This window comes from Zootoca vivipara, chromosome 8, assembly GCF_965207765.1.
Source record: "Zootoca vivipara chromosome 8, rZooViv2.hap1.1, whole genome shotgun sequence".
Lineage (NCBI taxonomy): Eukaryota > Metazoa > Chordata > Lepidosauria > Squamata > Lacertidae > Zootoca > Zootoca vivipara.
In genome coordinates this window covers 45,267,802-45,556,159 of record NC_142591.1, presented here as the reverse complement: position 1 = coordinate 45,556,159, position 288,358 = coordinate 45,267,802, and the positions used below count along the sequence as shown (strand labels likewise).

Here is a 288,358-nt window from a genome sequence, read left to right as displayed (position 1 = left end):
ACATGATTCAGACTAAGGGCTGAGCTTGTGCTGGAGAAGTTGTTGTTGTTGTTGTTGTTGTTGTTGTTGTTGTTGTTGTTGTTGTTGTTGTTGTTCTCTTTTGTGGTTTTTGTCATATGAAACACTGCTGGAAGGCTTGGTCCAAGACATTTTGCTGCCTGAGGTAGGATGGCATCCCCTCCATCCACAGAAGCTTACCTGATTTAAGTTGAACTTTACTTTAACCCTGACAACGGGGAAGTGTCCTCCACCACACAGCTTAAGCAATGCAGGACAGGCTGCTATCCTCCAACATAAAAGAATGGCTGAGGAGCTCAGGAGGAGGCTGCTAATGGAGGCTGCTACTGCTATCTCCACAACATCTGCCACATGAGACAGCCATCTCACTCTGCCTAATGGTGTAGGTGAATCAGTCTGCGGGACACACATGATTTGCTTCCTTGATGGCAACAAGACTGTTGGGGTTTGATACAAACCAGTACAGTGGTACCTCGAGTTACAAACATCTCAGGTTACAAATGCTTCAGCTAACAAACTCCGCTAACCTGGAAGAGTTCCCTCAAGTTGAGAACTTTGCCCCAGGATGAGAACGGAAATCAGCAAGAGGCCCCATTAGTGAAAGCACACCTCTAGTTAAGAACAGTTTCGGGTTAAGAACGGACCTCCGGAATGAATTAAGTTCATAACTAGAGGTACCACTGTACACAGTCTTACTCAAAGCTCTATTCTAAAACTAAGGATCATTATTACCCTGTACAACGTGAGAGAAGAGAAGAAAAACAAAAATAAAGGCAGCTTGGTAAATCACTTGATGAGCAGTAGCGTTACAAATCTAACTGTGAAGAGCCAATATTGTGAGTCAGTGCCTTAGGGGAACACTGCTGCTTCCGTGGTATTATGTGTTCTGTCCAGTAGAGATTGGATTCGGAAGATCCAGTAGGAAGACTAAGCAGAGAACCATTTTAATAGCATATAATTATGACATGTTGAGGCTTAGCCTTAGGCAGGATTCAAAGGGGTCACTTCCCCCCTTCTCTATTTGGAGAAATCTGAAGTGTTTTTTAAAAGCAGAAGCCCAGAATCCATGACAGTAAGAGCAATTTAGCATTGGCAAAAATCCCTGTCCAGGAGCAAGAGATCTTGGATCATCTCCAAGGAGGGCATGTGATGTCTAGAGCTTTGAGTTTGGTGTCTGTCTGCAACCTGTATTAATATAAGAGATACATGGCTGTGTGTAGTTTACCTTGAGTACAAATAAATCTGAAATTGAATTTTCTTTTTGGAGACGATTACTCGAATTATGGAACATATGCCAAGGCATACATTCAGAATCAGCTCATTGCAGTTTCAGGTCTCACACCAAAGTTCCCTCATCTTGCTTGCAAAGCTGCCTGAATTGTTAACAAAATACTACATGTCTGACACATAAGAACTAATAGTTACTCTATGTTGATTCTGTATTCAAGTATCATGGTAGTTGTTGGGGTGAGTAGTCCAAATGCAGGCAGAATGGGTCTGAGATGACATGGCTCATTGGACAAAAATAAAGTAACTTCTGGACCATGCTATGCTTTGACTCCAAAGCAAAACAAGTCCCAGGTATTTTAGTATACTACACAAAATATTGAAACAGCATTAGAATGGGACACTCCTCACACATCCTCCTAGACTCTGGAACCTTCTGTCAAGGAAAACACTGCTACCCCACCACCAGAAGGCATAACAATGAAAACCTAATTGAAAATTTAGCAAAGGCCTCCTTGCTGGGTCATCCAGCCCATGAAATTCCTTCTATAACTGAGCTCTTAGTCCTTAGCTCCCAAAGGACTATTGATCTCCTTAATAATACCTCACATCTAGAAGTACCCTCCCACTTGCCCTTCATTGCAAGACTCTAGTCATTAACATATACAATTTTTCTTTCAAATTTCTTAACATGTGAGACACAGTTTGCCCACCTAGATATAGTTGTTGCCCCTCCTGTGCCTCCTCATATTTTTTTTTCTGGTGCCACCACTGCATATAGGTACGCTGGACGCTTTCCTTGCCTCTTCCATTTTTAATTGTCTTGCCTATACAAAATATCATGACTTCTTTTCTTCAGTTGTTCATGCTGATTCTGGGATGCAAAGGCCCTTTCCTCTACCCCTGTAGCATGGAGTGGGAGAGACCACTGTGTTCCTGCTTTAGAAACAAATGTGGTGGTGAATGATCTGGGAAATTTGTCTCAAACTCAAACCTGATCATCCACACCATCATTCATCTGTAGGCATTTTTGGCCACATCTTGATATGTCTTCAAGGTGTAAGCTTCAAAAACAGTCTTATTCCAAAGTTCAGACTTCTTGGCACTCCGGAATGATATCCTAAGGAGCATTTCCTTATACAAAGCATGCCTCCTGGAGGTGCTGTGAATGGCATCCTATCAACTCAGAAAGGCTGCCTCCGTTGTGGTGATGTTTTCACACCACAGCCAGAAGGCAGGAGGAAATAACTATGTGCTATGAAACCTAATTGAGAATATAAGAAAGACCCCCTTGATGCCCTAACAAAGGCATAAGAACATCTTGTGAGAAAAGTCTAGACACCTTTTCAGAACTTCCCTGGAGAAATAGTTCAAGGACCTCATTTATAGTCATCATATTATGTTTTATTCCATCATGATTTTAGAAGAGGATTGTTCGGAGGGAGCATGTGGACTCATATATCTGTGAAATTGTCATTTTTGGTATTTTGCTGAGATTGGGCTAGGGTGCCAAGGTGGCTCATTATTTAGTCAGTCTTTTGGCACATGAAAGAGTAAAAGTGGGCACAGAGCATACTATACAGTTTTTACCATTGTGAGTCAGGAAACAGCCTGGACTCCAGGGGTCTCTGTGGAAACCTCTGCTACCCTGAGATGCTCTACGTGTTTAGAAAGCTCTGGGTAATTCAAAAATTATACCTACAATGGTTAATTTGAGAGAGGAAAATGAGGAAATTACATTCAGCTGTGTGCCACATCAAACTCGAATGGGATTATAAACAGCATAAAACTCTGAAGCAGCAGCTTGTGTTGCCTAGAGATGAAACTGTTTCAGAGTGGCTTTGGGGGGGGGAAAGCATACTCGTGCCCCCTCCGTGGCTTATTGTGAAGCAACATGTTTCTCTCCTCTGTGTGGCTCTAGGTGCAAGTGCCACAGTAGAATGCCAAACTGCAAAAGCTCCAGATGGAATTTCAATTGCAGTGAACTCAATAACAAACCTTTCAATGACTTCATGACACCAGAGTATCACCAGGCCATTGTAATGGGAGAGGCTGCCCCCTTGATAGGGTTACCATGGCACAAGTTCTCATTCAATAGCAGTAGCCTAATAACTGTGCAGACATGATTGAGGGGGGGGGAGAGGAAGCCTCACTGTGAGCAGGTGGAAACCTGTCTATTCTTGAAAGACAGTGTATTGCTGTGTGGCAATGCAAGGTTCCTTTAGGATTTTAATTTTTTTCATAGATATATGAAGAATACACTGCATATATCACATTATATATATATGAGAGAGGGGGGAATAATGTACAGTATATTATCATGTGCTTTTATTTATTTTTTGTTTTATTGTATTTTTATTATTGTAAGCTGCTTTGAATATTTTTAGGAGGAATGTGGCGTATAAATATTATACAATATGCCTGAATGGGAACTAAAATGTCAAAGCAAAACTACTCCAAGTATAAGGGGGTGGCCAATCTTTTACTCATTACCGGTGATGTCATGGGAACTATTAAAGAGATACTCATGGCAGTCATACAGCATATCTGTTGCTCTTGTGCTGGCTGCATTGCTGGGAACTATTTATTTATATAGGGGTGCATCTTCTATGGGTTCTTTGCCAGGACTTTGCCTGAGACATTTTGCTGCGTGAGACAGAGCACCAAATGGCAAACCTCTCCAAGGCAATGTGCACAGTCCTCAAGGCTGGTCAAGTTATTTTGTGCCTCGCCCCCTCTGTGGCAGTAAGAAATACAAAAATACGAAAATACAATTGGCTGTCATTTCATGAATCCCCAAATCGGCTGCCTGGGACAGCTGCCTCGCTCTGTTTAGTGCTACCTTTTCTCCCTTTGCCACATTAATTGCTACAAAGCAAGCAAAAAACTGGCTGTCCCGGAAATCATGATGGGACAGAGAGAAATGAATGTGTGTACATTCACAGTGACAGTTCTACAATGCTGCCTCCAGGTTTCTGGCAAATTGTTGTTAGTAAACAGCCTCATGGGTAAACCCCACAGTACATGCTGATAGATTTACTGCACACCCCTCAATGTTTTTGCTACTGAAAAGCAGCCTCGGGAGGCTGCAGTTTTGAGTGGAGAAGGGAGAGGAGATTAACCTGTTCCAGATGATCAGTGTTCCACTCAAAATTGCCTCTCAAGCTGCTCTCTCCCCACAGAGTGACAGTGGGTACCCATCTCCTTTCCCCTGAGCAGAAAACAGAGGGAAATGGTCAACAGGTAAAGGATTATGCACCCCGCCCTCTTGTTGCTCTGACATTTAAAGCGCTTGCTTTCTTGGTCTACTTTTCATAAAATAAAAACAATAATGGGACTTTGTTCCACTTCTTTGTATATAGTCCAAACAATGAAATTGTCAACATATAGGAAATCTATGAATTTAATCATCAAGCTACTTCCTCCAAAGCTGTCTACATAATAATTGTAATTTTGAATTATCCATCTTGGCTGCCTAAGGTGCTACAAGATTCTGTTGTTCTTGTGGTTTGCTAGGAGCGCAGTATACCACTCTCTGTTGCCTGTTCTGATATCCAATACTTGAACTTTTAGCCATTCCAAAATATTAGGAGGGATGCCTCAAGCAAATATCCATAGAAAGCAGCTTACTGATTTTAGGCCTTTGGAGCACACATATTTTACCAGTGTTTCTATGCTACAAACATTGCTGGTTCTTCTGTGTGTGTGTGTTTTAAATTCTGAACTAGAAATGTCCATGTATGGCACTGAATTTAGTTCTTGTAAACTTGGTAGGCAGGAACATATTATCAAACACACTTTTAAGGAATGTGTGATTCACACTATACAAGATGAATTATTTGTATTTGTCAACATGATTGCCTTTAGTTGTGAGGGAACTATGTGCCTACCTATCTACATTGTTTCCTGGAGATCTTCTTAGCATTTTCTGGTGGAACAATAGGAAATCAAAGGGTGCAAAGGCATTTACCTAAGCACTGTTGACTTAGTCTACTCCTTAATTTCCTAACTTGTTTGCAGCAGGAAACAGCAGGAAGGGAAGGAAGGGAAACAGTATCTTCTTTAGATCCTTGAAAGGACAGTTTCTTATAAAAGGTAACAAGTTTGTTTCCGTTAATCAGCAAGACATTCTGGGTTTGTTAGTGGTTGTGTTTTGTCTTACATACAACAGATACTGTCTGCATCAATCAGAGTTCCCTTGCTGTGCACGATATTAATTTGTCAGGCTACTCACATTTTTCTTTGTACGTCAGTCATCTAGACCATGACTGTAAGGAGAGCTTTTTGAGATGATATAGCAGCTGAAATTAGCTTGCTGAAAAAGAAGGAGTGAAATGTTCCGTACAACCACAGGTGGGCATTTGTTTGTGGATACCAAACAACTGATTGTTCAAAGCTCCATTTGTTTCAATACATGTGAGAATTATATGAATATCATGCAGCCCAAGCCCTACCCAAAGGAAAGCTTCTCTGCAAAATAACTCTCATTCACAGCACACAATAATTCCATCTATATATAATTCATGCAACTGTGTCCAGCAATGACTCCGGAGCAAAATATATGCCTCCCACACTAGTGGCTCTGGCACAGTTAAAAGCAGGCATCCCCAAACTGCAGCCCTCCAGATGTTTTGGCCTACAACTCCCATGATCCCTAGCTAACAGGACCAGTGGTCGGGGAAGATGGGAACTGTAGTCCAAAACATCTGGAGGGCCGAAGTTTGGGGATGCCTGGTTAAAAGGGAGAGCTTTCGCTTGGACTACTGCAATGCGCTCTATGTGGGGCTACCTTTGAAGGTGACCCGGAAACAACAAGTAACCCAGAATGCGGCAGCTAGACTGGTGACTGGGAACGGCCGCCGAGACCACATAACACCGGTCCTGAAATACCTACATTGGCTCCCAGTACGTTTCCGAGCACAATTCAAAGTGTTGGTGCTGACCTTTAAAGCCCTAAATGGCCTCGGTCCAGTATACCTGAAGGAGCATCTCCACCCCCATCGTTCTTCCCGCTCACTGAGGTCCAGCGCCAAGGGCCTTCTGGCAGTTCCCTCACTGCGAGAAGCAAAGCTACAGGGAACCAGGCAGAGGGACTTCTCGGTAGTGGCACCCACCCTGTGGAACACCCTCCCATCAGAAGTCAGAGAGATAAACAACTACCTGACATTTAGAAAATACCTAAAGGCAGCCCAGTTTAGGGAAGTTTTTAATCTGTGATATTTGATGTATTTTAATGTTTGTTGGAAGCCGCCCAGAGTGGCTGGGGGAACCCGGCCAGATGGGCGGGGTATAAATAAATTATTATTAATATTATTATTATTATTATTATTATTATTATTATTATTATGCTTCTTAATCAGCTTAAATGGCTCAACTTAATGGCTGAACCAATCCACATGTGGCAGGGGTAGCTAACATGGTAGCCTCCAGATGTTTTTGAACTCCCAGCTGCCATCAGCACCAGGCAGCACAGACAATCATCAGGGATGAAAGATCACATCTGGAGGACAGCATGTTGACTGTCTCTGACATATTGAGTCGGGTGAAAAGGGAGTATCTTAATTGCAGCTGATAAGGGCCTCTTCACATGTTACAAACATCCATGTAGAAGAGCCATTAATACACAATATCCTGGAAAACTGCTCTGATGTCCAGGGTAGACTGTGGTTGCCATGTGAATTCACATTGGATAGCCCCAGCAAGCTGCAGTTTCCCAGCATCACATGCACGTAGCAACAGTAACAAAAATACAAGTTCATCCAACACAATTTGCCCAGTAATTGCTACACACTAGCTGATTTTTTAACATATAGCAGCCCTATAATTCAGGCAAAATCTTACCCAAGCAGTAATTGGGTTGACTTTTACTCCATATCCAAGGCTGCAGGCCAAACCATTCCAAGATCCAGTGCTGTTTCCCCAGAAAAATAGGTGCCGGTTCTCACCATGAAGTTGTTACAGTGAGCGCCACACTTTTTAACAACAAAAAAGGATGCACCAGTTCTGCATACCCTGGAGTACCTCCTGAAAGAGAGCACTGCCAAGATCTACTTTCTAACGCTTATTCATCTTCTTCTGCAAGCTTGTATTGGTGTTGTTCTGATTACGGCATCAAAAGTACCACAAAGCATATATTTATTTGTTGAGATTTCCTAGATAAAAGTTATTAGCAGTAAGATAAACAAGATAAGCGCTGCAAGAGCTGACTGACATAACATCACATAACAGCTTCGTACCAGACAAGCCAATTAACATTTGATTAGCTTTGCAAATCTGTTAGAACTTACAAATAAAGTGGAAGGAGATGGAAAAGAATGTGTGAGATTGTGTGTGTGTGTGTGTGTGTGTGTGTGTGTGTGTGTGTGTGTGTCACTGGTGTTCTGTTTCCATATGACACCAAATACTTTGAGTGGAGTTGACTTCCTCTTATGTAACTGTTTGTGCAGACTGCGATTCTATGCAGCAGAGATGGCCTGTGGCCTTCAAGATGTTGTTAGAGTCCAAATCCCATCAGCCCTAGCCAGCATAGCCAATGGCCAGGGGTTATAGAAGTCACAATGCAGCAACATTTAGAGGGCTATGGCTTCCCCACCTCTGCTCTACATAGCTGCTAGGGGTCAAGTCATTTTTCACTCGACCACTTATTCATATGCTTTCCTTACCGCAAAAGAAGAAAAAGAAGAACATGCTTCTCCCAAAAGCCCCCAAAAACATTCTCGCTAGAAGGAGTTCCTGAAACTCAAGAAAAGCCAATCCAGCAAACTTTAAAGCCAGATTTGATTTCTGATCAGAGCAATCCCTCCTGCCATGTTTTGTACTCCAGGTTTCAGACAAAGCTTGCTCTCAGTTTAAGAAAGTGGTCCTGCTGAGCACACTTACAAGAGCGTAGGTACCACTGAACACAGATGCACTTCATTCTGAGTAAACGTGCCAAGGATTGGGCCGCCAATCTTTGTTTTGAAGCAAAGCTTATTTATTTTGACAAAATTATATGCATCCCCCCCCCCAACCCTTAAAAAGAAAACCCAGATGGACAGACTGCTCCTTCTGCTTGAAGGATGATCATGTGGGATTTACAGTTTAATTGTAAGGACTTGCGGCACATCCAGCGGATAAGTGACAGGGGCGAAAGTCTTGCTGGCAGCTTGGGAGAAGTGCTGTAATGAGGCAAAACTCCCAACCTGATCTAATTTAGAGCCAAGCGGTGCTTCAGGAATGTGCAATAATTAATCTTTTTATTTATCCACTGTGAACAAAGGAAATTAAGGGCGAGAGGAATAAGATTAAAATGGGCAGACGTGTATTTCCTCTTAAGGACCCTTGCAGTTGCGTTCTTGACAGCTAAGGTTCAGAAAGACAGGACCAGATGTAAAGGAGGAGAAATCTTTACTTCTCTTTTGCAGAGCCAGGCAAGATGATCCTCAGTCTAATTGCAGAGTAAATGTCCTCTGAGCTGAATAAATGTCTGATGCACACATACTTCAGGGGACAATGGAAACAGCCTCAGACTGACTGGAGGCTTTGTATTGTAGTTACCTCCCTATGGGGGAAATGCTGTTTTTATCACTGGCACAGGCTAAGACCCATTTGCCTTGGACATAGCAAGAGTCCTACTCCAAAGCAGGAAGAATGTGTTGTGGCTCAATCAGTCTCACACCACACACATCTGATCTGGAAATGTTTGCTATCTACCTCCTCCAACCTTTTGCTATCTGTAAGCACCTATCTCATCTTGTCCAGCATGATCACCCCACTCGTGTTGTTTTCTGAGATATAGCATTCATGGGGAGGCAAGTTTTGATAGGTCAGGTACATTAGTGATTGACCAGAGCTGCCTCTTCTCAGCCCACCAATTACAGCTGTGTAAGGAGTTGGGCTACCTGTGAAAACCTGGGAAGATGACAGACCGGTGGGGTCTTCAGGAGACTTAGGAGCTGGGAGAGAACAGAACGTCTAGAACAGGCATCCCCAACCTTCAGCCCACCTAGGCAGGGATTGAACCTGGCACCTTCTGCCTGCCAGGCCATGTGTCCATTTCCCACAACTTTCTTGCCTCACACAAATGGCCACAATCACTAGGATGTTTGGTTAACAGCTTTTATTAGGGATTAAGGGCTACAACAGGCACCCCCAAACTTCAGCCCTCCAGATGTTTTGGACTACAGTTCCCATCATCCCTGACCACTGGTCCTGTTAGCTAGGGATCATGGGAGTTGTAGGCCAAAACATCTGGAGGGCCGCAGGTTGGGGATGTCTGAAACTGTTGTAGGAAAGGGGGTTTCTCATATGATTCTCTGCACCCACTCCCAGCAGAAGTCTGGGAAAGGGACAAAGGTAGAGGTGGATACAGGACTCTTTAATTGCATTTCCCTTTTTGTTCTTAGGGTGAGCAGAACACCACCCCCATGACAGAGGAGCCTTTCCTGCCAGAATAACTGTGGACAATTAAATTACCTGCCGCTCCAAAAGGCACATCTGCATGACCTTGTTCAAGCCCTTGCTGAAAGCACCAGGAATAGTTGCAGATATGCCGCCTCGAGAGCTGACGGCATCTGTATAGCAGCAATACTTACAGAAAATGCTTTTTCTCACACCAGCTCCTCCCCCCCCCCCACAAGCTGTTTCTTATTCCCATCAGCTTTTGCAAGGAAGTGTCCGGTTTTTTCATATGCATTTACTAGAAGTGCTCAGTGATGGTGATTCCCCTAACAATTACCATGACTTTCTTCCCCGCATGCCCTGTCTGGATCTGGTTTTATCCCCAAATGCTTTTTGTGGATTTATGTTATGTTTGTTCCCTGTTCCCTTCATCTTGGCATCTTGACAGCGTATTGGTAAATTCCCTATTACACAAAAATTAAAACCATTTTGATGAATTTGAGGCACTGGCAATGTATTCTACGCAGCATTGAATTAAAAATTATAGGGGGAAACTGAGCATATACAGGGTATAGGTCAGTCATGAATAAAGCCTTTGTCTCACAGAATAGGTTTATTTGTCATTTCAAATGACAGTAGCAAATGTTGCCCTCCTATTCTATGTCAGCATGTTCTGTGGCGTGTATAGCGCTCTCTTTAAGCAGCCACTGAAATATAATATTAATAGCAGAGGGCACTGTGTGATAATTACTGGTATAATTATTATATATTGGGAAACAGACAACTGCATTTAAGCCCTATATATCTTGGGGATCTTTTTTCCATTTTGGTAATAATTAACACTTTATGTTATGATTAAATTATGGTTGGCAGATTTGCTTATACTGTGTAGAGCAACTGACTTTGCACCTTCTCACATGAACTCAAAGAGTAATTGGTGGGCCAGACATCCATCTTCCCACTCCACCAGTGAGCTCAGTTTCAAGAGGCCTAAAGGACAAATGTTCACATGTTCAGGGAAGCAATGATCTTCTGATACCATTGGCCTTTTGGAACTTAATTGCTACTTCTGAGCCTAAAAATTATACACTGGAATCTTTAGATAGATGTAAATTACAGACTTGCTCCATCTCTTCTTCTTCTTCTTCTTCTTCTTCTTCTTCTTCTTCTTCTTCTTCTTCTTCTTCTTCTTCTTCTTCTTCCTCCTCCTCTTCCTCTTCCTCTTCCTCTTCCTCTTCTTCTTCCTCTTCTTCCTCTTCTTCCTCCTCAACAACAACATTGCCAGAGCATTCTCAAAATTCTGAGATGTGTGCTGCTAACCGCCCTTCATCTTGTCCCATTCCCAAGAACTCTCATTGTTCCTCTCTCTCCAATAGCCCCCCTCTTAATTATCCCTGCTCCCATCAGCTTCTTAATAACATTTCTTCCACTGCAGCTTTTCCTTCCTCCCATCGACACATTGTCAATGTTAGATTTAACCAGCCAGGGGTAGAGATAGGATGTGATGCGGGGGGGGGGGGAATCCTGACAGAATATGGCAGGTCATGGACAGAACTTAGTGCCTCTGGTAATAGGATAAAAAGGTAAAGGGACCCCTGACCATTAGGTCCAGTCATGACCGACTCTGGGGTTGCACGCTCATGTCGCATTATTGGCCGAGGGAGCCGATGTACAGCTTCCAGGTCTTGTGGCCAGCATGACAAAGCCACTTCTGGCAAAACAGAGCAGCACATGGAAATGCCGTTTACCTTCCCACTGTAGCAGTTCCTATTTATCTACTTGCATTTTGATGTGCTTTCGAACTGCTAGGTTGGCAGCAGGTGATAGGATGGATAGCCCCAAATCTCCACTATGCTGGATTTTCATGCCATGATGCCTGCCCAAATGTGTATGAAATATGAATGAAAACTATAAGGCTGAAAATATATGCTGCACTTTTATAACACATCCTAATTGAAATTAATGAACACACAAAATTAATGAACACCTTCACCCTATACCTGGAAGTAAACGCCATTGATTGAATGGGACTTACTTCCAAGCAGATCAGTAGTGTATATAGATGGTTCTATTCTTTCTGAAGCTCCTAGAAACAATATATGATTGTGATGATGATAATGATAATGACGACAGATGACATGGTAACATATTCCTAGTAAATAAAACAGAGTAGTCTGAGCAGATGCATAGGATTAATGTTGCATTCTTAAAAATAAGATTAAAAAAAGTGTTCAATCATGAGACGGATCTTAGATGATCCCCTTTGCTGCGTACACAGCAACATTTCATCTGAATGGGTCTTCCTTGCAATTTGGTTGTGATCCATCTCTTGAACTGAAACTGGGCTGCAAAATACTTGTTTTATAAGAATGTGATTGTTCATTCAGATGAAACATCTGTATGACTGTGCTCCCATGGAAATAGGTCCAGAAACCATAGTGAAGTGTTATATCAGAAGTGGCACACATAATTTTGTTCTCGTTATTTGTTGCAAATGGCAACTGAAATGTTTTAGATTAAATCCTTGGACAAAGATCGTTATACTCTGACACACAGCTACATTTGTTAAATTTAGAGCACGGATTCCTCTCAGGGTATGTAAGCTGTCCTCTGGGAATGCTCCTCAATACAAGCTTGCGCTCTCTATTTTTGGAAATAATTAAACTATAGTGTAAGGAGTTATTAGACTAAATGGCGATGTAAGCCCCAAAAGCAAAATAGTTGACATTCCAATATTATGCTCTTGGTACAGTGTCACACATTATTTCTTTCAGCTCCATTAGAAATGAAATTAGATTCAATGGAACTCTAAAAGGTAGGCCTTTGTGATGTATTAAGCAAAGGTATTTGGGAAGATTAGGAAATAAGTACTGTTTACAATTGGCTGTTTAAAAGTGTAAATCCTTACTGGCACATTGATTTTCAAAGTAAAACTGCTCAGTACTTAAAGCATAGCTCAAGCTTATCATCAGAATCAACAGTTATAAAACTGAATTTTGAATCTAATGGCGTATATAATATGAAATCTGGTTTGTTGCCGACCTTAATAGAGAACAAATGAAATACCAAAAAACATAGGGAAATAAGCTACTGCTCTGATGTTAGCTACTGGGAAACTAAGTTTACCGCTGATTGTATATCTTTCTTTAAATAAATGCTTTGCGCAGCTCCCTATCCGTTGCAGCTACTTCTCAAGGTGTTGTAAAAACCGAGAAACTGAACAACCCTAAAGCATATTTATACAGATTAAATGGTTTCTAATACTCCGAAGAGCACTTAATCTGCATGAATGTTCTTCATGTAGCTACATGCCTCTAAAACTTGAATAAGAAGCCACAGCACTTTTGAAAGTATGCAGTATATTTTTACTTTAGCAAATCAACCAAAGGGGGGGGGAACCAAAGAAATATTAATTGGCTTGCCAGACAATTCAAGATCCAGCTATTCAGAGGAACACCACCTTTGCCCTTTGCTCTCCATCTACCCTTGAGGCACAAAGCTTTTTAGGAGGCCTCATTTCTCCCATCTTTACCTGCCAAGTCTTTAGAGGAGCTAAGCTTGGAGATGTTTCTAGGAAGTGGGTCATAAATGAAATAAAGAATGCCACAGCAGTCACTGCCTTCTGGATTGGTCTGAGTATTAATGGTATGTTTTAGAAGAAAAGGAGTGGTCTGGAATGGGCTGAGCAGCAGCAGCTTGTAATGCAGACTGACAACAGAATTCTGCAGAAAACAGATAATGTTGAATACTTGGGCACAAAGGGTGATATCCCACATTAGTCATGATCAGGAGTCCGACCCATTGAAATAAGGGATCTGCTTGTCCCATGCCAAGAAAGCTTGCATATGAGCAGTTTTCTGCTTCCCCTGTGATTTCTAGGCATGGGCCCGAGTGGCTTGGCTTTTGTCCTGCATCTTTCCCCTGAAAAACCCACTCTTTAGTGCTAAATCAGAACAAACAGCAATCCTCCAAAAACCCAATTGCCATTTTCTCCGATTCAGTGCTAAACTGCAGGTTTTCTTGGGTGGGGAAAAGCAGCTGGGGCAAACAGAAGTGTGGCTGGGCCCTAAATAGACTTGAGTTGCTTTTATGTAAAAGCCAAGACAGATGTGATATAGAAGATCAGTCACTAAATCTCCTAACGTAAGAAAAAGGCTAAGGAAGGGGGTATTTAATCCTTCCCCAATGTCATTTCTCGAACTGAAATTGACACCCACCTTGAAGCTGTTATTAGCCTTGCTGGAGGGCAGGGGAGATAGGTACCATATCATTTCTGATTATTTTTTTTACTCATGGGGCCAAATGGCAGCTTTTGAAAGAACAATGGTAATGGGAGGGGCAGAAAGACTTACACACACTCTTCCCTAGCATCGCTCTCCAGAGCCAACTGGATTTCCTTCCCCACTGATGCTTTTAATATCGGAAGGTCCCACCACATATCTTCTACATCACATGTCCAATGTACAACATAGTTACCAATGGGAACAAAAATATATTCCCGGAGCATTACCCTCAGTATTCCCACCTTTTCCTCCAAGTAGTGGTGCACATGGTTCTCCCTCTACCCGTTTTCTCCTCATAACAACCCCATGAGGTGGGTTAGGATGAGAAAGCTCACCCAGTGAGGTCATGGCTGAATGGGGACTAGAACTCCAGCCTGCCAGATCTTAGCCTAACATTCTGACTGCTACACCACACGGCTTCGTCGCCAGGTCTACCTGGAGCACATCTGTTTCTGCGTTACCTCCCAGCAACCCATCTTTATTGATTGTCAGTGTAGCTCACACAGAGAAAGAAGATGAGATAGCCGGTTACCTCTCATTAATCAATCTTGAACGTAATAAATTAGACATGCCATTTAAGTACCATATATCTTTTTCTTCTTCCAACATTCAAAAGCAGTATTGGCAGAATGCAAAGGTGAGCAGAAGAATGGGGAAGAGGCTGTACAGACTTTCCTCCTGTAGTTGTCCCCTCCCCCCTTAAAAGTGCCCTCCGGGGTGCTGTAGTTGGCCTGAGGCGAAAAACAGAACACAAAAGCAGCTTTCGGATGATTTTGGACAGGGAAATGACCAGAGGGAGAAAGCCCTTGTCTCCATCACCGTTCTTCCATGCACACTCACAGCCACCCAGCACTGATATTGGAAGAAAGGCATACACAAATTACAGGACAATTCTGTTTTTCCCTGAGTTTATATGCTAACTGTGCATTCAATATTATTAGTCCAATATTAGTATTATTAATATCAATGTTACTCATCCTTTACCCATACGTCCCAAGGCAGATTACAACAATAAAACAGTTTAAAACAATTTTCAATCACAAGAATAAAATGTTAAAATGTATCCCACAAGTGTTAAAAGCCAGGGTAAAGAGGTTGCTCTTCAGAATTCAGTGGAAGCTGTATAAAGGGTGGGTCAGTTTGTTCACAAGCTTATTTGGCTCAGCCAAGACTAGAAAGAGGGGTTCATCTTACAATGCTTTTTTCTGGTGTCTGAATGAACGAGTCTGATGAATCAATAATTTAACAGAGCTGGGGCAGGCAGTGGCGGCAGAGAATGGAAGATACAGCAAACATTTCACTACTTCTTTGCTGATTAACAGTCTGCAAAGCCAGGGAGGAAATAAAGAGGGGGAGAATAAAGTGCATAATACCAGTGTTTAAGAGCGAGATTGGATGTATGCAAACTCTCTATAGGTGATTCGTGTTGCTATGGCAGAAGCACTTGAAAGCCTAATGAAATACGGCAGAATCCATTCTGCAGATCTGCATGCAAAATTCAAAATCAGCTAAAATACAAACAAAGCTCACAGTAGCTCTGCTGTGCCTCTGCAAGCTTAAGGGTGTGTGGAAACTTGATGTACGGAACAAGTGGCAAATATTGAATACAAAGTACTTTTCCAGTAGTTGGATCCCAGAGCTGAATAAATCTCTCCAGTAACAGTGCCCAAGGCTTAAACAACATCTGAAATGAAAAAGATACATCTGTCAACTGGTATGTAGAACAGGAGGTAAACGACTTGCCTAAATGAGTGTAAACACGAACAGTCCAATGCCGAGGAAGCTAAAAATTAGGCAAAGAGGAATTCTGAAGACACCAGAAGAGATGAAAGTTAACAACGATCTGAAGAAGACCCTCATCCCCATCTTTGTTTCTTACTTTATAGTGTTTCATTTTAAATAGTTCATTTAGTAGGCAAAAGTGGAAATATAGTGCACTCCTTTCATAAAGGACCCCTGGACCGTTAAGTTCAGTCAAAGGCGACTATGGGGTTGCAACACTCATCTCGCTTCAGGCCAAGGGAGCTGGCATTTGTCCACAGTACTAGCCATTGGGAGGAAACCAGATTCACTAAAAGTTTTGCATTGATAATCATGCCTAGCACATCGTACCTTTGCAGCTTAATTCAGTGCAGTTAGCCAGTGATCTATGTTTTTAGTTTTATGAGGGTTTTATTGAATCATAGAGTTGGAAGAGACTAGGGTCATCCAGTCCAACCCCCTGCCAAGCAGGAAACACCATCAAAGCATTCCTGACATATGGCTGTCAAGCATCTGCTTAAAGACCTCCAAAGAAGGAGACTCCACCACACATAATTGTATACATAATTATTCTAAACTTTTTTAATAAAAAAATGAAATTACAGAATACAAGTATTTTATACATTTCCTCATGAAATATATTCTGCATATGCTATGCTCAAGAATACACAGATAACACAATAATACACAAAGAAAATCAGAAACATTGTTAGAAGCAATTTATATAAATTCAATAAATTCAGTTGGGAGATACTGACTAACATTAGGGCTGCAGCAATTACAAAAAGTGAGGGTGGGACAAAAAGTGTGAGGAAGATATAAACTCCTAATTGAGTTGCTGTGCATTAGAAATTTGATAATAGTTTCCCATTTCAATAGCCAAAGAAACAAACAAACTACAGCTTCCATCCAACTCCAATATGGTAGAATGGCTCTTTGAGTGATCCTGCTTGCTTGGAGACTTTAGTATAACCATTTGAAAATATGGGTGGGGGGTTGTTTTGTGAGTGCTTTGGGGACACATTAAACCCATAGCTTCTCAGACTCACATCCAGAGTGTGTCTACTGACCACATATTGCTTTTAGCTTGCAGGCTACAATGTGTTTTTCACCATACTTGGCTACAGTTTCAAACATTTCTTCTGCTTTACCTTCTGGTGACAATTTGGGCATGTGTCATTTTATGTCTAACAGGTGGTGTATGTGCCTAAATAAATAGTATAGTAATAGGTAATAGGTATAACTGGAATGGATATACCGAAAGAATACAAAAATCTGTTTACATACACAACAACAGCCGCACTGACATTGATAGCCCAACACTGGAAAGAAGAACAAGTCCCAACTAAAGAAGACTGGCAAATTAAATTAATGGAATATGCTGATATGGCTAAAGTAACTGGAAGACTAAGAAATCAAGAAGACAACAAAGATATTTAAAAAATGGAAAATGTTTATTGCATGTGTACAAAAGCATTGTAAAGAAGTTAATACAATAGCACAGGCATCCCCAAACTTTGGCCCTCCAGATGTTTTGGACTACAATTCCCATCTTCCCTGACCATTGGTCCTGCTAGCTAGGGATCATGGGAGTTGTAGGCCAAAACATCTGGAGGGCCTCAGTTTGGGGATGCCTGCAATAGCAGGTTTTTTAAAAAATAAAAAACCCCACTCACTTGTAATATTAAAGACAATGTTCAAAATTGGAAATAATTAAGGATAAGGAAATTATAGACCTATACAATACCAGATAATATAATATAAAAGAACCAGGGGAGGGAATGGAGGGCAGTCAAGGGATCTGAGTAAACCAAAAATATGGATATAATAAGGTGTGAAAATGTTTTATTTTCTATTATTTTAATTGTATTTGTTTGTTATGGTGTATATGATAATAATGTTTAAATGTGAAAATAAATAGATAAATAAAAAATTATAAATAATACAGCGGACCTTTTCTCACTCAGTAGGTAGCCTGGTAAATGCAGACTTCAAAATACGACTATCATTGCCTACCCTCTTAACTGCTGCCCTTGCTGCTGCCTGCAGCACTATGGTTAACAACCTGCCTCTCAATTCATGGGCATTGACCACATTACCAGTTTCTAGCTGAGCCTCATGTGATCATTCTTACTATTCTTTTGCTGTCAGTTATTGGCATTCACAAGAGGTCATTCATTCAACATCAGCAATGTGTGTTTTCTGAGCCTGTGGCGCATGAAAATGAATCAATTGGTATTTGACTGTGTTCTTTTTGTATCATAGTCACTTGTTATACTACCCAATTGAAGGTGTTCTGCTCCAGATCTTCTCCATCTACCCTGATCTCTTGTGTGTGTTTTGTTTTTGTATGAGCTGCTACAAAAGTATCACAGTTCCCACCCTGTCAGTTTGAACTCAGAAAAGGAATATTAGATTAACTGTCGAGATGTTGCAAGGGATCGAGCAGGGCAGTCGTAAAAGCAAATGCCATGGTTTCATTTCTTGCAAGCAGTGTGAGTACACCAGGGCACACTCAACCTATACCTCAAGTGTCTGCTACCACTTTCACCACTGCTACCTCCTCCTTCCCCTGTGCTAGGGTGGAGGAAGGGGGTGCGGTGGGTGCGGGCCGCCCTGGGTGTCACCACTGAGGGGAGATGACAAAATGCTGGGCGGCATTCACCGCGGGGCCTGCAACACTCCAGACCCATGTGTCTCTCCTGGGAGAGACACAATGATGATGATGATGATAATAATAATAATAATAATAATAATAATAATAATAATAATAATAATAATTTATTATTTATACCCCGCCCATCTGGCTGGGTTTCCCCAGCCACTGTGGCAGCTTCCCACAAAATTTTTAAAATACACTAATTTCTTAAAGATTAAAAGCTTCCCTAAACAGGGCCACCTTCAGATGTCCTCTAAAAGTCTGGTAGTTGATTTTCTTTTTGACATCTGGTGGGAGGGTGTTCCACAGGGCGGGTACCACTACCGAGAAGGCCCTCTGCCTGGTTCCCTGTAACTTGACTTCTCGCAGCGAAGGAACTGCCAGAAGGCCCTCGACACTGGACCTCAGAGGGCCATCCTCGCAGAGCGATGGAGGTGGAGACGCTCCTTCAGGTATACTGAACCGAGGCGATGGCTTTGGCACGCGCAGACTCTGCGCTGCCCAAACAGTCCACCCACTGTCTCCCCCCCCCCCAACTGTAGGATGGCTGAGTGGGGGGAGGCAGGCAAACTCCAGAGGCCCCACGGTGTGCCCCACCCCTATGGGCGGTGCACACCACACCTGGGCGTGCCACCTGCTGCTGCCCCTGTGCCCAAAAAGGCCCACCAGATATACCTTGGCCAGGAGCTCAACAGAGCATCATTTCTTACCAGCGAGGAGACTGGAATTACAAGTTCCACCACACCAACAAGAAAGTGACACTGTTCATTTCTATTTTTATACCCTGGCCTTGAGATATATATTTTCAATACCCACTCCAGTTGTGATTTTAATTTGTTTTGAAGTTTTTAACCTTGTATTTTACATTGTTGAGAGCTACTCTGGGATTTTGTGACAAAGGGTGGGTTGTTGTTGTTGTTGTTGTTGTTGTTGTTGTTGTTATTTCAGTCTGCATTGTATATCTGATTGTAAGAAGTACAGGATACACATTTAAGGCATGAACAACACATACTTAATTATTAAAATAATACATAATAGATTATTCATAATGGAATTCCAGGAGAAACCTAAATCCAGTTCACAACTGTCTCCACCGTTGTGCATGTTTTGGCAGGACGTCAACTCCACAGAGTCATTATAGAGCAGCCCAAGCTCATGCGGGAAGCAGTGTTGGGCACCAAGGACCACTGTTGTGTTTTGCTGAAATTGGATGGAGGCACCACAGATTCAGATCTGTACAAAACCACAAATCGCCATAGGCAATGTTACTGTCCTCTATCATGGTTTAGTGGAATCAGCAAGGTTTGACTCTGAGTAGGCATAACCAGGATTCCCTGGGTAGGTGGTGAAGATAGAATTAAACTAGGTTATGCAGAGGATGAGATGGTTGAACAGGGTTCCCGAAGCTACGAACATGAGTCTGACCAAACTGCGGGAGGCAGTGGAAGATAGGAGTGCTTGGCGTGCTATGGTCCATGGGGTCATGAAGACTTGGACACAACTAAACGACTAAACAACAACAGCAATGCTGCCTGCACAGGATAGAATACCTCCCTCAACCTGGTAGTCCTTAGGTTGATCTTGAAAAGAAACCTCATTGAGAAATGATTTTCTAGTGCACCACTGTCATTTTCTTGTCACACTGGACTCATTTTCCTAACACAATTGCCTGATTCAAGAAAGATGACTTTTCTCAACTTTGAGGAAATAAAAAGTAGGTGCCACAAACTCCCTGGGCATATTAAAGCCAGGATTCTTGACAGTTATTTTCCCAAGGTTCTGCCACTTGACCTTCTTCTTCCTGTAGAGACGAAACCTTATGGGAATCTTCCACTTTGACCCAAAGTTTAATCTTTTCTGCCTGCTCCTCTTGTGTTCCAGCAGATGCTTATGTGTTATCTATTGAACAGAGTCGGAAAGGTTGCTAACCAGCTTTCAGCTTATCGTCATACCAACAATTCATTGATTCTGAGGTCACAAAGGAATGTTGCGATCATCTAGTTTGACCTTCCATACACACAGAGCATTGAAGTCTCTCCCAGCTATTACTCTATCAAGTGCAGTCACTTGTCGGGTGAATGCTTTTCCTTTACAGTGGTATTCAGCCTCTGTCTGCCTCAGTGGAAGGAGCTGGGTGGAATGGCCGTCAGCAACTTTCCAAGTTCAGCCCAACAATTCTGTCATTCATCATTTCCATACACAAAAGCTAAGGGCACAATTCAGCCCTTGTGTAAGCTTTGTACAAGCTCTTCTACAGCCCAACCCTAAATATGTTTACTTAGAAGCAAAATCCATTGAGTTCAGAATGGCTGATTTCCCAGAAAGTATTATCGGGATTGCAGTGAGACTTAACATTTCTTAACCTGGAGGTTCCAGTAAGATATTTCAAATTTGTATGCAAGTTGATTATTAAAAGAGAGCAAAGGTTCAGCTCAGTCTCTGTTGACTGCCACCAGCTATAAACTAGTGTCTGGTGATGGTTAGATGACTCTCTCAAGACTGAATATAAAGTAAGATGTGAAGCAGTTTTGGCCACCCCTTCCTGACAAACCAGTCTTTGAGGAAACCACTGCCCATTGAGACTGCTACATTAAATAACTCTTCCCTGCACTGTGAATGAAATCATCGGTTGCTAGTTTTGTGCACAGTTAAGAGTTGCTACCTTTGCAACGCAGCCCACATTTCCTTTTAATTCTCATGAATGAAAGTGTATTGCTATTCAAACAGTAAAAAGGGGGGAAAAATTAAAGACTGTTCCAGCAGTAGCCATTGTGTGAGAGAGCTTTTACAAACTGTTTTTTTTAATGTCAATAGCATGCATATATCAAGGACATTTCCCATTGAGAGCGCTACTGGGGTGAGATGCTTACAGCATTAGGTTTCCTAACTTTGTAGAGAAATAGCTATAAATGTGTGTCTTTATTATGTTAGAAAGGCATTGGATGTATGAGATATGTCATTCTTGCAGTTCACGTGCCTTACGCTCATATGTGACCCCTCCAACATCACAAAGATGCATTTGTTTGCATTCGCCTTTTCCCTGCCATCGCCCAAGCATGCGTTTTCAAAATGTCAGTAAGGAAGTATAAAATTGGAAGCATTCAGCACTGTAAAGGAATTGAAAGTGTTTGTAACTGGTGGGCCTCCTTTTTGATATCTATAAGCTGTTACTGCATGTAAGAACTCTGGTCCATGTCTTCAGTGTGATTCATTCCTTCATGAGACGATACAGAATTTAGAGCATGAATTGCAACATTTACTCGGTTTCCCCCTCTACAAAAAGAACAGCTAGTAAATAAAGCTGGTCAGAAATTATTCACTCCCCTTTGTTACTTCAGTGTTTTCTGTGGTTCTGTGCAGCTCTGTGGTTGGACAACAAATGGTTCCCGATGTAAATTTGATATTCCCCACTACATTTGGAACTATTGCTTGAGATCAGGCATGCCACATGACATCCTTTCCATTTCCTTACTCGATGCAGTAACTCAACCTGGCTGGCCCAAAATATTCAGACTGTGCTTCTAAAGCCCACTTTTCATGAACGTTATATAGCACCCAAATTGGTTAGCATGAATATTCAGGGAGGCAAATACAAATTGTGAAAGGGGTGGGAACATGTCTGGAGCAAACTCATTTAAAAACATGAGCCATGACTTGCATTTTCCCAGTATTCTTCTGGCTACATATAAAATAAGTTTTATGTGAGAATTTCTTGCCAGAAATATCTTTCTCGATGGTGTATACTTTCCAGAATATATATCAAGTCCACGTCTGAAACTATGGAGCGTGCGCGGGGGGGGGGGGGGGCTGTTTACAAGAAAATGAAGCCAGTCATATTCTTGGCATCATTTGACTCTGCTGTGCTATCAAGTTTGGCTTTGAATGTGTTGGAAGTCTTGGTTATAGTTACTCAGTCAGACTTCTACAGATGGGAGGAAAGGGAGAAGCCCATGAACAGGTGGTGGCTGTAACAGAACCAGCAGGTGGTCCTTGAACAATCAGCTCCATCAAATGTATCGGACACCAGAACCAGAAAGAACAAAACCCAGCATCCTAGAAACATTTTGCAAGCTTGGATTCTGGCAGCCAGACAGGAAGCCCCCAAGGAACCTGCTCTTGGCTTCCACCAACCCTAAACTGGCCAGAGTTTCATCATCGTTTTCGCTCTGCCAAAGTGGAACTGAAAGACAAATTATCCAAAACCATGCACAAGCTCAGCATGAAACGAAGCTCTTCAGGAAAAGATATTGCTAGACTTGTCGCCTCAATCAGGCCCGATTCTCACAACCATTTCAGCCAACAGCGGCCATGAGGAAAGGTAGTCCCAAGTGTCTTTAGCAGGCATCACCATTTATCATCTACCACCCCTTTCACTGGTTCCAGGTTTCTTTGGAGTGCCTTGTGGAAACATGCCAAGTCCTCAATATTTGTTCGCATTTGCCCACAAATAAGTTTCATTGAGCTTAATGACTCGTGAAAGTAAAATGTTTTGAATCAGGCTACCTGTGTGAGCAGTAGTTGGCAGTAGCAGGCCAGAGGTAGAATTCAACTTGAAACCAAGATGGGGATGGGGGGTGGGAAATCCCTTGGCCACTTTGGATGGTTAAGTATAGTGAGGGCAATTCTCCTTCCCCAAATATGGGGAAAAGATATTTCAGGAAGAGTTTCTTTTACCCTCACACACTGAATGAATGGCTGGGGGGGGGAATGGTAGCACATTTTTAATTTAAAAGCATCAAGGGGGAGTGTTTGCACGGTTATAAAAGAAAAGGAAATAAGTACTATCTTATTCATTTATGATAAGCTAGGAAAAGGTTATGCATGCAATGCCAGCATTTAGACTTAGGGCAAAATGATACATGATATTATATGCCACAAATTCTAAAAGAATGCACCTGTGTGTGGCAGCATTGAGACAAGTGTGGCAAGCGTGGACTTTCGCTTCATAGCCAATGGGTGTAGTGGCTTGAATCCTGGGCCTAAGTGTTCAAGATACTATAGTACTTCAGAGGTGGATTTAAGGGAGCAAGCACAAACGGTTTGGTTGCACTGGGCTTGGAGCCTCAGGGGTGCCACAACTATGATGTAGAATGGAAAGCAAGAAGTAGGGGTTGGGTGTGCCAAAATCTGGCGTCACATAAGGAGCTGCTGAAATGTGAGACCCCAAGGTCCACCACTGAGCACTTTAGGGTTGCCATACGTCCCAAATTTCCTGGACATATCCGGAATACTGCAGTCAGAAGCAATGTGCGGGCGGAAATCACTGTAAAGTCCAAGAAAATATGAATGTATGGCAACCCATGTTGGAAGTGTAGATTTCAGATCAACAACTTTTCTGACTTGATTTTCACTGTTTGAAATATGGCAACCCTAACTTCGTGCTCCACTTATTTCTGTTTGCAGTTTGAAAGGGAGGTGCCTTCCCCACCAACTCTTCCATCTCATACCTTCCCAAGCGCCCACCTCACTGTTATGTCCTGATCAGCATGAGGAGGACACAGTTGACTCAAGCCATGCCAAGGGTGGGGAACCTGTGATCCTCTAGGCATTGTTGGACTCCACTCTCAAAAGCCCCACCCAGTTTGGCCAATGGCCGGGGGGATGGGAGATGTAGTCCAGCAAATACTGAGAGGGTCACAGGTTAAGGATGACATTAATTGTCTTAGGAGAAAATATCAAATACTGTACTGAGAGAGAGAGAAAAAACTCTTGACAATTAGCACGTTTCTTGCTAAATAACAGCAGCATTGAAATGTTATTTCAAATTGGGATCAGGTGACATTTTTTAATAGTCCCTTCAGTCTGTAATTCAGAATGCATCTCCTCCCAAGTATTGATGTGTCACAAGCCGAGTTATTGATTTCCCTTAACAATTTATTTCAGCCATCTGGTGTCTTTCATACAGGTCTACTCTTGCAGATTCATAAGGCAAGCTGAATTAATGAGACATTCTATTAAAAATAATAATAACATAACAACAATGTGTATCATATATGTTTATGTTAAATAAAAACTGATAAGCTTTCCCCAGAAAATATCCATTGCAAACTTTACCTTGCCTAAACCAGCATTCCCCAATCTGGTGCCCTCCAAATGCTCCCACCAGTCCCAGCCACCATAGACAAAAGTCAGCCATGATGGGAGCTGGAGGACCACAGATAAGGGAAGGCTGGTCTAACTGCATCCCCTCACTTCTCAGCGATTCAATTCAGACATCCAATAAAACAAGAAATCATATCAAAGTTCTGAATCATATCAAAATTCTGTCTCTTCCAGCATTCTCTCCCACAGTGGTGAGGCAGATGGCCTTGGAAATTGACTACACAAAGGATCGAGGAGGATGCTCACAGAAACTGTTAGGCCGGAAGGTAGGGAGGTCAGTAGGAGATGCAGCAGGAGTGGAGCCAACTAATTCTGGGTTAGTCCTCATCTTCCTCCCTGTTTAGTTCTATAAAGGCAACACTGAGGCAGAGGAGGAGGCTGACAACCAGAGCCAGGTTCATACAGTGTTTTGTGTGGGGGTTTTTTTTTTGGCTGCTAAATCACACTTAACTGATACTAAGTTTGAGGTCTATTGAGACCTCTAGATCCTCTTAACATGTACTACTGGCAAGCCAGGCATTCGCCATCTTATATTTATGTAGCTGTTTCTTCCTGTGATAAGTGAAGAACCTTACATTTGTTCCTATTGAAATTCATTTTGTTAGTTTGGGCCCAGTTCTCCAATATGTTAAGGTCATCTTGAATCCTGATTCTGTCTTCTGCAGCACTAACTACCCCTCTCAGTTTGGTGCCATCTGCAAATTTGATGCACATCTCCTCAATTCCTTCATCCAAGTCATTTATAAAGACATTGAACAAAACAATGGGTCCACAACAGAACCCTGCAGCACCCCACATGTCACTTTTTTCCCAGGATGATGAGGAACCATTAGTGAGTACTCTTGGGTTTGGTCGGTCAACCAGCTACAAATGCACCTAACAGTTATTTCATCCAGCCCACATCTTACCAGCTCCTCTGAAATACTATTATGGGGGACTTTGTCAAAGTCTCATTGAAATCATGATACACTATATCCACAGCATTCCCCTGATCCACCAAGCTTGTAACCAACCATTTAATTATCTGTTCTAGGACCTTTCCTGATATTGATGTCAAGATGGGGAAAACATTTGCCTGCCTCACATGTTCTTGAAAAATTGACCATGGATGGGAAAGCTCAGTATTAAAAGGACAAGAGGACAGAAAATGATTCCCCCCCCCTGAAGATACTAATAATAAAATCTGGAAATGTGATACTATGTGGGAGTCTGGTGAACAAACCCCATTACACCTAATGGAAGGCTCACACAATGTTCTTCAGTTGCTGATTTGCAATGCATTGTCCTCTACTGCCCAATTTGAAACAGAGGGGAAATCATTCACAGAGCAAATACTTGAACAGCTTTCATTGTCACTGCTAGTACTGTATATTTAGTTCAAGAAATTGGGTCAATGTGCTTTTTTATTTTACCCCTATTCTGCTAGCCCAACAGGAACACTTGCAAATTACCAGGCCTGCTGGGTCCCAATCCTGACTTCCTCGCAAATTTACAGCACAAGCACTCACGTACAAACACACACACACACAAAATGGAGTGTGCGGATGGCTCAGCTGACACAGCCACAGGCAGGAGAGATGGCTGGTGCTGCTGCCTGTTATCCACACAACTAGCCAGACTGTAGATTTTGTTATTTTATATTTCACACTGCTGGCCAAGTCAATCAGCCGTTGCAATCAGTGCTGATGCTTCAGGGTAAAGGGAATGGAGAGGAGAGGGAGAAACAAAGCTGGAACAGCTGAAGCTCTGCCTGATGCTGTGAATACACGCAGAGCAACAGTATAAGTCAAGCTTGCCAGCAGCAAGATCAACTAATCAATCCCTGGAACCCTTTCTCTCTCTCTGTTTCTTTCTTTCTCTCTCTCTCTCTCATTTTATTTTGTGTGAGTACCAGATTGTGGCCACTAAAAATAGTCATTTGCAGTGGGGAATGCACCATGAAATGGATCAGCTCATGAAAGAGACTTGCTGCAGAACACTCCATCATCTTGATATATGTCGGGTTGGGAGTTGAGGTGGGAATGGGAGAAGGAGGCAAGAGGCTAGACTGCTGGGCTGGTGGCTCCTCACACACTAAGAGCTCTCTTTCCACATTTGCGTTGATATTTGTGGTTACGTAAAACCACCATGTCTTACTATGGATGAGAGAGAAGAAATCACATGTACCTGTTTCGTGGTAGGGAGATAATATGCACAGAGAGGGAGTTAGAAGAAGAAGTGAGACCCAATTGGCCGCTTCATATTACAATCAAATTAAACCAAATGCCACTTGGCACCCTCAAAGCAATCAGGGAAGATAATAGCATTTTTTTAAAATAGAGAAAAACCTCTTTTCTCTCCCAGATGAGTCAATTTCCCCAAAATGGAGTTTTATAACTAAGATGATGTCAGATGTAATGGCATTTAAATGAAGGACAGCAAGAGATCCAAAGGGCTGAAGATTTCACCCAATTACAGGGCAATTGCTCCAGACTGTGCAGCTGATTATGCCACGGGTGTGGGTGTGTGTTATTGGCATGGGTATTATCAATAAATACCCCAAGGGGGACTTTCAGGGGTGGGGAGGGAATACCATGGCCTGACAGGGCAAGAGGAAGCATATGCCCCACTCCAGGCAGCAGGATAGAGGGGCAGCAAAAAAACAAACACCCTGCCCTGATGATAATGCAGCATGGGAGAAGGAGGAGAGAGGGCTGCCACAGGAGACATGCTGTGACTCTTTATGCTTATTGGGAGAGGTCATGGAAAGGTCCACACCGGAAGAGGAAGACCAGAAGCTGCAGCAGAACCTGAACTTGCCTGGGGTACGAAGGGGAAGAAGGTTTTCTCCCTGCCGCTGCAATGAGAAGGAAGTCTGTGGAGGTATGCAGCATGTAGTTATTTTTGCGCATTTGAAATAGATCGGGCCAGGCAAATGCATATTATGAAGCCATAATATGCATATTATGAAGCTCTTCTAACATGGAGTGCAGAGATGCCCTTGGAGAAAACTAACAACAGGGAGTGCCTGCCTTTCCCTGCAGCAATTGCTGTGCTTTCCTCGTTGCGTCCTATAGTGCTCGGGATAGACCACTGAAATCTGCCATCTGGACAATTCAAAGCAGATCCCCTAAATTCACTTAATCTGTGCTTTTGCTTGAAACGAAACCAAATGTCTTCTTATGGCTTTCACAAGAGAAGTATTATAATCAGGGTCACAGTGGCAACAATCAAACAAGAGTGATTATGAGATGAGGGCAGGATGCTTGGAAAAGTCAAAAAAGATTGGGAAGGATTGGGGACATATTAACCGATAAAGAGGTGTTACTGAATAAAACCCACGCATAGGATTCCTGACCTATTTATGCCAATTTGATTAAGGAGGTGAGAAGTAACTAGCACAGGAGGAAGAAAATAGCGAACAACTGATTGTCGAGGGGCAGGTGTTGATACTAGTCTGTTTCTCAAGTGGTACATGTTCAGTGGAACATGGAACTATTTTTAAAATGCATTTTTCTCCCAGGAGTCATTTCAAAAGACTGATAGCTACGCCACACCATTTTCTAGAAGCACACCGAATAAAGTGCTTTCAGCTCAGCACCTTCTGCATAAAGGCCACAAAACCCTGCGACGGCTTCAGCATTGCAGCCAGCCAAGAAGGGGAACATTGGGTGACTCGCTGGCCGGGGGCCAAGCAATTAGTGAAAACTGAACAAGGATCCACCTCAATCAGTGTTTGTTCTTGCAGCACAACACAGGGGTCACCTGAAAGGTGTCATGAGGTGGTTCTGTGCTCACAGAATGAACAGTTGATCTGCGGGGTGGAAATAGATTTTATGGACTGTCAGACTCTCTGGACTCTGTAGCTTATGCTGCAACTGTATTTGCATCTCTGGGGCACATCAGGAACAATTCAAATGGTCTCAGCAGTATTTTAAGAACATAGGTAGAGCCCTGCTGGATCAGACCAGAACCGAGCTGATATTTCTCAGATGACGTTTTTCTCATTAAAATTCTGAAATTTCCCCTTTCTCTCCCTCTTACAAAAGGAAAGCCATTCCACAGAATTTTCTCTCCATATTCTCCACCCAAATGTGTGTGTGTGTGTGTGTGTGTGTGTGTGTGCTGCCAAGGCGATGCGTAGGGCATTGTGAAGGATGCAAAATGCAGACCAGGCGGCCAACACAGATGCATCCCCACAAAAGAAGAGCTTTAGGAAAAAAGAAAGAGACAGTCCTATTGCTAGTACTAATAGCGATTCCCACCCACAAGACACATTTGCTATATTCCTCATCCAACCCTATGGAGAAATTGGTGGGGGATTTTGAGAGGTCTTGTGCACACAGCTCCAGAGCAGACCAGGGGCCTGTCTAATCCAGCATCCTCATTCCTAAAGGGGATATTGTTCCTTTTCTTTTGCAGGTAGAGTTAGTCTTTCATGTTTAACATGCTTGAGGAAATTTAGGGTGCTTTCAGACTATATTTCAGGAGGAATTTGAGTGCATACCATAAATTTAGATTTGTAAAGGTGGGTTAAAGCACTCTGTCTTCTTGATGCAACAAATCCACTTTTTTATTTAAAAAATGATTTATTGTGAAGCAAAACATGTGGAAATGTGCTGAAAAGGGGAGGGTGAATATATGATTAACATGAAGATGTCAGGACTGGCTGGATGACAAGGAATGGTGGGATGACACAGAGGACCCAGGATATTGGTGTTGGGACACTGAGGACAGGTCTGAGGAGGACGCAAGCTAGGAGGTGATAGAAGTAGGAGGCTTGAGTGAACCCAGGGAGTTAGTCAGAAGAAGGAAGCCATTCCAGGACACAGTGGGGTGCTGAGGGTCTTGGTTTGAGTGCAGACTCTGACAGAGAGGAGCCAGCTGCTGCCTCAGTTTCACAGCAACTGGCCAGTTAGTTTACAGTGAGCTACTCTCCCCAATGACACCAAGATCATAAAGAGCTCTGCAACAGGCCAGGCCAGACCAGATGGTGGTGCCTCCTCCTTGCCGTAGTTTACGTCCGCTTGGGAGGAGTCCAGAGGCAGATGACTACCGTGTTTCTCATATTATAAGACATGTCTTATATTTATTTTTTCCTCAAAAAAACACACTATGGCTTATTTTCAAGGGATGTCTTATTTTTTTCCTTCTCCTCCTGCCGCGGCCGGCATTGCTGCTGTGCCTATCACTATGTCTTATTTTTGGGGTATGTCTTATATTCCTTGAATGCTTAAAAATCCTGCTATGGCTTATTTTATGGGTATGTCTTAAAATATGAGAAACAGGGTAGAGAGGGAAGGAGGATCCCGATGACAGTTCCAGCAGCATCTTCAACTAGGGCAGTTGAGCATAGGTGAACTGTGCTGTGTTTTCCTTTTCTGAATAAAAAAGCTGACTTCACATTGAGTCTCGAGTCTTCAAGCCGACCTGTGGACGCCTGCCTGACAGCCCTGACAGAAGACATATAAACACACCACAAGCAAATTGGGATGAGTGCTCATTGCTGCATAAAAGGACCACCAACAATTCAGAACAAACGTTCAATGGAGATATGACAAAGCCTAACCTCTGTGTATGCTTCGTGCCATCAAATGTGGATGGATGTTCAATAAACCGGGTCAATCTGAATCTACAACAGATTAATGCAATTTTGAGCCCACTTATTTGTCCTTAAATTCATAGTTTAGTTCACATAATACATATTCTGGGAGCATAAAACTAGAGAGCTCACACTTGCCTCTTCTATCTCATTCTTATCAGTCAACGATGAGGAACATGTGACCCTACAGATGATGTTGGACTGCAGCTCCCATCATCCCTGACCTTTGGGCATGTTGCCGAGGCAAATGTGAGTTGATATACAACAACTTCTGGAGGTTCCCCATCCATGTTGTAAATCAATACAAGTCGAAGTCTCATTACATCATGTGTTACGACTGATTAGGAAGGGAAGAATAACCTTTCTGACTCCCAATAAAAGACAGACAAATTGGCCTTTGCCATTACCTATGTTCAGGTGTTCATGTTTTTAAGATACTCAGAAGCTCTGCTTGTCATCCTATACCCTAAATAACTCTAAGCCAGGGTTATTGCTTAAGCATGCCAAATCACACTCACTTAAATACTCACTTCAGAACTTTGTGCTAATCATGCAAAGATTTAAGCTTAAATTCTAAGCAGCCACCTATCGACTTTGGAGGCAGAACTTGCATGTGTGTCGCTGTCCTGTCCAGAGTACAATAAATCTGGAATTGGAGTAAGCAGAGAGATATACTATTCTGGTTGTGTTAAGCAATTAAAGGTGTTAGTGGGTAGTCAACCATTTTGTTTTATTGTTAATTAAATTATTATAGGCTATTTTGAATCTGAGGATATTTTATAATACTTCAATAATAAGTTGGCGCATTCCAGGTTACCCATGTGAGTCTGAAGGAGAAAGAATGCAAAATGCTGTAGCATCTTAATGGTGTAGCGATGAACCCCTAAGCTTGCTTACTCAGAAGTAAATCCCACTGAATTTGGTGGGGTTTGCCCTCTGTATGGGTAGTTTTAAAGATTGCAACATAATTGTTGCGTCTGCTTTCAGAGACCTAGAGCCAGTTTTGTAGGATACCAGATGACCGTGCATAATATGCTTGATGGCTATTTTATCAGGATAGCATGGTCTCTGAGCTAAACATTTATCTACCCTTGATTTTGGAAAGTTGTTGGTCTGCTTACTATCTTATGATATCATAACCAAATTTTGCCTGATGGTTCCTGAGATGAGGGAACAAGTTTCCTTCTAACTTTGGAGAATAGGCCAAATGGAAAGAAGGAGAATTGGCACATGAACTCCAGGTCTCTCTGCTCCATTACATCTTTCTCAAGAGAATCAAAGTGACTAAAGTCAAAGAAAGCATGAGCAAAACTTCAGGTTTCAAATTATTGTGTGCTTATCATTAACAAACAGTGAGCTGTTCAAATCACAGTTATCTAGCAAGGAATCAACACAGTGCTACGAAATGTGACCAGAATTATAATTTTTAGCTGTAATGTGCCATAGGTCACTTTAATTCCAAACAGAGCTTATATTTAATAATCATGCTTAATTTGATACTTTCAGGGAAAGGAGGCTCAAAGTGTCCAAGGGAAGCAGCTCTTTACATTCTGTCAATTACAACTGTAAGTAGGAATTTCCAAAAATAGAGCTACCCAAAGGTGATGAGATTTTTGTGGTGAGTGCAAAGATTCTTATTATAGCTATGACTTTGCACAGGATGGAGCTGCATTACATCTTTACAGTGGAACTAAGACTGCTCCAGAGGAGCCCTCCTTTATTGTTGTCTGAGCTTCCTTAACATTTACCATATGAAACTTCCGTAAGCATGGGTGCAATCTTACATATATTCTAGTATATATTTTACAGAAGTTTTGTTTTGTTTTTCAGAACTAGGTCACATCAATGTGTCTTTGAAATCTGCTAGAAACAGGTAAAAGGTAAAGGTAAAGGGACCCCAACCATTAGGTCCAGTCACCGATGACTCTGGGGTTGCGGCGCTCATCTCAGTTTATTGGCCGAGGGAGCTGGCGTACAGCTTCCGGGTCATGTGGCCAGCATGACTAAGCCGCTTCTGGCGAACCAGAGCAGAGAACAGAAACGCCGTTTGCCTTCCCGCTGTAGCGGTACCTATTTATCTACTTGCACTTTGACGTGCTTTCTAACTGCTAGGTTGGCAGAAGCAGGGACCAAGCAACGGGAGCTCATCCTGTCGTGGGGATTCGAACCGCTGACCTTCTGATCGGAAGCACTAGGCCTGGGGTCAACAAACTTTTTCTGCAGGGGGCTGGTCCACTGTCCCTCAGACCTTGTGGGGGGCCGGACTATATTTTGAAAAAAAATATGAACGAATTCCTATGCCCCACAAATAACTCAGAGATGCATTTTAAATAAAAGGACACATTCTACTCTTGTAAAAAAAACCAGGCAGGCCCCACGAATAACCCAGAGATGCATTTTAAATAAAATGACACATTCTACTCATGTAAAAACATGCTGCTTCCCAGACCCTCCGTGGGCCGGATTTAGAAGGCAATTGGGCCGCATCCGGCCCCCGGGCCTTAGTTTGGGGACCGTGCACTAGGCTCTGTGGTTTAGACCACAGCACCACCCCCATTTCAGATTAAGTGTAGTGGTTCTCAAATTTCAGGATCTTACTCTTCAAATTCTGATAGCCTTCACCAAATCTGCCACAAGTTTTGGACAAGTGCAGAGGAGATCCGGAAATGGTCACTTTTTTCATTCTTGCAGTGAGCAATACATAGTGTTATGGAGTCTTGTGTGAGCCATCTGGAACTTCTACTCTTATGCTACACCCCTACACTGTAGCTCTGAAGTGCACACTGAGTTATAAGGTTTAGTTCAGAAATAATGCCACAATCATGGCTTTGTGCTATATGAATGACTTGGAAGACACTCTGACCTCCAGTACTCCCTTCCCTTCTTGCATCATGTTGTCATTTCTTCCGTGCCTTCTTGGTTTGTATCATAGTTTTCTGTTACATCGAAACTGGCAAACAACAGCTTTGCACCTGCCCTACAAACAGGGATTGCAAACCAGGATCAGACACTGTTTCGCAATCCAATATCTGGACGACAAGGCCAATGATATCACAGTAGCCGTGGCAAAGTTTGTTTTAGTAGTCATACAAATCAAAGATCAGCATAACCATGACTAAACAAATAAACACTTCGGTCTCCTTTCCCGGGAAGGGGGGGGGGGTTGTCTGTATGAATCTGTATTTGATTCTGAGTCCATGTTATGGGTCGTTGGACCGCAATAAAGATTAAAAATTGTTTTGCAATCCTTATCGGCAAGGTGACTGTAAACCATAGCTTGCCCATTTTGATATAAGGCAAACTATGGTTTGTGACACAGCAGGAAAGGCAGGAGGGCATTGTAGTGTGTAAGATGAGGAAAGAAAGAATGGAGGGAACATAAGAGACTTCTTCCAGATTAATTGATGTAGCATCAAACTTTATTTTCACTATGCTAATGTGATAGACATTTTACCAGAATATGTTGCAAGTTGTACTGCAAGACATTTGGGTGTTTTGTTTTCCATTTTTAAGCAGCAGCAGAAAGTTATATATAGTGTGGGGCTTCCGGGTTCAGCGCCAGCGTCGATCGGCGGGGCTTTGTCTCGTCTCCGAGACGGCCCGTCTCTGCTAGGAGTGGGGAGGGCAGCGAGAGCGACGCTGCGCCCCTTAGAACCTCGGGAAGGGCGTCCCGAGGGCAATTTGCTCGGCACAGACCCAATCCGGACTCCCCAACTCTTCGGCTAGCTCTAATAAGAGCTCCGGAGCGAGGAGGGTAGAAGTCGCGGGGGCCATTTTGAGCGGCAACGTTATTCTAGCAGGGAGAAGCTTCAAGCCGAAGGCGGAGAGCGCTGGATTCTTCCGAAAATAAAACGATTGGAAAAGACTGTAAGTAACCTCATGATTTGGATTATTATAAAACAATTTGGATCTGGGAGAGAGGGGAGAAAAGAGGAAGCCACCCCCCCCCCACGGCAACAAAAGAGACAGTAAATAGAAACCCGAAGCCATAAACAGAAGATTTACAATTCAAAGGATCCCTCAAAGGCATCAAAGAGAATCTCCCCTTTGATGCAGGGTGAAAAGGGGAGAGAGACTGCGGTTTATGACTGCCCTGTAATAAGAGGCACAGCCTAAGAAAAAAACCTTTCCACTCGGGAGCCGGCAGCCCAGACAACCCAGTGAGTTGTCAGGTTTTACAAGTCAAATTTTACTTCACTTTGTATTTCTGGACTTTGTGGAATTTCTTTTTTGGCTTAAGTGTTTGTGAAATGTGAGTTCGAACTTTATTGTCAATAAGACTTGAAGAATGCAGCCAGCTTGTTAAAATGGAGTCGAAAAATAAACTGTGATCATATTCCACCCCACGTGACAAGTTTTGACCTTGGCAGGACTGAAATATGTCAACAAAAAAGTGTTCCCCTGAGTTCCAGCGGTCTGTTTTGACCTTAATGTGGGAAACAAGAATAGAGTTATGTCAAGAGGAGACACGACGGCAAGAGTTACAGGAAAAATTCCAGGAGGTGATGGCGGAATATGATTTTTTAGGAGATGAAGCTTTTGACGCTGAAAAAGATGAATGTGAGAATGACAATGATGGGGAAGGAAAAGAAGAAGATGAGGATTGTGATGATTCAACACAAAATGAAGCACACCACGAAAAAAATGATGACTTTACTCTACAAAAAGTTGGATGGAGTGCCCTGCTTTTGAGGGGGGCACGATTGGTATCATTGGAACTCCAGAACGCCCACAGGGAAGAAGGAAAAAATATGCAGAGAAGAGAAGAAATTCAGGGGTCCTGTATGGTGGCCTGGATGACAAAAGACTGTAAACAGGGGGTGGGGTGAAGGGAAAGTGATGTTGTGATTAAGGATGGATTAACAGGTTTATAACTGGTCTGCTGATTTTGGAATTTGCTGGATTGGGGGGGGAAGCCGGCAATCGGGGATGTAAGGTTAAATTGAGAATAGTTATAGTTTTAAAAGTGAATGGATTTTGGAAAATGTGAAAATATGGAGGCTTATAGAGGGAGAAAAAACAAAAAATTAGGCACGGGAAGAGAAAATGGGAGTTTGATTTCTCAGTGATAAGATGCAAAGGTGTATTTTTATAAAGTAAGAAACTGTTGCAGATGATAAAAAAGGGATGAAAACCGGGGAAGGGGGGGGGAGGGGAAGCCCACAAAATATGGTTTTACAACTATGAATGCAAGAAAATTTTTTTGTTTTGTATTGTTTTTTCTTTTTTCGCCCTTTCTTTTTTTTCCCCTTTTTTTCCTATTTCTATTTTTCTCTTTTTTTTTTTTTTTTTGGTATGACAATAGATGGTTGGATGGATGTCCTCCTGCGTACTGCCCTGGTTTGCTGGAGCTCCCTGGTGGCAGGGGGGGGCTTTGGGGCCAGGGGAGGGGGGGGAGGACAGAAACCCAAGCATAAAATGGACCATCTCTGACTGTTCACATACATGGGATACTTCTGTGGCAGGGGAGGACCCATGTGGGTGGGTAGGAAGGAGGTGGAAAAGGGGTCTAAGTATGTACCTTTTTTTTTTGCTTTTTTGTACTTTGTAAAATTAATAAAAAGTATGTTCAAAAAAAAAAAAAGAAAGTTATATATAGTGTGTGCCACCCATTATTCTTGGTGGACCTCAGGTAATCAATCCTGTCAAGCATTAAATTTCTAGGATCCCCCCCCCCAAATAGGTTTGAGTGTCAAATGCAAATATAATACTGAAGGCAATGTTAATAGAGCCCTAATGTTCTGACTTAAATCCACAGAAGTCAAGAAAAGTAGAATTATGGCCCCCAAAGCAGCTTTAACTTTGGCCTTCTGCAGGTATGCATTACAATAGAAAATTGCAGCTTTCAGAGAATGATCACATCACACTGGATAATGGGTCTTATTATTTGATTTATTTCACAAACCTAGGCTAACTGTGTGAGTTATGTGAAATGTAATGCATCGCATTCTTAATACACAAAGTTATCTTCCTCTAGAGGTTTGGGGCAGAAATATGAGACACATTTGAAAGGAACAGTGAAAAACTGTGAAGTCTGAGGTTTATGGTAAGTCCCAAGTGCAGTGTTCTTCAAGAGTTAGTCAATGTAGTGAAACAGCTTTTGCCCAAAAAAAGCTCCCTCCCCCCATGCACGCACATTAAAAAAAGAAACCCAGTAAACCAAGAACTAATAATAATAATAATAATAATAATAATAATAATAATAATTTATTATTTATACCCTGCCCATCTGGCTGGGTTTCCCCAGCCACTCTAGGCAGCTTCCAACAAAGATTAAAAATACAATAAAACATCAGTCATTAAAAACTTCCCTAAACAGGGCTGCCTTCAGATGCCATCTAAACATCCAATAGTTGTTTATCTCTTTGACATCTGATGGGAGGGTGTTTCACAGGGCATTATTTGGCTTATCAGCATCATTTAGACACAACCAAACTTGTAAATGTGGTTTAAATACGTTGCACCACGCCACCCCTCCCCCTCCCTGTCAGCAGCAGCGACTCACCTGCTGGGATGTGAGATAAGCATCTCCAATCCCACCATGAATCCACTGCTGGGTGTTAGCAAGTGGTGGTCATTAAATTTTTCCCTATAGGAACAAATCATGTTCCTTTTCTCATTTCTTCTTCTAGAGTCTGAGTTGCTTATCCCTCAGAGGCATCGTGAAGCTGCAACGCAAAAAGTGAAATAGTCATTTTCTGCCTTGAGATAGAGGCTTCTATCTGCGCTCACTGCTTCACCCATTGTTTCTCAGTCTTTAATAAAGGACAACCTCATTTATGTTAGCGTTGGATTTCTTTTTGAACAGAGGCCCTCTCCTCTGTTTTGAACAGAGGTCCATAGCATCTTGTACACACCAGACCCTTTGTTATTAATTATTGCTGCCTTTTAATAGACTTCCAGTCTATGCTTTTATTTTCATTTCCAAAAATTGCTTCGAGAAAGTTTAGAAATGTCATCTATGTAAAGTGACCTCACAATGTCCGGATTGACATGGGGCTTTCAGCTCTACGTTGCAAACAAAAGTGTAAGAGGATTATTGAAAACTGAATAACGGGGGCATTAACATTTAATTGTTACCATAAATCTGTCGTTTCATCTTTTCCCCCTCTCTTTTAAAAATAGGCTGTTGAGGAATGAGCCTTGTGTAAGGCTTGTTTTCCCCTCCCCTCTCTTCCTCTGGTGTGGTTGCATGGATGAATCGGGAAGTGTTCGCTTTCAATTCACCAAAGCTTGTTGTGTCATCCAAACCGACCAACTGTCCAGGTCCACCCCTGCTAAGGAAGGCACACACCTAATTGTCAAGTCTTTCTTGACAAAAGAAGCACTTACAAGACGACAGTCCAACGTGTAGCCCAAGCAGGGCAGTCTCGAGCAGGTCGCGCGCCCTGGCGCTGAGGGGTGGAGATCGCTCCGGTGTCCCCGCCCTCACAGGGCGCAGCATGGTTTCCGTGCAGCTTTGTCGCACAGCGCCCTGCCTACCGGCCCAGCGCCTGGGAAGGAGATATAAGGGCTCTGACAGGGTCCTAGAGTCCTCACTCTTCTTTCTCAAAGCCTAGTTAGAATTTTCCAAGCTTTGGGAAGGAGATGGAAGGGCTCTAGGACCCTGCCAGAGCCTTGCACCTCCTTCTCAAAGCCCAGAGCCTTGCTCAGTTGGCTTTGGGAAGGCCAGGATTTACTGCGTGGATAAGTGCTAATGTGAGCGTGGCATATATTCCTGCATTGGCCATGCCAATGGACTCCAATAGTCATATTTAAATGTTAAATGATGCACTTCTAATGAGATCTCAGGATAACAACTGATATGAGCAGAGGATTATTATTATTATTATTATTATTATTATTATTATTATTATTATTATTATTTTCGTAGCTTGAATAAGTAGCACCCTGTTTCTCCCAATAATCTAACTAATGGATGGATGGGGGTGGGGGAACCCACACTGAAACATGAATTGGAGAAACTCTGCCAAGTTCAGTTCTAGGGAACAATAGGTTGAGTATTCCAAATGCAACTCACATATACATAAACACTGAAATCCTTCAGAAAGCAATACTGATCCTTTTCTATTTGATAGGCTTATTGGCATTTGTTGCAAACAAGCTTTATTAAAATACAGAGCATTATTCTTACTTTCGTAGAGCCTTCTGCTGCTGTTTCAGCAGTGGTGGACTGAATCTGTTACTAGAAAATTGTCGCTAACGCCAATACTGTGGTTAGAGGAATTGGATACTAACTTTTTAAAATACTTTTTTATTGATCTGACTTTATCACATGTAATGTTGCAGTGGCGCTTATTAAGCAGGCGAGATCCATTTCTAGCTGTACGCAGGGAATTAAATGCCCAATTCCTATTAACGCTAATCAGAGTTGTGTGCCTAATTCCCTGCACGCTGTTCTGAAAGTGTACCCTCCTAATTGCCTAATAGGCTGTAATATGGAAGCAGATTGACTAGCTTTGTATTTTTTTTAACATTTTGTAAATATAATAGGGAAACGGTTGATGCAACATAAAGAGCAGGCTTGTCAATTCATTTACTTTCAGAACAGAACAGTCACTGGGGCCTCATTGTGGCAACTATTTGCTGTTGTTATGTGACATTTGGAAAGCCAGAGTATTTTAACATATGGAATGGCACAGTGCGGAGAGGCCACGCTTTGCATAATAAGACTTCCTGTGATGGAAACAATGGAATGGCACATTTCAAGAAAATTTACAAAGATGTGCTGCAGCTATGAAGAGAAGACCAAATTATGCCTGCACCCCTCTCCAAAAAGATACCAGCTGCATCATTCAGACATAAACTCTTACCTTGCAATCCCCGCCCACCCCCGCAATAATAAAAATTTTTAAAAAAATCCAGTCACTTTGAAGCAGTCTGCTTCCCCTTAATAATCCTAATGTTAGGTCTATTTGGATACCATGGGCTCTATACACATTACTGGCTCAAAACACAGCTAGATCATTGTTTTTTTCTCAATTTGGATTGAATTAGGTTCCGGGGGGGGGGAGGCGCAATGCATAAAAATGCAGTATTTCCTAAGAAGCAACATGACAGATATGTGTACCACTTCCCGAACCAGCAGTGTGAGCACACTGGATCCAGAATAAATGGTGTTTGTGTGTGTGTGTGTACACAGCCCATTCCTCCAAATATAAGTCTTATACATTCTTCCCACTTAGTTGTGATGTCTCCCTAAATGGGCAGCACACTGGGAAAAGGAAGCAATAGGTTTTCTGCCACCATTCCCCACTACAGCTCAGGGTCTGCATCTTGCTCATGGCCTTACCATTGGAATACTAGCAGAGAGCCATTGCCTCCACAAGGGCTTTCCTCTTCAGCTGAGATCCTGGTTGCTCTATTGCTGTGCCCTCTGCTCTGATGTTGCTGTTTAATGCCAGGCCAGTCCATAATAAGAACATACTCAGCTATGGTTCAATTGTGGATGAAAGGGCTGATCCAGTTTGTATTGCAGAGACCTAGTTATGGGAGTGGGTACTGACCTAGCTGAATCCACCTGGGTACTTGGTACAGGGCTCAGTACAGATTGGAGGGTTGGAGGAATCTATAGAAATATCATTGATGCACAGGAAACTGAGGTGGTGCTTCAGAAACCTGCTAAAGGGCAAGAAACTACAGGGAGGAAGTAGCTGCAGGGAACAACGCATGGTTTCAGTTGTCTCTAAACAAATGCACAGAGTATGGGAAACAAACAAGATGAACTGGAGCTTTTAATACAGAATGGCAAATACAACCTGGTAGGCATTACTGAAACCTGGTGGGATGAGATTCATGACTGAATTGAGGGGTATAACCTGTTCAAAAGCAATACGCCAAAGAGGAAGGGAGGAGGAGTAGCATTGTATATAAAGGATGTACACACTTGTGAAGAAATCCATGACCTGGAGCACGAAAAGCAGATTGAGATGGGAGTCTCTAACCAATGGCTTCAAGTTGAAAGAAAGAAGATTCCGACTACACATTCTGCAAAACTTTTTGACACTACCGTAAGAGCTGTTCAGCATTGGAACAGACTCCCATGAGAGGTGGTGGACTCTCCTTCCTTGGAAGTTTTTAAGCAAAGGTTGTATGGCCATCTGTCGTGGATGCTTTAGCTGAGATTCCTGCATCTCAGGGAATTGGACTAGATGACCCTTGGGGTACCTTCCAACTCTAAGATTCTATTAAATGTGTTCTCTGTCACCAAGAAAGTCTCACCAGGGAGAGCAACGCAACCCTATAACTTACATTTGGCCAAAGTTGATATTGCTGTACTGCCCACCTTGCCACCCAACAGATTCTGTTATATGGAGGAAAATTCCACCATGTAAATTCCCCACAAACAGCTCAGGCATAGGACAACCTGGTGAGAATCAGGATCAGTGTGTTGAACCAGTGACCTAGCCAGAAAGTCCATGTGTTCCTTAAGAATAACCCTATATCCTCTAAAATATTCTGAGTTGAAGGGAATGCGCGGCATCAAAAATGTCTCTCCTGATAAGAGAGATCTTTTATTTCCTTCTCTGTGCAAATGTTTGCAGGGGCCACAGAGCCTTCTGATCCGGACTTGCAATATTTCTTCAGATCAAATGGTAGCTGTTAAAATCCTTGCCAAAGCTTGACACTGCTATTTATGACCTGTAAATCTTCACTGCACCAGCAATACCAGATCGCTCCAGTGAGATTCTGTGCACTGTACTACTCAATCTCAGTATGAGTAAAGCTTCTGGAATGTGGCCTTCTCTGCCTGAAACCATTTCAGAATGGATGCATTCAGATTGTGCTTTATGAGTGCGTGCAAATCAAAGAAAGATATTTGCATGACAGTCCGTTTGTGGGTACCTTACTGTTCCTTGCTCTTTTATGCTCACAGTTCATCATCACAGCTTATAATTAGAGCAATGCTTCCCAGTGATATTGTTATTCCTTATTAATCTGTTGCATAGAATTACCTTTGCTTATATCCTTTAAAATGGCAGTACCGTTATCACACATGAAGATCTGCAAGGTAATACAGATGCTTTAAAATGAGAGTTTAGCAACAAATTCAGTAAGAGTGGCTGAGTATATATCAGGAGCTCTGCTTCTTTTCTTTCTGTGCATTCCTTTCTACCCTTGTTCTTACAGAAAAAAGGCAACAAATTAATTTGCTGTGTATATTAGAAAAACTATCCTACACAAAACCTCAAAGCAGAGCAATATTCTGTTTTCATTGAATGGGGAAAGGACATGGTGTTGGATGAAATACTAATCTCATAAAACTGTGTCATTTGGATGATTCCATTTTCTTTTCAGCCTATGGCCTAGCTGAACTGAAAAGGCCTGAGCCTACCATTTACAGTATAGAATAAGTTGCTTTCAGGTACTGTATATAATGGATGTTAGTTCCGGAACACTGAAAAGAACAAATTGTTAGAATCCATGGTGACTGCTGCATGCATGAGAAGAGAATTGGCTTAACATGGCAATTGTGCTTAATTTTGCATAGCTTTGTAGATAGATGAAAGAGGATATTGAGAGACATTTAATGAATAGGAAAATTAGTCAAAGTCTTAATAATGAAAGACACTGAAGAAATGATTGTATTTCTATACAATGCTATATACATACATGCTATAATGTATAATATATATACATGCTATAATGATGAGGGCAGATCTGAATAGCTAAAGGAATCTGATTGGTTCAAGATGATGACATTGGGCTGCCACCGCTAAGATTGATTAGTGAATAGAAATCCTGTTTAATCTGAAAATGTATAACAAACATTGTTTGGGGTGTGGCCCTTTGCAGCCTTCTTATTTTAGAGACTGTTTGGGAGTGTCCTGATTTTTAGCTTTTGAAAGTGTGAGACATATCTCTAGTCTAGGAAAATGTGAGACTTATCTCTAGTCTAGGAACCCTTTGATCCAACAGTGGTTCACATAGGCAAGCATACAAGGTGAATGCAACATTCTTTATTTTCTTTAACAAAATTCATACATTGCTTCATTTTAGTAAAACCTCTAAGTCATTTTAGAGGTTATCCTTCTGTGTATTATCACCTGAAGGAGAGCTGAAAACCAACCAGCAACGCATGTAGCAGGCACACACACCCTGCATTGGGCGACTACCTGACGTCCCTATTTTCATTGGAGAAATGTTGAAGGGTATGGAGGTATCCAACCCCCAAGCCACTTGAAGGCAATCCTGCCTAGGGAAGGTTTTTTTAATGTTTAATGTTTTATTATATTTTTTATATATGTTGGAAGCTTCCCAGAGTGCTGGGGCAACCCAATAAGATATGTAGGGTATAAATCAGGCATTGGCAACCTCCAGCCCATGGGCCGTATATGGCCCATGGAGGCCGTTTATCCGGCCCATGGGCTGCCGGTGAACGAGCCACCCACTCGGCAAGTCCACCATGTGCTGCGGCAAACCAGCGCAGCGCAGTGCAGCACGGGGACTCGCCGAGCAGCGCCGGAAACCGCATCTACGCAGCCGCAGAAGCGATTTCTGGTGCTGCAGACATTTTGGAAATAGGCAGCCAGCACCTGAAATGGCTTCTGCGCAGCTGCGGACATGCGCAGAAGCCATTTCTGCTGCTGCGCTGCCCATTTCCAAAATGTCTGCAGCGCCACCGGAAATCGCTTCTGCGTCTGTCCGGCCCACAGATGATAGTCCGTGGGAATCCTCCGGCTCACGGGCAGAAAAAGTTGCCGACGTCTGGTATAAATAGTAAAATTATCATTATGGAATGGGATGTCCCTCTTTTCATTGGAGACATGTTGGAGGGTATGCCATACCAGTAAGCACCATCACAAAAACCTTGTTTCTAGCAGGTGGCAGTACCACCTCCTGGACCTCCTGGCCTGCCAGTGGAGCAACACTTAGACCATTCCCTAAAGCCCATCATCTGGCCTTTGACCAGCAGTAGGACTGCAGTCTTAATAGTTATTACTGCTGCAGTTTCACTACCAGGGAGAGTGAAAAGGTGCTTCTCTTCCACAGAGTAACTACTAGATGGTCCTTGGGTATTTGGCACCTTAACTTGGGAGGGGGGGGGAGGCAAGGGAACCATTTGCTTCTCCGCCTCAGGCAGTAAAATATATTGGTACTGCCTTGTTGTTAGCTTGTTTCTAGGGAGCAAGTGGAGCACTCTGAGACTTTGGTGATAGGAGACGCACATTTATTGGGATTCCAAGATTCCATCAACAGGATTCCTGCATCATTAGCGGATTCACAAACCTGAGCTACTTCTACCACATAGCCTCACAGCCCAAATCACTTCATGTGTACCTTGTTTATTTGGCTGATTCATTTCCAATCTGTGAGAGTATCACGCTAAAAATAAATAAATAAACACCATTCCTCTGCTTCATCCCTCTATCTGAGATTTCCTCATTAGCAACTGTAAACGCCAGTCAGTCAAACTTCTCCCAGATGCTTCTTAGCATCAGTTAAGTCGCATAATATTAATACCACAGATGTCTGCTGCGTCTCTATGGGATTTTTGTAAAGAGAAAATGTTATTAAAGGAGATAGTGTGGCTTTTCCTGCATTTGTTCTGATACTGCTTGTTAGACAAGAAGTATTTCTCCAAGTCTTGTCAATCAAATATATCTGTCTGAGACCAGACTACCCCCCTCCCTTTTTTTTTAAGGCACATTGTAAATGTTTGGTGCCTAAGAACAGCAATTGGATGGCTCAGGGGATTTATAATGAGCTATAGAGGGCTTAGTGTCTACATCATTAGTTCAAATTCAGCCCTTGTTGGTACAGTATTGACTGGGGAATTTTTATTTTTTTTTATTTATTTTATTCTTTTGCCAACCAAATCGCCTATAGGAAATGAGCTGGCATTTTCACTCTAATAACCATCAAAAAAAGCCCTTCTCATTTTTAGCCATAATTGAAAGAGAAGTAGGAGTGAGCTGGGAGCTGGGCCATCGGTAGGGAGAAAGGGCAGATGGCACTATGGAATAACATCAGTTTTGTCAAATACAGATGCACGTATTGTTATTTTTTAAAACAACAACAACAACACCTACTCTGAGGCCGTTTAAACCTTTTGCATATGTGTGATGTGTCAAAGAAATCATATGGAAAGTTCAATGAAAAAAAACAACAGTTAACTAATCAGAAAACACACTAGAGGCCTGCAGTCTGAGATTTGGTTGTTATTATCAAAACAATGTGCAACAATGCTCACCTTTCCCTGTTCCTACAGTGTCCAGTCAAGTTTTCTTCCCTTCTTGGTTCATTATCTTTCCCACTTTCCTTTACCTGAGGTTTCCCCCTCAGGTGTTCATTCCCTGCCTCGTTCTTCCATACACCTGTATAGTTCCAGGCAACCTTACCTTCCCCTTCCTGGCTAGCCCTAAGCCTATTGCCATCTCAGCCCCCTTCCCAGTCCTTCCCATTTCTCCTAGGGTCTTTTGCTTATCATGTCCTTCTCTAGGGCCTCAGCAGCACAGGCGCTAAGTTGCACCCAACATTGTAGGGGCTGCATGTGCGCATGACATCAAACACATTGTGTGTCCATGTGACAACTACTGCATTGGGAGAGGCCGAACAGGCCTCCTCGCGATGTGACATTCACCTGCAAGGCTGAGCTGGTTGGCCCAGGGTGACTTCCTGCCAGACCGCACAGTGTCAGGAAATGCCACACGGCCCAAACTGACATCCTGCCAGGCTGCGCTGGATCGGGGTGACATCCTGCCAGACCTCTTTTGACCCCTCAAGATTTTGTTTTTTTTTGGGGGGGGAGCTGAGACCCCTCCTAGAGGACATTCCTGTTTAGGGAAGCTTTTAATGTTTAATAGATTATTGTATTTTAATATTCTGTTTGTAAGCCGCCCAGAGTGGCTGGGGAAACCCAGCCAGATGGGCGGGGTATAAATAATATATTATTATTATTATTATTATTATTAGAGGGTTGTAGAAGCCTCAGCCCCATAGAGTTGATGTGCCTGACTGAGTATGGAAGCACCACAGACAATGGCTGCTGGAGAACCTTCTGACAGTTCAGTGAAAGGCAGGAAGCTAAAAAGTCATTCATTGCAAGAGGCTTCATCACTACTACCATTAAAAAAGAAAAAAAGAAACCCTAAATCAATTACCATGTTGATAGAAGGTAATATGAAATATTGTGCCTTGCTGCTATGTACGCTGCATGTATTTCAGTGGGGTTTAGAGTGGTATTTCTACTGAAGCGGGAGGTGAGCAACACTGAATCGCAAACTTAGAGCATCATTTCATGAGCCTCAACCATGCACCAAATTGTTTCCTAAAGAGGGAGCACATATAAATTGTGAACAAATATAGGTAATGCTGTGCGCGCGCGCACAGACGCACATGATTTGGCCATTCATTCGGTTTTCAGCTAAAACCAACAGTTAATCATTCTTATGTGCTCAAGGGCAATTCTATTCATGCACGTCTAGGCGATTGAAACCCATGACTAAGAAATTAAATTGGCCTAAAATTAATCATACACAGCAGCAATGATTTGATTCATCCAGATTAGTTACTAAAATTCCTCTAGAGGGTTGGATTAGCAGGAGAAATATTCTTTCTGCTGAAGGTGCGGGGAACTAGAACTGCTGCAGATTTAACCTGGAAGCAGGAACCTCTTTTCAGCCTTTTTATTTTTGCTTCCCTTTCCAGGCAAAATTGTAATGGAAGGAGGGCATAATATCATTGTCAAACTCAGTGTAGGTTGAAAAGAAGGATATGCTTGTAATGTTTTGGAGCAGGGGAAAATACAAGATAACATTCAGCTATACAGTATATTCTTCTTGACAATAACTAAATGCAATTAATTTTACAATTAATCTGGAATGTATGTATGTTAAGTAATACAATTAGTCTGCATTGTGTATGTGTTTGTGTGCACCCGCTGATTGGGAATGGAGAATCGGGATTTTCCAGCCCTATCCAAAGATGGCAGAGATGAACCTGTGACTTTATGTGCAAAACACATGCTTTGCCACTTAACTACAGCATGCACACACATCCCTGCAGGGTTCAACAGAATAGTTTTAATATACTGATTTTTGCATGAGTCATTCTTGGCTCCTTGGTGGGACATCAGCCCCTGTAAATGGCAGCTTGTATGAAGCCTCTGCATTGGTCAGGCCTTGTACACACTAGGAACTTGGCCTTCTGCCTTTGCCAGAGCAATTCAGCTGAATCCGTTGACCTGAGAGACCTTGATATGGACAACACCTCCTTTGAATCAATTTTGGGTACCTTGCCAGAAAAACCAACTGAGCCTGCTATAAGGAGTTTCAGATGCCCCCAAGCGTGCACACACACACACACACACACACACACACACACACACACAATGAAATAATGGAAGATTCCTCCATTGTGTGGAATCTCATCTCATTTCTTTGCATGCAGTATTCGTCTCAGCATTCCTGCCGAGACATGACAGGCACCTGTAATACACATTTTCTGGAAACAAAAGATGATGTTTTTTGTTTTTACAATCTTTCCTGACTGGATTAATAGGTCTCTGCCATGGGTGTCCATTTTGTGTGGTTTTTTAAAATTCGTCTTCTGCTATTTTTGCACTGTTTTAAACTTTTTTTTTTTATGTTGTACATTGCCCTGAGATGCATATATGGAAGGCAACTGGTAATCAACATCATCATACATGCATGCATGCATGCATCCATTAGCATGCACAATGCACATAGAACCCTTGGGAGCATAGGAGCTGCTGTTATGCAAAGTTAAGGCTGTGAGTGGCTTTCTGCATGGGAAGCACATGTTGTACCACTGAGTCCAGAGACCCAGATCCCTCAACAAAATGCTCCCAATAGATCAGGCATCCCCAAACTTCGGCCCTCCAGATGTTTTGGACTACAATTCCCATCTTCCCCAACCACTGGTCCTGTTAGCTAGGGATCATGGGAGTTGTAGGCCAAAACATCTGGAGTGCCGCAGTTTGGAGATGCCTGCAATAGATGGATTGCTGGCTGTTGCCTGAGTCAGTTCTTGGAAGATTGGTGAGGTATCAGAAGTTACAGTAAATAGAAACATTACCCAGTCCTTTTTTATTGGAGCAAATACTGTTGCTATAGGAATATGTATTACTGTACAGCACTCAGCCGGTGCTAGACAAGTAATGACATGATGATTATGACTCCATGACATTGAACTGAATCAGTGATAGCAGCCTCCTTCATTCTGTTTTAACAGTTTTTGCTAAATGTTATGCATTTACATCAGTATCTTGTAATTAGGCTTCCGAGCAACTTCATCATCCGAGGCTCGTCTGCCATCCAAATGTTTTATAATGTCTCTTCTAATCAACTATCACTCAGCTGCCCCACTGAGCTACTTAATAAGACCAGCCAAAGCTCTCAGTATTTTTAAGATTTGGGTCACCAAGCTGAGAGCACTAATGCAGATAAGCAAAATATTTCTCTACTTAGTGGAAGAATGATCACGTATGATAGTGCAAAAAGACCGATTGTAGTCATTTGGGTGATCAGCTTTGCCTTATAAAGTGGTAGCTCCATACATACACATACACACCAAAAGAAAAAGACATCAGTACATCCTAGAACACAACAGGGATCTCTTATTTCAAAACACCATCAGGGAGGGGTGTGTGTGTGTGTGTGTGTGTGTGTGTGTGTGTGTGTGTGTGTGTTTTGTGCTTGTTCCAGACCACCTGTTGATTTCAACAATGAGTGGGCTGTGAGATCTCCTTAGGTTGTTGTTCCGCATTATCCCCGACAGCTACTACTGACACTCCTAAGCGAACCACCCAGACGATAGTCTTCTGCTGCAAGAATGAAATGCTGCATTTCCTGGTTTCCAAAAGCAAAGAAGCGCTCTGACCAGGAACACGATTACCTTGACTTAAAGCTTTTAATTCTATATATGCAATGTCCCCAGAACTCCAGTGAAATCAGATCCACAAATGGTGCTCAGCAGTAGCGAGAGACCAATATCTAAATAATCTGGAACAACTTGCATAAGAGCTCCAATTGCATAACAGCAAATGGGGAAATGGCACATCTGAGTGCTAATATACTCTCGTGGGCTTTTTAAAATGTGCCATTTTCTCATTTGTAGCACATTGCATAGGAAATCCATGTAAGCCTCTGCAAACCCAATCTGTTAGTTTAAGTTGTAAGAGTGACATTGGCACAGGATATATGAGCAAAGCCAGGACAAATGAATATTCTAATTTATGACAACAGTAGCCCTCTTCAAGTATAATAATCCCCCATGCACCTAGCATCATGTGAGGAGAAGTAGGGTCAAGTGTGCTTAGCTCCATCCCTCTGTCACCATCATTGTCATCTGTCATAACCTTACTACCTTGGAACCTCTGCTTGGCAGAGGACTTTGATAAGGACTTGGTCCAGGCTACTTCCTCTGAGGGAGAACCACTAGTATGGAGGACACAGCCCTGAGTGAATTATCTGACACAGACAATAACTCCCTTCTGGTACCTCTGTCTCTACAAACTTGCAAAACTCAAAGAGAGGAGGAGGAGGAGGAGGAGGAAGAGGAGGAGGAGGAGGAGGAGGAGGAGGAGGAGGAGGAGGAGGAGAAGAAGAAGAAGAAGAAGAAGAAGAAGAAGAAGAAGAAGAAGAAGAAGAAGAAGAAGAAAACAAGGACCCTGTAAGCAACCAGCTAGCTCCTCCAGGGAGGCAGTACCTGTTAGGATTCATTCCCCGTCTGCAGTCATAGGGTTATTGTGTATCATATGACTGTATGTGTTTTCATTCCCACAGAGTGGAAGTGACATAGACAGGATGTTTACGTGGGACTGTTTTTCCTTTGTTCTTTCTCTTTACTGGCTGTGATGCCAGAGAGAGGGAGCCATGATGTAGAGCTCCTAGTTTGTTTATATGTAAATAAAGCAGTTTAGCCTCATTTACTGACTTGTGTGTTGTTCATCACGTTTGTGAGAGCAATCGCATATTTGGCCTGTGGGACCATGCTAACAGCTGGCCCCCGGGACGGCCGAATTATTACCAGTACCTACCACATCTAAGGCCACAGCCACACCATACATTTAAAGCACTATGATTCCACATTAGACAGTCACGGCTTCCCCTAGAGAATGTTAGGACCTGTAGTTTGCTAATGGTGCTGAGCATCATTACAAGAGCGCTATTCCCCTAACAGTTCCCAGGGTAGTTTATCAATCCCTCTTCATGGGAAACTCTGGGAATTGCTGCTCTGTGAGGTGAAAAGGGTCTTTCAGAATTCTTAACAAACTATAGGTCCCAGAATTATTTGAGGGAAGCCATGACTGTTTAAAGTGATATCATAGTGTTTTAAATGTATGGTTGAATGTAGTCTGGGCCAGGTCAACTTACTCAAGCCTTCAGGTGAATATAGCTCTCTGCAGAGAAAACACATCCTTTATGCTTTTAGCAGGTTCCCTTGGAGGTGTCCAAGGCTTTGTAAGATTTACGGAACTCTTGACTTGGATTCTCAGCACTGCCTGCTTTCCCCATGAACCTCACCTTCCACAGAACTGGAGGGTGAACTTCTGAAGAGGATTGGAAAAGGAACTTGTGAAGTAGCAAGCTCTTCTGCTTGTGGAGACTCTCTTTGAAATTTAGAACCTTGATCCATCAATTCATGGAAGATAAAGGAGGGGTTGGCACTTAGTGTGTTTGTCCTAACTTTTCTCCTGCTCCCACAATGCAGGTTTCATGAGAGATTATAATGCCTAAAGAGGGCAAGTGGAGCAGAGGAGACAGCAATTATTTTTAAGAAGGAGCCCTGAGGTGGATATGCAAGCAAATGATCTCTAGAGTGTGAATAAAAGTGTTTGCAGTTTAATGAAACACCATCTTTTTAAAAACAAACAATAAAACCCACATTAAAATGTGGTTCTAACTAAAATATGCCATAGTTGGCTCCATGGACTATAACTCCTGTATTGAAATGTTTTTTTCAATTGGGATTATAAGATTGAACTCATACACTATTCATAGGCCGAGACTCTGAAAACAGGCAGTGAAAGGAATTCAAGACTTTGGTTACAAAACTCCCTAAAGCTGCACATCCAGCATGAATACGTTCGCTGTACCTTACACAAAGCTTAGCATCACTTATCTGCTGGAAGAAAAACCCTTTTGAAACACCTGGAAAGTAAAGAAGAAGAAAAGGGTACAAACTTTAAAGTCACCAATGATGTGCTTTGTGTGGGGGAATTCTGTTTCAGGAATAACCCTCTCTGTTGCCGGTACTGAACCATAGGTAGGCAAAAGTTCAGGACGACTGGTAGTCTCTGAGAATCCCCACAGTTTTACAGGCAAGATGGTAAATCAGAGCTGGTCTAAACATCTAGGATCCTTGGGTAACTGGCAGGACCCCATTTCTGCGGTAAGGCCCAGCATTAATCCTTAGTTATGGGTCATAGATATAGATATATAGATTAGATATAGATATAGATATAGATATAGATATAGATATAGATATAGATATAGATATAGATAGTCTGGCCAAGCACTCTGAAGAGCACCAAATGGCTGGGTCTAGCTGTTCTCTGCATGTTCAACAATGTCCCTGCTGTAGCATTCCTTAAGAAAAAATTAAAATAGTGACTAGACTCTGCCTCCCAGTGCAGCTCAGAGCAGTGCCACTACTGCACCACTGCCAGGAAAGGCTCACCGCCTGCATAATATATAGGGCTGCTCTTTGTCCCTTCCTCTGAATTTGGGGTTGCAAAGACCGACATTACAAAGGCTGCTTCTACAATTGAGATGTTTCCTGGCAATGTCCTATATACAGGCACCAACTATTTTAATCATCTGCAGCTTTGATAATATTAGAACATTGCCCTACAAAGGTAACAGCATTTTCTTGTTTGCATGGAAATGTTGACATTCTAAGGATCAAGTGTTAGGAGCATTTGATGATAACAAATTAACTGTGAATTTCAAAAACAACAAGAAGGAAGACCTGCCTCTGAGCCTTTCACCACTTTGAGAGTATGAACTCAGCTGTTTAAGGCATGATATAATTTCCTATATGGAAAGCATTTCTATGCAGGAAGCAGCATGCAAAGAACATGTAAACGCCATAGCTTTTGAGCTAAATGCAGCATAGCAGAGGGCTATTTTCTGTATGAAAATGCTTTACGGGTTGGCCGTTAGCCATCCTTGAAAGGGCCCCATTGCATTTTATTACCCCAATTTATACGATAAGGAAAAGTTAGAAAAAGCTGTCCACAAATAACTATAATTAATTACTTAACCCCCAGAAGAAGTAATAGCATGTCATTATCTGCTTTTCTGATCTATTCTCCACCTTATACAGACTCTCTGAAATGACGATGAAAATACAGGTAAGATACAACATTCCCAATGCCAATATGTGCTCCCCCGGTCTGGTCCCCATTTCTGTTTCATTGAGAGAAGCCTTGATGTTTGAGTATAAACCATCTCATCTGTGTTAACTGCGAAAGAATAAACCCTGCCAGCCTACACTATACTTTTGTCCTCAAAGCACCCCAGGTGATCCACAGCTAGATCTTGACATGTAAGAATGTATTTGCTCTGAACTGACACTTAAAAGGGAGCAGTGTACGGTTCAAATGCTATTCCAATAGAAAATACTCAAAAGCAAAACTAGCTGTTTTGATTCACAAGGAATAAAAGAATTCCAAAGTCCACAGTTGGATAATACCTTTATTAGGACCAACAAGAAAGTTGCAAAGATGTGACTTTTTGGTTGGTTGTTATGTAAGCATCATCCCACTATGGACTTGGAAGATACTTTTTACATCCATTCTGTGTTTCTCCACATAACTCAAAAGCAAATTTAAGTTGCATTTAAACAGCACTCCAACCCTTTCACATGCACATAGCGAGGCTACCCTTCGTTTGTGACTTAAGATTGTCATATCACTAATGTGAGTCGCATGATACATAGAAATTTGGAATTATGAATATTTAGCAGTCTGGAAACTATGCCATGGAACACTTAACCTATCTGAAAATTGGGGTTATTTCCATTTTCATGGTAATGGGACATTTTGTCCCAAGAGATACCAAAGACATCCACACTAATGGGCTTTTATGTGAACACCTGGAAGTCTGTTCACTCACACAGCAAAACTGGACCAGCAGTGATTGTATTAGATGCAAGTGAGTGATCATATGGACAAAGCAACAGAAATGGAGTGGAACAAACTCCAGGGGGCAGAGGGAGGAAACATGGGAAACATTGTTCTCACAGTTTTTTAGATTTCTCAGGCTGAAAGATCCACGGGCCATGAAATGTCATTTTGATATTGGGTTTGTGTAGAGCCAATATCAAACAGAAAGTTATAAGAAAATGAGCTGTTTGAGCAGCAGGAGAAGAAATAGGTTCTGCTGACATACATAATCGTATTATTTCAGGTGGATGAAATGCGGCAGCTTGGAGAAAAAGGAGGAAGGACTGGTGCCACATTCACAGCATACATTAAAAGCCCCATGATGCCACTTGAAACAGTCATGGCTTACCCCAAAGAATTATGGGAGCTGTTGTTTATTAAGGGTTCTGAGAGTTGTTAGGAGATTCTCCACCCCTGAGTTGCAATTTTCAGAGTGGTTTAACAATCATTCCCTCTTCACAGAGAGCTCTGGGAATTGTAGTTCTGTGAGGGGAATAAAGGGCTTCCTAAAACTCCTTGCACCCTTAACAAACCACAGCTCCCATGATCCTTTTGGGGAAGCCAAGACTGTTTCAAGGTGTATTACAATGCTTTAAATTTGTGGTGTGAATGTGGGCTGGGTATTAATTTCCTTAGATATGACATATGCACAGTGATACAGAGAACTCCCAACCATGAAGAAATAGTAGCAGCTACATAAACTCTTGTACAAGCGAACATTGTACTCCCAACTGATACTGGTGAAATTAACGCTTGGTGAGAAGACCAGCAGATGTTCCTCATGTTGCTTCCTCTTCTTGTGGCAAGATGCTTCTGGACAGACAGCAATAATAGTAAGGAACGTGGCAGCTGTTCTCTTTCCAATCAATTGTATGGCTGACCACATTTCTGCATCAGTGTGTGTGTGTTTTGAAGAAAGGTCATGAAAATTTGTCAGCCTTTCAGTGCAAATTTCTCCTAAGGTAGGCAATCTTCCTAGCTGCTATTTCGACTAAGATGCATATATTTATACCCACTTTCCTCTAATATATATAGCTTGTCAACCTTTTAAGTTAGAAAATGTTGCACCGAAAAATTTGGAGGGGCATGAATTTTGAAGAATAGCTGTGTTTCCATCTGGAAGCACAAACTAGGAACTGGAATTCTGACCCATCCCTAGCAAAGCCAAGGACAAGCTGGTGAGAAGCAGAAACTACGCTCCCTTTATCATATCAGCTGTGGAATCCTCTCCTGATTAGAACCTTATTATTGCTTTAAAAGTCATTCTTTTCTACTGGATCCTTAAATATGGATGTGACTGTATAATGTAATACTGTATGCAGGTGGTGGTGTTCAGTTTTTTTTGGTCTGGCCATTATGCCTACTTTGAAGCATCTTTAAGTATTTCTCTCTTTCTTCAGCTTAGATAAAAAAAAATCATCTTTGCAGTTTGGTTGAAGTTTTTATATATATATATTCTACCAACTTTACATTTATTTTTTATTTTTCAATCTCTGGCAAATCAAGTGTGCTTTTATTTAAGATACAAATGGAAACAGATGTGAAGATTTCTGCTAGAATTACTCAGGGGAAGGGGGCTTGGAGTGGAAAGCAACACTCTTCCTACTCCTTCCAAGTCCTGTCCATTTACAACCTCTCCTATTATGGTGCCCTAGCTTATTGTTATCTTGGTGTGACTCAGACTAGCTAGCAAGCCGACACTGAAGCAGACAGAAATAAACAACTGTAAAGGAACCTTGGCTTTACCTTTGTCTTTTGAGCATCCTTCTCAGCCTTTTGCTGAGCTGCCACCAATTCCTGCCTCCAGCTCAGGGTTATTTATGCCTTTGTCTGAGTTGGCTTGTCACAGTGATCACATGGAAATGTACAGAATCAATGGAGAATAGTAGCAAGGGATTCTGATCATCTTGCTAGAAATAATCCTTTCCTACAACAGTTATTGTTGTTGTTAGAGAAATGTCTGTTTTAAGAAACTTGACTTCTGTGAATTTGCACCTATCACCTTGCCACAACTGTCTTGCCAGGGCATCTAGATGTGCAGCTGTTTTTCTGCAACTTTTCTTTTTCTTTTAACACTGGTCAGGAAGGTCATCCAGAGTGATGATCAAGCCAGCCACCTGGGCGAGGTAGCCTTTCCTAGCCCCACCCCCCCAAAAAAAATCTTCACGGGGCCTGGGAACATTTGCTTTCTTGATACATCCCCTTTGTAGGGTTGCCAGACTCAATAGTGGACAGGACTTCTGTGCCTTTAATTGCCCTGCTCTCTTTTGAGTCTGGAAAACTTAAAGAGAAATAATAATAAATAAATAATAATAATTTATACCCTGCCCATCTGGTTGGGTTTCCCCAGCCACTCTGGGCGGCTTCCAACAGAAAAATGAAATAAAATAATCTATTAAACATTAAAAGCCTCCTTAAACAGGGCTGCCTTCAGAAACCAGCAGACCCTTTGCTTGGAAATTAAACAAAGGGTCTGCTGGTTTCTCTTTAAAGTTTCCAGACTCAAAAGAGAGCAGGGCAATTAAAGGCACAGAAGTCCTGTCCTCTATTGAGTCTGGCAACCCTACCCCTTTGAGGTATGATGCCATGGGTATTGGAAATAATTTGCCTTACTGTCACTGCCGTTTAGTTTGGTGGTTGTGATTTTATGGCAATTTTTATTTTAGTCCACCCACCCACCCACCCAATGAACTGCATGTATTCTGTTTAGTTTCATTTGTTAATTTCGAGTTTCAGTATACAATGTACAGTATATATATATTCTCAATCCTGGGACCTTTGGGTGAAGGGCATATTAGAAACGCACGTCATAAACGAATATGCAAAATAAGATAACGTAGTGCCAAACAGTTTAGCAAGTGTGGGTGACAGTCACTTTGGCTTGCCACAAATGTGGAATTAAAGACAGTTTGTATTAAGAATAGCAGCTAAGGGTGGGGGGAATCAGGATGGACTTTAAGAAAATAAACAAACATTTTGGCTCCAGCTGAGTAATGGGAAACTGTTGGCTATGGTCAAAACAGTCACACAGGACAATATGGATTTGGCCTGCAGAATTATTGGATGGGCAAAAGTGGGGAGAAAGGAAATATGAGGATCATATTCCATATTTATGATGTTTGGCCTGGTTATCATTGAGTGACAGGTTGCTGGGCATAACCAAGAAGCTCAGCTACCTGTAACTAGGGAGAAGATCTTAACACAAATTGGAGCCCGAAGGTGAGGGCAGGGAGATGCTAATTAAAAAAAGAAGTTGCTTGGATCATTCCTGGTAGCCAGGACGTATCAAAGGAATGCTCAGATTATGTGCTCAAAATTAGTGGGAGTAACATGATTTGATTACTTAGAAGTAATAGCAGCTAGAAAGGTTGAGTGGCTACCAGAGATATACACTGCCAAAGCAGGTCTGCATCATGACATCTGTCTTACCTGAGTGATGTATCTCTACAAACACTTCTTACATACTTGGAAACAACTTCTTTTTGCCATCACACACATCTGCAACTTGACTGTGGCATGCAAGTAGCCCCTACCCCTGGCAGAAGGCTAGTCATGACCGACTCTGGGGTTGCAGCGCTCATCTCGCATTATTGGCCGAGGGAGCCAGCGTACAGCTTCCAGGTCATGTGGCCAGAATGACAAAGCCGCTTCTGGCGAAACAGAGCAGCACACGGAAACACTGTTTACCTTTCCGCTGTAGCGGTACCTATTTATCTACTTGCACTTTGACGTGCTTTCGAACTGCTAGGTTGGCAGGAGCTGGGACCGAGCAACAGGAGCTCACCCTGTCACAGGGATTTGAACCGCCAACCTTCTGATCGGCAAGCTCTGGGCTCTGTGGTTTAACCCACAGCGCCACCTGCGTCCCCTGCCACCTGTGTAACAAACTTAGTTGGTCTCTAAGGTGCTGCTGGAAGGAATTTTTTTATTTTGTTTCGACTACGTCAGACCAACACGGCTACCTACCTGGAGAGAGAGAGAGAGATCTAATTCTTACATGGATAGCCCGGTTAGTCAGTATTGACAGATCCAATAGACTTCTGTGAGACTTTAAAGGTTATGAAATTTATTTGTTGCATAAGCTTTCATAGGTGGAGCCTATTTTGTCAAGATGCATGAAATGATCTCCAAAATGGACATAGAGAGATGAGTGAAGAGAGAAGGTTTATTTCATTTTTTTACAGAGTGGAGCCAAAAGGTCAAACAATCTGAGAGACAGCAGTAAGTGTGTCACAGTAGGTGTGTGGGCAGAGCACAAATCAATACAATCTAATCAGTGTGGGCGTGACACACTCCCAGTCACTGGTGATGAAGTGTAGAAAAATCAATAGTGAAAATAAGCCCCTAGAGGGGCCTTTATTTTATGTAGTGAACTAGTTACCTTTGATGAGGAATTCTGTTGAAAGCTTTTTGGAAGCCCAAAACGATAATGACTATCAGTCTATACTTGTTGATACCATAAAGGTTGGTGAAGCAGGACTTCCTTCTACAGAAAGAGTGATGCTTCCTCAGCAAAGCTTGTTCTTCTTTCTATTTAACAATTCTAGTTTTGATAACTCTGTGGGGAGGCAGGGACCTTCAGCCTCAGCAACTGCTTCAAGGGGGCAAGACCTACCAGAGATGAACTGCCTTGATCATTAGATCTGACACTCCTCTGCAGATCCTGTTTTTGCTAATAAAGAGTTAACTCCAACTTGCTCAGTGTGATTTACAGCTGGCACGCTCCTGTCAGCAGCTTCAGATAGTCCTATCAGATTAGTCATGTCAAACTAATCTGATCTCATTTTTTGACAGAATTACAAGCCTGGTAGATGAAGGGAATGCTGTAGATGTAGCCTATCTTGATTTCAGCAAGGCCTTTGACAAGGTGCCCCATGATATTCTTGTAAAGAAGCTGGTAAAATGCGGGCTAGCTAGACAATGCTACCATTCAGTGGATTTGTAACTGGCTGACTGACCGAACCCAAAGGTTGATCATCAATGGCTCCTCCTCAACCTGGAGAGTAGTGGCTAGTGGGGTGCCACAGGGTTCTGTCTTGGGCCCTGACTTTCCAAGTCAGTCCTCTGGAAATATGCAGGTAACCTTGGAAGGGACAGCACATAGAAGAATCCCAACCAAGCCTATGAAGAGGCGTGTAGTGGTGATTGGGGATTCCCTACTGAGGGGTACAGAAGCAGTGATCTGTGGGCCTGACAAGATGTCTCGAGAGGTGTGCTGTCTACCTGGGGCCAAGATCAAAGATGTAACAGAATGGCTGCAAGGAATCATAAAACCCACCGACAAATACCCCTTCCTTTTGGTGCATGTGGGAACCAATGACACTGCAAGCCATAGCTTACAGAAGATCAAAAATGATTATGAGGCTCTGGGCAGGAAGTTGAAGCAATTAGATGCACAAATTGTCATCTCTTCTGTCCTCCCAGTTGAACGACATGGCCCAGGGAGAGAGGGAAAAATAGGGGAAGTGAACAACTGGCTTCGCAAATGGTGCAAACAGGAACGGTTTGGATTCCTAGATCACGGTCTGCAGTTTCTTGAAGATGGACTTCTGGCAAGTGATGGACTGCACCTCACAAAAGTTGGGAGGAATGTTTTTGCCACAAAACTCAAAAACCTCATCAGGAGGGCTTTAAACTGACTTATGTGGGGGAGGGAGACAGTGGTCCTGAAGGTAGGAGTCTATCAAATGCTGAAGATGATCATCCAAATGTCAAGGACCAAATGGAGCAAGCAGCATGCAGACCTAGTGGTGGGACGAAAATATCCTTAAATAAGAGACATGGGGGAATGATCAACGGTCTTCAATGTCTGTATACTAATGCACAGAGCATGGGAAATAAACAAGATGAACTTGAGCTCTTGGTACAGCAAACTAAATATGACATAATAGGCATCACTGAAACCTGGTGGGATGAGTCTCATGACTGGAATGTAGTAATAGAGGGATACAATCTATTTAAGAGAAATAGACCAAACAGGAAAGGAGGAGGAGTAGCTTTATATGTTAGGGATATGTATACCTGTGAAGAGATCCAGGATTTAAAACTTCAAAGCCAAATTGAGAGTATCTGGGTCAAAATTAAGGGAGAGAAAAACAACAGTGATCTCATTGTGGGAGTTTACTATAGATCCCCAAGCCAAACTGAGGACACAGATGATGCCTTCCTGGAACAGATGGCCAAGCATTCCAAAGGAAGTGAGATAGTAGTAATGGGGGATTTCAACTATCCTGATATTTGTTGGATGTCAAACTCAGCCAAGAGCATAAGGTCGAACAGATTCCTCACTGGCCTTGCAGACAACTTCATTGTCCAGAAAGTGGGAGAAGCAACAAGAGGATCAGCCATTTTAGATCTGGTCCTAACCAATAGTGATGACTTGGTTAGTGGGGTAGAAGTGGCAGGATCATTAGGTGGGAGTGACCATGCTCTTCTGGAGTTTATTATCCAGCGGAAAGGAGCAACCAAGCATACTAAGGTCCAAATTCTAGACTTTAAGAAAGCCGACTTCAGAAAACTTAGGGAAACGCTGGGTGAAATCCCATGGACAGTAATACTAAAAGGGAAGGGAGTTCATGATGGTTGGGAGTTTGTTAAAAGGGAGATATTAAAAGCACAACTTCAGGCAATACCAATGAGACGGAAACATGGAAGGTGCCTAAAGAAGCCAGGCTGGCTATCTAAAGAACTTTTGACTGAGTTAAGATTTAAAAGGGATATGTACAAAAAATGGAAAAGGGGGGAAATCTCCAGAGAGGAATTCAAACATATAGCCAGCACGTGTAGAGACAAAGTCAGAAAAGCTAAAGCACAGAATGAACTCAGGCTCGCCAGAGAGGTTAAAAGCAACAAAAAGGGCTTTTATGGGTATGTCCGTAGCAAAAGGAAAAACAAGGAAACAGTGGGGTCACTCAGAGGAGAAGATGGTGAAATGCAAACAGGGGACAGAGAAAGGGCAGAACTCCTCAATGCCTTCTTTGCCTCTGTCTTCTCCAAGAAAGAAAACAACGCCCGACCTGAAGAATATGGAGCAGATGATTCAGCAGGGGAAACACAGCCCAGAATAAGTAAGGAGGTAGTACAAGAATACTTGGCTAGTTTAGATGTATTCAAGTCTCCAGGGCCAGATGAACTACATCCAAGAGTATTAAAAGAACTGGCAGAGGTGATTTCAGAACCACTGGCAATAATCTTTGAAAATTCCTGGAGAACAGGCGAAGTTCCAGCAGACTGGAGGAGGGCAAATGTTGTCCCTATTTTCAAAAAGGGGAAAAGAGAGGACCCAAACAATTACCGCCCAGTCAGCCTGACATCAATACCAGGAAAGATTCTAGAGCAGATCATTAAGCAAACAGTCTGTGAGCACCTAGAAAGAAACTCTGTGATCACTAAAAGTCAGCATGGGTTCCTGAAAAATAAGTCATGTCAGACTAATCTGATCTCATTTTTTGACAGAATTACAAGCCTGGTAGATGAAGGGAACGCTGTGGATGTAGCCTATCTTGATTTCAGCAAGGCCTTTGACAAGGTGCCCCATGATATTCTTGTAAAGAAGCTGGTAAAATGTGGGCTAGACAATGCTACCATTCAGTGGATTTGTAGCTGGATTACTGACCGAACCCAAAGGGTGCTCATCAATGGCTCCTCCTCATCCTGGAGAGTAGTGACTAGTGGGGTGCCACAGGGTTCTGTCTTGGGCCCAGTCTTGTTCAACATCTTTATCAATGACTTGGATGATGGGCTTGAGGGAATCCTGAGCAAGTTTGCAGATGACACCAAGTTGGGAGGGGTGGCTAACACCCCAGAGGACAGGATCACACTTCAGAATGACCTTAACAGATTAGACAACTGGGCCAAAGCAAACAAGATGAATTTTAACAAGGAGAAATGTAAAGTACTACATTTGGGCAAAAAAAATGAAAGGCACAAATACAGGATGGGAGACACCTGGCTTGAGAGCAGTACATGTGAAAAGGATCTAGGAGTTTTGGTTGACCACAAACTTGACATGAGTCAGCAGTGTGATGCAGCAGCTAAAAAAGCCAATGCAATTCTGGGCTGCATCAATAGGAGTATAGCATCTAGATCAAGGGAAGTAATAGTACCACTGTATTCTGCTCTGGTCAGACCTCACCTGGAGTATTGTGTCCAGTTCTGGGCACCACAGTTCAAGAAGGATACTGATAAGCTGGAACGTGTCCAGAAGAGGGCAACCAAAATGGTCAAAGGCCTGGAAACGATGCCTTATGAGGAACGGCTTAGGGAGCTGGGTATGTTTAGCCTGGAGAAGAGAAGGTTAAGGGGTGATATGATAACCATGTTCAAATATATAAAAGGATGTCATATAAAGGAGGGAGAAAGGTTGTTTTCTGCTGCTCCAGAGAAGCGGACACGGAGCAACGGATTCAAACTACAAGAAAGAAGATTCCACCTAAACATTAGGAAGAACTTCCTGACAGTAAGAGCTGTTCGGCAGTGGAATTTGCTGCCAAGGAGTGTGGTGGAGTCTCCTTCTTTGGAGGTCTTTAAGCAGAAGCTTGACAGCCATCTGTCAGGAATGCTTTGATGGTGTTTCCTGCTTGGCAGGGGGTTGGACTGGATGGCCCTTGTGGTCTCTTCCAACTCTATGATTCTATGATTCTATGATTCTATGATTCTATGATCTTTATCAATGACTTAGATGATGGGCTTGAGGGCATCCTGAGCAAGTTTGCAGATGACACCAAATTGGGAGGGGTGGTTAAAACCCCAGAGGACAGGATCACACTTCAAAATGACCTTAACAGATTAGACAACTGGGCCAAAGCAACAAGATGAATTTTAACAAGGAGAAATGTAAAGTACTACACTTGAGCAAAAAAAAAATATGAAAGGCACAAATACAGGATGGGAGACACCTGGCTTGAGAGCAGTACATGTGAAAAGGATCTAGGAGTCTTGGTAGACTACAAACTTGACATGAGTCAACAGTGTGATGCAGCAGCTAAAAAAGCCAATGCAATTCTGGGCTGCATCAATAGGAGTATAGCATCTAGATCTAGGGAAGTAATAGTACCACTGTATTCTGCTCTGGTCAGACCTCACCTGGAGTACTGTGTCCAGTTCTGGGCACCACAGTTCAAGAAGGATACTGACAAGCTGGAACGTGTCCAGAAGAGGGCAAACAAAATGGTCAAAGGCCTGGAAACGATGCCTTATGAGGAACGGCTTAGGGAGCTGGGCATGTTTAGCCTGGAGAAGAGAAGGTTAAGGGGTGATATGATAGCCATGTTCAAATATATAAAAGGATGTCATATAGAGGAGGGAGAAAGGTTGTTTTCTGCTGCTTCAGAGAAGCGGACACGGAGCAATGGATTCAAACTACAAGAAAGAAGATTCCACCTAAACATTAGGAAGAACTTCCTGACAGTAAGAGCTGTTCGGCAGTGGAATTTGCTACCAGGGAGTGTGGTGGAGTCTCCTTCTTTGGAGGTCTTTAAGCAGAGGCTTGACAGGCATATGTCAAGAATGCTTTGATGGTGTTTCCTGCTTGGCAGGGGGTTGGACTGGATGGCCCTTGTGGTCTCTTCCAACTCTATGATTCTATGATTCTATCCCAACAGTGTCACTGCAGATGCATCACCTTAATTTTGTCTCATATAAATATTGGAAACTATTGGATTTTTCAGCCTTGACATTGGATGTATCACAATCAAGTTTCCATCTCAAAAGAGGGAAAGGCCTCATGATGACAGCATGGAAAACATGAATGCCCCAGATGTTACTCTAGAAGAGGCCTACTTCAGAAATTGTGTGTTTTATGTTTTGGTAGACAATGTTATAGTAGGATTAACTGTCCGCTTCAATGCTGTTAAGCAGTTGGCAGAATTTTTTTGCTTCTGGTGGAATAATCTCACTGTGTCCAAAAGTGATGTGGAAAGAGAAGCTTTATCAGATGATGGTGATAATTTCGGAAACGAAATGCAACATGTACCCTCAGTATATACAGCACATTTTGTAAATGCGCAGTTAAAACCATTAGATCTGTTGAACTTGTTAACAGAGTACAGCCTTGGTGGCCTGTTTCAAAATGTTTGTGTTTGTTTAAGATTACTTCTAACAATTACAGCAACAGTAGCTTCTGGAGAGAGGTCATTTAGCAAACTTCAGCTAATTAAGAATTATTTAAGGTCTACAATGTCTCAGGAATGTATTGTGGATTGCAGGCTAGCTCCTGAACCAAGCATTGCCAGAACAATTAATTTGCATGCTGTGATTCGAAACTTTTCACAAAAAAGGCCAGAAAAACTCTTTTTTTAATAAAGCAAATAGTAAGTATATCTACCTTTTTATTTTATTTTTACTAAACCTAATGTCTTCGGATAATCTGATCTGCATTGCAATATAAAATGATGTTTCAATGCGAATGCTTTCTCCTTATCTGTATTGTAGCATAAACAAAAATATTCAGATCAGATGTGCTTTATCATCTCTGATCCTCTTTTCTTTTATTTATATTTATCATGGAGAGAGAACATAAGGCCTTAAAGGCAGAAAATTAACAAACAGCTCCACTCCACCCCCCTCTCGACTTCCATACCATTTTTGATCTGAAAGGCTACAGCTCATGGCATAAAACCATAGCGAATAAAAACAGAATAACTAATGGTGAAGGGAAGGGGCCCAAAAGAAACTTTGTACCCTCTGATAAAATTTAGAGGCCCTATGTATTAGTGGTACCCACTGGAGACAGTCTGCATTCCCCACACCCTGGATATACGTATGCCCCCCCCCATTATTTAATTGCTTCTTATTTTGCATCACCATAGGACAGAATAAAAATGCCAAGACAGACCAAGAGGGGTTATCTGAGTAAACAGAAGACACTGTATACCAGGGGTGAGAATGTCGTATAGAAATCATCAGGAAATTTGGAAGATAACAAAAATATTTTTTAAAAAATCAGCATATGCAATTCTTCCTGAAAAGTACTTCCCAGCAGATGTGGTTAATTTGTTTGTTTTGGGGTGGTTCTGCCCTCCACCTGATTCAAGTCCTTCCTGACAGACACAGTGTTGAGACAATGAGATCTACACATCATGGTCTGGTAGGAAACACTTTGGTAAGAGAAAACCCACACATTCAGAGGATATAGTGTTTCAGCATATTTCCTATAGATGGATACAGAATGTACAATCTCATTAAAAATAGATTTACAGCCCCTCTGGGTGTTATTATGTAGAGAAATTATATTTTGTTTATCATAATATCTTGGTATGCTTTGCAAAAAAAAAAAAAAAGAAAGAAAATGAATCATGCCAACAGTTGTGGTGCTGATTTAACTCAGCAGTGCCTCACCATAAACTGAAACAATATGTGAGATTCAAGAAAAATGGACAGTGTATTCTACAACTGTGCATTGGATTTGGATAAATCATGGATCCCAAGGTGAAGTGGAATGCCAAGAAGGTATTCTGGGCTTATCAAGTGCCTTGTGGAATCTTTAACTGAAGTGCTTTGTGCAAGGGCGTACCCACCATTCGGCAAGTTAGGGCAGCTGCCCTACTCTAGAAGCAGGGCTGGTGGGCAGAGGCGGAGCACAGCCCGGCGGAGCGCGAGTTCGCCATTCCCGCCGCACCGCGCCGCACCCTCCCTGCAGCTCCCCGGCGCGCCCTCAGGCAAGGCCAAGCGCGGCGGGGAACCAGGGAGCGCGGCGCGGCGGGCGGGAACGCTGAACTCGCGCTCCGCTGGGCTGGGCTTCGCCTCCGCCCACCAGCCCTGCTTCTAGGGAGGGGCACAGCCCGGCGGAGCGCGAGTTCGCTGTTCCCGCCCACTTTGTGGCCCCTCCCCTTCCGTGCCTTGGCCCCTCCCCTTGCCCCCCCCTAGTTTTGATCCTGGGTACGCCCATGGCTTTGTGGCACCTTGGTGACCCAGACATTTAAAAATGCCATAGGCAGCATCTGCTGAAAGTGAAACAATGACTCTAAGCTTAGCATAATGCCAGGGTGGGATGATGGGAGAAGGGAGAGCAAGAACCAGAGTGGGAAGATAATTTGGAGAAAGGGTTCTGTTGTAGCTGATAAGTATTGTTTGAATAAGAGGGAATTATTTTACTAGGACTCTCAAATCCCAGTGCTACTTTGGGGGCAGGGGGCAGTTTTTCAAGAGCAAAACTAAGAAGATGCCAGGATACAGAGGGAGAGAAAGAGCTCCTTTGCAACTGCCAGATCTAGCACGTAGTAAGGTGGAATGCTTTTCATCCATAAAGTACATCTCTTTTAGTTCTTCCCACCCCAAAACCAACTTTCAAGGTATCCCCCACAAAAAAAGGCCCTGGACCTATTTGCCTGCAAGTTGACACGTTTCTTATCCAGGGGCACATTTCTCATATCTGCAGTTTTCAGACCAACTGCCTAAACAACACTAGGGAGAATTAAGTGATTCCTTTTTCATTCACACTAAAATGGCAATGTCTGTCCTTTGCAGCAAAACCACTGCAGTCACCATTCTGAAAGTTGGTACAATTCATACTCTCATACTTGAAAATTTCATATAATTCTGGTCCCCAATTTTAACATGCTACTTTTTGAGCTATAAAAAAAAAGTCCACTACATTTTAGAGGTGCCTAGCACAAATACCACTGGACCTGTGTGCCCGTATTTGACCAGCTTTATCTACTTTGGAGGTGCTAGTATACCTAGAAGCCTCAAAGGGTGGAGGGGGGAGGAGAGGATAGCCTATTTTGATTTCCTAACAGTGACTGGGGCTGGGAGGAACAAAGCGTAGGGGTTCTATCCTGCCTGTCCTAACCAGTCTTCCTAGCAAGTTGATTTTTGGGCTCTCATCTACCATCCTGAAAACATCTCTAATTGTTCTAAACTTAAAAGAAAATGGGTGATGGCCTCAAATCTGGGAAGTAAATGCTCTTTCCATGCTTTGAGAAGCAAAGGGGATCTGTTGATGTCTCTGCCTTATATCTAGCCCAGTATTTTCTACTCAGTGGCTCTCAGGGGCAGGGATAAAACTTGGTGCTTTCTGCCTGCAATGCACGTGCTCTATAAACCCATCAAAGCTATGCACATTTACTATTTCTAGTGAAGAAAATGCCATTGACAGCTCATGAGAAATGTTTTTAATATTTCAGCCCCAGCCCTTGTGCAACAGAAGGCTGCACGCCCACTGGCACACTCAGCCGTCCTCCTTTCTTCCCCACCAAACAGATTATCCGCTCTGTCAGCTCTTACATCACTGAACAAATGTGGGATGGAGTTCCTGCTCTCAGTATCCTTCTCCAACAGGTGACTGATACTGTCAGTCTTGATCATCTGTTCAGCAAATGGTACAAGAGTACTGTACTCCACACTCCATATGGAACACCCTTGTTGGTTTGGGGGCACTGCTTGTCAGATCCACATGGAACACATCTTTAAAATGCAATGGACATATTTTCAATGAGCATTTTTCTTTTAGCTAAAAATAGCTTTTCCTGTGTTAAATGTTCCATTCGCCACATTTAAAAGTGGGGGAAATAATGCTTGCAAGACAAAGGCATTTTTAGGGCCTCTTGTAAAAGTAAGCTGGACAACTTCCAGTTCTCTTTCCTCGGCACAGCAAATCCTTATGCAGAGTAGCTAACAGTTTTCCAGTATGTCTACAAGGGAGAAACGCTTCATTTACCAAAACAGTATGAAAAACTGCAGTAAAAAAAAAAAAATCTTACTCAAACTAAAATTAGAACGTATTAGTAGCAGAAGAAAATTTTCAGTGCAATCATTTTGGGTCATATAATAAAACAGTAGTAAATGATCCAAGACTAGGTTGCCAGCCTTGCTTAATTATTGGGTGTAATAATTAAGTTTGGTTAGAGGTCATGAACCTATCTTAGATATGGAGGTGTTGGCTCTGTGGTCATACAAGATAGCATCTGGGAATGGCCTAAAGTCCTATTGTGATGCAAGCAAAAATATGTTCTAGATTGCACCTCCCTCATCGATTAATGAATATGCATCCTAGGACCCGTCTGCAAGTCATGAGAAAATTCAGCTTATAACATATATAGGTCAATGACAATACTCATATAAATGCATAGTATAATTGCAAATATGATCTGACAACCAACTATAAGATGAGGGGTCACAGGTCAATGGCAGGATATAATTGTCTCAGGTAGCAGAGCTGGGCAAGAGCTCTGCTTCAGACCACTGCTAGTCAGATAGGCCCGACCTGTTAAGTATAATGGTTTAATTCACAGAGAAAAGAAAAACGTATATGCGTTAATGAAGGTCTGTAATGCAAAATGGCTAAATGTGTATTGCTAACACTGGGGTCCCCCCCCCCCCACCAAGATTAACTAACTGATTGTTCTCTGGTAGCTAACTTGTGAGGGTTGTAACATGGGATCATGTGAGAGGTATTGAGTTGCAATCTCCATTGTGAAGGGAGTTGCTTTGAATCTTTGCCTTCCAAAACTTAATACAGGGAAGATGCAAATGGAGTTTCTCTCTGAATGCTAAAGAGAGAACAATACATGTAAATGGCTCTCCTGAAGGGAGAACAAACAGCCTGGAGGCTGGAAAGGAGGCTGGAGAGCAGGCTGGAAAGAGAGAGAGAGAGAGAGAGAGAGAGAGAGAGAGAGAGAGAGAGAGAGAGAGAGAGAGAGAGAGACCTTTGCTTATAGTGGTACCTCGGTTTAAGTACACAATTGGTTCCGGAAGTCCATACTTAACCTGAAGCGTACTTAATCTGAAGCAAACTTTCCCATTGAAAGTAATGGAAAGTGGATTAATCCGTTCCACACAGGTCCACAGAGTACTTAAACTGAAAGTGCTCAAACCGAAGCATACTTAAACCGAGGTATGACTGTACTGTAGATCTGTTTGAATTATTTCATATTTTGTAGGATGCTGAGCCTGTGCTGGACATCACAAGATATTGTTTGGATGTTTTAATGCTGTTTTGAAGAAAGTTCTGCCAGTAAAAGTTTGAATAATATTTCTATGGGCCTGGACTCATTTCTAAAGGAGTCACTTCTTATGCTTCTAGTCACTTCAAACTGTGCAATATTTAATATCTGTAACATGACCTAGATGGACAAATGATATGACTCAGTGTAGGGCAACTTTATGTGTCCAGTAGTGAATTTTATTCCTCGTACACAAGCCAACAGCTCCAGAGTGATTGCCACTTCTTGTTGCAACCAAGAGTATTTTCAGCCTCTCAGCTGCTTCTGTAAAATGCTCTCTCTTTCAGTAGGCAAGACATGATATAAGCATGGAAAGATGCCCCAGTTGTCAGCCCCAGCCTAATTGGTAAGTGGCAGAAACCTCTTCTCTAATTTCACAGCCAAAGATAAATGATTGCTGACGGTGATATAAATCAGGTTGCAGGCAAAATATAGATAATAATATTATAATAATATAATAACAATTAACACATAATAATATGTGAACACATGTATGTACTTACTCAGGAACCACATGCAACCCTCCTCTTTCTCGTGTTGGTTTGTGCAGCAAATAATAATTAGAAACCTTGGAAAATAATTGTTTCACTGTTAGCCAAAGGTTACACAATTATCTCTATTTCCTCACTCAGATAACCCCCCCTCTCTCAGGTCTTCAGGAGTAGCAGCATCCCTTTCATTATATTTGTGTATCAGTTGAAATCAAACTAAGGCCGAATCATTGACAAAGCCCGAAACTTTAGCTTTCTCCACCAGCCCAGTGGATGTAAGACTGTCCTCTCTGCTCCTCTTTCAGCTGTGGAGCAAAACCAGTGAGAGTAGACTTTTCCTGATGCAGTCTGTACCAAATAATAGGCCATTATTTATCTTGTGCCTAAGGCAAGATCTCTCCTTCACTTCACATCACAATACACCAAGGTAATTCAAGGAAGTTTGGGGAATGGCATGCAGCTGAAACTAATAATACCTTCCCAGTTTTAGAAATAATAACTGTGTTTTATCTAACCTTTGGATTTTTATTGAATATTTTTGTGCCTCTTTTATTTTCATGCCCAAACCCAGCAAATGACAAGAAAGGCCCTTCCCTCAAATATTCTTTTGGGTTCCCCCCCTCCACTTATTCTGGGGCAGAAAGAACTGCCAGGCCAAGGTGAGGATGTTGGGCAGAATGGAGATACAATCAAATAAAATCCCTTTGGCAGTAGTCCATGAGACTCTGAACTTCAGTCAGCATGCACTGACTTCTAACCATTGGTTAATAACAACAACCTCAGGGTCACAAACAAGGGGGGGGGTATCCCATTCTGTCACCACAACAACCCTAGGGTAGTTTGTGACAAACACTTAATGGGCATCAGTAGTCAATCATTTTTTTCAATCACATGCTTTAAATACAGTAGAGCAGGCATGTCAAGCCTACGGCCCTCCAGAAGTTTTGGCCTACAACTCCCATGATCCCTAGCTAGCAGGACCAGTGGTTGGGGAAGATGGGAATCGTAGTCCAAAACAGCTGGAGGGCCGCAGGTTTGACATGCCTGCAGTAGAGAAATATATGGGCCACATTTTAGTCCAAGGACAGCCAGTCTGTTGCCCTCCAGATGTTACTGGACTACAGCTCCCATCATTCCTGGCCATTGGCCATGCAGGATGTGGCAGATGAGGGTAACAACATCTGGAGAGTGCCATGTTGACTACCCCTGCCTTAATTTCTGTAGCCCTGTTAGATCAGACCATAGGTCCAACTAGCCCACCATTTTGTTTCTGAGAGTGGCCAGCCAAGTGGTTCCGGAAAGGTCACAAGCAGACCATGAATACAATACAATACATAAATACAATACAGTACTGTTGTTTGCCCCAACATCTGGAAGTTAGACATTTCTTGCTTCTGCACTTGGTGTGGGGGTTCATTCCAGTACCATAAATATCTATGCTTCATGATTTAGAGACTTGTGGCTGATTTCCATATGTTTGTTCTGAAGAGGCAGAATTCCTTCAGGTGGCAGTTTGGAGAGGCAGGGGTCATCACTTTGAACTGGATTCCAATTATGGTAACACTGTACAGTGGTACCTCGGTTTAAGTACACAATTGGTTCTGGAAGTCTGTACTTAACCTGAAGCGTACTTAACCTGAAGCGAACTTTCCCATTGAAAGTAATGGAAAATGGATTAATCCGTTCCAGACGGGTCCGCAGAATACTTAAACTGAAAGTACTCAAACCAAAGCATACTTAAACCGAGGTATGACTGCACATTTATATAAAGCAGTGTTTCCCGATATGGACAATACTTCCAATATGGGCGATATAACTGAAGAGGTTATAAAATCAACAGTGGTGCAGATAAAAGGAATAAACTTTCCCTCTATTGAAATTTCACATAGAACAAAAATTCAAGTTATCTGCTGAAAGGAACAGATAGCAGGCTTAATATATATGAAAAGGAGTACAATATTAACCTTTGAAACTTGTTATTGGAAGGATTATTTCTTGGGAACTACATTAAGTATATTTTAAAAGATTCAGTAGAGAGGATAAGACTGTTTGGTTAACACTACTCATCAAGATAACCAGACATGTGTAAAAACATGTAAAATGCAATCTCTGTTTTCAGATATTATACATGCTTACTGTCGGGAACCAGACTGAAGGGTATTGCTCTGAGGAAGAATGGTGGGAGCCCCCCTCTCCCTCTGCTCAAGGGCCTAATCCTGAAGCTCCTCTGGAGCATGAGGATAGTATCGACTTAGAGCAATGGTTCGCAGAAGGACATAGTTCGGGAACTGATAGTTGGGCTGAGTTGGGAGAAGAGCAATCAAGGGGAGAGGAACAGGGAGAGAGAGAGAGCTGGCTAAATCTCCCTCACTAGAAACTATGTGTTCCATGAGCCCGAGAGCCAGGTGTCTGGATAGGGTAGCTTCTCAGAAGGCTCAGAGGTGGAGGGATCACATGGTGAGGAGACGGGAAGATGGAAGTAACTAGAGGGAAGTGGGAGGAACTCAATTGGGAGCACCTGCATGAGAATTGACGCTGAATGTTGCTGCACAAGACTGCTTTTGCTTCGTGCTGTTGTCTACAGAGAGGGGGAAGGTAAGCCTTGCCTGGCAGCCTGACACTTACCTAGGAATAGAATAACAGATCATGGAAAAAAAGCATGGAATCCAATAGGCCTTAATTTTATTCATAGTGTTTAAAAATTATTAATTTGTGTTATGAAACTTACTTATTTATTAAAAACTTTCTTCCTAGCTGCTGGCTACCAGAGTTGATACATTTGAAGGCACTCCCCCGCCCCCCACTTCCATAAGATTACCGGTACCACACATAAAATAATGGAGGCAGTGCAGAATGCTTGACCTCACCCTCGCCTGATAATATCTATAGTCTGAAAAGAAAAGAATTTCCCTTGAAAAGCTGCATGTCGATTTTTGTTGGGCAATGGGGTCCAGTAGATGCCAACAATGGCAGAAGGTTAAATCGACATGAATGGTAGTTTCTTTAAAGGCATGCAAAACATTCTGCCATTGAATATGCAAAACAAAACCAGACTCTGGGCTATTTCTATGCCTTGCCCTGGTGCCAGAATACGTGATGAATGCAACAAATGTTACCAAGGAGATAATTGGAAGTGAAAAGTCAAAGCATGTCAATTTGCAAATTTTCAGCCGTGCTTTTCCTGACAGAGCAGCTTTTGAGCTGTAGCTGGCCAACTCCACTGTATCAAATTAAAGATCGTAACTTGTTTTCCAACAGTAGGCTTGTGAGTGCAATATTTTATTTTAATAATGATGATTCCATGAAGGTTTAACTTGACACACATATTTCCATCCTTTCTTGAGTTTTGAGTCCTGAGAATTTTATCTGCATATCCTAGGCACTAGAATGTGAAACCAGGCTTGTTTCAAGTGACTCTCCTTCTAGATATCCCACCACTGCTGAGGAGAAGATAGGGGACTCCTGGAGAGAATTCCAGGACTTGCCCTAGGAGTCTGGCACAAAGAAAAGACTACCTGTCCAGTTGCAAAAAAAACAGTGTTCCCCTTTGCTTGCCTCAAAGGAAAATGGAAGTTCCATTCTGCCTATTGGACTGGACTGGAGGAACAGGACAGAATGTTGTTGTTATGTTGTTATGTTATGTTATGTTATGTTATGATGTTATGTTAATAAAGTCGCTTGTCACCAGAAGGTTTCCAAGCGACTTACATTAAAGAAAAATATATGCAAATATATAATGCCATAGAAACAATGAAGGGATCATATTGTACATTAATATTTTATATAACATACAGCTAATGGGAAAACAAAAATAACATATCAGCCCCATGAAAAGTCACAAACAACGTTTGCAATCCTCAGACAATAAAGAAAGCAATATTCCCACCCACTAATTAGCAGAAAAACAAAACTTCAAACCCACCCCCAGTCCAAAATCCATCCACATTGGTGAGTCCATGGTCAACACCATCCTAGTCCAGAGGACAGGATGTTTGGGCATTTCTCCTCTCCCTTCAGTAGAGAGCAGTAAAAAAGAAAAACAGGGAGACAATGGCAAACGTTTTACCTGCTTTGCAGTCGTCCTGCCTCCTGTTTTGTCTTGCTGCTGCTGGGGGTGCAGAAAGCAGGAATGTGCAATAAGAGTGCTTCTTCATACCCCAATGCCAAGGAAGTGAGTGCATTGCGATAAGCAGCAATGGCTAAATAGCACTCTTGCACAATCAATTTATCTCACCGACCCACCGGAAGGAAAAAAAAAAGATATCCAAGGTGCATAGGTGCCAACCCTCCCTTTTTTGCGGGAAACTCCCTTATTCCAAGCCACAGCTGTCAACTTTCCCTTTTTTTTTTGCTGGAAATTCCCTTATTCCAGCGCCGTTTCCCACTGCTATCCTGGATTGTTAGATATACCGCAGACTGTCCCCGGGACAGGTGAGGCTGCTGATCCCTTATTTTCAAATCCGAAAGTTGACAGCTATGCCAACGTGGGAAAAGTAATGAATGGGAAGCTGCAGTGGAAAGTGCAGGAGAACAAGCAATTGACGACAATGTCATATAACCTCCACACAATTTGTGAGAACAAATCAGGAGATTGCTGAATATACAATTTGCCTGAAGTGACCAAAGAGAGGAAAATAGGCCAGACAAAAATGGACTATTAGGAAATGTCTGTGAATTTCAATAATAAGAAGAGGACTACGTTGTCAGGAGTGGTAGAAATGAACAGCAGTTGCAGGAAGTTGTGGAATTCCTGGCCATCTTGGGAAAACAGGATCTTCAGTTTAGCCTAATGCAACTGTCTTCCAAAGACCAGCTTCATGGTATGCCCTGGAATTAAAAGTACAGTATAACCAGGTGGGAATTTCAAACAGCTCTTGGAATTCAAGTAGGAGAACTGAATATTCACAGCCATTCTACTAAACATTGTTAGCTGTTATTGCAAGATGTGGTGTGATGGGCAAGACAAGCAATGATTCCACCATGAAGTAACCAAAGGCTCATTTATTAATGCAGCTTTTCATCAATATTTTTAGTAACGAAAGGCTTTGTTGGAAAATGTGAAATGCCTAGATGGGCTATGTCTTTATTTGTTGTTTTAAAGTTGTGGTGAGGATCACTGTTTGCATTGCAGCACCCAAAGTTGCTTTGTTGAAACTGACTTCCAATTTTTTTTAAAATAAGCTTTGTGTTTCCTGTTGAATCACATGGGGAAAAAACAAGCTCAGTACCTCTGAAGAACATGTAGGTTAAAAAAACAACAACTTTATTCTTGGTTAAGGAATTATATATGGCTTCATTCAATTATATATATCCTTTCATTTGTTTCACAAAATATTATACATATCTGGTGACAGTATTCTTGTGTTGATTTTTGCTTTTCGATTGTTCACTTGGAAGGATATTGCTCCAAATATTTGGTGTTCTAGAATTAACTCTGAAATGTTATGGGATCAGTGTGAATAAAAGTGGGAAGTCATTGTTCAACCATTGTTTTTGGGGGGAACTGCTAGTTAGAGCCGAAGACTTCCTTCTGTGCTTCAGTGCTCTGATGTGTATTAGAATGAATTCCTCTCAGAGGTTTTATATAAGATGAAAGCAGTGTGGTGTCAGTTAAAATAACTGTCTCCAGCTACTTGCCCCCTTCTACTTCCACAAGCAGAATCTTGCTAAACACTAATGAAGTCTTCGTTGTAATTTTCTGGTGCTTAATCTCTTCATACCAGTTCCATCGTCAAAAAGCTTCTCTTCAATTTGTTTGGTCTCTTGCCAAAGCTTTGATGTGCACCCCCCCCCCCCCGCAAAAAAACTTCCTTGGGTCATTTCCAAATGTAGACCTGGAAGACAATCTTGTTGATTCTAATTTCTGGAAATAAGTGGGGGAGGGGGTTCTAATTATTTTTGCCAAAAGAGATTTTACTTAGGCAAATAAAATTAGGTTTCTGTTTATCAAGTCTTCTGTTTGTGTATCCCATTGTAATCGTTATTTATTCCCTTCGGTCTATCTTTTTTGTAATTTCACACCACCAAGGATCTCCATCAAGAAATTTGAAAGAGGAAAAAGAGTAGCTATAAAGAAATTAATACATAGAGATTCTGTAGGCTGAAATTATCTGCAACTCATTCCCGCTGAAAGCTGTGGAATGAGATATGCAGAGCAATTCTGTGTTTATTCAGGTTTACTCAGAAAAAGTCCAACTGTGTTCAATAGGACTCATTCTCATGACTTAAGCTGCAGTTTTAGTCATGGATCTCATATGTCCTTCTTAAATCAGTGAGCATTTGCATTTCTGCTGAATTGTTGCCGAAATCTTTAACTCAATACAAAAATAAAATGGGAGGGGGATTTCAATGTGCAAGCAAATATTTGATCATAACCCATCAATGATAGCACACTTTAAAGACTAACCTAGAATGCAATTATCATTTTTAACTTGGGTGCAATCCTGTCAAAATTAAACACACACTTAACTCTCTTACATTGAAATCAATGAAGTTTAAAATAGCTTAACTTTATCTGGATTGCTCCCATGCGTTTTAAACTTGCACTCTTCTGGGTACCAAATTTCTCACTGAAATTCCAAAGGACACTAAGAACCATTTGCAGAACTGAAAAGACATTTCCCGCAGAAGAAATTTTAAACAATTGTGTCTCTGTCTGTGGTCTTCATTTGGACAGGTCACAAATAGAGTAATGAATGGAATACCATTTAAGAAGACAAATGAACAATGAAAAGGAAGAGAGGAGAAGAAAAGACAAAGGAGGAACAAGGACTCAGTCATGTGGAATTATTGTGATTGCCATTTCTGTTCATTCTCTTTGTGTGCCACAACCCTGTAAGGTGGGTCGCTGTTATTGTAGACTGGAACTAAAGCTGAACAATAATGTCTTATCTGGCACTGTGCATTAAAGACGGATTTTAACATACCTCCTTGCTGTTTCTTAAGCATGGTGCTCCACATCACAGAGACACACCACTGAAAAACTGCTACAGAATGGCTTTGCGATGCATGTGTGCCATTTTGTATAAAGAGAATGGATTCCAAGTTGTTGGACTAAATGATCCTCGGGATCCCTTCTGACTCTACAGTTCTATGGTCCTATGGTTCTAAATCAAAATGTGATAACTGGAATGTTACCCTTCCTATGTTGAATTCAGTGATGGTATAACTATTGTATGCCTCTTTATTATATAATGAAAGGCAGGCATCAAAGCCCTCAGTAGCTACCACTGAGCTGCCAACACAGGAATGAACACAATTTGTAGACGTGTCAGGTGTTCATAGTTTTACAACGTTTGTCCTTGAAACTGTTTCCAAAGTGATTGGGCGGGTGGAGGGGGGGCGGGTGGATTGTGTGTGCTTCTAAGGAGACCAGAGAAGGGATGCAGCTTAGAGTATCAAAAGAATCTGGTCCACAGGAAATGTGATTGTTTTAAAATAATCCAGAGTAATTGGGTCGAGAAAGTAAGGTGCAATTGTATGGAAGGATTTAAAATGAAATTGGAAGGGATTCTAAATGCTCTTACTAAATTCCCTGCTTAATACTCTAGGCAGCCTTCAAAATCTTGATTTCAAAAAGCGGGATGCAGTTTGAGTGACCAGATTTTCAAAGTAAAATAATGGGCTGTTCATCACACGAAGGGAGGAAATGTGTGTGTGTTTTTGATAGCAGGCCAAAAAAGTTTGGATTCAGGCAGTCAAGTGATGAAAAAGTAATGCCAGTACTGTCTTCTTTCCTTTGTCCTCTCTCCCGATGTCCCATCAAAGTGCAAGATCAGTTAAGCAATCTTCTGCTTGCTGAAAGAAGCAACACATGACATATCCTTTCTATTGCCAACAAGGTACTGTAAAGCACAGGCTGTGTACATTTAAAGCACATCACTTTCCCAAAGAATCCTGAGAATGGTAGCTTGTTAAGGGTGCCGAGAATTGTAGCTCTGTGAGGGTTAAACTATTTTCCATACCCCTGTGATGTTGTTTGGCTTGGTTTCCTTTAGGCATGGGTGTGTTTTAACTCCAGCCCCCGGCCAGCTTGGCCAATGTTTATGGATGTTGGTAGCTGTAGTATAGCAACATCTGGAGGGGCACAGATTATCTATCCCTGTCATAGATCCAAACACTTTAAAGATGCATATATATACCAATAGTGTTAATTCCTGTCTCGTGTTATTCCATGACTCCCTCTTGGTTGTCAAGTTCCCAGTGGTAGCTTATATTTCTCATTTGTTGGTTTCTCTCTGGACTTTTAAAAAAAACTTGGATCCTGTCAGCACTGCCTATCCATAATCTAATTAACACGGCATCTGCTTCAACTTCACACTTCTTTGTTTTGAAAAACCAGCAGACCATTGCAGTAATGCACCGTCTTCTTTGTGCCAAACACGCCTGAGCACAGAAAAGGAGATTCATATGACGTGATAGCTTGCTGCCAGCATTTAATGACTAAATTTGGTCCAATAAATTCCACTGGCTTCACTGTTTTCATTCTGAAGGACCAATATGCCTACCAGCTCATTTGTCAGGGAAGGATAAGAGCTCATCACTTTATATATACTGTACACAAAATGAGAGTCCCACATGTGGCTACACTGTTTGGAAAAATGGTCCAACAGGCAGACAAAGCAAGAGGTCAGGAACCATTTTTGCCCAAGGCCCACAATGCCTTCTGGTCAACCTTCCAGAGGCTGCATGCCAGCGATGGGTAGGCTAGGCCTACAGGCAAAAGTGGGTGGGAAAACTCATGTACATTTTACCTTTGTGCAGTAGGCCTCTCTCTCTCTCTCTCTCTCTCTCTCTCTCTCTCTCTCTCTCTCTCTCTCTCTCTCTCTCTCTCTCTCTGTCTCTTAATGCTTTTTGTTTAACAGAGAAAAACAATCAGCAAAAACAGTCCAAAATTGATACATATTATCAAAAGCAATAAATTCAATTCATACATAAAAATTTCCATTGTGACTTCCGATCACCCCAGTGTGATTCCTACATTGCGTTTTCGACTGTGCACTTTCCTTTGTCTCTCCTACATTGTCTCAATTGTATTGATTTTGTACTGTCAAGCAGGCGTCAATCCATACCTACTAAAGAATTTAAATTTTTACAACGTTCTTTTAGATAAACTCTGTAAGTTTCCCATTCTCTATTAAATGTTTGTTCTGAAACATCTCTAAGTCTTCCTGTCATTCTTGCTAGCTCAGCATATTCAAGCATTTTTGTCTGCCAGTCCAGCTTAGTAGAGATGGATTCTCCTTTCCAACCTTTTGCTATTAAGACTCTTGCTGCGGCTATTGCATACATAAAACTTTTCCTCCATTTTTTTGGAATATCATTACTCATTATACCCAACAGAAAGGCTTCAGGCTTTTTTTAAAAAAAGTACATTTAAACATTTTCTTCAACTCATTATATATTATACCCCAAAATTCTCTTGTTTTTTTTACAGGTCCACCACATGTGGATCATTGTGCCCTCTGCAGTAGGCTAGCTTCTATACACTTTCCTCTCTAACCTCCATCCAGGTGAACAAGAGTTCAAGGACACATCCAAGGGAGGCTTGTGTGAAGCAGGGCTAGTGAGGGTTATGACCTGGAGAGATTCCTGGGGGTCAGATTGAGGGGCCTGAATAGATGGATTTGGCTACCTAACCTGAGTTTCCCTTCCCCTTCTATGTACCAAGGAGCTCCCAAGGATTTTTGTTAACGCCGTGCCCTCCCCCAAACCAAAATGGCTTGAATGCCTGCTGCTCAATGCTTCCTCCAAAGGTTGGCTGTAGCTAAGAGCATGCAAAGAGCCTGCTGGATCAGGCCAAGCATCCTCTTCTCACAGCAGCCATCCAGATGCTTGAGGGAAACCTGCAAGCAGGACCTGAGCACAAGAGCACTCTGGCTTCCTGTGGTTTCCAGCAGCTGGTACTCAGAAGCATTACGGCATGTGATAATAGTGCATGGGGACAAGATTTTACCTGTTGGGTCTGGGGGTTAAGTACCTTAAGGCACCCTGACAGGACATTGGTAGACAAGGGCTTTTACCCACACCCATGTGGAGATATCAGGCTGTAAGGGATATTAATGGTGCCTAGGATGGGAAATCAGACGGTATTTGGATGTCTAAAATTTCAATATTTATTTCGTAAAAATTCAATACTGCTTGATTGGTTTTTTAAAAAAACGACAACATCTAAAAGCTGTTATATAGAAGTTGTTTGATAAAAATACTTGCATTCACTCCCTTCCTTGATTTCCTATCCACAGGCACTGGAAATGCTTCTATATCCAAGAGAGAACCAAAATGGAAGCATCCCTCTGACTGGTTCAGCGCCCAAGTCAACTTTTCCCAATCACATTCCTCCTCTCCTTTTAAATTATTCTGACATACTTTTCTCTTCAATGAAAGCAGTAAGTGCCAGCGCCAAATGGAGAAGCTCCTGAAAATGTATTGTGTCAATTATGCTGTACCAAAGCTTTCCCAGACAAAACTATCATTTCATGGGTAGTTTTACTATGAAATGCCATCTGTGTCAAATAAAGAATGAGGCAAAACTACAATATCCAATTCAACATTTGAGGATTATAATTAGCTGGTGAGTATATATGGACAGCCTTTTAAAAAAAGATTTCATAACTCCTACGTTGCTGAGTTTATCTTAATAATGAAATATAATGGTGACGGAAGGGACCCAGGTGGCGCTGTGGTTAAACCACTGAGCCTAGGGCTTGCTGATCAGAAGGTCGGCGGTTCGAATCCCTGTGATGGGGTGAGCTCCTGTTGCTTGGTCCCAGCTTCTGCCAACCTAGCAGTTCGAAAGCACGTCAAAATGCAAGTAGATAAATAGGAACCGCTACAGCGGGAAGGTAAACGGCGTTTCCATGTGCTGCTCTGGTTTGCCAGAAGTGGCTTTGTCATGCTGGCCACATGACCTGGAAGCTATACGCCGGCTCCCTCGGCCAATAATGCGAGATGAGCGCGCAACCCCAGAGTCGGTCACGACTGGACCTAATGGTCAGGGGTCCCTTTACCTTTACCTTTAATGGTGACGGAAGCAGGATTTATGTTATTTTGAGCTTACTAACAGGCAGTGTCACTGGTAACTCTTGTGTAAGCTGATATGCAAATTTTACAAATGGGTGCTTTTCATGTTTATCCTCTTGGCAGAAGTACAGACTGGGATCAAAGTGATCGAGGCTGTAATCCAACAGGATCAGTGATGAGGAGCTATTCATCACTAAGGTCTCTGAGCATGTTATCATTGTCATCTCTGGTTGGCATGAAGGCAATGGCATTGTTTTTCAGGTTTGCACCTTCCCATTCCAGAAGAGTTACTTCCATTGGTGGGAATGCAGTAGACTGCAAAATATTGAAGCAATTCATAAATATAATTAATACTAGTGCTGTTTCTTTTTGCTGATGACGGTGTTTAGGTGATCTTTGTAACAACCTGTATTGGGCATTAGACTTTGTATAAATTTTGGCGAATGTGGTCTACGAGAATTTGTCGTGAAATATTTCTTGAATAAGCTCTGCTCATGCATTCAAAAGGATCTGTGAAGATTTCAGCTGGGTAAGGGCATGTGGTGTGTGCATGCTTTGCCTGCCTACAACATCTCCATGCCCCACCCCCTCCTGAGCTTTCACTCTGTCTCCCCCCAATTTATCTTATTTTATTCATAGCATAAACATTAAATCCAACAACCGCAAAAACAAATGTCCAGATCTGGCCAAGAGACCTAAAGCAATGTCACCATTCCCTACACAATGTATTTTCTTACTCCAAAAAAATCTCCCCATAACTAATCCAGTGTATTATTTGGGTTTGATACACTGAATAAAGCAAAACCAATACTGATCAAGTGATCTCCCTATGAATACTTCTTTTGTGACCACAGCTGTTTGCTTAATATTCTCCACAATCACTTGCCACAGCAAGGAGACGTGGACTAACTCTTTTCATTTCCAAGATATAACCATCCTTGCTGAGACCAATGGAAAGTTTATGATTTCTTTGTGTTTGAAATGAAATATTTGACTCTTAAACAATGAGAGCAGTGCTACTTAATATTCTAGCTCTGTAATTACCCTAATTTCCCCATGTCCCGAAACCCAGGATCTATAACCCTTTTGCATGACCAGCATAGAATTGTAGAGTTGGAAGAGACCTTGTGTGGTTAAACCACTGAGCACAAAGGTCTACAGAGATAGTATAACTGCATTCAGCTGAACAGTTAGAATCCTCCTTTCAGTCAAATGTGTGTGGTTAGAACAGGCGTCCCCAAACTGCGGCCCTCCAGATGTTTTGGCCTACAACTCCCATGATCCCTAGCTAACAGGTCAGGGATTATGGGAATTGTAGTCCAAAACATCTGGAGGGCCGAAGTTTGGGGATGCCTGGGTTAGAATGTCCCTGCAGAGCTTCACTCAACACTTGAATGACTGGGTAAGGAGGGGTGGCACACCCAGGGATGTTGGAGTGATGGTAGCACATGCCGTAACATAGTCTAAGCCAGGGGTAAGCAAACTGTTTCAGCAGGAGGCTATAGGGACTATTATAAACCTATAATAAGTCCACTGTCCCTCAGACCTTGTGGGGGCCCTGGACTATATTTTTTGGGGGGGAAATGGAACAAATTCCTATGCCCCACAAATAACCCAGAGATGCATTTTAAATAAAAGGACACATTCTACTCACTGAAAAACATGCTGATTCCCAGACCATCTGTGGGCCGGATTTAGAAGGCGATTGGGCCAGATCCAGCCCCCAGCCTTAGTTTGCCTACCCATGGTAAGCCCTCGTTGGCTGTTCTGAATAAGCGAAGAAGAGTTCTTCTATAAATATCCACTTTCATGTTTTATTCTTATTCTTGTTGTGTTATGCATTTTGTGAGTTTTTGTGTGTTGTAAACTGCCCTGAGATCTTCAGATGAAGGGTGCTAATAGAAAATTAATAAATATTAAATAATAATATTCATGCTAGGCTAAAATCCTATCTACTTTCTCCTCTTCAAATTGAAGACCATTTCTGCCTAATAGCAAAGACACTCATCCAAGCAGACATCATCTCCCATTGTTTGGATCTCTGTACCTACCTCCTTTCTGGTTAGACACCCAAGTTATCCAAGACAGATTCCCACCCAGAAAAATATTTCACGTCATTTATTCACACTACGCACCCACCAGCCTTCTGGTCTCTTGTTTATTGCAGAATGGAGTTTAAACTTCCCATTGTCAAAGCCTTCTTTACTGATCTGACCCTCCTGTTTACCACATTGCTAATACCTTGCTTCATCAGTGTCTGTGTTGTCATTTACTATTTTCTTCCATAAGACGAAGGGCTGATTGACATAGCTGTCTTTCTTTTCTAATGGAGGCCTTATTCTCTAACCAAAAAAGTGGCAACAGATTAAAAAAAAAAAACCCTTCCCTAGTTAGGCTAGGTTTTCTAATCGTATTAGTTAAACGCATGTAACAAATTACAGCAAAACGCGATATAACGCGCTCATTCTTTATTATTTATTTTGTTGAATTATCAAAAAACCTTATTTTTATAAGTTACTTTCTTTTGCTTTTTTGCCACATAAAGCAAATAACATGCTTTAAGAAAAAAACCCCAAAACAGCCCCTTTTATGAAGAAAAGGCAGTGACAGACTTGATCCAGAATGCAGTTTTAATCTGAATTGGGGTCCTGCACCAGTTTGGTGCCACACACACACACACACACACACACACAAACAGCTGTTTGACCTTCAAAACTATAAACAGAACCCTCAAGGCTGTTTAGAGTATATTCTATATTGAGGCCCTGTTGCTGCTTTTTCTTCAAAATGAAAGTGGCCAGTTTAAGTGTGCTTTTAAAATGAAATTTTGTAATGTACTGTTGGGAGATAGTAAAGTAAATGCACAGTGCATCGTTTTCCTGAGATGTGGACCATTTGCTTACAGAATCATATAGTACATATGTAGACAGATAGACAATAACACTAATGAATACTAATTTTCTTATCTATATGCCACCCATCTGACTGGGTTTGATCCTGCCACTCTGGGTGGCTCCCAACAGAATATTAAAAACACAACAACAGACAGACAGATAGATCGATGTGAATTTATTAACTATGAAACTTTCCTGTTGTTAGGCATTTTACACCTTCAAGGCACTGAAAACTTTTATGATCTTCTCAGGAGAAATGGAAAAAGTAGGTCAGTGACCTCAACAGTAACCAAACAAGCTGTTCAGCATCAGGTAAGGTACAGATAAACAAACATTGAGAAAGACAGGTGGCTTGTCTCTGATGTGCACTCAGGCTTGGGATATCTGGGAAGGGTGAAGTTCTAGAGGCACTGCTTGAAATATGAGGCCATTACTAGTCACAGGTTCATTCGTGTCACACAATACAGTTTTTCTTCTCACAAACAGTGTCACCCTTGGCGGGGAGGAAGCTCAAGTGGAAAAAAGTAATGAATGAACCATAGCCTTGGCACAAGGTACTTTGAAGCCTATGGTGCAAAACTGAAGTGGTGGCTTACATGAAAAGATGAGAAGTTAAATTACTGGCCATTTGGCAGCATTTAATGTACCCCCAGATCTGCCACCTAAGATCTCACTCTGCCACATGGTAAGGCCACCCCACGTGAACCACAAAAGCATGGGTTGAAGTTCGGTCTCCCTGTTTTTATGTTGAATTGATTTATCCTGCTCTTTGTTTTACTGTATGAAATTGATTTTAGTAATCTGAATTGTTTCTCGCTGCAATTTGAATGGTGTTTTAAAAACTTTTTAAAGCTGTTTTGGCTTTAGCTTATAAAGAAAAGTAAATAAATATCAATCAGTAAACTTCTGCAAAGTTCGGCAGAAAGTTATGTAACAACAAATCTTTGCACCTTTCCTACACAGTCATAAACATTGCTGCTGGACAGATCTATGATTACCTGGTTCACACATTACGTATGCCTTCATAAGCACATTTTTCCACATAAGGTAAAGGTCAAACAAAAATTGAGTGAATTGTCTAACATGTACACAGATAGATATATGAAATCAACATGCTGTATATGGTAGGTAAGGGCTGTTTACTATCTTCCCAGTGAGCTGCAGTTGCAGCCCAACACGGCGCTTCCTCTTTTGCCTGGACCCCTGCACCATCCTGGAAGAGAAGGAAAAAGATTGAACGTTGGCCGAGGGATCGGCCCCTGTACCTGTCTCAGGCCACCCTGCTATCGGCAGCTCATTAGCCTGCCAGGCAGGGGCAGACCAGGTGAGTGGTACCCAGCCAGGTAGACCCTGTGCAGGGTCACAAACTCCACCCACCTGTTGGGAGGGTGTGAGCGGGAATCTTGATGTTTCCCCCGTCCTCTCCAGCTACTGCGAAGGCTCACGGGTTCCTGCCAAACCCATGCTTTCAAATGAGCCAATCCGCAGCAGCCACTCAACACAGCATCCAGTCGGCCAGGAGCATCACCCACCCTTTCCCTCCCTTCATTAACAGCTGATTAATGCTCTAACCATTTCTTTTCAGCTAGCCGGGCTTTGCTGTGGTCTTTGGAAGGTTGCCATATTCAGAGCCGGGAAGGAATTTTCCCTGCTCTGCAAATCTTGCCTACCCCTTGGCACTAGTCACAACTTGGGCAGTTTAGACCTTGGGCAGAATCCTATTGTCATTCATCCAATCAGGGTGTGGTGAAGTGGTGACTCACCCACCCCCTGTTCTCTGTGGCGGTGTTAACAGGGTACCCTGTTAGAGGGGTTTGGAGGGAAGTCCCTGTCCATGAGCCAGGTTCGTAGGGTTAGCAGGCCATAGAGCTTCCCTCAGCATTTGGGGGCCATCTGTGCAAACTTGTGTTGTGGCCATTTGAATCCCAGACAGTCATCTTGTCCATTCATTTTACCTCTCAGCTGTTAGGTGCTCCGGAAGGGGGGGACTCTGTGGCTGGGCACACAATAGCTCATAGAAGTAACCAACCAGATTAAGTTCCAGCTATATATTGGTTACATTCTCTGTATTTTAATTATAATGATATTTGGGGCTCAGCAAGCAATTTCCTCCATGCTGAACTGGCTATTAATTTGAGATACTACCCTGATCGCTAGCCTGTGGCTTGGCTCACTTGCTTGCATTATCTGTATTTGCTTTGCTGGCCCCCTTCTGAAGTCCATGCACCCTCTAGTTATGACACACTGTGTTTGGGACTCTGTGGATTGATTTGAGAAATACATGATGGTGCGTCACGTCAGGAGGACAGCAGCTATTTTAAAGCGGCAGGAACACAAGAAGCAAAATGATTACATTCAGGGACAATTTGGGGCCAAGCTACCAATTACATTCTAGCCATGCATGTCATGCTAGCTCAAGAGTTGATTTTCCACTCCAAAGCAACCTCAAAAGAGAGTGGTTTGCAATGAGGAACTGTCTCTAAACTGTCAGTGGGATTCTAGCCCTGTGATTGTGATGTAAACACAGGTCTGGAACCCTAGCCGGGGAAACAGCAGCTGAAGTAGAAACGTTGAGGATGGTGAAAGGGTGAAGGGTTAAGCAGCATTTACTGCTGGTGAAAATTGTCCTCTCCCAAGGGTTAATGTTACATCACTGAATGTGCATTTCATCTACCTGTTTGCATCACTACAAAACTATATGACGGGGTACAGTAGATCAGTGTGTTCAGATCTGCATGGAATTTTAAAATAACCCAACATGAGTAGCAGAAGAAGCTCACTCTTAAATTAACTAACCATACATCAATATCACACGTCAGTAATATATCGCCTAATGCACAATTAGGTGTTGGAACGAAATGAAACCTCACCTCTAAGAGAACTGCTCATCTTCAGGGTCCTAGCCAGCCATATCTTCTTCCAGTATACTTTATGCTACAAATAACTGAAGATGGGCGCTCTATTCTTACCCATTTGCTGTTTCTTTCTTTTTCAAACTGACACTCAGCATTCCAAAAATACTGAACACGTTCAGTCCTCAATGACCTGCTTTTTGGAGGGTGGGGTGGGGGTGGGTTACATTCTTAGGTTCTTGAAAGTGGGTGGTGTGTGTTTTTGTACTTCTGGAAACTTTAAGGTTTCCTCAAACATGTTGACCTCCCTCTTGTTTCCATGTTTCCGCTTGAATAATGTTGGCACTCGCTACCTGAGTTTGCTGTTAGAAACAGCAACAGCTAAACATGGCTCACTCAACCCTAGAAGAACCTTACTCGTTTGTGCAGTGAACTCCTCTTACAAATTTAATTCAGGATGATGCTAAGGAAACTCTTAGTGTTCAGTTCTTATTAGTGCTTATGGAAATCCAACCTCTATTTGTATACCAGGCATATCTGGGAAAACAGCGAACTAATCATGGCATTATTATTATTTTTAAAAAAATACCTGACAAATTAACTTCTCTGTTTCAAGAAATTAAATAATACTAATTGTTTTCTATCTTAGCGTCTGTAAGGTTTTGTTTTGTTTTAGAATAGCACTAGATTCTACCTAATGATACATGAGGTACTTCTTAGAGCCTATTTTATGTCAGTGAAACTGTTAAAGTGTAACTCTGGTCAGAAAAATGACACCATAAAAATGACATCCATCTTTTATTTCTCCTCAGTGACTTCCAGATTAAATCTGCTCAGTTTACAAATCAGACAGAGCCTTTATTTAACTGCCTTTTTATCTCAGTCTACTTAGGAAGCTCAACCAGGCTCTGAACTAACAGGGTGTCCTTTTACTGCTTAATATATATTACTGACCATCCATCATCAAGACCACAGATCCTTCCTTTAAAATTTAGGTTGGCTTGGCTTTAAAGAGAATTGAAGAGTGGACTTTAATTGGCCAACCTACTCTTTATATTGCATAGAGTGGTACTTGAGTGTGGGGTAAACAATAAGGCCGCAGGGGCGTACCCAGGATCAAAACTAGGGGGGGGCAAGGGGCGGGGCCAAGGCACGGGAGGGGAGGGGCCACAAAGTGGGAATGTGGGCGGGGCTACAGAGCCCAGGTGAAATCAAAATAAACCTGAAGCGACGGCGGCGAAGGGGAGAAAACCAGCGGCCGCCTAGAGGAGAAGAGGGAAGTCTGGGGGTGGGCGGGGGGGGGGGAGAGAAGGGAACCAGGCTTGGATCGGGGCCTCCGCGGAGGTCTGGAGCAAAGCCCTGGCCTCCGCGAAGCTATCCGAGGCTCCGTTGCTGCAGCAGTCTGGCAGGCGCTGAACGACTCCCGACGTTCGGGAGACCTTTGAGCACAGCCGCGCTGTGCGCATGCGCCCTGCACGGCGGCCGCCGGAGTCCACAGCCGCGCTGTGCGCATGCGCCCCGCTTTGCGCATGCGCAAAGGTCTCCCGAACGTCGGGAGCGTCAGCCCTTGCCCCCTCCCACACAGCGCGGCTGTGTGGACTCCGCACGGCTCGGGCGCAAGAGACTGCTGCGGGCGCCGAACTCGCGCTCCGCTGGGCTGTCCTCCGCCTCTGCCCACCAGCCCCGCCGGCAGCGCCACTCTTGCCCGCAGCTGCCCGACCGGCCCTGCCTCTAGAGTAGGGCAGCGGCCCCTCCCTGCCCCGCGGTGGGTACGCCCTTGTAAGGCCCTGGACCAAATTTTCCAAAACAAACTGTTGATAGATCCCTAAGCCATAGTTTGGCTTAGTATTATGTGTGATCCAGATCATAAGTGTACCTACAAACTATATAGAAAGGCTATAGAGAACACTAGCAACATACCCACAACCCACAGCTTGAAAACCTCCCCGTGGATTTCAGCTTGTTACTGCAGAGGTCCCTGAGTAGGAAGCCTGCCTACTCTTTCCTAACCACCATCCTTACGACTGATACGTTGGAAAATACTAGTAAAGGGACCCCTGACCATTAGGTCCAGTTGCGGACGACTCTGGGATTACGACGCTCATCTCGCTTTACTGGCCGAGGGAGCCGGCATACAGCTTCCAGGTCATGTGGCCAGCATGACTAAGCCGCTTCTGGTGAACCAGAGCAGCACACAGAAATGCCGTTTACCTTCTGGCTGGAGTGGTACCCATTTATCTACTTACACTTTAATGTGCTTTCAAACTGCTAGGTTGGCAGGAGCTCGGACCAAACAATGTGAGCTCCCCCCCATCGCGGGGATTTGAACCGCCGACCTTCTGATCGGCAAGCCCTAGTCTCTGTGCTTTAACCTACAGCGCCACCCGCATCCCTCACTATACTATCCAGCATCTAAATCCACATTCAAGAAGGCATTATGTTTAAGAATGAAAGTTTAAAATTAGGTGTGTTATCTTTGGTTTTTAAAAAGACAGGCTTCTTGGACTGATTACCTCTGAGAGTATGCAGTTTCTTTCGCCTTAGAATACACACCCACACCCACACACCCACACCCCTAAATAGCCTAGTGCCTCTGAATATGTGTATAGTGCTTTTCCTTTCTGATGGAAATGCTCCCTTTCAGATATATGCCTGCTGTTGGGATTCTTGTGGCCTCTGCTTCAGATACAAGGAAGCTCTTTTACACTGAGAAAGACCATTGGTTCATCTAGCTCAGTCCTGTCTATATTGATTTGCAATGGCTTCCCAGGGCTTCAGGTAGAAGTTCTCCGAACCCTCCCTGGACATGTAAAAGATTGAAATCCATGCCTTTTACATGATAAACTCTGCTAATGAGAGCTATAGTCTTCTCCGCATAGTACACCATGCCCTCAATGTATTCTCAAAAGGCTCCGAGGTCTGATTCTATCAGTTCTTAAGTGTCTGCAGGTTTCTGCAGTGTAATCCCCACAAAATTTGTCTGACTGGAACTGACAGTGAGAAGAAAATTAACGTGTGAACAAACCATGGGTAATTATATCTCTGACTCTCTTTTTAAAAAAAAAAAATTAAAAAATTGTTCACTTGCAGCCAGGTTGTTATGCTGGTCCAAGTGGCAACACCATCATGACAGTTATAGGAAGGTAATAGTATTATGCAGAATACCTCCTCCTTTGTGACTTAGCTCTGTGCCGGCATGTCAGGTGGGGGAGGGAGGTGCCTGCCCTCTGACCAGAACAGGATGCAACACAAGGCAGATCAATTTTCTCTCCTAGTTTAGGCTATTCTTTTCAAGTGTCTGCTACGGCTCCACAAGAAATATTGGTTCAGTCCATGTACCTGCTTTGTCTCTGAACACATGTTTTCAAAAGATACAGGAAATTAATTCATTTGACTCATCTCCATGAGCTGTTATTCTCATTTGCATGCACAGCGACACCTTTAAACGAGGCAGCACACCCATACCTGAGAGGCACTATGATTAGCTTTCCTTTGATAAATAAGGAGCAGAGGAACCATCCAGGATCGGAGTATCAAAATGCGAGATTCTAGTCTGCGTAGGAGTTCGGCCTTGTTGGATAACCAGTGGAGTAAATGTGTGCCTTCTCTTTTGCACTTCCTAACAGTGCAATCTACTCAGAAGTAAGCCCCATTGAACTCAGTAGGGTATATTTCTGAGTAGACATCATAGGGTTGCACAGTTAGCCTCACACTTCTGTTTTCAAAGCATTCTCTCCTTCAGAGTTGAAGGTTGAATAATGCTTTCTAAAGCAGTATTTTAGCAAGTACAGTATTTGCTTATTGTCCATGCTTAGCATGCAGTGGATTTTACCAGCTTTATTAATCATTCTCAGAACAACAAGCTGAGAGGACCATCTAGAGATGAAAAGTTGAGACTGACTTTTCCAGCCTTCCCATGTATGCACACCTGGTAGCTATTCCAGACCCTCTAAGTGTCCCTATTTTCCAGGGACAGTCCCAGGTTTACAGAAGCCATTCCGGTTTCTGATTTGATCCCGGAATGTCTCTCTTTTCCCTATTTTCATCAGAGAAATGTTAGAGGGTATGGTAGGATCTCCCTATTTTCATCGGAGGGATGATGGAGGATATGGAGTTATGTGACCCCCCCCCCCCGAGCCAAGGAGATAAGTAACTATACAACCTTTAGAAGACATCTGAAGACAGCCCTGTATAAGGACATTTTTTAAATTTTTTATTATGTTTTTATGTAAGTTGGAAGCTGCCCAGAGTGGCTGGGGCAACTCAGTCAGATGGGTGGGGTATAAAATCATCATCTTCATGATGATTTTGGAATACAATGTCCCTACTTCCATCAGAAAAATGTTGAAGGATATGAGATTCTTTTCCAGCATTTTGTCCCCCAGATGATCATACTGAAGTACTTTAAAGTCAAGAGATCAGCAATATGGCTGAGTGCTTGAATTACAGTTTGATAAGAATAATTCACCATGTGCCTTGGAATACAATAAACTTTGGCTTTTTGTAGTATTTTCAGAGAATGGGAAAAAAATAGTCTTGCTAGATTAGGCCTATGTCCATTTTGATGAGCATTCTGACTCTAAACTATGGCCAGCCAGATGCTCTGGACCGTTTACAAATGAGGAATGATAGTTACTGAAAATAATTTCCTGTTGGCCTGGAGTTCTAGCATTTTGAAAGAGAACCATTTATCTCTGCTCACTCTCTTCTCACTTATAAGGCATTATCTTCAACCTTGATCCCCCCCCCACCACACAAAAAACATTAAAGTTCATCTGTTTCATAGACTGCAATCCTATTACACGGGAGTAAGTGCCACTCAACAAGGCTTATTTCGGTTTAGATGTGCACAGCATTGCAATGTTGTTCTCCCCTCAAATTCTGATCATTTTAGTTGCCCTTTAGCATTTCCTCTAGTTCTACCACAGGCTTTTTTGAGACAAGGCTAAGGGTTTGCATTTTGTATTCCAAGTGTCACCACTACCCAGGGGCATAGCAAAAGGAGGGGCGATGGGGCAGGGTGCCCCGGGCTCCACTCTGGGGGGGGCAGCACCCTCTCCCCACCTCCACAGACGATGGCCGCTGCTGCCGCAGTGCGACTGCCATCGCGGAGAGGCCACTACGCAGCGGAGCCGCCAGCAAACATCCCCAGCCCCACGCGGGGATGAAGCCGCTGCAGCCGCAAGCGGAGGATCCTGGGCGGCAGCATCCCCGCACGGTGCCGAGGTCCGCCGGCAGCTCCGCCGTGCAGCACACATGCGCAGAACCACCATGCACGGCACATGCATCACGCGCTTCCTGTCCATGCGTCGTGCACACACGACACATGCACGCTGCATGGGGTGATGCCCCACCCCTGGATGCATGCCCCCGGTGCTGCCCCGGGCCACGAAAAGTCTTCGTCCGCCACTGCCACCACCCACAGAGGCCATCGACTGAGCCTTTGCCCTGTGTCCATGAGATTAGTGGTGGTTCAGAATAGTGGCTGTGTATATCCATTCACTTAAATCACACGTCTTCCCCCAAAGAATTCCAAGAACTTTAGTCTATCCCTCACAGAGCTACAGTTCCCAGCACTCTTAGCAAACTACAGCCCAGGCCATGGCATTTGGGTTGTGGAATTCCTGCCACCTGTAGGTTCATATAACCCTTGCAATACAGGCTGTCTGTCCTACTTGTAAAGGCTGTTTAATTTGACCCTTTTCTCATTGGCCTTGAGGCATTTTGCGTGTTGTCTTAGCTCTTTATTTATCTATTTTGCAGTATGTGGTTGATTGATATAGCTGGCTCCTCAGGGCTTTCCCCCCTTTTATGGACTATATTTTACTGCTGGTGCTTTGATGCCCAAAGCCACTTTGAAGTCCATCAGGTTGAAAAGCAGAATACAAATCTAAATAAATATCGTCACGAAATGTAGCTTCATTTTCTTTCACTTTCCTAATCATCAAACGGCCAACTCAGGTGATAAGTGCTGAATGGAGGTACTGCACCGCACAAAAAAGAGAGGTAGCTTTCAGCGTGGCTATGTGAGCCACAGTTCATGCAAAAGTATTAAACTTTTGTTGTTGTTTTTTTAAAAAAAAGTTAATTTAGTCCAAGGGATGTGCTATCTCCCACTAATCAATGCTCAGGGAAATCTTGAGATGAAGAATGAAATTAAGGAAGCATCCAAAAGTGGAAATGTTATACTGAAGGGCTGAAGATGCAGGGCAACATTTTGTTGCAGGTCCCAAGCATCATGCAGAACACTGAATCTTATTTCTTTTGTTCCCTACCGTAAAGGGTTTCAGTTCATTGGCAAAAAACATTGCAGCTAAAAGTGGCAATGGGTATTATTTCTAAATTTAAAATGTATTATTAATGTACACAAGATATGCCCCACACAGCACCCCCATATCATGTGCTGCATGAAGTTTAAAGCAGTCCAGAAGCAAAAATTGTCCAGTCACTTCTGCTGTTCAAAGCTAGATTGGCTTAAATCGAGCTTCTGAAAAAGCTATGCTTGCTAAATGATGATCAGAATTACCGTTTGAAAGCATATGTAATATGATAATAAAAATGCACATGAAAAGGAAATGGAAGAATCTAACATATAGGAGGAATGGATGGATCTTAATTGAACTGCAGCCACTGCGCAATTGCCTATATAATTATTTGTTTTAAATTAGACACAGGTGTATAAGAGGATTTTAGACATGGATCAGACAAACACTCTCTAAAGTGCTCTTGAAATTACTGGCACTTTATTCTCTCCTAGCAGATTTAAAAGTGCCCTTGTTTGTACTTTGTTGCCTAATGCTTTGTGTTCTCCATCGAAGATAAATGATGGCAGAGTGAAAGAGAAACTCCAATAAAGTGGGCAAAAATGCCTCTAAAGCTGCTCTTCAGACTCCTTGTCACCTTGCAGGCAATATCCCCCCTCCGTTCCCCACACTTCCGACCTAGAGAAGGTTCTAGAATTTTGTACTCCAATCTTCATAATCAAAAGGAGATACAAGAGGAGTTTTGACAGAAAGTTAAATGGTTGAACCAAAGGGCGCTTGTAACTGGAGACAAATAATTTTTCGAAGTGAACTGATAGCCCACTAATCATGGCTCTCAAAATATGAAGCAGACCTCCCTAAAGGGGCATAGCCAGTTGCGGCTGGATATTTTGAGTTCTACTCTGACATCCCATAAGCCCAGTTTTTATAGTTTCTTTAATTGGTCCAGGAGGTGGCGGCTGAATGTCCATCTGTTTGTAGTACTGGATGGTTGTGCTGAGACTCAGTAAAACAGCCCAAGAAAGAACAGAAAGCTCCAGTAATGACTAAGAGCAGTTAAAACAGAGTCTTGAGGCACTAATACATGGATCATGGCATACACTGTCATTTGCTTGGCATGTCTAATGTTGTTTCTTAAAAAAAAATAGCAGCCCAAACTCCATTTTGGAGAGCCAGAACAACTTGCAAAGTAGCCAGTTCTGTGTATTTTCTCCATGTATTTCAATCCCACCCCCCAATGTGATGTGTTCTCCCACCATTTACCCTTAGAAAGCTTTTCCAGGAATTGCTACCCCACCCATGTGACCTTATGGAGATTCGGGTTCAATCCCATCCACCTTGTTGCCGGGCAGAGCTGCCCTCACCTAGCTTTGGTGCCTGACATCTCTCATGGCATGCTCGGTTCTTAATTGGCTTTTTATAAGCACTACCTCTAGCAGTCTTTGTCCGTTCTCTTTGACTTGTAAGATATTGATTGGCTCACATTGCCGGGGCTAGATATACGCCTTTTGCCCAATCCTGAAAGGTAGGCTTTATACAAAGAGGCAAGTCCAGGAATCAATCCGCTCCCCTTGATTCTGCCTGACAACTTAATATGAAGTAGGTGATCTGCTTCATAACTGGAGAGTCCGCAGACCATGCAGACTTTGTGTAAAGTGGCTTGAACAAAAAGACTTTCAGTTTTGATCCCTGATTGGTACCCAGACCTTAATGAACTAATGAAGAAGCACCTGTTATTATTACTTCTGCTTCTTCACTATTTTTCACGTTACTTGAGTCTGCTTTGTCTCCATAATAAACCACTTTTATTTAACAAGAGATCTATACAGTATAGGTTATAAAGTGTTGTACCTATACAGTCGTACCTTGGAAGTTGAACGGAATCCGTTCCGGAAGTCCAAAACGTTCCAAAACATTCAGAAACCAAAGCGTGGCTTCTGATTGGCTCCAGGAAGGTCCTGCAACCAATCGGAAGCCACGGAAGGCCTTGTTGGATGTTCGGGTTCCAAAGAATGCTCGCACACCAGAACACTCACTTCCAGGTTTGCGGCGTTAGGGAGCCAAAACATCTGAGTAGCAAGGCGTTCAGGATCCAAGGTACAACTGTATTATACGAAAAAGCCTGGAGACTGTTTGCTTACACACTTTCCTGAAAAGGGCCTTATTCTGGGGCTCTGTAGCAAGTTTGCCTGTCTCCCTCAGGCGGCCACTTACCCATCCCCCCAAAAAGGGTGAAAGAGGACACAGCTTGAATACAAATTGCATATTCCAATTTATATTTCTAGATGCAAATTTATAAATAAATACAATGGTGGGGAGGTCTGTACTCAGATGACCTGTGTGCTCTCCAGGTGCTAATTGCCAATGGGCAGCTTCAAAGTCAGTTCATGTGAGAATATACAAAGCCAGTGGTGAGTTTACTACATTTCATCAGGTCAAAACTTCCGGTGAAGCACTCTCACGAAGCAGGTCAGGGACGGATCGTCCGCTCTCAGCCGAGAGTGAAGGGGGGGTCGAAAAGGCGATTTGACCCCTCATAAAAGGTCTAAGAGGACAGTTTAGACCTGAGGTGACCAAGCAGCGCGGAACGGGGGTCTCTGAGGCTTCCAGCACTGAAAAGTGGAGGAAGAAGGGAGAGATCCCCAGCGCACAGAAGAAAAGCGCCATCTTAGCTGAGAGACGCCGCAAGAACCTGGTGAGTGGTGCCAAATTCCCTGATACTAAAGCCGCTTCCCTGCCCCCTTAAACATATGGACTTTGCAAATTTGAGATAAAGAACTCTTAGAGAAGCAAACAAGAAAAAGCGCAAGGATTAAGAATCAGATATAATACGATCGCAACGAGAAGGGGGGGGCAGGAGGAGGAGAATGATAAAAGAACCAACAGCGGCATATCCATAAACTATCTAGACGCCGGGGCTCCGCGCAAGATCGACGTGTCGAGTGCAGTGAGAGCTTCATACCCTGAGCAATTCTAGGGAGGGGGAACTCGAGAGCCAAGACTACTATAAAAGGAACCGCTGGAGGATCTGCGAAGATTGGGGAGAGAGGAGGGGCAGTAAAATCCCACCACCATCCCCAGCTGAAAAGCAAAAGAGCTAACCACCGGCGGGCGGCGAGGAATTGCCTTAAAAGGATTGTGAAAGGAGGTTACTAGTTGTGAAAGACCGAGAAGGACTGAGAAAAACGAGCCCAAATATACGCAGAAAGTGGAGGGGGAGAACGAGGAGAGGAGGAGGAGGAATACAGCGAGCAAAGGCAGAGGGAGAAGCGGGAGAAGAGAAGAGAACAGGAGGAAGCAGGAAATCGAGGGAGAGCGCAACGTGGAAAAGACTACAGGGATCTTGAGGATTTTTTAAAATCCAGCATTTTAAAAGCCTTTTAAAAGCCTTAAGAGCGGATTTAAAAATGGCGACAGATAAAAGCTGAATCACCTTCCGCCTTCTTCATCGGGGGAAAATTACAAAGTCGCGCGAGAAAACGCTAAGCAAAGGATAAGGGAGAGCGACACCTCCTGGTTGAAGCAGAAATAGGCTAAGGTACAACGGGCTGCAGCCTCTCTGATTCCAACTGTAACCCTCATAGAGACAGGAATTGAAGGAAGCAGCGAGATATATATATAGAGAAGACTTCTTGTGTTTTTGGATCGGGATAATCAGGTTGATTATAAACTTTCTTAGAGGATAGGATAACACATGGAATGGGAACTAAAGTGATGAATTAAGACAACTCCAATTTCCCCATGTACTCCCAGGTTTAATGGGGGAGGTTGAGTTAAAATAAAGCCTGATAAAAAAAACAGGAATTCAGAAAGGGGGGCAGTAGAGTGTTTTGGCTATTATTTATTCTCTCTTTTTTGTTATAATGAATTTCTCTTTGTATAATTGATTCTTTCCGCATAATTAATTCTTTTTTAATATATAGCTGATTGTTTAGAAATAATTAAGAATTATTAATTAAGAAGAAGCGGTTATAGCAAATTATTGGATATTTAAAATTTTAAAAGTGTAAAATTGATGAATTAGGGATATGAATTCTAAATAAGGTTAACATTGACTGTGAGGTATTTCAATAGATAAATTGGGTGTTTCCTTTTCCGCTATTGTTAAATGTTGGGAATATCGGCAGGAAAGACTGATTATACACTGGGACAGCAATTTATTAATTCTTTATATTGCAAAAATAGAATAAGAAAAATGACATCTACAAAGAAAACTCCATCTCAGACAACAATTACAGCGACATTGACAGGAAGAAGACAGTCAACGGCTGAATTGGACCCCAATGCAGATCTTCGGGAGCTAATAGTAAATATGAACAAAACAATCAACGAAAAATTAGATAATATGGGCCTGAAGATAGAGCAGAATTCAAAGATGATCCAAGAGTTGTCGGGTCAAATGAAGGACTTAACAATAAAGAATATGACAATAGAAAAGACAGTGACAGAACTGGACACCAGAGTGATCAAACAAGAAGAAACATTGAAAGAAATGACGAAAAAATTGCAACAAGAGAACAGAGACTTTAAGAAATCCCAGGAAAGTTCAAGTGCACAGATGAGTAAAATCGAAAAGGCACATGAGGAGATGTTAGACCAAATTGCTGTATTAGAAATGTATCAAAAAGAAATGGTTTTGAGATTCCGCGGCGTCCCTGAGACACCGGGAGAGAATATAACAGAAAAATTAGTTAAGGAATTAGCTGATGGTCTAGATGTACAAGAGGAAGATCTGTTGCTAGATGTAGATAAGGTGTTCAGAGTAAGACCCGACCCAAAAAAGCAGTTCAAAGGTCCCGGAGATTGTTTAGTTTATTTTAATTCGAGATTGTTGAGAGATAAGATAGTGCAGAAAAGGAGAATGACTATGGAGGGACATAATGTGTTTGTGTATAAAGAAATACCCAAAAGAATTCTGAAAAAAAGGGAAAAGTATAAGGAATTAACTGATGCCCTAAAATTGAAGAACATTAGATTCAAGTGGCTTTTCCCTGAAGGCCTGACGTTCACAATTAAAGATAGGAAGAAGTTTATCAGGACGGTAGACGAAATGGATAAATGTAGAAGGACTTATAGAAAGGAACTGGGAGGCGAGGGGAACCTGGACAGGGAGGAAGAACAGGAGGAGGAGGAGGGTAGTATTGCTAGCTGAAGGAAAGTAGAATTGTTATTTTAATTTTATGAATTTTTGCAGATGATTTTGTAAGGATATTAATAAACTTTGTTGAATAATTTTGTTTTCAATCACTAAAATGAATTTGAATATAATTTCATGGAATATAAATGGACTTAATGATAAGAAAAAAAGAAATAAAATAGAGCATATCTTAAAGAAAAATAGATGGGACGTGATTTGCCTGCAAGAGACGCACATCGCCCAAAAACATGAGCGTGTGCTAATAAATAAGAGATTAGGGAATGAATTCATTGCGTCTGACAGAGTAAAGAAGAGGGGAATAGTAATGTACATTAACCCCAAGTATGAGACCGAAATTAAATTCAGGGATGCAGAGGGAAGAATATTGGGGGTGCAAATAGTTAAAAATAATAGAAAACTCCTGTTAGTGGGCATTTATGCCCCAAATGATAATCAAGGATCCTTTTTTAAAAAATTACAAGCGATATTATTAGACTACATAAATGATGATATGGTGCTAATGGGAGATTGGAACGGAGTGGTATCGGTGGAAAAAGACAGATCAAAAGGAAAGAAAAGATTAAAATCGGGCAGATTACCAAAAATCTTCTTTGAGTTTATAGAAGAATTTGATTTAGTGGACGCATGGAGGGATAAAAACGATAGTGAGGAACAATTCACGTTCTATTCGGATTCTAACAAATCTTTCAGTAGGATAGATGCTATATGGGTCTCGAGACAATTAATAACAAAAGTAGCGGAAATAAAAATCATGACAAAATCAATAACCGACCACAACCCAGTGAGAATGGAAATTAAAGAGACTAAACAGAAAAACAAAGGCTGGCGAATGAATGAATGGCTGCTAAATGATGAGAAAATAATTAAAGAAGCACAAAAAGCAATGAAAGAATTCTTTGATTTAAATATGAGAGATGGGATAGATATTAGAACTGTCTGGGATGCGGGAAAAGCATATATAAGAGGTTTCTATATACAGCAGAATGCAACCCAGAGAAAATTGAGAGAAGCTAAATTAAAGAAAATACAAAAAGAAATAGAAGAAAATGAAAAATTGTTAATAAAATCACCAAAAGATAAGACATTAAGCCATAAAATCAAATTGCTTCAAGCACAATTATCTACATTACTAGCTGAAGAATTGGAAAATAAATTAAAATGGACTAAGCAAAAAGCATTTGAATGGGGAAATAAAACAGGGAGGATTTTGGCGTGGCAAATCAAAAAGCGACAGAAAGAAAGGTATGTAAATAGAATAAAACACCAAGGGAAAGTATTAGAGACAGAAGAGGATATAAAAGTAGAATTTCTCAGTTATTTTAAGAATTTATATACAAAAGGTTTGGAGACGGAAAAGGATGTAGAAAATTATCTCAAAGGGAAAAACATCCCCAGGGTAAGTGAAAGCCACATCAAAAGACTAAACGATCCAATCACAATGATGGAGGTGCATCAAGCAATTAATAAGATGAAGATCGGTAAAGCACCTGGGCCGGATGGTCTGGCAGCAATACATTATAAAAAATTAGAGGAATCTTTGGCAGCACCACTAAAACGTTTAATGAATGAAATAATGAAAGATGGTAAAATACCAGATTCCTGGCAAGAAGCAACAATATCATTGATTCATAAACAAGATACGGATAGAGAGTTAGTACAAAATTATAGGCCCATTTCTCTTTTGAATAACGATTATAAAATTTATGCGGGCATTCTGGCCAATAGATTAAAAGGAGTGTTGAAGGATATCCTAAACGAAGACCAAACAGGATTTTTGCCAGATAGACACATTAAAACAAATATGAGATTAATTATAGATTTGATTGAATATTTAGACCTCCAGCCGGGCAAAAAAGCAGGTTTTATGCTAGTGGACGCCGAAAAGGCTTTTGATAGTATTTCCAGATGTTTTTTAAACAAAGCTTTAGAGAAGGCCAATATGGGGACGGACTTCTGCAGGGCGATAAATGCTATATATGAGAGACAAAGGGCCAATATAGTAGTCAACGGGGATAGGACAGACTGGTTCCAAGTTGAGAGGGGCACGAGGCAGGGCTGCCCGCTATCTCCGCTGCTATTTATATTTATACTTGAGATATTACTTAATAAAATAAGAGAAGAGGAAGAAATCAAAGGTATAAAGGTGGGAAAGGAAATTTTCAAAACGAGAGCCTTCGCAGATGATGTTATAATAACGATGGAAGACCCTGAGACAAGTATAAGTAAGGCATTGGAGATAATTAATGAATTCGGGGCAGTATCAGGGTTCAAATTAAATAAAGAAAAAACAAAGTTATTAGTAAAAAATATGCAAGAAAAAGAGCAAAAGGAATTAGAAATCAAAATAGGATTAAAAATTGTGAACAAAGCTAAATATTTAGGTATAAATATAACGATGAAAAATATAAATTTATATAAAAATAATTATGAGAAAGTCTGGGGCGAAATTAGAAGGGATTTACAAAAGTGGGACAAATTGCAATTATCAATATTAGGGAGGGTCTCAATAATTAAAATGAACATTTTGCCAAGGATGCTGTATTTATTCCAAACAATCCCCATAATTATAGAGGAAGGATGTTTCGAAGTCTGGCGAAAGGATATAACGAATTTCATTTGGCAAGGAAAAAGACCACGAATCAAATATAAATTATTAACAGAAAGAAGGGATAGGGGAGGGTTCTCATTGCCAAATTTGAAGCTATATTATGAGGCAGAATGTCTAATTTGGATAAAAGATTGGATCAAATTGGGTGAAAATAGAATTTTAGATCTGGAAAGCTACAATTGCAGATTCGGCTGGCACGCGTACTTAAATTATGAAAAAGAGAAAGTAAATAAAGAGTTTTTAAATCATATATTAAGAGGGGCATTATATAAAGTGTGGAGGAGATATAAGAGATTTGCGGAACCGCTGACGCCTTGGTGGATTTCACCAATTGAGGCATACGCCATTAAAAGACTATACAATGAAAACAATTGGCCAAGGTATAGAGACCTAATAAAAGAAGAACAAGGTAATTATAAATTGAAGGAATACGAAGAGTTAAAAAGGTTAGGAATCAGCAATTGGCAGTATATACAGTTAATTAGTGTTTTCCAAAAAGATAAAAAATTAGGTTTTGCAAAAGAAAGTACCAAATTTGAATTAGAGGTCATCCAAAACAAAAAGAAAGTATTATCTAAAACATATAGTTTACTCTTAAATTGGGATCTAATGGAAGAGAGTACGAAAGAGGCAATGATAAAATGGTCAAAAGATCTTGGCCATACAATTACCATCGAACAATGGGATAAGTTGTGGGGTCAGGACATCAAATTTACAGCTGCTAACAACTTAAAAGAAAATTTCTTGAAAATCTACTATAGATGGTATTTAACACCAGTGAAACTTGCAAAGATCTATAAAATCAAATCCAATTTGTGCTGGAGATGTAGTAAAAAAACGGGAACTTTTATTCATATATGGTGGGAATGTGAGGAGATAGCGAAATTTTGGAATAATATACACGAAGAAATGAAAAAAATGATGAAACGATCAATATCAAAAAAACCAGATATGTATTTATTAGGATTGCTAAATGAGGAAATCCCCAAAGAAAATATAAAAGTTTTCCTATATGCAAGTACGGCAGCAAGAATGCTTATAGCAGCAAATTGGAAGTCTCCTAGGATACCATCAGTAGAGGATTGGATAAATAAATTGAGCGAGTACTTATTGTTGGCAAGGTTAACAGCAGCTGTAAGGGACCAGTCGAAGCAGAAATTAAAAAAAGAGTGGGATAGTTTCGATGAGTATATGAGGAAACATTGTTCGAAAGAAGATATGTTAATATGTGTAGACTAGGGATATGAAGAGAATAAAAACAAAAATAATTAATTAGAAATTTAATAGCAAAGTGGAATTATATTGGAAGTAATGCACGAGTGAATACAAGAAGGGAAAAAGGAAGTCGAAATAGTGCGGAGGGAAGTACAGAGGGGAGGGGGAGGGAAAGGGTGGGTAGAGGGGGGTCGTATTTATGTATATGATGAATTTTATCTTATTTAAGTTTGTTATTTCTTTTGTTGTATATTTTGAATTCCGAAATAAAGTCTTTTTTTAACTTTAAAAAAAAAAAAACTGGTTATGAAAATCAGCTCCTGGCATATATCAGCAGTGAGGAACTTGTGCCCACCTATTCTTGCAAAATTCCGAGACCATGTCTACCTCTCTTGGCTAGGACCAGGGGAAAGTGGAGAGGAATTGGTATATTCCTCACAGCGGTGCTTCTCATCTACAAAAGCTTTGAATGACCAGCTATAAATTGTGATATATCAGCTGCCGTAAATGTTACCTCAAGGGAAATGACTATGAAATCATAAAGGCTTTCCGAGTCATTAGAGTTTATCCAAAAACTGGGATATTTAACTTTAAATATACTGAAGTTTCTCTGGAACCTGAATAGCCACATCTATCCTTTTGATGCTTCTGCAAGAAAAACTAAGAATGGTCGAGATGAATATAATAGGAAGAGGAAGGAGCGGAAAGCTCATGCACTTATGCAAGGAATAAGAACTGGGTGAAGTTGTCTGAACATATAAGAAAACGTGCAGCCCAGATTCTTTCTTCCACTACTTCAACCTAGGCTTTGGGTCCCTTTCCCCCTCCCCATGGATTAGCATATATTTTCTTGTAGGCCCACATACTTATCTAATATCTATCATCTTTTTTTATTTTATGAAGGCTGCAATCCTAAACCTACACTTTCTTGTGAGTGAGCTTCATTGAACACAGAGGGCTTACTTATGAGTAAACAGCCTCGGTCCTGTATACCTGAAGGAGCGCCCCCCCCCCCATATTTCATTCAGCCCGGACACTGAGATCCAGCACCGAGGGCCTTCTGGCAGTTCCCTCATTGTGAGAAGTGAGGTTTCAAAGAACCAGACAGAAGACCTTCTCGGTATTGGCGCCCACCCTGTGGAACGCCCTCCCAGCAGATGTCAAGGAAATAAGCAGCTATCCTATTTTTAAAAGACTTCTGAAGGCAGCCCTGTTTTTAATATTTAATGCTGTATTAACACTGGATTGGGATTCGCCCAGAGTGGCTGGGGAAACTCAGCCAGATGGGTGGGGTATAAATAAATTATTATTATTAATATGCATAGGGTTGAGGTGGAAGATACTTTTTGCCCATTCTTCACCTCATCTGTCTGTCTCTTCAACCCAAGCTTCCTCCTTAGCTGAATGCATCTGATGAAATCAGTCCTGCAGCTAGCTTGTGTACATATACGGATGTGAAACAACACAATCAATGACCTTTAATCTGTATGCTAGTACAGTATGTATTGTGTTTTGCTAACAAAAGGTAGGCATAGGCCCCCGGTAGAAGTGCCAGTAATCAGGAAAGAGAAAAAGATTGTAAGTAATCAAAGATGAAACGGCAAGGCCATGAACGGTGTAAACAGTACTTAGAGGGAATGAATGTTGCTGTCTTAAATTGGTATTTAAAATGTGTACGTTGGAAGAAGATGAAACAACTTTTCTGTGGTTTTTCCTATATTAATTTGATAGAATTTTCTGTCAGCATTCTGCGGCAAAGAAAAAGCATCTGACACACAAAGTTGCCATTAAAATGGCATTAAGAATGCTTGTCGTGTGTGTGAGGGGAGGGGGTGGATTTCAGGGAAACAACATCTGCAGTCATTAAATGGTGCATCATCCTTCACCCATATTAGACAATGAGCATTTAAAGTTCAGTATTTTTTTAAAAAAATTGTAATGCTGCCTTTACTCATTCAATAGACTACAAATGGAAAAGCCACTTTTGGGTCAAACTTTAAAAATCATCTATGTGGCATACCATAGAGTCAGGGCTATGGTATCTCATATAACAAGGAGTAGTATTTCATGTGTGGCTTCTGGAACACATAGAGTTTGTTGCCATATCTTCCGGTTTTTAGAGCCGTTATACATAGCATAATTCATAAGTTATCTAATACTGTACAACATAAGCAGTAAATTATTTGAATTCGTCACTGTACAATCCTACAGATGAATTCCAATGAGGACTTCACCAGAATGAATGTATGCTTCTAATATCGTGCTAAAGTTGCCACCTCTCAAATCGTGCATATTTTTAGGTCAGCCCAGCTTATTATATTATTCCTAGACTATATTTCTAGGAAAGATAAACCCATCTCACTATAAAATAAAACTGCTGAAGTTTTCTGCCTTTTAACACAATTTGAAGTTGACGTTTATGTTGTGGAAAACCCAGAAAATTCAGAAACCCAACAAAAAAAGCTGTTGGCACCTGTCATTGTGGCTGCTCATTGCATGTGTTCGAAACAGTGTATGGTACTGCCAAGCTGTGTGCTCATGTGATGCAAATCCTGTTATAATGCATAAAAAGAAAAAGATTAAAAAGTGGGAATGCACTCTATTGCACAGGAAATTCTCAGCAGGCCTAATGCCTTAGCTTCATCCTAAATTTAAGGTAGAACATAAGATTAAAATAGTTTTAACTGCTCAGTGTCCTTCAGCTTGCTTGACAGGCAAAGTCAACTCAGATTCCCAAGCAGCCAAGCTCTGGGAAATTCTGGGCTCACTGTGCAATGTTTTAACAGCAGGAATCTCAATAAAATCAATATTAGCCATTTATCCGATCTCTAGAAAATCCTCTTAAAACATGCCCCATATTGTTTCACCCATCAGTTTTATACACAATTCTTCCATTTGCTTAATCGCCAAAGTCACTGGAGTGTCTCAAGCAGGTTTGTTTTCCATCAACCCAAACTTTTAATTTTCTTTCAAGACAATAACAATAATCATGTCATTGCCTTTGGACATGATGTCTAAAGCTGAGCCTGCTTTTAAAATTAATCTCATTATTCTATGTCAGAGCTCTACACTTTTTGTTATCAGTTGCGGAAATAGCCTCCCATACAAAGCAAAATATTTTTATTTGTCATTGGCTGTATTAGCTATAGTTGCCAATTGTGGTAATATATTAATGGTGATGCTTATGTTGTGCGAGATAAATAGTTGAGAGATTTGGATGATCTGAGCTTAAGCAAATGCTGTTTTGTACTCTCACAAAGATTAAAAGTTACCTCAGTGCTGTGGCCTGGGGGGAAGAAGAACCAGAGCCAGCCGGCAGTGATGATGTGGTACCTTGTGAAGTAAAACGGGGAGCCATAGCTCAGTGGCTATGCATGATATAGATCCCAGATTTAGTCAGTGGTAGCGTCAGGGCAAGATGCTGGGGCAGAAATCCAGGGTGTCTCTCAGCAGAATGAGCATGAGGACTCCTAAGCACATTAGGAACTGGATTATCATATTTTGAAATAGATAGGCCTAAAGTAATGCAGATTACTTTCTAAAGGGTCTTCTCCCTGTAGGACCATCACTCAAAGTTTAAAGCAGCGTCTCTCAGCCTGGTGTCCATCAGAGGTTTTGGAATGCAACTCCTATCCAGCGTGCAAAAGGCTTGAAGGACACCAAGCTGGGGAAGTCTGGTCTGAAATCACCTAATGGCATAGCTGAGTTAATTTACCAGGATATCAGCTACAAGGCCTGAGGCGGCAGGGATGGAAAGGAGCTCCATCTGAGACCTTAGAGAGGCTTCCAGGGCTAGACTAGATGGATCAAGGATCTGACTCAGTATTCAACACCTTCATAGGTCTGAGAGGCTTCTGCTATGGCAAGCACAAAAGGGCAGAAGGATTTGGTGCCACAAGGCAGCAATGGATGCTTGGGGACTGATACGTCCTCACTGTGCAAGTTCCTCTGATATCCATGGCCGACATTGATAGCAAGTTAGCCTGCAGGTGCACACCTATAGTACACCAACCTAGCAGGCCCCATCCCTCTGCTTCTGCCTTTGTGATGCCCACAAACAAGGTTCTGGGCCTGTCTACTATCTTAGCAGTGGCAGCCTCTTTCTTCCAAGGGCACCATCTCACTGACCCCACCACCATGTGAAGCCAACAATGGCCTCTTAGTTCACATTAAGGCATGCTGCAACACACCCAGGATAATGCCAAGAGTGGGTGGGGAGAGAATGGGGTGCTACCAGCAGTTCCAATTCATCTGAACTGTTGATAAGATGTCTAGGCTACCCCGACTGAAAAGCAGCCCCATGAATGAGGCACAGGTTTGCAATTTCACCACAGACTCATCCTGTTCACACTACGGTTGATGTTGTTGTTGTTGTTTTGTCCCAGACCTCTAGTTTGGTAATCCAATGTTGAGTTTAAAGCAGAAGAATTGTGCATATATACTTTTTTTTTGGAGAGTTTTATTTTCCTATAAACTTTGCTATAAAGTGAGCATCTGTTAAAATTACAAAATGAGGTTGTTCAAAGGAAGGAAAGAAAAACACACACCATTGCTTTTAAATGCAAGCATTATGCCTTATATTTTCATTTATGAAACACATTGTCTCATAAAAATACTGTAAAAATGCAGGGATGGACAAGTCTAGCAGTTGGGTTGCTTTCCCTAAAAAAAAAAAAAGCAAACAACAACAACCCTGGGCCTGATTTGTTTAATATTTAGATGGAAGATGATTTAAGTGTTGTTGCGTGATTTCTTTGTGGTTCCAAACAAGCACATTTGAAACAAAAAACCCTTCTTTTTACCTACAGCATGATGGATGTTTAGAGTTTTTCTTACATGAGGCAGACTAATATTAAAATTGTTTGTTCTTAGTTTATGATTGTTATCGGAACATTTTGTAGTGATATATTAATTATCTTGTACTGTTCCAAGCTCTCGTTTGGGAGGAAGGAAGGATAGTATAGAAACTGAAGGAATGAATGAATATTGGAGCTGAATTCGCATGGCTAGAATAACGTCTTCTCTTGTAAACACTGGAACAATTAAAAAACGTCTTCAGTCAAGGATGACTGTTCAGTTCACTTCTCTAGTGAAATCTTCACTGTGCTGTGGTCCATTATGGTAGATAAATAGATGCATTATGGTTAGTATTGGCCTCAAAGCTGCCCAAAATAATACCTCTGTGGCTATAATCCTAAATAAAGTAGGAAGTAAGTTCCATTGATCACAATGGGACCAATTTCCGAGTAAAACTGCATATTGGAAGCAAACATTGCATAACCAGTAAACTTGATTTAAATTCCCAAAGAGGAAAAGCAACAGAATTTTAGCCATCTTCAGCTAAAAACTCACAACTCAAACTTTCTCTAGCTGTCTCCCGAGCCTCTGGCAACCACATACAAAATACAGTACTAGACCACATTCTTGTCCTTTAGCTAAGACCAGGCATCCCCAAACTCGGCCCTCCAGATGTTTTGGGACTACAACTCCCATCATCCCTAGCTAACAGGATGGTAAGGGATGATGGGAATTGTAGTCCCTAACAGTGGTAAGGGATGATGGGAATTATAGTCCCAAAACATCTGGAGGGCTGAGTTTGGGGATGTCTGGCTAAGACCATGAACACCTGATAGCCATAGCAATAAGCCCTTTCATGCTCATAACCGTACAATATGGACTGAGAAATTAAAGGCCTTTTAGGTCAAGATCAGCCCTTTGAGCTGAGTCTGGAAAATAGGACAAAAACAGCATATATATTTTATTTATTTAAAAATATATACAGCACTTGAATATATATATGGTTGCCTTTTGACTTTTGTACATGGTTGTGGATTTTCTCATATAGAGAAAGGGAGAAAGGTTGTTTTCTGCTGCTCCAGAGAATGGCAGGGGGTTGGACTGGATGGCCCTTGTGGTCTCTTCTAACTCTATGATTCACAACCACGGACAAAAGTCAAAATACTAAAACAGATTAACATTACCTCAACTTTCTAAACATCTCGGGGGGCTTGTCTAAGCAAGGATGCTTTAGTAGGCACCAAAAAGAACTCTATGAAGGTGCTGCTTGAACTCAATAGGCAGGGAGTTCCAAAGTGCGGATGCTGCCACCCGAAACACATGTGGAATGGGCATTATGTGGCACCTATAGTAGTGCCAATTCTGCTGATAAAGGGAAGATACTTCTTTTCGCTGACCGAAACAATGACAGGTACCAAGTCTCCAGAAGTGAATTTCTCCACTGAAATTAAGCATGTGTATTATGCACACTTGCATTTTTAATTTTTTTTTTTTGGGGGTGCATGCATTGTATTATAATCACAGTGTTTGTGTGTTGTGCTTACAGAGTTTAAGACACCTCAAGTATTATGGCCATAAGGGATACCTATGGCCTTTGGACAAAACATCAGCATCCTCTGTGGGGAGCAGTTATTAACTGCACTTTGCTTGGTTTTTTAACCAAAATTTTGAGCATTGGTAGGTTGCTGTGGGTAGAGGCAATCTGTGGCAAGTGCCACAGTCATTAATCAGTCTGTTCAATGTTCTTCTTCTTCTTCTTCTTCCTCTTCTTCTTCTTCTTCTTCTTCTTCTTCACTCTTATACCAAATAGTTCATGTTCTCCTATCTAATATATACAGGCACCAGAAAAGAAAATTTCAAAACCACCCTTCCAATTGTGAGTATCTCTTAAATAGAAATAAAGGATGTCATAACACTTTAGATAAGATTGCTTCCTGGAATCTGAGCAAGATGCATAGTCATTGTTTATAAAAGCACTGGAATTCACAGACTTCTGTTTGTAGCTCTGGAGGAGATGGCTCCAAGCTTTTAAGCAAGTATGGCTTGTGGGTCTAAGGACAAGATTCTTGCATTCAAAGGTCAGGGTTCAGTTTTTAGAACTGCCCATATGAAGGCAGAATTGGTGACTAATTTTCCTACGCTACTTGGCAACTGTGGTTGGGTTTTTTTTTTAACTGCAAGAAAGTTCATCCTAGAAGTTCATCAAAAATGGTATAGTGCATCTTGTCATAAAGCCAGCATTATTGGGTTATAGAGGGAAGCATAAAAGAATCTTTTCAGGCCAAATCTTTATCAAAAACCGTGAACATTACATTTGTCAAAATCATCACAGTGTGTGACCTTTTGGAACAGCTCATATTTTATTTTATTTTTTATTTCTTCCAGCTGTAGAGTCTTTTTTAACGGAACACCAAGCAATGCTGAATATACCTTTGTATCTTAGAAAAAGACCATGTTCAAAGATAACTAGACAATACACATTCCAATACAAGACGAGGAATCCTCTCTGGATTCTTCACTTACTTGCTTATGATCCCACAAGATGTGATGAATTAAGAATTGTCAGATATTATATTAATCACAAACTCCATTAGGATCCCCTGTGCAGTGCATATTGGCTCTATATACTAAAACAATACAAATGATAGTACTGTACTGGTAGGTGATCGTCTCATAGATCTAAAAGCCATGTTCACATCTGTGACCTGGAGAAAGTTCCTGTGGGATAGGTTGTCATAGGCTGAGTTGAATTTCACTATATGCTACCTTTACTGGTTTTTTTAAATAAATAAAACCAAGGATTATGAGGAACAGTTAAAGGTGCTGGGTATGTTTAGCCATCTTTGATAGCCATCTTCAAATATCTCAAGATGAGCTAGCTTGTTTTCCCCTGCTCTGGAAGGTAGGACTCGAACAAATAGATCCATGTTACAAGAAAGGAGATTCCAACTAAACATTGGGGGGGGGATTTCTGAGAGTAAGAGCTGTTTGACAGTGGAATGGTCTCCCTTGGACCATGGTGGACTCTCCTTCCTTGAAGGTTTTTAAGCAGAGGTTGGATCATAGCTGTCAAGTTTTCCCTTTTCTCGTGCGGAAGCCTATTCAGCATAAGGGAATTTCCCTTAAAAATAGGGGAGAAGGTGACAGCTATGGGTTGGATGGCCATCTGTCATTGATGCTTTAGCTGAGATACCTGCATTGCAGGGGGTTGGAGTAAGTAAGTAAGTAAAACTTTAATACGGTCAAAGACCAGCAAAAGGTTGGAGTAGATGACTTTTGGGGTCCCTTCCAACTGCAATTCTACGATACGATTTAAGCCATCTAAGTGATTTGCCTATCACCTTCTTGTTTTTGTGAGAGCAAACAATCCTATTCATTTATTTCTGAATATTTCTACTCAAATTGTCAACTGAAGGCATTCAGAGCAGCGCTGCAGTGGGTCATTTAGTGAAGCACGTACTACAACCATCATGGTAACAGGCTAATGCCACAAGCCAGATGCTTCTCTTAGTTACAAATGTATAGCTAAAAGCAGAATATGACCCTGCGTGTCAGCTGAAAGCTGCTGTGAAAGCAATTTTTTATTTCACACAGTTGCTATTCCTGTTAATAATTTGGTTACTCATAGCAGTTGAAACTGCACCATGTAGACTGACAGCCAAAGCAATAGTCTGGTCATCTTCCAGGTATGCTATAAAGCCTATTTCATTTTCTGGCTTTTAATGATAGATTGGATCCAGGAATATGAGAGTCCAGGACTTGCTCTGTGAAAAATAACTGTGGTATAAATTATTTAATATCCAAATGGACTCCCCTATATTTTTGAGCTTTATATTCTGAAAAATGCTTGCAGATTTTAAAAATGAAGAACAGAACAGGCTTATTACAGAACAACTATTGACTGATTTTTCTTAGAATGGGTAGCAAACACCGTACCAGTTGCACACCTTTCTATAAGTGTTTTCAAATTATTGTTTCAAATTATTTAGAAACAATAAAAATATTGGTCAAAAAATATTCCTGATCCATATAAATATGCTTAAAAAAAACCAAATCAGAAGAGCTCTGAAAATATTTTATTTATTAACCACATTTCATGAAATTATTCTGAAATGTGGAAAATTATTAACCACATTTCATAAAAACAGAAAATCTTAAAGCAGTTTACCAAATATAAAAACATAAATATGTTGAAGCAGTTTGGGAGCAGAAAGTGTTTTTTAATTTGAAAATTAGTTGATTTTTTTTAATACACTTCACCACATTTTGTTACAGGGAAAACACTAGAAAATATTTTGCTTTTGCAAATGTCAAGACCAAAAGAAATGTTTCCGAAAATGTTAATTGTTTATCTTCGTGTCAGCAGTTTTTAATCGTCTCATCTCGGCATCCAGAAAACAGTTTTCCTAGCTACCATTTCAAATGTCAGTCTGCTATAACTGGTATGGGAGTATTTAGTAGTAAAGGGCACCACACAGGCCACTTTTCAAAGTGGAATGATCATTGCTCAACTGCATATGTTAATTCATGTAAATATATGCAAACATCCAATGTTTTCATTCTCTGCAGTTAAGGGTGTGGTAGGAATAAAACAATAAATATGGGCACTTGGCTGGAAAACCAGTCAGATCAATTTAAAACCAATGAGATGACATTTTGAATTTTACATAAATCACTACTAGTGCTGCCAGCGCATCTTAATTGTGGCCAACACTTACCAGGGCTTTGTACTAAATCTTGCTTTTAGTGCCAGCAGGATGGGTAACCTTCCAGAAGGAAGGACTACATTTCCCGTTATCTCTGATCCTGGGCCAAGCTGGCTGAAGCAGATGAGAGTTGGGAGTCCAACAACATCTGGAGAACCATGGGTAAGCCATCCTGCCATACAGAATGCTTTCCTCTAGACAACTTCCTGAGTAAGCATGCATAGCCTTGTGCAACACCTATGAAGAAGTGTAATATTTGATTTACAGTATGCATCAGAGAGTTGAGCTGTTGTGAAATAAGGGGCATCTGTTCTTTGGAGCAGATTATCAGCTGTGTACATAAAGCATTAGCCAGTGTCATCTAACAGACAAACTGCCTTCAGCATTAGTCATACTGTATTCAAATCTAGCTCAGAATCTATGATATGTAAAGAAATTATGTTATTATCTTATTTAGTAGTTAGAACTGCTGAAAATCAGAACTTTGCTAGCCTCCTGCTATAATGCCACATCTAATTTCTGTTGATTATCATTACCCTTAGACCTTCCTATTTTATTAATGGCCCCTTATGATATTTAAGGGCCAGCTATAATCTGCTCACTTAAGCGTCAGATTTGGGGGCTAGCCAACTATCTAGCATGCGGTTGTTTTTGACTCAGGCTCCCCTAGGTGACCTTGGGCAAGATATTAGCTTTCAGAGTTGGTTCTGTGTTTGCTAAATGGGACGTTGGCTTCCTGGACATATAAGGAGAGAGCTTCTGCTGTTGCATGGCTTCTGCTACTAAATGTATAGTAGCTTCAGGCTCCCTCACTGACAGATGCTGGTGTTAGGAAGTTGGTGATCGGTATCTCTAAGTTAGCACCCCTATGGCTGTTTTTGGCTATTGGACCCTGGACAGTATGAATTTTTAGTGATCAGATTTATTAGCCTGCAATCTTCCTAGTTAAAATTAATGTACGGTGAAATTCACACCAGCACAAAAGGCAATTTCAGACACTTAATTAAGCCCTACTTAAGCCTTATTTAGATAACAGAGATGGTGATACATTTCCTTTTGATTGACTCGCTTTTTCTAACATCTGAACTCAAGTGGTCTTCCTAAAAGGAAATGGTTACTCAAGGTGACTAAATGCTTCACTAGCTGGGTCATGAGTCACACCCGGTCCAATCCATATCTAGAAGAACAAGGCAATAAGGCTGTCCAAATCCCAGTCGATGATGATGCACAATCAAGGCATCAGCGAGTCTTTGAGATTTGGAGCGAATCCAATGAGAGCTGCTTTCTGCAAGCAAAGAGGTTGGGTTTCCCCCCTCCCCCTTGCAGAAAAGATTATTGACTTTACCTGCAGTGCTGAGCTTTTCTCGTCTCCCAAAACTAGCACTGCCAAGATACCCTTGGAACTTAAGTTTCATTAAAAAAATTAATTCCCTCAACCCATTTTTCCCTCCTGACATCATTTCCATTTTCCTTTCTGACCTCTTGCACTATCAAATTCTACAGTAAATATTATTAGTATTAACTCAGTGGTAGGGCACAAGTTTGCATATAGAAGGTCTCAGGTTCAAGATCACCTAAAAAAGGTTAACATAACATCCACTTATTTGTTGGGTGGTAGCAGGACAGTTTTCAAACCCTTTCAGTCCAATTTTATTATATTTATTTTAATACATTTATTACATTTATGTATACCACTTTTTCTTTCAGGGAGGTCAACGTGGTATGCATGGTTCTTCCCTCATTTTATCCTCACCCACAACCCTGTGAGGTAGGCTAGGATGAGGGACACTGACTGGCTGAACTCCCAGGTCCTAGACTAACACTAACTGTTAAGCCACACTAGTTTTATTGTTTTAAGCATTGGCCATACAAATTGTCAGAAAGTTCTCATAAATTTATGTAACTGTGGGGTAATTAACCTGTGGTAGGTTTAATTAATTTTATACATAGCTTCCAATAAAAGAAAAGTACGTATAAGCGATTTACAACCAAGGGAAAAAAGGCAATGATAAAATCACATAAAATGTATTTAAAATACTGTAGGTTTAACAGTACAGTATCACGCCACTCGTGCAGCTCAAATGACTGTGAAAATATAAAAGCACTTTGGCCTGGCACCAAAACGATGACAAAGTTGGCAGCAGGAGGTCCTTCCTGGGAGACTATTCCATAAATCTTACAATTACAGGGGGGATGCATCTTTTAAATACTTTAAACTATTTTTGGACTATTAAAACATGTTAACAATTTACAGCTCAATCCTATGTCATATAACCCATTGTGTTCAATGAGGCTTATTAGCATGTAAATGCAAGTGTAGGATTGCAAGCTTAATGGACATTGCACTGTGCAAGAAATTTGGTATACAGAAGCACCTTTGGGCAAATTAAGGGATACGGGTTAAGCCACAGATCCTAGGGCTTGCAGATCAGAAGGTAGGTGGTTCGAATGGGGTGAGCTCCCATTGCTCGGTCCCTGCTTCTGCCAACCTAGCAGTTCAAAAGCATGTCAAAGTGCAAGTAGATGAATAGGTACAGCTCCGGCAGGAAGGTAAACGGCGTTTCAGAGCGCTGCTGTGGTTTGTCAGAAGCAGCTTAGTCATGCTGGCCACATGACCCGGAAGCTGTACGCCGGCTCTCTCGGCCAGTAAAGGAAGATGAGAGCCGCAAACCCAGAGTCGTCTCGTCTGCGACTGGACCTAATGGTCAGGGGCCCCTTTGCCTTTAGCAAATTAGGATGGTGAGTAGCCGTGATATCACTAACACTGTGCTTTGCAGCACACCAAGCACCCTGAAGGCAAAAACAGGGTTGGGGAGATAATTGGTTTATAAAAGTGAGAATGGGCTGGATATTTGAGCTTGAGTGCAAAAGATCTGGGACAATAACAACCCCCAGGGAGTGTAACGTCTTCAGCACTGAAATCCACACTGGGATTTATTTATTTTTTAAAGTATTTATCACATTTGTATCCCACTTTTCCTCCAAGGGGCTCAAGGAAGTACATTTTGAGGTTGATTAGGTTGTGAGATAGCAAATTATTCAATATTCATAGGGTTTCTGAGGCCGTTTAACATGCCTAACCATCTGTCCACTACTATGCTACCTCAAGGGCCATAGATAAATGCCAAATTTTAGTAAAAGAAACACCAAAACTTTTATATAGTTTTAATACAATAGGTTAGCATCGTCGCCATCTACACAATTCATATTCAGAGTAAAATGTGGAGTAAATTATTATATTGATGCCTGGGTGTAGCAATATAATTTTAAAAATGTTGCAAAGTACAGTACCACCATGCTGGTTGTAGTTATATAATTTTAGGCTCTGCTCTCACTATCTTATGCCACACTCTTGCTTCCCCACCTTCAGATGGTAATATCGATTACTTCACTTTCTTCACAAGGTGGCAAGCATTTTAGGGAGCCCCTGCTCATTCTAAAAACGAGGCCTGGACACCTGCCCCCAAGTTCTGTCCTGCCATCACCAATGGCCATAGATTTGCTCTGGAGCAGTTCAGCTGCGAAGTAAATAGTTAGATTGTGCAGCCAGCCTGTTTCGGTTTTTATTCACCACAACCAAGAGGTAAGATGGGCTTGCAATGTGATCGATTATGAAGCCTTATATCTTCATGATGGCGCTAATAACGGAGAAAAGGCTGTCTGTTTTCCCTTATTACTTACTACAGTGTGTTATTGCAAAGCCAGCATTGGCCTGAAAAGACCTGCACAGCAGTTTGCACCGTTTCCAGATTCAATGTTTTTCAGCCCTCCGTGCAAGCAGAATCCCAAACGAACTGCTCGATCCTGAATCCAGAGCCTAGTCGCTTCTAGGACACTGTCTGGGGGCCAGCGCTTGCAACTTCTCCTCTCCACGCCCCTCCATTTTTGTTTTTGTCTCTTTCTCTCCGGCAGGAGGCTTTGATGCATGGACACAAAGCAAGTTTGCTCAGTGACCTGTAGGGTGAGGGGAAAATCCTTGCCAGCTCTGCAAATGACCCAGCACTAATCCTCGAGGTTTCCTGTGCACTCAGCAACCTTCCTAATTTCCGTTATGCAGCCTGACATTTTTTGGGTATGCAGGCTGGAGCGCTGCCCAGCAGCAGCAAGCAAAGTTTTTTTTGTTTTTTTTTTTAAAAAAAGCAATTACATATACAGTGTGTGCAATATTTAATTGCACATTTGGCAAGTAACGAAGCAGGTAGCAAAATCTCGAGAAGGGGCGCCCGCGGGGACAAAAAAGGTCCGCCAACCCACGAACCGCAGGGACCGAAAACTTCCTAATTGGCGCGCTGGTCCCATTCCAGGCTCCTCGGCGATGGCGGGAGAGGAGCAAAAACAAAAGGCGACGCAGCCGCCTCCTCAGCTAAGCCGCTTTTCCCAGCAGGTGGCTTCGTCGCAAAACGCCTCCAGACAATGGGGGCAAGAGCAGCGTTCCCTGGCGTCGCCCGCCTTTGGCTTGCCTCGGCTCTTTGTTTTGCACAGGCATTTCTCACGTTCGCCGGAGAGAGTCCTCTCACCCGGCTCATAATAAAAGCGCGAGGCTTTCTCACGGTCGTGTCGGAACGTTACCTCGAGTCTCTCTGGTCTCCCTACCATCTCGCCTAAAATCCCCATTGTGTGTGTGCGTGTGTGCGTATGTGTAGACCAGACACGCCCGGCCCGTGGTGCTGGCTGACGGGTAAAGTGCCCACAACTTGCATCCCTCGGCTTCCTCTGCGCACCTCTCTCTGGCTGAAGCAGCAGCAGCAGCAGCAGCTCAACCTTTCGCTCGGGGTAGCTGTGGGCGGTTGCTTGGCCCGGGCAAGGGCTGAGCTGAGCTGGAGCCGGTTGCTTCCCATTGGCCGTGCGGCCGGCAGGGAGAGCCGGGGAGGAGGGGGGAAGAAGAGGAGGAGGAGGAGAGGAGGAGGAGGAGGTGAAGCTGCCGCCAGCAGCAGCCAAGCGCAAGTGAAGGCATACACACACACACACATACGCGAGCGCGCGCGCACACACACATACAGGCGCACACAGGCACGCCGCGCGAGCGAGGCAGAGGCTGCTGTGGTATTGTTATCCTCGTGTGTGCAAGCGGAGGGGGTTGTTGTTGTTGCTGCTGCTGCTGCCGCCGCTACTGACTGCTGGCCGGCGGGGAGACGAAGCGAGGCAAGAAAGTGAAGGAGGCGAAGGACCCGCGGCGAGCATGCAGCAGCGGCAAAGCCGGCGTCGGAGCGGCGCTGCCAGGGCGCACTTGGCGACGCGCTGAGGAGGAGGAGGGAGGGAGGCTGCCTCAAGCCGGCCGGCGAGAAGGACAAGCAAGCAGCAGCCGCCGCCGCAGGAGCGAAGAAGACGGGCTATGTGCCCGGGGGAAGCCCGCGGGAACCGCTAACGCCGCCAGCCCCCCCCCCTCTCGGCAGCGCCCCTCACGAAGAGACTCCTTCGCCCGCTGCCTTTTGTGCGAGTCGCCCATCCCCGACACCCCGGACGCGGCAGCCGGACCGGGAGCTCCGTCTCCAATTCCTCCCAGGCGAGCGCCGCGGATCCTCCGCCGCCCTCTGCCGCCCATCCCGCCTTGGCCCGCGCCGCCGCGGGGCCCCCATCCGCGGACTTTTCGCCCTGCCGTGCACGCCTCCCCCCGCCACCGCTTCGCCTCCATGTGCCGGATAGCGGGAGCGCCGCCGCGGATCCTGCCGCCGCTGCTGTTGATGGTGCTGGCGGCCCTGCAGCAGGTAAAGAGCCGGGCGAGCGAGCGAGCGAGGGGAAGGAAGGAAGGCAGACACACAGACAGAGGAGAGCCGCAGCAGCGGGGCTGGGGGCTCTTTGTTCCCGTCGAAGGGCGGTGGCGGGGCTGGCGAGAGGATGCCGCCGCCGGGGCCGCGGGCGAAGAAGCCCGGGCTCCCCGCGCTGCCCCGGAGGCTAAGCTGGGCCTGCTTGGAACAGGATTGCGAAGCTGGGGCGGCAGCGGTGGGGCTGGGAGGGGGCTTGGGGGGAAGCGACCCCCTTGATCCAGGAAGATGTTGGGGGACGAAGACGGGGTGTAGCGAAGGGGGACGGGAGAGGAGTTGCAGAGGGGAGGCTGGAGCTTCCTCGGGAACGCGAGTTAGGGACTCGCATTTCCCACGGCGGAAAGGAGCAGGTGCTCGCTTCGGCGTTAGTAAGGAGACTAATACTGGAGAGATGCATCTGCCTGCGTAGGGAAGAAAGACCGGGGGTGCAAAAGCGTTACGGCGGAAAGTTAGGACCCAGTGACCCCCCCCCCCCACTCCTTGCACTGGCGTTGGATCTGATGGGTGGGGTCAAACAAAAGTCGGCCTGAGGGACTAGAAGGATGAGACCGGCGATTGTAAATAAAGGCACCGCGGGGCGTGTGGATGGGGAGTTGAAATGGGGAGCGGGGATCCCTGCGACCTGGGGACGAGCAGAAGTGGGGCAGGGACTTGGCGCCATCTCTTCCTTGGAGAGGGAGCGTGGGAAAGGAGTGGACGCCACCCACCTTTTCCCTTGGGATGGGAGCAGGGCTTCTTTGCTCCTTTCTGGCAAGGCGGAGATGCGCACGCTCCTTCTTGAAGAGCAGACTTCTCTGAGGATGGAAGTCACCCTGGATAAGCAGAGTGGGGGCCGGTGTCTGTTGAGACACCTGCTTCCCAAATAGAAGGCTGTAGTGGGATTTCTTCCCCATGGCAGGGGCCATCAGACCCTCTCTCCCTGTCGTCGTCCTCTTCAACCCGCGCGTTCTTTCTACTTCGCCTTCCTGATGCCAGATTGCCAGCCCATTCGGATCTCGCAGTTACACAACCACGAAGTGCAAACTCCATAGATCTCATTGAATTGATGAGTTATTGTTTTTTAAAAGCATTGCACATCCCCCCTCCCCCTTGTATACAATCGGGAAGGGAAGGTTAAAGCGAGCATATGTAACACACCGCAGGGCCTGTTTGTGAATCGCGTGGGATTTTAATCTGTGTTTAGTAGTACTTGTGACCCCAGAATCAGGGCGCCGGTCGGCTATTTCGGATTAACCGGCACAGAGTCTTAAGGCAACGGCGTGTACTTTTGCCCCTGTTTAACGGATTCGGCGAGAGCTGCTGCCTGAGCAGCCACCCTGGTCAGGGACCCCGGGGTTAGTGGAGCCAAGCGTGTCCGGAACGCCCTCTTCCGTGGCCTCCGGTCCGGTACAGAGGAGCGTGCGGAGCCGCTGCCTCGCCCCTCTGCTCGGCTCCCTAATCCCTTCCCGGGAAGAATTTAATCAGCCTCCGCCTCCGCCCGGCAGCCTCGCTCGCCTCCTACCCCGCTGGTGTCCTGCTGTGTCGCCCCCCCCCCCCCCCCGCCCGCAACAGCTAACGGGAATTTCCATTGGGGCGAACTCTTTTTCTCCCAATAAAGCTTTGCCACCTCCCTCGCACAACAGGGGGCGCTGCGGGAAGGCCACGCGAAGGCAAGTGGGAGGCATGTCCATGCACCCCAATACCTGAGACTATACATGTAGGGATTGAAAGATCCACCATCCTTGGAGATCTACCCAAAGTTGACAGGGTCTATGCCACTGTGGTGCTTGCTGGCAAGGGGTGAGTTGACTTTCACTCAAGTCAGAGATAGGATTTGGACCTTTGCTGAGTGACAGTGAGCTGACTTGGACAAGGGAAGGCTGTATGCTTTTACAAGGCGAGAGGTTTGCAAGCCTTGGCTAAGGCTTAAGACTGGTTTGTTTACACTTTTGCGAAGTAGGGATCCGCCTGGGGAGCACTGCTGGTGTTTCTGCATTTGGTGGACACTGGTGACCTGGAACGGCGTAGGATGGGTAAGGGGGTTAGACTGTACCATTATGTTGGGAGACAGATAGGAATCTGCCTTATACTGTCTCAGACCATTGGTCACCCAGCTCAGCACTGTCCACACTGACTGACAGCAGCTCTGCAGGGTTTCAGACAGGACATTGCCAGCCCTACCTAAAGTTGTTGGGGATTGAACCTGAGAGTTTCTGCATGCAAATCAGATTCTCTACCAGGAAGCTGGATGTCTTGCCTGATAATTTGTGATTCTGCACTAGGAGTGGGCAGTAGTCCATCTGTGCTGAAAGTGCTGAATTAGGGTGGGCCCAGGTCTCCAGAGTAAGGATTTGATTTGTCTGGGCAGGAATTGGTAAATTACTTGGATTTTCCTGGAGTGTTTTTGTGCATCTGAAGGTAGAGCATTGCCATGGCTTCTTCAGTGAATATCGACTGTAAGGAATGTATCTGTAATGTGGGACAGCTTGTATAGAAAGATATCAGCATTAGGGCTGTCTCTCATGAAGCAGATACCACTTGACATATGCTGATGAAAATTCAATTAAGTGATTATCCTGCATTTTGGGGCTTACCCTGTTGGAATGGGGAGTGTACTCTTTGCATGGCCACCGGACTCCACTGGTTTTGCTGCAACAGACTAACATGACTACGCCTCTGGAAATAGTTTGTGAAAGGTTCTCTGGAGTAATGGATGAACTGTATTTGATACTGTATTAGATGTGGAAGTGTGTAGGGTTGAGTGGGGTTTTTTTTTGGGGGGGGGGGGAGGGATGACCTGGGATTTTCCCAAAGTGAGTTCCAATAAGGCAGGGGACAGAGGATGTGCACAGGATGGATGCTGGCACTTCAGTCAGCGAAAGTCAGTCTTCTTCCTAGTGCAAAGGGCAAGCAGGAGTAAATCTCAGGGACAGATGGTGCAGCTCATTGCCTCTTAATGGCATTTGTGGCTGGAGCATATCGTCGAGGACGGGCAAGGGACTCTGGGGAAAGGGGTATTTGAGCAGTGTGCTGTGTGAGTGGGCTGGCTTTCGGCAGTGGGTGACATCCGGTTTTAATCCTGCAGGGGTTGAGTGATCCTGGTACAGGGAGGCAGCTGCAGTAGCTGCAGCAGCAGTCACTGTCCATGGTGCAGAGCTCAGATTACTCTCTGGCTGTGAACTGAATCCCTGCTTCTGAAACGTAGTAAACACACACTTGGCATGTTGCAAAGCTCCCTTCAAATTACTGCTTTTTTCCTGTACAGCCAATACTCCTTTTCTGTAGCTCTGATGGCTGCATCAGGCAGTCGAGGTGCTGAAACATTGATCCTAAACAGCTGGGGGGATTTTTCACTGGTTTAATAGGAGGTTAGTTTGCCCTGATGGGAAAGTGTCAATGTTGCACCTTCTTTGTCTTTCCTTCAAACCCTGCCTCCCTTTTTGTGAGTATTGTTTTAACTTTTTAGCTAGGATTATTGTTTTCAGGGTATGTTTATAGCCTGAGTCTGGGTTGCTTTTCTACAAATTTTTAAGGTAGATTCTACTCCCCCTCCCCCCCCCCATGACACAATTTCTTTGTCAGGCTCATTTTCTCTTTTTACGATGCCTCTACTTTTTTTATCTCCAAATGTTATTTGGTAAATTCTAAAACTTGAGTTCTCTGCTAAACTCTTACTTCACTGTGTGCTTTCCCCCCTATATGTACTGTTTTTAAATTAAAGCGATCTATGAATTATGGACAGGAACTGTCTTTATTGCTTTTGTGAATCAGAGAGTTCCAGTGGCATGTCATGGTTGGAAAATCCAATTTCCTCCTTGTTTGGGTACACATTAAATCAGGGTAGGACTCTCTTTTTAACAGGCTGTAACAACACTGAAAGTTAGGTATGAAATCAGTTTTCTAAACCTGTGTCTGGAAAGTGGTTTTTGATTTTTAACTGTTGCTTGGCTTTTCTCTCTCTCTTGCAAGTCAGAAATTATTTAAAACTTTTATATTGCGTACATTGCTATTGCAAGAGAATTTCAGTTATAGGAAATTAATATTGTTTTAGGATCTATATCTTGGCTAGGTTTTATTTAAATTGATTTATATTGCTTTCAGTATTTGTCAGATATTTCCTTGAGTATTTTTTATGAATTCATCACTCATCATTTGCACAGCAGAGCAAACAACTTGTTCAGTATAGGTTTGGTCAATGTTTGGAATAATGCAGCATTTAGGAACATACTGGTAACTGAAGATTAAACACTCACTTCATTGATTATTTACTTTAGGTAAAATCTGTGGTTGTTATGCAAAAGCTTGGCACTCTGAAGGAAAAGGGGAAAGTTTGAAAGGTGTGTGTGTGTGTGTGCATGCATGCATGCATGTGTGTGACACAAACACACATACTTTAACATCAGAAACCATCAGTGCTTCTGAATTGGGGAAAGAGGAAGTCTATGTGGGAAAATGAGGCAAAACATCACATAGTACTTTGAATGACATCCAGAGAGGCAATAGTTCTTAGGAAAAGCCTCAGTTAAATTTTCAATCCTAATTATTAATTCTAGTTTCTTTCATTGTATGATTTCTGAGTATGGCTAAGATAATGTTCTGAATAGGTAATATGAGTATTGAAAATTGATTATTGGAAATGGATTTTTGTTGTGTTAAAACTGAGTAGTAGCAAAGCAGATACACATTTGTGTCCCAGTGATTGGCACCAAAACTTATGTGGTTCCCCCTTTATTATTAATTTATGAGTGTTACTACTATTTTTGTTGCCTTTACCCCAGTTTTTGAAGTTGTGTGCAGATTCGTTATCTTTCCAGCTTCGCTATGGGGGTTAGCACTAGGGGCCAAACTAGCCATTTATAAGAGACACGGAGAGGCTCTCTGTAGCTTTTTCCTTTTAATGTAATATTAACACGGTGTGACATGGCATTATTTTGTGGTGCATCTTCCTGTCTCTGCCAGCCAACGATGTGAAGCTAGGGTAGGGAGGTGCATGGTGCAACGGCATCCTATCCCATGTTGTTTGGGATATGGAACTACATAGGTAGGTTAGTCCTAATTAATAAGAATAAGTGGCAAAGCACTTCAGTAGGTTAATATGAAGAATCTTGAGTCTACTTGTGATTCTTCTGCCTCTACAAATCATGTTTTCTCAGTGGAAACTTCTAGATATCCCAGATATCTGGAATTCGTTTTGAAATGTGGGGTTTTTTTGGTATTAAATTAGAATTTGTCAATATTTTAGCTTTCTTTCCCAAGGTTATGTTTCACATTTTTGGAAAACATTGCAGATGTTTATTATGAGTAATTTTCATTTCTGATTATTGGAAAATAATCCGTATTTTGGAATTCTAGTTTCTTGTGTATCAGTGACATAATTCAAATCTGTGACAAACCCAAAAGGCACAATCTTTATTGATATTTCTTTTGTTCTTATAAATATTTCTAGATTGCTTAAACATAAAAAAAAAACCTCAAAGCGGCATACAAAATAATAAAAGGCATGCAGTGCCACCAACCAAAATAAAACAGTATAAAATACAGTTCAAACTTCAAATAGCTTTTCTTTTATTGATGATGTCACCATCATTTTCTGGGGAAAGACTGAACTGTTGTTTTGACAGATGGGTGGAAGAAGCCATTCTTTTTAAGGAAATGTTTTATATACATATTAACCTAACAGATGCATTTAAAATATGTTTCTGAAACAAGACAGAAACTGACTTTGGGAGCAATACAATTATTTGACAAAATGCACATTGTATACCTGTTTTATCTAGTTTAAAGTCAAGATGGTGTGCCTTTAAATGTTGAATACATTAACATTTTAGGAGACATTTTCATTATACTAAATATCAGCGTTTCAAATAAATCTTTTAGGCACATTTATAATAAGATATTTTCAATCTATTGACATTATTTTAAAAGTCTTCTCCCCATTCCATTTCACATTCTGATTCGCTATCATGCAAGACTCAGTAATTCCTATTAAGTTTTTGGTGGCAGCAGAATGATACAGTATTTGAACCACAGTGTTTGTTTTCAAAACATATTGCTGAAGCATCAACTGGGAGGATCATTTATCTTGTTCTCTGATTTGTTTAAAAATATTTACCCCACTTTTTTTTAGGAACTTCATCCTTGAAACAGTTTTTAGTTAAAACCAACTCCAGCTGAAAATAAAATAATAAAAAATTAACCAGTATAAAAATTAGAGTATAGAAGTAGAACATAAAACATAATACAGATTTCCTTTTCTCGGCTAAGGTGAACTTATTGCATCCTGTGAGCAAATACTTTTATTCAAGTTTATATAAGCAGTTTTTCCTCCGTTTGTGTCTGCAGTTTTTATCTCACTCCAGTGTACAAGTCAATATCTACTCCACTTTTTTCCCCAGCTGGTGAGTTGGAACCCATTATTGGGCATGTTCAGCTACCCTGTGAGTAGAATAGGAAACTCCCAGTAACGCCAGCAGAAGCCAAGTCTTGTGAAATAAGATGGCTAGAGAAAGATGCTCAAACTCACCCAACAATCTAATAATAGAAAGGGTAAAAACATTCAGATTCTTTTTACTACAGACGCCAATTGTGTACTGTACACTATAAAATTGAGAAAAGCTATTTTTATTAAGTGATGATGACCATTCAGAGTGACTCATGCTTGGTTCTTTCCTTGACTTGTGCGTTCTCTCTCTCTCCCCCCCCCCCCCAATTCCTTATTTAAGAGAGTGGATTGCTCACAGCATCTGCTTTTAAGTTCCTTAAAATTTTAAATAGATGAAGATTTCTGAACTTCCCTTTCTTTCCTTTTTGAGAATATAAAAGGGGTTATCTAAACAACCAGAAGTTTGGAGAAGGGTTGTAGCTCAGAGGTAGAACATCTTGAGTTTCATGCAGAAGATCCCTGGTTCATAGCTGCAAGTTTTTCCTTTTCTCGCGAGGAAGCCTATTCAGCATAAAGGAATTTCCCTTTAAAAAAAAGGAAGAACTTGACAGCTATGCCCTGGTTCAATCCCTAGTGTCTCTAGGTAGGGCTGTGAAAAACCCCTACCTCAAACCCTGGAGAGAGTCTCTACCAGTCAATGTAACAGTACTGAAATAGGTAGATCAGTGGTCTGGCTTGGTAAAACACAGCTTCTTGTGTCTCTCCGAAGCCTTGTGGATCTTCAAAGACTTAACAACACAATTCTAACCATGTATACTCAAAAGTAAATCCTATTAAATTCAGCTGGGCTGAATCCCAGATACGTGGGGTTAGGATTGCAGACTAATGCTTATTTTTATTTAAGACTTCAAAAACTTGTTCCCACTTCATCAGGTACACAGAACATTATCTCATTTTGCCCATATGGATATATCTATAATTTGGAGAGTAAATGCAAGCGGTTCAGTATAACATTCCTATGCAAAGCTCAAATGGATGCAAGATCAGTACAATGGCTATGCTGCTTTAACAATGGTTGTGGGGTAGAAATTCCTGGGGTTGTATTCAGCTAGGTTTTACTAAGAGCAGACCCACTGAAAATATTGTTAGTCAACAAGTTAGTCTTGTTCATTAATTTCAGTGGGTCTACGCTGACTAAAACTTAGTTGAATAAGAGAATCATAGAATTATAGAGTTGGAATTATGCATAATTCTGTATACTTCTATCATATTTCCCCTTTACTCACCTTTTTTCATAAACTAAAAGTAGCCAAATGTTGTAACCTTTCCTTATAGGGGAATTACTACAGTCCCTTGATCATTTTGGCTGTGTTTTTCTGCATCTTTTCAGCTCTGCAATATTATTTTGAGGTGCGGTGAACAGAACTGTACACAATATTCCAAGTGTGGTTACACCACAGCTTTGTATAATGGTGCTGTGATATCAGCAGTTTCCTAATGATCCATAACATGACTCCACCTTTTTCACAACCTCTGCACACAGAGTCATCATTTTCAGCAAGCTATCCACTATGGTCCCAAGTTCTCTTTCCTGGTCAGTTCAGGCCCCATTAGTATATGTTCAAAGTTATGATTTTTTTGGCTTTCACTTGTATTAACCATTCTCAGTGTTAGACAATGATTAATACAAATGGAAAGGAAGAAATAATTTCCAGGGTGATATTTCATCACTGGCCAACAATGTCCGACCTAACACACCTTGGAACCGTTTGGGTGCAAGCTATTTATTGAGCACCTGCAGACATACTATCTGACCACACTTTAAGCTGCAGCAGGCAGTGTGGTGGAATGGCAATGATGCTCACCTGACCTCTGGTTGGTCACATTACTACTGCTTACCAGGAGGTAGAGCGGGAGAGACAGGGCATCGGTGAGATGGGTGCTGTGCAAATGCACCAGTGGAGCCAGTCAGATGCTCCTGTCAGTCCATTTGCACCTCGCAACTGCCTTCAACCCTTTCCCTCTATTTTCTGCAACAAGCAGCAGCACAACCAACCATGGCCAGTTGAGTACCACCACCCCATCATGCGATCTGTTGCTGACTTTGATCTGCTTTGGAGACTTTTCTAATGTGCCTTCTCTCCCCACAGTTGGTATGGTGGGTGACCGCAAGGAAACAAATCTTTCTCTGCGGTAGCCTGATGGCTATGGAATTCCTTTCCATTGGACCTGTATCAAATTTATACATTGTGGAATTTTTGGAAGGCCCTGAAACTTGTCTTTTTCATTTGGCCTTCTAGGCATGATGCTTATTAGATGTGCGATGGTCTAGTGGAATTAGGGTTGGGTGTCATTTTGCTCTGTTGAAAAAAAAAATATGTGTTCTTTTCATAATTGCATTGTACTGTATTGTACTGCATTGTATTGTATTGTGTAAGCTACAGGGACATTTGCCCAGAAAAGCAGCCTAAAAATAATTTAGATTAATTAATTAAATTAAACAAGGGGCTATATAATAAAGGTTTGCTCCAGAGTCCTGTATTTGGCACATTACCTTTCCCCCCCTTCAGTCATTCAGTGTTAATGATACCCTAACAAAATGTAACAGGAAACAAAAGGTTTTCTAGGCCTTTCAGGCCATAGCAGTCTAATGCTGAGAATAGTTAAAACAAAGAAAAGAAAAGAAAAGTAGCTGAAAATGCTTTATGAAATTTTGGCCCATGTGAAATCTTGTTACTTTGCCTTAATGTATACCTAGAGATAAAGGGTTGAGGCCTAAGATACAATACAGCTTGCAATATAATTTATGTTTGAACCAAATTATTGCTGTACTGTCCCAGTGTGAAGCACAGCTATATATCTTATGTTCTGCTAGGGAACAGAAACAGTAGTGAATTAACGATGGTTTTTAGAATATCCTTTTGTTTTTTACTTTGTAAGTATTCTGTGGACTGAACAAAGTTTTTTCTTTAAATAGTCTTGAAAAGGCTCCCCCATGAGGATGCATTTACCCTTTTTGTGTAACCTTTAGGAATATGTTTTGTCATTAGCATGTTTTTGTCCTTTCCCCCCCTAAACATAGATGAAGAAACTAGTTCTGTTTGGTAGCATACCAAGGTTTAAGCCTTGGAAATTACTACCTACGGATACAGTTAATTCCAGTGGGCTTTTATAACCATAACTCTTAAGCATGCACAACTGCCTTTGCAAACCTGGGCTCTGAAAGTGCTGTTGTCAAATGAAATAAACCAAGGAGTAGGACACACCACTTCATCTTCGCAAAGCTGACCAGTCAATTTAACTGTAAGAGTTTCTCTTCTGCCGTTGTGAAATCAGTTCATCTCTATGTCTAAGGGATGTGTTTTGACAAACTTCACAGTTTAAAATTGGCTGCCCTAACCACAACACATTCGCACTGATGGGCTCCTCCACTGACTTCCAAGAGCTTTGAAGCATTAAGGAACACAAGAGCTGCATTTAATTTAGTTAAGAGAACTCAATATTTAAAATTGCTATAGTGTGCAAGAACGTCAAAACTGGGGTCAGAGTTTCAGTGCACACTAGGGAAATGCATCATACAAACCTGTGGCTCAACAGAGGTTAGTATTTTTACTTAATTTTAGGAGAGATGGAAGTGCCCACACTTCCATTGGCATTCATTATTATAAAGGTTACTACTCACAGTGTTGTTCAAGCTAGGCTATTTATATCACTATAAAAAAAAAAACCTCGAAGGGAAAAATCACATAGGAAAATATGAGACAAGTAAAAGGTTTAGTACAGAGAAAGGACCTCTCCATCCTTTTATACAGTGTATGTAGGCAACCCAGCAGTGTGATAGTGTATGTGCTGGGCTGTTGCCTTCCTCAATAATGGAGTAGATGAGAGCCAATAAACTGAAGCTCAATTGAGATAAGACTGAAGCACTGCTCTTGATGGGGTTACACTCCCTCTGAAGGCTTGGGGGTACCTCTGGATCCATTGCTGTCACTTAAGCCTCAGGTGGCCTCGGTGGTGCCTTCTATCAGCTTCAGCTGGTGGCCCAGCCGTCCCCCTGTATGGACAGGGATAGCCTAACTTCAGGCATCTGTGCTCTGGTAGCCTCTAGGTTAGATTACTGCAACATGTTATATGTGGGGCTGCTTCTGAAGACGTTTCAGAAACTTCAGCTGGTGGAGAATTCATCAGCCAGGTTGCTCACCTGGGCAAGACGGTTTGAGCATATAATGCCAATCCTGGGCCAACTCTAGTTTCTGGGCCCAGTTCAAAGTGCTGGTTTTGACCTAGAAAACCTTAAACAGCTCATGACTGCAATACTTCAAGGACTGCCTTTTCCCAGATGAACTGACCCGAATCCTGCAATCATCATCTGAGGCCCATGCTTGTGTGCAGCAACACGAGAATGGGCACTTTCTGTGATGGCTCCCCATTTGTGAAACGCTCTCCCCAATGAGGTTTTGTCTGGCACCTTCGTTATACATCTTTAGGTACCAGGCAAAAACACTTCTCTTCTTAGGCTAATTAAACAATCTTACGGCCTGTTAAACTGGGGGAGGGGGGTGTTCTAGTTTTTGTCCCTGGAAAAGACCCTGATGCTGGGAAAGATGGAGGGCACAAGGAGAAGGGGACAACAGAGGATGAGATGGTTGGACAGTGTTCTCGAAGCTACGAACATGAGTTTGACCAGACTGCGGGAGGCAGTGGAAGACAGGAGTGCCTGGCGTGCTATGGTCCATGGGGTCACGAAGAGTCGGACACGACTAAACAACTAAACAACAAATGGTATGCATTTTCTCAAAATAAGTGAGGAGAAACATACATTTGCAGGTGTAAAGATAATCAGAAGATCAACTAGAAACCTCCCTGACTTGTGAGTTTTCCATGTGTAGGATGATGTGTTCTATTCAAATTTGGTCCTATTCAGAGTAAACCCATGTAAATTAATGGACATGACTGATTTGGGTCCATTAACTTATTTGGGTCTACTCTGTGTAACTATCTTGGAAACAACCCTTTGTGGCTCTAGGTCACATTTCCCTGTGTGCATTGTGAAATGTTATAGTCCTATTCAAACATTTAAGGGTAGATGTTACCCCCCCAATCCCGGTAGAGGTATTCAGAAGAATGTGTGAGGCCTCAAAGATGGCAAGAGTTGGGGATGGAAAAATATCTATTTCAGCTCACTTATGTTTCTCCTTCCAATATTAATGTATTTTAATCTTTGTTGGAAGCCGCCCAGAGTGGCTGGGGAAACCCAGCCGGATGGGCGGGGTACAAATAATAAATTTTTATTTATAATGATCACAGCAGAGAGTGCTGGATAATTTGGTTGCCCGACCCCAAATCTGTGGGACAGAATGATTATTACTGTATTTTTTCGTGTATAGGACGCCGCCTATTTTTGGGGACCCCAAATTATGAAAATGGAGGGAAATTTCCCTGACTTGTTGAATTTTGGGGGGGGAGGGGAGGATTGCCCAAGGCTAACAGCCCACACGTATAACAGGCCACCTGTCAGCTGTTCCTCCGCCGGCAATCGCTGAGCTTGGGGGGGGGGAGTGGTGAAGCTTTTTTCCAATAACGTTTAGCACTTTTCGCCTTTCCCGTGGAGCCTCCGTACAGTATTCTGCTTGCCTCCTCCCACTCTGCCCACCCTACAGCTGGGGGGGGGAGGGGAGGCTGTAGGCAGTCAGTTTTTGCCCTGTGGTTTCTTCGTGCGGCTCCATTTGTGCAACGTTGCACAGGAGGAACATGGCAATTGAAGTAATATCCCCCCTGTGCACCTTTAACATCAGCAAAACATCGCGCCTTGTGCTCCTCCTGTGTAACGTTGTGCCGTCCGCACACAATTGGAACCGCACAAAGACGCTGCACAGAAAAAAACAGCTCACACGCAGCCTCTGCCTGTAGGGCAGGCAGAGTGCGAGGAGGCAAACAGACTACAGAGGCCCTGCGGCTCGCCACTGCCAGGAGCTGTGACTGCTAGAGCAAGTTCTGCATTTATTTATATATTTAATTGCTATATTCCGTGGATAAGACGACCTACGTTTTTAGACCTTAAAAATTGGGTAAAAAAACCTTGTCTTATAGACGAAAATATACGGTAAACTGCCTAGCATGATGAATTAAAGTTCATAAAGTTTCAATACTCACTCTTTTTTCATGTCTGCTTAGTTGTTTGCTGATACATCATATAAAAACCATTTGATTACAGATTGGCCAGTATGATCTGCACATCAGAGCTGTTCAGTGAAAGCTAGTGAAACAGTTGTTCTGTGATTTAGGCTATTTAAGTTCTAGACCAGGGGTTGTCAGCCTGGTCCCTACCACCCACTAGTGGGCGTTTCAGGATTCTAGGTGGGTGGTAGGGGGTTCCATGGACAAGCTGAATCCTCCTTCCATCGAGCACTGGTGGGCGGTAAGGAAATGTTACCATCAAGAAAGATGAATTAGTGGGCGGTAGGTATAAAAAGATTGACTACCTCTGGTCTAGATAGTATTTTTACACCAATATTACAAGTGATGGGACATGGTAGTTGTAATGGGATTTTTAAATGTAATACTGAGGCTGTACAATTCTGTTGAAACTTACACCTTCAAACATTTCCGCCTTATCTAGTATTTAATTTTTTATTTGCCGATGACCCCGAACATCCCTGGAAGATGTAATGATTTATGAGAAGAGATTAGCTGTACTTGCAGCAAAAAGACCTCCTGCTCATTTTACAGTCTCGTACTCTGGAGAGACAAATGAAGCTTCTAATGTTGAACAGAAAGAACAGAAATGGGAACAGTTTGTTTATCTTCCGATCAGATTATGATCAGAAGGTAGCAGTGTTACAAATAATATATTGGGGAGAGGTTACTATCTCCTTCCTCAACCCTGTTTAATGTTTGCCCCTCCTTCAGTACCTTCTCCTGCAGTGTAGCTGTTATAGCTCTTCCACATCTTTTGTCCTAAATTGGGGTGGATCCCACCTTAGTGCTATTACTTGGTGATACCAAAGGAGTGAGTGTTTTTTTGCATTTGGCCTCAAAGCTGGAAGGCTCATAGGGATCTAGGGATGTACTTGACTATCCCAGTCTATGTTCTCTGTTTCCCTCTCTCTCTCTCGCAGAAGACTACAAATGCAGCGACAAGACCTATTTTTTCCCTATACGAATCTCTCTTTTAGAGCAGAAGGTGAAGAGAATAATTAATGTTAATGTCTGCTTAATGGTATTGTCTGTTTCACCTGTTCAGGAATGCTTGGACCTCTAAGGGTGCTGTTGCTTCAGCAATGAATCATTCCATAATGAGAGCTTATATGGGAATGGGAGGCTCCCTTTCCTAGTTCAACCAGGCCTGGATCTGGTTGGCTGGTTATACACACATCCTTCTTTCCCTGAATAACCTCAAGCTGGCTGGGTGCTTCATCCACAGCCCTGAAACTCCTACTGGGCTTGCCGTTTGTTCTCCTAGGTAGATGACAGGGTCCAAGGCCAGGAAGCTATGCAATTGGTGTGTAGTTCTCTGATCTTTGAGTAGGGAAGATGGCTCATCAGGATTTCTGGTTGCTTGGAGATCTGCTAGGGGTGGGGTCCTGTTCCCCTTACTATTCTCCCTAGGAGACTGCAGATTTGAGGGCTGTGGAGGGTTTGAGCCTTGCCATTTACCCATTTATTTTTCAGCATTTACATATTGCCCAATTAACCACGTTCTCTGAGTGGTCAACAAATTTAAAAGCTGTGAAATACAATTAGAAGCAAAATTAAAACCAATCTGTATCTATGCTCTCTGCCTTAGTGGTGTGGCTGCTTATGACTGTCACAATCAACCGGATGAGTTACTAATTACAAGCGAACAATAATTCTTTTTAAAAATGAACAAATATTGTCACTTTAGATGCGATTATTTTCAGCCTAAGGAAGCTCGTTTACTGGTCCAAGCACTGATATATTTTGAAACAATCTGTTTTAGTGAGATAACACACTATAATGTAGATAGAATAAGTATTTTAACTGAGGAATCAGTTATTTGCATCCAGCTGAGTGACCACTGAGATTTTTTCCTCAACTGGAATTTCGCTCTGCCCCCTGCCTAGTTGGATTGATCTACAGTGATGGGCTAGCAGTTTTCTAATATTTAAAAAGTAATTAGTAGACTGTTGGCACAAGGTTGATAAAAATGATTATTTAAAAAGTTCAGTTGTAAACCCAGATTATAATTAGGTTTTCAACCTTGATACTAAAGTGGCAGAGATTCAGAATATGTGTTTTGCTTTTCTCATTGTTTTGAGTGAAAGTTGAAATGTTCTTTAAGCCAAGCAAAATGGCATTTTAGTGACATGCGATATATTTTGTCTAGCTGCAATTTAATTACCATCTACTTAGAGTTTATTTCTGTTGATTTCAATAAAAACCAATTAAGTGACATATTTCCTGCAGGTGGTTTGCAGGCCAGCTTGTTTCAGTTCTTTTCCCGTAATAGCATTTCACCGACTAAAAGACCTGCCTATCCTGCACATTTGAGTAGGTTTCCTGCTTAAAGTTGCTTAAACTTTTCCAGAACTGATGCCTACTTGAGCAATCCCAAAGGTCCCAGGAAGAGCAGATGACAGGCTGCTGCATCCTGCAGATCTCTCTCACCACAGTTTGAGAGGGAGGTATACAGTGCAAGGTTTCCTAGTAAAACTATGGAAAGGTTAGCCATTGCAGGTTACTCTCCATCTGTACTCAGAGCTCTGTGGAGGCATGGACATGGTGTGTCACAGGTCGGTGGGACCATGGATCTGCAGCAATATAAGCCTACTCAGTCCCTTGGCACACCTTCAGAGAGACCCCCGGATATATGCCGGTCATTAAGCTAGTATATTTAATTCTTTAAGAACAGAGACAATAGATTTTAGCTCTATATTAGCAGTATTTTCTGTGCCTCATAAAGGTGGCATTTGGTTTTTTTTTTCATGGTCTAGAACAGGCATCCCCAAACTTCGGCCCTCCAGATGTTTTGGACTACAATTCCCATCATCCCTGACCACTGGTCCTGTTAGCTAGGGATCATGGGAGTTGTAGGCCAAAACATCTGGAGGGCCGCAGTTTGGGGATGCCTGGTCTAGAACTTGTGCAGTAGTGCTGATGTTGCCCTTCCACTTTCAACAGGGCGCTGTAGATTGTATTCTGACATGCATTTCAGAGGCCATTCGTGTCACATTTATGTTGGCCTCATTTTAAGCTATTTCATTAGTCCCGTCAATAGACAACAAAACCCGGTATTTTATTCTTTTCATGGACATTTCCGTGACTATAGGAAATATAATGTTTGACTAGCCAGGCCCGTTGAGCAGAATTATGATGGGTTTTGGCCTAGGTCCTTATATCAGTGCTTCCCACTACTGATTATTAGAGAACTCAAGGATCTAGTGAAGTGAGTTTTTGCTGCTTTTAAATCTCTGGCCCCTTTGCAAGTTATAGTTGCTGTGTAGAGCCCATTTAAATTGCTTCACAGGGTTTATTACTGTTGAACTGTTGCTGTGTCGTAGTTCATCACCCGCATCTTGCAATTCATGCTTTTACAACTGTCCAAGAAGAATGGTCCACAAGCCTCTCTTTATAAACAAATGTTTCATCATAATATGACATCTGTTATGTGAGATGATTTAAAACAGCCTCTCTATAGCAAGTGTAAGGTGTGCAGTTGCCTTTATCTTCTTGCTGAGAGGAGGGCAAAGTTTGGTTTGATTTGCTTCTGCAGAAAGAAGAAAACAGAGATTTCACACCCAGCAGCAGCAGCTGAGCCAAATCTCTAGCAGAGGACTGGCGGGAAGAAGCACTCTTAGTTTGGCAATGGTCCATGGCTCAGTAATTGAAAAACAACACCTTACTCTTGTTTTTATAATTTTGCCAGGCATGTATAAACAGACTTTTCAAAAATGGTGGCCATATCTTAAAACTGCAGAATTCCCATGAAAAACTACTTTGATTCTTATAGATCTCTATAGACGTATCTTTACTAGAAAGAACATTTTATGAATAGTTTTCCCAAGGGGGAAGGGGGAATTGTTTTTATGATTTCAGCGTTCTTCATTATTGCATATTCAGGGGAGAAGCCTGCACCCTAGTCAGAAAGGAGTGGTGTTCTTACACACTTCAGCTTCCTTTCTACAGTATTATGAAGATTACAATGTTTGGCTTTGAATTGTTTTGCTGTGTCATTAAATAAAAACGTAAAAAAGAAATGTATGCTGTGATGCTTCATACTCTTCAACTGAACTTGAAACGACCCAGATTGTGTTGTGATTCGAGATTCAGTTTTATTTAATTCAAAATGCAAAACACGAGAGGCTAAGGCATTGTCAGCGTTTGAATCTCTGATTCCTCTCATGTGTTTATGGCCACAAAATCTTTACAATAGACTTGCTTTTGGGAACGGAGTGCTGTCTTTTGTCTCTGGGAGAAATTGAGAGGTTGCAAACGAAAGCATAAAGAGGCCTCTTTATTCATGTCCCCAAGTCTTTGTTTCATTGGGCATTGTTTCAGTTTATAAGAGTTGTTTTAGCAGATATAGCGTGCTGGAAAGGCTGACTGATTCCCATGCACATCAGTGCAGGCTTGTTAAAATCCTGTTATCTACTCAGCTGCCCACCCAGGATTTATTTGTTTCAAGGGTAGTTAGAATGTCTGCCCCCCCCCTGTTAGTTACATTGAGTTTGCTTATTAAATTATGGAATCTGACAGCATCTTGGGTTGAAGAACCGCCTCCTGCTCTGATTTTCAGGGTTTACTACGGTTGCTGTTGTTTAAAAGCAGTACTTAGCATTTTCCAGAAGAATTCTCTTATAATTCAGAAATCATGTACATTTTCTTTCGCACAGTCATTTGTCTATAGGTGCCTAAGATAATTGCAGTCAAATCTTGTGTGCAGCTTAATGTTCACATGGCACCAAAATACTTGGGAAGTGGAAGTCCTCTGATTCAAAGTGTTTACGGTAATAAAATGTACAATACCACCTTAGTATAGTTTTTGACTCTGGTCACGTACATCTTTTATTTGGCCTTCTTTCACAACAGAAGTGGGTTGTTAAATTGTACAATGCTGTATGTTTTAATGAGGTAAGAGCAGGAGACAGCATGGTTATTAATGTCATACTTGGCATTTAGGTAGATCAGCTATATTAAAGAAAGCCTCCAATTGATGGTATTAGCTACAAACAGTGTAAATGGCTTACTAGTGATAGTTCAAAGGACTATTTAAATTTTAAATGTCTGGCTGTAGAAACCTGCTTAGATTGGAATTGTTTAAGTTGTGCTGTAAGATGACACAGGAGGTTGTTTTTTTTTTACTGTTTAACTTAGAGTACTATTTGCTCCCAGTAGTGAGAATGCTGCATGAAAACACCCCCCCCCCAATTAAGGGATAACATTTTCATAAAGACAACAAATCAGGCTTTCTTTGTGAACTGAGTAACTATTCTTCAGTAACTTTATAGCAACAACGATTGTATTAAAAACATTTATTTGCAAATGTATATAGAGATTTCATATTACTGCATTTATCCAATCAGACGAATTCAGAGTTGAGCAGAGCCTGAAATGTATTGACAGGTTTAGTGAACATGTTTTGAATTGGCCATTATATCTCCTGAATGCCTCAAATTCATATCTGACAAACTTGATAATCAGTTTTGCGTAATGTTTATTTTTATTTGAAGAAATGAATTTGTTCCCCCCCCCAACAATTCTACTTCAGCCTGAATGACTGTTTTAGTTGAAACATTCCGTTATATAAAGAATCAAGATTGTGTATTATTTAAATCTTACTAGACAAGTGGGATTTGTTCCTTCCATCCCAGTTATCAAAAAGATTAACCCTTTGCCCCCAGAATTCTAATTGCAGCCATTTAGAAACAAAGAGGTTGTTTGTACAAGATAGTAGCAAAATCGGGGTTTATGCCAAGTGCAATGCTTTTCAATTGAATGGGGGTTCCGAGTATTACATAAATTTTGTCTTGCATTTCAGGCACCTATAAAGGCAACTTGTGAAGAAGGCACATTATGCAAGACTGGGTTTCCTGAAGACGTTTACAATGCAGTCATATCCAGAGGAGTACACGAAGGACAGCCTCTTCTAAATGGTACGGTTGCATGTGGCATTTAGTTTCTTATCTCTTGTGCATACATTAATTCTAAGGTACATTGTTTGGATTCCATAAATAACACAAGAATCCTCTTTTACTTCAGTTATATACCAGATATATACTACCAGATGTAGTTTTGGGATTCAGTTAGATAGAAATGGCTGACCAAAGGTTTGCCATTGAAATGCCTCTTCCAGAGTACTTTTCCACAGAACTCATTGTGAGATGGCTTCATTGCAATACTTTTCTCTTAGCCCTCTTGATAAGGTCATTCTCGATTTTTGTGAATTATAACAAGGACCTTTCTTATCCTAAATAGGAACTGAAATTTTATTACAGAAAAATATTGTCCCCAAATCAGTTCCCACCCTGTACCAAAATTTGCTTGCTATGTGGCAGGGGTAGTATTCATAGAAGGATAAAATAGTATAATATCTCATTCTGAGTGTTTTTTGTACATGTGAAAGCCTTTTACCAAGCTGTCATATGATTTGTGAAAGCTACCTACTTTTTAAAAAATCCCCTCTATCCTTCCCCCCCCCCAAATGGCATCATAACCAGAATGAGAACAAAAAGATATGCAGTTCCCATTTCTTCAGCCTTCAATGCCATAGAAGCTGGTAGAAATCTCAAGAAACACAAAAAATATTAAAATTGTTTATTTATTTCTGTTCTGTGAGAAACTTATATTGTGTGAAATATACTGCTAATACTTTACAGCTAGACAGATTTCTCTATACAAAGAGAGAGAGAGAATTTTAATTGTCAGTAGAGGGCCTCAGAGTAAGAAAAATGTATTAATTTTGTTGTTTTATAAGCTGTGAATATCATAGAAATTACTTTGCAGCTAATTTAGAAATTATGGCGCTGATCAAGAGGATTAGTTTCAGTGAGTTTCAAATCTATCTTAAATAAAAACTAATTTGATTCTATCCATTGTTTCTTTCTTCTACAAATATTGCTGCATAGATCAAGGCATTAACATAAATGAAAAAGATTTTTTTTTAAAATGGAGCCACAAATCAAACTGATTCTTGAAACAAAAGCTTTCTTCTGTATTTAACGTATTCTATTCAACACTGTCTGCTCATAATTATATTTTTACAGACCTTCCTAGTGCTTTCATAACAATAATTGAATCCCAAATGCAAGAGGAATTTATTGGTTTTAGATTATTAAATCCTGACTTTAATAAAGTACTTCCCTGATTCATTTAAAGCAAGGAAATAAATTCCATATATTTGGTTCACTAATAAGTAGGTTTCAAAAATGATAAGACAACTTGGAATATTCTTCAAAACTAGTTTCTTGATATTGGAGTTGTGTTGCGGTTTTTATCTTTAACTATGAATTGCTAGAGTTCATATCAAGTAATGTTCATGATTTGGTAGTGCAATTAGCTGCAATTCACACCTGTCATACTAGTCAAAACAGCAGTTTCTTCCTTGTTTTCAAAAGAATGACTCCTGATGATTTTGTTCACATTCGTATATATGAGTAAGTATAAAATAATCCTCCCTCGTAAGAAGGCTTGCAGACAATTTGCCCACAAAAGTAACTAGTTCACAAAAAAGTACCACACACTTCTGCTAGTAATTTGTTACCTAAAAGAAAAGAGCAGTCACTTTGGTAAAGTTTCTCTTCCAAGTCTTCTCGAGGTATTCCTACTTGCCCTGTGGAGAAAAGTGTTTGTGAAAGATCTGAACAAAGGAACTGCAGATAAAGTGAAATCTTTGTTTCAAGAAGAATTTAGAGATTATTTCCACTTCATCCCAAGGGAGTTCAATTACAATATGTTTGGTAATTCTTTTAATATACGGTATAACAACATTGTAAAGACAAATAATGAAATATCCCAATTTAAATAAAAAAGAGGGGGAAACAATCACAATATGCTACTCATGCAATAGTTAATATTATATTATTATACAGACATAAAGCTTAACATTAATCGCTATATCTGCATGCATAACCATGGCTAAGTAACTATTGGCCACAACCCAGAATGTGAAGCCATAGTTTGAAGGGGGCTGGGATACCATGGTTTGTATAACTATGGCTAATCTGTACTGAGCAAACTTTGGTTAATTGAGATCTCTTGCCTCTCCCAAGTTCTCTGCTGGATACTTTTCTAGGTCTTCTGCTGCAAGCTTCACTGGTGTCTTCTTATACACACCATAGGGATCATGTTTAGCTTAGCAAACAAAACCATGGTTTCATATAACACTAAACCATGATTTGCAAGAAGAAGCCTTAGATTCACACCCTTCTCGCTTTCCTCCAGTGAAGCTATGAGGGGTTTGGAAGCTTTCATACCTGTTTTAGCATGTACAAATTGGATTAATCTTAACTATGCTGTGCAACAGCAGAAGTGGCAGGCGGAGGGGGGCATGTAAAAAAGCTATGAGGCAGAAAATGTTTTATTCTTTTTCCTTCAGAGACATTTCCCAATGTCCCTAACAAATCCAATGCCCCAGGAGGCTGGTCTCTTCCAGAACTCTGATTGTGTGATGTCCATGTGACAAGCCCAGGTCATGAATTGTGTGGAATGCAGGGAGGGTGTTCTTGAGTTTTGTGGTACCAGCATCCAGAAGGAAGGTTGCTATAAATTTTTTGTTACCTAATAAGCAGTTAGCTATATGAGAACATGGGGTATTGAAATTTAGCCATAAACCTCAGCTTTCAACGAACCAAAGTTTGGCTCAGTTTCCCCCCCGCCCCAAACACGTAGACACCAAATACACACAACCTTCTGCATTATCAAATAACCCAACACAGGACTTTACAAACTAGTTACAATACATGCTGGTGGATTAATTTACTATAATTTACTATAAATCTAAGTTTATTTTGCAGTGGAACCATTTGGCCTGAAAGCCAAATGCCCTTAAATAACTGGCGAGTGCAGAGTGGTCCAACACATAGACTACGGGTCACATGCGGCCCTTGAGGCCTTTGAGATGGCCATTGCTACCCCCCCCCCCCGTTAATGACTACCACCACTAGTGGCAGCAACAAACTGTTGTGCTTCGGTTTTGTCAGAAAGTCAAAGTACTCTTCCGACTCGCTTGGTCTGAGAAATTGGACCACCCTGGGTTAGTGGATTACAGCGGTGCATTTTACTGTATTTTATCTAATTGGGTTATACTCTTTAAAGTCAGTTAAGTCTACCCTGAGCATATATCAACCACTAAACAATACAGGAACTCAGTTGCAATATACAGAAAGTGAATATTACAAGACAGTTTTTAATTCCTTTTTTTATTTGAATCAGTGTGTATTAGTTTTTTAAAAAACAACTTCCTGGGGCATCATGTTTGTTTGTTTTGTTCACTACAACTTCCTTAGTCAAATTATTTTAATGGTTAATTCTCTTGAAAGTACTGACATGCTTGAAAGCATATCATTTGCTGGTTTTACATAAATGTACAGGCCATCATTGTATGGCTTTGACTTAAAATTTAATTACACTGTCATTTTGAAGTACTATTGTTGTCAAAAGCCCATTTTCTGGTTATTAAACTAGATGCATGTGACAATAGAAGTTAAGCATGCTTTGTGTTGTGCTCCCTCCCTTTCAAGGGTGAAAAGCTCTGTGGGCCAGATTCGGAACCCTGTATTTCCATTGATATTGTTGGCGTACATCCAGATTTACGCCAGCTCAGGATCTGAATTCTGCACTTTAATTGTTATGGATTTTCTGTGAGGGTTGAAGCTTTTTAAAGAGATTTTTTAAAAAACTATACTGTCAGTTGCCTGAGGTATAGAGGTTTTATTATCCTCTTAGCCAGCATTAAAATACAGCGACTGAGGCAAGAGACTCACAAAGTGACCAAACTTTTTTCATTTGTTTTGTGTTCTTCTTGTTGAATTTTAACACATTAGGAAACACTAATTTTTTTCCCTTGAAAATGGAAACTCTTTAAGGTTATACTTGCACTGTGAAATGTCAGAGATCTGTGCCAGATACTGCTTTTGCATGTCTCCTCAATACAGCTGCAAACCTATACGCACTTACCTGATGGTAAGTCCTTCTGAGAAATGTATAGGGTTGCACATTAATTCAGTTTACGGGTGCACAAATCCCAGTTCTCTGTTGCAGTGCAACAGTTACAGAAAATACACCCCAAAGAAATCTACCAGACAGCATCTCATGTAAGTGTTAGATAATTTGTCGAAAGAAAGCAGGTCTGTGGCAACTTTTACAGGAGGCCTAGATAGGCAGAGAGAAAAAAATAGACAGCAAGAATAGAATATAGGCAGACTCTTAGACAGAGCCAGAATCTGGCTGTTGCTTAAGCAAAGATGTAGGCCAGACTGTTATGCCACGGTGGGGGAAAATCAATATATTTCCTTGGTGGATGGGGTGTTGCTGGAAGGTGAAAAAATAATACAGCTGTTTCAAACTTTACTGCAATTCCGAGTGGCTTGCCAGTAGGGGCAGAAAAATAGAAATCTGGTGACCACAATTTCCAATCCCCTTTCACCAAACACACAAGGATTACTCTGCCTATTTCTCGTATGTCAGCCTTCCATATTATTATTATTATTATTTGTATTGCCTACCAGGACATACTTTGCTTTTACATAAAGCAAAAATAAGACAAGCCCCTCTCTCAGGCTTACAACTTCTTTTTCAAATGTGCTGCTATTTAGAAAACACAAAATGGGCAATGATTCTATAGTCTACTCCATAGCTGTCAAGTTTTCCCTTTTCTCGTGAGGAAGCCTATTCATATGGGAATTTCCCTTAAAAAAGGGGAGAACTTGACAGCTATGGTCTACTCACATCCTGATCCTAAGGCATTTCAGTAGAGTTGAAGTTGGGACTTACTTCTCAGTACACATACTTGGGCTTTTAAGCATTGTGCTTTTGACTTGGTAGCTTGTTCTCAGATATTTTACCTCTAAAACCATCTTTTTTTGTTTAATAATGAATCTGTGAGTTTTAAGTCTGCATATCTATATTTGATTAGGTATGACTGATAGTTTATGGTTCACATCTACTTACAATCCTCACATGACCTTCATAAGCTGCACTGGCTTATGTTTCATTTCTGGATTCATTTGCAAGGTCTGGTATAGGTACTCCAAAGCCCCTTACACTTTGGGGCCAGTTCCTTGAAGGATTGCCTATATCCATGTGTGTCTGTCCTTACACTAAGATCCTCATTGAAGTCCTTTATCCACATTCCTTTCCCATCTGAGGTACGTACAGCAGGTGCCTGCCAGGGAAGCAACCTTCTCGGTGGTGGTGCCCCAAAAGTAGGACGCTTTCTCCAGGGTGACTTGCTTGGTGCCTACTCCAATGTCATTTTTTCATCAGAAAAAGAACTTTCTTAGAACCTTTAATTCAATTTATCTGTGTTGTCTACATGAGGTCTCTTGTTTTTATGCTGCTCCTTGTGATTTTTTAGTTTCTGATAAATCTTTCTATGTTTTTAATAGTATGTTTTAAATTAAAGATAATTTGTTTTCAGATTTTGTATGGGTCCTTCAAAATTAAACAAAAAGTGTGTTGAATATAAGGTACATTGAAAATTACTACAGAAGTATAGTGATCTTCCATTTTGGGATAAAATTGAAATTTGCAAAGCAATAAATGAAAGTTAAGGAGATGGACATTAGAAAAACTGATTTCCTGATAGTGAAGTGCTATCAAAATTATTATCTTAGGTACTTTACTGGTGGGCTTTCTGGCATTCTAAGCATCTAACTGATCACCCTGTTTGGGAAAGGAATTTTACTCAACGCCCTGTTGGTGGTCAGGAGTGGTTTTTTCCAGCTCTTATCACTTCTGCAGCATATGATCAGGCCTGGAAGTTTGCCTCATCAAAGTATAGCTTAGGACAGCTTTCTCATTGCTGATAGAAAACTGTGTTATAGTCTTGTATGTAGGCTACTATGCTGCTCTGGGCTCCACAAGCACATTTAACCTGTTGCATTCCTCCCCCCCCCCCACGACTCTTGTGGTATGCTAGGAATTAATGCAGTTTTATTGTTCTAAAAGTATCCCAAGGTTGAATAAGATTTCCATTTCAACACCACATTCTATACCAGGCACCCCCAAACTTCGGCCCTCCAGATGTTTTGGACTACAATTCCCATCATCCCTGACCACTGGTCCTGTTAGCTAGGGATCATGGGAGTTGTAGGCCAAAACATCTGGAGGGCCGCAGTTTGGGGATGCCTGTTCTATACAGTGCAATGAAGAATTCCTGCACAGAAATCTTGCATCAGTTCCAATGGCTATCTTGGGTAGTATATATAGTAGAGTCTGATATGCTTTTGTACAGTCCTTTCAATTAATAAAATTATAACATCATGCTTACCCTTGATACAACTGTGGCTCTGCAAATATTTGCCATACATATTGCTTAAAGGTAAAGGTAAAGGGACCCCTGACCATTAGGTCCAGTCGTGACCGACTCTGGGGTTGCGGCACTCATCTTGCGTTATTGGTCGAGGGGGCCGGCGTACAGCTTCCAGGTCATGTGACCAGCTCGACAAAGCCACTTCTGGCGAACCAGAGCAGCACACGGAAACGCCGTTTATCTTCCCGCTGTAGTGGTACCTATTTATCTACTTGCACTTTGACGTGCTTTCAAACTGCTAGGTTGGCAGGACCGAGGAACGGGAGCTCACCCCATCGCAAGGATTCGAACCACCGACCTTCTGATTGGCAAGCCCTAGGCTCTGTGGTTTATTGTGATGCTTTTTTTTTTTTAGCATACTAGAAAAGTTGCTATAGCGTAAGATTCCACATAGTGTGAGTGGGTGTCCACTCAATTCAACAGTACTTCTCCTTTATCTCTACCCCTTTAGAGTCCACTTCCCACCCCTAGATCTGTTCCAGATGATTGGGGGACCCTCTAGAGCAGATTTTATGGGACTGGGGAGGAAAGAAGAGAAAAATCCAGTGGTCCAAGTGGATTTGTGTTGTGAAAGCAGACAGACATCACTGATTTTTTGAGTTTCATTCAGATGAGTTGACAATTAATAATCTTCTAATTGCTTTATATCAATATGAGTTGCTTGCGAAGTTTTTAATTTAAAAGCATTTCTAAAATGGGAAACAGTAGCGTTCTATGATATGCAGTGTTAGAAATTCAGTTATATAAGCTAGGCGCCAAATGGTTCCTTAAACCAGGCGCCAAATGGTTCCTTAAACCAGGGTTATAGTTGCCAAAACGGAATGCCTAATTTCCATTTCGGGGCATAATCTCTTGTGAACAGTGGCTTTAAAAATAAAATCTTTTATTTAAATATGCAGATTTTTTTCAAGAATCACTGGCTTATTATATTCTTAGCAAAAATGTAGAAGAGCCAGGGTATGTGTTCACAAAATTTCTGTGTAAAACTGTTGGTTTTCACATTTTGTATATAATTATATGTTCAGTTCTATCATTTAGATTTACAATGGGATCTTTTATTGACTTGTCATCCTTTAACATCAGAAGACACAGAAATTACTAGAACTTCCTGCTGAAAAAAAAATAACGTGTCTAGAAATCCAGAACATTATAATACAAAAATAAAACCAAATTCTAGCAGTAACTAAAAACATAATGAATCCATTAAATTAAATAATACTGTGTTAAAACATTGGATGTCATTCAGTTTGTGCTAATCGACTTGACTTCATTGTTCTGAACATAGCTCATCTTTGTGTATCACCAATATATGTGTTATTGTAAACCATCTTAATTCTTAAACAAGGGTAGAATGCAACCAGGGATGGTTAATGGATGGTTGGGTACAGATAAGGAGTATTCTCATGTTGATACAGACTGTAAGGAAGACAGAAGTTAAGCCTGTTCACATGAATTATTACTGGACTCATTATCCCTCATATTTGCAGGGCCATTTGTCATTTGTCCTCCCCATCACCACAAGGCCTCCCCTCCAGCAATTTCCCCGCCACCCCCCACCCAACTGCTGTAACTTACTGAACCTTATCTTACCTGGTATTAAGTTGTCTTAAGATCAGTAGCAGCATATAAGGGGAGGGTAGAGGTTTGCCCATTTTTATGACATTTTATTTTGCAGGATATATACATGGCTTTCCATATCAATCCATAATATCCTAGGAGCTTCAGCTGAGCCCGCAGTTTGATAAAATAGAGCAGCCTCAAGTTGAGTGGATGAGAAGCCTCTGTGGAGAGGAAAGCATGACTCCATGTGAGATGGTGGCAGAGGAAAACACAAAGGAAAAGCTGGAGATCATGCACCAGGGGGGCAGCCAGCATCTGCTGAGTTGAGTGAAATAAAACCCAGCAATTGCCTTTCGTGTCCCTATACTAGGTTCATCCCTTAAGCAGGCCCCAGCAGCTCAGAGTCCCATGAGTTTTGGGGGCAAGAGCCACTGGGACGGTTACTTGTATTTGTTCAGGCCCATGAGGTGTATTCGGAATAATCATCTTTTTGGGTGAACTGGGCCAGATGGTTGTGGAAAAAGTGCTCCAATATAGAGACTTGTGGTCGGAATATGATTAGCATCTTGGGGCAGGAGATTAAGTGGACTGGCCCAAGGGTGGCAAGAGAGAGAGAGAGAGAGAGAGAGAGAGAAAGAAAGAAAAAGAAAGAGGAAGAAAGAAAGAAAAAGAAAGAGGAAGAAAGAAAGAAAGAAAGAAAGAAAGAAAGAAAGAAAGAAAGAAAGAAAGAAAGAATTCTCCACTGTCCTTCACTATGAGTAAACCGAACTCTTGAGTAAGTGTCTGGAACCCCTGAAATCTCGTACCACCCAGAGTTGGGTGGCATGCAACAATGCATTCATTATCATGCTGTAAGTGAGATTTGACTTCTCTCCCATCTGAAAAGCAATACTAGTTAATTTCTAACAGCTCTCTTTAATTTTATGTTGTGTTGTGAACCACTACAGTATTCTGGTTTTCATGTTCATTGTAGACCACCACATTTTCTTGACTTATGTAATTCTCTTCTTGTAAGCCACCACAATGGATATATAGACTGAAGAGAAAGGGGAAGAATGTAGGCATTTTATTAAATTAAAGCCTGAGCTTAGGCCAGCACGGTTTTTTAATGATGCACTCCATCTTTCCCAGACTTTATATTAAAAAAAAAAAAAAAACCTCACTGGGGTTTGACTAAGGGCAAAAGAAAGAAAAAAGTGTTGTGTTACTTTCTTGTTGAGTAAGCCAGAACTGCATATCATGCATGATCTGGCAAACAGTTCAGGGTTTAGTTGGACTAGATCAATAAATTCAGATCCCTTTGTTTAGGAAGATCGATGCGATGTAATGAAGTCTGTGCTCCAATTCCCTGCTAAGGATCACTGCAGGGGATAGGAAGGCGTCTGTTTCTGTGTTATAAAGTACAGCAAACATAGCGAATATTTCTTGTATTATATAAGGATTGGACTGCACTTTTTATTTTTCTTATTCTCCAGTTTTAGAAATCCCCTGAATGGACTTGGAAGTGCCCTAGGAAATGAACTTTCATTTTTATGACTTTTCTTTTGCAAGATCCATGCATGCCTTTCCATGTAAGCCCATGAAATCCTACCTGCTTCAGACTTCTTGCCTTTGGTATGTTGACGGTGTATTATAAATCCTTTTTGAAAAACCCATTTTGAAATTAAAATGCATACTTGAGGGAAGAACATTGACTTTTAATATAACCCCATATTCTAGGCATGTTTTTGATGTAAAGTTTGTAAGATGAGCTTCAGTAGCTGTTGCAATGCAATGGAGCCAATGCCTAATTTAAAGGTAAAATACAGTGGTACCTCTGGTTACGAACTTAATTCGTTCCGGAGGTCTCAACCTGAAACCGTTCTTAACCCGAGGTACCACTTTAGCTAATGGGGCCTCAGCTGCCGCGCGATTTCTGTTCTCATCCTGAGCTAAAGTTCTTAACCCGAGATACTACTTCCGGTTAGCGGAGTCTGTAACTCGGAAGTGTTTGTAACCTGAGGTCCACTCTATTAATCTGGAGTTCAGTCCTAACTGTAGCATTGTTAAGATTGTTTTTCCTTTGACCTTATTTCAGGAAAAGCAGTCATAATAAACTGGTGGTTGTTACTTCAGGGATCCAATTAACTTTTGGATCCATGTCTTGAACAGATAGGATCTGTTAGGAGGCATGGAGACCCTCGCCCAGGAGAAGGTGACTGTGAGGGTCTCAACTCTGGCTATATGGACCTTGGGATCTGGCTCAGGGTGTTCCTGCCCCAGATTTAGGGGCATCTGGTTTTCAATCCCAGGCTCAGTTACCCAATTTGGCTCCTCAGCTGGTTATTCTACAGCCTCTGACTCCAGGTCATGATTGCTGGTGGTTCTCAGGTCATGACAGGGGCCTTCATTCTTCTTTTTCAACTTGTTTTCTGACCTCTCTGTGTACTACATGCCCACCTGTGTCTGCGGAAGGGTTTTACGTCCCCATGGATATTTGGATCGAGAGAATCCAAGTGCATCACTTTCATTTATTACAAAGGAAACTATGCTTTCCAAATCCTTTTAAAATGCAAAGAATTATTGTTCCTGGAGCTCACATGTCAATGTAAAATTTATTATAGAAGACCCTGGAAGATACCTGAGAAGTGTGTGACAATAGGCTGGTTGGACTTAAAGAAAGGTTTTATGTGATAATTCAGTATGAAATTACCTTGCTGCCTCTTACAGAAAGGAGTGTTCATTTTATTGCCATATGAATATGCAACAGTGTTGAGATGGTCACCTAATATGCTAACAAGATGTACTTCCCTCTATTGTTACACTATAATAAATGCATATGTCACTGCTGTTTGACAGTTAATTAACACGTGGTATGAAATACAAGAAAGCCACATTTAATTTCAACTCTCCTTTTTTTTCTAACCTTGTGAGTGTAATTGCAGTTATAGTCCAACACGCTAATATTCTGTAATCTAGCCATACTAATTTGCATGACATTAATGACATAGAGGAAGAATATTTCTATTTGGCATAATGGTTTATAGTGTTTTAGGTCCACCTTAGGCTCTGTATATGATACAGAGTGTGTCTGATTCTCTCTGTTGTTATTGGTAAGTCAAATCAAAAGCACCTTCTAATCTCACGTGCTTAACAAAAGTAATCATTAAGGCTTTGTGAATAAGGCATTTACTATTAACGTTACATGTTTGTGTGATAGTGCAAGGAATATGAGCGTGATGACTGGAGTCATAATGCATTGAGGAAAATTAAGGCATTTATTTGCCTGTGTGATCTAGAATCAGGAGTTTGGTTCTATTCAAAATACAGGCTGACACTGCACAGAATAGCACATGCCAGGTGGACATCATAAGAAACAGCACATGGAACCTTGTGATGCTGTGCAAGGAAGCTGCTGTTGGCCAAAGTGAGCAAAAAGCCTGCTGAACTCATAAAAATCCTTTTTGAGAAGTATCTCACTGGTTTGGGGAAAGCCACTGCTAAGCCAAAAAATTCACATTCTTCTGCGGGCCCTCTTAGCACAAGCAAGTTCCTTTTTTAAAGTTTCTTCAGTAGCGCTTAACAATTTTCTGGCAATTTTCTGATGAGTCATTGCATTTCTGGCCTTTTAAACATAGAGCTGTTTTGACACTCTACAAATGCTTACACAAAGTAAAAATAAATAAATAAACAGTTGCTTTTAAGTATTTCATCCTAAAACCTTTTCTCATCAGATAAGTCATGTGTGTTCTTTCTTGTTTTGATATGTGGCAATGTTTAACCTACGTTCACTTTCAGTTCCTCCCAAATTTTCAGCTTAGTGAAATAATGTAATTTTCTGGGAATGGATGTGCAGAAGCACCATTCAAATGCTCAAAAGAGGTGTTCAATAGTTTCTTTCTACTGTTGGGTGAAGCATTTGGTTTGTTGTTATTTTAATTTGTCCTTGACTTGTAATAAACCTGTTGGCTATAAGCTTTCAGAGAGCCCATAGGCAGTTTCTGATCCCAAAGCCAAAGCTGACATCTGTGGCTAGAGGGGTCATCTCTCTATACACTGTTGCTACTGCCAATAGTTTTAATTTCCTAAACTGATTATTTAAATAATGTTTCCAGTGATGGAAACAAACATTAATTTAATGTGACATCTATTTATTTTCTCTCTCCTCTCTCCACCCCCCCCCCCCAAATTGACAGTGTTCTGGCTTAAATACGTGAATTGAAAATTCGAAACTCTATAAACAGAGAATAAACAGTTCCCTGACATTTATACTTAAAACTGTTTCTCATTTGAATTCAGTGCCTCTGTCTGCCTTTTGTCTTCCTGTTCTCATAAAATCAGCACAGTATTGTAAAGTTCTTGCAAACAATAAGGAAGCAATTCTAAGTTCAGGGTTTGGTGTTTCAAGTTTTAGTTTCTAACATTTGTCATATATTTTATTGATACTTCACTTTTCTATACAACTCAAGACAGCTTACAATAAATCAAAGTCAGCACCGATAATGGTGATAAAGTAGAAATGACAATGAAAGACATGGGCTATAAAAAAGACCAAGATTAGCCAAGAATTTCAAAGTATAGCCAAAACATTTCAAAAGAAACCATAGTAAATGCCTGTGAAAACAGCATGTTTTACTCCTGCCTCCTCAATGCTGTCATTCATCATTCTATGGCACTTCTGGGCAGTGGAGTTCCGTGGTTGTGGAATCACAATGAAAAATGTCCTGCACTGTGTCCTAGCAGATGTAACCTAATTAAAAGTGGGGTGTTACCTGGAGCTGGAAAGGGAATGTGTTTTTTTCAGGTACATTGGACTAGACCATGTACAAAGTTCTAATGATGCTCGCTAGCATGAGTGATAATTTCTCTTTCAAGGCTGAATCCGAAGGTTTTCTTTTGCATAGCATCATTTATGCTAATTGAGGAAGCCAGTGAAAATAAGAATATTGGGCCAAAAGTCAATTGAGTACAGGATCCTGTTTTCGTAGCGACCAACCAGTTGCCTGTGGGAAGCCTGGAAGCTGGACATGAGTGCAGTAGCACTCTCCCCTTAGATTCTGAGTCCTAGCAACTTGTATTTAGAGGCATGCTGCCTCCCTCACTGGAAGTAGAACATAGCTATTAGCCACTGGTAGCCTTAACTTCCATGATTTTATCTAATCTACATGAAGAGTGTCGTGGAATTCATTTGGTGGCCTTGGGGCAGTTGCTGTGTCTCTTCCTAATACACTTTACAGAAGGAATGCAAATGTGGCATATGCTGGGATTCCAGGGCAGGGATGTTATCCCTATCGCTGACTGTTCCATTAAAGGTAAAGGTAAAGGGACCCCTGACCATTAGGTCCAGTCGTGACCGACTCTGGGGTTGCGCGCTCATCTCGCATTATTGGCCGAGGGAGCCGGCGTATAGCTTCCAGGTCATGTGGCCAGCATGACAAAGCCGCTTCTGGCAAACTAGAGCAGTTCCATTAGGGGCTTGTTTATAGGTAAAGGTAAATAAGGTAAAGGACCCCTGGACGGTTAAGTCCAGTCAAAAGTGACTATGCTGTACGGTGCTCATCTTGCTTTTCAGGCCAAGGGAGCCGGCGTTTATCCACAGACAGCTTTCTGGGTCATGTGGCCAGCAGTGAATCTCCTCTCTGTGAATTTAGTTAGATACAGGAAAACACTGTTGCTTCTCTTTGCATTATTCAGAAAAGATCATTCATTTTTGTACAGGCCACTGACCATTTCACATGGGGGTTTCATTCCTGGCCATCGGCAGAACACGTATAAGTGCTCTCCATTTTTCCCTGCCCCCGTTACACCCCCATTCTGCCTTTTTCTGGGTCCAAAGGAACCCACATGTCAGCCATTGCGTGTTAACTGGATGTGCTTAAAATGGTCGCCGCCTGTAGTGCAGAAAATTTTTGTGTATGCAGGTTATCTAGTTATGGGAAAGGATATTCCAGAGGCTGCTTCTGATGTGTTCTGCATAAATCCTTGAATTCCCTCACTCACTGAACTGTATTATCCATACCATCTGAAAGAGGAATCTCTCACTGACCTAGCCCTCACTGAGACATGCACCTGTGTGTACTCCTTTAGACTCAGAAGCTAGGGGTCATAACTGATGGCTGCTTAAGACCAAACTTGCTGAAGTTATTATGAGAGGAGCAACAAGGGATGCTCTTCAGGTGTAATGTTCTACACCCCCTCCATTAAAGGCTTTAGCTTTAAATATATGTAAAAGAAACCATATTTCTTAAATACACTAGTCTCTGCTCTGCATTGATTTTGGGTGCACAGCTAGAACTCCCTGGAATCTTGCTACCGCTTGGAAGAGATTTGGGGTGGTGTAACGCTATGTTGGTAAATTGCTGTACTGTACAGTAAATTATTTCACTAAAGGTCCAAATAATTTGATGTTTCTTGCAGGTTGCAGCAAATGGTGGCGTGAATGAATAAGGTTGATCAGCTACATAATAATACAATCCATCAATATCCATTAGGTTATATTGCTTAGCTTTCGTTAGGAGCACTATTTTGGTTTTAACTTCTTAGAATCCTAGACACTGCAGAAAATTGTAAGAGCTCATTAGTGACTGGGCCCTGTAGTCTTTAGTCAGCACAAAAGTGAAAACTGAACTTGGAATTAATTCTACCATCCACACATCCATACTTTAAAATGCCTTGTATCACACACAAGACTGTATTCCTCTTTTGGAACCGGAGTCAAAGTGCCATGTAAATACTTTTATATCATTTTCAAATAAGCCCATCTTTAAGGATATTTGCAAGAAGAACTGGAGTGCTGTTGACAGGGAGTTTTGTATCTTCTGGTTATCACTTCCAGCCACTCCTACTTACGTTTAGGTTGGAATGAGGCCCATTAAGTATGGAAATATCAACCCATCTGCTAAAGCTGTCTAACACCTTAGAACACACAGCATCACGAAAGCTGAGTTCACACATGCATGTTCATTTGATCATTGTAATCTCTTGTTCTAGCTAGCCTGGGTAATGAAACATTTCAGGGAGAGATACCGGTAATATAACTTAGCATAGTTCACAATGCTCTTCTCTGTGTGCAGGCAATTCATGTGATGAACTCCGAACCTTTCAATCAGTGTTGAGTAATTGGAGGATGAGACATGATGTGCTGCAAATGCATCCTTAGGTTCATCTTTCTGCAATTCTCCCTCTCTTTAGCTTCATGTATAATGGATCATGTGTCTGGCCAGCTGCCAGCCCCAGCCTCCCACTGGATTATCGTGGTGCCACTTCACCCACCCCGCTAATGTGTCATGGCCCACAAGTTGACACAGTGGCCACACAGCCAAGAGGGACTAGATTCTCTTGTGACAGCCATACTTCTAAGTAGTCAGAACAAAACAATAGAGCAGCTAGGGGACCTCCAGAAGTAATTGGGTGGGCTGGGGAGGGAGGTAGAACAGCCATACTCTAGTCTAGACATTAAAGCATGGCTCTATGATAGAAGCAGGGAAGATGAAGCTTGGTGGGACCAAGGGAGCAAACTATCTCAGGTCCTGCAACAGATCCTGGCTCCTAACTAATGCTCTGGATGGAGCAGCAGTGTGACACTTTGCCTTTTTGCTTCTCCCGAAAACCATTTGCTTTTAAGTATCATTATCTTGGAGAGGGTAGAGAAACTGATCTCCCCACTGGTTTTCTTGTTCCGCCTTTCTCTTTCATGTACACAAGTAGAGGCATTATTTTAATTTTTTTGCACGAACTAGGAAAGAATTAATCCACTACTGATACAAGGTATTCCAAAAGCAGTTCCTACCTTCGTTTAACCTATCCTCACTCTTTGGGCATGTCATGAGGTCCTGCCAAACATTCCATGATAGGCTATATGAGAGAGAAGAGTGCGCTAATGCCAGATTTGAAAGCAGTGCAGAAGGTATATTGATTAATACACTCAAAACAGTTTTGTGATAGTTTATGCTACAGATTTACAGTATCCAGTGAAATCTGGAAGAAAATTCCACCCCACCCCACATGGTGCTCAATAGCTATGCATGCCACAACCAGCAGTAGCCAACATTGATGCTTAAAAGGCTTGAATCCAGCACCCGTTCAGTGCACCTTTCCACTTTCCTCCTGAACCACTTTAAAATCTGCTTCTGGGGGTTGGGGGACCTTTAGGTACATAATAACATGTAGTGCAGCAAGAAGGGAATTGCCAGAAATCTCTCCTCCTCAAGCAATAGTGTCTTTTACTCATTCAGTAGCACCTTAGGATCGAAGTGGAACTCTCTGGAAAGTCTTAAAAGGAAAAGAACTTAGGATAAATAATTATTTGCAATCTCTAGATATTCTTAAATTTTTATCGCCCAAATACTGCATGAATTTTAAATTTGGCAAATTTCAGAAACTAAATTTATGTTTGCAGCTTTATAGCTAAACATTAAAATGCCCAAATGGGGGAAATGAATAAATACTACAGCTTCATTTTAAAATAAATTATCTTAAGTGCATCTTAAGCTGAAAGAAAATGAACCTGAATTTTAGTAATTTTCCGCTCCTTGAGCCATCTTGATGTTTAATTCTGGACCAGCATGTGAATATTTGAAGTTTTTCTAGTAAAGGTAAAGAACCCCTGGACAGTTGAGTCCAGTCAAAGGCGAATATGGGGTTGCAGCGCTCATCTAGCTTTCAGGCCGAGGGAGCTGGCGTTTGTCCACAGACAACTTTCCAGGTCATGTGGCCAGAATGACTAAACCACTTCTGGCACAACAGAAATGCCTGCTCCCTTGACTTACCTGTCCAGGGGTCCTTAACCTTTTCTATTGGTCATCCTGACTCAACTATCCTAGCTGACATATTAGTTATTCTTACTGATTAAAATTCACCTTGTGGAGTTCTTCAGACAAATGTCAGTTTCTAATCAAGGTATAAAATGGTTCTAGTTTGTACGTTCACAGGATGGGTTTGTGGTTGCATAATTGGGGAGAGGATAAGGAAAGCTGGAAAGTTACAGTGTCAGATTAGAGCAATTGCCTATGATGGACAGTGCAGGGATAAAATGCATATTGACCATAAAGGTAAAGGGACCCCTGACCGTTAGGCCCAGTCGCGGACGACTCTGGGGTTGTGGCGCTCATCTCGCTTTACTGGCTGAGGGAGCCAGCGTACAGCTTCTGGGTCATGTTGGTGCTGACCTTTAAAATCCTAAACCAGGCATGCCCAAACTGCGGCCCTCCAGATGTTTTGGCCTACAACTCCCATGATCCCTAGCTAAGAGGACCAGTCAGTGGTCAGGGATGATGGGAATTGTAGTCCAAAACATCTGGAGGGCCGAAGTTTGGGGTTGCCTGCCCTAAACGGCCTCGGTCCAGTATACCTGAAGGAGTGTCTCCACCCCCATCGTTCTGCCCGGACACTGAGGTCCAGTGCTGAGAGCCTTCTGGCGGTTCCCTCGCTGCGAGAAGCCAAGTTACAGGGAACCAGGCAGAGGGCCTTCTCGGTAGTGGCACCTGCCCTGTGGAACGCCCTCCCACCAGATGTCAAAGAGAAAAACAACTACCAGACTTTTAGAGGACATCTGAAGGCAGCCCTGTTTAGGGAAGCTTTTAATGTTTAATAAATTGTTGTATATTAATATTTTGTTGGAAGCCGCCCAGAGTTGCTGGGGAAACCCAGCCAGATGGGCGGGGTGTAAATAAATTATTATTATTAAGCAGGCAGTTACTTAGTGTAACTACTGACAGCTGCACTCTGACAGTGGTATAGCTACTAACTGTTGATGTTCCTAGAACTATTAAATCCAACGGTTAGTAGAGTATATTTTTCCAAATCTGTCAGCAGTTGAGAACAGCATACGATTCAGCCATCTGTAACCATTTCCTACTCAATGAGCCTCATTACAAGAAACCAAAAGTTATAATCAAAAGCATAATATTCCAGTTTTGTATTCCATATGGTGAACTGCTGAGAAAAGGCTAGAAATAAAACTTGAGTGATAGAGAACACTTCTAGTGCCATTAAATAATTCTCATTAGATACTAAGATGCACCAATTGGTTTAAAAACTAGAGGAGGGGGTGCTTTATTTGTTTGTCGTCTTTCCTCATCTGTTGCTGTTACCTGGATTTGATATTTGTTAAAAGACTAGAAAGTGAAATCTAACCTTAATTTAAATAATTCCCAGTGTTTCCCCATATATTTTGCTTCACATTTGGTGTTGGAAAAGCCTATAAAAGTGAGAAACTAGGGCAGTTCCTGCAATTTTGCAGCTCATAGACATTCTGCCAGGGGTGGCCAACTCCCAAGAGACTGATCTACTCACAGAGTTAAAAACTGACAGTGATCTACCCCCTTTTTTTAGGGGTTCAGGTCAAAGTTGTCGAGCTTTTTTGGAGAGCAGGAGGAAAACCCCATTTTTGGGGGGGTGGAAAGCTAAAATTTTAAGCCTTTTGGGGCACTGCCAAAGTTGTTGAGCTTCTTTGGGGGAAGCCAGTGATCTACCACAGAAGTCCAGTGATCTACCGGTAGATCACGATCTACCTGTTGGACGTGCCTGTGCTATACTAAATAAAAATATTGACATAAGGAATAAGATACTGCTGGTAATATGATGATGATGGTGATGATAAAATGATAATTATATAATTTTTAAAGTATGTCAAAATATTTGTCAAGTTTTTAATTTTGTACTATTTATTTTTTACTTTTATTTTAATGGTAAACCACTTTGGCAGGGCATTTTCGCAGGAAGGCAACACTAAATATGTTTAAAAAATAAAATAGCTTGGCTGAAACTTAAAAGAATCCATATAAGGCACTGTATAAAGCAGACATGCTAATTATTAATTAATTAATAAAAACATTAACGTCTTACTGGATGAGGGTCAAGCAACTTTTCTTAGGGTACAATCTTTTGCAAGGATGAATAATTGCTTAGAGTTTTTGATGAGTAAATGGTGTATAAATAGTTCTAAATAAGAACAACCTGTGGCCCTCCAGCTGTTCTTGTGACTACAGCTCCCATTATAGTCAGGAAAGATACAAGTTGTTTTCCAGCAACATACTGCAAGCCAAGGGTTAGTCACTCCAGAGCATGGATAGGCAAACTAAGATCCAGCCCAATTGCCTTCTAAATCTGGCCCAGGGACGGTCCGGGAATTAGCATGTTTTTACATGAGTAGAATGCGTCCTTTTATTTAAAACGCATCTCTGGCTTATTTGTGGGGCCTGCCTAGTGTTTTTACATGACTAGAATGTGTGCTTTTATTTAAAATGCATCTCTGGGTCATTTGTGGGGCATAGGAATTCGTTCATTGTTATTTTTTCAAAATATAGTCCGGACCCCACAAGCTCTGAAGGACAGTAGATCGGCCCCCTGCTGAAAAAGCTTGCTGACCCCTGCTCCAGAGTCTTACAAATGGTAGAGAGTTTTGCTATTAGGTTCAGTAAAATGTGGAATGTAGTGTTAGGTGACTCTCCCCAGCCCAATTCAAAATTGTGCAATTTTGCAATTTCTGCAAATATCCAGTGGTCATTTAAAAACCATCATTTTAAAGTGCAGTTTCATTCCCATTCTAGTCTAAGATCCTTTCATACTCTGGAGCACAAGAAAGCCTAGATGCCTCATACTCACATCTCCCTCAGTGAGCCCCATCAGTGGGAACCACCATTACACTTCACTAAAAAAAAATTTTTTTGCCAGCAAATGTGGTACTGCAAATCCACATTTTAAGATACCAAAGCAGCTGCAGTGCCATTGAGTGATGTTGTTGAAGTTTCTTTTCTGGGGTGAGGGGAGGTCTGTTCTCCTACACAAGCCTTTTCTAAGATTTCCCCCTAGATACCTGGTGAATGTATTTGTGGATGTCTGCTTTTTGTCATAATAACAGTAAGAACAACTGTGCCATGATTACAGATGCGGAAAAGGTTCAAATGGGATGCTATCTCCTTCATTTAACAATCAGAGTTCCTTTTAAGCTCCTTGGCTTAGGTTTTAGGTTTGCTTTTGTTGTCTCCTAAAGCTGTAATTGTCTAGTTGGTTAAATATTTGTGGGCATAACTTCAGAATATGCTTTCGGCATGTAACTCAAGGGGTTAGTCATTTTCTGAACAAGATTGCAGGGTTAAGTAAGAAGTTGTATGCTGTTTATTCTCTTTCTCATTTCACTTTTTGGCATTTGTAGAGTCAGCCTTGTAGTAATCTTAGCCTGGGGTACACTGTTTTCTCATAATGTCAATATAAGCCATACACCTAGATGAAAAAAGCAGCTATCAAGCAGATGGGTATTGTGATCAACCAGGAGAGAGGAAGAGACACCTAGAAATATGTTTTAGGTCCTCAGTTTCATCTCCTCTAGCCTTGCTCAGAGGACAAGTAATTTTCTTGGGACTTCCCATGAGCTCTGTTGAAGCCTTATTTGATGACATTAGCTGTTAATAGAACTGTCCTGTGTTGGGAGAGTAATGGATTTTACTGAGGCTGAGAAACACCTTTGTTTTTTGAATGGTGATAACTTGAATTTGTTCACTACAGCATGCTTCTCCTATAGAAACCTAATTCTTTTATCCAGCTTCTTTTAGACCCCAAATCTGTTTGTTTGATACACTTCCTTGTATACATTCCCTCCAACATCCATATACGTACAATATAGATACTGTTACCTTCTCACTTGCTACCTTCAATTATGACTAGACATTCTGTATATAATAATAAAGGTAAAGGGACCCCTGACCATTAGGTCCAGTCGTGACCGACTCTGGGGTTGCGGCACTCATCTCGCGTTATTGGCCGAGGGAGCCGGCGTACAGCTTCTGGGTCATGTGGCCAGCATGACAAAGCCGCTTCTGGCGAACCAGAGCAGCACACGGAAACGGTGTTTCCATTCCCGTAGTAGCGGTCCCTATTTATCTACTTGCACTTTGACGTTCTTTCGAACTGCTAGGTTGGCAGGAGCTGGGACCGAGGAACCGTCGCTCACCCCGTCGCTGGGATTCAAACCACCAACCTTCTGATCAGCAAGCCCTAGGCTCAGTGGTTTAACCCACAGCGACACCTGTGGCCCACTGGATGATAATTATTATTTACCATTAATTATTATTGAACTTTTCCATCATGCAATACAATAAAAAGCTAACTAATCTTAAAAAAGAGGGGGAAAAGAGTGAAGTAAATGCAAAGCCCTCTCTCAAAGGTATATCTTAATCCTTCTTGCACACAGAAGGGTGTGTACACTCCCAGCTTTCACCTGGGAGCTTCCCTTTCTTCTTCCAGCCTCCCACCCTGGCAGATCTTCACTTCCCTGCCTCTCACACAGGGTCTTTTACCAGCCAGCTATCACCTTCATGTGTGTAACCCAGAGTAGAGGGGACATCCACACCCACATACACCCCCACACACACACACATATTCAAAGAAATAACTGCAGGATGATATCCAGCTGTTCCTCCTCCTGCTAGATGATATTTTCCCAGTCTTCAGACCCAGACATCTCAAGTTCATTCATTTTCCCTCAGAACTGTTATGTGGTGTTTGGGCACAATTGACATCCCTCTGCTCTAGGTCACTTACCCAGCTCTGAGGCTCTCAAAACCTCTCAGTCTCCTGGCATGGAAAGCAGCATTTTCAGAGCATCATAGGTTAATCCCGTCTTCCCAGATGGAATGTGATAACCAAGATTTATGGCTTGGCTATCATTAATCACCACATAATTACGGTATCTCTGTTGATGGACTGTCAACAGAAGACATCCAGTTTGCCATCTTCCTCTCCCAGAAGCCCCTCCCCTTATTATTTACAATGATAGAATCATTTTTACTACTACCGTGTTTCTCATATTATAAGACACGTCTTATATTTATTTTTTCCTCAAAAAAACACACTATGGCTTATTTTCAAGGGATGTCTTATTTTTTTCCTCCTCCTCCTGCCGCGGCCGGCATTGCTGCTGCGCCTATCACTATGTCTTATTTTCGGGGTATGGCTTATATTCCTTGAATGCTTAAAAATCCTGCTATGGCTTATTTTATGGGTATGTCTTAAAATATGAGAAACAGGGTAGTAGTAGTAATATATACAAGTTTTCCTAAGTACTTGAAGTATTTCAATACAGTGCAGTACAGTACAGTGTAAAACACTTCAGTTCAATATACTCCTCTCATACATAAAGGTGTCTTTTGTTACAAACCTTTTGTTAACAGCATCTCATTGGCCACAACATACCAGGAACTACTCTGGCATAAATAAGCCAGTTTTGAAACATACTTGAAAATTTATGAAACACACTTGAACTTCTGTTCTGCTCATCATTTATAAGACTGCTGGAGAAATTTCCTCTATTGCCCTCACTTCCAGCCATTAGTAAGTAGGGTGAATGGGTGAATAAGCCAATTTTGGTTTCTCTCAGTTTATCATTTCTCCAATCTCAACTTTAGTTCTCCACATTTCCACATCAGTTTGTGGTTTTTAGGGAAAGGCAGCTATTGAAATGAAGAAGGGTTGGGGAATCTTGAACCAAGATGATGTTGTGTCACATTTGTACTTACTTGATATTACGGTGTAGTGGGAACATGACATTTACAGTGCAGCCTCATGTTTCTGTTACAGCAAGCTCTGCCCTTAAGCTCAGTGAGGTCAGTTGAACTTAAAAGCACTTCACTTTACCTGATTTGTGCCCAAAATTACTGCATGAGCTTTCATAGAAATATGTTTTTTGGTTGCACTGACGAGCAGCATTTATTTTCGGTGGTAGGGGGGAACAGCTCAAGTGTGGAGAGGGGTATTAATTTGTGAGACGTTACACTGAAATGATTACAAATAATATGTGTTTATTAAACCTGTTTGAGGAAGCATTAAGGCAAATCGGAGTCTTGCCAGTTTAGATTGCATTCATGAATGCACAAAATGTCAACCAGAAATCCTGGAAGGGAAACAGGGCAAGTGAATCTGCCTTATCCTAATGTATTGTCTGGCACAGATATGTCACTGAATTGTTGATAAAGAATGTTGCTGTGGATTGCCAGACCCAAGGCGCGGTTGTGATTCGAGAACAGCAAGCAGCCCTTAGATGTAAAATGTTTAGAACAAACTTGATGTTGATAATCCCTTGTGTTTGGTGTGCTGTTGAGGTTGACTCTTATAATAGGCTCTGAATAGTCTGGCAGCAGCTGTTTGATTAAAAACTGAGCAGCAGCCTATCAAGATACCTTCGAACTGGTGCTGTCCCAAGTGTGCAGGATTGAATTTCATCTGTTTACTATCTTGACAGCTGGAGTTGTTTAGCTGGATACTCAATGGTTTGTCTTTCTCCCATGGCTAAAAATTCCACTCACTGATTACAATGAGAGGAAAAAGTTAATGAAGGCATATGCTAAAGAGATTTAAATTTACAGTGTGTTGGGCTGTTTCTTTGTTTGGTAGATATTTCATAATGCATCTTCTATTGTTGGGAAAGTGCCGCAAAGTTAGCCATATACTTTTATCTCATACACCAGTTATTTTAGCCCCAACTGACTAGTTCTTGTGTCTCCAGCTACAGCCTCTCATTGTCCTAGAGGGAGAATCACTGAGGTCAGCAAAGCAAGAATCCTATCATTACTTTTTTTGGGGGGGGGGAGAATTGTGGGGTTGATTGCATGTGTGCTCTGGAGAAAATTATTCCTATTGTGAACCAGCAGTTCCTTTAGGATAGAACTTTAGTCAATAGCTTTAAGAAAGATGCTTTGTTGGACAACACATTGTTCTAGAAGCTGCTAATTGGTTAGTCTTCACCTAATCCTACTCCTCGCTGCTCCAAAGGAGCTAATTATAATCCCATGATTATAATTTTTCCATGCAGCCATGGAACATTAAACTTCCTTAGCCTTATTGCTCCCAGTGACCCCATGCATGCCTTCCATTCCCAATCACCAGAAAATTTAGTGTGATAGTCTACACACTGCTGCTTGCACACTTCTTACAGGCATCTGATGTTCTTCTCGTAGATGCCCCCTATATGTTCCCTTGCACATGGTTCCATGGTTTCCAGAGATGGACAGGATTATCCCAGGAACTCTGAGGATAAAAGGGTAGAGGTTTTGTTGCACAGGTCACATGAATTAGCCATTAGAATCTCAACTGCATTAGCCATTAGAATCTCAGCTGCAGCTTCTTTCATGGTCAGGGCGGCCTACATCTGGGTGACTGAGGTACCACCAGATGCCTCAGTGCCTATGTGTCTGATGCCTCATCAGATGCCTTGCAATTTGCAGCAAGAGCCATGGCAGCAGATGTGGCCGTGTACAGGCAGCTCTGGCTTAAACGCTGGCAGGTGGGCACCAAAGCCAAGACCAGCCTGACCAGTGACCCCTTCAAGGGCCACATCTGAGTTGTACTGAAGCAAGGAAGGGAGTGTGTGTGTGTGTGTTTTACTAACTAATTTTCACCACAGCTGCATTGATTAACAGAGATATACTATTTCCCCTTGTTTTAGGTCATACAAGTAAGTACGAAGTCCTTCAAGTCTAGAGTTTAAAAAAATGATGAAAGCAAATCAGCCTTGTCTTGAGAATGAGTCCCATTTGACAGATGTTTCCAAAAGATTATTACAAGCAAGGAATGCACTCTCAGGTTAACAGACTAACCGTACAACTTTGTCCAAGTCCACTTGGAAATAAGCCCCATTAAAGTTGGTTGGGCCTATCCCCAGTTAGGAGTAGAATTGCTAGAATAATAATAATAATAATAATAATAATAATAATAATAATAATAATAAATTATTTATACCCTGCCCATCTGGCTGGGTTTCCCCAGCCACTATGCACTATGGGTGGCTTCCAACAGAATATTAAAATACAATAATCTATTAAACATTAAAAGCTTCCCTAAACAGGGATAAATAGATAATCAAATAACTGACAGAAGAAACACCTGCCAGTTTTGTGCCTGTATATGTGACATTTTAACCTTTGTCCCTTTGGAACAGGGTGACTAATGTGTGGTCCATCAAACATTGTTGGACATCAGTTCCCTTTATCCCTGACCATTGGCCATGCTGGTTGGGACTGATGGGAGTTGAGAGTCCAGCAACATCCGGAAGGCCACAGGTCAGCCACCCTGTTGTAGAATGTAGAATTAGAATAATTTTTTACTTTAGTATTGCTGGTTAACGTACAACATTTTTGAACCAAAGATCATCAGACAGCTGTTACTTTGCTCAGTCATACGACCTACAAATCCCATGTTGTCCTTTCACTTCTGCTTCAGTTGGAGATGAAAAGCAAAACTCCACAAAGTAAAAATTGCATATTCCACCAAGTTCTGTAAGGAGGCTGATCAAGAGCACGTTTTTAGCCTGAAACTACTTGCTCTTTCTGCCCTGCATTTTGTTCTGAGAAGAAATCTGCTTAAATTCCTCCACTCTTTCCCTCTTCTGAATAATTAGCATATCTGCTGTTCTAGAATGTGTTTTCTATAAATACCTGGCTCTTGCACCAAAATGCTAGCTTTAACTCCTGAAAATCAAGTTTAGCTATAGTATGCTGTGTCTTGAGACTATTTGCAAACATATGCACAAAACACCTAAGAAATATGGCAGGAGTGTGGAACCTCAGATCTAGGGACAGGACATGGCCCTCCAGGTCATTCTGTCTAGCCCCTAGGCCAGGCTTCACCCCACTTCTAGTGGCTAAAATGTTTCCTTAAACTGCAGTACTTTAAAGCTATTTGCTTGGTTGGTTGGCTAGAGAGATGTATGGGTGTGGTTGGTGTAGAAACTTCGGATTTGCATGACTGGAATGTAGTGTACTGTACAAAAGTAACAGCCCCATCCACTGCTGTGTCCACTTTTCACCACTGGCATGCAGCCCCAGATTTTTGTCCATGAGGGAATGTTCCTACAATGTATTGTATGTGGGGCTGCCTTTGAAGATGGTTTGGAAACTTCAGCTGGTGCAGAATTCAGTGGTGCAGAATTCACTGCAGAAAGACAGTCTTGAGCACATAACATCAATCCTGGCCCAACTGACTCAGTTCAAAGTGTGGTTTTGACCTATAAATCCTTATTTGGCTTAGGATCCCAATAATAATAATAATAATAATAATAATAATAATAATAATAATAATAATAATAAAATTATTTATACCCCACCCATCTGGCCGGGTCTCCCCAGCCACTCTGGGCGGCTTCCAACAGAAAAATAAAACACAATAATCTATTAAACATTAAACGCCTCCCTGAACAGGGCTGCCTTCAGATGTCTTCTAAAAGTCTGGTAGTTGTTTTCCTTTTTGACATCTGTTGGGAGGGCGTTCCACAGGGGAGGCGCCACCACCGAGAAGGCCCTCTGCCTAGTTCCCTGCAACTTGGCTTCTCGTAACGAGGGAACCGCCAGAAGGCCCTCGGTGCTGGACCTCAGTGTCCGGGCAGAATGATGGAGGTGGAGACGCTCCTTCAGGTATACTGGACCGAGGCCATTTAAGGCTTTAAAGGTCAGCACCAACACTTTGAATTGTGCTCGGAAACGTACTGTTTCAAGGACCACTTCACCCCACAAGAACCAACCCAGACCCTGCAATTGTCACCTGAGTGAGGCCCTTCTCTGTGTTCCACAAGGGTTAATGGAAGATGGCAACATGAGAATGGCCCTTTTCATAGTGCCTTCTCCAGGGAGGCTTGCCTGGCACCAACTTTATCTAGTTTTAGGTGCCAGGCCAGGCAAAAGCTTTTCCTATTAACCAGGCTTTTAACCCTTAATTTGAAGAGTTTGGGGGCCTTTGTTGGTGGGACAGGATCTGCTAGACTTGTCTTTTATTTTTCTTGATTGTGTTTATTGTAATTGGCTTTTCTATTCTGTTTGTAAGTCACATTGAGTCATTTCTAGGAGTAAATCATTTCTAGGAGCTAATCAATCATCATCATAAAAATCTAGAATCAAATTTATTACTGGTGGCTGTTTGTAATGACTAGTAGAAATACTTCTGGATATAGTCCCCAGTTCCTTGCATTTCAGTATGTTCAGTTATTTAAAAGACTTCAGATTTTAAAAATCTGGTTCTAACACTGTGTAAACACTTTAAGGAAGAGAACTTATAAAAGGATCTTAAAGTCTTTTCTAGTTCGGCATGTTCAGTGTTTGGCAGTGAACAGCTTGTGTGCACATGACCACATTACTGTATTTTTAGAAGTGCTTGATAAATTAATACCATTCTATTTATATACATGATTTTATATTGCCTTCCCCAGAGTTCAAAGCAGTGTACAAATAAAACCACAAATAAACCAGCAATCCTGTGCACACTTGGGGCTTCATGGAACAGTATTAATGCACTCTGTGCCTACGTTGCATGTTACTGACTGAAATTATGCTGGGTCCTATTTTCAGATCCACACAAAATGGTCTCTAGGATGTGTGCTTTTTTAAATAATTAATCTAGCAAGATGATCTGGGGACTGCTTTTTATTCTTCTTGCTTTCGTTAACTATTAGGACATTGTATGGAAAACAGGATTGCTGTGTTCCTCTGGTACATGTGGGAACCAATTTTTTTTACTGGCTCTGTCCCCTGGGAGGCACAGCACATCATGACACCCCAACCCTACCAGGGACATTTTCAGGCACATACATTTTAAATGTGTACAACAAGCATCACACTTCGTACCCACTCTGAAGAAACAGTAAAAGGGGCAGATTCTTTTTTTAAAAAATGGAGGCAGTTGTCGGACAACGTGTTCCTATTTGATGGGAGTATGGATTCTAGGGTTTACCATGTTCTGGCATGCATGCTACTTTGGGAGCTGTGAATTGGGTGGTTTTGCTTTGGAATGCAAGTCAGTTTGCAGTGGGGACATAAGATAATAAGAAAAGTCTGTTGGATCAGGCAGATCACCTATCTAGTTCAGCATCCTGTTCTAACATTGGCCAACCAGCTGCCTCTGGGCAGCCCAGAAGTAATACTTGAGCGCAAGAGTATTCTCTCCTTTCCTTTGGTGTTCAGAAGCATACTCCCTCCAAGCAAGCAAACATAGAATTTCATTGAGACTCAAAACAAAAAAGCTCTATTTAAACACACCCACCCATCAGCAATACAGTATTATAATGATAAGTTGGAGTTCCGCCTACCATTTTGGCAAAAGTGTTTGATATGTCAGTTGATATGTAGAGCCAATTGGGAAAATTCAACACACTGTTTTATGTTGCAGTTTTGTTTTGCCCATGCAAAGTACTTTTGCAGTTGCAGAATACCGTACATTTTTAAAAATCGAAACCTTCTCGCCCTCACACTCAAATTAGAAATATATTTTGAAAAAAGTATCAGAAAAACAAATACTGTATACCAAAATAATGAGTGGCTTTCATTTTATTATGGATTTATTTCAGCACAAAATGGTTTTTTTGAATAATAATAAAAAATAATCATTATAAGCTGTTTTAAATCTTCAGCCTGATACTGGTATTTAATACTGAACTTTTCATTTAAAGCATTGAACCAAGTTCTTACTAGGGTTGGCATTTTTTCTTCACATGGACTGTATCATTATATTAAATCCAAAAGCTCAGAAATTAAAGCTTAATGTAGGATGTGATTCAAAAATTCTGCATCTGTTGGATTTCTGCATGCAATGCAGCTGTTGACACTTCCATTAAAAAAAATAGTGATCTTGTATTTACAGTCTAACATTACATGGACAAGTGATAGAACTGCATTACTGTATAATGCTTTTTGTTTCACAATTTCATAGTCTCTCTGTGTGCTCTGCTTCTGAGTTGCCTTTCATCCTGCCCTTTGTCTCTTTTTGCATGGAAATGGATGCCTCATAAAGAATGCTATCAAATTCAGTAACTGGTAAAAGGATACCATTTCAAAGGTGGAGGGGGATTTGACACATTCCAAGGGACGAGTCACTGAGCCCTCCTGTTTCAACATGGCTGCTTTGCTGAAATATTAAAGCTGGTGGCATGCTGCTAAATCCCTTTGTACACTCCCTCTTAAGAATTCCACAATGTGGATAACCTCCAACCCTTTGACTATATGCAAAGTAGAAAGCTTGAATCAGAGCATTGTGCTGTAAAAAGTTAGGATGAAGAAGGACTAAAAAAACTCACCCTATTGGTTGTTTTGGACACTCAATATTCAAAGCATGCGGAAAAGAAAAGAACTCGTTATGACTCAGGTTCCATTAATTAGATGTAAATTAACATATTTAGTCTCTTAACACAAAAGAAGGTAACTGGAATTCGGCAAGCCCAGAGGACATGGAAATTCTAATTAGATGAGAACATAGCCAGGGACAGAACTGTAAGGCACTGGTGAACTTGAGCAATCATAAACAGTGTGTGTTTGTTTGGAGTTTTAAGTATTGTACGTACATTGTACGTTTTTTCTCTTGAGAAGGGGCAGGAGGGCAGGCCACTATCCTCTGGGATAGCACCTCCCACCAGATTGGGAGGCACAACCATCTTGCTGCCTGGCTCCTCTGGGGAGGGGTCCAATTCTTTCCCATACTTGTTCTGCCAGCAGCCAAGTATCAGAGGTTTAACAGTATTTTAAAATTAAGGAAGCTTCCTTCTGCCTTGTAACTTGAACAAAGAAAGACTTCTTTGACCTCCCTCCTCTCTCAAAAAAGCACATCCAAGCCAGATATGGGCCCCTCACAGCACACTGGGGGGGAATTATCAGGAGGGCCTGATGAATTCAATGGGTGTGAAGGAGTGTCCTCTTCTCAGGAGCAGTGATGGCATCAGAGTTCACTACACTTCCTCTCTCTTCTCAAGAAAGGAAGGGGGGAGTTGAAGAGGGGATGAGGAATTGGTTTAGCTCAAAACAGGGGACTTCTAGGCCAAAGTGGCTCCCCTAAGGAAACTTTCCTCCCTCCCCTATAAAAGGGGATCTGGCAGAGCCAGAGTGTGTTGCTTGTTGGTTCTCCTTTGGGCAAAAGCTTTCCTGAACTGTGGGTAATATCCGAGGTCAGTTTCAATTTTGTGGTTTTTAATAGCCTCTAAGAGTTCTGGAGAGAGTTGACCCTCTTGACGTTGTCTCTCAGCTTCCTTTTTAACAGTTTCCTTATTTCTGAGAAGTTTCCTCTTTTGAAGTCAAATGTGACTCTGCTGGGCTTTCTTGGCAATTGTCTACTTACATGCGTGGTGTGTTGCCCTTTTCTTAGCTCGAATGAAAATTAGCCCGTTGACAGGGAAGCTGCTGTCGCTGCTGCTGTTGACATTTTATCTCCCTCTTCAGTCAGTAAAGGTCCCCAGAGCTCCTTACAGATCACTTCTTTAAGCAGACGGTTCTTCCTTTTAGGCTTACAACGTAAAAAGGCATGGCACAAAAGGGAAATGGAGTGGGGAGGAAGAAGAATTGAGCAAACTTAGGTGCAAGTTCATCATTTTAAATTAAGCTAATGGGTGGAAGAGCTGAAGGAGTGGAGGCACCAAAATCCTTTGGTCTGTCTGCCACACTGCTCACCATTCCTTCGCTTCCTACTTCTTTCCTGCTTCTGAATAGGCATGTTTACAATTGTGGTGTTAGTTGCTAATTGTGACAGCAATGACTGTTAAGATGGTGTAGACAGATTACATTAAAGCAGCTGCTGAGTATGATGTTTTATTGTACTTTAGTAGAAGCAGAGGCAGGGCTGGTTTAGACAAAAACATGCAGCATGCATGCAATAAATAAATAAATAAATAGCCAACAGCTCCAAGCTCAGGCATTGCTCACCACTTTGGCACCCTCTTGCCCCGAGTTCCTGCTTGAGGACAGTGGCTGCTTACTACTACTCTGCCCCAGCTCGCTAGCCACCACTGAATCAGGGGCAGACTTTCCAGAAGGAGAAGAACATAATCTTTAGAAAATGGGCCATTCATTTAATTCTTCCAGTCAAGGATCTGCTAAAGTAGATCTGCTGCTGTAAAGCAGAAGAACCAGCAAGCCTGCTGCTCAGGAGAGCCTGTTGATGCCAGAACAAGCATTACTCAGTTCTTCGAGTGCCATACATAAATATATATCTTGATTGCAATTCTTAATGAATAGTTTGAAAAACAAAGATTTACACAGGTAGAGATGAGCTTTTCGGCTTGCTTGCACTTCAGCCAGAGTCTTAATTTTGTTGTTGCTTTTCCATGTTAATGCTATCAATTTTAAGTAGAGGCCAACACTATCATTTAAATAATTGTTTAGCAAGGCTGGGGAGCAGACATCCGAAGAACAGCAAAAATGTATTTCAATATTATTTGGTAATTTGGGTTTCTCAAATGGCTGTGAAAGAAATGAGAAAATTTCTTTTCACAGTTTTTCACATTTCCTCTGGCCCACCCACTCTGTTTTCCAATATTTTTCCAGACCTGTATGTTGTTGTTACTAGCAACCTCAACTGCAGAGGAATAAGAGAGAGGGCATAGCTCACTGATAGAGTGCAAACTTTCCATGTGGAAGTCCATGGTGTCACCAGTTAAAAGGATTGTGTACCACAGAAATAGAGAAGCATGGCCCTTCAGAAGTTGCTGGACAACTGGGCAGCCTGGGTGGGACTGATGGCAGTTGTAGTCTAGCAACACCAGGAGGACCACAGTTTCTTCATCCCTGAGGTAGGAGAGGATAGGAAGGATCTGTATCGGAGACCATGGAGAGCCGCTGCCAGTCAGGATAAAGGTAAAAGAAAAGGGACCCCTGACGGGTCCAGTCGTGACCAACTCTGGGGTTGCACGCTCATCTCGCATTATTGGCCGAGGGAGCCGGCATACAGCTTCCAGGTCATGTGGCCAGCATGACAAAGCTGCTTCTGGCGAACCAGAGCAGCACATGGAAACACCGTTTACCTTCCCGCTGTAGCAGTACCTATTTATCTACTTGCATTTTGACGTGCTTTCGAACTGCTAGGTTGGCAGGAGCTGGGACCGAGCAACGGGAGCTCACCCCGTCGCGGGAATTCGAACCGCTGACCTTCTGATCGGCAAGCCCTAGGCTCTGTGGTTTAACCCACAGCGACACCTGTGTCCCACTGGATGATAATTATTATTTACCATTAATTATTATTGAACTTTTCCATCATGCAATACAATAAAAAGCACACACCTCCCCTGCCAGTCAGGATAGAATAATGGAATTGATGGGACAATTACTCTGAGCTAGTATAAGGCAACTTCCCATGTTCCTCTGAAATACCATCTCCCAATCATGAAGTTAGAACCTGGCTAAGCCTCCTTAAGACAAACTTTTCTTAGCTCTGTCATTCAGGCCCGTATCACCTCAGGTGCGACCATTTTTGATTCCTGAAAGCAAAAGAGTGGAGAATTGAAAGAGAAGAACAATGGATTTTGTTTTATCTGCCAGTGCCAAACTTGGCCCCTTCTCTCCATGCATCCCCTTTCTACTCCAGATTCCATCAAAAAGAATTGGGAACCTTAAACCTTAAACCACCTCCTTAATTGAGGTTTGTATAATAGAATTCACACCTTAAAAGCTTCTCAGTGGCTTCAGCAGCACTGCTGAGTGCCACAAGGCCGATTGAAGCGGAGAGCTCCCTTTTGAATCAAACTGTTAGCTCTCCTCCTGCAGATACACTTCAAAGTAAAATAGATGCTTTGCTGGCCAGTTGCAATGTATGACAGCATGCAAGGCGGAAGCAGACGTTTACATGTAAAGACTGATTTAAAAAAGTAGAAGAATATTACGAAGCCCTCATTTCAGCATACAAGTACAGAACAGAGGGGGCATAATTTGCTTGAAGCAGTAACTTCTAGACAAATTTCATGTGCTGTTCAGGCCAAGGAGTGATTCAAGTCACACCAGTACTGTACATTTAAAGGGCATGGCTCCACCCAAAGAATCCTGGGAATTGTGGTTTGCTAAGAGTGGTGGGATTTGTAGTCCTGTGGGAGGTAAATTACAGGTATTGGGGGGAAAGCTGTGTGCTTTAAATGTGGCTTAAATATATGGTGTGATACCCAAGATGATTCAATCCTTATTCAGGCATTAATTATGACAACTGAAACCCCTCTCACCATCCTAGTCACTATTCACAAGTTGGAGAGTGACTGAAGCTGGGAGACTTCCTCAACTCATGCAAGGATCCCTATGAAATGAAGTTTCTAAAATGTCTGGAGATTCTTACCAAGTCTAGGAGGCTTCCCCAAAGCAGACAGTCACCATGCAACTTATAGAGGGGTATGGAGCTAGTGTTCTTGTGCCCACCCTCCCCATCCCTTATGGATACATGAATAGGGCCAAAGTCTTCAAAATGTGACCTTGCTATTTCGTTTTCAATTAAGTATTTGAAAGCCCTTCAAAACTAGGCATCATTCTGACATTGTAGTATTGACATTTCACACATGTATTTCATTTCACTTTCCCATATGAAAATGAGAAGAAAGACTAGAGGTGATCTTAAAGGATGTGAGGGCGTATATGGGGAGCTAGTTCTTAAGGTATTCCTACAAAGGCCTATGAAGGACTTCATTAGACCATTGGCCAGCACTGGTGCAGCTGGCTGATAATGAATGTACGTATGTGCTTCCATTTCCCTGCCGAATGTGCGTATGTGCTTCCATCTCCCTGCCCTCATCAATGGATAGCACAGGATGCAGCAGGCTTTCAGAAGTTTCTGAACCATCTTCTACCATATTCTTATGTAGTCTTCATTGTGATAATCGGTACTCCCAGGTTACAAAAGCATGAATGACAGTTCCATGTTCCAGTAAATGCAGCAGTCTGCAAATAAAACGGAGTTGACAGAAAGCATTATGGCAAACCTTCAAGAGGAGGAAAAAAGAGAGAGAGGGTTTTCTAACAATTCTGCTTTCAAAATATATTTCTCATTACAAAAGATATACATGATCACTAAATTAAATACATTAAAATGTGATCGGTACCATGTAGCAGTTGTCAGCTTCATACTCTTCTACCAGTGTACTTACAGACTACCTTAAGTAGGAATAAATATAAAGCTGCTCTAATCTTACCACAGGCTCACTCCTATTATCAGAGTGACAACTTTTGACTTTCATTTCAACTTATTTTCTTAGATTTGGGGTAAATCTACCCCAGTTATGAGTAATCATTGGAGAAGATTAAAAACTCCCTAGCAGGATATGAGTAGTTGTTGAATGATTTGAGTCAATTTACTGTGATACGGTCTGGAATCCAAAGAGCCAGTTTAGGAATGTTCATTGATTATTTATCCCTTTAGCAGCAGACTTTGATGCACATTTAACAGAAAAAAACCCCCAATGTCCTTAATTAGTTGGAATCTAATTTAACATTCTGAAAATATCCATATTTTATATTTTAGTTTGCTTTCTGTTTACAATGGCACTGTGTGAGAGATAGGGAGAGGAATAAGCTTCATAGAGTAGTCCCCTCAAAAAAGTAAATTACAGCTTTCAGACCCCTCTTTTTTTCCCCACCCTACATCACTGACAGATATTCCAGGACATATCACAAACTGCTGTGGAAGGCTCTCTCCGTTCCAAAGTTGTTTACATTGTGGAAATGAAAGTTACTGTTTGAGAAGTACAGAACCAAGGCAATTCTGGGTGCAAATAACTAATTGTGTAAATGTCTTTATCCTGCCCATTTTAAATACAAGCTGAGCTGGGATAGCTCAGTCGATAGAGCATGAGACTCTTAATTTCATGGTTGTGGGTTCAAGTCCCATTTGGTGCAAAAGTTTCCTGTATTGCAGCGGGTTGGACTAGATGACCCTGATGGTCCCTTCCAACTCTGGAGTTCTATGATTTTATAATACAGCCATCAGTGGCTAGGCAATAGTAGTTGGAGCAGCTTAGCTTGCTGTAGGGAATATGAAAGCATTTTGAGTTTTTACTGTATTCTTCATAGAGACTAATGAAAATAAACAACTGTATTTGTGAAAGTGGATTATTTACAGAGCTGAAAATTGAGTTTATTGTGATGATTACACACTTCCAATATGCTTGAAAATAAAGTACTAGCTTACTAGAAAGAGATACATCTCATATTCTTTTGAATGCAAATGACAGTTTATTTTTAAAAACAGAATTAAAACTGTGTTTTGTTTAAAACTTGAGAGATGAAACTGTTGCAAGTTTGCGTGTTTGTGACCTGGACTATGCGGATTAATCAAAGGTAGAGACTCATATTTTAGGATATTCACCTTCTGGCTCTTTCCCACCCTGTGGTTTTATCATCTAGCTTGCATTCACTTTTTAGAACCACCTTCCTATTTTTAGATTGTGCAATTCTAAAGCAAAGCAGCATTTTCCTCCATATAAAATTTTATGGTCAAACATTTTAGCAGGAATATATAGATGCACCAGAATGGGGAGACACCTGACTTTTTTATTATTATTTATTATTTATAACCCTCCCATCTGGCTGGGTTTCCCCCACCACTCTGGGCGGCTTCCAACAGAGATTAAAATACATTAAAACATCACAGATTAAAAACTTCCCTAAACAGAGCTGCCTTTAGGTGTTTTCTAAATGTCAGGTACAGGTAGTTGTTTATCTCCTTGACCTTTGATGGGAGGGTGTTCCACAGGGCGGGCGCCACTACCGAAAAGGCCCTCTGCCTGGTTCCCTGTAGCTTTGCTTCTTGCAGTGAGGGAACTGCCAGAAGGCCCTCGGCGCCGGATCTCAGTGTCCGGGCTAAATGATGGGGGTGGAGATGCTCCTTCAGGTATACAGGACCGAGGCCGTTTAGGGCTTTAAAGGTCAGCACCAACACTTTGAATTGTGCTCGGAAACATACTGGGAGCCAATGTAGGTCTCTTAGGACCGGTGTTATGTGGTCTCGGCGGCCACTCCCAGTCACCAGTCTAGCTGCCGCATTCTGGATTAGTTGTAGTTTCCGAGTCACCTTCAAAGGTAGCCCCACGTAGAGCGCATTGCAGTAGTCCAAGCGGGAGATAACTAGAGCATGCACCACTCTGGTGAGACAGTCTGCAGGCAGGTAGGGTCTCAGCCTGCATACCAGATGGAGCTGATAGACAGCCGCCCTGGACACAGAATTAACCTCCATGGACAGCTGTGAGTCCAGAATGATTCCCAGGCTGCGCACCTGGTCCTTCAGGGGCACAGTGACCCCATTCAGGACCAGGGAGTCCCCCACACCCGCCCGCCCCCTGTCCCCCAAAACAGTACTTCTGTCTTGTCAGGATTCAACCTCAATCTGTTAGCCGCCATCCATCCTCCAACCGCCTCCAGTCACTCACACAGGACCTTCACCGCCTTCACTGGTTCTGATTTAAAAGAGAAATAGAGTTGGGTGTCATCCGCATACTGATGAACACCCAGCCCAAACCCCCTGATGATCTCTCCCAGCGGCTTCATATAGATGTTAAAAAGCATGGGGGAGAGGACGGAACCCTGAGGCACCCCACAAGTGAGAGCCCAGGGGTCTGAACACTCACCCCCCCCCACTTTCTGAACACGGCCCAGGAGGAAGGAGCGGAACCACTGTATGACAGTGCCCCCAGCTCCCAACCCCTCTAGACGGTCCAGAAGGATGTTATGGTCGATTGTATCAAAAGCCACTGAGAGATCCAACAGAACTAGGAAACAGCTCTCACCTTTGTCCCTAGCCTGCCGGAGATCATCACCAGCGCAACCAAGGCAGTTTCAGTCCCATGATGAGGCCTGAATCCCGTTTGGAAGGGATCCAAATGGTCCGCATCCTCGAGGCGTGCTTGGAGTTGTTCAGCAACCACTCGCTCAATCACCTTGCCCAAGAATGGAAGATTTGAGACTGGGCGATAGTTGGCCATATTAGGCGCATCTAAAGATGTTTTTTAAAGAAGTGGTTTAATGACCGCCTCTTTCAGCGGGTCTGGGAATACTCCCTCATAGAGGGAAGCATTTACCACCCCACGGAGCCCATCGCCCAGCCCTTCCCGGCTCACTTTTATTTGCCAGGATGGGCAAGGATCAAGGAGACAGGTTTCACTCGTCCAAGCAGCCTGTCCACATCCTCGGAGGTAACAGATTGAAATTGATCCCATGAAACATGACTAGATAGGGCTCCCGCACTCTCCCGCCCCAGCCCTGCTCCCACGGTGGAGTCTACCTCCCTCCGAATCTGAGCGACTTTATCTGCAAAAAACTTTGCAAAAGCATTGCAGGAGATATTGGGGTCTCTACCAGGCCCCGATGACGAAGGTGGTTTGGAAAGATTGCGAACCACCTGGAACAGTCTCCTCCTGCCGTTTTCTGCAGATGCGATAGAAATGGTGAAGAAGGTCCTCTTTGCCATCGCCATTGCCACTTGGTAGGTTCGAAGTTGAGCTCTAGCCCAGGCATGTCAAACCTGCGGCCCTCCAGATGTTTTGGACTACAATTCCCATCTTCCTCAACCACTGGTCCTGCTAGCTAGGGATCATGGGAGTTGTAGGCCAAAACATCTGGAGGGCCGCAGGTTTGACATGCCTGCTCTAGCCCATGTCCGGTCTGATTCAGAATGAGTTTTCCGCCACCGACGCTCTAGCCGTCTTGACAGCAATACAGATGGAAAGGACCTGGGGGGGGGGTCCTTAGTAGACCATAGTAGACCATAAGCTTAACGTGAGTCGATAGTGTGACTGCAGCAGCAGGGGGGGGAAACACAAAAACACCTAAGACAATTCTAGCTTTTATCAACAGATCTATGATGTCCAGATCAAGGGAAATAAAAGCTCCCTTGGTCAGATCCCAAATGGCAGTATTGTGTGCAGTTCTGGGTACCACAGTTTAAGAAGGATATTGACAAGATGGAACATATGTAGAGGAGGTTGACCAAGATGATCAAGGGTCTGGAAGCCAAGCCTTATGAGGAACAGTGGGGGGGGGTAGGTATATTTATATAGAAGACTAAGATAGCCATCTTCAAATATCTGAGTGGCTATCACATGGAAGATGGATCAAGTTTGTTTTCTGCTGTTCCAGAGGGTTGGGCCCGAACCAATAGATTCAAATTACGAGAAAGGAGATTCTGACTAAATATTAGAAAGAACTTTCTGATTGTAAGTGCTGTTCGGCTGTGGAATGTACTACCTCAGAAGGTGTAGTGGATTCTCCTTTGTTGGAGGTTGCTAAACAGAGGTTGTGTGGTCCTCTCTTAGGTATTCTTTAGCTGTGATTCCTACATTGCAGGGAGTAGGGCTAGATGATCCTTGGGGTCCCTTCCAACACTACAATTTTATGATTCTAAGGGAATAAAATTATCAAAACTTGGTTTCCTTTCTATGCTAAGTTTACTCTTCCTCAAAAATAAAATGAATTCAAACATGGAAAAATGTAAACATCTAAAGCTATAGAACAAAAAAGAGGGAAAACATGCATTTTCCTAGAGACATCAGAGTACCAGAGAGGTTAAAGAGATGCTGATTTTTCTCCTGAGCGCTATATTTAGAAATCGCATGTGTGGAAGAAATGATCTGCTTGCACGCCCAGAGAATGAAAATCAAGTGTCAGGGTTGACGGGCTTCCTCTCTTCACAGCAATCACTTTTCTGGCATTTTTCTGGCTTTATTTACAGTATTTACAACAAGTCATTAGCGCGTAATAATCACTCATCAGTCACTCAGTTCAGATCTCTGCTGAGGCCTGCGCTCACCCTTACAGAAACCCCCCAAAATCACAAAGTCTTGCGCCTCGCCTTTCAACCCTCCTCTTTTCTGCATGTCTCCGTGATAGCTGGGGCAAACCCCCTCCCGCCCCAATTCTGAGCTCGAGCTTAACCCTTGCTGCTTCTGTGAGCTTCCTGGCTTCCTTCATCATCTCCCTCCCCCTGGTCCCCCTCCAGGGAACTGGAAACCACTGGCTCATCCCTGACATGAAGTCAACTCCTTGGGCAATTTTATCACAGGAAACTTGTTGTTGTGTGTTTTTTTCAACAGCAACATTTTATTAAAATCTTTCATTTTGATAGAAATTCCATAGGTATGACTATATTTTGGAAATCTTCTCACTCATGGGAACCTGTTAAAAGACAGAGTATAGTTTGAGGGGAATAAAATGTAAGCATTTTTCATTCCAAATGAGGATTGAAAATAAAAAATTAAAGACTTGCTTAAATTGAGCCTAGAATTTCCTCTGGATAATTTCTATGAGTTTTATCCTGTGCTTCACAAGCAGAGTTCCATTCATACCACAGGACTTGCCCTTTCTCTCTTCTCCTTATGTGACCCCAAAATCTACTCAGAGGGTGCATGTGGGGCTCAAGGGAAGAGGAGAGGGGAAGTTCCATCATGCAAGTAGAAGTCTGGCGCTCAAGCCTAACAGCACTGTTGGGACCCAATGTGCTTATTAATTATGTTGATGTTTGTACTTTGCTATGGATAGAAAGCCTGCTAGAAGAAATCACTGATCAGTGTAATTGTTCTGTATTCATTTTAATACCTTATTGCCATTGTGTTTGTAGCTGCTCTGAAGAAATCACATTAAGCCGGAACATCAAATGAGAAGCAAGCATGCTGCACTGATTTACTGTCACACTTTGTTTGGCGAATAAATGTGTCCTTTCTGATTCCATGCTTGGGGTGCAATGTGGACTTAGATGCAGCCCAGTCCCTTAATCTTAAATGTAGTGGGAATTTTTCATGCGTAACCAGCCTAATTAAATACTTTTATTTATAACTCGCTACCTAAGAAATTCAGAAAGTAGGTTCCAATTGCAACAAAAAGTGAGCAAATTGTTATAATGTATAAAATTCAAAGTCAGTGAAACAGCAGAAAACATGGTATATATCAATAACAAATAAAATGTAGTTGTTAGCTAAAGGCCAAGACAAACAAACAAACAAACAAAAAACACCCACGGTGGACCTGCCACCTAAAGCTCAGCAGAATAGATTATGAGCTTCTCCAGAGGCTGTTCTGCAGCTAGATCACTACCACAGAGAAGGCCCTAACTCCAGCTGCCCCCAAGTAAGTCTTCAAAGCAGGGGGCAACCAAAGAAGGGTCTGCAGAGATTATTTTAACAAATCTGCAGTTCAAATGAAACCATCACCTGTTTTAGTGAGATACCTTTATCAACAGTGCTTTGCCTCTGAAGGAAGTGAGCTCTTGCTCTACCAGTTAGCATCCTGAAGCAGGTGTGGCAGCAGGCAAAAGAAGACGACCTCTTCCTCCTCCTCTGTTTTCTAACCACAGCGAACTGCATCTGTGCCAAAGCAAACAGAACAAGGATTGGATGAACTTTACAAATGAGTAGACAAAGGACAGCATTATTTTACCACACAGCACTTCCACAGTCGTGGGATAGGAGAGATAGGACTGGCTGTGGTCAGTGCAGAATTCTACTCCCCATGTACTAAGCAACCTCCCCCTGTGGTTTGTACATCAGAGCCATGAAGTCCCCGATACTGTGGGGAGGAGAGCTGTATGCCTTTTCTCGGTTGGTGGCTGAGCCTGTTATGACCCTTGGTTTTGTGTCTTCTCTTCCAGTATAGTTACAGAACATAACATATAAAAACAATAACAACAAATGAATTTCATTATTTTGTTAAGAATCTTCAGTAATGCTTCATCATGTCCAAGAAACATCACCATACACACAATATGGATAATACATGTCAGATTCTTGCAAAAGTAATAAATTACTTCCCTGTTCCATTATAATAGGATACACACCTTTGCTTGGCCTTTATTTTAAGAAGGTACAATAGGATTGGGCTGTGAGTATCATAATGACTTGTTGTGTTCAGCTATATAAACACTTCAGAAAAGTCTCCTCTTTCCCTGTAGTGCAGATTATCATTTTTTTTTCTTTATATCTGCCACATATGTGTGTCTCAATTTGGGCAATATTTGGAATGCTGTTTTTTTTTAATATATAGCAGAAACACAATGCCACAATTATCAGTTTGTGAACAAGGTCATTGCAATAGACAGCAACATTGATGTGTTCCCAGGAAATGTGCTAGCTGTGAACTTTTCACAGGGGAAAAAAATGCAAAATATTGGTTAGAGGCAGGGATTCCCTTTAAGTATGTAACAAAAAGTGATGGATTATACTGCAATGAACAAGAGCACTTATTTTACTCTGGGTAATAGAAGTCCTTAGACATACGTTTGCAAATATTTATTTTACTCACCACTTTTTGGAAGATTTGGCAAATTGGCTAACTGATTACTGCTGTTACAGAAAGCATGCAGAGTCTTGTAATCTAAATGTTAATTTGCTCACAGAGCTTCATTCTCTTATGTGCAAAGAGAAAGAAAAGAGAAAATACTTTCCTGATTCCAGTTGTTATAATTATGCCATGTTTTGTTTTTGTTTTCCTTAAATTGTTTTGGTTTGGTTTAAGTGGAGCTTTGTAGGTGGCCGAATAAGAACTTCAAAATTAGGCATTCTGTATAGCTTTGCCACATGTAGAAGAGAACCTTACAAATAAATAAAATTGAGCAGTCTGATAAATACTTAAAATGATGACATTCTGTATTTCAAACTGTGAAAACAGAAATGATAAATATTTAGGTATCCCAAAGATCCCTCTTTTTTCACTAACCACAGTGAAATTAGTTGTATATAGCATAGCTTGGGTAGCAGTGGAGTAATTCAACAAGCATTAGACAAATACTCACATTTTAATGGCATCTGAGTATAATCAGAGATAGAAGAATACATTTTAACTGCAGCATTATTTAAATCACTGAACATGTGGGGGAAATTTAGAATACAGAGAATGCCAAGACAGCCAGAATGGCAATTGTATAATTAAAGGTGGTGTTTCCCTTTTGTTAACTATCTAAGGCTGGTTATGAGTTTAATCAGCCTGGTCCATGCTTTGGCTACTACAAAGCACTTTGATGTCTTGGCAGTTCATGTCAGAGGATCTATCTAATACCTGCATATATTTGTGTTTGTTTGTTTAGTCGTGTCCAACTCTTTGTGACCCCATGGACCAGAGCACGCCAGGCACTCCTGTCTTCCACTACCTCCCGCAGCTTTGTCGAACTCATGTTCGTAGCTTTGAGAACACTGTCCAACCATCTCATCCTCTGTCATCCCCTTCTCCTTGTGCCCTCAATCTTTCCCCAACATCAGGGTCTTTTCCAGGGAGTCTTCTCTTCTCAAGAGGTGGCCAAAGTATTGGAGCCTCAGCTTCACGATCTGTCCTTCCAGTGAGCACTCAGGGCTGATTTCCTTCAGAATGGATAGGTTTGATCTTCTTGCAGTCCATGGGACTCTCAAGAGTCTCCTCCAGCACCATAATTCAAAAGCATCAATTCTTTGGCGATCAGCCTTCTTTATGGTCCAGCTCTCACTTCCATACATCACTACTGGGAAAACCATAGCTTTAACTATACGGACCTTTGTCGGCAAGGTGATGTCTCTGCTTTTTAAGATGGTGTCTACATTTGTCTTTGCTTTTCTCCCAAGAAGCAGACGTCTTTTAATTTCGTGACTGCTGTCACCATCTGCAGTGATCATGGAACCCAATAAAGTAAAATCTCTCACTGCCTCCATTTCTTTCCCTTCTATTTTCCAGGAGGTGATGTTACCAGTGGCCATGATCTTAGTTTTTTTGATGTTGAGCTTCAGACCATATTTTGCGCTCTCCTATTTCACCCTCATTAAAAAGGTTCTTTAATTCCTCCTCACTTTCTGCCATCAAGGTTGTATCATCAGCATATCTGAGGTTGTTGATATTTCTTCCGGCAATGTTAATTTCGGCTTGGGATTTGAGGCCACCTCCAAATTCTGCTGCGGACATGTGCTGCTGACAATGTTTTGTGAATTGGGGTAACTTCATGCATTATTTTTGAACCTTGATTTCCTGTGACTTGTGAGGGAGCATGAATTCCAGCGGTGCCTGAGTTGCAAAGATCCCTCCAGTCTGGTGTAATGAATGAAAAGGTGATGCAGTTAATCAAGCCCTTTTGTAGGGTTTTGCATCAGGCTCTGCTGAATTGTTGTGTTTTGTTGCTTGGCCCTTACACATAGATATGAATGGGAAGAAGCTCCGTAGAAAAGTCCAGTCACAATCTCCATGCTAAAGTAGCAATAGTTGGTCGCTGTGATCCAAAATTTATTTTCAAAATCTTAGTTTGTTTACAGACATACTCCATTTTCAAATGATTTTGCTGTTTAATAATAATAAAAGAAGTGACTGAGGCAAGGTTCTTTGCATTTAGATGCTCATGTTAAGCCTCTCAGAAGCTATGAACGCCCAGGCAATTGAGTCAAATTGAATGCTGGTTTATTGCCTTAGTATTTCCTGGCTGTTAGAAGTATGCACAATAATTGTTTGTATAGCACTCCCCCTCACACAATCAAGTTAAAACATTTGAAGGTACAATATACTCATTCATTGAGTAGATTGGCGAAGGAGTTACCCATTATGGAATGGAGCCTTAGCTCCGTGGTTCTAACTGCAGAAGCCATCCCACTCAGACTTCAAGCACAGTTGTTTAATTTTTAAAAAATTACTTTTATATAAATTTCCCTGTGGTTTTAAAGAAGTAACAGTTCACTGGCTTATGGTGAAAGCCTTCAAGGTTTCCAGAGGGGGTAGAAGTTGCAGCAAAACCAACCATAAGTCTTTTATGGGCTTAAGCACACATTGTCGGATGCAAGGTGTAATTATGACTTTTCCCAGGGAGTTGTCTTCGGTCTCTGAACCACCTTTTATTTTATTTTTAAATAATAAGTTTCCTGTAAAAACCAACAATGGTGTGTTGCTCTTACTTTAGTTTCTACAAACACTTCTATAGCTATAAATGCAAATGTTCTGGGGAAATGTTTTTATGTGATTCCTCTTCTGATAATCTGCAAATGTGCCTTATTAATGCTGATGGCATTTCATTTTGAGTCATTTTATTTCTGTGTCTAAACAGGCATATGTGAAATCTAACTCTCCAAATAAGCCAGCTTCGCTCTCTCTCTTTATAGATCCGTGCCTATTATGTTTTTTCCAAGATGCAATGGTGCCATGAATCCTCTTCAGCTAACTTGTAAAATGAATGCTAAATTCTGCTTTAATCAGCTATTCATCTTAGCAGCATTTGTCACAGAACCATCCCCCTTCTCAACAAACTGAACATGAAAGAGAGTAGGCTGAAAGCCTTAGCAGTTGCACTCGGCCCTTTCTTTCTTTTGTCACCAATACAGTAGATTTGGGTGTCTCCTAGACAACAGCATCTAAAAGGCTTTCTAATTTCAGTCTCTCAAAGGCTTTTCCTTCAGATTGTTGATGTCTCCTTATACAGGCAGCCAGTAATCAACATTTGTCCAGGTTTTTTTTATAAAAAAGTAGGAGATTTATACGGCTTTGCTGGCTTTTTTTTTATCTATCTGGCTTGTATTCAAGGATAATACAAGAAAAAGAAAGTGTTTATTCATAGTATAATTATTACTATCTCTTCTGCGTCTAGTGAATTTTTGTTTATAGTGCTGCTTATTGCTCCATTTCAAATTTTCCAGTGCATATTTTCTTGGAAAACATTGGATATTTGAATTTTATAAAAAACAACAACTCTGAACTGTTTTTGGTAGAGGCCTATTTCACTTTCAGAATTGCACAGTTTTCTTTCAGTGCAATCCTGTGCATGTTACCTTAGAAGTAAACCGTACTGAGTTCAATGGGTCTTACTCCAGAGTAAATTTGGATAGGATTGTGACCATATTTATCTGAGGGGTCAGCAAACTTTTTCAGCAGGGAGTTGGTCCACTGTCCCTCAGACCTTGTGAGGGGCCGGACTATATTTTGAAAAAAATATGAACAAATTCCTATGCCCCACAAATAACCCAGAGATGCATTTTAAATAAAAGGACACATTCTACTCGTGTAAAAACACCAGGCAGGCCCCACAAATAACCCAGAGATGCATTTTAAATAAAAGGACATATTCTACTCATGTAAAAACATGCTGATTCCTGGACCGTCTGCGGGCCGGATTTAGAATGCGATTGGGCCGCATCCAGCCCCCGGGCCTTAGTTTGCCTACCCATGATTTATCTAGATGGGCAGCTCCTCCCTTGGAGTGTACTCATCAGGAAATGAGCCCCATTAAACTCAAAGGGGTCTCAGAGGTACCAGCTTTTGAGTCAAGATATATAAGATTGTGCTGTAAAAGCATTTTAAAACAGATAAGGCAGCCTAATAAAATCTCCAATTGCTTTTTGTTTTGTTTTTGTTTTTTTAGAAATATAGTGTTTGTAATTTTGGGGGTGGGTTCTTAGCCACCTTGAGTTTTTAAAAGGGGAAGGCACTAAACATGAGAGGAATAAATGAAGAGATTGGTAGGGGTGGGAAGCAGAGAAGAATGGAAGGTTTGCAAATGGGATGTAGAGAGACTCCCAGTTGTGTAAGGAAAGGAAGTGCCAAAGAAAAAAAAAGAAGTTTATGGAACTGCTGAGAAGAAAGGAGCTATACAAGGGGTGGGGGAGGCATTTGAAAAATGGGGGTGCAAGCCAGTGGCAGAACAGAAAAAACATTCTTTCTATTAGATACGGAAATAAGAGAAAGAGGCTTTATGGAGAGTAGCGTTCAATTTCAGGACCCTTGTAAGTGGCAGAGACCAAGGAGAATGTGCATTATGGCAAGAGTGAACAGAAGGTAGGTCAGGAGCTTCTGGTAAAATGGGCTTTTTTGCTCCCAATTGTTGTGCCAATTGTGGCAACAAAAAAGGACCACCCACCCACACCTCTGTTTTGCACCTGACTGCCATTGGTGGATCTTACTCAGGCACCCCCAAACTTTGGCCCTCCAGATGTTTTGGACTACAATTCCCATCATCCCTGACCACTGGTCCTGTTAGCTAGGGATCATGCGAGTTGTAGACCAAAACATCTGGAGGGCCACAGTTTGGGGATGCCTGATCTTACTGTTCACGATCTTACTATTGAAGTAAAAAACTTACAGTACGTTGGTTCTGCCATCTCAAAGTCTGCTCACCTTTGCTCTATGGAATACTGAGAAAACAAGCTCAGCAAATCATGAGTTAAAAATAAACCATTAAGTTAGTCTGGCCCTTTGAGTAACTGGAGTCATACACGCCTGCAATGAAAGCAGATAAAAGTCCTTAAAGCACTTAGGATCTGTCATGTCTTCAAGGGGAAGGAATTCCATGATAGCAAGAGCGGTGCAAATGGATAAGAAAATGTTTCCTCATAAGATTGTGATAAGGAATGGGAAGAAGGGAGATCATCTTTCGCATACGTAGGAACCAAAACTTGTAGGATTTGACCTAGTGGAATGTGCATTAAACTCAGTTGGACTCTTATGATTTATAAGTGGTCATATGTGGCTAGGTGTTTGTAAATTTGATGCTAGATCTTTTAAGATTTTTGAGATATTTCTTCCATCCTATATCCCTGACTGAAGAGGGGTCAAGTTACACTCTTAATTTAGAATAAAACCAAATATTTGTTGTTTGCTCTGCTAGACGCTGCTTTAATGTTTGTCAGCTGAAGGTGAAGTTGATGGCATTCTGTTCTCCTCCTTTGCCTGTTTCTTAATCTTCATTCTGGTTTGTTTGTTTTTCCTGCCTTGCATATAATGTTTTTAAAAATGCACAAAACATTTTACACACCGGCTCATGCAAATGATTTGGTTGTGTGGTTGAAGGCAGCATACCTCTACATACTATTTGTTGGAAACTCTGGGTGCTCTTGTGCTCAAGCCTTGCTTGCAGGCTTCATGCAGGCATCTGGCTGGCCACTGTGAGAACAGGATGCTGGACTAAATGGGCCACAGGCCTAGTCCAGCAAAGAGCTTCTTACATTCTTATGGAAATGTTGGTCTTGGGAAATAGTGGTCAAAATATACTGTTACTAACCTGCAAGTGGCTAATGTCAAAGCTGCTCTGTTTTGCATTTGTTGTTTTGACAATGAGGGAATAAGGGTGTGCTAATATAAACTTACATTGACATCTTAAGATCAGCTCACTTCCTCTGATGTATCCTTGGCATGGGACATTGTAGGAAAAAGAAATGCAGCAGATATAAAGTGTGGGAAAGAGCAGATGACCATAAAAGCAAATAAGTTGACGACAATGCAGATAAAAACCCTCTCTAAATGTAATCAGCAGTGCATTCCTACTTTCTTAAACACTGGAACTTCCCTTAACTATAAATATAGCAATGGGGCATGATTCTGACTAATCATATACAGTTGTACCCTTGGTTTAAGAACAGCTTAGTTTATGAACAACTTGGATTAAGAACGCTGCAAATCTGGAAGTACTGGTAGGTGTTTTGGTTTTTGAACTTTGTCTTGGAAGCAGAACATGTTCCACTTCCTGAGTGTGTTCCATTTGTAAATTGAGTCCCCCGCTGCTATGAGAAAGCACCACTTGGTTTAAGAACGCTTTGGTTTAAGAGCGGACTTCCGGAATGGATTAAGTTCATAAACCAAGGTATGACCATCTTCCTGATCTCGCTAGGGTGGCCAGGTGTAATGAGAAAATGGGGCTCCTGTTCCTTTTAGCAATTGCACAGATGAGGGAATTTTGGTAAATGCAGCTTGTTATGCAGAGGTGAGAAAAGATTCATCTAGGGTTGCCAGACTCAGTAGAGGACAGGACTTCTGTGCCTTTAATTGCCCTTCTCTCTTTTGAGTCTGGAAACCTTAAAGAGAAACCAGCAGACCCTTTGCTTGTAAATTAAACAAAGGGTCTGCTGGTTTCTCTTTAAGGTTTCCAGACTCAAAAGAGAGCAGGGCAATTTAAGGCACAGAAGTCCTGTCCTCTATTGAGTCTGGCAACCCTAGCTGCATCTGCTAAAAGTCCTCCCAATACATACTTCTGAAAAGTTCAGAACCCTTCTTTCTTTACTTCTGACCACTTAGATCAGGCATCCCCAAACTTCGGCCCTCCAGATGTTTTGGACTACAGTTCCCATCTTCCCCAACCACTGGTCCTGTTAGCTAGGGATCATGGGAGCTGTAGGCCAAAACATCTGGAGGGCCGCAGTTTGGGGATGCCTGGCTTAGATTGTCACTAGCTTTTTTTCTTAGTTAAAAAAAGGAATTGTGGCACTGCCATTTCTGTTACCCACCTTAGGTGAAAATGTTGTGCACTTGTGGGTCCCAACCCTTAGCTAAATATCTGTGTCTTAGGAGTATCTTATTTTATTCATTAAATTTGTATACCACCCTATATCTGTATATCTGAAGGTGGTTCACAGACAGTACAGGGCGTCTCATTTGATAACTATGACTACTTGGCCCTGCCTGATATGACGTTCTCAGTTGCTTATTGAATATTATTCGTTAAATTCTCTTATAAATGTAAAATCGTGTGTTGTGGGTCCTTTCGAATGGCATCTTCTGAAACTGATGACAGGGGCTTCTCGGGGGATTGCAAGAACAATGTGCTGTAGAGCTCAAGTAATAAGATTCCTATAGTGCATTGTCGCTAAGTAGCTTTTAAAAGAAATCCTGTTTCCCACCTGTAAGATCCAGGGAACAAATGCATATTAAAATAGATACTGTGGACAATTTAAAGGGAGGCAGAACAAATACAACCTGCTGATGTTGAAACATTCAGAAAGAAGCAATATACTGAAATTCTGTGGCCAGCATTGCCAATGCCACCAGTCTGAAAAATATGATGTTTCACATGTACTGTACTAACAATGCGTTGCTGCATAGTGAAATATTACTCTGAAATCTGTTTAGGCTCATTTTATTTATCTGTGCCATGGTCCTGATCATCACTATGTGAAAATGTCATTCTTCTTTCTTGGAGTATCAGGGTTCCTTTTTGCATGTGGATGAAAGGAATGTGTGAAAAGGAAAGCTTTTTTTATTAAAATGTGCTAATGAAGCTTTAGGGCTCTCAACATTGGATAAGATAGTCCATCATATTTGTGGGTGTGAGCATGACCATGCATATCTCTGACTACTTTTTTGCATTTTATAAGGGTTGACTTCATCCCCGCCCCCCCTTTTGTAAGGGCTCCTAAGGCTTCTGCCAGTTAGACTCTAGACAGCTAACAGCAACTATTGGAGTGATACTGATAACGGAAACTCTGGTAAATGACATTTCAGGAACCGTGTTGTGTGCTCAGACTTCATATGAGCAAGAGGATTTCTGAAAAGATATTTTCATGCCTTCTACAAATAGTTCCAGCACATAATAGTTCCATCATGTGCTTCCACCACACCAAATCACTTGTACTAAACTCATGGATTTACATTGCTCCAGCAATATACAGTTAAAGCTGGTCCAACATCTGCATGCTTATTTAACCTCATGGATTTACATTGCTCCAGCAATATACATCTGCATGCTTATTTGAGGATCACTGTGGCAGATAGATTCATCACAATATAGCAGCTCCATCCCAGGTGCAGGAGCTCTACGTAGACTTTCCATTTACTGCTGTTCCCTTAGCCCAGGGTAAGGAAAATGGGTGCCAGAATCCTGTGTGTGTGCTAGAGTGGTGCTGTGGATCAAGAATTTGCCTCCTAAAGCATTTATTTCCGATAGCTACATCTATAAAAACCTGATGCAAAGAAGTCTTTTAATAGATCGATTTTTTTTCACTGTCAAGAAGAGACTGAGGGGAAATAAAACAACACATATTTGGGTCAAGCAGTCTGATCTATCAGACACATAGTTCTTGAGGTTTATAACTTTTTGACAGGTTCAGGAGAAAAGTTTGCTTTTAGTGAATTGAAGCCTGCCTCTATGGCATGTACTAACAGGCTACAGTTAGTTGATTCTGTTTAGAACAAGCATTTCCATCAGCCTTTGCATAATTTCACACTAATAATGTTGCTGCCCTACATTAGCTGTTCAATTGCACAATAAATCACTTGTTTCATGTGTGTCCTCTGTTTCTGGTGGCTTACCAAATGTGTTATGCATCAAGTCCCCGCAGTTATGAAGACCTTGAGACTATCATTAGTTTTCATTTTCCTTCGTTGACACAGCTACACAATTTAGTCTTCTTCACAGAGATGTTGTTGCATGAGTGTAATAGGCTCTAACAGTTTATGACTTTTGATGTACTGTTTCTGTTTGAGATCAAGGCAACATTTTCAATTTGAAAGCCTGGGTATTTTTCCTCCTTCCCTTTTAAATGCACACGTTTATTAGACACCTTTCCCGCCTTCAAAGAAAAACAGTGATTTGTGGTCTGCCTCTTTATTTATGTTAATTTCATAAGAATAGCTGTGTTGCAGATACCGTATTTGAGAGAAGCAAAGATGAAATAAACTCTCCAGGCCAGTACAGTACTGAAATGTTTGCCTTAGCATCATCATAATCACCATTGCTTATTTGTAGGCCACTTTTCCATGGTAAACCATGCTCAAAGCAGCTCACAGCATTAGAAAACAATGTGCATAATAAAACATAGCATTCAAGTATAATGCACCAATTACAAGGCATAGCAAATCTCAATAGTCATACAGATGTTAATAGGCTAATCAAAATATCTTATCTTAATAAATATACAACAAGATCAAACTATTAACTAATTCATAATAAGGCATATCCTACAAGAACACAATCCAAATAGCAGGGAAAATAATGCATTATCTTAAAAAACTAAATGTTGGAGGTTCCGGTTTCCGCCTGCAGGAATGGCGGACCTGTTTTCCATCTCTCTGACCTTTGTAAGGAATTTGGCGGTTGCTAGGGGAGTAAATGGCAACCCCCTACCCTCTCCGGGGGTTACGGAGAGGGGCCGCTGGCCCGCGATGCCCCCAGACCCACTCCGACTGTTTTTGGAGTGGGGGGAGCTTGGGCTGAGCACTTACAAGGGCCAGGACTCCCGGACGCTAATCTGCATGGCGGGGATTTCCATGGTTAAAGAAGATAATTAGGCTTAAATCTATGGACATACTTCAGAAGGAGGGAAAGAAGCGCTGTTTACTGCTGAGAAATTTATGCTGCCGAGTGAGAGGAGTCAAAGATTGTACTGCATCTGGAAGAAGGATTGATGGGGACGGAGCGATAAGGGGAGTGAGTTTTTATTTTATTTTTTTTCTTCATATTGTTGCCTCGTACCTTCCCGGACGCGATGTCCTGGCTTGTTTGGAGTGAAAGAGAAGCAAAAGACTGTGTGAGTTGAACCTTATAACTGTTGTTACTGAGCATATTTTTTTAAAGATGTGGAGTTGCCGATGAGAAAAGCCCCCCCCTAGTCGGACGGAAGGAGTTCTGAATGCGTTCGGAGGATTTATGAGCTGTGACGCACTTTAAATTGGAGCAGCGACCTGAAGCTAAGTTCAGCTATAGGGCAAGGAGATCCATTAATTTACCAAGAGTCTATGGTTTGATGTTTGGGTCTCCTGCCTGGAAAAGCTGTAAATTCTATAATGATCGTAAATCTTCATGGCTATGAGAGAAAAGCGAAAGTGATTTGAGCTTTTTAAGATGGCGCTACTTCGAATTGCTTCAACGCAACAGGAGCTCCATTAAGAAGATTTATGGGGAGGCTGGACTGATTAACTCACACAGGAGAAAGAACATCTGTGAGACTTTGTTTGATATTTATATCAGCAGCTGGGAAACAATCGTGAAAGTGGAAAACATCTATGTGACTGTAAGGGGAAGATCTGGATTATTATGAACTTGAAGGACGATTTGAACTTTAGAAAAAAGACGGCAGTGGACAGTTGCGAGGAATTCCCAATTTCTTGAAGCATGGGAACCCAAATAAAAAATTCTTTAGATGATTTGGCATAACATTCGGTCTGATTGATATATATATGTGTATAATTTGAAATATTGAATGTGATATAATTGGTTTTAATTGGAAAATTAATAAAAATATTTAAAAAAAAAATATCTTAAAAAACTAAATGTTTTCCCCAGCAACCGCTAAACTAAAGCCCACCCTGATGGCTCCTAGGCGTCATGAGCAGCCTTTATAGCTGGAGTCAGTCAGCTGCACTGTGATGTTTCACTTGGAGAGTAACTGTGATTCAGACAGGAATTGCATTTACAATAATAACTTGATAATGACAAAATCAGTCTTTAGTGTTGTTACTTTGGAATTGGTATTTAATGTAGTTCCACTTAAGGGCATTCCAATTTTAAAACATTACTACTCTTCATGTTTTTCAAACTTACTTTGAAGTTGCCTTATAAATATTCAGGGTGTGTGTGTGTTTTTAAATCTAACATTGTTTCATACAGATAGGCTCAAATGCCGTTCCTTTGGAAGAATAAAATCTGTGAATGCATAAAAAATCAGGTAGAAGTGAGGGAGTTTCCAGTACTTCCCATTATATGTCTTAGTATTGTATCTGTGGTAAATGAAAAAATAAACTGTTTGACTGGAGATACACTAAGTAGGCAATCCAAAATTCTCCTCTTCCAGTTTGTCTAGCTACTCCAAAGAGGAATACACCTAGAAATGTTAGCATCCTGAGATGAATGCTTTGCTCTTAGTTAAAAGGCAAAAAAAAAACAAGCATTAAACAGCTTGCTGCTCCAGATGTTTTGCTACCCTAGGCAAAACAGCTCAGCCTCAGCTCAGCCCTGCAGCAGGTTGGATTGCTTTTGAGTCATTTGTATTTCCCCACATTGTTTCCTGTTCCCAGTAGGTACTTTGCATTGTCACTGATAAATACATTTTGAGTATTTTTTTAAAAAGTATTAAATAAAGAAATCAGATACTTTAAAGAAAATATTTTTCTGTAATCTAGTGAATGACCGTAATTGTCTATGCTAAGTAGTAAAAAAAAATTCTCTGGACACTTAAGTGTCCCATTTTCATGAAATTGGGAAGTGGCAGAGATACCAATAGCAAATATTTAACTCCATATACAACTACTGTTTACAGCTTTTATCAAAACACACAAACAGAATGCCTTGAATTTGTTACAATACAATATTATTATTATTATTACTATAACTTTTCAGAAATAGTGTTGAATATTTGCAACTTGTGCAAACAGCTGCTTCCAGGAGAGTTATTCTGCCTAATGTGTTTAATTTGTTGGAAGCTGCCCATAGTGGCTGGGGCAACCCAGTCAGATGGACAGCATATAAATATATTATTATTATTATTATTATTATTATTATTATTATTATTATTCACTCACCGCACTAAGTCAAACCTTGGCTCAATGCAAACATCGGGTATCCTGGAAAGGAGCTTACAGCCACCTTGGGCTTCCACCAGCCATTTTAGCTGCTGTTCTGAACTAAGCCAAGGCTTGACTTCACATGTTGTCCAAACCTCGGTTCGTTCTCCAGACTAGCCATGGAGCTGTAACCAAGGCATGTTTTTGGTCACAATTTGTGGCTAGTCTGCAGAGAGCATAGCAATGAGGTTCAGATGACAAACCTTGCCATATCTCTTCATGGTGCAGCAGAAAAGAACCAGGGAAGAGCAAAGCCACCGCAAGCTCCTCTCCAGAAGCTTGTACATTTTGACTTAGAGCAGTAGTTCCCTATTGGTGGTCTGCAGACCCCAGGGGTTCCACGAAACCCACGCAAGAGGTCTGTGCCACCATTCACATAACAAAAACCACCATAGAAATATCAGTTTTTTCAGAAGTAAGGAGTCCGTGGCTTGGCTTTTGAAAAACGGAGTTGTGCAAATGCTGGGTAAGAGTTCCATTCCCTTTGCCAGCTACCTAAACAATAATGTTACATTGCTGGAGTAGACCATATGGCTTGTGTTTGCTCAAGAATGGAATGGCTGCTTTTGCCCTCAAGTGGGTGTCTTGTTATATATCTGTACGAGGCATGAATAATAATGGCCAAATATAGTCATTGTGGAGGTTTATGAGAATTGCATCCTTGGGAGATGCAATTCCCCCAGGGCGCCTATGGCAGTTGTTCCAGAAGTGCTTAGGGGTTTGGGGAAGGCTCTTGATGGTTTCTTCACAGGAGCAAGGCACAGTGCACCCACCCTGTGCATCAGCTGATGGGTAGCAGAAACAAACCTTGCTTAAGGAGGTAGAGGTGGATTCCAGTCAATGTAAACTGCTTCCCCCTCCCGGCACAGGTCTTTGAAACAGCCCCGTAAGCCCATGGGCATAGCCAGAAGCATAGAGGACAGCTGCCTCCCTGAATCAAGGAAATAAATAAAAATATTTAACTAACTGATGTGGAGCAGTTTGCAAAGGCCTCAGTTTAGCTGCCAATGCCTATTCCCTCTTGGGAGCACAGATATGCAGCCAAAGCAGTCAGCCCCTCCCAAGTAAGAGGCGAGGGGAAGCGAGAACTTTAGTCTTCTCCCTCAACAGCTTCCCCTTGCTTGGGGGAAATTGGGGTGCTTGCTTTGGCTGCTCATGATTCAAAGAGCAGTGGTGGAAAAGAGGGCGGGGAAGAGAGTTTAGTAGTGCAAAGGGAGATTAATTTATTGGGGGTGTGCATGTCTGTGTGAGAGAGCTTGCTGCTGAAAACTCTTTTGCATACCCAAATGTGTGTAGTTTTGCTGGAATATGGAGTCCTGAAGTTGCAGGAAGCAGCATGCTTCTAAAAGGAAGAGGGCCAGCCGTCACATTTGGCCCATGAGGCAGATCCTCATAAGGATCTGGCCAGTGGAGCAAAAAAAGTCCCATTCCCCTGTCATAAAGTGCATGATGGTTGCATGTTCAAGATTTTTTTCCCTACTTTCCTTGGAAAAGCAAGTTCTTGTTAATGAAATGACTAAGTGTTGGCTTATCAAAACACACACAAACACACACATATGTATGTATGTATGTAAACTGGCCAAGTCCGTTGGTTTCCACTTTTCACCAAAACCCCTTGAGCGATAGCGATGAAATTTGGACACAACGTCACATGCCACTATGTGAGTGTTCCTAGGTACATGGAGTATACAAATGTCACACCTGCACAAGCTAAAACCCCGTTTTTAGGACCTAAAAAGTCAGCCAGGAGACCTTGTCGAGCATGCTGGGAAAAGAACTAGGTTACAAAACATCGCCCTCTAGCGGCGGCTACACTGGTACTGCAGCTACAAAACCTTCGCCCTCTAGCGGCAGCTACACTGGTACTGCAGCTACAAAACCTTCCCTCCCCACAGCACCTCTGCTCGTCTTTACAGACTAGGCTGAATGGAAGTGGGGACTCACCTGGGGGGAGGAGGGGGCGGAATATATCATGGATCAGGACAGGGTGGGGGCAATCACAGAGATGAGCCACAGCAATGCGTGGCCGGGCCAGCTAGTATATAATATTTATTATTATTATTTTCCTCCTTAAACAACATTTTCAACATTTCAACATTACAATACCAAACACAAAAACTCTCTGCTCTGCCAAGCATAGAACTTCCCTCATTCCCTTCAGCAGGTATTCCATTTCAAATCCACTCGCACAATTTAAATCTTTAACCTATTATCCACCTTGTAGGATTTATTTCAATCCTGATAGTGTGTTCACATTTTTGCAATTATCATTCAAATATACAATAAATTTACTCCAGTTGCTTTGGAATTTCTGATCATCCTGGTCTCGAATCCTGCAAGTCAGTCTCGCCAGTTCTGTGAAGTCCATCTTCGCCTGCCTCTGCAATGGTAGGTACTTCCTATAACTTCCACTTTGGGGCCAGTAAAATTCTCACTGCAACTGTGGCATACATAAACAATCTTTGATCTATCTTCGCGATTTCCTTTCCCATCAAACCTAGCAAAAATGCTTCCGTTTTTTGGGAGAAGGTATGCCTAAACATCTTTTTAAATTCATTATAGATCAATTCCCAGAATGTTTTTACTTTATCACAGGTCCACCACATATGGTAAAAGTTGCTGTTTGATTCTTTACATTTCCAGCATGTTTCATCTCTCGTTCTATACATTTTAGCGAACTTTACTGGTGTCAAATACCATCTGTACATCATCTTCATTACATTTTCTTTTAATGCCATACACGCCGTAAATTTCAGATTTTCATTCCACAATCTTATTCATAAATCAAACTCAATATTATACCCAGAGTCTAATGCCCATTTTATCATAACTTCTTTCACTTCCTCATCTTTAGTAAACCATTCTAACAACAAATTATACATCTTGGATAATATTTTACTTCTGCTTTCCAACAGATTGATTTGAAATCTTGATTTTTTTTATTTTCAAAACCAACCTTCCTCTTATCAACATTAAATATATCATTCACTTGATGATATTTCAACCAGCCTATAAGTAAACCTTCAGCCGAGTCACAGTGCTTTCTAAAGGGGGGAAAAACATCCACTGTTGGCAAACCAACCATTTTATTTCCAATAGCCGGTCTTCAAACACGGCTAATTTTAGATCAGCTATGTACTTTAGATAAATTACGTTTTATTTCTGCTGCTGCCCTTTGCTTTTGCAGTCCCACACTCCGTTGATGCCTACGCTTTTTTCAGGCTGCAGCTTGCTTACTTGTATTTTCCATGTTGTCTTGTTTTGTTGCCCATATGGCATATGTTTATGACAACTGTGATGAATTGTTGTATGCAGGTATTGCCATGCACCACCGTAAGACATTTCCTGCTGGGTTTGCATGTGAATGTATGAATAATTAAATCCTTTTTCATTTAACGGAATATAAGTAGATATAAAATACTTAGCATTTGTGTGCCGATATTAAATGAAGGCTGTTATTGCATGCTGGCTGTGGTGTTTAAAGAGGTTCTTCACACAAGGTGTGAGTCTGGCTCATAGCAAGTACTATCAAAGCTGCATTAGAAAGCAGGAAGAATAGCCCCCCTTCCTCCTCGGCTTGTCCTCCTCCCCACAGAGTAGTATTCAACTCAGTTTTATTCAGAGTAAACCTATAGAAATTGGTCATATTCATTATTTCAATAGGTCTGTACTAATAACATTGAGTTGAATATCACACATTATATTTACATGTATACACCTTACGCTGCTGCATACTGGGATGGGAAGAGCTGAGATTGGTGCATTGCAAATACCTTGAGCACTAGGAGAGAGGAGAATCTAGCTGTATCAGTGGTACTAGTGGACAGCATGCTGGGCTCCACCACTCCCCTGACCCCCTTCCAGTTGAGTCAGTGCTATATATTGGGAGACAGGGGTGCCAACTTGAATTAAGATTTTTTTTGGGGGGGGGGGACCCAGGTGAGCCCCAGCCTGCATAATCAATCACAAGATGTTGTTCACACATACCATTTGAATGGTAATTCCCATCAACGTCATTGGGGTGGCTGAAGAGGGATGAGGTAGTGTGGCTTCTTATAGCAGGTTTGCGCCACACAACCTCGCCACCGCCTCGCCGCCTTCCTCCCAGCCTTTGGTCACCCCAATAAAGTGGATGGGCATTACCATTCTATTAATATTCCATTAATGAGGTTAACAGTTACACATTGATCTTGCAAGGAAGCTAAGCAGATTTAAATGTCTCCATTGATAGATCTGACATTGTTCTTGGGTAGCTAGCTAAGTTAAAAATGAGGAAATGAAGGGAAAAGGAAAATAAAAAGCAGAAATACCTTGGTAATATATCTCAAGTGATCTATATGTATTTTCTTTGCCTTTGAATAGTTTGTGTTATTTTGAATTGTCCTCCCACTGGCAAACCATTATTATTATTATTATTATTATTATTATTATTATTATTATTATTATCATCCTGTTTATTTAGAGCATTTTTACCCAGCTCTTCAGCAAAAAAAGGTTCCCATAGCAGCTTACCGGTACATACAATCAATTAAAAAGAAGACAATCCAGACTTTCAATTAAAAAAAAAAACCCACAACACACAAGGGGAAAGAGGCTGGGAAGAAAAGGAATATTATGAGTGCAGCCTAATTTTCCAACTGTAAAATCAGTGTTCATTTTCGTATATTCATTATCCACCAAGTGTCACTTTAAAAACTCAGAATCAGAATGCAGTGTCTCTTTAAAAGAACGGAATAAAGTGAAACAGCATCTCATAAGTTTAAACATAGGCTTGGCTTTTAGTAAGTAGATTGGCATGGCTTGTATTCTAACTGCCATGCAGATGGTATCATCAATTTGCTGAAATGGTGGTGGAAGAGTTCAGTTGTTTTAGCTGCCAGTGCTGAATTTCAGGCTCTCAGTGGCTGATAGCAGGTTGTCATTTCATGCTTTGCAGTTTTGTTCTAAGCTGCAATTCTGTATATTGTTTCAGTGACTTAGTTTATTCTGTCTTCCAGAAAGTGTTCTGTATGCATATAAAATGCATCTTGTTAGAAACTGGACAACACTTCATGCATTGGATAAGAAAATTCTAACATGAATAATTTTAAAAGTTATAAATATACAATATGAAACTCCTTCCTGAGTCTAGTTTTCCCAGATGCTACATTTAGACTGCTGGATACAAGATGGTAATAATTGCCGCCAAAGAGAAAGGTTTATATCAGTAGGTACTGCAGTAAGATGTGCAAGGCAATTATTTCTTTTGCGTATACAAACTAAAGTCCTCTAGGTTTGTAGAGCATGAGACTCTTAATCTCAGGCTTGCTCAGGTTGGGCAAACATTTCCTGCATTGCAGTGGGTTGGACCAGATGACCTTCAAGGTCCCTTCCAACTCTACAATTCTATGAGTCTGTGTTGCTGAATCACAACTCTCACCATCTCTGGCCATTGGCCATGCTTGCTAGGGTTGACAGAAGCCATACTTCAGCAACATCTGGAGAGCAAAAGGTTTCCAACTCCTACTGTAAACAATTAGAGTTTGTAAATGTTTGCAGGGTTCTGTTGCAGCAAAATGGTCAAGAGCCATGTTCTCAGTTTTGTTATTTACATATAGAAAAGCATGCATTTCTTTTTAAAGCATGTATTTCTAATAAGTAAATCTGAATGCCCTGCTATACAGAAAATGACTATATTTTACAGTATTATCTGTTGGTACCACAGGGCAAAAACTAGATGTTCAATTAATACACAGCTGTACTTTTCTGTCTATAAGACGCCCCCATGTATAGCTTGACCCTTATTTTGGGGGACTCCAGATTAAGAAAATGGGGGAAGATTGACCTGAATTGTTGACGAAAATCGCTCACCCGCCGGACCAATGCTTACAGACACGTGCCTCTAACAAGCCGCCTATCAGTTGTTCCCTCGCAGGCAGTGTCAGACAATCGCTGAGCTTTTTTTTGGGGGGGGGAGGCCCAGAGTTGTTGAGCTTTTTTTGGGGGGGAGGCACCATTACCCAGGAAGGGCAGAAGGTGTGAGGTTTCTATGACAGGAAAAGCATGGAGAAGTGATATTACTTTGATATTACTAACTGAAGCGGCAGCAACACTCATGTGTAGCCAGCCGCAGACTCCGCGTGGCACAAACAGACCGCCTTCAGCTTCACCACCAGCTGTAGGACAGGCTCAGTGGGAGGAGGCAAGCAGACTAAGGAGGCCCCAAGGAAAAGGCGTGGAGGGGTTAGATATCTTCGATCACTGCAGCCAACTGCAGCGGCGGCGCCGATCGCATGGAGCCACCACCCGAACTCCGCGCGACACAAACAGATTGCCTTCAGCCTCCCTCCCAGCTGTAGGGCGGGCTGAGTTTGGGAGGAGGCGAGCAGACTACGGAGGCCTCGGGGCTCGCCACTGCGAGGAGCTGCAACTGTCTGAGCATGTACGGCAGCAAATAACGTATTTATTTATATATTTGATTGCCATATTCCATGTATAAGGCGACCCACGTTTTTAAATTTAAAAAACGGGGGGGGGGGGCTTATAAACTTATAAACAGAAAAATACAGTACTGTATATTGTTTTTCCTTAAATAATTGCATGCACATGAGAACCTATTTCTTACTGGGAAGGCATTGCTCCTTATAATTGTTAAGGGGGAAACAAGAAACATTGCTGCACACTATGTAATTCAATAAACACTTAGTTTGGTCCAGAGGGTTTTTGTTAGGAGAATGATGTCCAAACTCTACTCGGTATGTTAGTGTGCTGAGAGGGTAACTAAGTTGGGGACATTGAGGAAAAGAGCTGTGTATTGAATGAATTCACCCCTGTGCTGCACAGAAAAGCCAAGTGAGGCACTGTTCTCCTTTCTCTCTGACAGTATTAGAAATGTGATATTGTTAGCATCCATCTGTATTGAGAGACAATGGAACACATCTTACACAGGGAATAGGTTCTAAAGTCAGTGGGTAGTAAGACATAGTTTGTGTACAGTCAAAATTACCTTAAATTGCCCATAATTTTCACTCCCCTTCCAAATGACCTGTTGTTGGGGAGGGGAGCCAGAATTCCAAGAAGTCTTCTGGCTGCAAGAGGCAGCACCTGCTTTGGCCAGTGGAGAAGAAAGAGGGACTTTCTCTCTATGTCCTCCAGCCAGTGGCACCATGGCAAACGCTGGCGATGGTGTGGAGGCCTCCTCCAGATGTGAGCAACAATTGGAATCCAGGAGAGAATAAAAAACAAGGGAGCGGGAGGCGGAGAGATATGAAGGTGAGCAGGTCCCAGCGAGGCAGAAGAAAAAGGCTGGAACAGATCCTTAAAATTGTCACATGGCATCCTAATAGAGGGAAGGAAGAACAAGGAAAGCAAACATCCTTTTGGGAGCTTGAGGAGGAACTACAGTATTAACTGGGCTGAATTTAGGTTGCAAGAAGGATATGCCACTTCCCACCTTTCTGGGAGCTTGCTGGTTTTGGAGAACACTATTATAAGCTGTGTATCATAATGTAATGTGGGAAGCAAACGGGTTTCTGGTTCTTTCCATAGCTAAAATAAGAGATTTTGCTGAGAAACATTATTTGATGTTGTGAGGTGTGAAGCATATGCCATGGCTTGTGACTGAGGACATTCAGCAGTTAGTGGTTGTAAAGTTAACTCTGGATTGTTTCTGAATGCATTAATGAAATCTATTTAGAGTCACATCATATTGGAGGCCCTCATTGTAGTGCATGTACGTATTATATTCAGTGATCTCCAAATTCATGTAATTTGTTCTCTCTGCAATGGATTCCTCAAAGGTAATATTCTACTCTTGCCCTTAAGGCTTTTCTAAAAGTAGAATTTTCATTCTACTATAATCAATCAAGCCTCTTGCCATTTCCCCCGTTATCTCAATCTAGCACAGGTTGAATATCAAGTGTAGTATTTTGTATTTTTCATTTAGCTAGGACTACTGGAAAGTCCCGGGCAAAAAAACTTGCTTGATTTATCACAGGAAACAAATATACCTATATATCAAACTGTCTGCTCATTTCCTTTTTTTCTCCTCCTTCAGTGCTATACTAAAATTTGATGGTTGAATTAAAGTGATTCAGTCAGGACTACAGAAGCCTGTTTCCTAAGTAGGGTGCTATCTGGAACACATTGCATAAATTTGCACAGCACTGTTTTGGCACTGTGTTTTAAAATATGTCTAAATTTGTGCTGACATTGTAACATGAGAGGCTCCTTAGCTGAATGCTATAACATTTGCATCTTTTTTTCATCTATTTGTACTTCAACTCCAGACATCTTCCTCCCCTCTTGCATTATCATATGTATTTGTGCTGTGTAGCTTTTGTACTCATGTGTATTTCAACAAGAAGGTAGTTCTATCCAATACTTTGATTGCCAGAACATATTTTTGTTTTAATTTAGGTTTTTCCGCTTTTTATATTCTGACAAGACACCTAAAATATGTCTAGCAGAAACAGATCAGACTCAAAATACCATGCTCCTAAACATTATTTTTCCAATGTAGATTCTTTCACCCTTTCTTACAGGAATATAATCTCAACTGAAAAAGCTTGCTTCTTTCAAATTGAATGATGGTGATTTGGATTAGGATTTCTTGCTCACCCTATACCAGAAGTGGCAAACTCCATCCACACTGTTTTGTTGTTTTTTCCATTTGTGCTTCCGTTCCTCCCCACGCTACTGCGTGCATCCACTGCTTAAACCCGAGACCTTTTTTTTCCCCTGTAGCCGCCGATTGTGTTCGGCAATTGGTCTGTTTTTCAATTGGCAGTGGCTGTTTCTGATTGGGCACAACAGCATTCGTTATTTGACCCTCTTTGTGATTTTTTTTCTGCGCTTTTTTCGGTGCTGCGTGGTAGTTCCCAGCTCCTCCCTCCAAGCCAGGCCTCGCCCCTTGCCTCCCGCAGGCCCAACCTGCCTGGGCTAGGAGGGCACTTGTGCCCGCCGCCTCCCTGCGCACCTGGGCCAACCCAGTTTCACCCCTTTGCCGCGGCGACGTTGCTGGAGGGAGGGAGTAAGATGGGGAAGGGATAGCGGATGGGGAACAGGCAGGCAGGCAGACGCAGCTGTTGAGCAGGGTGGGGGGGGGCTCTGCCTCTTCTCCTGGCCACCGCCACTCACCTGGCCTCAGGACTGTTCCGTCCTCCCCATCGCAGCAGCTCGAGAGCCAGCCAGCCAGCCAGCCAGCTGGGGAGCGTGCCCTGGCGTGCGGGGTGGGAGGGGGAAGAGGGAAGGAGATGGGGAAATCTGCAGGGATTTTTCTGTTCTGTTCCCCCCCCCCAAAAAAAACTCAACATCTTTGAGGAACCCCCCTCCAAAAAAAAGCTCAATTTTTGGGGGCACTTTGTGATAAATAAGTGGGTTTTGGTTTGCAGTTTGGGCACTTGGTCTCTAAAAGGTTCTTCGTCACCACTGCTCTATACCATAATGTCCCAGGACAGATTACAACAATATAAAAACACAAGATTAAAATATCAGGTAACATCATTTATATCAAAACAATAGGATGAGTCCTAAGAATAATAATTTCAGATATCCAAAGGAGGTGTGTCTTCAGCATATAATGAAAGCTATGCAATGATAGTGCCAGATCCACTTCTTGTGGGAAATGAATTTCATAATTGCAGAGAAAATGGCCTCTTTCAGGCTGCCAATCCAGCCTGGCCTCTTCCAGGTTGCCAAATTTCTGAGTGGACATTAGTTTTGCCCCATGATAGAAAGAATGGTGGAAGTATTTCCATGAGTCCACAGAAGCTACACTGTGCATGTTTACTCTGAAGTAATTCCCACTGAGTTTAATGGGACATTTCCAGGTAAGCATGTACTGTATAGGATTTCAACCTATGTTTTATTTTCCTCCCAAACAACATGAATTAGACCTTTTCCGAGAGATGAAGGCATAGACCACCCCAGGGCCTGGTCCAGTTGGACTTTCTCTTGCCTACCACAGAGTGATCTTCCAACAGCTGTCCTGTGGGAAGGATCCTGATCACATTTATATGTTGACATTGCTTATTGCATGTGAGTGTGCGGACACACATCTTAAAGTAATTTGATATTTGCTGTAAGCTGTCTCGAAAGAACTTTTATCCAAAGGCAAGCTAAAAATAATTGAAATAAATCTGATTTTGGAATTGAGGAAAGATTAAAAAGCAATGTGTGATATGTCATTACAGCAGGGATGGGGTGCGTAGGAGGGATCATCTGTTCAAAGAAGTAAACAGCAAACATTTCACCAGTTTTGTGCAAGCAAAGTATTTCTTTCAGTTCGGGCCTGGTTGGAAGAGAAGGATTGACTGATATATTGGTGAGATTGATGTTTCTTTCAAAAGCATACTATCTTAATGTGACACGTACAAAGCTCCGTAAAGTTAACAATCAAGGGCCTCTAATTAAAGAGGGGAAAGTTGTGTCTAGTTCAGGATTGTCAGAGTGTTCAGTGATTGTGCTGCGGGTAAATCGAAGGACTTTTCTGTTCAGCTTGGTTCTACTCCCCCCCACTAGCTAGAAAATGTGACTTTTCTACCCAACATCAAGCAAGTTGTGTAGAATAGGGCAGTGGTGGTGAACCTATGGACGCATGCCAGAGAGGGCACACGCACCGCCGCCCCAGCAGGGCCATAGCTTCCGTGCTGGGGGAGGAGGAGAGCTCGCGCCGTCCAAATCCTGCAGCACCAGGACCTGGCGAGCGAGCGAGGGGCTGAGCAGGCATTGGCTTTTGTTGTGCCAGGACCTCCTGCCAGTCTGTTTTCCCTACTCGGGAGTAAGCCGCCTTGAGTTCAGCAGGGCTTAACTCCTAGATCAGTAAAGCGTATAAAGACAGCAACCTAAGAAGGGGCTGTTGGGTTTACATGTTCGCTGGGCTTTCCCGCGAAAGCCAATAGAGAAGTTCATTCTGTGGAGGCTGCGAAGAAATGGCAGCCGAAGAAATGGCAAAATAGTAAATATATATATATATATATATATATATATATATATATATATATATATATATATAATGGCTGGGTTTGTTTGTTTGTTTTTATTTGTATGTGCACATGCAGACAATCATTATCTCATATTAAAAATTGGGAGAGGGTGGCTCTTAGTACAGCCCTCCAGTGTACACTAGTGGCCAAAATTGTGGAACCTTCTGGAAAAAAATGAATTTCCAAGGTTTGATGGCTCATAACACTACTTTGTTTTGGAGTAATACCAGTGCTTTTTTCCTGTGGGGATGCAGGGGGATGCATACGCCTAAACATTTTGTGAATTTAACGGGAGAAGAAGTTCACTGTATTTATTTTTCCTGATTTGAACTGTATTTATTTTTCCCCGGTGGTGATTTTCTTGAGTCAATATGAGAGTACCCCTAAACATTTTTTAGGGAAAAAAAGCACCGAGTTATACCGTAAAATTATTTGTCGATGGAAAGATAATTTAATGAAGAATGTAATGCAATAACTTTTATGAAGGATTATTTATTACAACAGCAGTCATAAAGAAGAAACGTGAAGCACATAGAAAAAAATGAGATATACATGTTACATTGCCGTGTTCAGGCCCGTCCTAGCCATAGAGGCTAGTAGTGTGGTGAACCACGGCGCAGGGTGCTGGAGGGCGCCAGGGAAGTGGTCCGGGGGCCACGGCTTGGCAGCGGCAAGCCGGGCATGCACCGGGGCGGGCAAGGGGGTTCCTGAGCTTGCGCAGAGTGCCCTTTCTCTCTCCCGGCCTGGCCCCGCCCCTCCCGTGCTGGGCGTGGCGATTGGCTGCGTGGCGGTGTCGCCCTTCGCGACGGGGTCTCTGGCGTGCCTCTCAGTGGGCTGCCCCTAAGGCGCCGCCGCCCGGCTGGCTGCCCTCCCGCTCGCCCTGCTCCTTGCCTCCTGCCCACCGTGAGTTCAAGTCCCGGCCTCGGCCTGGCAGGTCGGGTTGGGGGGGCATGAGGAGGACGAGAGGCCGGGCGCTGTGCGGCACCGCCCCCCCCAGCAGAGGCCTCCGTGCCAGAGGAGGAGGACGACCAGGCAGCCCGGCCTGCCCGTGCCATGTCCCTCCCCTGCATCCGTGGTGAGTCGGGGGGACGGCGGAGGGACCTTTGCACCACGGCGCTCAGTGTGGTTAAGACGGGCCTGGCCGTGTTGGCACTTTGCAATAAATAAGTGGGTTTTGGGTTGCAGTTTGGGCACTCGGTCTCTAAAAGGTTTGCCATCACTGGAATAGGCAATTGCGATGACAACCTCCCATTTATGTTTCTTACCCTTTCTTGTAAGAAGCATTGCCTTTAGTATGTGCCTTCCATTTTTGTTTTCCTATTTGACTGAGAATCACCACTAGTAGGTATAATGCTTTTTTTTTTAAAGTAAAGACAGTATTTATAGTTTAAGTTGATTGCTGCCTGTTTCTGACTGTGCAGGAGGGGGGAATTCACCCAGAATAGTTGGTTTCATTGTTTACATTGGTAATCTACAGTCTTTGTTTAGTGGACTGAGGCTTGCAGTCAAAATATTTTTGTTTTTGCCACAGAATAAATAATCTAAGAAATTTATTCCAACAGCTGTAGAGAATAATATTTAAAAATTAGCGCAATTACTATATTTTTGCACACATCCCCTATTTATTTATTTATTTATTTATTTGATGATCTGCAAATTGTGCATTCCACTGGCAATCTGTTATTTATTTTATTCTGTTGTCACAGGACTATTGCAGGTACAGTGGTACCTCCAGTTACGAACGTAATTCGTTCCGGAGGTCCGCTCTTAAGCCAAAACCGTTCTTAACATGAGGGGCACTTTCGCTAATGCCGCTTCCCACTGCGGCTGCGCCGCCGGCGTGCGACTTCCGCTCGCATCCCGGGGCAAAGTTCACAACCGGGAGCATCTACTTCCGGGTTAGCGGAGCTCATAACCCAAAGTGTTCGCAAGGAGGACGGTATGTAACACGAGGTTCCACTGTAGCTGTTACCAATTCAAAATACTGTTAAATCTAGCTACAGACTCGAGAGCTGCATGCACTTGTACTTTTGCCCTTATTTTCAAGTACCATATATTAACATATCCAAGCCTGGAACTTTTGAAAGGGTTTTTCAGGGTGACGTCTGCTGCATTCACATGCATGAATTTACTAGACAATATTTGATTGCAGGGGCAGATATCTGAAAAATAATGAAAATTTCTCAAAGGTTGTCCAGATACGATGAGGCTGACACTTCAGCCACTTTTTATAATACAAGTCAATGAACTGATAAAATAATCCTCAGACTTTATTATTTTTTATTTATATCTCTTCTGGTATAGTGCTGTAAATATACCGTATCTATGCTATTCATGCTGTTCTTGTAGAACGCTACAGTTGCCATAGTTTACCTAGTCACGTATGAAATTAAAACCCTTGCTAATAAAAATAGAATAAATTTTGTACATTTGATTTGACACATGTTCTGCTTTATAGTTTTCTGCTTTGGATTTTTAGTCTTCTTTTGGCTGAAAAGATTATCTGTACGAGGGTAGAGAACATGCCTAAACTGTGGTCTCTCTCTCTCTAATAAGATGTAGGGGAGCATGCAAATATAGCTTTCTAATTGAGCCCATCCCTCCTCCCTGCTGGCTGACTTGGATATGGGTGGTTATAAACTGAAGTAGATTGAGGCCAGTGCAAATTTCAGCAGTGTCCTCTACGAGATCATAATTTGGCACCTCTCACCTTCCAGTCTACATCATAGTTGTGGCACCCCTTGCCCCCAAGGCTCCACATCCAGTTCCCTGAATCCATCTCTGGTGCTGGTTCATGGCTGAGTCTGCAGAATTGACTCTGCCTTTTATCCCGCTGGTGCCTTTGCACAGCTCAATCAGTCTTTCTTTTTTTTTGTAAATAATTTTTATTTAATTTTCCATTTTAACAGAATAAACATTAAAAAAACATACAATATAACATATAACTAACAAAAAAGAAGACAAACAAACAAAACAAATCTAATTTTAAACATCCATTTTTCTGATCATTGTCTTATGGACTTCCCCTTCCCCCCCCTTTCTGATATTCATTTTTTAATCCTCTTTGGCAATTCCCTTTATCATAATTTTTAATTCCTCTTCATTATATTCTTTCATTTTATATCCTACCCCTCCCCCCACTACCATCCCAGGGCCCCCCTGCCACCAGAGAATCCCCAAGTGCAGTAGGAGAGGAGAAGCAGTCATTTTTATCATTGAAGCCCCCCTTCCCCCACCCCACCCCCCACCCCGGTACCCCCCTACACAGCTCAATCAGTCTTGCCTCCACCGGTGTGCTTCCCCAAGCAGCCCTCCTTACCCCATCCCACATCATTCATAAGGCTCTTCCAACCTTCATGCCCAAAATAGGAAAAGAGATGGTAAGGGCACAATGAACTGCGGCCAAGGGTACTAAAGGAGCTTGTGGATATAACCTCAGAGCCTCAGTCCTTGGAGAACAGGTGAGGTCTCTGCAGACTGGAGGTGGGCAAATGTTGCCCCTGTGTTTGGAAGGTGGGGGAGAAGACCCAGGCAACTACCAACTGATAAGCTTGACAACAATACCAGGCAAGGTCCTAGAACAGATAATTAAGTCTCTGAGCACTTAGAAAAGGATGCTGTGATTACTAAGACCCAGCATGGGTTTCTCAACAACAAGCCATGCCAGACTAATCTCCTTATTTCATTGATAGAGTTACAAGCTTGATGGATCAGGGGAATGCTGTGGACATAGTTTATCTTGATGTAAGGCTTTTTACAAAGTGCTCCCATTATATTCTTGTGGAGAAGCTGGTAAAATGTGGACAGGATGAGGTAACTGTTAGGTGGTGATAAAGAAAAATAGGGGTGGTTGGCTTTTGCTGCCGACCTCCCCAAGGGACTGAGTCTCCTAAATCCATGATCGGTCAGAGATTATTTGATGGAGACAGGATGCAGTGAAAGCAAGGCAAATCTTTATTTTTCTGTTACAACAGAGTTCTCTTTCCTCCTAGCAAGGAGGCAAGAGAGAAGAAACATCTCTTTTAAGGGTTTGCATTTTGGGTAGAGAAGAATATCCCCTCTACAGTAAGAAATTACATCACACATAAGGTGGGGTTACTGTGGCTCAGGCAGGCCAAGGTGTGATATTCCTGAGGATTTAGCAAGTTTACATACCGTGTTTCCCCTTTTTTAAGACACCGTCTTACAACTTTTTTTTCTCAAAAAAACACAGGGTGTCTTATTTTCGGTGGGGTGTCTTTTTTTTTTAATTACCTGATGATGATAAGATATAGTTTGCATTTCTGTACATTACATTTCTGTACATTAATTAATGATGATGATAAGCTATAGTTTGCATTTCTGTACATTACAAAAAGAGAAGAAAAAAAGAAGAAAAACTGGCTTAGGCGGTCCGCCCGGCCCGGCAGGGCGCTCCAAGCGCTTGGCGCTGCGCCGGTTCTGGGCGGCGGGGAGGCAGGTCTCCTCGGCTGGGTCAGGCGGAGACCGCTGGCTCGGGCACTCCGCCCGGCCGACAGAGCGCTCCAAGCGCTTGGTCTTGCGGAGCGCTCAACGCGCTCCACGCTGCAGCCGCCGTATCTGGGCGGCAGGGAGTCAGGTCTCCATGGCCGGGCCAGGCGGAGGCCGCTGGCTCAGGCGCTCCGCCCGGCGCGACAGAGCGCTCCAAGCGCTTGGTCCTGCGGAGCGCCCGACGCTGCAGCCGCCGGATCTGGGCGGTGGGGAGGGAGGTCTCCATGGCCGGGCCAGGCGGAGGCCGCTGGCTCAGGCGCTCCGCCCGGCGCGACAGAGCGCTCCAAGCGCTCGGTCCTGCGGAGCGCCCGACGCTGTAGCCGCCGGATCTGGGCGGTGGGGAGGGAGGTCTCCATGGCCGGGCCAGGCGGAGGCCGCTGGCTCAGGCGCTCCGCCCGGCGCGACAGAGCGCCCGACGCTGCAGCCGCTGGATCTGGGCGGTGGGGAGGGAGGTCTCCACGGCTGGGCCAGGCGGAGGCCGCTGGCTCGGGCGCTCCGCCCGGCGCGACAGAGCGCTCCAAGCGCTCGGTCCTGCGGAGCGCCCGATGCTGCAGCCGCTGGATCTGGGCGGTGGGGAGGGAGGTCTCCACGGCTGGGCCAGGCGGAGGCCGCTGGCTCGGGCGCTCCGCCCGGCGCGACAGAGCGCTCCAAGCGCTCGGTCCTGCGGAGCGCCCGATGCTGCAGCCGCTGGATCTGGACGGTGGGGAGGGAAGTCTCCACGGCCGGGCCAGGCGGAGGCTGCTGGCTCGGGCACTCCGCCCGGCCGACAGAGCGCTCCAAGCGCTCGGTCTTGCAGAGCGCTCAATGCGCTCCACGCTGCAGCCGCCGGATCTGGGCAGTGGGGAGGCAGGTCTCCTCGGTCGGGCCAGGCGGAGGCAAGACCGCTGGCTCGGGTGCTCTGCGCGCTCGTCGCTGCAGCAGCTGGCTCCAGGCACCGAGCCGGCAGGCTTCCTCCTGCTGCTGCTGCAGCCAGCGTTCTGAGTCCCGCTGGCTGGTTGGGGCGCTTGGCGGTCTCTCTCCACATGGCATGGAGGTATGTCTTATTTTCGGGGTATGTCTTATGTTTAGCAAATGTTTAAAAATCCTGCCATGGCTTACTTTATGGCTACGCCTTAAAAAAGGGGAAACACGGTAGTTCCAGACACAATTTACACAAAACATTAGCATTTGATAAGACAATCAGGATGCCCATCAGACATCCCTAAATGCAGAGCCTCTGGGCAAACAATGACAATTAATACAAAGTAGGCTCATAGATATGGGAGAGGAATCCCTTCAGGAACTTCCACTGACTGCTATCTGCCTACTGCCTACGTGTTCTCAGGCAAGGGGGATTAAGGAGACAGAGGAAATATTAAGTCTTTAGGAGAGCCAATATGGCTTTTGGATTGCTATCCTATACTATTTTAGACATGTGGTTTATATACTTATGTAAGTATGTTTACCTTGTGCAATTATCAACATTTATTCTATATTTGAGACCTTAGAATTCCTATAACAGTGGTTTATAGCTCGCTGACTGAACAAACCCAAAGAGTGCTCACTAGCTGTTCCTTGTCATAGATGTGAATGGTATTTTAGGCTGCATCAACACATGCATAGTGTCCTGGTCAAGTGAAGTAATAGTACTATTACATTGCTATTACTATTATTATTATCCTCGTCTCCATGTTTTGAAAGCTTGTAAAGATGATGGATAATTGTATATAGGCTAGGGCAGGGGTCAGCAAACTTTTTCAGCAGGGGGCCGGTCCACTGTCCCTCAGACCTTGTGGGGGGCCAGACTATAGTTTGAATTTTTTTTAACGAATTCCTATGCCCCACAAATAACCCAGAGATGCATTTTAAATAAAAGGACACATTCTACTCATGTAAAAACATGCTGATTCCCAGACCATCCACGGGCCGGATTTAGAAGGCGATTGGGCCACATCCAGCCCCCGGGCCTTAGTTTGGGGACCCCTGGGCTAGGGTATATCCGGATTGTCTCCTCCTTTCAAATCAGCTGAAGAGGTTCTCATTTGGGTCCTTGCTGTATCCAAAGCACAGTTGGTGAGAACCTTTTAGGTGATAGTACCCCAACTGTTTTGAATCCGCACGATGGGGTGAGTTCCCGTTGCTCGGTCCCAACTCCTGCCAACCTAGCAGTTCCAAAGCACGTCAAAGTGCAATCAGATAAATAGGTACCGCTCCGGCGGGAAGGTAAGCAGCATTTCCGTGTGCTGCTCTGGTTCGCCAGAAGCAGCTTTGTCATGCTGGCCACATGACCTGGAAGCTGTACGCTGGCTCCCTTGGCCAGTAAAGCGAGATGAGCACCGCAACCTCAGAGTAGGACACGACTGGACCTAATGGTCAGGGGTCCCTTTACCTTTACCTTTACCCCAACTGTTGAACTCTGTCCCAAAAGAGCCATCTGGCACTCACTCTAATGATATTTTTTTATTTGTCATTGGTTAAGTTAATTAAGTTTTATTAATTCCAGAATCAATTTTGAGGTTGTCTGGCTGATGTCCCTAATATTTGGAAGATGAAGGAGAAAACAAACTCCACATGTTATGGCCTTAAACTTCTGTGGAACTTTTATTTTTGCTTCCTCTTCTGTTCGGAATGACCCAGACCTTTTTATTATAGACTAGTAGAATTCAGCCCGTTTAAAAACGGGCGCTAGAACGCTGCTGTCGTGCAGCGCCGGCATGGGACGGAGCTTCGGAGGTCTCCGAAGCCCCGTCTCATGCGGGAGGTGCGCGGCGAGGCGGCGGGGGGGGAGAGAAGCACTTCTCCCGCCCCCCCCCCCCCCGCCGCGCACCTGCCGCATGAGACGGGGCTTCAGAGACCTTCTCCGAAACTCCGTCCCATGCCGGCGCTGCGTGCCGAGGCGGCGGGGGGGAGGAGCGCTTCTCCCCCCCGCCGGGCACCTCCCGCATGAGACGGGGCTTCGGAGAAGGTCTCCGAAGCTCCGTCCCATGTCGGCGCTGCGTGGTGAGGCGGCGGGGGGGGGAGGAGCGCTTCTCCCCCCCCCGCCGCCTCGCCGCACACCTCCCGCATGAGACGGGGCTTCGGAGAAGGTCTCCGAAGCCCCGTCCCATGTCGGCGCTGCGTGGTGAGGCGGCGGGGGGGAGGAGCGCTTCTCTCTCCCCCCGCCGCCTCGCCGGGCACCTCCCGCATGAGACGGGGCTTCGGAGAAGGTCTCCGAAGCCCCGTCCCATGTCGGCGCTGCGTGCCGAGGCGGCGGGGGGGAGGAGCGCTTCTCCTCCCCCCCCCGCCACCTCGCCGCGCACGCCAAGCCAGTCCCCGAGCCGAAGTGCGGCGCGGCGGGTGCTTTTCGCTGTTTGCCTCCCCCTTCGCTCCGGGAAGGCAAACGGCGAAAAGCCCCCGCCGCGCCGCACTTCGGCTCGGGGACTGGCTTGGCGGCGGCGGGAAAAAGGGGAGGAATTCCTCCCCTTCTTTCCGCCGCCGCCAAGCCAAAGCCGGCTTCCCTCGGCGCCCGCTGCCGCTTCGGCCGAGGAAGCGCCGTCCCATGCCGGAGGTGCGCGGCAAGGCTGCCGGGGGGAGCGCTTCTTTCCCCCGCCGCCTCGCCCCGCACCTCCAGCATGAGACTGGGCTTCGGAGCGGCGGTTGGCGGAGCGGCGGTTGGCCGTTGTCCCTCCGTCCAATCCCCGTGTCTCTGGGGTACATGCGCAGTACCCCAGGGACACACGGGACAACTGGACGCAGGGACATCTTGGACATTATTATATAGGATGTCAGACTGCTGACGCTCTTAATTCTGTTATAGAATCCAGGCTTTGCCTTCCATCACTGAACGGCTCATTTTGCCCACCAAAGGCTTTGAATCCAGCAAAACTGGTGAAAGAGTGAAGGCAATCCTTGCTGATTTGCACCCCCTTCTCCTCCTGCAACCCCTAGCACCACCTCTCACTTTTCAAAAGGGATCCCCACCCAAGTCCCAGAACAGTGTAGGCTAAGAGGTGGTGCTGGAGGCATCAGGGGCAGAGAGGAATTGGCAAAAAAACTCTCCACGTGCGAGATCATCCTCTAAGTGGTTCTCTTAATTTACTAAAATTAACAACTACGTGGCATTCATATTTAAAGCTGCTTTTATTGTCCAGAATCATATGTTTGGATACGTGTATTTGTTTGTATTGGTGCTTCTTTGTACTGAAATTGCATTTATTATTCCCCTCTTCTTTCAATTTCGCAAGCTTAGAAAAAGTTCCACATGAGTATATACAGACTTATACTTGCCATCTGTTTGTTATCTGAGCACAAGAGAGACTTGAATCTCTATACTTTGTCTGCATTAGAAAACAAAAGCAGTCATCTAAATACAAGCATTATTGTTTTCCCCTAAGATGCTTGCTCCTTTCTCTTACATTTTTCCGCTAAAATGAAGACAAAAGAAATGTCAGTGTTCAGGAAGATTTTGTGTCAGTATGTGGTAGGGGCAAGAATTGAAAAGGATCAGTGAATCAGATGTAATTTGGGTTATGTTTGAGATACCAAATCTGTGTTTTGCTGACGGCCACTATTCCTTTTTTTTCCTCCCCGAAAAGCTGCATAGGCATTTCTATCAAACAGAAAGAACTTTATCCCTGTTTTCTTTCTGGCGTGCCTATGATGACTTTGTTCAATGAGCAAAAAGGATTATGGGAAGTGAAACTAGGTGGGATGTTTGAGTAAAGATGTGTAAATGACTTTCATTGTGGAAATGAGGACTGAACATTCTTAGGATAATTTTCCCCTTTCAGGTAGCTTTAAAAAATAGTCCATTAATCTTAATTTAATTAGCTAAGGTGGGGAGGGAGACACATAGAATATAAAATGTCATTTTAAAAAGTGGCTGCAAGGCATGGTATAACATCAAGATTCCACATCTCTTATCGTCACAAAAAGAAAAGATATTCTTGAAAATGCTCTTTTGAAAAATAAAACTACAGATTTTAACTCTTCCCCTCCTGTACAAATACCTAGATACTGCAGCTCAGGAATATCAAGCCTTTTTGGACTAATGGGCAGATTTTGAAACTTGCTTCCTTGGAGCAGAAGCGGCATAATATATAATGGCTGCTGTGGGTGGTGGTATAACACAAAATGGTTGCCCTGAGGAGCGTCACATCACACAAAATTAGAGACACAACCACCCACAAAAACTCTATGCTTACCATGTAAGTAAGCTATGTTCTAATTATCAATATCTCTCTCCCTCTCCCTTCCCCGTCCTTCTCACAGGTAGCATCATTCCTCAGTTACCAGAAAAATATAGAAAGTAACCACACCACTCTCATTTCATATACGGTAAATCACTTAGAAGGTACCTCCACATTTTGCCACATAACTTTCTTTCTAAGATGGCTACAGACTTTACTTTTTGAAAAAAAAAGATAGCTCAAAGTCTGGGGTACCTGCCCAGGGGCATCTCTAGAATTCCTCACTGGCACCATGACATCCAGAGGTACTGAGTTATCTACCCCTCCCCTAGCTGATTGAAAGAGTGCATTTATTCCCATGTACTGATTTTATTGCACTTTTAAAATAAACTTAATCTGTGTATTGCTTTCATGTGCCAATCTTTAAACATTTGTTACAGTGCAATCTCTTTAGGAAAATGTCACAAAATTGTAGTAACATGATTTGTGAAATTGATCTAACTTATTCTTTGACATTTTGCCATAAGAAATCATGCCAAATTTGAAAAATTGGGGCAAAGGTTTCCCGAGTGTATCAAAATATGATGTAATTCTAAGCTAAATAGTAGTTCATGTCTTTCAACTTTTTTTTTGCCCAATGCAGTTTATATATATATATATATATATATATATATATATATATATATATATATATATATAATATCCCATTTGCAGGGGAGGGGAAATTATTTAATCTCTATTCTCAGGAAGATACGGTAGTTCTTTATCTGCTAAGTTCTCAGAACCACATTTGAAATAGTTGCATCAAACAATTCTTAGTGCTAGGAGGCCAAAATAATCTTTTTTTTCAAGGGAACAGAATGGTACATTAGTTGTTATATATGCTCACATCCACACCATACATTTCATAGAATCATAGAATTGTAAAGTTGGAATCTTTACTCAAAGGATCATCTAGTCCAACCCCATAGGGAATCCGATGAATATAATGCATTTTGATTTTTTAAAATGTCTTGCAATATTGCATTTTTATGGAGACTTGCCATTTTGTACATAACTTTTTAGTTGGAAAATGGCATCACAGAATTTGGAGGAGTGCAAATTTCAGAAGCTACCTTTATCTCAGTTTGCATATTGTTTTGGGAAGTGAATTAGACCAGTTCTTATAAAAATGCAATCTGAACCAAAATTGTCCTTCGTCCCTACTACCAAACTGCATTACATTAAACATATAGTTTTATACTGTATCTGTTTGTTTGGTTGGTTGGTTGGTTGGTTTGAAAAAAATCATAACTGGCAGGAGGACTAATGAGAAGCATAGCACATGGGAAAGGGCAAACCCTTTGTTTTCACAGCACAGTCCTAACTAAAATTCTCCCTTCCCTGACATTGCTGTTTGCATGGGAGGGCAGCTGTAACTTGTGACAGTGGCTGCTTCCGTGCTGTGTCAAACAGCAGCATGGGATAATCTAGAAGAAAGGGTTAAATCTCTGATCTTGATATGCCCCACATCAGCTTCTGTTTACGGTTTAAAAAGAAGCACACAGTGTCAAACCTCTTTTCAATGTAATATGTGGTGCTTAAACACCTTCTTTACCTTCTCCTGTTGCATCCAGGCCATTGCCAAATCCTGCTGCTTCAACGTCTCTCATCTCATCTCATCACCATGGAGTCATTGACTGCAGATCATTTCCCTTTATCATCTATTACTTATTTGCAGTGTATTAGTTCAGAAACCTTACATTAAAATTTTTGTGTGTCTCCCTTCTATCTGTTTGGATCTCCAGTGCTTATGGTATCACAGTACCACCAATATACATAGCTGCAACAATGCTTGCCCCAGTGCTGTTACCGTAGCATCCTGCATTTGACAGCCTGGACAAATCTCTCCTGCAGTATAATCTCATTATAAAAGATTACCACCAAAACTTTGACATTTAGGATTGCACTAGCCTTGCTGTTTCCATGGTGAGAGATGTATTTAGGATAGCACTTTGCTGAATTATTCTCAGTCTTGTGTCCATCATGTTCCCAGTGTTCTCTACCTACCTAATTTTATAGTCCGTAATAGATTTCAGGGACAACGGTACCTTGGTATTTTCAGTAGCACAAACCCATACATGTCCATCAGTAGATCTCCTAGCAAGCAGAACACCAGATTTGATGTTGTCCTAGTTTGTTGTTGACTGCAGTACAGAGAAACTCACATATAGGTTTCCCCATCACCACCTTCCCTTAAACAGAAGTTTTCCAAAATTAGACAAGTATTTTTGTTGTGCTATTGGGGTTGTGGGTCAAAGAAAAGAAATTTCTTGGCTTGTCCAAAAAAAAGAGTAATATATGCACTTGAGATGCAACGTGATTATTATTGCTGAACATACACTTTAATTGCCTGATAAATGAAGCTGGTTAATTGAAGATTATACTAGTAAGGTACATGAGATTAGAGACCAATTTTACAACTGCTATGAATTATTCATATCATTAGATATGTGTAAATGGTTTAGTTCTCTGGTGTAATCTAAATGAGATTGCCTGCTTAGTACTTTGGGTTTTGTATTGTACACCTCAGTACATAAGGTTTCACAAGAGAACCCTGTTTAATGCCATAAGACTCAGAAACATAGTTACCTTTGTGTCGCTGAATAAATTAGTTTGATTTTTCCCCACTGTTGGGTAACTTTCTGTCAGTGTCATTAGATAATGTGAACACATGCCCTTTGAGTTATAAGTGTGAGAGATCAGATGGGGCAGATCCAACCCACAGAGTTTTGTTTTTATATTGTATGACCCAAACAGCATGGCCTGATTTTTGTTGAATATTTGCTGAGAAGCAATTAACACAGCCTTTTAGGTACATGCCATCTTCTATCTAAGCTGACAGCTACATTTAGTGATGTTCATAGTGAAATAGTTGTATTAATGGCCTATCAAGAACATGAATGAACATTGACTACTTAACCTGACTACGTAGGGCTTATTTTTATTTACTTACTATGTTTGAGCCAAATCCTTCTCCAGGGAGTTCATGTGACGGAAGCCGTTGCCTTAAAAGGTTCAATTCCTTCCTTGTATTTGGGAAGCCTTTTTTATTTAGCTGGGTACTAGTGATGCTAACTACTGTTGAGCCAAGGTAGAGTACAGAAAGATTTTGTGGAAAAGTTACAGCAGAACATAAAATTCTACCATTTAGATTTATGGGCATGGTGGGTTGACTTTGTGAACGGTTAACTTACGGAAACTTGATTTTTAGAATTGTCTCTGGTGACTAGGATCATCCATATGACCAGAACAAAATACATCTGCTGTCACCAGGGGCGTACCCAGGATGAAAACTAGGGGGGGGCAAGGCAAGCCATGGTCGCTAAGGGGTGAGGGGGGCGCCAGGATCAGCCCAAAATCGAGCTACTCCTCCCCCTTCTCGATCGGCAGGGGCGAGGGGGCGCCAGGATCAGCCCAAAATCGGGCTGTTCCGATCCCCTCCTCCCCATCCGCGATCGCCGGGGCGGGTGGAGGGTAAACGTTTGGCTAGCTTTCCTTCCACCCACCCCACAGCGCACAAAGCTGGCTGGCTTTCCTTCCACCTGCCCCACAGCCAGCCGGCTAGAAGGGACGTCTCCCTTCTCCTTGGCTGGCTGTGGGGCAGGTGGAGGGAAAGCCAGCCAGCTTTGTGCGGCTCTGGTGATTTCCCTCCACCCGCCCCACAGCCAGCCAGGGAGAAGGGAGATGTCCCTTCTAGCTGGTTGGCTGTGGTGGGGCGGGCAGAGGGAAAGTTGGCCAAATGCTGTGCGCGGCTCTGGGGCTTTCCCTCCGCCCACCTCACAGCCAGCCTGCTAGAAGGAATGTCTCCCTTCTCCCCGGCTGGCTGTGGGGTGCGTAAAAGAAAAGGAGCGGCAGCGGGGTAGGCTGGCCAGCGGCCCTGCTTCTAGGGGGGGGCAACTGCCCCCCTGCCTACGCCCATGGCTGTCACCCAAATGGACTTCATCTGTACACCCAGCTCTTGATCCCCAACTGTGATCACACAAAGAAGGAAAGTTGGAGTGACTTGTGGGAGTGACCAGGGCAAGCGCAGAGGTAGAAAATACATACACACCCCAGAGAGATGGAATTAAGAAACGTAGACCACTCTATCCCCATTTTCAAAAGAACTATCCTATTTTGTGGATTATTATGCCTACATAATAGATGTTCCCCCATTAAGTGAGCACACCTAGGCTGCAGTCCTAGGTATTCTCACTCTGTAAGTGCCATTGAACTTAAATATATTTCTGGGCATACATGGAAGGCCAGTGAAAAATGAGGCCACTCTGACTTCTCTGCAATCCTCCCTGAAGCCTCTTTAAAAAAATTGCTGGCTTTTCATCTATCTTCTTTTAAAACATCATTATTCCACAATGAAAAGAATTCATTGTGGAAGTGAAACAGGGTCACCCAAAAATAATATGCTGATTTCATACTCGGGGGATTCTCTAGGTATGCAGAAGTATATCTGCTTGTATATTAATTAAAAAGAGGGAGGGATGACTTTGTGAACTTCTGGAACCTATGGTATCTTGAGGACCCAAAGATGAGAAAATTCCTAGGGAAGTTACTTATTTTCTGGAGAGGGAGCTTCAGAGTTCATAGTGAATGCTATTTTCTCCCAGGGAAGAAGTGAGAGTTCTCACATAAAACAATAGCTGTGATGGGGCATCAGCGTGCCCCATCCACAAACAAGAGTTGGCATCCCCCCCCCCTTAACTCTGGTCTTATTTAAGAAACACATTGTGAATGGCACTGCAACCCACTACAGTATCTCCATTTTTCGGTTACAGGAGGGAATAGCCCTGACACTTAGCCCATAGTTTTATTGGAGGTTAGAGTGAGGCTAAAGAAAGAAAAGAAAAGAAACCCAGACAGATTGTGTGAGTCAGCAAATTTAGTCTGTGGCTGAAGACTATTGAGCTATGCAGGTTAAAAGTATCACTTTAAATAGAAGTGTTGTTGGACACTGAGTCCCATCAGCCCTAGCCACCATAGACCATGTAGGGCAAGCAATAATAGGAGATGGATTTCAGCAGTAGATGGAGTGCCACAGGTTCTCCACCTTTGAGTTGGAAGGAAGGAAGGAAGGAAGGAAGGAGGGAGGGAGGGAGGGAGGGAGACCTTTTTGAGGCCCTGTCAGTGTAGTGTATGCTACAGGTTAGGGTTCAGGTGAGGAGGATGTACATCCTGAAGTTAAAAAGAAAATGAAAACCTCATGTTATACTTCCATCATGTTCTACCCCGTGTTATACTTCCATCCCTCAACCCAATAGTGCTCAGGTTTAGGCCAGGGTCTTTTTATACTTGTATATATACTTTTTATACTTGTACAGTATAGCACAACGGGAAAGAAAAAGTATCTAGTGCAATCCTTTAAACAGAACACTTGTTAGGTTCTGGTAATGCACTGCATCATTTTATTACAGGTCTCCAGTTGTCTGAATAATAAGGTTTTTTATTTTATGCTATTTTTCATTCTTTGCCACTCATCTTTGACTATTCCTATTCTTAAATAATTGACTGCCTAATAGAGTTATGGCAGAGTCAAATTTCACCTAAAAGCACAAGTTCAGGCTACAATTCTTTACAGCCCATGACATCCCTCCTCTTGGACTGCTTTACAGGGCTGTTGTAATTATTACTAACATAATGTACTGTAGATGAAACCCTTTGAACGAATGCTATTATGGCGATTAATAAGTAATCATATCAAAGCTTGAGCTTGCTGAATGAACCACAGTGCTTTGAGGTACTATATTTAGAGAGGAGCCCTTATCAGGGAAGTAATTGCAAAGCATTTACAAACAATGTTTCAAATAGTATCTAGAATCCGTTTGCAGCTGATAATTTATTTGGGTACTGTATATAACATCACCTTGGTGATTTTTATGCTTCAGTGATCACAGCACACCAAATAAATAAATATTTTGGAGGAATGTTTGGAAAACCATTTATTTTAAGATAGTTGCTATATGTTATAGTGCTGTGACTAACATGCACACCCCTTTCAATTTAGTTCAGGAAAACATTAGCATTAATAAAGTTTATTTCTACAGAGGAAAATGTTTCTTATCTGACCACTAATACAAATTGAAAAATGATAATTATTCTTTCTTGCTGAATGCTGTAACATATTAAGGTTACTGATCTAAATATAGGCATACGGGGGAGCAAAAGCTGTCCACAGCACAATATATAATTTAATTATGGCTACCGGTAGTTATACATATCAGTATAATTTGTTAATGTGTACTCTTTGCAGAAGAGAATTATTCTGCCAGGGCACTGACAATTTTATACATTTTCAGCAAGGGACTGTCAAAAGAGAACCATTTTCATTGAATTTCATAGCATTTAGTTGCCTGAAGGAAGAATATCAATGAGGAAGGTACCAGCTTCATTTTTTAGTTATTCAGCTATATTGATATATGGACTAAAAAAACAACAACCCAACCGCAAATCCATGTATTAGAAGACTCCCTCTATGACATTAGAACCATCCAGTTAGAATATTCCCCTTCCAAAACACTCAGCAAAATGATGGACACTTGATAGTGAATTAAGATTTCTCTTTGAGGTGGATGTTTTTAAGGCCATAAGCTCTCTAGCTGCCACATTTTTTCTGTACTTTTGCTTAAATTTGTTGTATGAGTTTTTCAGTGGTTGCTTACAAAGCCACTCATGTGTTTTAGATACCGTAGATGTCCATCCTGAAGTTGTGTAGGAGTAAGCACTCACTCAGTGGATTTCATCATTGTTTGATTTCATTATTAGAGAGAATTGTTCAGCATTTATTCTGGCATCAGTATATTTAAAGGACACAACTCCACAGAAGCATCTCTCTCTCTCTCTCTCTCTCTCTCTCTCTCTCTCTCTCTCTCTCTCTCTCTCTCTCTCTCTCTCTCATAAATACTGAAAAGCATAAGTTCCTAGGTTTGAATAATTCCACACTTCCTCCCAACAGCAGTGGGTGGGTATCATCCAAACAGTTTCTCAGTAAACTTCCCAGCTTTGAATTGAGAGGGAAGATGGGGATTGTTTTGCTGGGGCCAAACCAGTTTTTTAAAACCTGCTACCCTTTCCTTTTTTTAAAAAAAGAAACATATTTTTTATTAAAGATTTCTTGGTTTACAAAAGTATGTGCAATGTCTCTTTTTTCTAGCCCTTTTCATGCTTTCGAACAGAAAAGGAGGGAGGAAGCTGGAAATGTTGGGGTTGGAATTGGCAACTACAATTTGGGACTTTGCCAACAAAGTCCAACCAAAAGTTCTCATTAATTCAACAAGTCTTGCATTTGACACCCTTCTAGGAGATTGTGGCTCATAGATAATGCATTAATGGGAAATTGAAGTTCGTTTTTTAGTTCCTTTCTTACTCACTTATTTATGCTGGTAAATTAACAGCGGGGAACTTGTTTTATAATGCTAAAAGGTGGCAAGTTTTTATTTTGTCCTTGGAAACAGAATTTAAATATGGGATAATTGGTTGTTTTTAGACAAATTGCAGCAAATAATCCAGGTTAAACTGGGATGTGTGTTTTTTTACACCAGTTTTCAACTGGGGTGTGTGTTTTTTACACCAGTTTGACCCTTGATCTTGTGTTTTGTGTGTTTGCAGTAAGGTTTAGAAGCTGTGAAGAAAGCAGAAAAGTCAATTTTGAAAGCAGTGCACCATCAGAGTTTAGAGTGAGTGAAGATGGCGTGGTTTATGCAGCTAGAAGCTTTCAGCTTTCTCCAGGACTTACTGAATTCCTCTTATACGCTAATGACAAGGAAACCCAGGAAAAGTGGCAAGTGGCTGTGAAACTAGCTCTTGAGTCTGAGGATTCAGTGAAGGTAAGAAGCTGGCTAATAGGTCTTTGAAGTTTCATTGGTTTAATATTTTATCCAAACATCTTGGTTAATAGGTAACTAACATATGGTAATTGTTAAGATTAAAAATAACATTCCTTAATCTTTTTTAACTGGGAAACTGTAGTCCTTAAGAATGCTAAAATTATTTACATTTGAGCTTTGTTGGTTGAACAGGGTTGTTTATATATTTATACCCAAATTTAAATTGGAAGAGACCATTCTTCTATTTTAAACCCCCTGAAAGTATTACAGTATTTATTTAAGCAGTTAAATAAACCCACAAAATAAACAATTCTCTTCTCTGATCCATCAATCAAATTTATTACGCTGGAACTACAGATTTACAGCAGAAGCAGGAAAGAGATTCTGGCAGGGAATATTGGCTTCGCCTTGGCCCTCCATAATCAAAGTGGGGGTGGGGGTGGGGTGTGAATCATTCATTGTGTCTCCAGTGCCACTTGCTAGGAGAAGAGTCTCCCGCTTGTGGAAATTGTTCCAGGCTAAGCTGCAGGAAGGCGTTGCTCAGCCTTGCTGCCAGTAGGAAACAAATATGCATGACTTATGGTACTTACCCTATTCCTTTGAGCTGCTCTATCATCTTATAATTTAGGACATTTTATGTTGATATATACAGCCAAAATAACATTTAACAACCACAGGTGTAAGACTTAAAAGAGTGTACTCTTAAAAACAGATGGATTTAACCGATTCAAGGGAAACTGTAGCTCTCTAGAACCATCATGAAACAGCTCATGATTTCACCCTTAAATAACCTGCAGACATCCTGAGCTTGGGCAAATGTATTATGAAATAATATTGGGGGAAACTGGGTATTAAGAGTACTAACATAAATCATATACCCCAGTTTCCCAGTGGCCCTTCAAAGTACGCTTCACGCAGAGTTTATAGAAAAACAAAATACGCAAACAGAAGTTGACTTGGCTAAAGTACACCACCAAGAGTTTAAAGACCAACCTAGCATAAAACCCCTGACTAGCAGTTTACCTGTTTAAAGTATACAGAAGAAAAACAAAAGGTTGGCTTTATTTAACAGGGGAAAAAACTGACTCGGAAGAGACTTTAAACTAACCAGCTCAAAAGCAACTTTGATTATTCAAGAAACCCAACAAAATGCTGGTATATAAAACCTTAATGCTAGTAGCCCTCTTACTGACCAGCTCCCTTGCACCAATGCTGCACACTGCCTCCTCCCACTGGCATGAGGTTTTTTTTTCCCAGCTATTGCAGGTTAGTCCTTGAATACTATCACCTGCACCATAGGGGCTTTTCCCACAGTTGCAAGACCTTCTCTTTGCACTTGCATTGCTAATTGCAGGATGTTCATGACTCCTTGAGTTCTGGAGGCATCTATGCAACCTGATAACTTTTAAATATCTTTTGTATCCAAGTGCATGCCTCCCAAGCAGTAAAAAAGGCATTACACCATAGCAGAAGGTATCCTTCTGAGCCCGCCAAGATCTTCCTTCCTTCCTTCCTTCCTTCCTTCCTTCCTTCCTTCCTTCCTTCCTTCCTTCCTTCCTTCCTTCCTTCCTGGGACTGCACAGATCGGGTGTAGATACTGTTACCATATTGACCACAATACATAGCTGGTGAAATGTGTTTTGTTTGGTGAGTCACCAGTTCTTCAATCCTGCTCTAAGCCAGTTCTCTACATGCACCCTGCCACTGGAATTATTCCATTACTTAATTTACAGCCAGATCCTAAGCACTTTTTTCAGATGTAAGTCCCACTGAGTTCAGTTGCCCTTGTTTCCCAATAAATGAGCTTAGTAGTGCAACTTTAGCCTTCTTAGCCAGCCCAATTAGGATGCTTTGTGTGGAAGAGTCGGGATTACTTATGCATTATAGTTTAAAACATCTGGCTTCCGTAACGTTAAATATCCATTATTTCGTTCTTCAGCACAATTAACTGAGTGTACACAATATTTTCCCTAAAGGTTCAAAGTAGGACAATCTCCTTTGTTTCTCCATATGCAGAAGTGAGTTAGCATGTTTGCATGCACACAGGCAACAAGAGCTAAAAGCCAGAACGCTTACAAATGCAGAGAATTGTTGACACCCTGCAGAGATTAATGCCCACTGTGCAAAGTGGGTCATCTACAGCATCCATCATGGCTGACATAGGTTTAAAATAATTACAACATTAATTCTATGGGATTTAATAGGGTCATAAATATTTGAGACATTCCTTACTACTATGTATTAAACTTCCCTTGGAACTCAAATTATATTTTAGCACACCCAGATCTAAATTTAATGTACAGTAGCACATTACCTGAACTGTAGCTCCAACTAATGAGAAATATCTAAAGGCATGCTATTAAATTCTGCACAGTATTAACTAGTCTCCAGCTGGACTATAAAGAGTATAAGGTAGTTTACACAGCACCAAGGTATAATAAATTGTTTAAAACTCCATCTTCTTTCTAGCAGCAACTTGCTAAAAAACAAAGAGGCTGATAGTATTTTACAGGAAAAGAAATGTATTGCATATAATTTTTATACTGTGTCATGCCGCGAATATTGTTAACGGTTTTTAACACAACGTTTTTAACACATAAAAAAGCACACAATGAAAAATTAGCTAACCAATTCAGGTTCTAATTCCTGTTTGCTTTCATTATCTATCATGGAAAGGAGCAAAAGAAAATGGAAGACATTGTATTTCCAAGACACCAAAATAAGCACATTGGCCATCTGCGAAGACAGAAGAGAGACTGGGTCATCCCTCCAATCAACTTGCCAGAAAACTCCAGAGGGCCCTTTCCTCAGGAATTAGTTAGGGTAAGACTGAGAAGAGAGGAATGCCTATGACAAATATATGGCAAATTCCACCGTAGAACAAATGAAACATGGTTGGCACTAAATCTCTTTTTTCTTTACTTGTTAGCTAAGGTTTAGTTTGAAAGTTCTATGTTTCCCCTGCGGTAGTTGGTGGGATTGAAAGCATATCCTGTGGTTGTAATATCCTTTGATTAGCCTCCGATAAATGCAAAATTGGTTACTTAAACCTGAAAGTAAGTGTGGGAGAAAATGATTTTTCATATACGTGATTTTAAATGAGATTTTTTCTCTACACGTGCATCCTGTTCTGAAATACCAGTGAAACTATGAGAAAAGGCATTTTCAGCTTCAAATGCAAAAAAAAGCTTTTGTTCTCCCCCCCCCCCCGGCCAAAAAACAAACTTAATATAACTGAAAACCCATTAATTGTTCACCTTTTTATGCTAGGGTTCAAAGCAAATTTCACAGACAGGGATAGGGGTGTAGCTAAGTGGTTAAATAAAGTGCTTAATGCCTTCTGAACTTAAATCATAAGGAGAAACTTGAGGTTTGTGCGTACTGTTTGGTGCTGCGCATCAAAATGCTTTGCTTTATGAGTTCAGAGTATCTCAGACAAATTAGCTAGTGGTGTGCAGCCAGACTCTGCCCTGCTATGGCAAAGGTCTCATATACACAGCTGTGGAGGGGGAGTGTTTTGAAAGTAATTATAACATTGTTGGCAAACCACTTGTCTGGTGTACTTACATGTCTGAGCGCCACAGTAGTTATTAGGAGTAAAAATAAAAGCCGTGGTGCATGAGATAGTATTTACATGAGTGGAGACATTCTAATACCACACACTGCAAGGGCTCGCTGTTCTTAGGAAATTACGAAGGCAGCCAGGAGAAAGATGAGGCTGGTCATTTAGGGAATATAATGACTAGCCAGCAAGAGGAGTCAGGAGGAGTTTCACCAGTTGGTGGTTTTGGTAGGTTGTTGCACAGGTGACTGTTCCTCTATCGAGAAACTTCAGATTCGGCTTAAGTTCCTCAACCTACTCAGAAAAGCCCTTGTGTGAATATAGGCAAGGTAAACCAGTTTGCCATCCTGGCAGTCATGGGTACCAAGGTGCCTGTGAAGGCTTCTAGTGGGTGGATGCCCCACAGCCTTTGAGCTTTCTTCTTTTTAAGTAAGCCTCTAGACCTCCTAGAAAAGGAAGCTATGGGGCCAAATATGCAAATACCTTCTAAGCAATTTATGTGAAATGAGTGAGGTATTGGTAGCTCGTATATTTTTCCTGGTACAGTCAAACCTCGGTTTTCAAACGTTTTTCAGAACGTCCGATGTGGCTTCCTCTTGAGGGCAAGAAGCTCTTGCAACCAATCGGAAGCCGTGCCTCTGTTGTCCAGCGTTTCAGAAGTCGAACGGTCTTCTGGAACAGATTACGTTCAACAACTGAGGTTTGACTGTGCTGAGGAATGCTCCCTGCTCTTGTTAGACAGCAACAGCATCAGTGTGTGTCTGAGTGGGTCCATAATCAGGACCATCAGGACATAGCTGACGTCCCATGGTAAGTATGAGGTTGTCAGGGGTGGTTGTCTCTAATTTTCTGTTGTTCCCCACTTCATATAGCAGCCATTTTACATTATGCCACATTGTGACAGGCACCACCAGCAGTCTCTCAGAATTCAAAACATTGCCACAAATCCAAAAAGATTGCTGACCCTACCTCTACTCGGCCTTGTCTGCAAAGTCGAGCCAATATGTTGTGGAGAGGGAAGTTTTCCTACCTGCAGTACCAGTGTACCCACTGGTAGAGGCCGCTGTTGTACGACCTCTCCTGTACTCCCAGCATCCCCGGCTGTCTGAGTTTTGTGTTTGGAAACAGTGGGTTTTACCTGCTTTACCTGCCGTAGGTGTGACATCTGTCTACGCAAACGGTATGCAAACCCTCGGATATTCACATGTGTTGTGTCCAAATTTCAACGCAATCAGTCAAGCGGTTGCGGAGAAAGGTCATAAAACACAAACATGGAATTTTTACATTTTTTTTATATATAGATTATTATGTCACAAATAGCATGCTGCCATAAGGATACTCCGGACCAAATTCTGTGTTACTGAGATGGTTGATCTATGGACACAGTTTCATTCCAAGCCAAAGACTGGGATAATTGCTACTGCTTTTCTACCTTAAATAATTAATTGTTCCAACCACCTATTCAGATGCAATGTTGATCAGAGAGGAACTCTTTACAGATATACCAAATGTGCCTGAGGCAACCCTTTGCTGGAACATTATGTGGCTGCTAAGGAAGTTGACTGTCCCGAGTAAACTCAAAGCAAGTTTTGGGGAAATGCCAAAGTAAAGTTTACCAATGACAAGTTAACTAACTTGGGCTGCTTTTTGTTTTGCTTTTTGCAATGAGCAAATAAACAAGATTAAAAATAACAAAAGAGTGGATATGTTTTTGTATTTTTAGAGCTAGCACTTCTGATTACTTGTGTGTGTTAACAAAACCATCATTTTCTTGCTACATAGATCAGATCTGATCGTGATAAAAGCCTTTCCCTGCGATACAGTGTTACTGGGCCAGGAGCTGACCAGCCTCCAACAGGCATCTTCATCATCAATCCAATCTCAGGTCAACTTTCAGTGACAAAACCACTAGATCGGGAGCAAATAGCTTCTTTTCACGTAAGTTCTTAGCCAGAGTTTTAAATCAAAGATCTTACCATCTGCTTTGACTTTGAAGGGCACACATGTCATAGTAGGGAGATTTAAAGAATTGGTACTGGCTCTGCATTTCTACACATTGTTCCTTTTCATACATATTAAGAGCATGCTGCTGACAAGGTTGAGCATCTTCAACCTGATTTAATGTATTGGACAAAAGAAATAAAGCAAAATAGGAATGTGGCATTTTGTATTTTGCGCTTTTTTCACATTTGGTTGCAAATAGGTTGGGGTGCGGGGAGGAGGACCTTTGGAACCAAGGCCATCCTGGCCTTCCCACCCCCACTCCCAGCAGAGATTTGGACCTGCAGACCTTTCTGCAGCTGTACCAGCAACTTCTCTTGGGGCCTGAATGTCATCTTGTTGGTAGGGCAGCCTAAGCGTAAATTAAAGCCAGTAAGAATGACATTAAGTTGGGTGGATAGAAAGATTTCTCAGCAAGACTATTAGAATACAAAATTCCATATTTGACTAATGCTAAAAAGAAAAGTCTTCTGAACATAAGAAGACCCCTGCAGCATCAGATGAAAGATCTATCTAGTCTCGCTGCAAGCAGAGTATGAAGGCAACAGTTCCCTCCTGTTGTAACTCCTTGACAACTGGTATTCAGTGACATGACCTATGAAGCTAGAGCTTCCATATAATCATGACTCGTAGCCATTGATTGACTTGTACTCCATGCAGTTGTCTAATCTCTTCTAAGCCAGTAGACATCACCACACTCCGTAGCAATAAATTCCACAAATGAAAAATACATGGATGAAGAAGTGCCTCCTTTTTTCTATCCTGAATCTCCTTCCAATCAGTTTTTGTTGAAGGACTTGAGCTCCTTCAGTTTTGGAAACCTCAACCATATTCCCTCTTAATTACTTTTGTCTAAACTAAAAAGCAGGCATCCCCAAACTTCGGCCCTCCAGATGTTTTGGACTACAATTCCCATCATCCCTGACCACTGGTCCTGTTAGCTAGGGATCATGGGAGTTGTAGGCCAAAACATCTGGAGGGCCGCAGTTTGGGGATGCCTGCTAAAAAGTAAAAGAAGAAAAATAATTATTAAAGGAACCATTTGTTTACTCTGCATTAATGACTTGTTTATCTACCTCTAGGCATTATAGGGCCTCAGATCTTGGAGGGCTCTGGGATTTGGTAGTTTTTTAAGTTTTATTTTTGAGGTTTGATTTATGTTTAAAATTTCATTTTTTTTATCGCTGTAAGCCACTTTCAGATGTAGATAGTGAAAAGCAGAATATGATTTTTAAAACTAAATAAATTGATAACACCAAAGTACAACGGATATAGGATTAAATGTAATATAAAGGGGGGAAAACATGGAAACTTCCAACATTATTCTGAACATTGTAAATCCACATGTTTTTTTTGGGGGGGGGGTGTCAACTACGTCTTCTACAATGATCCACAAACCTGTTCCCTCCTAATAGAAAACTGTTCTGTCTAAGATTGATTCTAATGGAGAAAAATGTGGACTGAGCAATCTTTAAAGCGACCCTAAATTCTCAGTAAATTAGATAATAAAAGATTTTCTGTAAACAAAGATGGCCTGGAAGTGGTGCCAAAATGACTAAAAGAGAGAGGGTTACAAAAGAAGATGCTGAAATAAATCAAGTGAACTGAGTTCCATTTAAAATGTCCTGTCAGCAACACTAATTGCCATGCCTGATGACATGTTTTGCAAGTTTTCTCAATTACTAATGACTTTTGCAGCTGAGGGCACATGCCGTGGATGTAAATGGAAACCAGGTGGAAAATCCCATTGACATCGTTGTTAACGTCATTGATATGAATGACAATAGGCCTGAGTTCTTACACCAGGTTTGGAATGGTTCAGTACCTGAAGGATCAAAGCCAGGTAAATCACTGGAATTTTCTAAGCAATGTATTATGTATATTATATTTTTATATATTATATGTTGAATATATGTTTTAACTTCAAAATGTTAAAATATATTTGATCACCCCCTCCCCAATTACATAGCTAATTACTTTTGCCCTCCTGCTCCTCCCTCTTCCCTAGCTGCGCTCTCCTTTGCTCAGTCGTGTGGCCCAGGCATGCAGCTTGCCTCCCAAGCCTCCTGTGCATGGCAGGAGTGCGGGAGGGGAGCCCCGAAGAGGCGGGTGGGAATGGTTTCAATGGGGATGCTGGAGCCTCTCCCAGCAGCTCCGTCAAAGCTCCCCACCAGCAAGCAAGGACCCCGTCTCTCCCTTTTCGGTGTGGCGGCTTCCCAGCAGGCAGAAGGGAAGCAAGCCCGTCCTTAGCTGTGCCCAAGTGCACTTTTATTTCTCCCTTTAAGTAGCGTTGCGAAATGCAGTGGGCTGCACACACACACACTCCATACTTTGCGTGTGTGGTCATGGGCGAGGACAATCTGCTGCTGTCCCGCCACACGCACCCACCCACTTACTTTGAGGGGATCAGGGAGCAACCGGGGTTGCTGTCCTCCTGCTGTCCTTCCTTCTTGGCTGCAAAGCCTGTGTGGTCGGGAGGAGCGACGCTATTTCTACCCCAGCTCAGCTTCCCAACCACCACCCTCCTCTCCTCTCCGTCGGTGGGTTAAATGCCCTCTCCTTTCTGCTTTCCTCTGTCCCACTTTTTCTCTTTTCATCCAGTAAAGGAAGGGGTAGGTTCCCCCAACCCCCAGCTCTTGCCTCTCCTTCCCTGTAGTGAAATCTGTGGAATTCCCAAGTTCAGGTCAACAACTCTGGGGAACTTTTCCTTAAAAAGGTCAACAACTTTGGGGTCCCCCCCCTTTAAAAGGTCAACAACTCTGGGAAATGGTGTGTGTGTGTGTGCCGGAGGGATCTTTGCACCATGGCACCAGATATGCTTAAGGCGGTCCTGCATGTTCACTTCCCAAACTGATCATCCTCAGTCTTGGAGTATGATCAGATTTGTTTTTGTGCATATAATAAGAGGTTGCTCCCTCTCTTAATTTCCCATTGCAGCCCATTGACATGGCCTTTCATGCTCTTGCAGAACAGAATGTACCACTATCACATGCCAACAATCATCACTGTTTTAAAAGTCAGCTTTATAAAGGGAAGTAAATGGTAACTAGAAATGCCCTTTCTTTGCTCAAGCTTGTATACTGAGCTGACAAGCGTCAACTTTCTGCAAAATCATTTATCCCACACTGGAAATTAAAAACACTTGTTTATGCACGATGCTATTCATTTGAGCTGAGTCAGGGAAATAGCTATTTAAATGTCCACATCTTCATTTAAAATTTTGGAGAACCTGACTGCTGGGAGATGATAATCCGCAATAAGTGAACTAGGGTATTAAATAAGCACATGTGATTCTATCTCAGTCTGTCCCTTCTTAATCACGAGCCTTTGGGGAAAGTGTGTGGTTTTAATAAAAGAAGGAATGTGAAATGTTTTGTCAGAGGAAGTAAATGTTTAGACCCAAGTTAGGAGCTTCTGGGTGACCCATGTAATCTGTTTATTTAACCCTGAAGATGATTTGTTCTTTCGTTAGGAACCTATGTAATGACGGTCACTGCTATTGATGCTGATGACCCTAATCAGTTGAATGGAATGCTGAGATATCGAATCTTGTCACAAGCGCCAAGCACACCCTCCCCAAGCATGTTTACAATTAACAATGAAACTGGCGACATTATCACAGTTGCTGCTGGCCTTGACAGAGAGGTAAGATGGGTCTTATGTTTGCAAATGTTTAACCGTATTGCCTCATCATAATATATGGCTACCAATATTACATGCCCATGTAGAAACTTAATGCATGTGATTTTTGCAAAGTTCTAATTAACATCTGGCTTGCTGGAGTTAAGGCTGCTGTGGGACTTCTGTCTTGAAAGCTCCTTGAGAAATGATGGAAGTGCTAATTTCTTCCCTCACTTCGGGTTATTAAATTGGAACACTGTTTATTATTACTAAATTTACTTAATCGGTTTGTTTGCTCACTTCTTAATTTTATTCATGAAAGAATATTATCCTGTACCAGAATTCTGCCTTGGTTTTAATACCTTGGCACAACATGGAGGTTAATATACCTCTGAAGGATCTTTCAGTTGTCAGCAATAAACATTTGACTTTGAAGCTAAACGCAAAAGTCTTTTGAAGTTGGTTTGTAGGGAGGAGGTTGGTAATAATAGCAGCATACATGTTGCTGCACTCCTGCATTTAAAGAAATGTTCGTTGCATTTATTTCTAAGCATCTGCAACTCTTAAGGTTTTGTTTGCCTGTGACCTGAGAAAGAAATGCTAAAGAAACCATCACTGGCTCAACCAAAACTGCCCCAGTGGAGCTAGTAAACAACATAATACAGGAGCAAAGATTGCATTATATACAACTACGTTTTATTCAGAGTAGACCCTGTGAAATTAATGGGCCTAAGTTCGTCATGTGCATTCATTTCAGTGGGTCTACACTGGGTAGGACTAACACTGGTTGCGACCATTTGAGGCTGTATTGTCAATCTCCTAGAGCAGGGATTTCCAAACTGTGATCTAAAAGTCATCCATGAGCTTCATTTAGGTGATCCATGGCATGCCTGCAGTAAATACCCATATTGATTTTTAATTTTATTTCTCTTGCTTACATTTTATTTTATTGTGTTTCAATTTGAATTCTGTTGAATATCATGCAATGAAATAAAATATAAGAAATAAAAGAAGCAATGAAAATACAATTACAGTGGTACCTCGGGTTACAGACACTTCAGGTTACAGATGCTTCAGGTTACAGACTCCGCAAACCCAGAAATAGTACCTCGGGTTAAGAACTTTGCTTCAGGATGAGAACAGAAATCATGCGGCGGCAGCAGGAGGCCCCATTAGCTAAAGTGGTACCTCGGGTTAAGAATAGTTTCAGGTTAAGAACGGACCTCCAGAATGAATTAAGTTCTTAACCCGAGGTACCACTGTAAATATCAGCTCAGCACATGACAGTTGCTGCAACAGGCAGAAAAATTGTTAAGTGCTCCACAAAACACTCAGCAATTTTTAAGTGGTTCATTGGGGAGCGGGGGGAGCTTGGGAACCAATGATGTGCAACTGAGTTGAAGGATGCAACTTACATATCCTACTTAATAGCCAGGTTGAATACAAGGCCACCTGCTAAAGAAGCCTACAGAAGTTTTGCCTTCCCTTCAGTGTGTGGCTTAATTCATTTTCATGCGGGTGAAGCATAGCTGCCAAGTTTTCCCTTTTCTCGCGAGGAAGCCTATTCAGCATAAGGGAAAATCCCTTAAAAAAAGGGATAACTTGGCAGCTATGGGGTGAAGACAGTCCTGATGTCAACTGTGTTGAATTGATGAAACATGTCTTGTGTTTTCCTCCTTTAACAACAACACTTTCCCTGGACAGGGGCAGAATCAAGGACTCTGCACCATACAGGATCAGATGCTCCCACTTAACAGCTGTTAAGCAGAAGGATCTGATCCTGTGCAGTGCTAGCAGTTGCTCCTTCACAAGCGGTTTCCCTGCACACAAAGGAATGTACTAGTATTGTGCAGGATCAAATCCACTCGTTCATCAGCTAGTATACAGGGGGATCTGATCCTGTGCAGTGCTGCTTTGCAAGTGGCTTTACTGCAGTAAAGTCTCTTGCAAAGCAACACCTGCACTCCACTAGATGCAGGCTGTCAGGCAGAAAAGAGAGATGTGCCTATCTTCTGGAAAAATGCTCTTTCCCCGTGGTTTTCCCTGCCTGCCTCTCCTTCCAACCTGATGCCACAGATTGTTCTGTGCTCATCCAGTGACTCACAGCAATCCATAGCTTTGTGTACCCAAATTGTCTGAGGCCATCCAACTCCATTCAGGATTTAGTTGTGGGCCGAATCCAGTGCACAACCTTCTGTGTACTTGTGGAAAATATGCAAGCCAAACCTCTTTCAGCCACAGTCCAGCCTAGCTGCACCCAATTAGGTCACCTGGAAATGAACGGCCTTGAAAGGCAAAAGTGCAGATATTTATCACTTTCTTTTTCTCGTTATGGTTTGTTTCTTTTTATAGCAGCTTCTAAAATTCTGTATGCATTAAATCCTGTTTCATTTTATTCTGTCTTTATTTTTGCTTGGAAGGTACCAGTAAATGTGCTTCCAAGCGTGCCTAGAGAACGGACACTTCATAGAATAAGCAACCTAAGACTTGGAAGCAAAGGGAAGTTTCGAAGTAACTTGGCAACCCTTGCTAATGCATGCCTCTCTATAGGGCAGGGAAAAAGTTTGTTGTTTTATTATCACGCCGACAAATGAAAATATCAACTTCATTCTATCAAGAAATAACATTTAAAAGGTTTTTGGTGCAGGGAGTAGAGAGAGAAAATCATTTTCAATGAAAGACATTTATTTTTTTCTAAATACGTTCATTTTCACAAAAATCTCTTTTGCTCCATCAGTAAAGCACTCGAGACAGTAACAGTTCAAGAGTAATAACAAAATGCCTTATCGTTTACCAGTTTTCTGCTTGGAAGATGAAGTGAACGCTCTGCAATAATATCACTCCACCAATCTGAGAAGCATTAAAGTGCTGAATCCCAAATCAGAAATGGTGGGGGAAGTAATGTTTATTTACATTTAGCAGTATACAGTATCAGCAAAAACCAAATGAATTATCAGAGTCTCTCAAGGAAATACTATAAAAAATGATTTTTAAAAATATATTGAGAAACAAAAAGTATAATCCCTAAAGAGAGAGACATCTAGCAATTCCTTCGCTTCAGGGTGAGGCTGAGCCCCAGGCCCTGGCTTAATCCCAACAATAATGTAAGAATAAGCTTTCTTAATACCAAAGGCTGTTTTTAACAAAACAAAAAGCAATTGAAGCTGGTGGTGCTGTTGAAGAAGAAGGACTATCTAGTTCCTAATGTTGAATGTTTGTGGAAATAATTTGGATTTGGGTTTCTCTTCCAGTAACTTGTTTCTGTTAGCCCTGCCTGTGCTGGTTTCCATAGTGATGCTGAGAAGTTTGCCGCTACATTACCCTCAAGTTCCCCCACAACAAAGCCTTGGCAGTTTGAATCATTTGCCCAAGAATGTGCCCTCCCAGCCTCAGCACTCCTGAACCTTTTCAAGTGCCCATCCCTGATTAGGTTTGAATTTGCTACAGAAGCATTTGTATTCTTTAAATGTTAATCCAGAATCAAAACTTTGTGTTCCCAAACAGGAACAGGGTGGTGATTGCTTGCTAGTTGAGAAGACTGTGGTTTGTTGCAGTTATATATCACCCAAAACAAAAATTCATGGAGCTGAATGTGGTTAGATGCAATCCCTTGTTGGAAACCCAGCAACCCCCCAGTTCAAGTGATGTTAACTAGAATGAGCAGCGTAATAAGCTCGTTGCATAGCAAAGCACAATTTATTGAACACCTGCTGTCCTCTCAGAGTGTTAGCTCTGTCTGTAACTCCTGGTGGTGTCATTTTGTGTTTTTTAGAAAGTACAACAGTATACATTAATAATTCAAGCTACAGACATGGAAGGAAATCCAACATATGGTCTTTCAAACACAGCAACTGCTGTCATCACGGTGACAGATGTCAATGACAATCCTCCAGAGTTCACTGCCATGATTGTAAGTCTGTGATAAAGGGGATGAAGTGTACGAATAGCCTTTACTTAAGAAAGATTCTTGCTGATTCAGCCAAATGGATTTAATATGTTTGTGACTTATTGGGTCCCCCAGTAGATTTCAGTGGTTTAACTGAGGCCATAGCTACTTCTTAGAGCATAGTAAATGCAGCCCAAAGCACAGCATTTAAGTGTAAAACAAAACCTACCTACCTCCCCCCCCTCTCTCTCTATATATATATGAGAATGATATGTTCACATTGCCACTTGATAGAAGCTGACTGTCAGGTTTTTCCCCTGTACAGAAGGGCTGACCCCAGTCCATACAAACTGAAAACCGTTCAAACCAGAGTGAATTAAGTTGGAAATTGGGGACCCTCAGTGTTGCTGAGTAGCAGCGATATGGAAAAGATTGCATGATGGCCCTGTGCCCAATGACATGCATGTCATTCCGTGTGCCTTATGATTGCAGTTCTATGGTGAAGTCCCTGAAAACAGAGTGGATGTTACAGTGGCTAATCTAACGGTGACCGATAAGGATCAGCCACACACTCCTGCTTGGAATGCCATGTACCGAATGACTGGTGGCGATCCCACAGGCCGGTTTACTATCAACACTGATCCAAACAGCAATGATGGGTTGGTAACTGTTGTGAAGGTAAGTTATGCCATCGACCAAATTAAGCAGATGCAGATAAATGGCAGAGTGCTGAGTATGAAACAGCTCCGGCTGTTAAACCCAAAAGGCAGATTAGGAGTAGATATTAAAATATATGTATATCCTGTCTCTAGTGAGGGTGGCATTCATCTTCTGGAAGCTTCCCTAGGTATACACGTTGTGTCATTCTAGCTTATTTTTTTTTAAGAACCTAACTAGACTGTTCAAAGGAGCATGTTATCCATTTTTATTTGCAGGAGACCAAAACTTTTTAAGCTCCACCAGTCTTCACCCCCAGCTCAGAAAGTTTTGTAGATGGTGGATTTCATTACCAGTCTCAAAGGGCAGAAAGTAGATTAAATGATCTCATAGCAGACCTATATATCAGTTAGAGTAGTTTTTGAATTTTAACAACTGCACTGTTGCTAAATGGAATGTTCAGGCTGAGTTAAATTAAACTTTAAAATGTATATACCCAAACTGTTTCCAATAGCATATATTACCATCTCCAAATGAAGAAGGTATTTTAGTATTACTTCTTGCATTAAAGAAGTCTAACTGATATATCAGGGACATATAGGCCAAGCAATCGTAGGTTATGTGAGCTGCTCCTACTTTGCTCTTGCTGTGTGTTGTTGTTTAGTCGTTTAGTCATGTCCGATTCTTCATGACTCTATGGACCAGAGCACGGCAGGCACTCCTGTCCTCTCTTGCTGTGCTCTCAAGCAATTATAAATTGGATTATAAAGTTTCACTTCTAAGAGGCTGATGTAATCAGGGCCTTGATTTTGAACAAAAGTATAGGATTGATGTGTTTCTGGCCCTTTGTAAACATTTATGATTCTGTGACTCAGATTTTGCACTTGCTTGAAGTTAATTGCATGCAAAGGTATGCTGCTTAAGATCAAACAACGTGTGTGCGCGCTTGTTTCAACCCAAGTCTGTCCCGATGACAGTTAAAGAGCAAAATTGATGCTTTAGCGAGAGGAATGCACCGCAGTCCTTCTCTCCAGGGTTTCTTTCTTTCTTTCTTTTTTTCTTTGGCCCTACCAGTGTCTCCTTCCGCTAGCAGAGTGTTATAGAAGGCACGGAGGAGTCTGGATGACAGAGATTGGAGAGGAAAACCAACAGCCCTCTCTGCCTGAGAGCTGATTTTGCTCTTAAAATTAGACTCACCAATTTAACAAGCCAGTCTACCACTATCATGTGTAGTAGGAGCCTCTGAAGATCAATGGTTAAAAGGCTACAGCCCAGTATTTAAAGGCTACATTTGCATTTGTACATGCTCAGGTGCTAAAAAGCAGCAGGCAAAACACAACGCCACAACTGCTTGTGTGTGTGGTGGTGGTGGTGGTGGTGATATCATCTATACATGTCTGTGTATGATAGTGGGAACAGTCCTCTGACCTTCTGTATTTCCATGCACCTAAATTATCGTCTCAACATGGACTCTTATGGCTCATGCCAGCATTCAAGCATTGAACATAACAAATAACTAGGAGATTATGGGCATTCTTATTATTTTCAATAGCATAGCTGCCAAGTCTCCCGCTGAAAAATGCGGGGATCAGCAGCAGCGCGGCACTGGAAGTCTCTTCTACACATGTCTGGACATGCGTAGAAGCAACTTCCGGTGCCACTCTGCCCGATTTCCGGTGCCCAGGCATGGGCGGAGCGGCACCGGAAGTCACTTCTATGCATGTCCGGACATGTGTAGAAGAGACTTCCGGTGCCGCACTACCCATGTCTGGGCACCGGAAATCGGGCAGCGCAAGGACCCAAAATGGAGCCTCCCTGGCAGGTGGGAAATCCGGGGGATTTACAGGATTTTTTCCAATCCAGGCTGCCAGCGGGAAACTGTTTAAAATACGGGGGTTTCCCGCGAAAAACGGAAGACTTGGCAGCTATGCAATAGAATATACATTTTTGAACCATTAAAATTGAATACTTTTTTAGTGGAATGTGAATTATGTTCTAAGAGAGCCACAGCCATTGTTCCACACGTTTCTAGACTCCATAGCTGCACATTTCCAAGAAGCACATGATGATGTGTTTTGTATTCGTACTTAAATGATGTACTCACAGTTCCAAACTAGAATGTTCTGAAATGGAAAACAGAACAGAGACACTGAAATCAAACCAAAGAGAATCAAATTAAAGCCTCCAGAGTATAATCTGCTTGCAGCAGCTCAGTTTGTTTCAAATTAAATTCTTTATTTTAAAACTGTCAGAATAGAGGCAAAAAAAAGGGGTAAAATTAGGTAAATAAATGTTCTGGAATCTCCCAAGAGAAGTGCTAAGCCCTTATTAGCTCTAATCCAGTTTAATGATTCCTGATGGAGATGTATTGTAGTAAGCAATCCTTTGCCAGTTTCCATGAAAAATTTCCATGCCTTGATTTCAGCAGCATACCGGTAAGCTGTGTAGGGAGAAAATATATTCAGCCGTTCTTTAGCTCAAGGTGTCATTATGTAGTTATAATCTAAAAGAAACTTACAGGATTCTGAAGCAGTTAAATTTGTTTTAGGTATATTTTGGTTGCTTTTAATGTTTCATTTTGCAAATCCCATTGTCTGAAAAAGGCAAATATTAATGATAATTTGTTACACCCCTAGACATAGCAGAATATTTAATACCCAGGGTCCATCAAAATTAGTGCAGATCTAAGGGCAAGCATTTTCCCCCCAGGGAAGCGCAACCCTGAAAGAGGACACAACACAATGGAAGAGGCTGTTTAATTTTCAGGCGCAAGTTTGAGACCAGTGCTCATAGCCCATAGCCCCTGTGCTTTCAATTACAATTCCCTAAAGACAGAAATTCCTTCAAGAAGCTGCAAGTAATAGTTTCCTTATAGGCCATAAATAAATGTTTTCACCCCCAACATGTCTGATAAACTGCTTAAAATGTTGAAAAATTCTGCAGCCCCATGACAATTGCAACCACTAACATAGTTCTCCTTTTGCTTTTGCCAGCCTATTGATTTCGAGACCAATAGGATGTTTGTACTGACAGTAGCTGCAGAAAACCAAGTGCCTTTGGCAAAAGGAATTCAGCATCCTCCTCAATCAACGGCGACTGTATCCATTACAGTTATTGATGTGAATGAGAGCCCAATTTTTGTCCCAGTCACAAAGCTCGTGCGTCAGGAGGAAGGGCTACTTGCTGGCAAGGTCTTAACGTCCTTCACTGCTCAGGACCCTGATCGTTACATGCAGCAGACTACTCTAAGGTACAGTAGGGCCTGCAACGGCCTTATACCTTTATAAATCTCTGTACATGAGAACCTTACGTGTAAAAATCTTTATGCATGAACCTTGTAGCACAGCCAGAACCAGGCAGTTAAAAGGCAACATTTGCCCCCATTGCATTTAGTCCAGTGTGCCCACCTGCACAAACCCTGGGTAGAATTGCAGAAAACGTGGGGGGCTGGAAATAGCAAGGCTCGGTGCTGAAGTCTTTTCTTTCCATGCCCCCCTGTGTCATCTTGGGCCTTGATAGCATAGCAAGCCTCAAAATGGATTAACTTTAAACAGGTTAGCCGTCATGCTAATTAGGCTGCCTTCTGCTTAAATACCTAACAGCCAGCTGAGTTGGAATTCTAGGACAGATACATGAATGTCCTCATTATCTCCAGCCATTTCCAACAGCTGCTTAGACTGTGCAGTTGAACGCTTAGCATGCTTCATAAGAAATTGTGCAACAGGGTCAGAGGAAATGCTGCCTTCTGGTTTCCCTACCGGTGAAGTAGCCCTAGCGTGACATGCCTGTTCTGTTGCAAGACTTAGAGGGTAGGCAACACGGCCAGCATCTGCTCTGTTACCCTGTATATAGGTGCTGGAATTCTTGCACCCAATCGAACATACTGTAGCAGCCACACAGTGGTTTATCAGGTCAGACTGATATGTGAACCATGGGATAAGATTGGATGTATGTTTGCACATGTTCCCCTGAATAGGGGAAACTTGCATACCATTTGAGAAACTTGCCATGATTACAAAGAAGCACATTAAGAGCTAGGTACTTCTCTTCCATTAGCCCATCTTTCTCTAATTTTGTTTGTTTGTCACCTTTCCCTCCTTCCATATTCTAGTTTCACCTTTCCTTGCCAGGAACCTGCTTGAAGCATTAGCGCTGCTTGAAACACCACGCTGCCTTTCAGTTGGGTTCAGTCTAGGGTTGAATGTGTTTCAGTGGAGCAGAAAGGTTATCTGTAAATGAGGGCTTTAAAAAACTTTGTGGATTGGAGCCCCACTAACCCTTAACCCAGTCCCAAGCAGCTGGTATTTATATCACAATGCAGTGGCTTTGCATTTGCAAAACAACCAAATTATGTAGTTTAATAATTAATCAGAGCTAGCCAGTGATGTAACATTTATGTAAAATAGTTATATAATGCTTTCAAGGCAAGTCTTTTAAATATTATACAGCATTCACCCAGTGTATATACCTAAGAATGCAAAAAATAGCAGACTCTTCATCAGCAAAATCTTGTATAAATCCTTAACAACCATATCGTCTTGAGACCAGCCCTTTTTTTCCTCTTCATTTTATAAAACACATTGGAAATCAATGTGATGTGTGTGTTTTTGTTAAATTTCTGCAGGTACTCAAAACTCTCAGATCCTGCTAATTGGCTAAAGATTGATTCCATTAATGGTCAGATAACAACAATTGGTGTTCTGGACAGAGAGTCACCACATGTGAAAAACAACATGTATAATGCTACTTTCCTTGCCTCAGATAATGGTATGTACCTAATGTCAAAGGTTTGTTTGCTTGTTCTAGTACCATTTTTCCCCCAGAGAGGGGCACGTTTAAATATTGATATAAATATGCACTAAAGTATAGCATCGTAATAGAGTGTAGCACACAAAAGACTCCTTCTGTACAGATGTTATAGAGATCAGTTGCGAGCAACCTGCGGCCTCCCGGGCCTCCCTGTCCCTCTGCATATCCCTTGGCCACCTTCCTCACCCTTAACTGCATATCCTCAGTGTGCAGAACTCTATTGGCTAACATTTGCAGCAGCTTCAGCTCTAAGTATGTTTCCAAGGCCCTTGCACCGGTGGTGCCGATCTCTGTTTGGAAAAGTGCATAAAGATGAGTGAGGCAGCATAAGAACATGGTGGAGGACTTTTGTGTAACACGCCACACCTATAGCCAGTGCCATCAACACATCCCCCAACCACCTGTTCACCTCCACATATGACCCTTGAGGGCAAAATGGTTGTCCACCTTTGTTGATACTTGTTCTTTATTTTGATTTACCACCTAAAGCCTCTTCTTCAATCATTCTCCCCACACTTTAGATGTCTCCTTACCTTCCCGTGCTGCATAGGACTTCACCATTGCAACCTAATAGTGTGGCCCATCCAGCAGCAGTCTGAACTGCTTGCTTGCTATTTCCTGTTCATAGGCAGATGTTGCTTTCATTGTTTTTTCAGTGCCAGCCAGCTGCTTTTTTTCATTATCAGAGATACCAAGCTTCCATTTTATTTTTGTGCTCACTTGCCTTCATTCTGAATTAGCACACTTGTTTGCTCCCACTCTGGAAAAATTGTCGATGTTGGAAGCCTGGATAGCTCAGTTGGCTAGAGTGTGGTGTTGATAACACCAAGGTAGAAGGTTCAGTCCCTGTGTAGGGCAGCTGAATATTCCTGCATTGCAGGGGGTTGAACTAGATGATCTTCAGGGTTACTTCCAACTTGACGATTATATGATTCCACAAAGTATTTTTTTGCAGTGAGGTGAAAATCTTTTGTAAAGAGTTCCCATCCCCTTTCCTAGTTTCAACACAACCCTAATTTTGCAGAGCAAAGTTACGCTTTGCAACAAATCTATATAATTAATATTATCATACGCACTCATAATTCATGTGTTTGTATATGTGCAATGAATAATGTAACCCCTTTTTAATAGAAAGCAGGCTAATGTTACTTTTCCTTGTTCTATAAGGAATCCCTCCAATGAGTGGGACTGGCACACTTCAAATCTATCTCCTCGACATCAATGATAATGCTCCCCGAGTGGATCCTCAAGAAGCCACAACTTGTCAAACGCTGCAACCCAATGCAACAAACATCACAGCCATAGACGATGATATTGATCCAAATGCCGGGCCCTTTGCCTTTGAACTGCCACATCATCCTTCCAGTGTTAGGAATAACTGGACCATTATTCGTATTAGTGGTAATGTGCATTGATTTTTTGAAAAATGAATATTTGCATCTTTTGGGGTTTATGTTCAGTAGCTAGTTCCCCATCTGCTTGGGCACGTGACCTGGGAACTCAATGTAATTTAATTCAAACAAAAAGGGTGGTGTAAGTCAAACTCTCTTTTAAAGGTTTGTTTTCCTTCTACCTGGCTTAGGCTGGCTTAGCCAGCAGTTGCCCAGATTGTGAACAGAGTTTGGAACTGGTGTTCATTATGCCGGCTTAACACTGGCTCCCCATACTTATGATTGCTCCCTAATTCTGTTTGTGGCATCAGGGAGACTGACTTAAAAGGTTAGAACCCACATACTCTGGTTTTCTTACATGTCTATAACTTAGTGCAGAGATCCCCAAACTAAGGCCCGGGGACCGGATGCGGCCCAATCGCCTTCTAAATCCGGCCCGCGGATGGTCCAGGAATCAGCATGTTTTTACATGAGTAGAATGTGTGCTTTTATTTAAAATGCATCTCTGGGTTATTTGTGGGGCATAGGAATTTGTTCATATTTTTTTTTCAAAATATAGTCCGGCCCCCCCACAAGGTCTGAGGGACAGTGGACTGGCCCCCTGTTGAAAAACTTTGCTCACCCCTGAGTCTTAGTGGAAAACTGAGTGCCACTACCTATGTTTAGGTAGAAGTGTACTTAAAAGTAACTTCAGATGCAGTTCTGAAAGAGGTCCTAGAACAGACATTTCTCCAGCCATTTCATGCCCACATAAAGCATATTTACATAGTTTGTTTTCTTGTCCAGGTGACCGAGCCCAACTGGCTTTGAGGATCAAGTACATTGAGGCTGGCATCTATGACGTTCCAATAATAATAACAGATTCTGGAAATCCTCCCAAGTCCAGCACGTCTATTTTGAAGGTGAAAGTTTGCCAGTGTGATTTAAATGGAGACTGCACTGATGCCGACAGGATTGTAGGTGCAGGGCTTGGCACAGGCGCCATCATTGCAATTCTCCTCTGCATCATCATACTACTTGGTAAGTCTTGGGGCCACGTGGCCAGTGATATGTAGTGCCTTGTAAAGTACATGTCCAAGACATTTGGCTTCCAAAGAATGTTTACAAACCAGAACACTCGCTTCCGGGTTTGCGGTGTTTAGGAGCCAAAACGTACGAGTGCCAAGGCATTCAGCTTCCAAGGTATGACTGTATTGTTTTAGGGTGGTTTAAAAACAACAACCACCACCCTGATCCATCTTGACAGCATTTGCATGCTAAAGGTATGGAGTAAAAATTGTAACACGAAGCCAATGCCTTACTGTCTATAGTGATACACTAGTTTGCTTTTCCACACTCATTGTAGCTTCTGAACTGCTTTCATCACAACTGTAAGGTGATTTCTTTGCATTTGGAAATGGTGAGCAGTTGATCTTTTCATGGTAGAGTTTCAGTTCATGGCCTCTTTTTGAAAGTTATCTTCACAAGGGATCAGATTCAGAATTAACTGGAGTCTATATAGACCATGGTGATAGTGTTAGTACATCTCTCTGTATATATGTATCTTTACTTCAAAGACCAGAAGGAGTGTATATCATAGATAGTAGTGTTTAGCTTTGTCTTGTGGCTGGACACAATAAACCGTGTGCTGCTTTGATGTGTGGGGGAGAGAAGTTGTTCCCTTAACCAGAGACTCAGGAAGAAACTATTCTGCTGGGAGTAGGAAATCTCTGAAGACTTTCCTGGGGTTCCTCATACTCTGCTGATAAATCACACTAGTTGAGTGTGGTGACTTATCAACTGACTTTTACGAGTCACCAACATATAGTATATGTCAGATTTGCATTTGACCATTTAGACTTTACAAAGACATGTGCATCCAGTAGTTTTCTTCTCCTTCCCCTACTTGATATCTTTAAAATGCAAATCAGCCATTAGTATTGAATGTGCAAATTTCATGCATCTTCTAAAACAGATTGAGAACCTTTGGCCCTCCAGATATTACTGTACTCCAGCTCCTATCAGCCTCATGGCCAGCGATCAGGGATGAATGAAATTGTGAAGGACCACAGGGTCCCCACTTGTTTTTAAAACAGTAGTAATCTGAAAACCAGCTAATATCATCTTCTATTGTTCTTCTCCACCTCCTATAGTTATGGTTCTGCTATTTGTTGTTTGGATGAAACGTCGTGATAAGGAACGTCAGGCCAAACAGCTGCTCATTGACCCTGAAGATGATGTAAGAGACAATATCCTGAAATATGACGAAGAAGGTGGTGGAGAAGAAGACCAGGTGACAAATGGGCTCATAGTTACTAATAGCACAATGAGAAAACAGCAGGAAACTGGGATGGGGTGGAGGATATAGAAAGTCTTAGAAATAATCCAGAAAAGTGTTTGTGTGCATATACTGAGACCAGCAACAAGATTTGTTCTGGACCTAAATATTGACATTTCTTCCCAATACTTTCCCACTATCCAAAACTGGGGCTCTCAACTTATTTCAGATTCATTCCAGATGCAAGACAGAACATCACATTTTACACATTTCTATGTGTTTGGAAGCAGCAGCCCAGAGCATCAAAAGAGGCTAATTCTTTCCTTTGTAAGGAGAAGGCAGGGTTATTGATTGCTTCCATGAGCTTTCCCCAACTTCCATTTGATCCTTCTGGAGGCAGACATAATCATTAAATAACAATTAAAGTTGGCTGCAGAACACTTGGGAGTACTAAATGGGGATAATAAGCTCACTTCACCTCCTATCCTTCACTAGCATAATCACAGGCAAAGGTGCTTGTTTTCAGAGATGGTACAGAGCCATGAAAACCACATGGGAAGATGGTCACTAGCAGAAACGATGCTTTTTGCCTTTAAATTGAGGCTTCTACCAGCACTTAGTATAATGTGTGTGCTGAATGACGAATCTGAAAATGAGTCATAGCAGTGGGAGGAAGCCAGCTTTTCCTTCTATCATTCTCTTCCCCTGAGCATCTCTCGCAAATAATGATACATCTCTAGCAAATAATAGAGACCAAAGGACTTATAAACTCATGGTATTTGGTCCATGATCCCATCAATGTTATGGGTCAGGTTCTGGGTTGAAAAGTGTTCAGTTTTGCATTATAGGCTAAGTGTAGCAGCTTTAGATAATGGAATAATTCATTTCAGAGTGAAGAACATAGTGTTGGAATCTATACCCTATCAGAGACCATTGGATGCTTTAATATCTACAGATCATATTTGCCCTTAAGATTAAATCTGAATAGTTCTTTTGGAGAAGTATTAGTGTAAAATATAAAGGGGGGGGGGCTTAATGGAGTTTGTGCAGTAACATATAAGCAGAGACGAAGAGTGAGTATTTTAATTACTGAAAGCTATTCATTAAGGTTCATGCTTCAGTTCTCAAAACATTTAGACCACAACAGATATTTTAAAGAGTAAAATAATTGGCTATACGCAGTTTGAGAAATGTGATTTCTTTTTGTTTTCTGAGCATTGCAACAGAATCCTTAAGAGTAAAAAAAAATATTCTGTGTGGAATGTATAACAGTATACTAAATAGAAATATTTTTAATTATCTTTGTTTAACTTTTCACTCTGTGACCCTGTACCTATAAGTAGATGAATTTTAATGATTTTATCAGTATGAATTTCAGCTGGTGCATCTCCCCAAAAGTGTCAGGCCTGACAAGAAGCTTTGCTAAAGACACTACAACATTTAAAAAAACAACCACACACACGAACATTCACTATATATGTGGTGCAGCATTTACTTTCAGGAAGTGCCAGTAGTCTGGAAAGAAAGTTTCATCCACCAAAGGCAATGTCTATGTCATCTGCCTTGGCAAGAAGCATAGTGCTGTAAGATAACTGATCTGCCAGGGTTTTCACACAAAGGGCCCACAGAGGCCATTGTGGAAGACACAGGCTTCCCTCTTGGAGAAAAGGCCTTGATGCTGCTGGGAAGCCAGGGTCAATACATGGAAGGCCACAGAGTGTCAGTCATGTTACCAGCCTTGGGCAGAAAGAGAGAGACTGACCATTTGGGTTTTGAGTTATATCAAAAGGACCAGCAAGGCACCTAAAAGCTAAAGGGGAGAGAATTCAGGCAGTACAAAAACAGCACAGATCAAAATTCAAGACAGGGGATGACTTGGGTCCCTTTCCTTCATTTTCTGCTAGCAATTCTCTACAATTGCTCTCAGCCTCTAAGAACTCTGGCCCAGGCCCTGCATGCAACCTCTGTGGTTTATATTGGGGCACAAAACATTACTGGCATGCTTCTTCACAGTGTGCAAGCAGGGCTCTCCATGCATAGGTTGTCACCTTATTTAGAGAGGCAAAAAAGTGTCTACAACTGTGCTCACTTGTCAGAAGCATTAAGCAGTTTTCCACAGGGACAGCTGATCTCAGGGTAACCAGAGTTAGCACTGCAGAAACCACCTCCATTCAATACATTCTGCAAAGTACACATAGATGGATTCATTATTTTGAGCCATGGAGTATGCATGCTATCTTCTTGAGAGCCACATGAGAGTTGTTCAGGCATAATCCCTTGGAGTCCCAACACAAACTTGGGAGTCCCAATACTCCCTTCCTTTGTGTGGCTCTAAAACAGGCATAGGAAAACTCCGGTACTCCAGATGTTTGGGACTACAATTCCCATCATCCCTGACCACTGGTCCTGTTAGCTAGGGATGATGGGAGGGCTGGAGTTTGCCTATGCCTGCTCTAAAACAACCACTGGCACTGTTTACACCAGAGGTATGTAACCTGGTGCCCTCCATCATTCTGGACTGCCATCATTACTGACCATTGGCCATGCTTGGCTGAGGCTGATGGGAGTTGTAGTTCATAACATCTGGAGGGCATCAGGTTGCCTACCCCAGTCTAGGCCTTTATGAAAGCTGGTCACTCAGAATGACTCCCTTCTTGGAAAATCAGCTACCACAGTTTCAGTTCAAAAGGATCTCAACCTCTGCCAGAGCTTTCACCAAAATGTTTTAACTTGCTACATTTATAACTCCGGTTACTTTTATCACAACAAGCAAGGAATAGTATACAGTATATTGATTAAACTAGGAGAACAGATTTGACTTCAACAGCCATCTGTAAATTCTTAGTTAATACATTGCAGAACATTTCGCATCCTTTTTGCTCTGCACTGTCTCATTTGACACATTGATCCTTTCTGGGAGGTGGGGTGGTATGGGCCAGCCTGCTGTGCAAAACAAAACAAAACACAGGAGTCCTAATGTTCTACCGAGTTCTACCTTATGCCTGGGGGCTGTGCCTTTTCTCTCCTGAGAACTGAGAAGGATGTGGCAGTTGTTAAATATATTATTTGCTTCTTTGGGTCCACTGGTGGTGGAAAAGATAAACATAGGATGAGGATGTGGATTTACAGGTCTGGTTTTTCCTAATCCTTACCCTATGCTGACACATACTAAAGGTAAAATAATGAAATCTAGAACATCTCCTAAAATGAAGTTCCAGATATTTAATAATCTCTCCAGAGGACCTAGCATTTCTAGAACCATTTATTTTTAATTAAAATGGTGGCTGAATATCAGATGGGCACTTTCGCCTGAAGATTATTTGTGGTTGCACAGGATGTCATCCAGTTTGGTGTTGATGAAAAGCTATCTTGACAGTTCCTCTCCATCTTACATCTAAAAGGTAGCCCACACAAACAGCAGATGACATGGTAAAAAGCTATTCGTGGACTTTATGAGCTTGCATTGCATATGATATATCACATGGCTGAATGTTTTCCCTTTAAAAAACAAACAAACCCCACAAACTCACATCATCCCTAACCATTACCAGTGTAGGTTGGAGCTGATGTAACATGTCGTCCAAAAGCATCTACAGACACAGGACTTTGCCATTCTCCAAATGTGTTATCCAAATCTGCACAGTTCTGTCCTTGTTTGTGTTTCAGAATGAATATGTCTAGCATTTTATTTGTGTTACAGGGGAGTCAATATTGGCAACTTTCTGCATATATTAAATAGGCATTTTACTAGGCAAATTGTTTAGTCACAGATGAATGCTACTTCTGAATCTGTTTCAGAGTAGAAAATGGATGAGGTGTAGCAGAGAGCAGCCAACTGGAATGACATTGTAAATGGAGACAGGGACACTATGGAGGCAATAAGCATTCTGTTTCGCTCTAAATGGATGTGTGTGTGATCAAGATAAATTCAAGAAACATTCTGAATTGGTTTTATAATTCTCAATATGTGTGTACTTTTGTAGGAATGGAATTTCCCTTGCTAAATTCTCAAAACACTATGATTGCCTATTACTTTCACAGGACTATGACTTAAGTCAGCTCCAGCAACCAGACACTATAGAACCAGATGCCATCAAACCTGTCGGAATAAGACGACTTGATGAAAGACCTATCCATGCAGAACCTCAATATCCGGTCAGATCAGCAGCTCCTCATCCTGGGGACATTGGAGACTTCATTAACGAGGTAAAATAAGGAGAGGAGAAGAAACAAAAATTCATTTTAGCACCTATTAGACACCATCTGTGCAGACAATGAATAATAGCTTTTACATTTGAAGAATATTTTTTTTTAAGTTGCTTATACAATGAAAATTATCTGGTTTGGTAGACATAAATATGGTTCTTTTTAAGCACGTGGAAATTTAATTAAATCATTCAAACTGAAAAAGGGAAATGCATCAATTAACTTTTGTGTGCTGTTATTAATTACATTCATAATATGTTATCAGTCTTAACCACAATATATCCAAGAGGGATTATTCACTGGGTTCCACATAATAAATAGACTAGCAAAGTGATAGCTTAGCCTACATTCATGTATTAATTCCAATTCATAACACAGGAAGTTCAATTTTATTTTCCTCACACATCACCCTTTGAATTCCAAAAACAGGAAATTCAGTACTTCTACAAAGACCAAAAGAGTTCCATCAAATAAGATTAATGTGAGGATAGCAAAATTAATGTTACATAAATGCTTTAAACACTTGCCTTGCTGTGGAGCTTTAAGTGCCTTTGTGCATTAATACATAGCCAGGATATATCTCTATACAGGCAATGCTATGTAGGATTACCAGTGTTTCTTGTGCTTTTTTATGTTACTTTTGCCATTGACCAAATTTTATGGTGTGTGAAAATGCCTCCTTGAATGCGATTTAGGGAACTAGGCTTTGATCTGTCCTTTGTGCATAGTGCTTTGGAAACTATAATAATATTGAACAGAAGAAGTAATCTGAATATAAATTAAAACATAAAAATGTTGGGTTGTCATAGACAGTGCCCTGCATTTCTGTTATTGAATACATGAATGAGCAACGTAACATTGAATAAGAACTTTAATGCAAATGAAAGTGAATACTGTAGGAAAGCAACATAAATATGAAGAAGTTTTAAGTATAGGATCACAGTTAGGTAGTCTTGTGTTGCGTTTATGTCACTTATTCTTGGAAACCGGGCTACAGAAGTAGCCCATTGCCAAGGTTTGCCTTTGACTAAACAAAATGACTCGAGTGATTAGACAATATGAAGCTGCTGTTACCAGAATTTAGTTCCCATCAGCTGTATGCTACACACCTGACCTCCATGGTACCAACCAAGTACTTCAGCAAACTTGCTCTGCCAGTTGGAGGACCTTGGCACCTGCCAAGATTTCCTGGGTCCAACTCAAGCCCACTCGGTTACTCCTGTTCACCCAGGCTTCAGCTCATGACAGAATGGAGAGAAACCTTTCTGGTGATGGGAAGTCTCATCACTGAAGTGCAACTGACATGACCATGGTGCTGGGCTTTCCTGGCCATGTCCCAGAGGGTGTGTGTGTGTGTGTGTGTGTGTGTGTGTGTGTGTGTGTGTGTGTGTGTGTGTGCAAGGCTGAAATGCAACTGAATCTCCTCTCTCTGGTAGGGATGCAATCTGATCCTTGATATTGGTTCCGATTGCAATTCAACACATTTGCACATAACAAATTTTAACTATTCCCAAGCCAGTACTTTAACTTTTTGAAAATAACATTGTTTACGTCTTTAATGACATTTCAAATCAGGCTGAAAACTCATTGAGCCACTTCACCCCCTGTAGTTACTGGCCTTTGTCATTAATGTTAGTTGGATTTCTACATAAAATGCTTTTTGTTTGAGGAGAGTCCTTCCCAGAAGTGTAAATCACATTGACTTTGAAGAGGAACTGGTGATAAATGGGTTGTGGTGGTGAAGGAGGTGGAGATGGAGATAAAATGAATTTTATAGGGGTGCTGACTGGGGCAAGGACAGGTTTGGGGTGGGATTTCACCCCCACCCCACCAAATAGACCACTTAGTTCTAGAATGGGACAAATTTCAGGGCACTGTGTTTATGATTCCCCACAACTCAAGACATCCCAAAAAAATCCAATTCACATTGTTCAAGGCATAGCTTGTAGGGTGTGCTAATGATTTTGCACACACTGCTCAACCCACACACACACTTTGTCCAGAAGGGGAAAAAATGAGCAGTTTGCATTATTAATTCAGGCCCCAGTACAAACAGGGTGATAGAAAAAATTAACCGATCATTTTATAATAAATGATAAAATGTTATTACAAAAATAGATGCATCAAATGCTCACCTTTTAACGTTCGCAAAATACAAGTCATGCCCATTTTTTTTTGTTACATTAATAAATACCATAAATTCACATTAAGATGTAAACAGTGGCTATGCTTTCTGTGTGTGTTTGGCTAAGTCACAGGGAGCAAAAAAAGTGTGAGAGGAGAGTTAACAACAAAACAATGAACGTTAATGGTGGTTAATGGCTAACATAATCACCTCAGCAGTGAATCAGTAAGACAGAAGGTAAAGTGAATAGACATTTCAGCAGCACTTAGTTAGCAGACATGTAATATCAAATGCTGAGGAAGAGGGAAGCTGGCTAAATCATATTGGAACAAATGTCATCATATTAAAAACCATGATGTTAGGGAAGGTCACTGCAAGCAAGCCTACAAAGAGAGCAGGCAAGCAGACTGGGCATTTCTTCACAGATACAAAATTAAACTGCAGGCAGAGAACCAGGTGCACTGCATACAAGTGCTTTAAGAGCAAAGAGCTGAATGTGATTCAAGAGAGTTCAGCTAGATTTTGGGGTTTTAGATGCATGTTCTCTGCCTCCCAGACTGCAAATGGGAAATCCAATCACCCTACCTGTATCTTTTTGACAGCATAGCTGCCAAGTTATCCCTTTTTTAAAGGGATTTTCCCTTATGCTGAATAGGCTTCCTCGCGAGAAAAGGGAAAACTTGGCAGCTATGTTTGACAGTATAAGATGGAACTTTGTGTCACTCATAGCAACTGAAGTAGACAGCTCAAATTATTCAATTGGTCTTCATTTCCAAATTATATTCTGTATTTAGGTATGAAATGTAAAGCCTTTAGGCTGTATGTTCAAGATTGTTCTGGTTACAACAAAGTACTGTAAAAAAAAACCTATTTCTCAGATGGTTATTTGCCCCCCCCCTTTTTTTTTTACTTTATGGATCAGAGTTTATGAAAAATTAAGCTGTCCTTTTCCAGTGCTCCAGTGTTAAATCTAGGTACCAATTTACACTGTTTAGAATATGAAATGCTTGTTTTGCTGTAAATGCAAATTTGAGGCAACTTCAGCAGAGCCTCTGTAAAACTACCTTTCAGAGGCCTCTTCTTCCACCAGGCAGTTTGCACATTAAGTGCAGCCTCTGGAACATTGAATTTTTCATTGCAGTTTTATCCTATAAACTCTATAGCACCAGCAGTTTTATATCATCATCTGCTAGCGGTAGATGCTGAACTAAGAGAATCTAACTCCCAGCTTGAAAGGACTTAAGAAGATTGCTCTGTCCGTTGTTGATGTAGATGGCTGACACACAACAGTGCTCTTGCTACCTTAGAAAAGATACATTTGCCTGCTGAAGCCTTAAACGCCCATCCTCGAGCCAGGTAAGCTGGCTTTACTGGTAGTGATGGCAGCAGGACTGAATGAGACCTTGCACTGCAGGCCAGCACAGCAGTGCATATTCACAAGGTTGCTATCATGCGGTTCTTCCCCAACCTGATGCCCTTCAATGTGATTTCAATTACAAGTTGTACAGACCCCCAGAATAATGCCGTTTGCGGCTGATGGGAACTGTAGTAAAAAGTTCTGTAGGTCACGGGGTTGGAGGAGGCTACTATAATGCTTTTTGTGATTTGCATTTGTGATTTGCTTTCAAAAACAAATGTGCCAGAGAGGTTGGCCTCTCTGTTTGCTTTCGGAGCTTTAGCCAGATGACCTTGTCCACTTCTCAGTTTGTGCCTTACAAACGTGAGTTCTCCCTTGTTTGACGTTGCTTCAGTTTATAGGGGGGGGGGGGGAGATCAGGAACAATAGATGCAGGAAAAAAATGCATATAATTGCAGTTCATTAAACAGCATAAACTAATGAATTAGTTCCAGGAAATGTTTTGAGTTGATGTCATCCATATGGCATTATACAAATGTAGGGCTATTTATTTGCCAGCACCTTTCATCTAGACTCACGGAAAGTGGATGCCTAATCCTATCTGTGCAGATGGAGATGGTCTTCTGCCTCTACTGCATTTCCTTCGCATAAATGCCAATGATTACAGGAGGTGGGGGAAGGAGGGGGCGGGAGGCAAATAACAGAGGCTCTTTCCAACACTTCAATCAGTGCTAGGACTGCTGCTGACCCAGCCTGCTCTCCCCTGAGCTCATCTTCTCACATCTGCCGCTGGTGCTGAACCAACACAATAGCACCAGCCTGTCAAATTTCTGCTCCTGTGCATGTCTTTGGATGTAGCATTTGATCAGGTTCATTTGAATGCCTGGGCGTGCCCGTTACGATTCTTCTGACAGTTTCATTTAATAGGTGACCATGGGAGCTTCGCAACATTTGATAGGTTTTGCTTGATCTCTAGATCCGGGCTGCTTGAATTAGCATAATTTGAGAGCTGCCGGGATTTGTGCTTGTGTTACTGATGTTGGCTGGCGTATTTGTGGCTGTGTTTACATGATCAAAAGCAAAGGGTTTCGCGTTACCTGGTGACACTTCCAGCTGTTCACAAACTTGTTAATACCTGCAGTTGCTTCCCCCCCTTCCTCCTCTTCTTCGTAATATAATTTTTATTGAATTTGCCAATTTTTACAAATTGACTTCAAATTAAAGTTACATTGTTTCGTGGATTTACTTCCCACCCACACCTCCACAGTGTTTTTGTTCAAACCCTTTTCTACAGCATTATATATCAAGCTCTTACCTGTTACAGAAATCCCTCTAATGCGATTCTTCTTCTGCTGCTCCTATTTCGAATCCTGCCCACAATTTCATTTGACCGTAGTGATTTTTCAGATAGTCCAAAAAAGGCCTCCATTTTCCTCTTCTTCATCAAGGAGGGCAGCCAAGTTCAGGGAAATGGCATTCCCTGGAGGTCCCATTTCCCTTCAAATGCAGGTGTAGAAGTGACCTAGGGGTGCTCTCCCCACTTCATTATTTCCCCTCCTTTCTGTCTTTCATTACAGGGACTTAAAGCAGCAGACAATGACCCTACAGCCCCTCCTTACGACTCCCTTCTAGTCTTTGACTACGAGGGCAGTGGCTCCACAGCTGGGTCACTGAGCTCCCTCAACTCTTCGAGTAGTGGTGGTGAGCAAGACTATGACTACCTAAACGATTGGGGCCCACGTTTCAAGAAACTTGCCGACATGTACGGAGGAGGCGATGACTGAACACGGCGAGCGGAGGAGGCGATGGCTGGATGTTGCGTTTGGACAAGTACAAACCTTTCCACTGGTATTCCCAACAAGCGTACAGAAGCTAGGCTTTAACTTTGTAGTCTACTAGCACAAGTGCTTGCTGAAGGCTTTGGCATAGGCTGCAAACCTATTTGGGCTCACTGGGAATATCAGTCATCCAATGCTGTTTGGAAAAAAAAGGAAAACAAACAATTGAGCTCAGTTACACTTGAATTTTACAGTACAGAAGCACTGGGATTTTATGTGCCTTTTTGTACCTTTTTCAGATTGGGATTAGTTTTATGTTTAAGGCTTTAAATGGTACTGATTTATGAAAAGATGAGATAAACCACATTGGGGTGGGGAGAAAGTTCAATCACCAATATGCTTCAACATGCTTTTGTTACATTGCATTGCTTTTATTAAAATAAGGAAATTGGAAAAAGGAAAAAAAACCTCATGGGGAAATTTTGTTATTTGGGGGAGGGGGGGAGAAGGCCATGAAAATGAAAAAAAAATGTACAATACTTCTAGTTTTAGATGATAGGGTTTTTCACTAAAATTCTAAAACTTATGCAGCTGGTTGCAAATAAAGGGAGTTTTCATATCACCAGTTTGTAGCAGAACTGATTTTCTTTTCTTATGATAGAATGTTAGACACATTTTGGTCTTAATCCATATACACATTTTTTAAAGCATTTTACAATACTTTTTTTCCCACTTCACTGTAAAAAAAATGGTATGTGTACATAATGTTTTATTGGCATAGTCTATGGAGAAGTGCAGAGACTTCCGAACATGTGTATGTATTATTTGGACTATGGATTCAGGTTTTTGCATGTTTATATCTTTTGTTATGGATAAAGTATTTACAAACAGGTTGCAAACAAGTGACATTGATTCAATTGTTGAGCTGTAGTTAGAGTACTCAAGGTTTGGGGTTTTTTTTTTTAATTATTTTGTTTTCGTTTTTATTTGTTTGGGGAGGGAGAAAAGTTCTTAGCACAAATGTTTTACATAATTTGTACCAAAAACAAGCAAACAAAATGAAGACAGAGAGATTAAACTCAAGGGATAGCCTGATACTGATGGCTCAAGCAATTACACAGTATGTTAAAAAGAGCTTTTAAACCAGAGAGACGTCTGACAACAGCTTTGCCTCTGTATTATGTACCAGAATATAAATGATACACCCCTGACCCCAATGTTCTGAATAAAATGCTAATTTTGGATCTTGTGACTGGATTGAACTTCTTTCCACTTGAAGAGCATGAATTGGATTTTTTTTAAATAAAAAAAACAGGAAACACTAACAGAAAAGCCTTAACATTTCATTCAGAAGGCTAGCAAAAATATTTTAATACTTCCTTGTCTTTTGAGCCAGCAAATCCCTTGTTGAAGTGAGGACACCAATCAATAGACAGAGGGGTCACATCATGACACGGTCTTCTTCTTATTTACTACAGTGAAGGGAGCATTTCTGCACAGAAATTTTTTGCAAGCACCAAAATGTCTCTTATCATTGCATTGAGTAGAGAAGCGTGCATCTCTGAGCAGATGAGGTACTGAGCTACGGTTACAGTGATGTGAAGATTAGGCCATGTCTCTTAAATAAGCCCCATTGGAATGAATGTGAAATGTATATAAAAACACAAGTGCATGGTATCATGGGAGCTAAAACTTGGGTGTAAAGCCTGTTTAGAGACCTCCAAAGGGAGGATTCCATGAAAGTGGGAAACTGAAATTTTTGGCAGGCCTCCCTAAATTAGCCCAGAATTCTGACATATTGTTGGTGAATGAACAGATACAATATGATAATGGAATGAGTTTGGGAAGTGGGAATTAGTGTGCCAATCAGTGGGTCTATGTCAGAGGGTAGTGGGAGGGGGACAGATCCCAAATGTTGCCCCCTGCCAATCAGTTGGTTGTCAGCATGACATCAGGTAACTTAAAGGGAAAGAATCAAGGTTTATTCCCCCCCCCCATTGTTTCTTTTCCTCCTTTGTTGTCATGACATGGTTGGAAGCTCCACCTTTTCCTTTGCAGCTTGCCTGACTGCAGGCACCAGTTCAACTGAGCCACGTCTGCAAAGGCCCAGTTGGGCTTTGCATTCAGCACTGAATTGAAATTCATCACCCAATGCAAACCCAAGTGGAAACTCATTGGTGGAGCGGATCCAAGCAGATCCTGCATTGGGCCCCATATTAGAAAATGCTGAATGGTACCCAATGGGGGAGCACATTCTAATGTTCCTGATCATTCTTTTGCAGTTGCAGCTTTACGTGTATCATAAATGTGGGGAACATGGGCATGGCTGGGGGGGGGAGAGACAACCCTTTGGGCCCAATTAAAACCCCTGGCAGAACTAATTTGGCTTCACGCCGGACACTCCCATGCCTTGTCAAAGTTACAGATTTGGGAAAGGTTTATGACTTCATTTTAATTCGCTATTATTGGAGGCTCATTTTCTCTTCAGCTCTTGTCAGTTATATCACTAGAAATAGTGGATTTAATTGGACTTAATTTCTCTAGTTTCCCTTCAGTTCAGAATTACAGGAGAAAATGTGGTTTTTAAAATAGAATTCTTTATTAACCTATTTGTATCCCAGCCCTATAAATGGATCATTGGGGTCTTCCTCATTCATTTGTATTGCATTAATTACAATTACTCACAAGGCCTACATAGCTGTGGGGCAGCAGAACTTCCATTTGTGTGTGTGTGTGTATATGCCATACATGTGTGGGTGTTCGTGTGTATGAGACATATACTTAATTTCTAGTAGGTCTGAATGCCTCTAATCTTTTTTTTTAAAAAAATAATAATGTTTATTTTGAAGTAAGCTGCACTGAGCTCTAAATGAATTATTCCAAGTATGCTGAATATTGCAGACAGAGGTTGAGGAAAGTATTCTTGGTTTGATGAAAAAGGCTAATCATATATAAGTGAAGTATGAAGTGGGGTGGTTGAGGCACAGTTTAAAGCAAGAGATTGAAAATAGAATTGCACATGGGCAAGAGAGGAGAGCCATGATAGTGGAAGGAATTGGCTTTAATAAATGCAAATTATCCAGGGTGATGATAGGTCGCTTTGTAAATTGTGCAAGTGTGTGGTGCGTTTGCAAATTAATGCAGAAATGTGTTTTGCAGTAATGGTTCCTTTTATTGCTGCTTTTTCTAAATAGCAACAAAATGGGATTGTCACCAAAAAAACAGTATCTGCATTGGGTGGGAAAGAAAACTCGCACACAGAAAAAGACTTTACCATCCATTAAATACCTTGTAAATGGAACAGAATTGATCCCAAGGATGTGTGTAATCGCATTATGATTTCCTAATTTTTATGAATGGACGGGTGGAGAGTGAACATTATTCAGTGACTACTCACTGGATTAGAAAATATGGACAGGATAGACAGCAGCTTTAGCAAGTGTTAATGTGGTAGAGAAATTGGTGGCAAATAAGCAAGCAAGTGGTCCACTTTGGAATGAAAAGAAATGCTCTGAAACTGTTATAGAGTAAGGTGTTAGTTCCTGCACCTTTATCTAAAATTTGCCACCTCGTTAAATTAATGTTGTCAACACCAGAAGATTAGGTAGGAGATCAATCAAGGAAGGGAGTTACATTAAGGAGTCTCAGAGCATTCAAGAATAAGTTGCAACATAGCCCTGATTCACCCATATCTGCATGTCCCTTGATTTCTTTAAATCTGAGCTGTGTGCATTGGGCGATGTGAGATGATGTGGAAGCTCAGTGGTGATATGTCTGTGATGACCCTTACACAAACTACAGATGATCTTAACAGTTACCAAGTTATTAGCGCGTGTGCTCTTTCAGAATTAACAAAAAGTACCGCAGACAGTAGATGCTTCATGTTAAATAAAGTGAATTCGGTGAAATCTACCAAAACATTGCTACTGTGGACGGTTGTATTTGTTTCACGGAGACTTGAGGAAGATGTGTTAAAACATGCAGAGGTTATCCAGTAACAGTGCTTGGTGAAGCACCAACATTTGTCTCCTGCTAATGTTTTGTTTGTTTGGCGGGCAGTGAGGGGAATCCCAGGAAACCGATGTTTCAGTTTTCATCTTCCAGGAAACCATTGCATTGATTTGTTTCTATTTCCCCCATAACATGGGGAGGAATTGGGGAACATCTTCTACTGTCACTTTTCCTGAATCTGTGGGAGCTACTTCATAGGCATAGAGGATATTTTACAGGAGACTTGACCATCCTGTTTTTGGACTGAGCCATGCAGGGAAAGATGAAGGGCCGAACCACTCCTGTCCGCTTCCACACAGTATTATCTTACCACCTGCCTCAAAACAGATGACGTACAGATGAATGGTGGCTGCTGGGAAGCAAATCTAGATCTGCCACAGCTCTGCTAATACGGGCTTAGCTCTGAAGCTAACTTCAGAGAAGTATTAAAATGTTCCATCTTGAGCTGCTCTGTATGTGCGCACACAGCCGCATGCACACATGCTCCATTCCTTTGTCTTTCCTTATCTTCAGTCTGCTTTATAAAAGGTTTATAGTCTCCTTTAAATTTTTAAATGGAAATATGTTTAATTTAAAGTTGAGATTGCATCAGTTTGGGAGAAGGACAAGCTGCTCTAATTGTGAACGAAAGCACTTTAGACAGCTGCTTCAGGTTATTATTTTCATGTTTCGGTTCCACTGCTGCAGTGTTGCATTTTGATTAAAGACATCTGAAATCCAGCCTACTGCCGCGCAGGAGGCTCCTCTGTTTATAACCAAAGATCCAAAATGCTTCTCCTTTGTAAAAAGGGGAAAGCAGTAAAGAACTCCACATCGTCTAAAAAATGTGTTGCTGGTTTTCTTTATTGGTTGTCAAACCTGTCAGGTGAGAAAAGTAACAGATGAGCAAGCAACAATACATCCAAAAGAGTGCTTCCAACCCCACCGTCTCAGTTGCATGCTTTCGCACTAAACTGGAAACGTGGGAAATGAGGCAAAGCACGAATCTTGACAAATTGGGTAGCCTTTTCTCCAGATTGGAAGAATAACTCTTGCTATGTAGGCTGGATGGCAAGTGGAATTAGCCCATCAGTAAAGCATGAAAGAGGATAGGACTGCATGTCCTAACTACATGTGATGCTAAATGTGCAGCTGCCAATCATGGCCATAGCATTCATTTATTTAATAGCCATTGGCAGTCAGGGATCCTAATTTTTACCAGGACCACATAATACAAAGTGGGAGGCTTTTCTCCTCCTGCTCCAGCCATGATCTCAATGAAAATCCCCTTCTCCCACATGGTAATTAGTGATGGGGAAAGTGGTCCCATTAGGAGTGGACCCCCCACTTGCCAACACTAATTGCTGTGGGAATTTCTGCAATAATCGGAGAAGGGGAGATTTAAACCTTACCTCGTTGCATATTGCAAAGGGGAAACTGGCTGTTAAGTAAGCAAAAGCCCTGATTCTGACATTGACACATTTAGAATTGAATGTTGTTCAGTGTTTAGTGACTGCACAAATGCATTATAAAAAGTATTTGTATCACAGACTCCTCTCACTTCCTGAGAAACATTCAAAGCATACTGCACCAAAGTAGCCATCAAACAAAAATACAATTTGTGTGTGGTGTCCTGTAACTCTTCCTAAAAGTGATCTTACCGAATAATACTTGGTCATTAATCCATATCTGTGGTACAATTAATGTGTTGTTGTATAAATATTTATTATCAGAAGCAATGACTTGGTCACTTTTATTGCACCAAGTACCCTGGTTTGACAAAAGCATGAAAAACCCAGTCAGATGGATATAAGTAAATTTGGTGGTGGTGGTGGTGATGCCAAGGTGGTGATGCCAAGACAGACCAACTATCCTCTAGCCCAGTGTTTCTCAACCTTTTTTGGGCCAAGGCACACTTGTTCCATGAAAAAAATGACGAGGCACACCACCATTAAAAAAAGTTAAAAAATTTAACTCTGTGCCGCCCTATATTGACTATATAATTATGACTGTAAGAAACACTTGCCAATTGCTGTGTTGGTTGCAATCTCCTGTAATAAGGCTTCACAAGCCGCTGATTTCTCTGCCAGCACAATCCTTTGCTCAGCAAGTTTCAGGTTGAGCTCATCCAGCCAGCTTCTTTAAGTTTGTCTAAAACCACCCTCCCGTGGTGGTGGCTGTTGAGAGCTGCGCTCGCCCCGCGTCGTGACCCGGCCGGCTTCCTTTCCGGTGGGCCAGTGTTGGTTATTGGCGGCCGCCAGGCACGTGACAATGCAAATCGCCCTTCTCGTCGCCACACGTCACGGCACACCAGCCAGCGTCTCGCGGCACACTAGTGTGTCGCGGAACAGCGGTTGAGAAACGCTGCTCTAGCCCAGTGCTGCCCCACCAGAGTGTCAGTGACCTAGTAGCTGTCACTCTTATAGCTACAGGTGCTGGGAACTGAATCTGGGACCTTTATCCATGGGAAGCATGTACACCACTGAGCTATGGGTCATCCTACAATGCTTCTTCATATGTCACAATAATTAGATTATGTCCAAAACCTCTAATTTGTGGTTCTCCTTTTATCAATGATCTGGCCCAAAGTTAGAGGCAGTGTTGCATTGCACTGGATGGTGGCAACACAATACTGGAACCAGATAGGCTGGTGGCCATTGCATAGCCCACTGTTTCCATAGTTTCAACTATTGCAGGCTTGTGAGTAGGATGAGGGTGAAAAGCCCCCCCCCCCAATTTGTTTTGGCATTTTTATCATGGCTTCTTTCTGCTGCTTGGATTTATTCACCAGAAGATTCTACATTGTTAGCTCTTCCACATGGAATATAAGACAGCTTGTTATCTAGATTTAGCAGGCTTCAATAAAATCATGTTAATAGATAACAGTAAGTGTTGCATGCTCAGTAGATTTAAGAGATTCCAACAGGGCTAAGCAATGATAGTAGTCTTTGATGTATAGAAAACCTTGTGGGGAATGAAGCAAGCCAAATCCCTGGGATGGCTCAGTTGGTAGAGCATGAGACTCTTAATCTCAGGGTCATGGGTTTGATCCCTATGTTGAGCAAAAAGACTCCTGCATTGCAGGGGGTTGGACTAGAAGATCCTTGTGGTCCCTTCCAATTCTACAGAATTCATCCACCTGACAAATTTAGCAAACATTGCCAAATTGCCTTTCTATCCACCCATCATCTCTGGCTATCTCACCTGATGGCTTTGAACAGGGCCTCTCTTCGTAGTCCTTGAAAGACTTCTTTGTCAATGAAAGTTGCTATAGCTTAATAAGCAAAGAGTGCTTCGGTCAGGTGGATTTCATTTTTGATCCTTTCGCTTTTTGTGAAGGTCTCGGTTCAGCAAGGACTCTAATGCATCTGTCAAATTCCCACCAAAAGAAATGTCTTTCGTTCCTCAAGTTGATGAATTGAGGCTCGAATCTAGAGTTGTTCTTTGATCTGCTGAAGATGGTGAATAGATTCACATGACAATTACTGCCAGAATTAATCTTATGGTCTCTCAGAAGCTGCTAGCCCAATTATTCCTTTCCCCTGCTATATTCAGGTCCTTCTTCAGTTCTCCAAACGCTGTATGTGCTGATTTTCACTACCATTTATTTACAAATTATGTCACAGAGGACATTTATGGATGCTGTTGGGAAGAGCATTAACCGAAGCCATAATTTTTTATCCACTAAGATAACCACGCACTCTTCCCAAGGAGTTCTAATGGTCCCTCCAGCAGCATAATAGAGAAAGAGAGTACCTGTTTAGAAAGTACCATAGTATATCTGCTGTGCACAAAATCACATATATCCCTGGGAAAGGTGGCATTCATATTTGCCCGTACCTATTATGTATTTATTCCAAATACTCTTCATACTGATCAGAATCAACAACTGCATCCTCAAATCTTCATGATCTTCTATCTTCTCTTGTCAGAAGTTGCTTCTTCAAAAACATTTCACCATAGCTAATGAGTTATCTTCCTCCTAACTTGGAAGGAGACCTGATTTCATTTGCACCTATCTTCTTGCAAAGTAAGAACCTTCCACATAATGTGTTCCACCTGAACTCACCCAGCAGGCCTGTTCAAGCAGGAACACATATTTGCAGCAAGAAGGAAACCTGTGTGATGTCCAGAAAGGAGGAAGTGGCTGCCAAAAAAACATGTCAGTAATACACCTCTGGAAGCTTTGAGAAATCAGCCTAGAGGAAAGCAAAGAACAGGCTTCTCATACAGCATCGCAACTGCCAGCCTTGTGGTTGAGAAGGATGAATTCTCCCTACAGGTGGTGAGAGAAGGTGCACTTGACTGAACATGCCCAATGGTTCTCCTTCCCGTGTTGTGCTTTTGCCTCTCTATTTGTTCCACAGTGAAAATTCAACCCCCTACTGTCTAGCTTGGGGGCACTTCCCAACAGAAAAGAGTACAGTACCAGTATCAAAACTTTATTTCAGTCACAGACCAGCATAAGATAAAGCATATGGATAAACTGAACACATAAGACTTAAAACAGGTAAGGGATAAAAACTAGTAATTAAAAGGTGATTATATCATAAACACTTTAAACAAGGACAAATGGTGCTGGAGGAGACTCTTGAGAGTCCCATGGACTGCAAGAAGATCAAACCTATCCATTCTTAAGGAAATCAGCCCTGAGTGCTCACTGGAAGGACAGATCGTGAAGCTGAGGCTCCAATACTTTGGCCACCTCATGAGAAGAGAAGAATCCTTGGAAAAGACCCTGATGTTGGGAAAGATTGAGGGCACTAGGAGAAGGGGACGACAGAGGACAAGATGGTTGGACAGTGTTCTCGAAGCTACGAACATGAGTTTGACCAAACTGCGGGAGGCAGTGCAAGACAGGAGTGCCTGGCGTGCTATGGTCCATGGGGTCACGAAGAGTCGGACACGACTAAACAACAACAACAACAAATTGTTAAAAGCGACTACAAGGGAGGGAGTGTGAAAGAGCAAAGGTCTTGCATTTTGGGCAAACCATCCTTCAACGAATATCCGTCATGGCAGTGCAAAATCTAGCAACTGAGTATGTAACATGTGGGTTTTCATCTTGAAGTAGCAGGGAGGTATAAAGCTGCTCTGTGCAACCTGGGCATTTTTGTAGTATAGGCAAGATGAACATAGTTCGTATATCTGTATAGTATTGGCAGTGAAAAAGGACAAATTCTGTTGTTTCCAGTTGTCCAGAGCCACATCGGCATTTCCTCTCCTCGTACGGTGTCTTCCTACAGCGGCCTTCCTGGATAGATGAAGGGAGGGCCTGGCAGCGGGCCAGAGGGAAAGCCCTTCGCTGTTTCGGATTTTCAGGGTTTGCTATGTATACAGTGCTTTTTTATGGGGGGAAGCAGGGGTACGCATACCGCTAAACATTTTGTGAATCTTAAGTTTGGCCTCACTGAGGGGCAGTATTTCAATATGAGTGGCCATGAACATTTTTTTAAAGAAAAGCACTGGTTATATATGGCATCTGGGAGGTAAGGTGTCTTCTGGTTTCACGGATTAAACATTTCAGGGACCTGCCTGTTTGATGGGGTTTTTTTTGGCTTGTTCATACCCCATGTTGAGTAGGATCTGTGGGGTGAAGTCTAGAGTTGTTGTGTTTATCACTGCACATTTCCATGTCATTTGGAAACTGCCCTTAATAGCTAAAGGTGCAAGGCCACGCAGGAGGAAGGAGAGTAGGAAGAGTAGAACATCAGTGGGAAGTGCCCAACAACCAGACAATGGGTGGTCCTCAGTTTGAAAATGGATCCGTACCACTATCCTAGAGGTTCACATATAAACAGGAAGAAGTTGCTGTCAGGCTGATCATTAGCTTGTATGTATCTAAATACCTCGGTCATGTTGTCTCTTATGCAAGTGTCAATGCTCCAGACCTTTATTTCTCTCTTCCTAGTCTCTTCACGCTTGCTGTTTGTCTTAGAATCATTGAATCATGGAAATGTAGAGTTGTAAGGGACCCCAAAGGTCATCTAGTCCAACCCCCTGCAATGCAGGGATTGCAGCTAAGGCATCTATAACAGGTGGCCATCCAACCTTTGCTTTAAAACTACCAAGGAAGAAGAGCCCACAACCTCCCAAAAGAGCCCTTTTCACTGTCAAGCAGCTCTTCCTGTCGGAAAGTTCTTCCTGATGTTTAATCAAAATCTCCTTTCTTTTAACTTGACTCCATTGGTTTGAGTCCAACGCTCCAGTTCATGTCCTTTCAGTATTTGAAGATGGCTATCATATCTCCTCTCCTCTTCTCCAGGTAAAACATACCCAACTCCCTCAACTGTTTCTCATAAGACTTGGTCTCCAGACCCTTGAGCATCTTGGTCACCCTCCTCTGCACATGTTCCAGCTTGTCAATATCCTTCTTAAATTGTGGTGCCCAGAACTGGAAACAGTGCTCCAGGTGTGGTCTGAACAAGGCGGGATGGAGTGATACTATTACTTCCCTTGATCTGGGCACTATACTTCAGTTGAGGCAGCTTAGAATAGCATTAGCTTTTTTTTGCTGCTGCATCACACCATTGATTCATGTTACTAAAACCCCTAGATCCTTTTCACATGTACTACCAGTAAGTCAGGTGTTCCCCATCTTATATTCATACAGCTGGTTCTTCCTGCCTAAATGCAGAAACTTACTTTAAATCCTGGTCCCTGCTTGTCTAGTCTAACTTCTCCCACTTACGATTCTATCCAAACTTACTTTCTTTCCTCTGATCCAGCTATACTTCATTTATGTTGTCAAAATATGGTGGTGGTTTGTGTGGAGAGAGAGAGAGAATGCATTTTCAGTTATGGAAAATTCAGATAAATTTATCTTTATATTTGACCAAAAAAAAAAGCCCAATCTTTCTCTTTCTGTTTAAATATATTCTTTCCCATATTGTGCCTTTTTATGTTGCTCTTATCTTTTCTCACCAAGCCTGGCTATATTTTTGTTTTCTCTTCTTGCTGTATGTTTATGAAGATTTGCTTTATAGGGCTCAGATCTTGGAGCAGCCTTATATAAACATAAAAGAAGTGTCACTGTTTTAATACAACTGATTTATAGGCTTTACTCTTTCAGATGTAACATTATTTCAAGTTTCAATTAAACGCTCACCCTCCCATTACACTGGCACTTACTCACTGGGATTTTTTTTTTAAATTACTTCACATTTGATTTCTTCATATCTACAGTAATATTCTTGCCAAGAGTGTATTTTTATAAAATTATGCTATAATAAACTCACGTTTGTATAATTTAGTAAGATTGAATGAAACTACCTTCAAGTTACTAAACAATAGCATTCCACCCATGAATATGAAGCATGCCCCCCCCTCTCTCTCTCTCTTTCCTCTCTCTCTCTCTCTCTCTCTGTGTGTGTGTGTGTAGGGAAGGAAGAATCCTCTAAATATGATTAATGAATGGTTGAATTTTGAAAAGTATTCTTGGAGTCCTGCCTGCACCCAAAGATAAAAATTCCTTAATGTGCCATGTGTGTCTATAGATAGAGAAATCTATAGGACTCTCTTTCTTCAGTCTGCTATCTTTGAGAAGTTAGATTATTATATTACATTTGTTATCTTCAGTACTGCAGAGTGAGCTTCTAAAAAAGTCCAGCTGCCTCCCTGCTCTATAAATCAAAAGTAATGGCGAGATAACAACAACAAAAATACATTCTGGTTGAAGAACATTAATTATTTGGGATGGAGCAGGGCAGGAGAAACAAATAGTTGTAGGCTGGTTGGGTAAAAAGAATTGCATTAGACTAGAAGAGCACAGAGAGAAAGGGCTTGTCCTGCATGAACATATCTTCACTTCTGTGGATCTGGTCCAGAATCACAAAAATTTTGTGTTTTCATGAAGTACAGATTTCTTGTAAATAAGAATATTGGGGTGCATACCATTGGTCCACAAGTGTATGGAAGTGTTTGGAAAAGAAATTTCACAGGGCACCTTATATAATTAGCAGCAGGAAGCACATTCCTAACAAGGAACTAGTTTGGATAAGTGAATTTCTGCTGAATAGCTAGCAGTGAGCTTTTTTTTTTTTTTTTTTTGGATGCCCACCAGAAAAAAAGACTTTATACCCACGAGTATTTTATCCAGAAAAATTATATTCTTCAAATATAGTTGTTGATATTTTTGTTGGTTTTACTAATATTGCAAGTTTAGTATTAAGTCTTTACTCCTCTCTCTTGCAATGGGAGACTCTTGCCAGGCTGTGGAAGACCTGGAATGATCTGCTGCCTTTGTAATGTTGGGAGCTAGTATGCTATAGTTTGTTAGGGTGTTGTCTTAAGGATGGAGAGCCCCAAATGCAACACCCACAGCCACAAAGACCCCCCAGGTGACTTCAGCTTAACCTTTCTCAGGTTGTTGTGAGAATAAGATGGGAAGACCACATATGCTGCCAGCCTTGAGGTCCTTGGATGTAGCAGGTGCTCTCCTGCTGGTACCCATTTGGCAGGGAGACAGCTTGAACACAAGTTGTGGGAGACTGGCTTTGAATCTGACCAAACATAAGAGCTCACCATCGAGCCTAATGTGCAGGGAAGAAAGCAAAGCGACACTTCTTTATCAACCATGTGTCTGCACAGTTCCATCTAGGCCAGGGGTAGTCAACCTTTTTATACCTACCGCCCACTAATGCATCTTTCTTGATGGTAAAATTTCCTTACCGCCCACCAGTGCTCGATGGAAGGAGGATTCTGATTGTGCCGTAGAACCCCCTACCGCCTACCTAGAATCTTGAAATGCCCACTAGTGGGCGGTAGGGTCCAGGTTGACTACTCCTGATCTAGGCAATCTTCTTCGAGTGGTTCAGAGTCTTGCCCCACAAAATAGTCAAATTGAGCACTCGGAGACTAGCTGTAACATTTTTTACGAAGCACTTGCAGCTACTGCAGTTGAGATACCACTAGTTTTGCAGTTCTGCACCATCTACCTAGTCCTGTTGTGTTGAATTCCAATCGTTGAGGGATGAGATGAAAATGTAGGCAATGGGCATGAGGTGTGGCCTATCACTTGTTTGCTTGATCCTTATTACACAGAGCAACAAAGGCTACGCTTGTATGCTGGGAACAGCTGCTCCACCTCTGCAAGCTCTCCTGCTTTGCATGAAAGGGGATCATTAAGCCAAGCAATGTATCATAAATGACTACTTCAATACCAGCAGCACGAAAAATGGATTTCATCCTGTATTTAACAAAGGACTCTGCAGCAGATTTTTTTCTTCCCCTACCATAATCTTATAGAAGGCTATTTGCAGGGTGATAATGATCCTGAAAAAATAGGATAGTTATGTTATATACTGACATTACTGCCTGGAAACACATTGGATGTGTATCCCTCTCCAAGAAACTCCCATTACTGTAGATTTAGAAGTTGCATACTAATTCCTAACTACTTCGTTTTTAAGCTGATAATTAGCTGAAGAACTGTATGAAGGGAGTGTTGCTTCCATTTAGTAACACAATTTGCCAAAATATATACACATGACAGCAACAGTATGTAATGGACAATTTTGGAAGCAGATGGTTTGGAACTAGAAGATTCAGTATTGTCTCTTTATGAAGGAGCTGGGCCTGAGGCCCTTGGCGAAACAAGATTGTTAATGTCATCCTGTTCCCTGGTGGTCAACATTTTGCATCCATATGATACATAATTCAACACAATTGATGGCTGCTCTACTAATTGGAGCCTGATATATTATTGACACTAAATTGCCTCTCCCTTCTGGAAGGGATAGTCCCTTTAGGGCCAAATTTGTGCTTAATGATGGGGCACCTCGCACTGTAAGAGAATTTGCACTGAACCTTGACTCTGTTGTTCCTGCAGTGGAGATAAATGCACAGTACTATAGCGACCCAATCAGGGAAAGCTCTCACTGAAATTGCCATTGACAAAGTCTCTATTCCCCCCCCCCCTTGATTACAGTTTGTGGCAAGACGTAGAGTGCTTTTCCATTATTGTCTTTTGCATGCACAGTACCAGATGGACTGAAAGTATTATTGACTGGCCTTTTTCTAACTCTAGTAAGAAAATTAGGCTGTCAGGTTTTTTGTATTTTCCATTTCTGATAAATGTCTCCTACCCTGCTGCATGTGTACTGTATGTCTATGTGTGTGCTTGTGTGTAGACACACAGCTGCACATATAAAATAGCCCCAAATCAAGTAGAAAAAGAAGTGTCGAATTTGGATTGTAATGGCTTCCGAGGAACAGGATTGGATGTGAATTCTACTGTAATATCACCTGTAAGATTTAAATACCTGCACAAATGAGGCATGAGCTAATTCAGCGTGTGCAATATGCATATTCATAATTTGAAAGCAGCATCGCTCCCTACTCTGAGGCTGCCAGGGAGACCTTGCTTCTTGGAGAGAGGATACACATCATCTCTTCGTGCCAAGGACTTGTACCTTAGCCAGCCACTCTGAGCTCTCGGTTTATAGACAAGACATGACTGAGGCAAACTTCAAAATTGAGATAGGGCTGAAAAGTGGAAACATAGCTGGCTGGTACTGTGCTACAGTTAGAAAATTGGGGGGGGCAGCAGGGGACAAAGAAGGGAGAGTGGTGGATAGGTGGCGAAAGAGTGGGAATAGGGTGAGGAGCAACAATGGGATATTTTCTGATTGATTAAGATGGACTGAAACTGGAACGTTTTATGGAGCTGGTTGATGCATCTGGGAGATCCGGAGTCCAGGGGAAGGGGGGGTAGAATTAGATAAAAGTGGTTAAAGGTTATTATGATAGAAGAAATAATATTTGAATGTATGAAAAAAATTGGGGTATAAATTGTGAGGCTAAAGGAAGAATTAGAGATGGATGAGAAAATAAATTTAGATGTGGATTAATTAATGAATTATAAGTTGAGGATAGTCGATTTTTTTTCTTTGTGTAGATTAGAATTGGTTGTGAAATAATGAAAAAAATGCATTAGAATGGTTTAAGATGATAAAGAAAATTTCTTAATTTAGATTTGAAAATGGACCCAGTGTGGGGGGAATTGAGAAAGTCCACAATGTCAAGTTAATGTAAGAATGGATATATTTTTCCCTCTTTTCTTTTTTGATTATGTTTTATTATTATTTTTGTTTTTTTGTTTTTGTGTTGAAATGTTTGAAAATCAATAAATATTATTTGAAAAAGAAAAAAGAAAAAGACATGACTTAGGCAAACGTCAGAGACAAACCCAGCAATCCAACTCCCAGCTGTTGGACTGTGTGACTCTTGGCTCTATAAGAGAGCCTTCGGAGACAACGAGAAGTTAGGCTACAAGAAGTGCGCAGCAGCCAAGAGGCAAGAGGAAGGGGGTGCAACACAGGCAGTGCTACTGCTGTTGAATGGCTATCAGTTTCCAGCATTGGCCGATAATATCGTCAACCCGTGCTCATGCATCTTGCATGATTCCATGCTGGCTGGAATACATTTCTGTATTTTAATATTTTGTTGGAAGCCGCCCAGAGTGACTGGGGGAACCCAGCCAGATGGGCGGGGTATAAATAATAAATTATTATTATTATTATTATTATTATTATTATTATTATTATTATGCTTACAGAGTGCTGCTGCCTGCACTGCCACTGCCTCCGCTGTCAGTAAGTAAGGTCACCACCCAGTCACTGCATGGTGATGGCAGACATTGACTACCCTCTGGCTGTCTGGTCTAGGTACCGTAAGGAGCAGTGTATGAGAAGCAAGTCAGGTCCCCCTATGGCAGAGAAAATACAAATTAAGCTGTGAGATTGGCTTGGAATTTATGTATTTGTTTGTTTGATTGGTTTATTAAATTTGTATACAGCCCTTCCTCCATACTGTAGATCTCAGGGCAGTCCACAGCATGAAAATACAAGATTAAAAACACAAAAGACATAATAAAAACAAGAACCAAACAAAACCATAATTCCCCCTCCTCTCCAGAGGTTTATTATGCCTTTGAATAGTTGGAGGAAACCTGGGTTTGACATAAAAGCACTGAAATTCTATGATTTGGGTTTGGCAGCTGTGCATCTAAGATATGCTCTTGTCTTTTAAAATAATGTAACAAACCCCGAACCTTCAGGAAAAGAAGATCTAAATGTGACACAGCACATAGTTAAACTGTGGGACTCATTCTCACAGGAGGCAGTAAGGGCCACCAACTTAGACGGCTTGAAAAGAGGATCAGACAGATTCTTGGAGGATAAGGCTATTGAAGGCCCATGGTGGCTATGCTTTGTCTCCACCAATGTTTCTGAATAGCAGTTGCTAGAAAACCCAGGAGGGCAGAGTGCTCTTATGCTCAGTGTCTTTTTGTAGTTTCTCACAGGCACCTGGCTGACCATTGTGAAGCATAGGATGTTGGACCAGATGGGTCATTAGCTTGAGCCAGCAGGCTCTTCTTGTGTCCTTAGGTCCAAAAGAGCGCTCGTAACTTGGGGGGGGGGAATAATCCCCTATTCTGCTCTGGGTACTCGAAGCTACACTGCGTCCAAGATACACACTCCTTCGCTACTTCAGCTTTTCTTTGGCACAGCTATCTCCTCTCCCCAGATGGAAGCTCATTAATCTTCAGGTACTTTCCACATTTCCTGACTTTCTCATTCTTTTCCACTTTCTTTCAGGTTTATAAAATTATGCATGGCATCTCTTTCCGCATCCTATCATTCTCTGATGAATTTCCCTAACTCTCCTTTTTTTCACTGATCTGAAATAGGGTGGGGGGGGTGGGGGGGTGGAGAGTGCTGAGACTTCAAAGCGTGTCAGAAGACCAGGGCAGAGAAAGACGTCCATCGTGCCTTCACACGCCCCTGTGCAATCTGCGGCATGTTTTTATTTAGAGTACCATAATGAAAGCATCCGTATTATTGGGGTGGGGTGGGCATTAATAATTGATAAGCCCATCTCTTGCCCGTCTGCTTCCCCTCTCCTATTTATGAGAGGGAGGGAGGGAGGGAGGAATACAGGCCATCTAATATTGCAGGCACTACATCAGCCGTGTGCTAAATTCAACAGAGCAGAGGAGTGCTCTTCTTTCTTGCAGCCTAATCAGATAATTAGAGGTTTTGTCACAGTCTTCTGCCGCCTGGTACAAAGTTATCCTGGCTGATGATGTGACACTTTATCTCTGGCAAATTTAGCAGGACGACTGTTTGCATGTTGGAAGTTTACTTTAATTGGGTATCTTGAGATTTACAAAGGGGAAAGTAATATTCTCTGCGCACCGGTGAGAGCCTACGTGTAACTCGCCACCCCCAATATTTTAAGCAAAGGCTAATTTCCTAGATTCCCCTCCTCTCTCTCGCTCTCTTTCTCGGTTTTCCCCAGTGATGGTGGCCTGCCAGAAGCAATACAAATTGACTCCATATTTAGAAATGAAACAATTTCTGCAGCCTGTGTATTATGCAAAAGCGTCATCCGTCCAAGTGCTTTCCCCCCTGCAAACTGGAGGATAAGGAAGCAAATTGTGTTTTGAAAGAACATCATGAATTGTATTGGGATGGAAACACTTTCCTTGCCCTTTCTGTTAACCTTTATGATAGCAAATAGGTCATTTGACTTGCTGTTCACACTGAACAGTGTGAGTTGAAGGGGAGGGAATAGCTAGAGAGTTATTTCCAGGCTATATATATATATATATATATATATATATATATATATATATAATGTCCTTCATACAAAGCATCCCAAAACAGCTTACAGCAGAAATCAATCACCATAAACTAAAGGAGGGGGGGATAAGAAGGTCACCCAAAATTGGTGGGTAATGTGAACAAGGAGGGAATTCTAATGCTATCTGTCTCAAATTTTATTTAGTTTGGGACCCATCTGAAAGACTTGCTGGTATCAGGTCATGTTTAACAGTTTCCCCCAATAGGCCACACTACAGCTGATTAAGAAAGAAGCATAGATACAACCTCCCGATCTGTTCAACCAACAAAATTATTCTATTTTTCTTCCTCACTACAACTTCTTATGGAAATAAATCAAGGGTTCACCAGTTGGTGGGATGAGGACCTTTTGGGGGGTGGGTGGAAATGTTTCACATTGACAGGGGTTCATTTTATTAATTTTCCATACATAGAGCTTTTCTCTTTAGGCTTTAGCAAACCAGGCTACAGTATTTCTCTGCTTCTTTTCATGCTTCTCTTCTGACACTCTTTCCCTTACGAGTAAACATTAAGCCTCCCACACTGGAAAAAAGACTTCACTAATCTGGTATTGGGGTCAGAAACACACCAGTCATGCCACTGTTTTAAAAATAGGCACTTAATGTAGTTGATTATGAATTCAATTTTTTTTTAAAAAAAGTGGATTGCTGTTTACAGTACAGGAATACAAATATATCAGGGAGGTAGCTAAGATCTGTAATGAGTCCAGTGCTGATTTTTACATGGGGTTTAATAGGCTGATGATATATATCTATTTTCCCCCTGTATAAAAATCTCCTGGAGCTATGAACAAAAAATCAATACTGAAGGGTTAATACCTCCTTAGCTTAACTGCTGCATGAGCATAAGGCAGTTTTCTTGTTAAATGTGAGCTTTCGCCATGTTTGGAGATAATTTAGACATTTAATGCCTTGGACGTGCTGAGTTTCATGTTCTTCTATTTATTTCTATTAGGGTCAAATAGATACCTATAGCAACGTTGTACAATTTAATCTCGCTGCTTTGCTGCAGAAAAATACATCGTATATTTACTTGTTAACCCATGTAAACATTTACATAAACACATGGATGATTTCAGAGCAGTGCTTTCCTCATAAGAAAGAAATAAATTGGATTCTAGTCTAGCTGCATTGTAATGTGGACGTTGTTATAGCGATACTTTCTTTTTCTTTATACTTCCAATTTTAGCTGCGCTGATAACCATGTGATTAAAAACTGTTTTTTTCTTGACTGGTTGACTGTTCTTTACTCCTCACACCTAGCTAAATTGCATGAATTATTGCCATCACAAGGATTCAGCCTGACTGACAATGAACTTTGGTTTCTTACTACCAAAGTGGCATGTTGTGATATCCATGCACACACTTTGCTGTCATCATGGCTCAGTTAGTAGAGCAGGAGACTTTTAATCTAAGGGTTGTGGGTTTGAGCTCCACGCTGGGCGAAAGATTCCTGCATTGCAGGGGGTTGGACTAGTTGAACTACTTGACTACCGTGGTCCCTTCCAACTCTACAATTCTATGTTTCTATGATCTTGCCAAAAGGACCACACTTCTCTATGGGAGTTTAAATAGTTGGCAAGCTTTCAATTACATTTTCAAAGTGCGAATATGTTTGGCATGGGCTTTGTATAACGTAAGTGAAATACCACAGTGAAATCTCTCTCTTTCTCTCATTCATGCCTCCAGATTATTCAGCAGAAACTGTGGAATTGAATGCTAGAAATGTCAGACATCTGAAAATTTGGCCACATACTAAAGTTCTAACAGTGGATTCTTGTCACCAGTAACTATTCACTGTCACCTCACATTCTTGATCCCCAATTTACTTCTGTCCTAGAGGCATTTTTCTTCTTAGTCTACACAATTCTCCCCTGTGAAATCTATCTTGGCATTTACACATTTTCAACAGCATTTTAAATAACATTTAACATTCTCATTAAGCATCTCCCTTCTGTTATGTGGGACATTCCACTGGACATCCCAACTATAGATAATAACATGTATATAGAAATGGCTCAAGGCATTTTGCTTCTAGGGACAGAGCATCAATTGGTCCTCCCCATCTACCCTCATCAAAGTAAATAGTACCATAGGCCAGCCAGGTGATTTTGGTACATGAGGCAGAAAATCTCAGAAGTACTTCTCTACACTCCATGACAGTAAAAATATAATAACAATAAATTAAATAACCAATACATTGCTGCCATTTCATGACATCCAAAATTAGCTGCCTGAGGCCACCTCCTCATTCTACCTCATGTTAGAGCTGGCCCTGTATTTATCACTAAGCACACAGAATTGCTGGCTGTTGTCCCCATAGGCGGTATTCAGCATTTACTCAGAGTAGCCCTATTGAAATGAATGGATCTACTCTGTGTAAAACTGAATTGAATAACACCGTCCTTTTATTTATTCGACTTGTGTCCTGCTCTTCCTTCAGAAACAGCAGAGTTGCTCTGTACAACTCAGAAAAGTTTGGCAAGTGTGGCTTCTATCAGTGTTGAAAGCAGAACACCTTTCCAAACTGGGTACTAGCAATTTACATTTAATATATGTATACATGCAAAAAGATATAAGCAAAGCCATGTATGACCTGAAAGAATAGCACTCCTTAGATTTTAAGTATTGATAAAGCAAACTGAATAGGCAGAATCAGGATAAACAGCGCTGAATAAAATATCCGCAAAATTGCTTTTAATCTTTTAAGTCTGCTGCTGACAAACTTAAATGATGTAGAACTACTAGGGGAAACATGGTTGACACTTCATTCAAGGCTTTTGCTTAGATTGTGCCACTCTCTCTTTTAGCACGCAAGTTCTGATACTGGGCTAAGAAGTATGTCACTAAGCAGAACATAATAATCGCCTGAATTGCAGGGCACCATTCAGACTACAAACAATTCTGGGGCAAAAAGAGAGAAGAAAGACAAACTTGTTTCACAGAATAAATTAAATTTCCCAGCTAATAATGGGAATACAGTAATAACTTTGTGAAAGCGAAGGAACATTTTGAATACTCGGCAGAACAGATTAGAATGTTCCCCAAAGGACCTACTTTTTCAGGGGGGAGAGAATCATTTGTACCTTTAAGGGTAGTCGAGCTTCTAATCTCAGCCTTTAATATTGCTGTGCTACTTTTATCTGCTGGTAGCTAATGAAAGGATGCCGAGTGCCTCCATCTAATTCAAGTGCTGCACAGCATCACTTCAAGGCCTTCTGAAATGAGCACACCTATTCTCATTTGGAAGACTATAATATAGTAGATACAAAGGATCAAGATTTAGCCAGACAGCCACTTGGCCCTGGTGACCTGCGAGGCACTTCAGGTTGGTTCCAGCCAAATGATTTGGACTCCAAAACTCCTATCAGCCCCAAACAGCATGAGCACGATCAGGGGTGATGGCATTTATAACCCAAAACCTTTTGAGTTTGTCAGTTGGGATACAACTGTCCTAGAGGAGACCCTGGGGCTGTATTTATCCCGATAGTAAAAAAAAAAAGGGGGGGGGCAATTTTTTAAATAAAAAAAACCTCATTTGTGTCACTGCCTATCTTTTTCCCTATCGTATGACAATCTCAGGGCTGTCCCAATACATTGTGCTCCCTGAGGCAAAGCAGCAAATCATAGAATCATAGAGTTGGAAGAGACCACAAGGGCCATCCAGTCCAACCCCCTGCCAAGCAGGAAACACCATCAAAGCATTCCTGACAGATGGCTGCCAAGCCTCCGCATAAAGACCTCCAAACAAGGAGACTCCACCACACTCCTTGGCAGCAAATTCCACTGCCGAACAGCTCTTACTGTCAGGAAGTTCTTCCTAATGTTTAGGTGGAATTTTCTTTCTTGTAGTTTGAATCCGTTGCTCCGTGTCCGCTTCTCTGGAGCAGCAGAAAACAACCTTTCTCCCTCCTTTATATGACATCCTTTTATATATTTGAACATGGTTATCATATCACCCCTTAACCTTCTCTTCTCCAGGCTAAACATACCCAGCTCCCTAAGCCGTTCCTCATAAGGCATCGTTTCCAGGCCTTTGACCATTTTGGTTGCCCTCTTCTGGACACGTTCCAGCTTATCAGTATCCTTCTTGAACTGTGGTGCCCAGAACTGGACACAGTACTCCAGGTGAGGTCTGACCAGAGCAGAATACAGTGGTACTATTACTTCCCTTGATCTAGATGCTATACTCCTATTGATGCAGCCCAGAATTGCATTGGCTTTTTTAGCTGCTACATCACACTGTTGACTCGTGTCAAGTTTGTGGTCTACCAAGTCTCCTAGATCCTTTTCACATACACTGCTCTCAAGCCAGGAGTCCTGTATTTGTGCCTTTCATTCCCCCCCCCAAGTGTAGTACTTTACATTTCTCCTTGTTAAAATTCATCTTTTTTGCTTTGGCCCAGTTGTCTAATCTGTGAAGGTCATTTTGAAGTGTGATCCTGTCCTCTGGGGTATTAGCCACCCCTCCCAATTTGGTGTCATCTGCAAACTTGCTCAGGATGCCCTCAAGCCCATCATCCAAGTCATTGATAAAGATGTTGAATAAGACTGGGCCCAAGACAGAACCCTGTGGCACCCCACTAGTCACTCCTCTCCAGGATGAAGAGGAGCCATTGATGAGCACCTTTTGGGTTCGGTCAGCCAGCCAGTTACAAATCCATTTAATGGTAGCATTGTTTAGCCCGCATTTTACTAGCTTCTTTACAAGAAATGGCAGCCCACCTGCCTCCAAGTCAAGGTTCCCATTGTACCAAAGGCCGGCCAAGCAATTGTGGCCCTTGAGGCAGAAAATCTCACAAGTGCCTTGCCTCTCCCCTGGCAGTAAAAGTACCAACAATAAAAATATTACGTAGCTATCCATTTGCTGCCTTTCAATGGCATCTAAACTCTTTAGGTGATAACTTCACTCTGCCTAATGGTAGGGCCGGCCTCAGATTATAGTTTAATGAGTTCTACCCTCTATTAACAACTGGCTCTGGTCCTTACAGGAATCACTTAATAAGAAACTATGGCTGGGGTTGTTACTAGGATTGCATCTGCTTAGCAAGGTTGTTGGTCTTTGTGTTCATTTTGCCTTGTCTCTGACCAATTGGGCTGCCTCAGTGGCATCAGGTTCCTGAGCAGTACTCTGTTCTATTGGAGCTGGAAAGAAAACAGGCCATTGCTAATGGTACAAAAACTTCCTTCTTCCTGCCTCAGAGCCCACCAACCTTTCCAGACACTGGCCTCTAACTTTACCTCCATGTAGTCACTTACAGTGTGAGATGGGTCAGCCAAGGCAGAGGCAATGTGCTTCAGGGGTCTTGGTATAGGAAGAATCCTCCTTCATTTCAAGGTAAATGGGATATTTGATGAGTGTTTGAGCCCACAGTATGTAGCCCATATTTGTCCCATTGTGAGCCAATAGAGAGCATCTGCACTTTGATCAGGCTTCCCAACATGGTGCTTGTTGGTGAGTCAGCCTTATGTTGACTAAAGCCAATGAAGGAAAACATTGTCAGCCATGACAGCAGAGAAAATGCTGGCTAGGGGGATGCTGAATAAAATGTATTGAAAGGTCTTCATTGTGAAAAGGTGCAGGGTTTTGTTCAGCTGGCTACAATTCTGGCTAATTAATGTGATGTGCCATTCCTGGCTGTTGGTCCTCTTAGTTCTTGGCTGGAGTTTTGTTAAGAGCAGATGTGATGATGTTCCTGCTGCAGAAGCTTCAGAGAGCCCACTTCTAGTCACACCACAAAAAACAGTCATTGAAAAAGGTCAGGTTGCATTCTTTTATTATGCTGTAGTGGAAGACTTTCCATTCTGTTGAAGCAGAGGTCTTTCATACTAAGGAATGAATAGGTGCTGTCTTTTCAGTTCAATTTGTTTTGCCACATGGATATCTACTGTGGTTAGGTTTGGTTCTGAGAATACATAGACTGTTAAGACAGAGAACTTCTCTGTCTTCCACCCCACACTGCAGAATGGTCTAAAAATCTGTAACTGTCTTTTTAAAAGGCATGCATACACACACACACACACACACACACACACACACACACGGGTGGTGCTGCTGTGGTCTAAACCACAGAGCCTAGGGCTTGCCGATCAGAAGGTTGGCAGTTTGAATTCCTGCGACAGGGTGAGCTCCCGTTGCTCGGTCCCTGCTCCTGCAAACCTAGCAGTTCGAAAGACCGCCAGAGTGCAAGTAGATAAATAGGTACTGCTCCGGCGGGAAGGTAAACGGCATTTCCGTCTGCTGCTCTGCTTCGCCAGAAGCGGCTTAGTCATGCTGGCCACATGACCCGGAAGCTGTACGCCAGCTCCCTCGGCCAGTAAAGCGAGATGAGCGCCGCAACCCCAGAGTCGTCCGCGACTGGACCTAATGGTCAGGAGTCCCTTTAACTACACACACACACACACACACACACACACACACACAATGAAGAAGCTGCGTATATAGAATTTTCCTTGTATTGGCATCACTGATAAGAAATCAGCACTTACCACAAAAATGGAGTAAACCATGAATAGCAGAACATTTCACTATTAAAGCTTCCAAGCAGAGTCATTCCAAATACTAGCATTAAACAAATTAAGGCTGATTAAAAACCACAGTGAAACATTGTCAGGGCACTGCCTCCCAAAGGAACCCTGCTAGTTTAAATCACTACTTTAAATGATCTCCATGTGGCTTTCAATGCAATTTTATTTGACCTTTAAAGAAGACCAGCAGGGCACCTGATTGTGGCAGGTCACCTGTGTGAGCTGGCAATAGTGGAAATTCTGTTTGTCTTGTTGCTTCGCTCCCCACCCCTCTCAAAACCTTGTGATATTTTCTGCATTTTGAGCTTGGGCCTTCCTTTGTTTTTCTCTGTGACTTTGGCAGTTGATTAACCCATGATGTGCAGCTTGAATCTTCAATTACGTACAGTATACACATATAGTGTGTGTGTGTACGTGTATACAGTAGGGAAACTCAAAACGGAAGCCACGTAGCATGTTTGGCTTCCGAAAATCATTCAAAATCCGAAGCAGTTACTTCTGGGTTTTCTGCATTCAAAAGCTGAAACGTTCAACTTCTTAGACATTCTATGCCTCACAACACTGTCTTTTCTTGCTCTGCCACTGAAGATAGGGCAAGGTCCAAATGGGTGGAAGGGTTGCAGGTGGGACTAGCCAGGTGTTTGATGTGGTGTAAAAGGAGGGGGAGAATATTGGTGAGGGGGATTGGCAGTGGGCAGGCTGGATTGATGTGCATGTGCAAAGTGAGCAGGGGTGCAGTCCCTTGTATTAAGAAAATAAAACCACCATTATCATCATCTGGGTAGGCATAATCACAGGGGGCATTCTTACCCAATTTCTGGTCTTCTGGAGGGATGATAAGAAGCGGACAGAAAAGGAAACATGCAATTGCTCAGTAACAGTGGGAGCATGGGACGGCATCACAAAGAAATGACTTGAATTGTATGTATGGATATTATTGATCTATTTTATAAATGCCATCTTATTAGTCATTAAGCATAATGTTGCCAGTTAAGAGTAAAATAAGCTAAAGAAAGGTCCAACTCCCAAGAAGCCTGTAGTATAAATTGAGATACGTTAAATACTGCCACCATATTGCCTTTGTTAGGGAACAGAAGACAGGGTTTATTCCCCTCCCTAGTTGCTTTTTCCCAATGACCAGTGGTATCCAGCCTTATCTAACCAAGGATACAGGTTTGAGCTGCGGCAGTGGCTTTTGTTTGAAAACATGTCCAACAGCATAAATCCACTTACACAGTTTTATTCTGGGCATAATCCAGCCACTACGGTATTAAGGTGTGTTGATTTCAGTGGGAGATTGATGTGGTTAACTATCCACCTGAAAGCAATGGGAATCAAACATACTTGACTTTATCATGATGATGTCCTGTTTTATTACTTTTGCTCCTCTCCTGGCCAAGAAATTGTTCCATGATTTTAGGATATTTTCAGCTGATTTGTAAATCACATGGAGATGGAATTTCTTCATCCTCCAGCAAACCCAGTAATGCTTCTCTAAAAATGAAGTGTGCTACGAACCACTGAGTGAATAACAGAAGTTATACAACATGTCCACTAGGTACAGGGTTACATCTGCAGCAATGCAACTTATGTACAATCTGTGTTGATTACAAGCGCATGCAACTACGTAGTTAAATTAGTAATGGCCACCTGGCTCATGATACATTCTCCAGGTAGTCCTTCAGCATAAACAAGCACGGAGCCATCATTCTGGAATTTGACGGGTATGTGTTGGATCCAACTTAGCCACACTTTGGATCAGGTTACCAGTTGATTAAGCAGAAATAATATTCTTTGTACAGCTGCATAAAACTCACTGATGTCACTGAATGACTAGCACTGTTAATAATTGCATAAGGTCTTTTGATTACTTTTAATGTTCGCATATACATCTACACACACACACGAACTGCAGAATGAGAAATGAGTGGGTGTTTTTTCCCTACTTGGGTTTTTTCTGCATGCAGGAAAAGAAATAATGCAAGATGTAATAAGATTGCTTTTGTTTTAGAAGAAAATGGGGGGGGGATTCATCCATCCCACTCCCTTCCATTAACATATACATCAAGTATTGATGGAATTTCTTTTTTTCCTTCTTTTAAATAAAACCTCTGTAGAAAAGTAAACCCCTCTCCGCACCCTGCCACACATACACTTTCTTCTTCCCCAGCATCTACCATTGGCATGAAATACTCAGCTTAAAAGTATTACTTCTTAGAGTTAAAACTCTTATCAATCAGCTTGAAGCTGTGAGCCTGACATACATGGTCTGTGGGAGAGGTTTCAGTTGATTTTGTTATAGCTGATTTTGTGCAATCCCTGTGGCATTGACATGGTTCTATAAACACCAGCTCATTTCCCAGTAAACTGACACAGAGAGCAGCCAGGAAATGCCTGGTTCAGTCCCACTTTTGCAAACATCAGGCAAGATGGAGGAATGGGCTCTGGCATTCTTGCAACTCATTGCCTCTGTCTTCTGTAGACTTCCTCGGCAGTACTGTACTTCTAAAGCTAGGAGTTTCCAGTGAATCATAGGCAATCTGTGCTTAGTGAGGCCTGCGAGAAGCAAAGGAGCCTTTTAGAGACTATACCAGTTACAATGACAGTATTAGGCTGTGGTTTATTAATGGAGCCGAAGTGAAATGCAAGCTGTAGTGTTTGAAGGAGTTCCCGTTTGCAGAAAACAAGTAGCAAGTGGAAGGTGAAGCAGAAATATTGACAAATATAAACAGGGAGCTAAACAGTCATGTAGATTAGAAGTTGCAGGGTGACATCCCTGAAGCAGCTTGAGAATGGCATCTGCTAATGGCCAGGCTAGATGTGAGAGCAAATAAACACATCACTTGCTGATGCATCTGCTTCTAAAAAATAGTTAATAAAAGGCGTGTGCATATGCACACACACACACACACACACACACAAGTACGGTAATTGGGACCACAGTACACAGGTACACAGTACCCTTTCATCTCTTACCTGGTCTTGATGAATATCCTCCATCCTCAGCTGCTGTTAGCTCAAGTAATTGTCTCACCAGCTGCTTAGCATTCGGAAGCACTGATTCAAACAGGCAGGTGTTCATGTCTCTTTTACTGACCTGATGCCCTCCAAATGTTTTGGACTACAACTCCCACCAGCACTGAGCAGCATGGCTATACTGGCTGGGACTGATGGGAGTTGAAGTAGAGAACATCAGGCTGGCAAATCGTGTCGTCCCTCAAAGAGGGCATGTGCTGCGGTGCGACCTGGCAACTGAACCCTGTGTTGTGGGTGGGTACGATTGGATAGCCACAACACCCTATTGGTGTCCCTTGATGCTGGGTTGAATCAGGCCAATGGGACACTAGCCAAACAGATCAAGGGACCTATATATGCGCATGCACGTGACCCAGAGCTTCCTCTTTTGGTCAGTGCATCAGAACACCCGCCCACCTCTCCCTATTTTTAGGGCTTGTGCGCTTGACCTTGCTATGCTGTCGTGTGTCGTCTGGCGTTGGGGCAGGGGCATGGCAGGAATTTTCCCCACTTGGCTGATTGGCTGGTGCCACTTGGGTTTCACCTGCCGCGTAGCAAATAGTCACAACTTGTAAGGTTGGTTCAGGTGATAGGGGTGGGGGAACGCTCTCGCCATCCCTATGTGAAGGGGTATTCCATTAAAGGAATCCAGGGACTCAATGGTTTGGTCAACCCTGTGAGGGGGTTGTGCCCATGCCTGAGTCCAGGGGGACATAGCATGTCCCCAGCTTTCTGCCATTCCAGGTGTTCATTCTAGGCTGACCTAGGCTGGTGCCCTGGGTCAGTGCTACCTGCACTGTAGTAGTGAAGGGCTCATGTCTGAATGTGTCCTATGTCAAATTCTCCCTCCACAAGGAAGCCTTATGTGTCAGTGAGAAAGCAAAACCAGAGGGTTGCCATATGTCCTCTTTGTCCGGGGCACGTCATCTTTTTCATGGGTAGAGTGGTCATAGTGATCAATAGTTAAGTCAACAAATGTGTCCTCTTTTTTGTTCTTCAAAATGTGGCAACCCCAATTCAAGCAAGCAAGGTGAGATCACTCACATATGCAGAGGCATGAGATATTTTCAGGAAGATCGTAACTTCTAAGGACCAGAACATGACTGAATGCCTTCTTAGAAACGGGGCTTACATTTGGAGTCACTCTGCTCTTTCTTTGGCACATCAGGATGGCTTCACAGATTAACTGTTGACATGGCAGAATGACCACAAAGCAGTGGCATAGTGTGGATTGCCAGTGCCCAGAGCCACACAGAGGGAGGGAAATGGATGCAGTACGCATGCACATTCAACTGCCCAATGGCATCTGCATCACCTAGGACAGGCATGTCAAATCTGCGGCCCTCCAGATGTTTTGGCCTACAACTCCCATGATCCCTAGCTAGCAGGACCAGTGGTTGGGGAAGATGGGAATTGTAGTCCAAAACATCTGGAGGGCTGCAGGTTTGACATGCCTGACCTAGGAGATTGCAGCCACAGAGATAACAAAAGAAGAGTTGTTCTGTTGTCTAGAGAAGTCACTTCCTGGTTCACATGGAGAGGCCATTTTCAATGGAGCTCAGCAACGGAAGCGCATAGCTGTATTGAGGCAGCACTAGGTGTTGAAATTTTGTGTCCCTAACAATTTTGGGCCCGGGGCAACTGCCCCTGTGTCCTTCCACGCTATGCAACTGTCACAAAGTAAGTCTGTCACATGGTGAATGTGTGGTTTGAATGCACACTCATGTAGAACAGCTGTGATAGACCACACCAGTTCAAATCTTCATTTCCAGTGGTTTAAGTCTTGTATGGTAAATATACCAGCTCACACAACACAGAGATATGAATCCTCACAGCTATTGCTGTGAGCCTGAGTGACTAGAGAAGTGTACCTTTGGTACAAAATGGCCCTACCCTTCCATAAACTCACAGACACCTCAGAAGACCTGCTGATCATCATTATTTCATTCTTGTCTCAATTCAGTTTGAATTGTTTCAGTCATCAATTTGTCTCAGTAGTTAAATGCCATGCTGAAAGCTGGCAACTAGTGCTAGTCCAAGGCTGGAATATCAAACAGCTTGATAATGGGGAAGAAGCTGCATAAGGGTCTCAGACTGACTGTCCCTTGGCTACGGAATGATGGACTACAGCTCTGAAATTTCAGATACATCCGCTCTTCTAGAATGCTAAAATCTCCCAAGAGGAGTTACGGGCCACTGTCATTTGTGATGGAGCATGACAACCTCAGATGGCCAAACAATTGCAGTAAACATAAATAATGGGATAAGAAACTGTCAGACAAGCTAGCATTGATGGACAGGGATCCCTGATGCTTGTAAAGATACTTGCTATAGCTGAATTGGCCACAGATCATAGAAAGCTATAATTCAAAGGCTAAATATAGACCACGGTACACAGAAAAAGTAGAGCTTTCCATCTCTGGTACTGCTATCCATATAGAGCAGGGTCTGCCTCCTTAACCAGGTATCTGTGCACACAGGGAAAAAATGCTGAAACTGACTAACATGTGGGCAGGCACACTAGGGAAAATGCATTATTGATTTGGTTTTCTACCCTGCAATTTCCACTGAATGGGCATCATTCTTTGGATCTAGGTTTGGCTGCCTGCCATCTTTGAGGATGGGAAGGGATTTTTTCCCCAAGGATCTCAAGGTGGTGCCACACTTTATCCTTTAAAAATATCCTATGGAGTAGATTAAACTGAGAGATTGTAGCGAGGCCAATGTCCTCCAGTCATTGTGATAACTGATCAGGGATTTGAACCTGGATCTTTCCAGTCTTAGTCCTCAACTCTAACCACTGTATCGCATTGGCTCTCAATTGTCCAGTCACTCTAGCTCCATTTGTTGTTGTTGTTGTTGTTGTTTAGTCGTTTAGTCGTGTCCGACTCTTCGTGACCCCATGGACCATAGCACGCCAGGCACTCCTGTCTTGCACTGCCTCCCACAGTTTGGTCAAACTCATGTTCATAGCTTCGAACATGAGTTTGACCAAACTACTTTTCTTAAATCTAACATTGTTCAGTGCTCTCTATATTGTGTAATATGGTCACTGCTGCCCTTGTAACATGGAGCAGCCTGAGAAGTTTATTCCTTGTTCTTCAGCAAGTTAAAGCACAAGCTCTTTGCAGGACAGATACAGTAGTATGTCTTGCCAGTTATTATGCATCATGGTTTCTTAGCCAGTTGCTGGCAGTCAAAATGTGAATGGACACGAAGGGACGATGATAATTTATTTTGAAGCAAAGAAAAATGTTTTGAATACAGGGTAGCACTCATGAAAGGCCATCACTTCTTGCCAACATAATTTAAATATGAAAGGGTGCCAGTCATGTCATACGGCTGATCAGCTTTGCTCATATTTCTATAGTGCAGTAGACACACATATAGGAGTGCTTTCTGAGATACTCTTTCTTTCTAGAATAGCTATTTCCTTCCAGTGAGATGAATTCAAAAACATGGAGTTATATCCGACTAAGTCTTACTCAAAGGCACATCGAAAAAAATTAGCTGAGTTTAGTCACCACACATCCTCTCCCTCCGCCCCCCCCAATCCTAGTTTTTAATTTCAGAGGAACGTTTGGAAATTCCAAATGTCCTCCCCATTCTTAGGGCAAAAATCTGAATAGGTTATTGTACTTCAAACAGTGTCTTTGTGTGAATGAGAAAAAACCCTGAAGAACTTTGATGCAGTTGAAGTGTGTCCCTGAAACAACCAACAAATGGCTGTTCAAAACTTGTATCCTCAGTCCAGAGGAAGTTAAGTATACTTAGATCCTACTGAATTCAAAGGGACTTAAATTTGTCATAACTAAATTAACCCCTAGAGTTCAACAGGCCAAATACAACTAGATTACCTCTTTCTATGGGGGGAGGGGTTAGTGTACATATAAATGTTGGATGTATTTCAGAAACAGACCAAAGAGTCACAGAGTTAGTCTTTTTTGAGACCTTGAACATGCAGCAACCTTACCATGGTACAGTAAGCACGAGTGGTGAAAGTATCAAATATCAAATTGCCATTGATGGCTCAGAATAATAGAGCACAGGATCAGTGCGCTGTTCAGCTTTCTGAAAGCAAAAGTCTTGGCCTTGTCATAGCATTTATTTTCCATTAATGTCCCAGGCTCTCTAGAGATTCTCTTATTAGCAGGAGACCACCTTCTTGTGAGACACTTCTATTCTATTCACAATTATCTCTTAATTACTTCTGTCCTTTCCAGAGTGGCAACACCTTGAAGAATTTTCATTATGGCATGTCATTATCGACTTTGCACCTCCTTCAACTTCTTCCGACAGGCTGACATTTAGTATTAAACCACAGAGACCTGAATAATCATAATATCTTTAACACGCACGCACGCACACACGCACACGCACACACACACACCATTTACAACACCACAACAGCAAATTTAGGATTAACATGGACTTTTGTGATTGGCTGGTGGTTGCATATAGTAAATTACTAATTCCTTGGGCATCATTTAAGCAGCTCGCTAGCAAAATATAAATCCCTGGACTTGGAGAAAAAGAGTAGATTTAGGATTTTCCCACAAGCTGTGATCTCAACCATGTTAGAAAGGAAGTAGTTTAGCTTGCAGTTGCTAAAAAATCTCCACTGTGTGATATTCAGTAGGGTTTGCAAAGCGATGGGCTAAAACAGTGAAACCACAAGATCTGCAAACACACATATCTTAATATGTTGGTTGTTCACTTCCATGCTGATCATTTAGATATTAATGCCTGTTAGGTAAGAAATGCAAAACACAAGCAATTAATTACCTCCTCTCGTGCTCTCCTGTTTAATCTAAAGCAAAACAGTACAGTGGTACCTCGGTTTACAAATACAATTGGTTCCAGAAGTCTGTACTTAACCTGAAGCGTACTTAATCTGAAATGAACTTTCCCATCGAAAGTAATGGAAAGTGGATTAATCCATTCCAGACGGTCCGTGGAGTACTTAAACTGAAGCGAACTTAACCTGAAGTGAACTTTCCCATTGAAAGTAATGGAAAGTGGATTAATCTGTTCCAGTTGGGTCCGCGGAGTACTCAACCTGAAGCATACTTAACCCGAGGTATGAGTGTAATTGGTTCCGGAAGTCCGTACTTAACCTGAAGCGTACTTAACCTGAAGCAAACTTTCCCATTGAAAGTCATGGAAAGTGGATTAATTCGTTCCAGACAGGTCCGCGGAGTACTTAAACTGAAAATACTCAAACCGAGGCATACTTAAACCGAGGTATGACTGTATACACACACCTTCCCATATTATAAGCCCTTATCTTGTGGGTTTTTGTGAAGGGTAGAATAGCTGGATCCATAAACATTGTTCATAACATTCTTTATCACAGTATGCGGCACCTTAAAGACCTATACTCAGAACACACCCATTGAAATCAATGGATTTTAGTTGTTCATGTTTACTGTTTTTAATGGCTCTGCTGGGAGTATTAGGAAGACACAACCCTAATGTTTGGAATGTTTAGTCTATTTAAGGTGTGTCACAAGATACTTTAGGTGTAGGTGCTCAAGCAGTCAAGTTTTTCTCAGCATCTTCACAATGTTGTCTTCATCAAAATGCCATCCTGTACACACCCATAATCCAGATGTATCATAGAGGAATCATAGAATTTTAGAGTTGGGAGGGACCCTGAGGATCATTTAGTTCAGCCCCCTGGAATGCAGGAATATGCAGCTTCCCCATACGGGGACCAAACCTGCAATATTGGTATTATCAGCACCATGCTTCAACCAACTGAGCTGTCCAGGTATCATTTCTACAGTGTTTTCACCTGATGGGATTTTCCATGGAAGTGGCAAATGCAGATTAAATGGGGAAATAATAAAGGGCAGCTTTTTGATGAGGACAGTGATCTGTGGATGCATGAGCACTACCAAGCTCATAATACACTGCCATGTGAAAATGCCCTTTCTCTTGGTTTTTTGCTGCTGCAGACTAACTTGTCCCCCCTCTGGAAATGTATCATTACTGTATTCTGCCTAGACAAATTAGGAAGGAAACAGGAAATCATTACACACTGAGATTACAGAATGCCACCTGAGACATAGTTCTTGATGAACCAACTTCCTGAAACCAGAGTGTCTGGTCAATTCCTAGGACTCTTCTGAAGTGATGTTGATGCTATCCAGAATTGCTTATTTCATGAGATGCACAGCTTTAAGTGAAACCATAGCCCAGTGATAGGGAACCTGTGGGCTTCAAGATTTTGTTACACCCCACCTCCCACCATCCCTGACCATTGACCATTTGGCTAGGACTGTTGGGAGTTGGAATACAACAACCTCTGGAGGATTAGAGTTTTCCCATCCCTGCTGTAGAGCATAGTTTAACTTTTATCACTTCTGATGCTTTCTCCCTTGGCAAATATTTTAACAATTTGTTTTACCAAGATTTCTATGGGCAGATAAACTTGCTTCACATCATCGGATGTTGTTCTAAGGTTTCCATTGTGAACGATGTGGGAGCAACAGGCCAAAATGCACACTCCCTGGCCGTAAAAATTACAGGTCTATAAATTGAGTTTTCTTCACAGCTAGATGTTGGCAAAGCTGACAATGAAAAAGTGATTTTGTTTTTCATCAAGCAGCTGGATGAAAAGAAGCTCAAGGTAATACAAAGGTCACTGATAATTGCCCCCCTATAGATGGTGATAGACATTTCGACTGAATATGGGAACAGCACAAGCAACTTTCTTTTAAAAAGCCCCATCACTTTCTTTGTAGTTAAAGCTGCTTCTACATTAAATAGAAATTGCATTGAAATTGTTAGGAAAACATGAAACATTGATAGGCAGGTGAATATTGAAACCTTGAGCAGTAAATGGTATTCATTATTAACCCAAGTCCATTGCTTTCAGTAGGTCTACTCTGTGCAGAACCTGTTACATATAATAGATTTAATTGACACAATGGAAAGTGTATGTGTATTAACGAAGTTATAAAATGAAAAATAGCTAAATGTATATTGCTGAAGGTTTAACATGGGGATTTTCCACAGGGCTATATTAAAGCCAAGGCGAGCGCTCTCAGCTCTTGCTGATAATTAACTAACTGATTGTTGTTCTCTGGTAGAAAACATGTGAGTGTTGTAAGCTTAGATCATGTGATGAACGTATTGGGTTACAAATCCCCTTTTTAAGGGAGTTACCTTTGTGTCTTTTGTCTCATGGCTCTGTGAAATAAAGGCATGTAAAAGACCCTCTCTGAGAGGGGGGGAAACAGCTCCAGACTAAAATGGATGCTGCGGGAAGAGACAGACCTTCTGCTTCTAGGTCTGTTGAAATTACTTCATACTTTGTAAGATGCTGAGCCTGTGCTGGACAGCACAAGACATTGTTTTGGCTGTATTGGATGTATCATTTTCTGTATTCTGTTCTGTTATGAAGAAAGTTCTACAAGTAAAAGTTTGAATAATATCTTTATGAGCCTGAACAATGATTTCTTCCAAAAAGGAGTCAGTTCTTATGCTTCCAATATTAATACCTGCAACAGGACTGACTTGCGTTAAAGCTAACATTATGCTTACAGTTTGGAGTGCATGATTTTTGTGAATGCATGTGTGAATTTTGCATCCAGAACCTCATGCTGAGAGTTGGGGGGGGGCTTGAACTCAAAGGATGATTGAGCCCTGGGCTGCTAAATGGCACCCTACCTAGTCATACCTGTCAGCCAGACCTGGCTGTACCTTCCCTTTCTTAGGAAAACTGTGGCTCAGATGCTTTCTGAATAGCTAGGAAGTACTTGGACACTCCTGAAAGGGAACATGCTTTTCTCCCACCCTCTACCTCTCCAACTAAGCATGGTAATGATGTAACCTAGATGTTTGAAAACGAACAAAAAAGAGAAGCTACAGCTTTGGCTATGTTCTACCTCCATTGTCAGAGGCAGTAGGCTGGGAATTTCAAATGGAGTTGAGCGTTGTTGCACTCGAGTCCTGCTTATGAGCTTCCTTTAGGCACCTGGTTGTTGGCCACCCTCAAAACAGGATAGTGCATTAAATAGGCCTTTGGCCTGTTCCCCCTGGGCCTGCTTCCCCAAAGGGAGTTGGTTTTGCTAACCTCCAGGTACGCCTCTGCATATAAATATGTATCTGATTTGTTCTGCTGCCATTCCTAAAGACAGCATACAGCCATACCTCTTGTTACAAATGCTGCGGGTTGAGTACGACACGGGATACATACGTGCTGAACCCGGAAGTACTGGAACAGGTTACTTCCGGGTTCGGCAGATTGCACATGCGCAGATGCGACGAATTACGTTATGCGCATGCGCAGAAGCACCGAATCGCATCGTGCACATGCGCAGATGTGGCGCTTCATGTTGCGTACTGCTCATGTTGCATATGGGGCTCTGGAACGGATCCTCATGTATGCAACATGAGGTACCACTGTATATTGTCCAGGGCCACCAACAGCTCGTATTCATTATTAATAGTAGTTCTGAACAGCTCGTCCCAGTAGCATGTCAGGCTAGGAAAGTATTGTCTGGAAAGCATAGCATCAGAGTTTATTATTTAAATCACCAAGCGAAGATTGAAACCATTGATTTTAATGAAACAATTTATTAGGTCTCTCTCTCTCTCTCTTTTGAAGGAAAAGCACATTGTAATAAATTGCTGTCAGTACAGTACTGAAACAAGTTGGTTTACCTCTAGATACAATGTCCTCTGTCTGCAGTTGTGGGAAATGAGTCACACCTAAGAACCAGTGACTCTACAAGCACACCCAATTTGCATCAAAAGAAGTTAGTTCCATGGGGAACACATGAGCACGCCAACTTGTCTGCATAGTAAGACATATATCCCATCAGCAAAGTGTACCGACGGCTGCTTAGGAGAAACAGACTCCTTTGCTAGATCGAGATGATTCTCTGCTTGATTCCAGTGGGACACTGGCTTGTACAAATATCTCGCTCATCTTTACCTGTTCCCATCCCTGCCAGGCATCCACTCTGCAGCCAATCTGGTGCCCTCCAGCTATTTTGGACTACAACTCCCAGCAGCTCCTAATGGCACCAGAATGGCTGCTGTACTAAATGCTATTCTAGACAATCCCTGAGTCCTCAGTGGGGGCTGTAGCAGGGCAGAGACATCTGGAATCTCTGCTCCACTAATGGACAATGGGCAGTTTGATGGTTCTAACCTCCTAGATTTGGAATATCTTTTTGCAGTCAGTGAGGTGCTCTCTTCTCTCTCTGTCTTTGTCTCTCTTCATCCACTGAAGCTGGATATTTCCCATTTGTGACAACCCGGCCTTCAGTTACTTTCCCTGTTTGAGTTTCCTGCTGCTTTTATTGCTTTTATTGCTCTGGCTTTTACTGCTGCTAGTTTTATTGCTGTTTTCCTGGATGGTGATTTGGATTGCTTTCAAGTTGTTTTACGTGTATAAAATGTAAGCCGCCTTGGACAATTAATAGGAAAGAGGGATAAAAATGTATTAAAAGAAGAAATAAACAAGAAAATTACTGGTTTATATATAGATTGAACCCATTGATCTATCTATAGAAAATGCAAATAAACATTACTTTTAAAAACAGAGGCTTAACAATTTAGGAAATGAACATAAAAGGTGTCTAATGAATTGTAAGAATAAATTTAGTAAATGACATTTAAAACACAGGTTTGCATTAAACAATATGCTTTTAAAAAAATTAACAAATATTTGATATTTAGAGGAGCATATCCAAGTAATCACAATATGGGGGAAAGGAGCGTGAAACTGACAGCGGTAGGAATAGTAACTATTCATTTAGCACTTGGCATCTTCAAGGAGCTGTTCAAACATTAATTCATCCTGACAACACCTTGACAGGGCTGATGAAGATTTTAATCCAAATATGCAGGAGGATAAAGTCACCAAACAGATTTAAAAGATGGGGTGGGGGATGCACGCAGGAGGAAATCCCTAGTGTAGCAGCTCATGTACTGTTTCTTGCAGCAGTTATAGTTAGTAGTACATGATGGATAATAAGATTGCTGTGACCAAATACTACTGTATGAGAGCCACATTGTTGTTGTTGTTTAGTCGTTCAGTCGCGTCCGACTCTTCATGACCCCATGGACCAGAGCACGCCAGGCACCCCTGTCTTCCACTGCCTCCCGCAGTTTGGTCAGACTCATGTTCGTAGCTTCGAGAACACTGTCCAACCATCTCGTCCTCTGTTGTCCTCTTCTCCTTGTGCCCTCCATCTTTCCCAACATCAGGGTCTTTTCCAGGGAGTCTTCTCTTCTCATGAGGTGGCCAAAGTATTGGAGCCTCAGCTGCAGGATCTGTCCTTCCAATGAGCACTCAGGGCTGATTTCCTTCAGACTTCCTTCTTGCAGTCCACGGGACTCTCAAGAGTCCCATCCAGCACCATAATTCAAAAGCATCAATTCTTCAGCGATCAGCCTTCCTTATGGTCCAACTCTCACTTTTATGGAAGTGGAAATGAGAGCCACATATATGTTTGCTTTTCAGATGGTCATCTATCCAGAAATTGACCAGACCCAGGCCTGCTTCACTTCAGCAAGGATGTGACCTCATGTGTCCTCAGACCTTGGGTATTCATTTTTGTATAAACCACTGTTTCCAGAGCAATAGCTTATTTTTTTATTGCTGTCGTGCAAATTTAAAACAGCAATAATAAAAATAGCTACGGTAAGTTACAATATTGCAGTTGCCATTGTAAAACAAAGAAACAAAACAATTTCTCTCAAAACAGTAAATAAAGCCTTCTCTCTGCCAGCAGGGAACAGGAACTGACATATTTGGAGTCAGTTAAGGGGCAATGTAATAATGCAGTGTCCCAATCGAACAAGAGGCAGTCATAGGGGCCAAGATCATAAGAAGAAAGCTTTAAATTTATGGGACAGTTGTGGGGGACCTATGCTGAATGGAACTTTCTTCCAAATAAATATTATTGTAGGATCTTTTGCTATGGAGATAGGCACTGCTGAATAATAAGAGTATTATATTATGTGCTGTGTAGAACCATCATGTTGATTCCACTTATTTATTAATTAAACAAAATTAATCAAGAAAGAAGAGCAATGCCTCAACAGTACTAATATTGATACAGAAGGGAACCCTAAAGACATTGTTTGCTTTGTTACCTAAGTGATTCTGCAATTCATCTTGGAAACATTTATAGGGTAAATCTAGTTTATACCATTACTTTTGCAAAATGCAATTCTTTCTATCACAGAACAGCCAGAGCTGTAGAAAAACACACATCAAGGTAACTGCTACAAGGACAAATCACTAAAGTCTAGAGGAGAAAGAAGTGTTTTGAATTTGCCATTGTCATTGCCTGCCACACAATGGCTTTTGTGTGGAGATAACATGCACAGAGGAGTATTGTGTACAGGGAAAGGACTTTGGGGAGGGGGCTGTTTCATGGCCATTCAAACTGTGTCCAGACTTTCTTGTCCTCTGAGCTAGATATTAAAATGTTCATTTCAACCTAGGCGTAAAATGTGTATATGTTAAAACATGATTTGTTTACCAGCAAGTATCCTTCAGAGAGGCTGCATTCATGTTTTGCCTCAATTTCCTTATACCTTGCATGCTTACTTTGGGAGGAAGAGTGGTGTAGAAGCAACCAAATAAATAAAAACTACCAGGGCCCATAGGCCAGTGGTAGAGCAGTTAAACCTGTGTCACTTCACACTATGGACTCGTATTGTTGCATGTGATCCTCTTTATAGAAATTGCCTGCACACATAGAAAACTAATAGATCTGGGGAAAGGCAAAGTTCCTTATCCTTGAAAGCTATTTTTTTAAATGGAGGGTATTTTTCTGCATTGCACATTAGAGATAGGGGTTTACTACTTCATTGAAAACTGGTGCCCAATCTGCATACAGTAGTCTATTAAGAATGCCAACTTTCTATGGCTTTCTGGGGCTAGGGGCATAGAGATTACAGTTAACAAGCAAAGGTTTTCTCATCATGAAGAGAGAAACTGTTACCCGTTGATATGCACATGCCAATAAATAATTGGGCCATCTCAGACCCTTTTGGGGAAATGGGTTGTCTAACTGTGTAAAACTTTGTTAACAATGGAAGCCATGGTATACGAAGACATACCATTAGTCTACCTAGCTTAGTATTGTACTGACGGGCAGTGGCTCTCCAGGACTTCTGACAGGGTTCTTGACCTGGAGATGCCAAGGATTGAACCTGGAACCTTCTGAACACAAACCAGATGTTCTCCCACTGAGCTGCAGCTGTGGTTCAGTACCACTACCTTGGATTGTTCTTGAATCCTCAGGCTTCCCCGGTAACTTTGTCCCTGTGTTGCTGTCGCGGTCACTGACCTGCGCAGCACCCCTGGACATTTAACGGCCTATTGATGACTGCGCCAATGACAAGTGGAATACCTGCTGCCACCAACCAGTATTCTAACTGGCACTTGTTAATCACTTCAGACCAGGATGTTGTTTGAAATAAAAAATATGTTGCTTTATTGTAGGTACATATGTGTAATGGTTTCAGTAATATTCTTATTAACGTTCCAAATAACAGATGTTTCCTATTCTGGCCTATTACCGCTAATTATAGATATTACAGGCCTAATACCGCTAAAGCCAACTAAATGTTTCTGTAAACAAAAGCACTCAAACTCTCTATCCTGACTTCTCAATAACTCACCACCTATGCCTCCCCTCAGTATTTAAACCAGCTCAATCTCTAACTCTCAACTAACAACCAACAACCAACCGACTCCCCGACCAACCAACTACTCCAACTGCCTCCAGGGGTGGGGTTTTTATACCCAGCCAGAGCCCACCCCCTTGGGTTCTAACTGTTCTATTTTGTTATCCTTTACTAACTCAGCCTAACGATGCTGATCGCTACAGTTGCCTTCTGAAATCTCACCCAGCATTCTGCTGCAAACCAGTCCTTCTGCTGGGTGTTTGTGCCATACCTATGAAGCACCTTTGATAATCCGTCTCATAGCGATCAAAAGTTCCACATCCCTTGAAGTGAGGAGACCACATGCACTCTTTGCCTTTGCTGGGGAAAACAACAGTTCCCTGCTTTTCTGATGAACACATTAATTTGGTGCACTCTTCCCTCTCCCGATATGAGTAAATTATGGTAATCCTGTTCCCCTACACAGCTTTGCTTTTTGGTTGTGTTTTTTATTTTTTAAAAATGCCTTTTGCATAAATGTGTATTAAATTATTTAATTCAACGCCTTCAGTAGTTTTCCATGTGTTTGCTTTACATTTCAACCACTTTGGCAGATGCAGCGCACTTGTGTGCTAATAAAATCCTTAACTTACTGGCTTCAGTCAGCTGTAGTCTGTTTCCTTTTCTGCTTAGCCTAACCCAACACCTAATAGGTATCTAAAGCCATTTGCACATAACAAAATATGTATTTTATCAAAGTAATGGTTGAACAGAAATACAGTTAAGAAGAAGTATATTAATACTGAAATACAATTAAAAAGAAGTGTATAGGGGGGCAAGAGAGTGAGGCCCTAAACTATAGCTTGTTTAGCTTATACATAAATCTGGCACTGGTCCTATTCCATAATAATAATAATAATGATAATAATTTTATTTATACCCCGCCCCCTCTGACTGAGTTGCCCCAGCCACTTTGGGTGGCTACCAATATACATAAAAACATAATAAAAATGTTTTAAAAAACCTTCCCTATACAAGGCTGCCTTCAGATGTCTTCGAAAGGTTGTATACTGTAGTTATTTATTTCCTTGGCTCGGGGGAGGGGGGGTCATATAACTCCATATCCTACAACATTTCTCTGATGAAAATAGGGATGTCCTAAGGAAAAGTGGGACATTCCAGGATCAGATCAGAAACTGGCACGGCTTCTGTAAATCTAGGACTGTCCCTGGAAATTAGGGACACTTGGAGGGTCTGCAAGGGCCTATTCTCTTGTGGGAAACTGTTTGTGTGCTGCATGCTAGTGATGGGCAGAGATCAGTGCAATGGATGCAACTTTTACTTTTGCCACATTCCAGCTGTGCAAACAATTAAGGGTCTCTAAACACAAAGCACCTCTCCATTTTCTATCCAGGCAAGCAAGAAGCAGATGACACAATGCAGCCAGGCAAAAACCTTCAAAGGTGTCATGGAACAGGGACAGTGATGGGCACAGCCTGTGGATGGACAGTGGCCTGGAGAAAGACCTGGAGGGCCAGGAAGAGAGTCTTGGAGGGCCACATTCACCCCGGACCTGAGGTTCTCAGCCCTGCTCTACCCCACCCTTCAAATAAAAAGCCATGCTGAAGACAGGCCAGACCATAGCTGCCAAGTTATCCCTTTTTTTAAGGGATTTTCCCTTATGCTGAATAGGATTCCTCGCGAGAAAAGGGAAAACTTGGCAGCTATGGGCCAGACCACTGCAATTCCGCTCCCTACACCTACATACATTTATCAATCACGGAAGTAATGTCTGAAAATATCTCTGTCCTGTGAAAGAGTGTGCTGTTTTCTAGGTGACACTGCATATCTTTTCAAACTTGGAAGGTTTACAGTATACTACGAAGTGCTAGTATAACCAGATGTCAAGGTATTCCAAGGAAGTAAAAGAAAAAAAAACAGCTTGGCATAATACTTTCCACATTCTATTCAAACAAAGTCTCTTTTGACTGTAACCTGCTCTGCTGATCACACCTTCAGAATTTTTGTGTGCAAGGAGTGGAAAGGTTTTATAATGTTAAAGCTGATTTCTTGCAGGAAGCTTAGGATTATGAATTTACGATATATTTCATCACCTTTCATTATGCATTTCAGGGGGAAAGTGGAAATGAAGTGTCACTTTTCCCCCATTTCCCCCCCCTTTTAACGGCATTAACCAACAGGATGTTTGAAAGATG

General features: G+C 42.0%; 1 protein-coding gene across 2 annotated transcripts; it reads left to right on the top strand.

Moving 5' to 3' along the window:
* Window positions 1-114,069: 114,069 nt before the first annotated feature.
* Window positions 114,070-247,566, top strand: CDH2 (cadherin 2). Of its 2 annotated transcripts, none has more exons than XM_035125225.3 (16): window positions 114,070-114,798; window positions 133,215-133,329; window positions 214,455-214,672; window positions 217,349-217,495; window positions 220,017-220,172; window positions 221,934-222,078; window positions 223,708-223,880; window positions 227,629-227,766; window positions 228,235-228,420; window positions 231,393-231,649; window positions 233,024-233,166; window positions 234,376-234,609; window positions 235,386-235,619; window positions 236,732-236,871; window positions 240,898-241,062; window positions 246,122-247,566. In XM_035125225.3, the coding sequence occupies exons 1-16, from the start codon at window positions 114,724-114,726 to the stop codon at window positions 246,326-246,328; spliced, it is 2,733 nt and encodes a 910-aa protein (XP_034981116.1). In that variant the 5' UTR covers window positions 114,070-114,723; the 3' UTR covers window positions 246,329-247,566. The 2 variants fall into 2 exon arrangements, with proteins under 2 accessions (XP_034981116.1, XP_088531554.1); XM_088675428.1 differs by lacking the exon at window positions 114,070-114,798 and adding an exon at window positions 132,159-132,183.
* Window positions 247,567-288,358: the final 40,792 nt, after the last annotated feature.

Excerpts from the sequence above, each read along its gene's own strand:
- CDH2 (XM_035125225.3), top strand. The coding sequence starts at position 114,724 with ATGTGCCGGATAGCGGGAGCGCCGCCGCGGATCCTGCCGCCGCTGCTG. Across the intron at positions 214,673-217,348 it reads AGTCTGAGGATTCAGTGAAG|GAGCAAAAGAAAATGGAAGA; the intron begins GTAAGAAGCTGG and ends TATCATGGAAAG. Across the intron at positions 231,650-233,023 it reads ATGCAGCAGACTACTCTAAG|GTACTCAAAACTCTCAGATC; the intron begins GTACAGTAGGGC and ends AAATTTCTGCAG.